Source organism: Bufo bufo, chromosome 3 (assembly GCF_905171765.1).
Source record: "Bufo bufo chromosome 3, aBufBuf1.1, whole genome shotgun sequence".
Classification (NCBI taxonomy): Eukaryota; Metazoa; Chordata; class Amphibia; order Anura; family Bufonidae; genus Bufo; species Bufo bufo.
Window position 1 is genome coordinate 60,794,291 of NC_053391.1, and position 288,358 is coordinate 61,082,648.

The following is a 288,358-nucleotide window of genomic DNA, read 5'->3' on the forward strand; positions in this document are numbered from 1 at the left end:
ACTGTATGGCTTTTTCAGTGTTTTGCGTTCTGTTTTTCACGGATCCATTGTTCCGTTTTTTGTTTCCGTTGTGTTTCCGTTTCTGTTCCGTTTTTCCGTATGGCATATACAGTATACAGTAATTACATAGATAAAATTGGGCTGGGCATAACATTTTCAATAGATGGTTCCGCAAAAAACGGAACGGAAACAGAAGACATACGGATGCATTTCCGTATGTGTTCCGTTTTTTTGCGGACCCATGTTCTATCTTTAAACGGAACGGAAAAACGGAAATACAGAAACGTTATGATTACGGACTACATTCCGTTTTTTTTGCGGAACCATTGAAATGAATTGTTCCGTATACGGACCGTATACGGAACGCAAAAAACGGCCAGTAAACGGGGAAAAAAACGGTCGTGTGCAGGAGGCCTAAGGCCTCTTTTCCGTTTTGTGGGCCGTTTTTTGCATTCCGTATTCGGTCCGTATACGGAACCATTCATTTCAATGGTTCCTCAAAAAAAACGGAATGTACTCCGTATGCATTCCGTTTCCCTATTTCCGTGTTTCCGTTTTTCTGTTCCGTTGAAAGATAGAACATGTCCTATTATTGCCCGCAAATCACGTTCCGTGGCTCCATTCAATTCAATGGGTCCGCAAAAAAAACTGAACACATACGAAAATGCATCCGTATGTCTTCCGTATCCGTTCCGTTTTTGCAGAACCATTTATTGAAAATGTTATGCCGAGCGCAATTTTTTCTATGTAATTACTTTATACTGTATATGCCATACGGAAAAACAGAACGGAAAAACGGAACGGAAACACAACGGAAACAAAAAAACTTTACAATGGATCCATGAAAAACGGACCGCAAAACACTGGAAAAGCCATACGGTAGTGTGAAAGAGGTCTAAGACAGATAGTAATAACTAATAAAATAGTTATCAATTAACATTCCCCATATGTCTGCTTTATGTTGGCTTAATTTTGTATTTTATAATTTGTAATTTTATTTTTTTAGGACGTTGTAAGAGTTCGAATTTTAGAAGCACTTTCAAATTTTCACCCAAATTTCCAAAACCATTTTTTTAAGCACCAATTCACATATAAAGTGATTTTGAGGGGCTTACGTAATGGAAACTGTTGAGGAAGGGTTGAGACGTATGCATATATACCCATGCATGCATGCATGCAATCACGTGCGGCCATGTATGGTATATATGCATACATTTACTACCGCATCCTGGGATGATGTGCACAGATGTGCCCAGCATCTGTGCACGTTTGCCCATGGGAGCCCACAGGGACTCATGGTGGCCCCTGTGGGAAATATATGCCCCCTTAGCATATATACTGTGGCCCCTTGTTCTATATATATATATACACTGCTCAAAAAAATAAAGGGAACACAAAAATAACACATCCTAGATCTGAATTAATTAAATATTCTTCTGAAATACTTTGTTCTTTACATAGTTGAATGTGCTGACAACAAAATCACACAAAGATTAAAAAATGGAAATCAAATTTTTCAACCCATGGAGGTCTGGATTTGGAGTCCCACTCAAAATTAAAGTGGAAAAACACACTACAGGCTGATCCAACTTTGATGTAATGTCCTTAAAACAAGTCAAAATGAGGCTCAGTAGTGTGTGTGGCCTCCACGTGCCTGTATGACCTCCCTACAACGCCTGTGCATGCTCCTGATGAGGTGGCGGACGATCTCCTGAGGGATCTCCTCCCAGACCTGGACAAAAGCATCTGCCAACTCCTGGACAGTCTGTGGTGCAACGTGACGTTGGTGGATAGAGCGAGACATGATGTCCCAGATGTGCTCAATTGGATTCAGGTCTGGGGAACGGGCAGGCCAGTCCATAGCATCAATGCCTTCGTCTTGCAGGAACTGCTGACACACTCCAGCCACATGAGGTCTAGCATTGTCTTGCATTAGGAGGAACCCAGGGCCAACCGCACCAGCATATGGTCTCACAAGGGGTCTGAGGATCTCATCTCGGTACCTAATGGCAGTCAGACTACCTCTGGCGAGCACATGGAGGGCTGTGCGGCCCTCCAAAGAAATGCCACCCCACACCATTACTGACCCAATGCCAAACCGGTCATGCTGGAGGATGTTGCAGGCAGCAGAACATTCTCCACAGCGTCTCAAGACTCTGTCACGTCTGTCACATGTGCTCAGTGTTAACCTGCTTTCATGTGTGAAGAGCACAGGGCGCCAGTGGCGAATTTGCCAATCTTGGTGTTCTCTGCAAATGCCAAACATCCTGCATGGTGTTGGGCTGTAAGCACAACCCCCACCTGTGGACGTCGGCCCTCATATCACCTTCATGGAGTCTGTTTCTGACCGTTTGAGCAGACACATGCACATTTGTGGCCTGCTGGAGGTCATTTTGCAGGGCTCTGGCAGTGCTCCTCCTGTTCCTCCTTGCACAAAGGCGGAGGTAGCGGTCCTGCTGCTGGGTTGTTGCCCTCCTACGGCCTCCTCCACGTCTCCTGATGTACTGGCCTGTCTCCTGGTAGCGCCTCCATGCTCTGGACACTACGCTGACAGACACAGCAAACCTTCTTGCCACAGCTCGCATTGATGTGCCATCCTGGATAAGCTGCACTACCTGAGCCACTTGTGTGGGTTGTAGACTCCGTCTCATGCTACCACTAGAGTGAAAGCACCGCCAGCATTCAAAAGTGACCAAAACATCAGCCAGGAAGCATAGGAACTGAGAAGTGGACTGTGGTCACCACCTGCAGAACCACTCTTTTATTGGGGGTGTCTTGCTAATTGCCTATAATTTCCACCTGTTGTCTATCCCATTTGCACAACAGCATGTGAAATTGATTGTCACTCAGTGTTGCTTCCTAAGTGGACAGTTTGATTTCACAGAAGTGTGATTGACTTGGAGTTACATTGTGTTGTTTAAGTGTTCCCTTTATTTTTTTGAGCAGTGTATGTATTTCTATAATCCCCCTTTATAATATGTATAGGGCAGTGGCCCCTTGTATACATGTGTATACATATTAGGATATGTATACATGTATATAACTGGGCTCCTTATGCCCCCTGATGTGTGTGTATATATATTCTTATGTCTGTCCCCTATGTTGGTGTATACATGTGTATGGATGTGCCCCATGCATCCATACACATATATAGATATATATTATATGATATCCCCCCCCCCTCCATACATCTGAAACCAGATGCATCGGTGTGAATGTCCCCCAAGCATTCACACAGATGGAATCTGGTTGATTGTATCAGAATGACCGGACTAAGGTCCGGTCATCCTGATAACTTCAAAGGACTCAGATTCCACAGAATCTGAGCCCTTTGATATAATTGTCACCAGCGCCGCTGGAGACAATTATACATGATAGAAGAAGGGGAGAAGCCTCCTCTCCTTCTATTATGCGCATTCCGGCAGCGAAATTAACATCTCGCTGGCCGGAATGCTGAATGCCACAGGCGGGAGATCAAAGGCTTCCCCCGTCTGTTGGCATGTAAGTGCGGCCCCGATGCGCTCGTTTAGGAGACGCACGGGCCGGCGCAGTGACATCATCTCACTGCGCCGGCCCACGTGTCTCCAATGGTGGTGTGCGCGCGTGCGCGCGCGTGCCACCCTGTGGGTGGTGCGGCAGTGCGGGCCGTGGGATATAAATATCCCACGGACCCAGCACTGAGGGAGAAGAGGCGTGCCGCCCCCCCCCCGCCGCTGAAGGAGACCCCCCTTGGACGAACGAGCAACCCCTGGACAACGCGCATTATACCTAAGTACCCCTCTACTATATACCCCCTACTATATACCCCACTACTATATACCCCACTACTCTCACTCACTATATACCCTATATACCCCTGGTAACCCTACCCTATATACCCCTGGTAACCCTACCCTATATACCCCTAGTAACCCTACCCTATATACCCCTGGTAACCCTACCCTATATACCCCTGGTAACCCTACCCTATATACCCCTGGTAACCCTACCCCTTATTACCCCTGATAATCCTACACCCCTGGTAACCCTTTCCCTAATCCCTGATTTACCCTAATCACCTCCCGCGGTATATTTATGCTTTGTGGTTGGCTTACACCCTTGTAAGACCACCGTCAACTTTCGTCTACCCCATAGGGATAGTTTATAGTACTAGGTGGGTGGGCTGTTAATATTGAATGTGTGTATCGTATAGTTAGTTTATGGGTGGAATTGGGAACGTGTAGTGTAGTTGAGTACTGTATAATTGGTGCTGTATTGTTAGTGTATTGCGTAGTGTATTGTTAATAAATACTGTTATATTTGTATCTATCTGTGTAACGTGTAGTTATTGGCGATAGTTAGTAAGGCGCATGCAGCTAGTGTAGCGATCAGTGTAAGGCATAGTGAAAATATTGTTATTGTTATATAAAGGCATAAATAGGCGGAGTTGCCAATAGTTGGCTCCTCCTATTTATGAATATTAATTATCGATATTTACATAAATATTGGTGATTAATATTCCCCCTTTACATTGGCGAGCCAGGCCCACTGCTAAGAGTTTGTTTTCTGTGTTTGGTTTTGGTGAAGAGAATCGCTTACGCTGTGAACTAGTCAGACAGGAGGGACGCGGTCAGTGGATTCTGAGCGTCCATTGCCTGATAGTACGTACAGGTAAAGCGGTTTTTTCGATCAGAACCAGACACAGAGCAATCTCTACAGCAGAGAATCTAAAATCTTTTCTGATTTTTCTGTATTAATATTTTCGGATTCCCTTACACGCCCACTGGAGAGAAGTCATACACCACTGAAGAGAGAACCATCGTCATTGAAGTCGAACAGAAGTCGTCTGGCTGGTCGGGAGAAGGCGTTCCGAATATTGAAGGACCTCCTCCACGCAGCAACACAGTACAACCAACAACGACACCAATGAAGATGGCCTCTCGTCAAAAAGTAAGTATGAACTTCGCCACACTGCAACACCTCAGCAAACATAGCACATACAACCCCGTCATCCCCACCACGTACAAATCCACTGAGCTGCTATGGTCCACTTTATTGGACCAGGCATACGCTCATGACAAACTCTGCATTAATCGCAGCATGTTTAAAAAAAACAAAAAACGGCTCCAAATGTTAGCCAAATTGGTTCACACCTTTGAGGATATTATTTGGAAGCCGGAACATCTGGAAACACTTAACAGCACGGCAAAGGCAGAGGAAGTTTCCAACACTGCAAACTTCCACTGCAATTGTTGTGTTGAGAACATTAAACAGTTACACACATTACAAACACAACTACAAGAGAAGTCCCAGTGTACGGTCGAGAGGGGCAGGGAGATTTGCGTGTTAGAGTCTAGACTCTCGGACAAGGAGAGTTTCTACTCTGACATGGATAAGGAACTGCTCAGACTGTACACTGAGATAAACCAGTTCAGGAACAATACGGTATCTATGGATAACATGATTGTTCAACTTCGAGAGGACCTGGCTGCAAAAACGCAAACCATTGCGGATTTGCAGCAGGTCATCTCGAATCTGTCACGGCCTGGTGCTAACAGTATGGTGCCCACGAAACAGGTTTGTGTTTCGGAAATGGCACAGGGGGAGATAGCGGCGACAGCGCCAAGATCTTCCACGGATCAAACATCCGATACAGTAGACACTAGGGGACAGGTGGAACGGACGCTACATTTCACCCACACACCCAGGGAGAATAGTAGCAACCGATCCCAGGAACAGGGCAACGATTGGAGAGAGGAAAGTGGTTGGCCATTTACCACCTCCAATCCGCCAACGCGTCCGGAAAGACAGGAAGATTTTTATCCTAACCATTCCAGTATGGAAAGGATAAACTTCCTGTTACGGATCTGCAAGGAGATCCCTAAATATGATCCCAGTGTAGATCCGTTTACTTCATGTGATATCTTCGAGGGTCACTGTAACAAGTATTCAGTGGCTCACGAATATCACATGGAGTTATTCAAGTTATGGTTACCTACACACCTAAACCAAAGGTATGAGGTAACGGGGAGGACGCAACCCATGAATGGACAGTTTTATGACAAGGAGGAACGTCTCTCCATACTCATGAGACTGGCAAGGGGCCATTGGGACGTCACTCCGGATATCCTGTCCAAGTTCAAACCCACTATACATGACGAACCTCTGTCTATGTGTAGTCGGTTTGAAGTAATGTACAGAAGGGTTACAAAAGATCACGGTATCGGAATTCCACAGGGTATGATACGTATGTTTGTGGAAAAATTCCCATACCTTGACACTGCAATCTGGTTGAGTGCAGCTAGGGAGCCATCCCTCACGGATGCTGCTATGATTATTGAGCAGTGCAGACAGGATACACTGCTCAATAAGAAATCCGTCAAAGTGACGGAGCGTGCGCCTGTACACGATACATCTCAAGATGAACGGGTACAGCACACAAAAGGTAACTCGGCTATTCGCCCCACAGCCCCGCCATTGGAAAGGATGGGAGGCATTCGATGCTTCCTATGTTTACAATACGGGCACATAAAGAGGAATTGTCCACAATGGTCACGTAGTAACCAGACAAATCCTGAGAGAACGGGCAATAATAACGGTTTCAAGATGAAACCTAATTATGCCAAATCAGTGGGGGAATATGTTGAGAGAAATCTGGGACATTCACAGGTCCAGACACCAAAACGTGTGTCTGTGGCGAACATTCCAGCGCGTTCGGTAACGGGTGTGGAATCCCCGGAATCCACACCAAGGTTCAATAGCAAGAACCCACAAGTGGCAGTATGTACCTCACAGGTACCTACGGGGAGTCTGGTGGAAATTGACTGAAGATCAGGGATCCCTAAAGATCTGGCGCCAGTATGTCCTATCATACTGGATTCTTCAGGGAGACCCCACATAAAAGCCAAAATAAAGAATCAGGACACTGAAATCATGCTTGACACTGGTGCGGAAATCTCCATTACCAATGTCAAACATGATTTACATCCCAACAGCCCTCAGTGTGTGGTGATCGGATTTGATCACCAACAAGGGGGAGTGAAGGCCCACAGAATAGAGGAAGTAATCGTCCAGATCACCAGTTACATGACCCTTAGGATCCCCATGTGGTATTACCCCGGTTCTGACAACATTATCGGAACCGATGTAATGACACAAAATGGGTGGATCCTGGATCTGGCAAATTGCATTGTGTGGAAGGGTCCCAGACGAGCTAAGGTGTTTGTTATCCAATGCCATTGTCTGGGACCACCTTTGCAAGCAGTAGAAAATTCTACTGACATGCTCGAACACAAGTGGCCTGAGGTCTCACATAATCTAGACCTGGAGCCTATTGTGTACGAGCATCCCGAACTGTGGGCCCAGAGCAAAAATGACTGTGGCAGACTGATTGGAGTTCAGGTGGACATTCAGGGTCCTGACCCTCCACCTCAACGCCAATACCGATTTCCACCAGAAGCCACCCATTCAATTATGGACACGGTCCAGGAGTTGAAGACTAGGGGTGTGGTTATTGAGGGTAATTCAAAATGCAACAATGCCCTCTGGCCAGTCAAGAAAAAGGACACTAGTGCATGGAGGCTCACCATAGACCTCCGGATCCTCAATAAATACACCCCAATGTCAGCTCCAGTGGTGGCCCAGACTCCCGACATCATGGCCAGAATAAGCGGCAAAAGCCGCGTATTCTCGACTCTAGATGTTGCTAACGGGTTCTTCTCCATCGAACTCAGGGAGTCATGCCGGTACAAATTTGCCTTTACGGTGGGGGACAAACAGTACATGTTTGCTGTACTGCCTCAAGGGTTACACAGCAGCCCCACGTATTTTCATCAGGCATTGGCGGCCGTACTGAGTGTGTTCTCACGACCGGAATGCCTTCTACAATATGTGGATGACCTGCTCTTGCATACAGAAACCATAGAGGAACATTTGGTTCTGTTGAAAGAGCTGCTGGGACTCCTGACAAAGTCAGGACTCAAGCTGAGTCCCCATAAGGCAAATTTGGCCAAAGCGGAGGTAACCTTCCTTGGGGTCCAAATTTCCTTTGGAACCAAAGGAATCATGACTGCCCGTGTGGAAGCCATGGTGAAGTTACCCAGACCCGGCACTCTTCAGGATTTGAGAAAATTCCTGGGGGTGGCCAACTTTATGAGGGAATTCATAGAGGACTTTGCTGCCAAAGCAAAACCTCTCTATGAGCTCCTTAGAGGGGAAGAACCCTCATTTAAAGGCTGGTCCGAGACACAGGAAGAGGCCTTTTCAATTTTGAAAAGGGATCTATCCTCTGCACCTGTGTTGGCTACTCCACATCCAGATGGGGAAATGGCCATACAGGCGCATGCAGGGATAGAGTCTATCGCAGCGGTCCTTCTTCAGAAAGTAGGGTATGAGGCCCGACCGCTGGGATATTTCTCCAGGCTACTTTCACCCGTCGAACGAGGATTCGATGAATGTGCCAAACAATTGGCAGCCATACACTATGCCGTCAAGACTACCGAGCATATTGTAGGCTTCCGACCCCTCACCTTGCAGACTCCACATTCTCCTTTAGCCCTCTTGCTCCGTGATACTCTCCCTGGAGTCTCCCAACAGAGATTCGGGAGATGGATCATGGATCTCAGTGGCCGGAATCTGCAGGTGGACCATAAGGCCAAGTATGTTCTGTCTCAGTTGCTAAACCTGACTGGAACCGAACATGACTGTGGCAAACCAGAACTGGACTACTCTCCACAGATGTTCAGAACCGACAGATGTCCAGATGACAGAGTCATCTTTGTTGATGGCTCTCGATTCTATTTGGAAGGAGAATATGTCACGGGTTTTGCTGTACTGGATGAGACCACTGGTACCCAGAGTCTTGTCAGGCTACCGGGTCACATGTCAGCACAGCGTGCAGAGCTAGAGGCGGTCAAAGAAGCTCTGCTTCTTCAGCCCCCAGGGAAACGAACTATATATAGCGACAGCTCGTATGTAGTTCGCTCCCTCACCCTGCATCTTGACATATGGAAGAGGAGAGTGTCACGGAACCATGAACCAGACGTACAACAAGAGATAAGTGAAAATAAGAAGGCTTTATTGAAAATAAAGCTGTCAAGCAAAAGTCCAAACGAATGGTGAAACCGAAGCAGAGTCTTTGAGAGGCCAGAGATCAGGAACCAGAAGGGTGGCTATGGGTTGCAGAAGGCCCAACGGAAGGTGCCGAGGGGACTTACTCTGGGCACAAACGGAGCATGCCGCTACATATGCGGCGATGTCGGAACGTAGGGAAGGCCACCAGAACAGACGTGAAACAGCCCAGGACAGCTGATTCTTTCCAGGATGCCCCGCGGTCTTGGAGTTATGGTAGGTTCGCAACAACCGAGTGCGCAACTCCTCAGGCACAAAACATCTGCCGTTGGGTCTCCCAGGGGGAGCACCAGATTGAGCCGCCAAAATCTGCTCACCCAGGGGAGAGGTCAGGCTGGTGCGAATGGCGGCCAGGATCTGATTCGGAAGTATTACCGAAGTCGGAATCGACTCCTCCCTGGACAGATCGGAGTACTGCCGTGATAGGGCATCCGCCCTGATGTTCTTGGAACCGGGTAGGTAGGAGACCACGTAATTAAAACGTGACAAGAACAGAGCCCATCTGGCCTGACGTGGTGTCAATCTCTTGGCCTCAGAAAGGTAGGTCAGATTCTTATGGTCCGTCAGGATGAGAACCGGAACCACCGAACCCTCGAGCAAGTGCCTCCATTCTTTAAGGGCCTGCACGATGGCCAATAACTCCCTGTCACCAATCTGATAGTTGCACTCCGCGGAAGACAGTTTCCGGGAGTAAAACCCACAAGGAAGCAGAGGACCCTCTGGTGTTCTATGCTGAGACAGAAGGGCGCCTACTCCCGTCTCAGACGCGTCCACCTCAAGGACAAAGGGCAACCCAGGGTTGGGATGCGACAAAATCGGAGCCGACACAAAAGCGGACTTTAGGGCCTCAAAAGCTCGGATGGCCTCGAGCGGCCAGACCTGGGAATTACTGCCCTTCCTGGTCAGATCCGTGAGAGGCTTGGCCAGCATGGAAAAGTCCCTGATGAACTTCCGATAATAATTGGCGAAGCCCAAAAAGCGCTGCAGGGAACGAAGACCACTGGGCTGGGGCCACTGTAAGACAGCCGAAACCTTCTCAGGATCCATGGAGAACCCCTCAGCGGAAATGATGTAACCTAAGAAGGTTACCTGGGATCGGTGAAATTCGCATTTCTCAAGCTTACCGAACAGCTTGTTCTCTCGTAACCGTTGCAACACTCGTCTGACATCCAGAATGTGGGCCTCCATGGATTCAGAATATACCAAGATGTCATCCAAATAGACCACCACACACTGCTGCAACAGGTCACGGAAAACATCGTTGATGAATTCCTGAAAGACTGCGGGCGCATTGCACAACCCAAAGGGCATAACCAAGGATTCATAATGACCGGTCCTGGTGTTAAACGCGGTCTTCCACTCATCGCCCGCCTTGATCCTTACCAGGTTATATGCCGCCCTCAGGTCGAGTTTGGTAAAGACCGTGGCCCCTTTAAGGCGATCGAACAGCTCGGAAATCAAGGGTATCGGGTAAGCGTTCTTGATCGTGATGCGATTGAGACCCCTGTAATCGATGCAAGGCCTCAACTCACCGCCCTTCTTTTTCACAAAGAAAAATCCAGCCCTTGCCGGGGACGAGGATTTGCGAATGTGTCCGCGTGAAAGCGCCTCCCTCACGTACTCCTCCATGGCCTCATTCTCCGCTACCGACAGTGGATAGACTTTGCCACGAGGAGGAACGGCACCAGGTTGTAACTCTATGGCACAATCGTATGGGCGGTGCGGAGGTAGGGCAACCGCGCGCACCTTATCGAATACATCCCGGTACTCCTCGTATTCAGGAGGCAACCGAGAGTCCGAGGAAGTACACAGCAACTTGACAGACCCATGGATGCAACTAGCCCCACACTGTGGTGACCACGAGAGGATCTCGGCCGATCTCCAATCGAAAGTCGGATTATGCTTCTGGAGCCAGGGGTACCCCAAGACCACCGAGTAGTGTGGAGACGAAATAACCTGGAGACAGACCGACTCTCTGTGAACGGCACCAATGGCTATCCCCACTGGAAGGGTCTCATGAGTCACGTGTGACGACAGAAGGGGTCTGCCGTCTATTGCCTCAAGAGCCAGTGGGGAACCTCGAGCCTGCAGAGGAATGGAATTGGCGGCAGCGAACACACTATCAATGAACAAACCACCAGCACCAGAGTCCACCAACGCCTGGGTCGTCACCGAGCCCCCGACCCAGGAGAGGACAACAGTGATCAGTGGTTTGTCAACACGGGAAACCGGGGACGAGGAGACTCCACCCAAGATCTGCCCCCGACAGGATCTCAGGGTACGAGCGTTTCCCGGACGGTTCGGACATGCCAACCGAAAATGCTCACCGAGACCACAGTACATGCATCGACCCTCGCGTCTCCGGAGTACCCTCTCCCCCTCGGACAGGCGAGCAAACCCCAGCTGCATGGGTTCACCCCCAGACAAGTCATCCCCAGGAGGCGTGGGTGGAGAGGGAGGCACGGGTGGGACAGCAAACGTAGGCGCCAATCTGTTAGAAGACCTCCGCAGGCTCTCCTTAAAGGAAGGTCTCTCCCTGAGTCTGGTGTCAATCAAAATCAGGAAAGAAATAAGAGACTCGAGCTCCACTGGTAGGTCCTTAGCTGCAACCTCATCCTTCAAGGCATCCGAGAGACCATGAGAGAAAGCAGCGACCAGAGCCTCATTATTCCAGCCCACCTCTGCTGCCAGGGTACGAAACTCAATGGCGTATTCAGCTACGAATCGTGAACCCTGTCTGATGGACATAAGGGACTTCGCAGCAGAGGCAGCACGAGCCGGCACATCGAATACCTTCTGAAGAGAAGCAACAAAACTGGAAAACTCGGCAACCACCGGATTGTTGTTCTCCCATAAAGGGCTGGCCCAGGCCAAGGCCTTGTCCGAGAGCAGCGAGATCAAGAAGCCCACCTAGTTAAGGAAACCTCGGCACTGAGTTGGCTCTCCCCCAAAGCGCTGTGGAAGAGGGGCAGAACCGGTCATACCCCGAAACACCGCAGGCGCAACAACAGGTGTCGGAGTAGACTCTGGCGCAACAACCGGAGCGGCAGTAGGAGCGACAACCGACCCATCGGCAACGGGAGCGAAATGAGCCGTGCGTTCAAGCAGGGTTTGCAACGCCACAGCGAACCGACCCAACAGGTGATCCTGCTGATCAAGTCTGGCAACCAGCATGGGTAGCGAGGATGGCCCTGTACCGTCAGAACTCATGGCTTGGTCCTAATGTCACGGAACCATGAACCAGACGTACAACAAGAGATAAGTGAAAATAAGAAGGCTTTATTGAAAATAAAGCTGTCAAGCAAAAGTCCAAACGAATGGTGAAACCGAAGCAGAGTCTTTGAGAGGCCAGAGATCAGGAACCAGAAGGGTAGTCAGATGAAGCCAGGATCAGGAACCAGCAGGGTAGTCAGACGAAGCCAGGATCAGGAACCAGCAGGGTAGTCAGACGAAGCCAGGATCAGGAACCAGCAGGGTAGTCAGACGAAGCCAGGATCAGGAACCAGAAGCAGCAGCAGTCTTAGAAGCATGTGAACACAGGAGGACCAAGCAAGGAACTGAAGCCACAGACCTCCTATATATATGAGCTAGGCATCCAGCTCCTCCCAGTGGAAAGGAGGAGCCGCAGGGTGGAAGGCTACAAGAAACCCAGAAACCAAGATGGCCGCCAGCACATGTCAAACGAAGGAGAACAGCAAGAAGGTAAGACCATGACAGAGAGGCTTTGTAGACAGCCAAAACAAACCTCTGGCTCATGTGTCGGTCCTGAAAGAGCTGTGGGAGTGGGGCATGGCACATATGACGGAAGCAGCCATTATCAAAATCCCGGCACATCAAAAAGGCGATGAACCTTTGATAATGGGAAACAACAAGGCAGACGAGTTGGCTAAACTAGCGGCATGTGTCCGTATTCAGGAGGCAACAGAGAGTCCGAGGAAGTACACAGCAACTTGACAGACCCATGGATGCAACTAGCCCCACACTGTGGTGACCACGAGAGGATCTCGGCCGATCTCCAATCGAAAGTCGGATTATGCTTCTGGAGCCAGGGGTACCCCAAGACCACCGAGTAGTGTGGAGACGAAATAACCTGGAGACAGACCGACTCTCTGTGAACGGCACCAATGGCTATCCCCACTGGAAGGGTCTCATGAGTCACGTGTGACGACAGAAGGGGTCTGCCGTCTATCGCCTCAAGAGCCAGTGGGGAACCTCGAGCCTGCAGAGGAATGGAATTGGCGGCAGCGAACACACTATCAATGAACAAACCACCAGCACCAGAGTCCACCAACACCCTCCGGGAACCAGGCATGGGGCCGCTACCAACTCACCGGATTGCAGCACGTACCCATCTGAGTGACGGCCCGGTGTCATTTGAAGAGGAACAATCTAAGGATCCTCTTCTAATGACACACATCAAATCACCTCAACACCCCTGGTCTGTACAACAAGGGATCTTGTGTTACGATACCGGTACTCAGCAACTCCCTCTTCCGGTGGTCCCGCAACATCTGCAAGCAGAACTGACGCGATTGAACTACCAACTGTTTGGACACCTTGGCCGGAATAAACTCTTGCCTCTCCTGAGAGACAAATTATACTGGCCAGGGATGTCCCATTCAGTAGAGGAGGTTACCCAACAGTGCCTGGTGTGTGCTCAAGTCAACTCAAGGGCATCCGCCCTGAAGCCAGTGTTGCAACGGGTTCTACCTGCTGATGGTCCGTGGTCCGCGATACAAATCAATTTCATTGGACCATTACCAACCGGAAGTCGTAACTGCCGTTACGCATTGGTAATAGTGGATGTCGTCTTGAAATGGGTAGAAGCCATCCCCACGGTCAATGAAACGGCTACCACGACTGCCCGTGTTCTCTGGGAACAGGTTCTGTCACGATGGGGTATCCCCAGAGTGATAGAATCCGACAGAGCGACACATTTCACGGGTAAGGTAATGAAAGCGCTTTGTGGTCTCTTAGACATAAAGCAAAGGTTTCATGTGCCTTACCACCCTCAGTCAGCGGATATCGTGGAACGGATGAACCGGACCATCAAAACCCGGCTTTCCAAGGCGCTGCTGGAGAAGGGTTCCTCTTGGGTAACCTATCTTCCAGCAGTGCTGATGGGTATTCGAGCGACCGAAGCCTCCAGTACCGGTATCTCCCCGTATGAACTGATGACTGGACGTAAGATGCCCCTATGTCTACCCAACGAACCTCAAGTGTCAGAGCCCACGAAAGACGCCATCGCCAGAGACATGTTTCTCCAACAGGTTCAACAGAACCTGAAAGAGCTACTGCCTCACGCAGCAATACGGTTACACAAACCGTATCTACAGGGGGAAACACCAATGCCCGCTGTAGGAGAAATGGTGATGGTAAAAGTATTCCGTCGGGCTGGCCCCTGGGACGCAAACTGGGAAGGACCATACAAGGTCCTTGAAGTAATGGGAGACACCATGCTGAAGGTGCAAAGGCCAATCACCAACAAAAAGAAATCCCATAGACGGCAGGAACTCTTGTGGATTCACATCGACCAAGCCAAAGCCACCCGAGCTTCCCCAACTCAATAACATATACCGTTCCGAGTTGGGTGAAGGGGGGGGGGGGGTAATAGGGCTTGGTGGGTCGATGATAAATCCATTCCACTGATCACACTCCATCTAATTACAGAACACAAGAGGGAGACACGCCATGGGACCACTTGACCATGGAAGAGCTAGGCATCCTCTGAACGGGATATGTCTCCAGCTTGTGACACTGGCGGTAAGCATGTTGACGGCAGGATCGGCCTCTTCAGGGGAGGGCCTGGGGACTAACATTGATATGGCAAACATATCACTTAATGGACCCGGCCTTTTAATGGTGGAATGTTTGGGTGGCAAAATCTGGAAACCATACGAGAACTTCGCCTTTACTTCAGGTCAGTGGTATCTGTATGGTTTCCAAAGAGAGGGTTTTGCCAACGGTGTAATTCAGCATTATACCCCAGTGGAGAATGTGTCTGCCATTCAACATGACTTACACGCCCTCTGTCTCAAGGAATTTAGGCATTTTCAGGACTCAGACCCTACACCTATCAAATCCTTAAGATGGGTATCTAAAGACCCACACTTGCACCCATACCAGCAAGTGAGAGCTAACACTACCACGGTGTTATGCACCAAGAAGGGAATACTGAGTCCTGAAGAATTCACTGGGGCAGAGTACAGCGGGTGGCACATCCTGAAGGCTACCTTCCTGGAGAAGGATAGCCTAGACAGGTTAAGGGTTAGGACATATTTTGATAGGCCCATTCCAGTAAAAGGCACCCTGAAGGCTTATTGCATGTTAAGGGATTCCCAGATGATTATCACCAGGGAATCCAGTTACGTTCAGGGACATGTGTCCACTGATTATTTACGAACCAATATAATGATGTTAAAATTAAACTGCAGTGACTCTGGTCAGGCCATCTGGATCGATCAGAGTGGTCTGGTAAAACTGGAAGGCTTATATCGAGCCACAGTTTTAAAGGTACAGACCGACGCAAAGGACCCTAGGTATGCTCGGTTAAGGGGATCTCCATCCATACGGTCTTTCATGATCACCATCATGAGAGACAACTGTGTTTCTGAGGTGACAGGATACTATTTTGTCACCTATGCTCACTGGGAGCAAGAAACCCAGATGGTGATGTTGGACACTAATCCCTGGAGTTGGGATTTGGTGTGCAACGGGATAGACACCCCTACGGTGGATGTATGGATGGATGGTACTCCTATGACTGAAGAATACCGGGGGAGGTATGTGTCTTCCGATTGGAAGGACCCCAGGGGTAGAGATATTAACTTTGACATCAATATAGATGGTTCGTTTAAATGGCCTTTTTGTGAGACAGCAGACGAAGGATGCTGGACCTTTACTCAGTGGGTCTATCTGTCCCAAACAAACCCTGTAGGGAAGCTAGTGTTACAGGCTGGAGAAAACGATAAGTGGTACCCCTTCAAAGGAAGGGGACAGATCTGTGCAACAGTGGTGAGGGTCCCCTACGATACAGAAGATCTCCAACCGGTAAAACCACATTCTGACTCTTGCACCGCCCTTATCCATCAATTGGCAGATCCTGTAGCTCCTCAACTGTCATCCCCCTGGAAAATCATCACGGACGCCAAATTCATCCTATTTACCTGGAGAATTTCCGTAGATGACTTCCGAGTTGACCATTGGGATCACAGGTGTGAGGAGTTCGTCAGGAACCAAATTGACATGGTAAGAGGTTGGATAGAGGCGGGACAAGAGGTAAGAAAAGACGAACCCCCACTTAGGAAGAACAGGGGGAGGAGAGATCTAGTGGCTATGGGACTTGGCGGAGGCGCTTTGGGAGTGGGCGCCCTGAACACTATGGATATGGAAGTCCTGAGAAATAAGCTTGGGGAAGTTGCGCGACATGCCGGGGAAGGATTCAAGACCTAGCTTGATGTAAACCACGTCCTAGAGGGTTTACAGCATTCGCACATTGATGCCACTACCTCTCTATCTTTTGCTATACGTGAGAAGTTTAGGAGGTTAGTGGTGGGTCTGTTAGAGGAGCAGGATCGGGCTCAGCTTGCTCTGTCGTGTACGCAGGTCCAAAGCGAACTCTCGGACAACCTTAAACATATTGTCTCAGCACTACACAACGGCCACTTCCCATTCAACCTCCGCCAGCGAATAAGTCCACTGATCTCTCCTTTCGCCATCAACCATACCAACTGGTGGGCGGTTCAGTGGCATGGGTGTCGAAATTCAACCTGTACTGCTTCGTCATTGGCACCTGTGTCCGGTCGCACCAGACAGGGATACAGTGTCATCAATCTAGGTACGGTGATGAACAACCGAACGGTACTTCATCCCCAGCTCCCCTCGAGCGTTCTAACCTATGAAGAAGGCCATCCTTCTTTGTTTGACACAGAAGGATGTTGGTTGAGAGAGGATGCCATCCTATGTCAGGGTGGTCGAGATCGGGTGCTTGGGCACCAGTGTTGGAACACCGAGGGGACCTGTGAGATGAAGGTCAACCCAATACCTTCATCCTCTTTAAAATACTTGGGACAGGGATATTGGTGTTGGTACCAAGGGAATAATGGGTCATATACAATTTATGGATTCAATTGTACCGAGCGAGGAATACTCTTCCCCGGAGCGTACTGTACCCTTAGCCCCGTTCTAGGTCTGGACGTCGCAGGACAGCAAGGAAGAACCCCAATCACCCCGGAAAGAAGACTCGACATCCGCCCCGATGTTCCCGTGAGACTTCAGAAGATTCCCCTTGGCCTCGGCAAAGAACTTAAACAGCTCCTGATGGATTTCAGCCAAGAGGAAGAAATCTTACAACATCTTCGGGAGACGGAGAAACAGGCCACTATTCGACTTACCCATGACCGGACGAAAATTACCGCAGTTGCCACAGCGTTGGACAAGGACTCAAAGATCTCATGGTGGGAGAGTCTTTTTGGATACAGTCCTAAGGCAACCTCGTTTTTTAATTTGCTGATACACCCGGTGATAGTGCTTCTGGTTCTGGTCGGACTCATGTACATAGGACTGGGGTGGATGTACCGGAGGGTCAAGAGACTAACGGACCAACTAAGCCAGAACCAGACAGCACTTCACGAACACAATCGCCGGAGGCTCAGGACTTGATTTCACCAAGCCCTGAAGCCGAGGAAGATTCTAAAGACAGGACAATTCGTGTGGGGGGGATTCAGGATGGAAAATCTCTAATTGATCTTGAGACCCTATGTGATGTATATTGGACTGGTGCGTATGAGGTTTTGGGAGGCCCATCCTGAGACCTCATAGTATTGCATATAAATGTTTTTGGGTGTGGGTGGGTTGGAGGAGGGGAAGGGGAATTGTGATATATGTTTTGTATGAATGGGGATTAGATTAGGGCACGACAGGGACAGGGCCCCTCTGTTTGTCATTTGCCACCTTGAACCCTGGAATAGTGAAGTTCATAAGGGAAGGGTTGGATGTGTAGTGTGGCGGAGGTGTTCTCCACCGTTAGAATTTGGGTTCCGAGACATCACCCTGCTCTATGAAAGAACTGACCTGCCTAGTAAAGACCTACTAACCTGTCCATGGGAGTACCGCACCTACCCAGACTGAACACAAGATGTTGGCAAAAGTCGTACCTGAAGGTTGGCGCAGTAAAAGACTAAGGTTGCGAAGGTCAACCCGCTCCAGATTCCTTTGGGGCGGGATGGACTTGAAGATCGGCAGCATTGCTGAGAGACAGTAAGAGTGTGGTCACCCCAACCCCAGGGGTGGCTAACAATGGAAGACAGTTACCAATAAGGAAGACCAGTCAAAGACTGCAAGGGTCAAGCCGCTCCGGAAGTCCAAGATGACAGTAGGAGGGACTGATCAAGATAAAAGAGGTCAAGAAAGTTCTAAAGAAGAAGATGGTGTGCCCGGTGGATGGAGGAGTAGGTTACGGTGAACGGCAGGTCGGAGGAAACCTGGAGGGGTGATGTCTAAGTACCTAAGAACCTGTTGGACACTACAGTTCTTCCTGAACTATCACTGAAGATGGGGTTGAGGGGGAAGGGGAGGCAAATACATCTCAACCCTTCTCCCAAGATATTGTCGTATTCCCGACAACAGGGGGATTGTTGAGGAAGGGTTGAGACGTATGCATATATACCCATGCATGCATGCAATCACGTGCGGCCATGTATGGTATATATGCATACATTTACTACCGCATCCTGGGATGATGTGCACAGATGTGCCCAGCATCTGTGCACGTTTGCCCATGGGTGCCCACAGGGACTCATGGTGGCCCCTGTGGGAAATATATGCCCCCATAGCATATATACTGTGGCCCCTTGTTCTATATATATATATATATATGTATTTCTATAATCCCCCTTTATAATATGTATAGGGCAGTGGCCCCTTGTATACATGTGTATACATATTAGGATATGTATACATGTATATAACTGGGCCCCTTATGCCCCCTGATGTGTGTGTATATATATTCTTATGTCTGTCCCCTATGTTGGTGTATACATGTGTATGGATGTGCCCCATGCATCCATACACATATATAGATATATATATTATACGATATTCCCCCCCCCCCTCCATACATCTGAAACCAGATGCATCGGTGTAAATGTCCCCCAAGCATTCACACAGATGCAATCTGGTTGATTGTATCAGAATGACCGGACTAAGGTCCGGTCATCCTGATAACTTCAAAGGACTCAGATTCCACAGAATCTGAGCCCTTTGATATAATTATCACCAGCGCCGCTGGAGACAATTATACATGATAGAAGAAGGGGAGAAGCCTCCTCTCCTTCTATTATGCGCATTCCGGCAGCGAAATTAACATCTCGCTGGCCGGAATGCTGAATGCCACAGGCGGGAGATCAAAGGCTTCCCCCGCCTGTTGGCATGTAAGCGCGGCCCCGATGCGCTCGTTCAGGAGACGCACGGGCCGGCGCAGTGACATCATCTCACTGCGCCGGCCCACGTGTCTCCAATGGTGGTGTGCGCGCGCGCGCGCCACCCTGTGGGCGGTGCGGCAGTGCGGGCCGTGGGATATATATATCCCACGGACCCAGCACTGAGGGAGAAGAGCCGTGCCGCCCCCCCCGCCGCTGAAGGAGACCCCCCTTGGACGAACGAGCAACCCCTGGACAACGCGCATTATACCCAAGTACCCCTCTGATACCCCTCTACTATATACCCCCCTACTATATACCCCCCTACTATATACCCCACTACTCTCACTCACTATATACCCTATATACCCCTGGTAACCCTACCCTATATACCCCTGGTAACCCTACCCTATATACCCCTGGTAACCCTACCCTATATACCCCTGGTAACCCTACCCTATATACCCCTGGTAACCCTACCCCTTATTACCCCTGATAATCCTACACCCCTGGTAACCCTTTCCCTGATCCCTGATTTACCCTAATCACCTCCCGCGGTATATTTATGCTTTGTGGTTGGCTTACACCCTTGTAAGACCACCGTCAACTTTCGTCTACCCCATAGGGATAGTTTATAGTACTAGGTGGGTGGGCTGTTAATATTGAATGTGTGTATCGTATAGTTAGTTTATGGGTGGAATTGGGAACGTGTAGTGTAGTTGAGTACTGTATAATTGGTGCTGTATTGTTAGTGTATTGCGTAGTGTATTGTTAATAAATACTGTTATATTTGTATCTATCTGTGTAACGTGTAGTTGTTGGCGATAGTTAGTAAGGCGCATGCAGCTAGTGTAGCGATCAGTGTAAGGCATAGTGAAAATATTGTTATTGTTATATAAAGGCATAAATAGGCGGAGTTACCAATAGTTGGCTCCTCCTATTTATGAATATTAATTATCGATATTTACATAAATATTGGTGATTAATATTCCCCCTTTACAGAAACCACCCATTAATGACCCAATTTTAGAAACTACACCCCTCAAATTATTTAAAACTGATGCTACAAACTTTGTTAACCCTTGAGGTGTTCGACAAGAATTGGAGGTGAAATGTAAAAATTTTACTTTTTTGGCAGCAAGGGTTAACAGCAAAATAAAGATCAATATGCATTACTCTGATTCTGCACTTTACAGAAATACCCCATATATGGCGGTAAACTACTCTATGGACATGTGACAGTGGTCAGAAGGAAAGCAGCACCATATAGATTTTAGAGGCAGATTTTGCTAGAATGTTTTTTAGGCACCATTTTGTATTTGAAGAAACCCTGATGTACCCCTACAGTGGAAACCCTCAAAAAGTGACCCCATTTTGGAAATTACACCCCTTAAAGAATATATTAGGGGGTTACTGAGCACTTTGACCCCCTAAGCGTTTTACAGAATTTGGAAACACTATGAAAATGAAAATTTTATTTCTTCCAAAAAAATGTTGCTTTAGCCCCAAATTTTTCATTTTCACAAGGGGTAATAGGAGAAAAAGCAAACTGTTGTGGGGGCACATGGCAAGACTCAGAACGAAAGGAGCGCCATATGGCTTTTGCAGCGCAGATTTTGATGGATTGATTTATGGGTGCAATTGATTTTAATTTTTTTAGTGATTGTCTTATGTGGGGGCTCAGTTTTTGCGGGATGAGGTGAAGTTTTTATTTGTACCATTTTGGGGTACATGAGACCTTTTGATCGCATGGTATTACACTTTTTGTGAGGCAAGGTGACAAAAAATGGCTGTTTTGGCACAGTTTTTTTTTTTTACAGCATTCACCTGAGGGGCTATCTCATGTAATATTTTTATAGAACAGGTTGTTATGTACGCGGCAATACCCAATGTGTCTATTATTTTATTTTTTATTTTAAGTTTTACACAGTGAAAGTCTTTTTGAACAGAATAAAATCTTGTTTTTGTGCTGCCATTTGATGAGAGCCATATTTTTTTATTTTTAGGACGATTGTCTTAGGTAGTGGCTTTTTTTTCGGTATGAGATGATGGTTTGATTTGTACTGTTTTGGGGTACATAAGACTTTTTAATCGCTTGGTATTACACTTTTTGTGAGGCAAGGTGTCCAGAAAATACCTTTTTTGGCACAGTTATTATAATTCTTTTTTACGGCGTTCACCTGACAGGGTGGATGATCTGATATCTCTATAGAGCCGGTTGATGCGGACGCGGTGATACCTCCTAATATGTCTACTTTTCTTTTATTTCCCAATTTTTTTTCCCCAATTTTTTTTACTTTATTTTGGGAAAAGGACACTTTTATTTTTGTTTGAAACTTTAGAAATTTTTTCAGTAAAATTTTATTTTTTATTACTTTTGTTCACTTTATTTTTTGTACCACTCGGGGACTTCAAATTTTGGGGGTCTGATCCCCTGTACAATGCATTACAATACATCTGTATTGTAATGCATTGGCTCTAAGTGTATTGCCACTATAATACGCTTACAGCTTCCTGCTTGTAAGATCCAGGGGGCTGGATGTCACAGGCTCACATGGAAGGCAGCCACAAAGCCTATCACAGCAGCGCTGGGACCCAATGGCAGTTCCCTCCCTCCCCATACATCGCACGTGCCACGGTCAGCACATCTAGGATTAATCCGTACAGCAGGGGTCCGGCTATCAGTGACTGCCGGACCCCTGCAGCTGATAGGGCAGATGCAGCTACTGCACCCGTCCGATCAGCACGTCGTAGTACTACGGCGCTGGAATTTAAGCCAGAGCAGCCAGCGCCGTACATGTACGGCACTGGTAGCGAATGTATGTTGCAATAAAACCATCTTACCTGAGACATGTGCGCTTGACAGTTGAACATCATGGTCTTGGTCCCATCTTCTTAGGTGACAGCGTTCTTGAGAAAATTTAAATTTTGTAATATGAAAATGTAATCCTAGCAGCAATGAGGGTGGTGCTATTAGACCTCATTTCTCCCAGACGCTCCACTTAATGCCCTTCATGCCGTAACCCCACCACTGACTGACAGGTCCAGGCGGTGAAGACATGCTCATGTAAGTCACGCTCTGTATCAGGATGGAGCACCCCAATTACAGTACGTCTGATATGACTGACAGAATTCTAATCCTCCTTTTTTAGTGATCACAATGGAAGCTTGGCTAGTTCCCTGGCTACTGTAGTTCTGTTCTAACAATTCTTTTTGAAAGGTTAAACCATGCTAGCATCCATAAATACTCAGCACAAGGCGTTCTGTGCTATTAAAGCGTTGCTATTAAAGTTTTTATATTTTACAATGTACAATGCATCCTGACTATAGCTCCAGTTGAAAGGTTCCTTGTCAAAACCATTAAATAAGTTTTAGTTAGTAAACACTGGCATACAACTATTAATGCTGTAATGCAGGAAAGGTCATACTGCCCAAATGTTTCTGGTAGGAATTTACTTCAGTGATACGTCTCAAGGGGTTCAGAATACCAATTTGCAATAAATATTGGTGGTCTTACTGTATAAAAAAAGGTCAGTAAGTTCTATTTTTCAGACATGTTTCCATTCCACAATTCTTTTTCTGTGTCATGACCCTCTGGGCCACTGCTAATTAGTAACCAAGGTGTAAGATATGTAAAGTTTCTAGTTCCTTGTATTTAAGGAGATTACCTCCCATCCCTTGGCAACTGCCTCTAGCACGGGGTGGGCCCAAAACCCCAGGGATTGGCACTTTTCTGTGCAGTTATTTAGTCTACTAGTTAAAGAGTAAGCAGCTACCAGCATCTCGGCCTGGCAGTCTCACGCCTGTGGCGCTGCTCTGGGTAGCGGCACAAGCGCATAGGTTCTTCTGCAGCTTATTAGAGTAGCAACTGCGCATGTACCGCCACACTTCCAGGAGAGAGACAGAATGTCCTTTCACAGCTTTTCAGGGCAAGAGAAGGACTTTAAATTTGTGTTGAGTCAGTTTGAATCCTAATGAAATTGGATGGTCTATCTGGCGAATCAGACCCAAAGAGAATTTACTGTACAAAAATTCACTCATCTCTATTCACTATCTTTGCCAGCCCATCAGTTTAATTGCTTGCCTTAAAATGCTGTCCATGTTCATAGTATTCGTACCAATGATCTTTACAATAATTGTTTACCCACAGGTACCCCCCAACCCACCACGGACCATGCTAAGTGCTTCTCCTGTCTGAAGTTATCTAATATATAATTATTATAGGTGTGGGCTGCTGCTCTGATGACTTCTGTGGTCTGATATTACCTTATTCAAAATGTCTTGCACTTTCTTAAAGGAATACTACCATCAAACATGCATACAGTATAACATATTAACAACATATAGCGTATGTTCTATGTAATATATATATATCCAGAAAATGGACGGCACTCCAGTTAGATGAAAAAATTCAGTGATACCTTTATTCAACCATCCGGTGCAACGTTTCGGCTCTAAAAAGGCTCATTTAGAGCCGAAACGTTGCACCGGATGGTTGAATAAAGGTATCACTGAATTTTTTCATCTAACTGGAGTGCCGTCCATTTTCTGGATTTATTGCGGGGTAAGAAGTCTATTCCCTAGGAACGTGCACCCTTTTTTACTTATTTATAGCCAGTGCCGTCATTTTTCTTCTATATATATATATATATATATATATATATATATATAACACAGGTGGACGGTTTTCTGTATATCATTTTTGTTCATTTCATGTATTCTACTTCCTTTCCTGGATCCTTGACTAGCTCCTTGTTAGGACTTTTAGCTCAGCCTGAACAGAGAGAGAAGAGAAGGAGTGACTCCATTACAGCATCACACCTTACACTGATAACTGCAGTGCTCCTCTGTGTTCATATTTATCTAGGCTTGTATAGAGATACATTGAGCTATCCTACTGTTATCCTAACTCTATGCCTGCTATTCTCATAAGGATAACTCTTCAGGAAACATCTTCCCCTCAAAGCAGCAACAAACTGACAATGGGTTACATAGCTATTTAGAAGGTCTTATCATTTGTGTTGACTGCTACAGAAAGCCAGTATGTCATTTGTGGTTTATTGCTAGGATATGCCACCAATGTCAGATAGGGGTGGATCCCACCTCTGTAACTCACACCTATCTCCAGAACAGGACCCAGAATTGAGCGGAGCACAGCCATGCATGCACATTCATTTCTATGGACGTTCATAAAATAGCTGAGCATTAGCTTGGCTATTTCCGGTAGTCCCAAAGAAGTGAATTAAACAGTGGTGCCGCTAGCATGGTGCACTCTCTATTCACTTCTATGAGGCTTGAGAAAATAGCAGAAAATAACTTTGATGGCATATTGCTAGGATATTCTATCAAAAACCCAGATGGCACAACCCCTTTGAGAGAGCTGTATAATTAACAGGCCCACTACAACCTCAATGCCTTTCAAGGGCATCTGTCAGCAGGTTTGTACCTATGACACTGTCTGACCTGTTACATGCGCACTTGACAGCTGAAGACATCCGTGTTGGTCCCATGTTCATATGTGCCCGCGTTGCTGTGAAAAATGAAGTTTTAATATATGCAAATGAGCCTATAGGAGCAACGGGGGAATTGTCATTACACCTAGAGGCTCTGCTCTCTCTGCAACTGCCGTGCCCTCTGCACTTTGATTGACAGAACCAGTAGTGATGATGTTTACACTGCCTGGACCTGGCAATCAAAGTGCAGAGGGTTTGGCAGAGAGAGCAGAGCACTTTAGGTGTAACAGCAACACCCTCCTTGCTCCTAGGGGCATATTTGCACATACTGTATTAAAACTTCTTTTTTTCTTAGCAATGCGGCGACATATCAACATGGGACCAACACAGATGTCTTCAGTAGTGATGAGCGGCCGGGGTCTATATTCGAATTTGAGATATTTTGCAAATATTTGGGCGAATTTGCAATTATTTTCTTGATTGCGAAAATCGTCAATTTAATATGCAAGTATTTTGCGCGCAATACAAGCGTGGGTCACTGTTGCTATATTTTTCAAGCTGCTAGAAGTTTCCTGAGACTGGAGAAGATGGTTGGCACGGAAGAACATTACAATAGCTTTATATGCAGATAGAGTGCTCCAATATATTCGCGATTGCGCAAATCGGCAATTAATGATTCACATATTTTTGTGCAATACATGCAACTTCACATTTTAGCAGGTCTGACTACATATTACTGATTGGTTCACTAAGTATTGTTGTGAACTTGTGAAATCACAGCACTATGTCTGTAGCATGTACAGTATGTATGGACAGCAGAACCTACAGTATCACACTAATTTACACCCTGCACTGGGACCTATGAGCTACACTATATCACTATATAACCTACACTGACTATCTCCCACTATCTGTATTATATACACTCACCTAAAAAATTATTACAAACACCATACTAATACGGTGTTGGATACCCTTTTGCCTTCAGAAATGCCTTAATTCTAAGTGGCATTGATTCAATAAGGTGCTGATAGCATTCTTTAGAAATGTTGGCCCATATTGATAGGATAGCATCTTGCAGTTGATAAAGATTTGAGGGATGCACATCCAGGGCACGAAGCTCCCGTTCCACCACATCCCAAAGATGCTATATTGGGTTGAGATCTGGTGACTGTGGGGGACATTTTATTACAGTGAACTCATTGTCATGTTCAAGAAACCAATTTGAAATGATTCGAGCTTTGTGACATGGTGCATTATCCTGCTGGAAGTAGCCATCAGAGGATGGATACATGTTCTCATTCTGTTTACGCCAAATTCGGACTCTACCATTTGAATGTCTCAACAGAAATCGTCATCAGACCAGGCAACATTTTTCCAGTCTTCAACAGTCCAATTTTGGTGAACTCGTGCAAATTGTAGCCTCTTTTTCCTATTTCTAGTGGAGATGAGTGGTACCAGGTGGGGTCTTCTGCTGTTGTAGCCCATCCGCCTCAAGGTTGTGCGTGTTGTGGCTTCACAAATGCTTTGCTGCATACCTCGGTTGTAACGAGTGGTTATTTCAGTCAACGTTGCTCTTCTATCAGCTTGAATCAGTCGGCCCATTCTCCTCTGACCTCTAGCATCCACAAGGCATTTTCGCCCACAGGACTGCCGCATACTGGATATTTTTCCCTTTTCACACCATTCTTTGTAAACCCTAGAAATGGTTGTGTGTGAAAATCCCAGTAACTGAGCAGATTGTGAAATACTCAGACCGGCCCGTCTGGCACCAACAACCATGCCACGCTCAAAATTGCTTAAATCAACTTTCTTTCCCATTCTGACATTTAGTTTGGACTTCAGGAGATTGTCTTGACCAGGACCACATCCCTAAATGCATTGAAGCAACTGCCATGTGATTGGTTGACTAGATAATTGCATTAATGAGAAATAGAATAGGTGTTCCTAATAATTCTTTAGGTGAGTGTATATGAGCTAACTAACTATCTAATGTAATTAAACAGTAAAGCACAGAGCACAGCAATAACACTGCTGTCTCTCTCAGAACTCCATAAAACTACAGAAAATGGCTGCTGGGGAGGTTCTTATATAGTAAGGGGTAGGCAACTTTCCTATTAGTTGCTAGGGATGTTGCTAAGCTCAGACAAAGACATTGCAGCCTTCTTATTGGCCCACAAGCAAGAAGGGAGGTTACTGATGAAAAAAAATATGAATATATAGCACTATATTCTAAATCTTCGTGAATTCTCAAAGTGGCTATATTCGCAATTAAAATTTGTGATTCAAATATCTGCGCCCAACACTAGTCTTCAGCTGCCAAGTGCACATGTAACAGGTCAGCCAGTGTCATAGGTACAAATCTGCTGATAGACGGTCTTTAAGGAACAACAGTTGCCACTTTTAAGGGTTTATCTATCACAATTGACCCCTCCATGTGGAAGTGACCTTAACCTCACTTTCTTGCCCATACTATTTTGCTCGGGGGCCCTGAGACATCTGTGCGCTCCCCTGTTCAATTCAAATTGCCTTTCAATTAAATTCTGTTTCTAAACTGCAGACTTTACTAATGCAGATTTAAATATAAAAATTGTCAAATTGTTCTGTATTCATTATTAGTGTTGAGCAAATTGAAATTAACAAAGAGGACTTCAATCCAAATTTCTGGAAAAATTAGAATTGCCATTAAGCCATATTGCCTCACGCCTCGTGGTAACAAATTTTTTGCTAAAATAGTGGCCAAAAAAATAAAAAATTTCTACTCACCTCATCCAATTGATCGCGGAGAGGCCGTCTGCTACCTTCTTGATTGAAGAAAACCCGCCAAAACTACCACTGATGACATCGCCACAAGCGCCCAGTGATGTCATCACGCTCGCCACAGGCGGGTTTTCTTTAATCAAGAAGGCAGTGTATAGCCTCTCCATGATCAAGTGGATGAGGTGAGTATCTATTTTTTTTTTAACCACTGAGCAGCTGAATATGAATCACAGATGCCGCGATCAGTTTTGAACGTGACATCTGAGGGGATAAATATCGGGGGCGTGATCACCGTTCCCCGTCATTGCGCCCGCTCTATGAATTGGAAAGTGATTAGTGATGAAGGAATTTGAAGCTTATCAAATTTCCTGTCAAAATTCGCCAAAAATGGTGAATCGAATTTTTTAAAACCTCTCTCATCATTATTCATAATGATCAGTGCAATGAGCAGATTGTTGAGCATGTTTTTCCATGCTGACTTTGGATGGCTGGTTTTATAGTTCATTCTCCAGCCTGTACCTTTTATACATGTAAGCAAATACTTTTCATTCAAAGTTTTCCTGTTCCTAACGAGATGACTAGGGTTGATCGAGCACCATAGTGCTCGGGGGCTCGGGCCGAACACATCGGGATGCTCGGGTGCTCTACCGAGCACCCAATTATAATTTAAGTCAATAGGAGAACCCGAGCATTAAACCAGGCACCTCCTGCTCTGAAGAGGGGAGGGTGCCTGATTCATAGAAAAAGGTCAGAAATTGATTAAAACACCACCGAAATGGTACGGGAACAGCACGGGGAGGATGTCTGGATGCATCTTGGCCTCCCAGGTCGCTGTTGGGAACGATGTTGTCCGAGTAGTACGCCACTTTTACAGACTGACAATAATAAGATAAAATCGATTTTAGAGGAAAAATTGTTAGGAAACATTCTTTCCTGTATATTTGCTTGTATAAAAAGTGCAAGTGCTGCCAAAAATTACAAGGAAGAGGCACTCCGATATAACCTGTACAGTACAGTATATCACATAAAGGAGGGCCTCATTCACATTGTGGTACAATTGTTCAGGTAGTGGGACTCCTAAAGCCTAAGTGAAAGCGCTGCCCAAAATTACAAGGAACCGGCACTCCAATACACCCTTTGTTACACATAAAGGAGTGCATCATACACACCCTTGAAAATGTATGATTGATGGCCATCTTAAGACACTAAAAAAAAATTCGTAGCAAGGGCCTGCTGATCTGCCCATCTAAAACATTTTGGGCGAGGGCTTTGGTTACTCTAGATAACCTGGGGCAGCTCGCACGTCCCCGTGACGGCAACGATCCATTCGGATGTCTGTACTATAAACTTTCGATGTTATTGTTAGCGCAAACCATGGTGACTATGGGTAACGGGGAATCGGGGTTTGATTCTGGAGAGGGAGCTTGAGAAACAGCTATGGCTACCACATCCAAGCAAGGCAGCATGCGCGCAAATTACCTATTAGGTATAATTAGGTGAGGGCCTGCAGGTGATATGACCCTGTAAAAGATTTTAGGCTCGGGCCTGCAGGTGAGCTGACCCTGTAAAAGATTGTAGGTGAAGGCCTGCTGGTGAGCTGACCCTATAAAAAAATATATTCGAGGGCCTGCTGGTGAGCTGACCCTGTAAAAGATTTTAGGTGCGGGCCTGCTGGTGAGCTGACCCTGTAAATTTTTTTAGGTGCGGGCCTGCTGGTGAGCTGACCATCTATAAGGTTGTAGGTGAGGGCCTGCAGGTGAGCTGACCCTCTAAAACATTATATGCGAGGGCCTTCAGGTGAGCTGACCCTGTAAAAGATTTGAGGTCCGGGCCTGCTGGTGAGCTGACCCTGTAAAAGATTTTAGGTGCGAGCCTGCTGAAGAGCTGACCCTCTAAAAGATTTTAGGTGCGGGCCTGTTGGTGAGCTGACCCTCTAAAAGGTTGAAGGTGAGGGCCTGCAGGTGAGCTGACCCTGTAAAATATTATATGCGAGGGCCTGCTGGTGAGATGACCCTGTAAAACATTATATGCAAAGGCCTGCTGGTGAGCTGACCCTGTAAAACATTATATGCAAGAGCTTGCTTGCTGTTGATTTGAGGTGCGGGCCTGCTGGTGAGCTGACCCTGTAAAAGATTTTAGGTGCAGGCCTGCTGGTGAGCTGACCCTGTGAAAGATTTTTGGTGAGGGCCTGCTGGTGAGCTGACCCTGTAAAAGATTTTTGGTGAGGGCCTGCTGGTGAGCTGACTCTCTAAAACATTATATGCGAGGGCCTTCAGGTGAGCTGACCCTGTAAAAGATTGTAGGCGAATGCCTGCTGGTGAGCTGACCTTGTAAAACATTATATGCGAGGGCCTGCTGGTGAGCTGACCCTGTAAAAAATTATATTCGAGGTCCTGCTGGTGAGCTGACCCTGTAAAAAATTATATGCGAGGTCCTGCTGGTGAGCTGACCCTGTAAAAGATTGTGGGTGAAGGCCTGCTGGTGAGCTGACCCTATAAAAATATATATTCGAGGGCCTGCTGGTGAGCTGACCCTGTAAAAGATTTTAGGTGCGGGCCTCCTGGTGAGCTGACCCTGTAAAAAAATTTAGGTGCGGGCCTGCTGGTGAGCTGACCATCTAAAAGCCGTAGTGCGCCAGTTCGTGCCACGTGACCAGCTTGGACACCTAGTAGTTGTAAGGCACTGAGGGATCATTGAGGACGCTGACACGGTCTGCTATGTACTCCTTCACCATCTTCCAAAACTTGTCCCTCCTTGTGACACTCGGCCGAGCATCAGGTTGAGGGTGCTGGCGGGGTGTCATGAAACTATCCCAGGCTTTGGAGAGTGTTACCCTGCCACTGTTGGAACTGCTGTGTGTTCCCGTTGTCTCCCCTCCTCGGTTGGCCAAGGAACTACGGACTCTGCCGCCAGCGTTGTCAGCTGAAATTTTTTTTTGCAATTTTTCAACAAGGATCTTCTGGTATTGCACCATTTTGCTCGTCCTCTCCACCAGAGGAATAAGAGATGAGAAGTTCTCTTTGTAGTGGGGGTCGAAAATGGTGAACAACCAGTAATCCGTGTTGTCTAAAATGCGTATAACATGTGGATCGCGGGAAAGGCAGCCTAACATGAAGTCAGCCATGCGTGCCAGACAACCAACAGGCAAGACTTCGCTGTCATCATCAGGAGGATCACTCTCAATCTCCTCATCATCTTTCTCCTCTTCTGCCCACCCACGCTGAACAGATGGAATTAAACTTCCATAGGTACTACTCTCTGTAACAGAGGCAACCGTCTCCTGCTCCTCCTCCTCCTCTTCATCATCCAATTCGCGCTGAGAAGACGAAATGAGGGGGGTCTGGCTATCACACTGTGTAATGTCTTCCCCCATTTCCACCTCTTCCACATGCAAAGCATTGTCCTTAATTGTGAGCAGCGAGCGTTTCAGTAGACACAGAAGTGGGATGGTTATGCTGATAATAACGTTATCGCCGCTCCCCATCTATGTTAAATCCTCAAAGTTTCTTAAAACCTCAAAGAGTTCAGACATCCATGCCCACTCCTCGCTTGTGAATAGCGGAAGCTGACTTGAAAGGCGACTACCATGTTGCAGCTGGTTTTCCACTACTGCCCTTTGCTGCTCACAAAGCTTGGCCAACATGTGGAATGTGGAGTTCCAGCACATGCTCACGTCGCACAACAGCCGGTGAGCTGGCAATTTCAAGCGCTGCTGCAGCGTTGATAGACCGGCAGAAAGTGACGATGACTTGTGGAAATGGGCACAAGGGATGTTTCTGAGCATGGGATGTTTCTGAGCTTGCCGAGCTCCAAAGCTGCCACCAAGTTACGGCCATTATCAGACACAACCATGCCTGGTTGTAGGTTGAGTCGCGAGAGCCACAGCTCAGTCTGGTCTCTTATCCCCTGCCAAAGCACTGCGGCGGTGTGCTGTTTGTCCCCTAAGAATATCAGCTTCAGCTTGGTTTGTTGCCGCTTCTCCACTGCAGTGCTTTACTGCTTCCAGCTACCGACTGATGACTGACTGGTGCTGCACGTGGATAAATCGGAGGTGGAAGTGGAGGAGGAGGGGGAGAAGAAGAAGTGGGGTTTGGAGCCACTAATGTGGGGGCTGGCGGAAACCCTGTTCGACGTAGGGCCCTCAATCCTTGGCGTCGGTAGTACCTGTGCCATCCAAGGGTACGACTCGCTCCCGGCCTCCACAACATTCACCTAGTGTGCCTTCAGGGAAATGTAGCATCCCTGGCCAATTGCACTTGTCCTGACCAACGGAGTTCCTGGGAAGGTCAACTAACCTCGGACACATGGACATGTGTGATGTTACGGGACACATGTTTGTTTAAGGCGGCATGGCACTCCTTGAAAAATAGTGGCGGCAGGGGACTGCGTAACACGGGATGGCCACCGACATCAGGCTGCGGAAGGCCTCAGTGTCCACAAGCCTAAATGGCAACATTTCCAGGGCCAGTAATTTGGAAAGCTGCACATTTAGTGCTATGGCCTAGGGGTGGGTGGCTGGGTATTTTTGCTTGCGTTCAAAGGCCTGGGGTAAGGACATTTGGATGCTGCACTGGGACACAGAAGTGGATGTGGTCGCTGATGGTGCTTGTGAAGGTCCAGGTGCAGGACGGGAGGCATCTGGGCCTGCGCCTTTGACAGGGGATAGGCCAGCACGTAACATAGGGGAAGAGGAGGCATTGGTGTGACCCGCAGACACAGCTTATGGACCCAGGCGTTCGTCCCACTTATTACAGTGCTTGAATGCCATGTGGCGGATCATGCTGGTGGTGGTGAGGTTACTAGTGTTCACGCCCCGGCTCATTTTTATATGGCACAGGTTGCAAACTACTATTCTTTTGTCATCCGCTCTTTCCTCGAAAAAGTGGCATACTGCGGAACATCTACCCCTTGGCAAGGGAAATTTCCACGAAGGGGTGCTCTGTGGAACAGTTGCAGGCCTGTTTGGTGTGGCCCGCCTTCTCCCTTTTGCCACCCCACTGCCTCTACCAGCCTGTTGCGGTGCTGCAGATCCCACCCCCTCTGTACTGCTGTCCTATCTCGGCTTTCCACCTTCCCAGGTTGGGTCAGGGACCTCATCGTCCACCACCTCCTCGTCCACTTCCTCACTCTGATCATCCTCCTGACCTAACCACAACCTCAGTGATTGACAACTGTGTCTCATCCTCTTCATCAACCTCTTGAGACAGTAATTGTGGTTGACTCATTGGCATCATCATCCACCTCATTAAACACTAATTGCCGTTTCCCACTGTCATGTTCTTGTGACTGTGGATGCTCAAGAGTTTGGGAATCAATGCACAAGATTTCATGTCCCTCTTCAAGTGTGATTGGCGAGAGGGCCAAATCAAGAAATGGCGATGAAAAGAGGTCCTCGGAATATCCGAATGTGGAATCACTTGTTTGGCCAGACTGTACATGGTGGGAGGAAGGAGGCTCAGGGGGAGGATTGTGTTGACCAGACTCCTGTATACTGAGACTGGACTTGGTGGAAGACAAGGCGGTGCTTAACTGACTGGAAGCATTATCTGCTGCAATCCAACCGACCACCTGGTCGCACTCATCTGACTTCAAGAGTGGTGTGCTGGGCCGCCCTGCAAACTGGGATATGAACCTAGGTATCGTGGATTATTGTTTTACTTGTGCTCTGGCAGCAGGCACAGTTTCTCGGTGCCCAGGGCCACAGTCTCTGCGTGCATCATCAGCATCACGTCCTTTACCGCTTTGCTTCTTCATTTTAAATGTGATATATGCTTGAAAGTACGTCACACGTACAGTAGTGTAGGATTTGAAAGTGTATGCGCAAAATTTTTTTGAAAGGTATTTGTGATTAGGAAACGTTATACAGGACAGCGAAAAAAATAGATTGTCCAGCTTCACCTCGCAGTGCGTGTTTTATTAGGAAACGTGCTTAAAAACCAAACATCAGGGTCATTTCATCAACATGTTTCGGATCAACATATATTACAGATCCTTCCTCATGCATTGAGGTTATACAGGACAGGTACCACAGGTAATGTCAATGTTCGCAGTGTCTTTGGAAAAAGGTACACCGGATGTCTCTGATATTTTAGGGATGCACACACTTTACACAGGAGATGTGGTGCGGATGATTTAACTGTCCGCATCGGCCTATTACACAGTATTTAGCGCAGGATGCAAATATATATTGCTGCTGTCACACACAATGGTCCTTAAAAGGACTTTTGGGTCTCTGAAAAAAAAATTGTATAAAAATCTTCCTATTACTCTCCCTACACTGTTTGTCACTTCCTATGCACAGCTCTCCCTAACACTGAGCAATTTAGCACAGGTTGCGTTACAAACATATATTGCTGCTGTCACACACAATAGTCCTTACAAGGACTTTTGGGTCTCTGAAACGTTTTTGCACAAAAAAAATATTCAATTACACTCCCTACACTCTCTGTCCCTTCCTATGCTCAGCTCTCCCTGACTACGAATGTGCTATATAGCACCCGATGACACGTTCTGGCCAGCCAATCACTGTAATGCTAGTAGCAAACATGGCTACTGACATTACAGTGAGGCAGTACCTACCTGCATGTTTATTGGTTGCGTAGCAGCCAAGAAACGTGCCGGAAGAAGACTCAAGCATGGCGCTCGAGCACATGCGGTACTCGGTCGAGTGCCGCCATGTGCCAAGCATCGAGATGCTCGAGCCGAACAGGTGTTTGGCCAAGCATGCTCGATCATCACTAGAGATGACTTTGTCAGGTGACGTCTAAGTAACCGAGTCCGGTTCTTGAGACAGTCTTCCAGTTAGTCAACAGACAAGACGCCGGTCGTTAATTCAGCGCTCAGTATTCAGTTATAGGATGGTTATTAAAAGAAATCCAACATTGGTCTGCTTCAAAGGTAATTTTCTTGCCACTATAGTCTGTGAGTGAGAAATTGCAAGCCATTAGAAGTTCGTGCCTGTCCTATCCACCCCCAGTAAAATGTATTTTAGATGTTATATAAACTAGTGGATTACGACCCATGCTGTATTCAATCATAGGCCTGTCAGGTGCAAAATATATGTAAAAAATAGAATAGTTGCCAAAAATTAAAAAGATTTTGCATGGTTCTATTTTACATAGCTAAAGAGCAGAAGGAAAGGAGTCCACAAAAGATTAGTGTACTCCGCAGTTTATTTTCTAGCTGTAATTAAATTTAATGGCTAATTCAATGCAAAATACTTAATTGGCTACATTAAAAGGTTGATATAATGCATGCTAGGTGCGCTCTCAAAAATGATACAGAGGAAGCAAAGTACTTAATGCTGTTTAAGTAATGTACTAGTAGTGACTCGTTGCAGCAAAAAAGACGCTATGAGATTCTTTGAAAAGGAAACCAATTTGAGTAATTGTGGAAATGGAATTTCAAAGTGCAGACAATGCGCAATAGGAGAAATGTCATAGCTGTCCACATGTAAATTTAATATGCACAAATAAATTGTATTCTTGCTTTTGGTTTATGTGCTGTGTTATAACTGGGGAAGAGGAGGATTGCTGGCATCTGGTGCATTTTGGTCCTGATTTTCCAAGGATTAGATGAGGTTTGAAAGGAGTTGGACAGTTAGAAGAGTCTTCAATAAAATGCTCACTGCAAAAGGTTAATTTTTCTGTAGTGCCTCCACAGGGGAAATGGAGAAGTACATGTTAATCACCAGAGTGAATGTTGTGTCCATCAGAGCAAGAGCATCTCTTTCTGGTTAAAAGATTAGGGTCCTGATTAGTGTTAAGCGAGTCAAAGTCCACAAAGTTGTGATTTTCTGCAAAGCTGAATTTCTTTGTGCTTCGTGGTAACAAATCAATTTTCCATGAATGGCGGTAAAAAATAAAAAAAAATCATACTTACCTCATCAGTTTGAGCACAAATAGCCATCCGCTGCCATCTTGATTGAAGATCCCATGCAAAATCCTGACATGATGACATCACATCACATTAGCTTCAACAAAATTCTGATTGGGGCTAGCGATATACTTGCTTCCACAAAATACTGATTAAGGGGTTTGATATACCTGCTTCAACAAAATACTGATTGAGGTCTGAGATATACCTGCTTCCACAAAATACTGATTGAGGGCTGTGATATACCTGCTTCCACAAAATACAGATTAAGGGGTTTGACGTACCTGCTTCCACAAAATTTTGATTAACCCCTTTGGGACACAGCCTTATTTCTCCTTAAGGATCAGGCCACCTTAAGGACCAATGGTGATAACTTTCAAACGCTTTGACTTATCCAGGCCATTCTGAGATTGTTTTTTCGTCACATATTGTACTTCATGACACTGTTCAATCAAGATGGCGGCAGCCGGGTAAGTATGATTTTATTTTTTTATTTTACACTGTATTATTACTGTCATATGCCGCGATCAGCTATGAACGAGACCGCTGAGGGGTACAATGAAGGGGGGTGGCGTAACCGCCTCTCCCTGTCGTTGCACCCTCTACTTACAAAGAAATTCTTTTGTGATGAAGTAATTAGTCACAAAGCTAATTTTCCAATACTTCACTCATCTCTAGTCCTGATAGAGTATTTGACAATTGCTTTTCAAATAACCCTTTAACCTCTTACTGCAGCTAGGCATAACTCTACATACAGAGGGCATTTACAGATTTACAGTTCAGTGGTCTGTGTAAACAAGCCTCAATATGGTAGTATAGGTTCCCTAGTATTTTTTATACCAATACTTCTTTATCTAGTGTACATTGTTGCGTTTTCTTTTCCATTTTGAATTCACTTATTCATTTCAATAAGACATTCTTGCTTTCATTTTAAAGCTCTTTGAATTGATATTACAATTGTAATATTAGAAATATCATAAAATCCTGAGGCATACATATTGATGAGCTCTATCATACAGAATAAAATAATCCATCAATATGCCAAATGTTGCCTGCTATTGGATATGACAAGGAGTGTAATTTATATCAGCCTACAAATCATCATGTTGCAGAGCTCTTCACTGTCGTGTTCAATGAGATGACACTGGCTACCAAAGCTGAACTGAGATTTTGAATCTCATAAAGGACACCATCTATATACTATTGGTATGTTCTTCATTAGAGATGGCCTTGCGGTTCGCCGGGGACATTTTGCGGCGAACTTTGCGCGTTTGAGATTTGCCGAACATGCGAACATATGGCGATGTCTGCCAGCACCATATTCTTTTGCATTGAGCTGAACTTTGACCCATGACACATCCATCAGGTGGGACAGGACAGCCAATTGACATGTTTCAACAAATGGACACACCGTCACCCTATAAAAGAACCCGATCTGGCAGCAATTATACATTCTGTGTTTTGCCAGTGTAGGGATAGGTTGCTTTGTAGAGCAGGGACAGGCTGTTAGGGACACAAAACGCTAGCTAATAGGGCCACAAAAGTCCTTTTAAGGACTGGTATAGATGTGCTATCGATAGGTGTAATATACTGAGGGGTGTGATATACTTATAATATACTTTCTAACAGAGAAAGTATATTATAGTGCATTTGTATTGTGCAGAAGATGTGTGCGGTTCTGCTATGATACCGCAGCTATATAGAAGGACAAACGCTATTGGAACAACTAATTCCAATGGGTGTGATATACCTGTTGACCCCAAAAAAATGATTAAAGGGTGTGATATACTTATTTCCACAAAAAACTGATTAAGGGGTTTGATATACCTGCTTCCACCAAATATTTATTGAGGCCTGCGATATACCTGCTTCCACAAAATACTAATTAGGGGTATGATATACCTGTTTCCACCAAATATTGATTGAGCTAGCGTTATACTTGCTTCCACAAAATACTGATTAAGGGGTTTGATATACCTGCTTCAGCAAAATATTGATTGAGGTCTGAGATATACCTGCTTCCACAAAATACTGATTAAGGGGTTTGATATACCTGCTTCCACCAAATATTGATTGAGGCCTGCGATATACCTGCTTCCACAAAGTACTAATTAGGGGCATGATATACCTGTTTCCACCAAATATTGATTGAGGCTAGCGATATACCTGCTTCCACAAAATACTGATTAAGGGGTTTGATATACCTGCTTCAACAAAATACTGATTGAGGTCTGAGATATACCTGCTTCCACAAAATACTGATTGAGGGCTGTGATATACCTGCTTCCACAAAATACAGATTAAGGGGTTTGATGTACCTGCTTCCACAAAATTTTGATTAACCCCTTTGGGACACAGCCTTATTTCACCTTAAGGACCAGGCCACCTTAAGGACCAGTGGTGATAACTTTAAAACGCTTTGACTTATCCAGGCCATTCTGAGATTGTTTTTTCGTCACATATTTTACTTCATGACACTGTTAAAATGAAGTAAAAAATAATAATTTTTATTTATAAAAAAATACAAAATTTACCAATTTTTTTAAAAAAATTGCAAATTTTCAAGTTTCAATTTCTCTACTTCTATAATACATAGTAATACCTCCAAAAATAGTTATTACTTTACATTCCCCATATGTCTACTTCATGTTTGGATGATTTTGGGAATGATATTTTATTTTTTGGGGATGTTACAAGGCTTAGAAGTTTAGAAGCAAATTTTCAAAAACCCAATTTTTAGGGACCAGTTCAGGTCTGAAGTCACTTTGCGAGGCTTACATAATAGAAACCACCCAAAAATGACCCCATTGTAGAAATTACACCCCTCAAGGTATTCAAAACTGATTTTACAAACTTTGTTAACCCTTTATGTGTTGCACAAGAATTAATGGAAAATAGAGATACAATTTCAAAATCTTACTTTTTTGGAAGATTTTCCATTTTAATTTTTTTTCAGTTACAAATCAAGGGTTAACAACCAAACAAAACTCAATATTTATGGCGCTGATTCTGTAGTTTACAGTAACACCCTATGTGTGGTCGTAAACCGCTGTACGGGCACACGGCAGGGCGCAGAAGGAAAGGAATGCCATACGGTTTTTGAAAGGCAGGTTTTGCTGGACTGTTTTTTTTTTACACCATGTCCCATTTGAAGCCCCCCTGATGCACCCCTAGAGTAGAAACTCCATGAAAGTGACCCCATTTAAGAAAGTACCCCCTCAAGGTATTGAAGACTGATTTTACAAACTTTGTTAACCCTTTAGGTGTTCCTCAAGAATTAATGGAAAATAGAGATACAATTTCAAAATTTAACCTTTTTGGCAGATTTTCCATTTTAATATTATTTTACTTTTACAAAGCAAGGGATAACAGCCAAACAAAACTCAATATTTATGGTCCTGATTCTGTAATTTACAGAAACACCCTATATGTGGTCGTAAACTACTGTATGGGCACACGGCAGGGCGCAAAAGGAAAAGAATGCCATACGGTTTTTGGAAGGCAGATATTGCTGGACTGTTTTTTTTGACACCATGTCCCATTTGAAGCAACCCTAGAGTAGAAACTCCATAAAAGTGACCCCATCTAAGAAAATACACCCCTCAAAGTATTCAAAAAAGATTTTACAAACGTAGTTAACCCTTTAGGTGTTCCACAAGAGTTATTGACAAATGGAGATGAAATATCAGAATTTCAATTTTTGGGCAAATTTTCCATTTTAATCGTTTTTTTCAGTAACAAAGCAAGGGTTAACAGCCAAACAAAACTCAATATTTATGGCCCTGATTCTGTAATTTACAGAAACACCCCATATGTGGTTGTAAACTGCTGTTAGTACTAGTTTACGGTACATATGATTTTTGGTTGCTCTATATTACACTTTTTGTGAGGCAAGGTAACAAGAAATAGTTGTTTTGGCACAGTTTTTATTTTTTGTTATTTACAACATTCATCTGACAGATTAGATCATGTGATATTTTTATAGAACAGGTTGTCACGGATGCGGCGATACCTAATATGTATTCTTATTTTTATTTATGTAAGTTTTACACAATGATTTCTTTTTTGAAATCATGTTTTAGTGTTTCTATAGTCTGAGAGCCATAGTTTTTTCAGTTTTTGGGCGATTATCTTGGGAAGGGTATGATTTTTGCGGGATGAGATGACGGTTTTATTGGCACTACTTTGGGGTGCGTGTGACTTTTTGATTGCTTGCTATTACACTTTTTGTGATGTAAGGTGACAAAAAATGGCTTTTTGTACACCGTTTTTATTTTTATTTTTATTTTTTTACGGTGGTCACCTGAGGGGTTAGGTCATGTGATATTTTTATAGAGCAAGTTATTACGGATGCTGCGATACCTAATATGTATACTTTTTTTATTTATGTAAGTTTTACACAATGATTTCATTTTTGAAGCCAAAAAAATCATGTTTTAGTGTTTCCATAGTCTGAGAGCCATAATTTTTTCTGTTTTTGGGCTATTACCTTGGGTAGGGTAGGATTTTTGCGGGATGAGATGACGGTTTGATTGGAACTATTTTGGGGTGCGTGTGACTTTTTGATCGCTTGCTATTACACTTTTTTTGATGTAAGGTGACAAAAAATGGTTTATTTATCACAGTTTTTATTTTAAATATTTTACGGTGTTCACCTGAGGGGTTAGGTCATGTGTAGGGATGAGCGAACCCAAACTGTATAGTTCGGGTTCGTACCGAATTTTGGGGTGTTCCGTGACACGGACCCGAACCCGAACATTTTCGTAAAAGTCCGGGTTCGGTGTTCGGCAGTTTCTTGGCACTTTTTGAAAGGCTGCAAAGCAGCCAATCAACAAGCGTCTTACTACTTGCCCCAAGAGGCCATCACAGCCTTGCCTACTATTGGCATGGCTGTGATTGGCCAGTGCAGCATGTGACTCAACCTCTATATAAGCTTGGGTCACGTAGCGCTGCACGTCACTCTGCTGATTCAAGCATTGGGAAAGGTTGCTGCTGCGACGTTAGGGCGAGATTAGGATAATTAACTCCTCCAAAAGACTTGATTCAGTGATCGATCTCCAGCTGTGGATCATTGAAGTGCTGATATTGAATTGCTCACTTTTTTTAGGCTGCCCAGAGCGTTTTTATATCACTTTTTTCTGGGGTGATCGGCAGCCATCTTGTGGCTTGTGGTGCGCCAGCACAAGCTACCACCAAGTGCATTTAACCATCAATAGTGTGGTTATTTTTTGCTATATACTACATCAGGTGCAGGCTGAGCCTGTGTCACCCAAGTGCATTTAACCATCAATAGTGTGGTTATTTTTTGGCCATATACTACATCAGGGGCAAGTTGAGCCTGTCACCCAGCGCCTAAAAAATAGCCCTGACATTTATATTCCTCCAAATCAGTACTGTTTTAGCTGGTCAAGTTATTTGTAGTGACCGTAAAAGCACAGTTTTTGTTCTGGGTTGAAAAACTATTCCCAAATTTGCCATTTTCAAAATTGTGGTGAACAGGAACAATGAGGAAAACATCTAGTAAGGGACGTGGACGCGGACGTGGACATGGTCGTGGTGGTGTTAGTGGACCCTCTGGTGCTGGGAGAGGACGTGGCCGTTCTGCCACAGCCACACGTCCTAGTGTACCAACTACCTCAGGTCCCAGTAGCCGCCAGAATTTACAGGGATATTTGGTGGGGCCCAATGCCGTTCTAAGGATGGTAAGGCCTGAGCAGGTACAGGCATTAGTCAATTGCGTGGCCGACAGTGCATCCAGCACGTTCACATTATCTCCCACCCAGTTTTCTGCAGAAAGCACACAGATGGCGCATGAAAACCAAGCCCATCAGTCTGTCACATCACCCCCATGCATATCAGGGAAACTGTCTGAGCCTCAAGTTATGCAGCAGTCTCTTATGCTGTTTGAAGACTCTGCTGCCAGGGTTTCCCAAGGGCATCCACCTAGCCCTTCCCCAGGGGTGGAAGAGATAGAATGCACTAACGCACAACCACTTATTTTTCCTGATGATGAGGACATGGGAATACCACCTCAGCACGTCTCTGATGATGACGAAACACAGGTGCCAACTGCTGCGTCTTTCTGCAGTGTGCAGACTGAACAGGAGGTCAGGGATCAAGACTGGGTGGAAGACGATGCAGGGGACGATGAGGTCCTAGACCCCACATGGAATGAAGGTCGTGCCACTGACTTTCACAGTTCGGAGGAAGAGGCAGTGGTGAGACCGAGCCAACAGCGTAGCAAAAGAGGGAGCAGTGGGAAAAATCAGAACACCCGCCGCCAAGAGACTCCGCCTGCTACTGACCGCCGCCATCTGGGACCGAGCACCCCAAAGGCAGCTTCAAGGAGTTCCCTGGCATGGCACTTCTTCAAACAATGTGCTGACGACAAGACCCGAGTGGTATGCACGCTGTGCCATCAGAGCCTGAAGCGAGGCATTAACGTTCTGAATTTTAGCACAACCTGCATGACCAGGCACCTGCATGCAAAGCATGAACTGCAGTGGAGTAAACACCTTAAAAACAAGGAAGTCACTCAGGCTCCCCCTGCTACCTCTTCTGCTGCTGCCGCCTCGGCCTCTTCTGCTGCTGCCGCCGCCTCGGCCTCTTCCTCCGCCTCTGGAGGAACATTGGCACCTGCCGCCCAGCAAACATGGGATGTACCACCAACACCACCACCTGCGTCACCAAGCATCTCAACCATGTCACACGGCAGCTTTCAGCTCTCCATCTCACAAACATTTGAGAGAAAGCGTAAATTCCCACCTAGCCACCCTCGATCCCTGGCCCTGAATGCCAGCATTTCTAAACTACTGGCCTATGAAATGCTGTCATTTAGGCTGGTGGACACACACAGCTTCAAACAGCTCATGTCGCTTGCTGTCCCACAGTATGTTGTTCCCAGCCGCCACTACTTCTCCAAGAGAGCCGTGCCTTCCCTGCACAACCAAGTGTCGGATAAAATCAAGTGTGCACTGCGCAACGCCATCTGTGGCAAGGTCCACCTAACCACAGATACGTGGACCAGTAAGCACGGCCAGGGACGCTATATCTCCCTAACTGCACACTGGGTAAATGTAGTGGCGGCTGGGCCCCAGACGGAGAGCTGTTTGGCACACGTCCTTCTGCCGCCAAGGATCGCAGGGCATCATTCTTTGCTCCCTGTTGCCTCCTCTTCCTACTTGGCTTCCTCCTCCTCCTCTTCTACCACCTCCTCATCCGGTCAGCGACAGACCTTCACCACCAACTTCCGCACAGCCAGGGGTAAACTTTAGCAGGCCGTTCTGAAACGGATGTGTTTGGGGGACAGGCCCCACACCGCGCAGGAGTTGTGGCGGGGTATAGAACAACAGACCGACGAGTGGTTGCTGCCAGTGAGCTTCAAGCCCGGCCTGGTGGTGTGCGATAATGGCCGAAATCTCGTTGCAGCTCTGGGACTAGCCAGTTTGACGCACATCCCTTGCCTGGCGCATGTGCTGAATTTGGTGGTGCAGAAATTAATTCACAACTACCCCGACATGTCAGAGCTGCTGCATAAAGTGCGGGCCTTCTGTGCGTGCTTCCGGCGTTCTCATCCTGCCGCCGCTCGGCTGTCTGCTCTACAGCGTAACTTCGGCCTTGCCGCTCACCGCCTCATAAGAGACGTGCCCACCAGGTAGAACTCCACCTTGCACATGCTGGAGAGACTGTGCGAGCAGCAGCAGGCTATAGTGGAGTTTCAGCTGCAGCACGCACGGGTGAGTTGAACTGCAGAACAGCACCACTTCACTACCAATGACTGGGCCTCCATGCGAGACCTGTGTGCCCTGTTGCGCTGTTTCGAGTACTCCACCAACATGGCCAGTGGCGATGACGCCGTTATCAGCGTTACAATACCACTTCAATGTCTCCTTGAGAAAACACTTAAAGCGATGATGGAAGAGGAGGTGGCCCAGGAGGAAGAGGGGTCATTTTTAGCACTTTCAGGCCAGTCTCTTCGAAGTGACTCAGAGGGAGGTTTTTTGCAACACCAGAGGCCAGGTACAAATGTGGCTGTCATGGCCCATGAACAGGTAGGAACAAGAGTTAGGGACCACTCATGAGACGACCTTGACGCGGTGAGTGGCTTACTATGCTTTGGCCAAAATATAAACCAATGTCTCATCCAGCATGGAGGGCAGAGTGCTGGATGTAGTGTGCGATCACATTTGCATTTTCCGTTTATATATGTATTTCGCCATAGTGATCTGCACCTACAGGCAGGTTGTGCTGACCCAACCCCTTATTTTTTTCCAGGTACAAATGTGGCCAGACAGGGCCCACTACTGGAGGATGAGGAGTACGAGGAGGACGAAGAGGTGGAGGAGGATGAGGATGAAGCATGTTCACAGCGGGGTGGCACCCAAAGCAGCTCGGGACCATCACTGGTGCGTGGCTGGGGGGAAACACAGGACGATGACGATACGCCTCCCACAGAGGACAGCTTGTCCTTACCTCTGGGCAGCCTGGCACACATGAGCGACTACATGCTGCAGTGCCTGTGCAACGACAGCAGAGTTGCCCACATTTTAACGTGTGCAGACTACTGGGTTGCCACCCTGCTGGATCCCCGGTACAAAGACAATGTGCCCACCTTACTTCCTACACTGGAGCGTGATAGGAAGATGCGCGAGTACAAGCGCACGTTGGTAGACGCGCTACTGAGAGCATTCCCAAATGTCACAGGGGAACCAGTGGAAGCCCAAGGTGAAGGCAGAGGAGGAGCAAGAGGTCGCCAACGCGGCTGTGTCACGGCCAGCTCCTCTGAGGGCAGGGTTAGCATGGCAGAGATGTGGAAAAGTTTTGTCACCACGCCACAGCTAACTGCACCACCACCTGATACGGAACGTGTTAGCAGGAGGCAACATTTCACTAACATGGTGGAACAGTACCTGTGCACACCCCTCCACGTACTGACTGATGGTTCGGCCCCATTCAACTTCTGGGTCTCCAAATTGTCCACGTGGCCAAAACTAGTCTTTTATGCCTTGGAGGTGCTGGCCTGCCCGGCGGCCAGCGTTTTGTCTGAACGTGTATTCAGCACAGCAGGGGGCTTCATTACAGACAAACGCAGCCGCCTGTCTACAGCCAATGTGGACAAGCTGACGTTCATAAAAATGAACCAGGCATGGATCCCACAGGACCTGTCCATCCCTTGTGCAGATTAGACATTAACTACCTCCCCTTAACAATATATTATTGTACTCCAGGGCACTTCCTCATTCAATCCTATTTTTATTTTCATTTTACCATTATATTGCTGGGCAACCCAAAGTTGAATGAACCTCTCCTCTGTCTGGGTGCCGGGGCCTAAATATGTGACAGTGGCCTGTTCCAGTGGTGGGTGACGTGAAGCCTGATTCTCTGCTATGGCATGAAGACTGATTATGTGCTGACATGAAGCCAGATTCTCTGTTACGGGACCTCTCTCCTCTGTCTGGGTGCCGGGGCCTAAATATGTGACAGTGGCCTGTTCCAGTGGTGGGTGACGTGAAGCCTGATTCTCTGCTATGACATGAAGACTGATTCTGTGCTGCCATGAAGCCAGATTCTCTGTTACGGGACCTCTCTCCTCTGTCTGGGTGCCGGGGCCTAAATATGTGACAGTGGCCTGTTCCAGTGGTGGGTGACGTGAAGCATGATTCTCTGCTATGACATAAAGACGGATTCTCTGCTGACATGAAGCCTATATCTCTGTTATGGGACCTCTTTCCTCTGTCTGGGCCTAAAAATTTCTGACAGTGGCCTGTTCCAGTGGTAGGTGACGTGAAGCCTGATTCTCTGCTATGACATGAAGACTGATTCTCTGCTGACATGAAGCCTGAATCTCTGTTACGGGACCTCTCTCCTCTGCCTGGGTGCCTGGGCCTAAATATGTGACAGTGGCCTGTTCCAGTGGTGGTTGACGTGAAGCCTGATTCTCTGCTATGACATGAAGACTGATTCTCTGCTGACATGAAGCCTGAATCTCTGTTATGGGACCTCTCTCCTCTGCCTGGGTGCCTGGGCCTAAATATGTGACAGTGGCCTGTTCCAGTGGTGGGTGACGTGAAGCCTGATTCTCTGCTATGACATGAAGACTGATTCTCTGCTGACATGAAGCCTGAATCTCTGTTATGGGACCTCTCTCCTCTGCCTGGGTGCCTGGGCCTAAATATGTGACAGTGGCCTGTTCCAGTGGTGGGTGACGTGAAGCCTGATTCTCTGCTATGACATGAAGACTGATTCTCTGCTGACATGAAGCCTGAATCTCTGTTATGGGTCCTCTCTCCTCTGCCTGGGTGCCTGGGCCTAAATATGTGACAGTGGCAAGTTCCAGTGGTGGGTGACGTGAAGCCTGATTCTCTGCTATGACATGAAGACTGATTCTCTGCTGACATGAAGCCTGAATCTCTGTTATGGGCCTCTCTCCTCTGCCTGGGTGCCTGGGCCTAAATATGTGACAGTGGCCTGTTCCAGTGGTGGGTGACGTGAAGCCTGATTCTCTGCTATGACATGAAGACTGATTCTCTGCTGACATGAAGCCTGAATCTCTGTTATGGGACCTCTCTCCTCTGCCTGGGTGCCTGGGCCTAAATGTGTGACAGTGGCCTGTTCCAGTGGTGGGTGACGTGAAGCCTGATTCTCTGCTATGACATGAAGACTGATTCTCTGCTGACATGAAGCCTGAATCTCTGTTATGGGACCTCTCTCCTCTGCCTGGGTGCCTGGGCCTAAATATGTGACAGTGGCCTTTTCCAGTGGTGGGTGATGTGAAGCCTGATTCTCTGCTATGACATGAAGACTGATTCTCTGCTGACATGAAGCCTGAATCTCTGTTATGGGGCCTCTCTTCTCTGCCTGGGCCTAAATATGTGACAGTGGCCTGTTCCAGTGGTGGGTGACGTGAAGCCTGATTCTCTGCTATGACATGAAGACTGATTCTCTGCTGACATGAACCCTGAATCTCTGTTATGGGACCTCTCTCCTCTGCCTGGGTGCCTGGGCCTAAATATGTGACAGTGGCCTGTTCCAGTGGTGGGTGACGTGAAGCCTGATTCTCTGCTATGACATGAAGACTGATTCTCTGCTGACATGAAGCCTGAATCTCTGTTATGGGACCTCTTTCCTCTGCCTGGGCCTAAATATGTGACAGTGGCCTGTTCCAGTGGTGGGTGACGTGAAGCCTGATTCTCTGCTATGACATGAAGACTGATTCTCTGCTGACATGAAGCCTGAATCTCTGTTATGGGACCTCTCTCCTCTGCCTGGGTGCCTGGGCCTAAATATGTGACAGTGGCAAGTTCCAGTGGTGGGTGACGTGAAGCCTGATTCTCTGCTATGACATGAAGACTGATTCTCTGCTGACATGAAGCCTGAATCTCTGTTATGGGACCTCTCTCCTCTGCCTGGGTGCCTGGGCCTAAATATGTGACAGTGGCCTGTTCCAGTGGTGGGTGACATGAAGACTGATTCTCTGCTATGACATGAAGACTGATTCTCTGCTGACATGAAGCCTGAATCTCTGTTATGGGACCTCTCTCCTCTGCCTGGGTGCCTGGGCCTAAATATGTGACAGTGGCCTGTTCCAGTGGTGGGTGACGTGAAGCCTGATTCTCTGCTATGACATGAAGACTGATTCTCTGCTGACATGAAGCCTGAATCTCTGTTATGGGACCTCTCTCCTCTGCCTGGTTGCCTGGGCCTAAATATGTGACAGTAGCCTGTTCCAGTGGTGGGTGACGTGAAGCCTGATTCTCTGCTATGACATGAAGACTGATTCTCTGCTGACATGAAGCCTGAATCTCTGTTATGGGTCCTCTCTCCTCTGCATGGGTGCCTGGTCCTAAATATGTGACAGTGGCCTGTTCCAGTGGTGGGTGACGTGAAGCCTGATTCTCTGCTATGACATGAAGACTGATTCTCTGCTGACATGAAGCCTGAATCTCTGTTATGGGACCTCTCTCCTCTGGCTGGGTGCCTGGGCCTAAATATGTGACAGTGGCCTGTTCCAGTGGTGGGTGACGTGAAGCCTGATTCTCTGCTATGACATGCAGACTGATTCTCTGCTGACATGAAGCCAGATTCTCTGTTACAGGACCTCTCTCCTCTGCCTGGGTGCCTGGGCCTAAATATATGACAATGGACTGTTACAGAGGTGGGTGACGTGAAGCCTGATTCTCTGCTATGACATGAAGACTGATTCTGTGCTGCCATGAAGCCAGATTCTCTGTTACGGGACCTCTCTCCTCTGTCTGGGTGCCGGGGCCTAAATATGTGACAGTGGCCTGTTCCAGTGGTGGGTGACGTGAAGCATGATTCTCTGCTATGACATAAAGACGGATTCTCTGCTGACATGAAGCCTATATCTCTGTTATGGGACCTCTTTCCTCTGTCTGGGCCTAAAAATTTCTGACAGTGGCCTGTTCCAGTGGTAGGTGACGTGAAGCCTGATTCTCTGCTATGACATGAAGACTGATTCTCTGCTGACATGAAGCCTGAATCTCTGTTACGGGACCTCTCTCCTCTGCCTGGGTGCCTGGGCCTAAATATGTGACAGTGGCCTGTTCCAGTGGTGGTTGACGTGAAGCCTGATTCTCTGCTATGACATGAAGACTGATTCTCTGCTGACATGAAGCCTGAATCTCTGTTATGGGACCTCTCTCCTCTGCCTGGGTGCCTGGGCCTAAATATGTGACAGTGGCCTGTTCCAGTGGTGGGTGACGTGAAGCCTGATTCTCTGCTATGACATGAAGACTGATTCTCTGCTGACATGAAGCCTGAATCTCTGTTATGGGACCTCTCTCCTCTGCCTGGGTGCCTGGGCCTAAATATGTGACAGTGGCCTGTTCCAGTGGTGGGTGACGTGAAGCCTGATTCTCTGCTATGACATGAAGACTGATTCTCTGCTGACATGAAGCCTGAATCTCTGTTATGGGTCCTCTCTCCTCTGCCTGGGTGCCTGGGCCTAAATATGTGACAGTGGCAAGTTCCAGTGGTGGGTGACGTGAAGCCTGATTCTCTGCTATGACATGAAGACTGATTCTCTGCTGACATGAAGCCTGAATCTCTGTTATGGGACCTCTCTCCTCTGCCTGGGTGCCTGGGCCTAAATATGTGACAGTGGCCTGTTCCAGTGGTGGGTGACGTGAAGCCTGATTCTCTGCTATGACATGAAGACTGATTCTCTGCTGACATGAAGCCTGAATCTCTGTTATGGGACCTCTCTCCTCTGCCTGGGTGCCTGGGCCTAAATATGTGACAGTGGCCTGTTCCAGTGGTGGGTGACGTGAAGCCTGATTCTCTGCTATGACATGAAGACTGATTCTCTGCTGACATGAAGCCTGAATCTCTGTTATGGGACCTCTCTCCTCTGCCTGGGTGCCTGGGCCTAAATATGTGACAGTGGCCTTTTCCAGTGGTGGGTGATGTGAAGCCTGATTCTCTGCTATGACATGAAGACTGATTCTCTGCTGACATGAAGCCTGAATCTCTGTTATGGGGCCTCTCTTCTCTGCCTGGGCCTAAATATGTGACAGTGGCCTGTTCCAGTGGTGGGTGACGTGAAGCCTGATTCTCTGCTATGACATGAAGACTGATTCTCTGCTGACATGAACCCTGAATCTCTGTTATGGGACCTCTCTCCTCTGCCTGGGTGCCTGGGCCTAAATATGTGACAGTGGCCTGTTCCAGTGGTGGGTGACGTGAAGCCTGATTCTCTGCTATGACATGAAGACTGATTCTCTGCTGACATGAAGCCTGAATCTCTGTTATGGGACCTCTTTCCTCTGCCTGGGCCTAAATATGTGACAGTGGCCTGTTCCAGTGGTGGGTGACGTGAAGCCTGATTCTCTGCTATGACATGAAGACTGATTCTCTGCTGACATGAAGCCTGAATCTCTGTTATGGGACCTCTCTCCTCTGCCTGGGTGCCTGGGCCTAAATATGTGACAGTGGCCTGTTCCAGTGGTGGGTGACGTGAAGCCTGATTCTCTGCTATGACATGAAGACTGATTCTCTGCTGACATGAAGCCTGAATCTCTGTTATGGGACCTCTCTCCTCTGCCTGGGTGCCTGGGCCTAAATATGTGACAGTGGCCTGTTCCAGTGGTGGGTGACATGAAGACTGATTCTCTGCTATGACATGAAGACTGATTCTCTGCTGACATGAAGCCTGAATCTCTGTTATGGGACCTCTCTCCTCTGCCTGGTTGCCTGGGCCTAAATATGTGACAGTAGCCTGTTCCAGTGGTGGGTGACGTGAAGCCTGATTCTCTGCTATGACATGAAGACTGATTCTCTGCTGACATGAAGCCTGAATCTCTGTTATGGGTCCTCTCTCCTCTGCATGGGTGCCTGGTCCTAAATATGTGACAGTGGCCTGTTCCAGTGGTGGGTGACGTGAAGCCTGATTCTCTGCTATGACATGAAGACTGATTCTCTGCTGACATGAAGCCTGAATCTCTGTTATGGGACCTCTCTCCTCTGCCTGGGTGCCTGGGCCTAAATATGTGACAGTGGCCTGTTCCAGTGGTGGGTGACGTGAAGCCTGATTCTCTGCTATGACATGCAGACTGATTCTCTGCTGACATGAAGCCAGATTCTCTGTTACAGGACCTCTCTCCTCTGCCTGGGTGCCTGGGCCTAAATATATGACAATGGACTGTTACAGAGGTGGGTGACGTGAAGCCAGATTCTCTGCTATGGACCCCCCCACGCATTTAGCCAAGGTGCCTACTCAATGATTTGAGCAGGCACCTTGTACTGATCACCGCCCGCCGGGCGGCGGAGATCGGAAATACACATAACGTACCTGTACGTCATGTGTCCATAAGTAACAGGACAACATGCCATACCGGTACGTCATGTGTCCTGAAGAGGTTAATATCTGCGATATACCTGCTTCCACAAAATACAGATTAATGAGTTTGATATACCTGTTTCCACTAAATATGGATTGAGGCCTGTGATATACCTGCTTCCACAAAATACTGATTAAAGAATTTGATATTCCAGCTTCCACAAAATACTGATCGAGGGCTATGATATACCTGCTTCCACAAAATACTGATTAAGGGATGTGATATACCTGCTTCCACAAAATACTGATGAAGGGGTTTAATATACCTGTATTTACAAAATATTGATTGAAGCCTACGATATACCTGCTTCCACAAAATACTGATTAAGGGGTTCGATATACAGTCTTGTGAAAAAATTAGGACACCCTTTGAAAGCATGTGGTTTTTTGTAACATTTTTAATAAATGGTGATTTCATCTCCGTTTCAACAATACAGAGAGATTAAAGTAATCCGACTAAACAAAGAAAACTGAAGAAAAGTCTTTTCAAGATCTTCTGTAAATGTCATTCTACAAAAATGCCTATTCTAACTGAGGAAAAAGATAGGACACCCTTGCCCCTAATAGCGAGTGTTACCTCCTTTGGCTGAAATAACTGCAGTGAGACGGTTCTTGTAGCCATCTACCAGTCTTCGACATCGGTCTGAGGAAATTTTACCCCACTCCTCAATGCAGAACTTTTTCAGCTGTGAGATGTTTGAGGGGTTTCTTGCACGTACAGCCCTTTTCAAGTCACCCCACAGCATCTCAATGGGATTCAAATCTGGACTTTGACTTGGCCATTCCAGGACTCTCCATTTCTTCTTTTTCAGCCAATCTTTGGTTGATTTACTAATATGTTTTGGGTCATTGTCATGTTGCATGGTCCAGTTCCGCTTCAGCTTTAATTTTCTAACTGATGGTCTCACATGTTCTTCAAGCACCTTCTGATACACAGTAGAATTCATCGTGGATTCTATGATGGTGAGCTGACCAGGTCCTGCTGCAGCAAAGCAGCCCCAAACCATGACACTTCCACCTCCATGCTTCACAGTTGGTATGAGGTTCTTTTCTTGGAATGCTGTGTTTGGTTTACGCCAAACATGTCCTCTGCTGTTGTGTCCAAATAATTCAATTTTGGACTCATCTGTCCAAAGAACATTATTCCAGAAGTCCTGGTCTTTGTCAACTTTATCGCTGGCAAATGTCAGTCTGGCCTCGATGTTTCTCTTGGAAAGCAAAGGTTTCCTCCTTGCACACCTCCCATGCAAGTTAAACTTGTACAGTCTCTTTCTGATTGTAGAGGCATGTACTTCTACATCAACAGTAGCCAGAGCCTGCTGTAGTTCTCGAGATGACACTTTAGGGTTTTTGGATACCTCTTTTAGCATCTTGCGGTCTGCTCTTGGGGTGAACTTGCTGGGGCGACCAGTCCTGGGCATGTTGGCAGTTGTTTTGAAAGCCCTCCACTTGTAGACTATCTTCCGGACAGTGGAATGGCTGATTTCAAAATCTTTTGAGATCTTTTTAAATCCCTTCCCAGACTCATAGGCTGCTACAATCTTTTTTCTGAAGTCCTCTGACAGCTCTTTTGCTCTCACCATGGTGCTCACTCTCACTTCAACAGTCAGGAGCACACCAAACTAAATGTCTGAGGTTTAAATAGGGCAAGCCTCATTCAACATGCAGAGTAACGATCTACTAATTATGTGCACCTGGTGTGATATACCTGTGTGAGATCTGAGCCAATTTAAGAGGGAATACATGTGAGGGTGTCCTATCTTTTTCCTCAGTTAGAATAGGCATTTTTGTAGAATGACATTTACAGAAGATCTTGAAAAGACTTTTCTTCAGTTTTCTTTGTTTAGTTGGATTACTTTAATCTCTCTGTATTGTTGAAACGGAGATGAAATAACCATTTATTAAAAATGTTACAAAAAACCACATGCTTTCAAAGGGTGTCCTAATTTTTTCACATGACTGTACCTGTTTCTACCAAATATTGATTGAGGCCTGCAATAAACTTGCTTCCACCAAATACTGATTAAGGGGTTTGATATCCGTGCTTCAACAAAATACTGATTGAGGGCTGCGATATACCTGCTTCCACAAAATACTGATTAAGGGGTTTGATATCCCTGCTTCCACAAAATTTTGATTAAGGCCTGCGATATACCTGCTTCCACAAAATACAGATTAAGGAGTTCGATATACCTGTTTCCACCAAATATGGATTGAGGCCTGTGATATACCTGTTTCCACAAAATACTAATTAAGGAATTTGATATTCCAGCTTCCACAAAATACTGATCAAGGGCTACGATATACCTGCTTCCACAAAATACTGATTAAGAGGTTCGATATACCTGTTTCCAGCAAATATTGAATGAGGCCTGCGATATACCTGCTTCTACAAAATACTGATTAACCACCTCAGCCCCCAGTGCTTAAACACCCTGAAAGACCAGGCCACTTTTTACACTTCTGACCTACACTACTTTCACCGTTTATTGCTCGGTCATGCAACTTACCACCCAAATGAATTTTACCTCCTTTTCTTCTCACTAATAGAGCTTTCATTTGGTGGTATTTCATTGCTGCTGACATTTTTACTTTTTTTGTTATTAATCGAAATTTAACGATTTTTTTGCAAAAAAATGACATTTTTCACTTTCAGTTGTAAAATTTTGCAAAAAAAACGACATCCATATAGAAATTTTGCTCTAAATTTATAGTTCTACATGTCTTTGATAAAAAAAAATGTTTGGGTAAAAAAAAAATGGTTTGGGTAAAAGTTATAGCGTTTACAAACTATGGTACAAAAATGTGAATTTCCGCTTTTTGAAGCAGCTCTGACTTTCTGAGCACCTGTCATGTTTCCTGAGGTTCTACAATGCCCAGACAGTACAAACACCCCACAAATGACCCCATTTCTGAAAGTACACACCCTAAGGTATTCACTGATGGGCATAGTGAGTTCATAGAACTTTTTATTTTTTGTCACAAGTTAGCGGAAAATGATGATTTTTTTTTTTTTTTTTTTCTTACAAAGTCTCATATTCCACTAACTTGTGACAAAAAATAAAAAGTTCTATGAACTCACTATGCCCATCAGCGAATACCTTGGGGTCTCTTCTTTCCAAAATGGGGTCACTTGTGGGGTAGTTATACTGCCCTGGCATTCTAGGGGCCCAAATGTGTGGTAAGGAGTTTGAAATCAAATTCTGTAAAAAATGACCTGTGAAATCCGAAAGGTGCTCTTTGGAATATGGGCCCCTTTGCCCACCTAGGCTGCAAAAAAGTGTCACACATCTGGTATCTCCGTACTCAGGAGAAGGTGGGGAATGTGTTTTGGGGTGTCATTTTATATATACCCATGCTGGGTGAGAGAAATATCTTGGCAAAAGACAACTTTTCCCATTTTTTTATACAAAGTTGTCATTTGACCAAGATATTTATCTCACCCAGCATGGGTATATGTAAAAAGACACCCCAAAACACATTCCTCAACTTCTCCTTAATACAGAGATACCAGATGTGTGACACTTTTTTGCAGCCTAGGTGGGCAAAGGGGCCCATATTCCAAAGAGCACCTTTCGGATTTCACTCCTCATTTTTTCCTGAATTTGATTTCAAACTCCTTACCACATATTTGGGCCCCTAGAATACCAGGGCAGTATAACTACCCCACAAGTGACCCCATTTTGGAAAGAAGACACCCCAAGGTATTCCGTGAGGGGCATGGCGAGTTCCTAGAATTTTTTATTTTTTGTCACAAGTTAGTGGAAAATGATGATTTTTTTTTAATTTTTTTTTCATACAAAGTCTCATATTCCACAAACTTGTGACAAAAAATAAAAACTTCCATGAACTCACTATGCCCATCAGCGAATACCTTGGGGTCTCTTCTTTCCAAAATGGGGTCACTTGTGGGGTAGTTATACTGCCCTGGCATTCTAGGGGCCCAAATGTGTGGTAAGTAGGTAAATGACCTGTGAAATCCGAAAGGTGCTCTTTGGAATGTGGGCCCCTTTGCCCACCTAGGCTGCAAAAAAGTGTCACACATCTGGTATCTCTGTATTCAGGAGAAGTTGAGGAATGTGTTTTGGGGTGTCTTTTTACATATACCCATGCTGGGTGAGATAAATATCTTGGTCAAATGCCAACTTTGTATAAAAAAATGGGAAAAGTTGTCTTTTGCCAAGATATTTCTCTCACCCAGCATGGGTATATGTAAAATGACACCCCAAAACACATTCCCCAACTTCTCCCGATTACGGAGATACCAGATGTGTGACACTTTTTTGCAGCCTAGGTGGGCAAAGGGGCCCATATTCAAAAGAGCACCTTTCGGATTTCACAGGTCATTTTTTACAGAATTTGATTTCAAACTCCTTACCACACATTTGGGCCCCTAGAATGCCAGGGCAGTATAACTACCCCACAAGTGACCCCATTTTGGAAAGAAGAGACCCCAAGGTATTCGCTGATGGGCATAGTGAGTTCATGGAACTTTTTATTTTTTGTCACAAGTTAGTGGAATATGAGACTTTGTATGAAAAAAAAATAAAAAAAAAAAATAAGCATTTTCCACTAACTTGTGACAAAAAATAAAAAATTCTAGGAACTCGCCATGCCCCTCACGGAATACCTTGGGGTGTCTTCTTTCCAAAATGGGGTCACTTGTGGGGTAGTTATACTGCCCTGGCATTTTCCAGGGGCCCTAATGTGTGGTAAGTAGGTAAATGACCTGTGAAATCCTAAAGGTGCTCTTTGGAATATGGGCCCCTTTGCCCACCTAGGCTGCAAAAAAGTGTCACACATGTGGTATCGCCGTATTCAGGAGAAGTTGGGGAATGTGTTTTGGGGTGTTATTTTACATATACCCATGCTGGGTGAGAGAAATATCTTGGCAAAAGACAACTTTTCCCATTTTTTTATACAAAGTTGGCATTTGACCAAGATATTTCTCTCACCCAGCATGGGTATATGTAAAATGACACCCCAAAACACATTCCCCAAATTCTCCTGAGTACGGCGATACCAGATGTGTGACACTTTTTTGCAGCCTAGATGCGCAAAGGTGCCCAAATTCCTTTTAGGAGGGCATTTTTAGACATTTGGATACCAGACTTCTTCTCACGCTTTGGGGCCCCTAGAATGCCAGGGCAGTATAAATACCCCACATGTGACCCCATTTTGGAAAGAAGACACCCCAAGGTATTCAATGAGGGGCATGGCGAGTTCATAGAAATTTTTTTTTTTTGGCACAAGTTAGCGGAAATTGATATTTTTAATTTTTTTCTCACAAAGTCTCCCGTTCCGCTAACTTGGGACAAAAATTTCAATCTTTCATGGACTCAATATGCCCCTCACGGAATACCTGGGGGTGTCTTCTTTCCGAAATGGGGTCACATGTGGGGTATTTATACTGCCCTGGCATTCTAGGGGCCCTAAAGCGTGAGAAGAAGTCTGGAATATAAATGTCTAAAAAATTTTACGCATTTGGATTCCGTGAGGGGTATGGTGAGTTCATGTGAGATTTTATTTTTTGACACAAGTTAGTGGAATATGAGACTTTGTAAGAAAAAAAAATATAAATTCCGCTAACTTGGGCCAAAAAAATATCTGAATGGAGCCTTACAGAGGGGTGATCAATGACAGGGGGGTTGATCAATGACAGGGGGGTTGATCAATGACAGGGGGGTTGATCAATGACAGGGGGGTGATCAGGGAGTCTATATGGGGTGATCACCACAGTCATTGATCACGCCCGTGTAAGGCTTCATTCAGACGTCCGGATGCGTTTTGCGGATCCGATCCATCTATCAGTGCATCCGTAAAAATCATGCGGACATCTGAATGGAGCTTTACAGGGGGGTAATCAATGACAGGGGGGTAATCAATGACAGGGGGGTAATCAATGACAGGGGGGTGATCAGGGAGTCTATATGGGGTGATCACCACAGTCATTGATCATGCCCCTGTAAGGCTTCATTCAGACGTCCGGATGCGTTTTGCGGATCCGATCCATCTATCAGTGCATCCGTAAAAATCATGCGGACGTCTGAATGGAGCTTTACAGGGGGGTAATCAATGACAGGGGGGTGATCAGGGAGTCTATATGGGGTGATCACCACAGTCATTGATCACGCCCCCGTAAGGCTTCATTCAGACGTCCGGATGCGTTTTGCGGATCCGATCCATCTATCAGTGCATCCGTAAAAATCATGCGGACGTCTGAATGGAGCTTTACAGGGGGGTAATCAATGACAGGGGGGTAATCAATGACAGGGGGGTGATCAGGGAGTCTATATGGGGTGATCACCACAGTCATTGATCATGCCCCTGTAAGGCTTCATTCAGACGTCCGGATGCGTTTTGCGGATCCGATCCATCTATCAGTGCATCCGTAAAAATCATGCGGACATCTGAATGGAGCTTTACAGGGGGGTAATCAATGACAGGGGGGTGATCACCACAGTCATTGATCATGCCCCTGTAAGGCTTCATTCAGACGACCGGATGCGTTTTGCGGATCCGATCCATGTATCAGTGCATCCGTAAAAATCATGCGGACATCTGAATGGAGCTTTACAGGGGGGTGATCAGGGAGTCTATATGGGGTGATCACCACAGTCATTGATCATGCCCCTGTAAGGCTTCATTCAGACGTCCGGATGCGTTTTGCGGATCCGATCCATCTATCAGTGGATCCGTAAAAATCATGCGGACGTCTGAATGGAGCTTTACAGGGGGGTAATCAATGACAGGGGGGTAATCAATGACAGGGGGGTGATCAGGGAGTCTATATGGGGTGATCACCACAGTCATTGATCACGCCCCTGTAAGGCTTCATTCAGACGTCCGGATGCGTTTTGCGGATCCGATCCATCTATCAGTGGATCCGTAAAAATCATGCGGACGTCTGAATGGAGCTTTACAGGGGGTTGATCAATGACAGGGGGGTAATCAATGACAGGGGGGTGATCAGGGAGTCTATATGGGGTGATCAGGGGTGATTAGGGGTGATCAGGGGCTAATAAGGGGTTAATAAGTGACGGGGGGGGGTGTAGTGTAGTGTAGTGGTGCTTGGTGCTACTTTACTGAGCTACCTGTGTCCTCTGGTGGTCGATCCAAACAAAGGGGACCACCAGAGGACCAGGTAGCAGGTATATTAGACGCTGTTATCAAAACAGCGTCTAATATACCTGTTAGGGGTTAAAAAAAACACATCTCCAGCCTGCCAGCGAACGATCGCCGCTGGCAGGCTGGAGATCAACTCTCTTACCTTCCGTTCCTGTGAGCGCGCGCGCCTGTGTGCGCGCGTTCACAGGAAGTCTCGCGTCTCGCGAGATGACGCATATATGCGTGACTGTGCGCAGGGCTGCCACCTCCGGAACGCGATCCTGCGTTAGGCGGTCCGGAGGTGGTTAAGGGGTTCGATATACCTGTTTCTACCAAATATTCAAATATTCATTGAGGCCTGCGATATACCTTCTTCCACAAAATACAGATTAAGTGGTTTGATGTACCTGCTTCCACCAATTTTTGATTAAGGCCTGCAATATACCTGTTTCCACAAAATACAGATTAAGGAGTTCGATATACAAACCGGATTCCAAAAAAGTTGGGACACTAAACAAATTGTGAATAAAAACTGAATGCAATGATGTGGAGATGTCAATATTTTATTTGTAATAGAACGTAGATGACAGATCAAACGTTTAATCCGAGTAAATGTATCATTTTAAAGGGAAAAATATGTTGATTCCAATTTTCACGGTGTCAACAAATCCCAAAAAAGTTGGGACAAGTAGCAATAAGAGGCTGGAAAAAGTAAATTTGATCATAACGAAGAGCTGGAAGACCAATTAACACTAATTCGGTCAATTGGCAACATGATTGGGTATAAAAAGAGCTTCTCAGAGTGGCAGTGTCTCTCAGAAGCCAAGATGGGTAGAGGATCACCAATTCCCACAATGTTGCGCAGAAAGATAGTGGAGCAATATCAGAAAGGTGTTACCCAGCGAAAAATTGCAAAGACTTTGCATCTATTATCAACATCAACTGTGCATAACATTATCCGAAGATTTAGAGAATCTGGAACAATCTCTGTGCGTAAGGGTCAAGGCCGTAAAACCATACTGGATGCCCGTGATCTCCGGGCCCTTAAACGACACTGCACCACAAACAGGAATGCTACTGTAAAGGAAATCACAGAATGGGCTCAGGAATACTTCCAGAAACCATTGTCAGTGAACACAATCACCATTGCCAGCTGAAACTCTACAGTGCAAAGAAGAAGCCATTTCTAATCAAGAGCCACAAGCTCAGGCGTTTTCACTGGGCCAGGGATCATTTAAAATGGAGTGTGGCAAAATGGAAGACTGTTCTGTGATCAGACGAGTCACGATTCGAAATGTTCTTTTTGGAAATCTGGGACGCCATGTCACCCGGACCAAAGAGGACAAGGACAACCCAAGTTATTATCAACGCTCAGTTCAGAAGCCTGCATCTCTGATGGTATGGGGTTGCGTGAGTGCGTGTGGCATGGGCAGCTTGCATGTCTGGAAAGGCACCATCAATGCAGAAAAATATATTCAGGTTCTAGAACAACATATGCTCCCATCCAGACGTCATCTCTTTCAGGGAAGACCCTGCATTTTTCAACAAGATAATGCCAGACCACATTCTGCATCAATCACAACATCATGGCTGCGTAGGAGAAGGATCCGGGTACTGAAATGGCCAGTCTGCAGTCCAGATCTTTCACCTATAGAGAACATTTGGCGCATCATAAAGAGGAAGGTGCAACAAAGAAGGCCCAAGACGATTGAACAGTTAGAGGCCTGTATTAGACAAGAATGGGAGAGCATTCCTATTTCTAAACTTGAGAAACTGGTCTCCTCGGTCCCCAGACATCTGTTGAGTGTTGTAAGAAGGGGAGATGCCACACAGTGGTGAAAATGGCCTTGCCCCAACTTTTTGGGGATTTGTTGACACCATGAAATTCTGATTCAACATATTTTTCCCTTAAAATGGTACATTTTCTCAGTTTAAACTTTTGTTCCGTGATTTATGTTCTATTCTGAATAAAATATTAGAAGTTGGCACCTCCAAATCATTGCATTCAGTTTTTATTCACGATTTGTATAGTGTCCCAACTTTTTTGGAATCCGGTTTGTACCTGTTTCCACCAAATATGTATTGAGGCCTCCGATATACCTGCTTCCACAAAATACTAATTAAGAGGTTCTATATACCTGTTTCTACCAAATATTGTTTGAGGCCTGCAATATATCTGCTTCCACAAAATACCGGTTAAGGGGTTCGATATACCTGTTTCCACCAAATATTGATTGAGGGGTGCGATATACCTGCTTCCACAAAATACAGATTAAGGGGTTCGATATACCTCTTTCTACCAAATATTGATTGAGGGATGCGATATACCAACTTCCACAAAATACTGATTAAGGTGTTTGATATACCTACTTCCACAGAATACTGATTGAGGACTGCAATATACATGCTTCCACAAATTACTGATTAAGGAATCCGATAACTGTTTCCACCAAATATAGATTGAGGTCAGCGATATACCTGCTTTCACAAAATACCGATTAAGGGGTTCAATATACCTGTTTCCACCAAATATTGATTGAGGGGTGCGATATACCTACTTCCAAAAAATACTGATTAAGGGATTTGATATACCTGTTTATACCAAATATTAATAGAGACCTTCGATACACCTGATTCTACAAAATACTGATTTAGGGGTTCGCTATACCTGTTTCAACCAAACATGGATTGAGGCCTATGATATAACTGCTTCCACAAAATACTGATTAAGGCCTCCTGCACACGGCCGTTTTTTTTTCCTGTTTACTGGCCGTTTTTTGTGTTCCGCATACGGTCCGTATACAGTCCGTATACGGAACCATTCATTTCAATGGTTCCGCAAAAAAAACGGAATGTACTCCGTATGCATTCCGTTTCCGTATTTCTGTTTTTCCGTTCCGTTTTAACATAGAACATGTCCTATTTTTGCCCGCAAATCACGTTCCGTGGCTCCATTCAAGTCAATGGGTCCGCAAAAAAAACGGAACACATACGGAAATGCATCCGTATGTCTTCCGTTTCCGTTCCGTTTTTTGCTGAACCATCTATTGAAAATGTTATGCCCAGCCCAATTTTATCTATGTAATTACTGTATACTGTATATGCCATACGGAAAAATGGAAACACAACGGAAACAAAAACCGGAACAACGGATCCGTGAAAAACGGACCGCAAAACACTGAAAAAGCCATACGGTCGTGTGCAATAGGCCTAAGGGGTTTGATATACCAGCCTCCACAAAATACTGATTGAAGGATGTAATATACCTGCTTTCACAAAATAATTATTAAGGGGTTTGATATACTTACTTCCACAAAATACTGATTAAAGGGTTTGATATACCTGCTTCCACAAAATACTGATTAAGGGGTTGGATATACCTGTTTCCACCAAATATTAATTGAGGCCTGCGATTTACCTGCTTCCACAAAATACTGATTAAGGGATTTGATATACCTGCTTCCACAAAATAATGATTGAGGGCTGCAATATACCTGCTTCCACAAAATACCGATTAATGGGTTCAATATACCTGTATTTACAAATTATTGATTGAGGCCTACGATATACCTGCTTCCGCAAAATACCAATTAATGGGTTCGATATACCTGTTTCCACCAAATATTGATTGAGACCTGCGATATACCTGCTTCCAAAAAATACTGATTAAGGGGTTTGATATACCTGTTTCTACCAAATATTGATTGAGGCCTAATCCATTCAACAATATGGGAGTCCAAGCACAAAGACTGCAATTTATTGATAAGCCTTCTATGTGGGACAGTATCAAAAGCCTTACTAAAGTCTAGATAAGCGATGTCTACTGCACTTCCGCCATCTATTAGTTATTCCAATAACTTTATCTAGCTGCAGTATCGCAGCAGAACCGCACACAACTGCTGCACAATACAAATGCACTATAATATACTTTCTATGTTAGAAAGTATATTATAAATATATCACACCCCTCAGTAAGTCACACCTATCGATAGCACACCTATACCAGTCCTTAAAAGGACTTTTGTGGCCATATTAGCTAGCGTTTGGTGTCCCTAACAGTCTGTCCCTGCTCCACACAGCAACCTCTCCCTACACTGGCAAAAAACAGAATGTAAAATGGCTGCTAGATCGGTTTATTTATAGGGTAGGGGGTGTGTCCATGTGCTCAAACGTCTAAATTTTCTGTCCTGTCCCACCTAATGGATGTGTCATGGGTCAAAGTTCGGCACAATGCAAAAGAATATGGCACCGGCGGACAATGCCATATGTTTGCTTGTTCGGCGAACCGCAAACGAGCAAAGTTCGGTGCAAAACGATTACTGGGCTAACCGCAAGGCCATCTCTAATTACCATATTCTGACCCCATAACTTTTATATAATTATGTCTACTAAGCTGTATGGGGGATCATTTTTGTGGGATGATCTGTAGTTCTTATTGAGGCCATTTTGGAGTGGGTGCGTCTTTTTGGTCACATTTTATTTAACTTTTTGGGGTAAGAAAATAAATGGTAAAATGGCGAATAGGCCATTTTGATACTTTTGCCATTATGCCATTCACCATATTGGATTATTTTATTTTTATTTTAATAGACGGGCGTTTTCTGACGTGTTTATGCCTATGATGTTTATATTTTTTATTATTTATGTATTTATTTTTTTATTCTAAGGAAAGGGGTGTGATTTAAATTTTATACATTTTAATATTTTTTTATATAATTTTACTTTTTGTTTGTATCCTTTTGAAGCCTTTACAATGTCTACTACAAATTGGATTCCAAAAAAGTTGGGACACTAAACAAATTGTGAATAAAAACTGAATGCAATGATGTGGAGATGGCAAATGTCAATATTTTATTTGTAATAGAACGTAGATGACCGATCAAACGTTTAATCCGAGTAAATGTATCATTTTAAAGGAAAAATATGTTGATTCCAATTTTCACGGTGTCAACAAATCCCAAAAAAGTTGGGACAAGTAGCAATAAGAGGCTGGAAAAAGTAAATTTTAGCATAACGAAGAGCTGGAAGACCAATTAACACTAATTCGGTCAATTGGCAACATGATTGGGTATAAAAAGAGCTTCTCAGAGTGGCAGTGTCTCTCAGAAGCCAAGATGGGTAGAGGATCACCAATTCCCACAATGTTGCGCAGAAAGATAGTGGAGCAATATCAGAAAGGTGTTACCCAGCGAAAAATTGCAAAGACTTTGCATCTATCATCATCAACTGTGCATAACATTATCCGAAGATTTAGAGAATCTGGAACAATCTCTGTGCGTAAGGGTCAAGGCCGTAAAACCATACTGGATGCCCGTGATCTCCGGGCCCTTAAACGACACTGCACCACAAACAGGAATGCTACTGTAAAGGAAATCACAGAATGGGCTCAGGAATACTTCCAGAAACCATTGTCTGTGAACACAATCCACCGTGCCATCCGCCGTTGCCAGCTGAAACTCTACAGTGCTAAGAAGAAGCCATTTCTAAGCAAGATCCACAAGCTCAGGCGTTTTCACTGGGCCAGGGATCATTTAAAATGGAGTGTGGCAAAATGGAAGACTGTTCTGTGGTCAGACGAGTCACGATTCGAAGTTCTTTTTGGAAATCTGGGACGCCATGTCATCCGGACCAAAGAGGACAAGGACAACCCAAGTTGTTATCAACGCTCAGTTCAGAAGCCTGCATCTCTGATGGTATGGGGTTGCATGAATGCGTGTGGCATGGGCAGCTTGCATGTCTGGAAAGGCACCATCAATGCAGAAAAATATATTCAGGTTCTAGAACAACATATGCTCCCATCCAGACGTCATCTCTTTCAGGGGAGACCCTGCATTTTTCAACAAGATAATGCCAGACCACATTCTGCATCAATCACAACATCATGGCTGCGTAGGAGAAGGATCCGGGTACTGAAATGGCCAGTCTGCAGTCCAGATCTTTCACCTATAGAGAACATTTGGCGCATCATAAAGAGGAAGGTGCAATAAAGAAGGCCCAAGACGATTGAACAGTTAGAGGCCTGTATTAGACAAGAATGGGAGAGCATTCCTATTTCTAAACTTGAGAAACTGGTCTCCTCGGTCCCCAGATGTCTGTTGAGTGTTGTAAGAAGGGGAGATGCCACACAGTGGTGAAAATGGCCTTGTCCCAACTTTTTGGGGATTTGTTGACACCATGAAATTCTGATTCAACATATTTTTCCCTTAAAATGGTACATTTTCTCAGTTTAAACTTTTGTTCCGTGATTTATGTTCTATTCTGAATAAAATATTAGAAGTTGGCACCTCCACATCATTGCATTCAGTTTTTATTCACAATTTGTATAGTGTCCCAACTGTTTTGGAATCCGGTTTGTACTTTGTTTTTTATAGAATATTTCTATACTCCCATAGGGAATATAGAAATACATATATTGCTAATTTCCCATTTTGGCCTGCTGACCAACATAGGAATTGCAGATCTAATAGGCTGGGTCTCTTCATAGAGACCCATCCTATTATAATTAATTACTGGCACCCCGATCGCCGCATGGGGATGCCGGTATTAATCCAGAAGTGCGTTCTTTCCGGTTGTTCATCCTTTAGGTGCTATGATCCCGGCATCTAAATGTTGTTATGTCCGCAATCTACATTATTGCCAGTCATGGACATTAACTACGGGCCTCTGCTGTTTGAAATGCTGGCTATTGCACCCACTGAATGCGTGAGCGGGCACCATGTTTAAAGACTCCACCAGCGCAGATGGTAGCAAAAGGGTTAAACCTCATTTGCCACTTTTCATCACAATCTCCAAATTTTCAGAACCAGAACCATTTGTAGTAGTATACCGTCCTTGCTTGTGCTAATTACTTTACACAGTTTAGTATTATCAGTACAAATTTCTATTTTGTTTTGCAACCCTTCTACAAGATATTTAAAAGTAGATTGTGGAATGGTCTTATGCTGATTGTGTAGTCTGGGCTTTGTAGTGAAAATTGAATGGACAGTCGCGGTACAAAATGGTGAATTGAGAATGCTACATCTGTATCAGAAGAGGTGACAGCTCTTCCTTAAAACCCTTATAAACAAAAGTAGTTAAACTACATATTTTTCTAAATCTTTAGTAAGAGTTTGTTTAAACCAGAACTCTTAGGTCTAGTTTCTTTAAAATTTTTACTTTTTTTTAAGAGGTGCTTTAAATAAATTCTTTCATAGGAGTTAAAAATATAGACTCACTGACAAATAACGGGTTGTTTTCTGGCTCCGATGAAAGGGTTCTAATTTGAAATAAAAAGATGAGTATTTAGACATCTTTATGAGTCATCATAAAAAACTTGTGCAATCCAATTACTTCCATTTTTGTGAGTTAGTTAGTGTAAATGAACCAAGTCGATGTTGACTAAAATAAATGTATGCTTTTGAATTGCAGACATCAAATGAAAACACATGTGTATTTGTAGACACCAGTTAACAGAAATGTTTGAGTATATGGCAGAACATTCCCTATATTTCTTTTATCATCTTACTTATTCCATTAAATTCACAAAGCAGCGAGCAGCTCTCGCCTCTCCAGTCCCTGGTAAATCTCAAAAGTAAGGCATTGTAATAAATTATGGTGTGTTTGATTGAGATTAGGATTAGAGTTGAGCGAACCCGAACTGTAAAGTTTGGGTTCGTACTGAACTTTAGGGTTTTCGGCACCCGGACCCGAACATTTACGTAAAAGTTCCGGTTCGGTGTTCGGGGATTTTTATGGCGCTTTTTGAAAGGCTGCACAGCAGCCAATCAACAAGCGTCATACTACTTGCCCCAAAAGGCCATCACAGCCATGCCTACTATTGGCATGGCTGTGATTGGCCAACTGCAGCATGTGACCCAGCCTCTATTTAAGCTGGAGTCACGTAGCGCCGCCCGTCACTCTGCTCGGATTAGTGTAGGGAGAGGCTGCAGCTGCTGTGAGGGAGAGATCAGGGAGAAATATTATCAAGAACTGGTTTATGTACTCAGTGATCTACAGAAAAAGTGTTTTGTGGGTGCAGTGCACAATTTTTTTAAGCCTGCCTTGAGCCAACTACTGCTGAAAACGAACTTTTTTTTCTTCAGTTAGTCAATATCAATACATGATCGGCAGTCATTTTATGCAACGATAGTGCACCAGCATAGGCTATCTGCAAGTCCAGAAATACAGCTTTGGCATACTAGGGTGAAAAAACCCTTTAATATACTGCACATATGGGATTAGACAAGCATAAGTGACTGTCACATTTAGGACAGAAATACAGCTTTTTAGTTAGGGTGAAAAAACCCTCTAATATACTGCACATCTGGGATTACACGTGCACAAGTCACTGTCACATTTAGGACAGAAATACAGCTTTTTGGTTAGGGTGAAAAAACCCTCTAATATACTGCACATCTGTGATTACACGTGCATAAGTCACTGTCACATTTAGGCCATAAATACGGCTTTGGCATACTGGGTGAAAAAACCCTCTAATATACTGCACATCTGGGATTACAGGTGCATAAGTCACTGTCACATTTAGGCCATAAATACGGCTTTGGCATACTGGGGTGAAAAAAGCCTCTTATATACTACACATCTGTGATTACACATGCATAAGTCACTGTCACATTTAGGCCATAAATAGGGCTTTGGCATACTGGGGTGAAAAAAGCCTCTAATATACTGCACATCTGTGATTACACGTGCATAAGTCACTGTCACATTCAGGACAGAAATACAGCTTTTTGGTTAGGGTGAAAAAAGTCTCTAATATATTGCACATCTGTGATTACACGTGCATAAGTCATTGTCACATTTAGGCCATAAATACGGCTTTGGCATACTGGGGTGAAAAAACCCTCTGATATACTGCACATCTGGGATAAGACGTGCATAAGTGAGTGTCACATTTAGGCCACAAATACCGCTGTCATATAGAGTTAAAAAAAAAAAATAGAGTGCAATACCCTACATCAGGGTTTATATTGGCAGTTAATTTTTTTTAACATACTTAACCACTTTTTACTTTGCTTTGTGAACGCTAACTTAACTATGAGGCAAACATCTAATAAGGGACGCCGTCATGGTCGTGGTGGTGGTGTTGGTGGAGCCTCTGGTGCAGGGAGAGAACATGGCCGTTCTGCCACAGCTACACGTCCTATTAAACCTACTACCTCAGGTCCCAGTAGCCGCCAGAATCTACAGCGATATTTGGTCGGGCCTAATGCCGTTCTAAGGATGGTAAGGCCTGAGCAAGTACAGGCATTAGTCAATTAGGTGGCCGACAGTGGATCTAGCACGTTCACATTATCTCCCACCCAGTCTTCTGCAGAAAGCGCACAGGTGGCACCTGAAACCCATGCCCATCAGTCTGTCACATCACCCCCATGCATATCGGGGAAACCTGTCTGAGCCTCAAGTCATGCAGCAGTCTCTTATGCTGTTTGAAGACTCTGCTGGCAGGGTTTCCCAAGGGCATCCACCTAGCCCTTCCCCAGGGGTGGAAGAGATAGAATGCACTAACGCACAACCACTTATGTTTCCTGATGATGAGGACATGGGAATACCACCTCAGCACGTCTCTGATGATAACAAAACACAGGTGCCAACTGCTGCGTCTTTCTGCAGTGTGCAGACCGAAAAGGAGGTCAGGGAGGAAGACTGGGTGGAAGACGATGCAGGGGACGATGAGGTCCTAGACCCCACATGGAATGAAGGTCGTGCCACTGACTTTCAGAGTTCGCAGGAAGAGGCAGTGGTGAGACCGAGCCAACAACGTAGCAAAAGCGGGAGCAGGGTGCAAAAGCAGAGCAGCTGTCGCCAAAACATTTTGCCTGCTACTGGTAACCGTCACCAGGGACCGAGCACCCCAAAGGCAGCTTCAAGGAGTTCCCTGGCATGGCACTTCTTCACACAGTGTGCTGACGACAAGACCCGAGTGGTTTGCACGCTGTGCCATCAGAGCCTGAAGCAGGGCATTAACGTTCTGAACCTTAGCACAACCTGCATGACCAGGCATCTACATGCGAGATACGGGCTGCAGTGGAGTAAGTACCTTTAAAACCAAGAAAGGGCTCAGGCCCTCCTGCTCCCTCTTCTGCTGCTGCCTCGGCCTCTTCCTCCGCCTCTGGAGGAACGTTGGCACCTGCCGCCCAGCAAACAGAGGATGTGCCACCAACAACACCACCTCCGTCACCAAGCATCTCCACCATGTCACACGGAAGCATTCAGCTCTCCATCTCACAAACCTTTGAGAGAAAGCGTAAATTCCCACCTAGCCACCCTCGATCCCTTGCCCTGAATGCCAGCATTTCTAAACTGCTGGCCTTTAAAATGCTGTCATTCAGGCTGGTGGAGATGGACAGCTTCAAACAGCTCATGTCGCTTGCTGTCCCACAGTCCATCGTTCCCAACCGCCACTACTTCTCCAGGAGAGCCGTGCCCTCCCTGCACAACCAAGTATCGGATAAAATCAAGTGTGCACTGCGCAACGCCATCTGTGGCAAGGTCCACCTAACCACAGATACATGGACCAGTAAGCACGGCCAGGGACGCTATATCTCCCTAACTGCACACTGGGTAAATGTAGTGGCGGCTGGGCCCCAGGCGGAGAGCTGTTTGGCGCACGTCCTTCCGCTGCCAAGGATCGCAGGGCATCATTCTTTGCCTCCTATTTCCTCCTCTTCCTACTTGGCTTCCTCCTCCTCTTCTACTACCTCCTCATCCGGTCAGCAACAGACCTTCACCACCAACTTCAGCACAGCCAGGGGTAAACGTCAGCAGGCCATTCTGAAACTGATGTGTTTGGGGGACAGGCCCCACACCGCGCAGGAGTTGTGGCGGGGTATAGAACAACAGACAGACAAGTGGTTGCTGCCAGCGGGCCTCAAGCCCGGCCTGGTGGTGTGCGATAATGGGCGAAATCTCGTTGCAGCTCTGGGACTAGCCGGTTTGATGCACATCTTTTGCCTGGCGCATGTGCTGAATTTGGTGGTGCAGAAATTCATTCACAACTACCCCGACATGTCTGAGCTGCTGCATAAAGTGCGGTCGTCTGTGCGCGCTTCCGGCGTTCTCATCCTGCCGCCGCTCGGCTGTCTGCTCTACAGTGTAACTTCGGTCTTCCCGCTCACCGCCTTATATGCGACGTGCCCACCAGGTGGAACTAGTGATGGCCCGAATAGTTTCTCCGGCGAATAGTTCCCGGCGAACATAGCTTGTTCGCGTTCGCCGCGGCGGGCGAACATATGCGATGTTCGGTTCGCCCCCTATACATCATTATTGAGTAAACTTTGACCCTGTACCTCACAGTCAGCAGACACATTCCAGCCAATCAGCAGCAGACCCTCCCTCCCAGACCCTCCCACCTCCTGGACAGCATCCATTTTAGATTCATTCGGAATCTGCATTCTCAGTGAGATGAGGGACAGTGCTGCTGCTGCTGATTCAATAGGGAAAGCGTTAGCTAGGGCAGTGTTCTGTGTCCACAGACTCATCTGCTGTAAGGACAGTGTCCTGACAGCACCCCAAAAAGCCCTTTTCAGGGCTGGTACATCAGTCTGCTTTTTTAAATATTTTTATATATATATATATATATATATATATATATATATATATATTGCAGTTGCCTGCCCGTGTGTGAGAGGCTGCAGGCTCAGTCACAGACAGTACTGTGTGCACACCATTCATACAGGGTGTGACAGAAAATACCTCGCAGATAAAAACAAATTCTATTTTATCTTTTTCTGTGATCTAATCACATTTGCAAGCCAGTGTGTCAGGCCCACACAGACTGTATTGTGGCCACTGTCTAGTGGCTACGCCTCCACTTATACTGTTACAGGGTGTAACTCAATTTGGGGGACTGCTCATACGCCTTGCAATGTACTGTGGCACCAGATATGAGAGGTGTGTTTAAGTAGTACTATTCCTATCAGTTTAATCCCTGTTACGTCCCCTATCAGGGGACGTGTATGGAATAGATTTTAGGAACTGGGAGATGGAAAAAGATGCTTGGTCGGTCCTCTTACTTCCAATTTGGGGCACTGCGCATGCGCCGTGTAATGTACTGTGCCACCAGATATGAGTGGTGTGTTTAAGTAGTACTATTCCTATCAGTTTAATCCCTGTTACGTCCCTTATCAGGGGACGTATATGGAATAGATTTTAGGAACCGGGAGATGGAAAAAGATGCTTGGTCGGTCCTCTTACTTCCAATTTGGGGCACTGCACGTGCGCCGTGTAATGTACTGTGCAATCCCAATATGAGTGGTATGTTAAGTAGTACTATTCCTATCAGTTTAATCCCTGTTACGTCCCCTATCAGGGGACGTGTATGGAATAGATTTTAGGAACTGGGAGATGGAAAAAGATGCTTGGTTGGTCCTCCTACTTTCAATTTGGGGCACTGCGCGTGCGCCGTGCAATGTACTGTGCCACCAGATATGAGTGGTGTGTTAAGTAGTGCTATTCCTATCAGTTTAATCCCTGTTACGTCCTCTATCAGGGGCAGGGCCGTCTGTAATATTGATTGGACCCTGGGCAAGAATTTACTTGGGCCCCCTGGATCCCGCCTTCCCACACCTTAAAAAAAAGCGAAAATCTTATACTCACCTGTTTCCTTTCACTAGCTCACTAGCTGCTGGTACGGCGAGGGATGGTGACATCATCACGCCTGCCTGCGCTGGGATTTCACTACCAAATAGACCTCAGGCCTGTAGTCTATGACAAGTCTTGTCGCCATCTGCAAATTTTAAGGCACATTGGCGACCATTTTGCTCGCCATCTGGAGCGCTGTATTGCATCAGTGACATGAACACTCTCCACATACAGTTGCAAGAAAAAGTATGTGAACCCTTTGGAATGATATGGATTTCTGCACAAATTGGTCAGAAAATGTGATCTGATCTTCATCTAAGTCACAACAATAGACAATCACAGTCTGCTTAAACTAATAACACACAAAGACTTAAATGTTACCATGTTTTTATTGAACACACTATGTAAACATTTACAGTGCAGGTGGAAAAAGTATGTGAACCCCTAGACTAATGGCATCTCCAAGAGCTAATCGGATTGAGGTGTCAGCCAACTAGAGTCCAATCAATGAGATGAGATTGGAGGTGTTGGTTACAGCTGCCCTGCCCTATAAAAAACACACACCAGTTGTGGGTTCTCTTTTCACAAGAAGCATTGCCTGATGTGAATGATGCCTCGCACAAAAGAGCTCTCAGAAGACCTATGACTAAGAATTGTTGACTTGCATAAAGCTGGAAAGGGTTATAAAAGTATCTCCAAAAGCCTTGCTGTTCATCAGTCCACGGTAAGACAAATTGTCTATAAATGGAGAAAGTTCAGCACTGCTGCTACTCTCCCTAGGAGTGGCCGTCCTGTAAATATGACTACAAGAGCACAGCGCAGACTGCTCAATGAGGTGAAGAAGAATCCTAGAGTGTCAGCTAAAGACTTACAAAAGTCTCTGGCATATGCTAACATCCCTGTTAGTGAATCTACGATACGTAAAACACTAAACAAGAATGGATTTCATGGGAGCATACCACAGAGGAAGCCACTGCTGTCCAAAAAAAACATTGCTGCACGTTTACAGTTTGCACAAGAGCACCTGGATGTTCCATAGCAGTACTGGCAAAATATTCTGTGGACAGATGAAACCAAAGTTGAGTTGTTTGGAAGAAACACACAACACTATGTGTGGAGAAAAAGAGGCACAGCACACCAACATCAAAACCTCATCCCAACTGTGAAGTATGGTGGTGGGGGCATCATGGTTTGGGGCTGCTTTGCTGCGTCAGGGCCTGGACAGATTGCTATCATCGAAGGAAAAATGAATTCCCAAGTTTACCAAGACATTTTGCAGGAGAACTTAAGGCCATCTGTCCACCAGCTGAAGCTCAACAGAAGATGGGTGTTGCAACAGGAAAACAACCCAAAGCATAGAAGTAAATCAACAACAGAATGTCTTAAACAGAAGAAAATACGCCTTCTGGAGTGGCCCAGTCAGAGTCCTGACCTCAACCCGATTGAGATGCTGTGGCATGACCTCAAGAAAGCGATTCACACCAGACATCCCAAGAATATTGCTGAACTGAAACAGTTCTGTAAAGAGGAATGGTCAAGAATTACTCCTGACCGTTGTGCACGTCTGATCTGCAACTACAGGAAACGTTTGGTTGAAGTTATTGCTGCCAAAGGAGGTTCAACCAGTTATTAAATCCAAGGGTTCACATACTTTTTCCAACTGCACTGTGAATGTTTACATGGCGTGTTCAATAAAAACATAGTAACATTTAATTCTTTGTGTGTTATTAGTTTAAGCAGACTGTGATTGTCTATTGTTGTGACTTAGATGAAGATCAGATCACATTTTATGACCAATTTGTGTAGAAATCCATATTATTTTAAAGGGTTCACATACTTTTTCTTGCAACTGTATAATGATATATTACATCAGTGACATCACCGCTCTCCACATATAGGCGATATATTACATCAGTGACATCACCGCTCTCCACATATATGTGATGAGCGGTGATGTCACTTATGTAATATATTACTTACCGGTATATGTGGACAGCAGTGATGTCACTGATGTAATATATTAGTTATGTGTGGAGAGTGGTGATGTCACTGATGTAATATATCACTTATAAGTAATATATTACATCAGTGACATCACCGCTGTCCATATATAGGTGATATATTACATCTGTGACATCACCGCTCTCCACATATAAGAGGCATATTACATCAGTGACGTCATCCTTTGGCGCTGGGGTGCGCAGCCAGGGCCGGCCTTAGGTGTTCAGGCGCCCTGTGCGAGCTAACCTTGTGGTAGTGTTACCTGCAGTCCTATGTAAAACCACAGATAACACTAGTGCTAAATAATGTAGTAGTGTTACCTGCAGTCCTATGTAAAACCACAGATAACACTAGTGTAGATCATGTGGAAGTGTTACCTTCGTCCTTAGTGTGCCTCCCTGTGTCTATCGCACAGACTCCATGCTGGCGCTGCCTCCTCTTCCATCTTCTTCCTCTTGTCCCGCACAGAACGTTCTGAAGCAGCTGCGTCAAGATATAGGAACACTGTGGGCATGGTGATACACACAGGGAGAGACACACACACAGGGACGGACACACACACACAGGGACGGACACACACACACATGGACGGACACACACACACATGGACGGACACACACACACAGGGACGGACACACACACACACACACAAAGGGACAGACACACACACACACAGGGATGGACACACACACACACACAGGGACGGACACACACACACAGGGACGGACACACACACACACATGGACGGACACACACACACAGGGACAGACACACACACACAGGGACAGACACACACACACACAAGGACAGACACACACACACAAGGACAGACACACACACACAAGGACAGACACACACACAGGGACAGACACACACACACACACACACAAAGGGACAGACACACACACACACACACAGGGACGGACACACACACACAGGGACGGACACACACACACAGGGATGGACACACACACACAGGGACGGACACACACACACACACACACTCAGGGACAGACACACACACACAGGGACGGACACACACACACAAAAGGGACAGACACACACACACAGGGACGGACACACACACACAGGGACGGACACACACACACAGGGACAGACACACACACACACATGGACGGACACACACACACAGGGACAGACACACACACACAGGGACAGACACACACACACACAAGGACAGACACACACACACAAGGACAGACACACACACACAAGGACAGACACACACACAGGGACAGACACACACACACACAAAGGGACAGACACACACACACACAGGGACGGACACACACACACAGGGACGGACACACACACACAGGGACGGACACACACACACACACTCAGGGACAGACATACACACACAGGGACGGACACACACACTCAGGGACGGACACACACACACACACACACAGGTACTGACACACACACAGGGACGGACACACACACACAGGGACGGACACACACACACACAAAGGGACAGACACACACACACACACAGGGACGGACACACACACACACAGGGACGGACACACACACACAGGGACGGACAGTCACACACAGGGACGGACAGTCACACACACAGGGACGGACAGTCACACACACACACAGGGACGGAAACACACACTGGCACACTCAACATCAGCAGCAAGGAGTTAAAGTCCAACCCTTAATGCCCCCAAGATCCCTGGGGGGGGTTGATGTAGTAGCAGGAAAGCACACACTGTCCCCCTGTCCTATATGAGCCCCCCCCCTCCCCTGTCCTATATGAGCCCCCCCTCCCCTGTCCTATATGAGCCCCCCTGTCCTATATGAGCCCCCCCTCTCCTATATGAGCCCCCCCCTGTCCTATATGAGCCCCCCCCCCCCATGGCTACCAAATACCTGTAAGTTCTGTTAGTTGCTTGGCTGGCTCAGGCTGTGTCTGTTGTGGCTGCTGGCTGGGGCTCCACCTCCTTCTTCTCTCTGCCTGTGCGGCAGCTGCGTCATGCTCCAGCAGCCACTGGTCTGCTCTGTTAAAGAGACAGGCAGGCCAGGCAGCAGAGCGGAGCGCAGAGTGGCCCCGGGCCCCGCCCCCTCCTCACTCTCTCTTTCTATAGTCCGGACCATGACTTTGTTATGTTACAGGGCCGGCGGGCGGTGGCGGCAACAAAATATAGGGGGCCCAAGTAAAATCCAAGTAAAATGCTGCTTGGGCCCCCCAGGAGCAACTGGGCCCGGGGAAGCTGCCCCTTTTGCCCTGCGGTCAAGACGGCCCTGATCAGGGGACGTGTATGGAATATATTTTAGACAACCGCAAAGTTGTCAATAGTTGACACACTCATGATATAAATTTTATTCCTCTATGCATCAATCTTGGTGTAGTGATGACTGTGCTCGTGCCCACGTTTGGGAGATTGCAGGCTATGGGTTTTTTTCAAAGCCTATGGTCGTGCTGAGGTAGTTCAGTGACAGTTAGGTGACCCAGAAAACAATGATTCTGCAGTGTGGGCCCATTGTTGGGCTAGTAGGCTTTAATGATCACCTTAGATGATCACAAAGAAAACTGGGACATAAAGCTAGGTATCGTGGATAATTGTTTTTCTTGTGCTCTGGCAGCAGACACAGTTTCAACACACCCAGGGCCACAGCCTCTGCATGAACCATAAGCCTTACGGCCACTTCCCGTCCCTTAATGCTAGCCTTCTTAATATTAAACGTTATATGCACGCATAACACACAAGATGTGGCACTAATGTCACAGTTCACAACAAGCACAGTAAATGGAAAAATTACGTAAAAGTATGGAAAAACCAAATAGATTTCACTTATATTTTTCCTATCTCTGGCCCTGACACAAAAAAGGTATTGCACAGATGTCATAAGTCACTGCAGACACCCTCTATAGATAACGTATTGAAAATGATGTAAAAAATATACTCACTTAAACTTTTCCTATCTCTGGCCATCATACACAGAAGGTATTACACAGATGTCACAAGTCACTGCAGACACCCTCTATAGAAAAAATATTGAAAATGTGGTAAAAAATATACTAGTTTTCACTTATATTTTTCCTATCTCTGGCCATGACACACAGAAGGTATTGCACAGATGTCACAAGTCACTGCAGACACCCTCTATAGATAAAGTATTGAAAATGATGGAAAAAATATACTACTTTTTACTTATATTTTTCCTATCTCTGGCCCTGACACACAGAAGGTATTGCACAAATAGAAAAAATCTTGAAAATGATGAAAAAAATGTATTTGATGGATATATTATATTGCTTTCACCACACATAATAGTCCTTAAAAGGACTTTTGGGTCTTTGAAAAGATTTTCAACTAAATAGATTGCGATCTCACTCCCTACACTATATACAGTGGGGGAAATAATTATTTGACCCCTCACTGATTTTGTAAGTTTGTCCAATGACAAAGAAATGAAAAGTCTCAGAACAGTATCATTTCAATGGTAGGTTTATTGTAACAGTGGCAGATAGCACATCAAAAGGAAAATCGAAAAAATAACTTTAAATAAAAGATAGCAACTGATTTGCATTTCATTGAGTGAAATAAGTATTTGAACCCTCTAACAAAAAAAGACTTAATACTTGGTGGAAAAACCCTTGTTTGCAAGCACAGAGGTCAAACGTTTCTTGTAATTGATGACCAAGTTTGCGCACATTTTAGGAGGAATGTTGGTCCACTCCTCTTTGCAGATCATCTCTAAATCCCTAAGGTTTCGAGGCTGTCTCTGTGCAACTCTGAGCTTGAGCTCCCTCCATAGGTTTTCGATTGGATTAAGGTCCGGAGACTGACTAGGCCACTCCATGACCTTAATGTGCTTCTTCTTGAGCCACTCCTTTGTTGCCTTTGCTGTATGTTTTGGGTCATTGTCGTGCTGGAACACCCATCCACGACCCATTTTCAGTTTCCTGGCAGAGGGAAGGAGGTTGTCGCTCAGGATTTCACGATACATGGCTCCGTCCATTTTCCCGTTTATGCGAATAAGTTGTCCTGTGCCCTTAGCAGAAAAACACCCCCAAAGCAAAATGTTTCCACCCCCATGCTTGACGGTGGGGACGGTGTTTTGGGGGTCATAGGCAGCATTTTTCTTCCTCCAAACACAGCGAGTTGAGTTAATGCCAAAGAGCTCTATTTTGGTCTCATCAGACCACAGCACCTTCTCCCAGTCACTCTCTGAATCATTCAGGTGTTCATTGGCAAACTTCAGACGGGCCTGCACATGTGCCTTCCTGAGCAGGGGGACCTTGCGAGCCCTGCAGGATTTTAATCCATTGCGGTGTAATGTGTTTCCAATGGTTTTCTTGGTGACTGTGGTCCCTGCTAATTTGAGGTCATTAACTAACTCCTCCCGTGTAGTTCTAGGATGCTTTTTCACCTTTCTCAGAACCATTGACACCCCACGAGGTGAGATCTTGCGTGGAGCCCCAGAGCGAGGTCGATTGATGGTCATTTTGTGCTCCTTCCATTTTCGAACAATCGCACCAACAGTTGTCACCTTCTCTCCCAGCTTCTTGCTAATGGTTTTGTAGCCCATTCCAGCCTTGTGCAGGTCTACAATTTTGTCTCTGACATCCTTGGACAGCTCTTTGGTCTTTCCCATGTTGGAGAGTTTGGAGTCTGCTTGATTGATTGATTCTGTGGACAGGTGTCTTTTATACAGGTGACTAGTTAAGACAGGTGTCCTTAATGAGGGTGACTAATTGAGTAGAAGTGTCTAACCACTCTGTGGGAGCCAGAACTCTTAATGGTTGGTAGGGGTTCAAATACTTATTTCACTCAATGAAATGCAAATCAGTTGCTATCAATTATTTAAAGTTATTTTTTCGATTTTCCTTTTGATGTGCTATCTGCCACTGTTACAATAAACCTACCATTGAAATGATACTGTTCTGAGACTTTTCATTTCTTTGTCATTGGACAAACTTACAAAATCAGTGAGGGGTCAAATAATTATTTCCCCCACTGTATCCCTTCCTAAATGCAGCTCTCCCTGACTACAAATGAGCCGAACATGCTTCATCAGGTGCTATATAGCATTCGATTACGTGTTTCGGCCAGCCAATCACTGTAATGCCAGTAGCCAACATGGTTACTGGCATTACAGTGAGGGCAATAATTACCTGCACGTTTATTGGCTACATAGTAGCCGCGAAACATGCGGGAAGTAGACTCGAGCATGGCGCTCAAGCACATACGGTACTCAGCCGAGTACCACCATGTGCCGAGCATAGCGATGCTCGAGCCAAACAGCAGTTTGGCCGAGCATGCTTTCTCAACACTAGGATGGACATCTGTATGCTGCGCTGGGACACAGAAGTGGATGTGCTAGCTGATGGTGCTTGCGAAGGTCCAGGTGCAGGGCAGGAGGCATCCGGGCGTGCGTCTTGGACAGGGGATTGGCCAGCACGTAACACAGGGGAAGAGGAGGCAGTGGTGTGACCCGCAGATACTGATTGTGGACCCAGGCGTTCGGCACACCTATTAGGGTGCTTTGATGCCATGTGGCGGATCATGTTGGTGGTGGTTAGGTTGCTAGTGTTCACGCCCCTGCTCATTTTGGTACGGCACAGGTTGCAAATGACAATTCTTTTATCGTCCGCACTTTCCTCAAAAAAGCACCAGACTGAGGAACACCCACCCCTTGGCAAGAAAAATTGCTGCAAGTGGGTGCTCGGGGAACAGTTGCGGGCCTGTTTGGTGTGACCCGCCTTATCCCTTTTGCCACCCCACTGCCTCTTCCAGCCTGTTGCAGTGCTGCGGATACCTCCCCCTCTGTAATGCTGTCCTTGCTCGGCTTGCCACCTTCCCAGGTTGGGTCAGTGATTTCATCGTCCACCACCTCCTCTTCCATTTCCTTACTCTGGTCATCCTACTGACTTGTTTACCTAACAAGAACCTCACTTATTGACAACTGTGTCTCATCCTCATCATCAACCTCTTGAGACACTAATTGCAGTTGACTTATTGGCAACTGTGTCTCATCATTATCATCCACCTTGTGAAACACTAATTGCCGTTCCCCACCGTCTTCTTCTTCTAAATGTGGATGCTTAAGAGTTTGGTAATCAGTGCACAAGATCTTCTCATGTCCCTCTTTAAGCGGGCTTGGCGAGAAGCCCAAATCAAAGAATGGAGCACAGATGTCACAAGTCACTGCAGACCCTCTCTATAGAAAAAGTTTTGAAGATGATGGAAATATATACTAGTTTTCACTTATAGTATTAATATGGATACTAGCGCTGCCATCTAGTTTAAGGGGAGGTGGGAGAGCACCAGTACTGTAATGCAATTACAGAGAGGTGTGTCGCTGCAGGGTTCTGGTGAGGGGATAATTGCCAAAAAAATAAAAATAAATAGAGCAAACTATTAGGAGAAACAGAAAAGAACCCGCGTTGACTAAGTATCCATTTGAAATAACGAAATGTATCAGCAATACTGTCTCGTGTGGGATGAGAATACACACTGGCCTATTTTGCCATACACTGCGGAGATATCGATGTTTAAATGGATCCCAAACTTTTGAATGATTGGAGTTAAACAAAAAACAAGATAGATGTAGAAAAAAAGGTCAGTAGTAGGGATGAGCGAACCCGAACTGTATAGTTCGGGTTCGTACCGAATTTTGGGGTGTCCGTGACACGGACCCGAACCCGAACATTTTCGTAAAAGTCTGGGTTCGGGTTCGGTGTTCGGTGCTTTCTTGGCGCTTTTTGAAAGGCTGCAAAGCAGCCAATCAACAAGCGTCATACTACTTGGCCCAAGAGGCCATCACAGCCATGCCTACTATTGGCATGGCTGTGATTGGCCAGTGCACCATGTGACCCAGCCTCTATTTAAGCTGGAGTCACGTAGCGCCGCACGTCACTCTGCTATGATCAGTATAGGGAGAGGTTGCAGCTGCGACGTTAGGGCGAGATTAGGCAGATTAACTCCTCCAAAAGACTTCATTCTGTGCTCGATCTGCAGCTGTGGATCATTGAAGTGCTATTATTGACTTACTCACTTTTTTGAGGCTGCCCAGAGCGTTTTTAGATCACTTTTTTTCTAGGGTGATCGGCGGCCATTTTGTGACTTGTGGTGCGCCAGCACGAGCTATCACCAAGTGTATTTAACCATCGATAGTGTGGTTATTTTGTGCTATATCCTACATCAGCTGCAGGCTGAGCCTGTGTCACCGAAGTGCATTTAACCATCAACAGTCTGGTTATTTTTTGGCCATATACTACATAAGCTGCAGGCTGAGCCTGTGTCACCCAAGTGCATTTAACCATCAACAGTCTGGTTATTTTTTGGCCGTATACTACATCTGGTGCAGGCTGAGCCTGTGTCACCCAAGTGCATTTAACCATCAACAGTGTGGTTATTTTTTATATGCAATATATTACATCAGGGGAAAGTAGAGCCTGTCACCCAGCGCCTAAAAAATAGACCTGACATTTCTATTCAACCAAATCTGCACAGTTTTAGCTGGTCAAGTTATTTGTAGTGACCGTAAAAGCAGACTTTTTGTTCTGGGTTGAAAAAGCATTCCCAAATTTGCCATTCTCAAAATAACTAGTTTGTGGTATTTGAGGCCTACTTGAAATCTATCCCAAAAAGAAAATCTTACATTGAAGGTATTGATAGTGTCATTCAGAAAAACCTAAGACACACGCTAGCGTGCTGATAGAAGTGTCATTCTGTGATTAAACCTATAACTGTCACACAGCGCAACAAAAAACAGGTCTCACATCTCTATTCAACCAAATCTGCACAGTTTTAGCTGGTCAAGTTATTTGTAGTGACCGTAAAAGCAGACTTTTTGTTCTGGGTTGAAAAAGCATTCCCAAATTTGCCATTCTCAAAATAACTAGTTTGTGGTATTTGAGGCCTACTTAAAATCTATCCCAAAAAGAAAATCTTACATTGAAGGTATTGATAGTGTCATTCAGAAAAACCTAAGACACACGCTAGCGTGCTGATAGAAGTGTCATTCTGTGATTAAACCTATAACTGTCACACAGCGCAAAAAAAATCAGGTCTCACATCTCTATTCAACCAAATCTGCACAGTTTTAGCTGGTCAAGTTATTTGTAGTGACCGTAAAAGCAGACTTTTTGTTCTGGGTTGAAAAAGCATTCCCAAATTTGCCATTCTGAAAATAACTAGTTTGTGGTATTTGAGGCCTACTTGAAATCTATCCCAAAAACAAACACTTACATTGAAGGTATTGATAGTGTCATTCAGAAAAACCTAAGACACACGCTAGCGTGCTGATAGAAGTGTCATTCTGTGATTAAACCTATAACTGTCACACAGCGCAAAAAAAAACAGGTCTCACATCTCTATTCAACCAAATCTGCACAGTTTTAGCTGGTCAAGTTATTTGTAGTGACCGTCAAAGCAGACTTTTTGTTCTGGGTTGAAAAAGCATTCCCTAATTTGCCATTCTCAAAATTGTGGTGAACGGGAACAATGAGGAAAACATCTAATAAAGGACGCGGACGCGGACGTGGACATGGTCGTGGTGGTGTTAGTGGACCCTCTGGTGCTGGGAGAGGACGTGGCCGTTCTGCCACAGCCACACGTCCTAGTGAACCAACTACCTCAGGTCCCAGTAGCCAGCAGAATTTACAGCGATATTTAGTGGGGCCCAATGCCGTTCTAAGGATGGTAAGGCCTGAGCAGGTACAGGCATTAGTCAATTGGGTGGCCGACAGTGGATCCAGCACATTCACATTATCTCCCACCCAGTCTTCTGCAGAAAGCGCACAGATGGCGCATGAAAACCAAGCCCATCGGTCTGTCATATCACCCCCATGCATATTAGGGAAACTGTCTGAGCCTCAAGTTATGCAGCAGTCTCTTATGCTGTTTGAAGACTCTGCTGCCAGGGTTTCCCAAGGGCATCCACCTAGCCCTTCCCCAGGGGTGGAAGAGATAGAATGCACTAACGCACAACCACTTATTTTTCCTGATGATGAGGACATGGGAATACCACCTCAGCACGTCTCTGATGATGACGAAACACAGGTGCCAACTGCTGCGTCTTTCTGCAGTGTGCAGACTGAACAGGAGGTCAGGGATCAAGACTGGGTGGAAGACGATGCAGGGGACGATGAGGTCCTAGACCCCACATGGAATGAAGGTCGTGCCACTGACTTTCACAGTTCGGAGGAAGAGGCAGTGGTGAGACCGAGCCAACAGCGTAGCAAAAGAGGGAGCAGTGGGAAAAATCAGAACACCCGCCGCCAAGAGACTCCGCCTGCTACTGACCGCCGCCATCTGGGACCGAGCACCCCAAAGGCAGCTTCAAGGAGTTCCCTGGCATGGCACTTCTTCAAATAATGTGCTGACGACAAGACCCGAGTGGTTTGCACGCTGTGCCATCAGAGCCTGAAGCGAGGCATTAACGTTCTGAACCTTAGCACAACCTGCATGACCAGGCACCTGCATGCAAAGCATGAACTGCAGTGGAGTAAACACCTTAAAAACAAGGAAGTCACTCAGGCTCCCCCTGCTACATCTTCTGCTGCTGCAGCCTCGGCCTCTTCTGCTGCTGCTGCCGCCGCCTCGGCCTCTTCCTCCACCTCTGGAGGAACGTTGGCACCTGCCGCCCATCAAACATGGGATGTACCACCAACACCACCACCTGTGTCACCAAGCATCTCAACCATGTCACACGGCAGCGTTCAGCTCTCCATCTCACAAACATTTGAGAGAAAGCGTAAATTCTCACCTAGCCACCCTCGATCCCTGGCCCTGAATGCCAGCATTTCTAAACTACTGGCCTATGAAATGCTGTCATTTAGGCTGGTGGACACACACAGCTTCAAACAGCTCATGTCACTTGCTGTCCCACAGTATGTTGTTCCCAGCCGCCACTACTTCTCTAAGAGAGCCGTGCCTTCCCTGCACAAACAAGTGTTCGATAAAATCAAGTGTGCACTGCGCAACGCCATCTGTGGCAAGGTCCACCTAACCACAGATACGTGGACCAGTAAGCACGGCCAGGGACGCTATATCTCCCTAACTGCACACTGGGTAAATGTAGTGGCGGCTGGGCCCCAGGCGGAGAGCTATTTGGCGCAGGTCCTTCCGCCGCCAAGGATCGCAGGGCAACATTCTTTGCCTCCTGTCTCCTCCTCCTCCTACTCAGCTTCCTCCTCCTCTTCTTCCACCTGCTCATCCAGTCAGCCACACACCTTCACCACCAACTTCAGCACAGCACGGGGTAAACGTCAGCAGGCCATTCTGAAACTCATATGTTTGGGGGACAGGCCCCACACCGCACAGGAGTTGTGGCGGGGTATAGAACAACAGACCGACGAGTGGTTGCTGCCGGTGAGCCTCAAGCCCGGCCTGGTGGTGTGCGATAATGGGCGAAATCTCGTTGCAGCTCTGGGACTAGCCGGTTTGACGCACATCCCTTGCCTGGCGCATGTGCTAAATTTGGTGGTGCAGAAGTTCATTCACAACTACCCCGACATGTCAGAGCTGCTGCATAAAGTGCGGGCCGTCTGTTCGCGCTTCCGGCGTTCACACCCTGCCGCTGCTCGCCTGTCTGCGCTACAGCGTAACTTCGGCCTTCCCGCTCACCGCCTCATATGCGACGTGCCCACCAGGTGGAACTCCACCTTGCATATGCTGGACAGACTGTGCGAGCAGCAGCAGGCCATAGTGGAGTTTCAGCTGCAGCACGCACGGGTCAGTCGCACTGCGGATCAGACCCACTTCACCACCAATGACTGGGCCTCCATGCGAGACCTGTGTGCCCAGTTGCGCTGTTTCGAGTACTCCACCAACATGGCCAGTGGCGATGACGCCGTTATCAGCGTTACAATACCACTTCTATGTCTCCTTCAGAAAACACTTAGGGCGATGATGGAAGAGGAGGTGGCCCAGGAGGAAGAGGAGGAAGAGGGGTCATTTTTAGCACTTTCAGGCCAGTCTCTTCAAAGTGACTCAGAGGGAGGTTTTTTGCAACACCAGAGGCCAGGTACAAATGTGGCCAGACAGGGCCCACTACTGGAGGACGAGGAGGACGAGGATGAGGAGGAGGTGGAGGAGGATGAGGATGAAGCATGTTCACAGCGGGGTGGCACCCAAAGCAGCTCGGGCCCATCACTGGTGCGTGGCTGGGGGGAAACACAGGACGATGACGATACGCCTCCCACAGAGGACAGCTTGTCCTTACCTCTGGGCAGCCTGGCACACATGAGCGACTACATGCTGCAGTGCCTGCGCAACGACAGCAGAGTTGCCCACATTTTAACGTGTGCAGACTACTGGGTTGCCACCCTGCTGGATCCCCGGTACAAAGACAATGTGCCCACCTTACTTCCTACACTGGAGCGTGATAGGAAGATGCGCGAGTACAAGCGCACGTTGGTAGACGCGCTACTGAGAGCATTCCCAAATGTCACAGGGGAACCAGTGGAAGCCCAAGGCGAAGGCAGAGGAGGAGCAAGAGGTCGCCAACGCAGCTGTGTCACGCCCAGCTCCTCTGAGGGCAGGGTTAGCATGGCAGAGATGTGGAAAAGTTTTGTCAACACGCCACAGCTAAGTGCACCACCACCTGATACGGAACGTGTTAGCAGGAGGCAACATTTCACTAACATGGTGGAACAGTACCTCTGCACACCCCTCCACGTACTGACTGATGGTTCGGCCCCATTCAACTTCTGGGTCTCCAAATTGTCCACGTGGCCAGAGCTAGCCTTTTATGCCTTGGAGGTGCTGGCCTGCCCGGCGGCCAGCGTTTTGTCTGAACGTGTATTCAGCACGGCAGGGGGCGTCATTACAGACAAACGCAGCCGCCTGTCTACAGCCAATGTGGACAAGCTGACGTTCATAAAAATGAACCAGGCATGGATCCCACAGGACCTGTCCATCCCTTGTGCAGATTAGATATTAACTACCTCCCCTTAACAATATATTATTCTACTCCAGGGCACTTCCTCATTCAATACTATTTTTAATTTCATTTTACCATTATATTGCGGGGCAACCCAAAGTTGAATGAACCTCTCCTCTGTCTGGGTGCCGGGGCCTAAATGTGTGACAGTGGCCTGTTCCAGTGGTGGGTGACGTGAAGCCTGATTCTCTGCTATGACATGAATACAGATTCTGCGCTGACATAAGGCCAGATTCTCTGTTACGGGACCGCTCTCCTCTGCCTGGGTGCCTGGGCCTAAATGTGTGACAGTGGCCTGTTCCAGTGGTGGCTGACGTGAAGCCTGATTCTCTGCTATGACATGAAGACAGATTCTGCGCTGACATAAGGCCAGATTCTCTGTTACGGGACCGCTCTCCTCTGTCTGGGTGCCGGGGCCTAAATGTGTGACAGTGGCCTGTTCCAGTGGTGGGTGACGTGAAGCCTGATTCTCTGCTATGACATGAATACAGATTCTGCGCTGACATAAGGCCAGATTCTCTGTTACGGGACCGCTCTCCTCTGTCTGGGTGCCGGGGCCTAAATGTGTGACAGTGGCCTGTTCCAGTGGTGGGTGACGTGAAGCCTGATTCTCTGCTATGACATGAATACAGATTCTGCGCTGACATAAGGCCAGATTCTCTGTCACGGGACCTCTCTCCTCTGCCTGGGTGCCTGGGCCTAAATATGTGACAGTGGCCTGTTCCAGTGGTGGCTGACGTGAAGCCTGATTCTCTGCTATGACATGAAGACTGATTCTGCGCTGACATAAGGCCAGATTCTCTGTTACGGGACCTCTCTCCTCTGTCTGGGTGCCGGGGCCTAAATGTGTGACAGTGGCCTGTTCCAGTGGTGGGTGACGTGAAGCCTGATTCTCTGCTATGACATGAAGACAGATTCTGCGCTGACATAAGGCCAGATTCTCTGTTACGGGACCGCTCTCCTCTGTCTGGGTGCCGGGGCCTAAATGTGTGACAGTGGCCTGTTCCAGTGGTGGGTGACGTGAAGCCTGATTCTCTGCTATGACATGAATACAGATTCTGCGCTGACATAAGGCCAGATTCTCTGTTACGGGACCTCTCTCCTCTGCCTGGGTGCCTGGGCCTAAATGTGTGACAGTGGCCTGTTCCAGTGGTGGGTGACGTGAAGCCTGATTCTCTGCTATGACATGAATACAGATTCTGCGCTGACATAAGGCCAGATTCTCTGTTACGGGACCTCTCTCCTCTGCCTGGGTGCCTGGGCCTAAATGTGCGACAGTGGCCTGTTCCAGTGGTGGGTGACGTGAAGCCTGATTCTCTGCTATGACATGAAGACAGATTCTGCGCTGACATAAGGCCAGATTCTCTGTTACGGGACCGCTCTCCTCTGTCTGGGTGCCGGGGCCTAAATGTGTGACAGTGGCCTGTTCCAGTGGTGGGTGACGTGAAGCCTGATTCTCTGCTATGACATGAAGACAGATTCTGTGCTGACATAAGGCCAGATTCTCTGTTACGGGACCTCTCTCCTCTGCCTGGGTGCCGGGGCCTAAATGTGTGACAGTGGCCTGTTCCAGTGGTGGGTGACGTGAAGCCTGATTCTCTGCTATGACATGTAGACAGATTCTGCGCTGACATAAGGCCAGATTCTCTGTTACGGGACCGCTCTCCTCTGTCTGGGTGCCGGGGCCTAAATGTGTGACAGTGGCCTGTTCCAGTGGTGGGTGACGTGAAGCCTGATTCTCTGCTATGACATGAATACAGATTCTGTGCTGACATAAGGCCAGATTCTCTGTTACGGGACCTCTCACCTCTGTCTGGGTGCCGGGGCCTAAATATGTGACAGTGGCCTGTTCCAGTGGTGGGTGACGTGAAGCCTGATTCTCTGCTATGACATGAAGACTGATTCTGCGCTGACATAAGGCCAGATTCTCTGTTACGGGACCGCTCTCCTCTGTCTGGGTGCCGGGGCCTAAATGTGTGACAGTGGCCTGTTCCAGTGGTGGGTGACGTGAAGCCTGATTCTCTGCTATGACATGAAGACTGATTCTGCGCTGACATAAGGCCAGATTCTCTGTTACGGGACCTCTCTCCTCTGTCTGGGTGCCGGGGCCTAAATGTGTGACAGTGGCCTGTTCCAGTGGTGGGTGACGTGAAGCCTGATTCTCTGCTATGACATGAAGACAGATTCTGCGCTGACATAAGGCCAGATTCTCTGTTACGGGACCGCTCTCCTCTGTCTGGGTGCCGGGGCCTAAATGTGTGACAGTGGCCTGTTCCAGTGGTGGGTGACGTGAAGCCTGATTCTCTGCTATGACATGAAGACAGATTCTGTGCTGACATAAGGCCAGATTCTCTGTTACGGGACCTCTCTCCTCTGCCTGGGTGCCTGGGCCTAAATGTGTGACAGTGGCCTGTTCCAGTGGTGGGTGACGTGAAGCCTGATTCTCTGCTATGACATGTAGACAGATTCTGCGCTGACATAAGGCCAGATTCTCTGTTACGGGACCGCTCTCCTCTGTCTGGGTGCCGGGGCCTAAATGTGTGACAGTGGCCTGTTCCAGTGGTGGGTGACGTGAAGCCTGATTCTCTGCTATGACATGAATACAGATTCTGTGCTGACATAAGGCCAGATTCTCTGTTACGGGACCTCTCACCTCTGTCTGGGTGCCGGGGCCTAAATATGTGACAGTGGCCTGTTCCAGTGGTGGGTGACGTGAAGCCTGATTCTCTGCTATGACATGAAGACTGATTCTGCACTGACATAAGGCCAGATTCTCTGTTACGGGACCTCTCTCCTCTGTCTGGGTGCCGGGGCCTAAATGTGTGACAGTGGCCTGTTCCAGTGGTGGGTGACGTGAAGCCTGATTCTCTGCTATGACATGAAGACTGATTCTGCGCTGACATAAGGCCAGATTCTCTGTTACGGGACCTCTCTCCTCTGTCTGGGTGCCGGGGCCTAAATGTGTGACAGTGGCCTGTTCCAGTGGTGGCTGACGTGAAGCCTGATTCTCTGCTATGACATGAAGACAGATTCTGCGCTGACATAAGGCCAGATTCTCTGTTACGGGACCGCTCTCCTCTGTCTGGGTGCCGGGGCCTAAATGTGTGACAGTGGCCTGTTCCAGTGGTGGGTGACGTGAAGCCTGATTCTCTGCTATGACATGAATACAGATTCTGCGCTGACATAAGGCCAGATTCTCTGTTACGGGACCGCTCTCCTCTGTCTGGGTGCCGGGGCCTAAATGTGTGACAGTGGCCTGTTCGGCCGAACTTCTCGAACCCGAACATCCAGGTGTTCGCTCAACTCTAGTCAGTAGTTAATTACTGGTCGGCGTACTTGAAGATGGATGTGTTTGTGCTGCTGGATTAATTCCCTTCTTTGTCCGGTAAGATTCTTGCGGTTGTTCACTTTAAATGTCAGTGTCTCTCCTGGTGCTATCTTCTGCTTTCCTCGTGGCACGCGCGTAACCCCGGCCGGTAGTTTGCGCGCGTACTCGGAAGCAATGTTTGGTTGTTGTCCTGGAAACCTAACGTGTGACGTCACACATGAAGCTACGGAAGCCTCACTGGTCCACAATACCTCTGACGCGTTTCGGAATAATCGTATTCCTTTCTCAGGGATAATTGTGGATCCTGCTGCATTGGTTTATATGCATGTTGGTTTCCATGGAAACAGCCATTTGTTTATGGGGCCGCACTAAGGCAGAAGAGGACACTGTATAGCTTAAGGGGGAGGGTTCACCGAGCGCTCATCGCTCATGTTGATTTGTTTACAAGGCTTGGAATGTTTATTCTATTATCTGTGTCCGTAGTGTATAAATCGGCTAGTAGATGGGTGGCGGTTATTTTTAATAGTTTTATTTTGTGTCATATATATTTTGGTCATTAGGACTTTGTCATTTTTCCTTTTATGGGCCCATGGTTTTGCGCTTGATTATAGAATACCGCAAAGTGCAAGCTACAAAAAGGCAAATAATTATATTTCTTGGTTAAGGCCAATTGGAGCCAGGTTGTTTAGATTGTAGATCCATTCGCTCTCCTTGCGCGACATTACTTTGATAAAGTCTCCTCCTCTGGGGTCCTGCCTTATTTGTTCAACTCCTCCAAAGAATGAGCCTACAAATATGCCCTTGTGTTTTCCACTATAATGTCGTGATAGTGGATGTCCTGCAAATTTTTTATTCATATTTTTACCGGACAAAGCGGGGAATTAATCCAGCAGCACAAACACATCCATCTTCAAGCACGCCGACCAGTAAGTAACTACTGACCTTTTTTTCTACATCTATCTTAGTTTTCACTTATATTTTTTCTATCTCTGTCCGTGACACACAGAAGGTATTGCACAGATGTCACAAGTCACTGCAGACACCCTCTATAAAAAAAGTATTGAAAATGACGGAAAAAAGGGGGCGCGGAGCTAGCGCCTGAACAGTATGGATGCTTGAGGCTGCAGCTCCGTTACTGAGATCCCCACCGTAGCCTTTTATCATATGCTGGCGCACCGATCATGGTGAAATTCGGAAGTCCCAGAACCGGAGACCAAGCCGCACAAGAAAGGGGAGCTCCCACCACCGGAGAGATGGATAAATTCATCAAGAAAGCAGCGGCATGTATCCAGAGATCCCAAAATGGCGCCGTCTCCGACTCGCGCCCCGTGCTCTAAACACACTGAGCTGCTGGATCAGGCCGCCGGCGGTGAGGAAGACACAGACAACCTCCCTATTTCACGCACCTTCCTGAAGGAGTTATTATCCTTTTCCCTGGCATCTGCCCTGGAACCTCTAAGTTCCGACCTAGCTGCTATTAAGCAGGAAATATCGCAGGTGGGAGGCCGAGTGGAAATACTTGAAAACACACAAAAAGCCATCATACGGCACCAAACAGAAGTGTCCCAGCGGTTCCAGGCCATTCAACACAAGATGAACTGCCTCTGCAACTCCCTAGAAGACCAGGATAATCGAGGTAGGCGCAATAACCTGCGTTTCCGTGGTGTCCCCGAATCTGTGGACACAGGAGACATCCCTAGCACAGTGGTGCAAATATGCATGTCCCTCCTTGGCCCAGAATCAGCCCATGAAGTTATACTAGAGAGAGCACACCGAGCTATAAGGCCTAAGCCTGCTACCTCAGCCCCACCAAGGGACATTATCTGCAAATTTCTCAGCTTCCCTGTTAAAGAAGCAGTCATCCTTAAAGCCCGTCAATCTGGCAAAGTGTCCTGGGATGGTCAAGACATACAAATCTTCCAGGACTTAGCCCAATCCACCTTGGACAAAAGAAGAGCTCTAAGACTACTGACAAGCTGGCTCAGAGATCATAGGTTCCCTTACAGATGGACCTTTCCATTTGGCCTATCATTTATATATGAAGGCCGCAGACTCTCTGTTTCCAATTATGCTGATCTGGACTCAATTTTTGACCAACTCCAGATAGAACCCCTCAAGATCGAAAACTGGGACCCTATTCAGGACTTATTCAACCTCCCTGACATTCCACATCCAGGCATCTGGGAACGTCAACGCACCCCAAGCGTCAAAAGAGTCCTAGGAACTCTAGAAGAACCACGTCCAGAAGACTCCCTATGGACAACTGATCATTTCCTCACAAGATCTCCCATATCCGCCAGATCTTTGACAACCCGGTGATTTCTAACATGTTTTTCTTTTCCTCCCAACTCCATTTTAGGCGCTATCATGCCTACTATTCAACTAGTTATACTAGTATTGTTATTTGCTAGTTATATTGTTATTCCTTTTGTTTCAGGATGTATAATGATCTGCGGACCCTTTAATTTCCCGCAGAAAGGAAAAATACTATATGTTTATCCGTGCTGTTCAGAGGGTTTTGGATATGTGCCCCTTGTGGTGAAAGGCGATGAAGCAGTTCCACTTTCTCTATAATATAGTATGGCGGATTTACAAATTACCTCTTACAATGTAAAAGGTTTCAATGCCCCTTCCAAACGCTGCCAAATTTTCTCAGAATTAATAAAAATGGGCTGCTCCGTTGTTCTCCTCCAGGAGACACATTTTAAATTTAATCACTAACCAAACCTCTTCCACTATTACTTCCCCACTTGGTATCATTGTGGTACTAACTCATCCGCTTCTAGAGGGGTCAGCGTGGGCTTTAGTAAAAGTACCCCATTCACCTACATGGATCATATTCAGGACCCTGAGGGCAGATTTATTATTTTAAAAGGTAACATAGCAAATCAGATATACACATTTATTAATGTATACGCTCCAAATGTCACCCAGGCTACATGGCTCCATAAAATTCTCCAGATGATTGACCATTTTAGAGAGGGAGTAACTGTCATGGGAGGTGACCTCAACCTCACTCTGGTCTCCCCAGTAGACTCTTCCTCCCAAAAGTCTGCTATCTCAAATAAAGCTCTAAGCAAATTGAGGAAATCTCTCCATGACCGGCGCCTGGTGGACATCTGGAGAACCTTAAATCCCAACGTTAAGGACTATACATTTTATTCCAATCCGCATAGTTCATACCAGCGCTTGGACTATCTATTGGTTTCATCCGAGCACATTCAGTTATGCTCTAAGGCCCAGATTGGCTCTATTAGCCTATCTGACTATGCCCCTATAGGGATTCATATACTTACCCCCAACAGACCCATTAAGTTGTTTAGATGGAAACTTAATGAGCAATTGATCCAAACCCCAGAAAACAAGGAAAAGGTCCTTAAATGGCTGAGAGACTTTTTCTCATCCAACAACACCCCTGGTATTCACCCCTATACCCTTTGGGACACCCATAAAGCTTATATCCGGGGTCAACTTATAAGCCTAGGCTCCTATACAAAAAAAATAAGACTTGCCCGCATTGACTCCCTCCTGAAAAATATTAGAGATATTGAGACCCTTCATAAAAGATCCCTGTTAGACTCCCATTTAACAAAATTAGCTCTCCTCAGAGCTGATCTAAAAAACCTTCTAAACACCCAATCTGCTAAGTACTTCCTGCATGCACAATATAAATACTTTGCCCACGGGGACAAGGTGTCCAAATTTATGATGTCTAGAATCAAAAAAAGGAAGGCCCAAAACTTAATTTGCTAAATTCGCAATAATGAAGGTAACATGCTGTAGTGGTAGTTTTGGAACCTGGTACCGTCGGATCCTGATCCTTGTGAAGTACTATTAGCTCTTTTAGATATATGGAGACTTGCAAGTGTAAGCAACCAGCACCGATGAAATAAGACTCGCGTACAGTCTGCTTCGTGTCCTAGAAATACTGTGTTCTGTTAACATGTGTTAGACCTTTTTTACTGGGCTAACCCCGCCCTCCATGGCACATGGCTGCCCAATAATATTACAGATAGGCAGGTACAATCCACCTCATGCCTTGACCAATAGGAATACATTTCAGAACTGAAAGGTACACATTTTCACACTTCCTGAGAGTGCCGGTGGGTGGAGCTCAAACATTCTCACCATCCACTACCACACCCAGAACACGTGCAAATGCTTCTAAATGAATCAGCCTTTTATTTAAACAGATATGGCCCTAATCGGACAATATCTATTTAATTCGGTACAGATATCCTACAGACCCAAAGTGAACCTCTGTTAGACATTGTTCCAAAAGGGGGGATCAGTCCCTGAGGAAGGTCTTTTAAAACAGGGTCGACCAAGAAAGGTGATATAGCATTCACATGGCCACCAGTCCCACCAACCAATGGATCATGTTGGGGCCCCCATGGTTCAATGAGACCGGCATCAGTGTGCTATACCCCACCGTTGCTGATGAGGATCCGCTGGCAGCTTTCACTAAGAACATTGCTCTCAGACCCAGCAGCCATTAGATCCCCCTCAAACCAACGGTGGAAGCTTTCACATGGGGGGGCAGGAACCCGAGTGCTGATCTATAGAATTTCCAGTGTAACGTCGTGACCCGATCACGCTCCTTTATAACCGTAATCCGGTCAGACATTACACAGGGAGGCATATACAAAATAAAGGGCTAGCCGACTGCCTTAATGAATACTTCTGTTCAGTTTTTACAAAAGAAAAAGGAAAAGGACCTCCACTAGAAAGGATGACTAATAAATCATTTGATGCATGTATCTTTACAGAGGAAGATGTTCTAAGTTTGCTGTCTAAGGTGAAGACAAATAAGTCACAGGGGCCTGATGAGATACACCCAAAATTATTAAAAGAGCTTAGTGGTGAGCTGGCAAAACCGTTAACAGATTTATTTAACCAATCATTAGTAACAGGAGTCGTCCCGGAAGATTGGAAATTGGCAAATGTCGTGCCCATTCACAAGAAAGGTAGTAGGGAGGAATCGAGCAACTATAGACCAGTGAGTCTGACATCAATAGTAGGCAAATTAATGGAAACCCTATTAAAGGATAGGATTGTGGAACATCTAAAATCCCATGGATTGCAAGATGAAAAACAACGTGGGTTTACTTCAGGGAGATCATGTCAAACAAATCTTATAGATTTTTTTGACTGGGTGACTAAAATAATAGACGGTGGAGGTGCAGTAGACATCGCATATCTAGATTTTAGTAAGGCTTTTGACACTGTCCCACATAGAAGACTTATCAATAAACTGCAGTCATTGAGCATGGACTCCCATATTGTTGAGTGGATTAGGCAGTGGCTGAGTGACAGACAACAGAGGGTTGTAGTCAATGGAGAACATTCAAAACAAGGTCATGTTGCCAGTGGGGTTCCACAGGGATCTGTACTGGGACCAATTTTGTTTAATATCTTCATAAGTGATATTGCAAAAGGCCTCGATGGGAAGGTGTGTCTTTTTGCTGATGACACAAAGATATGTAACAGGGTTGATGTTCCTGGAGGGAAACGCCAAATGGAAAAGGATTTAGGAAAACTAGAAGAATGGTCAGAACTCTGGCAACTGAAATTTAATGTGGATAAGTGCAAGATAATGCACCTGGGGCGTAAAAACCCAAGGGGAGAATATAGAATATTTGACACAGTCCTGACCTCAGTATCTGAGGAAAGGGATTTAGGAGTAATTATTTCAGAAGACTTAAAGGTGGGAAGACAATGTAATAGGGCAGCACGAAATGCCAGCAGAATGCTTGGATGTATAGGGAGAGGTATAAGCAGTAGAAAGAGTGAAGTGCTTATGCCGCTGTACAGAACACTGGTGAGACCTCACTTGGAGTATTGTGCGCAGTACTGGAGGCCATATCTCCAGAAGGATATAGATACTCTAGAGAGAGTTCAGAGAAGAGCTACTAAACTAGTACATGGATTGCAGGATAAAACTTACCAGGAAAGGTTAAAGGACCTTAATATGTATAGCTTGGAAGAAAGAAGAGACAGAGGGGATATGATAGAAACTTTTAAATACATAAAGGGAATCAACTCGGTAAAGGAGGAGAGTATATTTAAAAGAAGAAAAACTACCACAAGAGGACACAGTTTTAAATTAGAGGGGCAAAGGTTTAAAAGTAATATAAGGAAGTATTACTTTACTGAGAGAGTAGTGGATGCATGGAATAGCCTTCCTGCAGAAGTGGTAGCTGCAAATACAGTGAAGGGGTTTAAGCATGCATGGGATAGGCATAAGGCTATCCTTCATATAAGATAGGGCCAGGGACTATTCATAGGATTCAGATATATTGGGCAGACTAGATGGGCCAAATGGTTCTTATCTGCCGACACATTCTATGTTTCTATGTTTCTATAAACCTACATAACATTCCTAACCCAAAGAGAAAGTCCACTATAGTCATCCTATGCTAATAAAAATTTCCACGACAATGCTCACTAATACACAAGACATATCCCGGAGGTTCTCGGCATTTTATCGCTCCCTTTATAACCTACCTTCTCAGGAAAGTGTTACCCCGAATATTGCACATCAAGACTCGATAAAACTTTTCCTTCAATCTATTAACATACCCCAAATTAACGAAACTCATATTAAAGCCCTAAGTTCCCCATTCACTAGTGATGAACTTCTCCTAGCAATTAAACAACTGCCAAAAGGAAAGGCCCGAGGCCCAGATGGGTTCCCGACTCTTTATTTCCGCTCTTTTAACTCCGTCCTCCTGCCGCACTTGCTTAAAGTTTGCAATCAAACCTTACAGGGCGACCCTCTCTCCCATGAGATGACAAAAGCTAATATTACCATTATCCCCAAAGAAGGGAAGGACCCTACTGAATGTGGCAACTACCGCCCTATTTCTCTATTAAATTTAGACCTAAAACTATTAGCTAAACTGCTAGCAAACCGCCTAGCCCCTCTCCTTCCCCAACTTATCCACAGAAACCAAACAGGCTTCATCAAGGGAAGGGAGGGAAAAGATAACACAGCAAGAGTACTAAACGTCCTGCTACATGTCTCAAAATACCATCTTCACTTAGTCATGGTCAGCACCGATGCCGAAAAAGCATTTGACCGAGTACATTGAAATTTTATGTACAGCACCATGAAGCAGTTTGGAATCCCTACTGCCTTTATATACTCTGTTCAAGCCATGTACACCAGTGCCTTGGCATCGGTGCTGATCAATGACACTATCTCTCATCCTTTTCCCATAAATAATGGGACTAGACAGGGGTGCCCCCTATCCCCCCTGATCTTCGTCTTGATAATTGAACCCCTCCTTATCCTCATACGCTCAGAGAACGCCATTAAAGGCCTTAAACTAGGTGATCAGGAACATAAAATTGCAGCTTTTGCTGACGACCTCCTGATATTGTCCTCCAATCCTGAAACCTCTCTCCAACTTATCTACTCCATCTTGGAGAAATTTAGTTTTCTCTCCAACTTTAAAATAAACATGAAAAAATCCCACATTCGTAGTATAGGACTCAATCATAGACACAGATCCAAAGTAATCCTCTCCTCCCCCTTTAACTGGGACTCACCCCATATAACATATTTAGGAGTTAAGATCCACTCTGATATACCATCACTATATAAACTAAACTATATCCCTCTATTAAGCTCTATCAAATGTCAACTAGAAGCTTTAAACCCTCCCTTACTATCTTGGTTTGGACGTAAAAATATGGTCATGTCACTTGTCCTACCTAGACTAAACTACCTCCTCCAGGTCCTCCCCATCCCTATACCCAACTAATTTTTTCAATCCCTGGAGAAATCCATTCGCTCCTTCATATGGAATGGCAAAAAAGCAAGAATTAATATCAACACCTTACAGAGACCTAGAACTCAGGGAGGTATAGGCCTTCCTAATCCCCTATTATATAACAAAGCCATACTTCTTTCCAGAGCCCTGGACTGGTTCAGAAACCCTGACCATAAGTCTTGGGTTGGTATGGAGACCCCTGTATACCTCCCGACTCTAAGGGCCCTATTAATAGACCTTTACCACAATATCTTTCTAGCCCTTAAACAAAATTTTTTGACGTCAGCTACTCTTGAGGCTTGGAGATGGTTCCAAAGCTCAAATTGGGGTTTCCCATCTCCCTCCCCACTTGCCCAAATCAGAGATGTGATTGGCTTAGCTCCTTTAGAACTCAAACAAAGTGTCCCCAAAAGCCCTACACTCCTCTGAAGTGCCTATTCTCACTAGATTATTAAAGTGCGAGAAGGGACGGTTGGACCGAGAAGCTCTTATCTCATCCCTTCCTGAGATCAAATCCCAACCCCACATGCTCTCTTTCCTGGTAGCATACATTAACAAAAACATTCCTCTGAGCTCTCTTCTTAGACCTCTCACCTGGTTTGAGAGCCTCATCCACAACCTTTCTCCCCCGAGGAAACCTATATCCTCACTATACAGATATCTTAGTACGACTATATTAACTCCCAAACCTTCCTTTATAAGCTAATCTGAAAAGGATTTGAATATCCACTTCTCATCTGAGGATCAACTCCTACTATTTAAAATACCACATATATCCTTAAGATGTACCAGAATCCAGAAGAATGGATATAAGGTGTTAATTAGATGGTACAAAACACCTGACATTACCTGCCGTTATGATAGTAGTGGATCTGACGTCTGCTGGAGATGTGGGGAAAGTCGTGGAACAATGTTTCATATTTGGTGGGCTTGCCCTCTGATTTATGATTGGTGGAATAATATCTTTATAAAATGCAACGAAATTTGCAACTCTAATATCATCTCATCACCATTATTGGCTCTATTGGGTCTGCTACATGACCACAAGACAAAATCCCCCCCCTCTTCAAGATCTTAATTATAACCGCCCGACTCCTAATCCCTACACATTGGTTGTCAACAGATATCCCTTCTTTAGATCACTGGTTCAATAAAGTCGACTCTATCTATAGATTCGAAGAGATAGCAGCTTGGGAAAACAGATCCCACCACAAATTTATAACTCTCTGGGAAAACTGGAGATCCTTTAGAGGTTTCCCTTAACATAGTCATCTAAACCACCTTGCATTATAGAAATGTTTAGGCCTAGGGCCCTCTTCCAGAACCCGGATAAGAACTCTACAGAACATAGCTCTGTTAACATACATCCTCATTGTTGCTATGTTGCTTTATGTTTACTATTTGTTACCAAAACAAATCTATGTATAATAGGAGCTCATGCCTCCTTTTTCAATAAATCGATACAAATGTAACTGATATTTATTTTTCAATAAAGCTTTAAAAAAAAATAATAATAATGATGGAAAAAAGATACTAGTTTTCATTTATATTTTTCCTATCTCTGGCCCTGACACACAGAAGGTATTGCACAAATAGAAAAAATCTTGAAAATGATGAAAAAAATGTATTTGATGGATATATTATATTGCTTTCACCACACATAATAGTCCTTAAAAGGACTTTTGGGTCTTTGAAAAGATTTTCAACTAAATAGATTGCGATCTCACTCCCTACACTATATACAGTGGGGGAAATAATTATTTGACCCCTCACTGATTTTGTAAGTTTGTCCAATGACAAAGAAATGAAAAGTCTCAGAACAGTATCATTTCAATGGTAGGTTTATTGTAACAGTGGCAGATAGCACATCAAAAGGAAAATCGAAAAAATAACTTTAAATAAAAGATAGCAACTGATTTGCATTTCATTGAGTGAAATAAGTATTTGAACCCTCTAACAAAAAAAGACTTAATACTTGGTGGAAAAACCCTTGTTTGCAAGCACAGAGGTCAAACGTTTCTTGTAATTGATGACCAAGTTTGCGCACATTTTAGGAGGAATGTTGGTCCACTCCTCTTTGCAGATCATCTCTAAATCCCTAAGGTTTCGAGGCTGTCTCTGTGCAACTCTGAGCTTGAGCTCCCTCCATAGGTTTTCGATTGGATTAAGGTCCGGAGACTGACTAGGCCACTCCATGACCTTAATGTGCTTCTTCTTGAGCCACTCCTTTGTTGCCTTTGCTGTATGTTTTGGGTCATTGTCGTGCTGGAACACCCATCCACGACCCATTTTCAGTTTCCTGGCAGAGGGAAGGAGGTTGTCGCTCAGGATTTCACGATACATGGCTCCGTCCATTTTCCCGTTTATGCGAATAAGTTGTCCTGTGCCCTTAGCAGAAAAACACCCCCAAAGCAAAATGTTTCCACCCCCATGCTTGACGGTGGGGACGGTGTTTTGGGGGTTATAGGCAGCATTTTTCTTCCTCCAAACACAGCGAGTTGAGTTAATGCCAAAGAGCTCTATTTTGGTCTCATCAGACCACAGCACCTTCTCCCAGTCACTCTCTGAATCATTCAGGTGTTCATTGGCAAACTTCAGACGGGCCTGCACATGTGCCTTCCTGAGCAGGGGGACCTTGCGAGCCCTGCAGGATTTTAATCCATTGCGGTGTAATGTGTTTCCAATGGTTTTCTTGGTGACTGTGGTCCCTGCTAATTTGAGGTCATTAACTAACTCCTCCCGTGTAGTTCTAGGATGCTTTTTCACCTTTCTCAGAACCATTGACACCCCACGAGGTGAGATCTTGCGTGGAGCCCCAGAGCGAGGTCGATTGATGGTCATTTTGTGCTCCTTCCATTTTCGAACAATCGCACCAACAGTTGTCACCTTCTCTCCCAGCTTCTTGCTAATGGTTTTGTAGCCCATTCCAGCCTTGTGCAGGTCTACAATTTTGTCTCTGACATCCTTGGACAGCTCTTTGGTCTTTCCCATGTTGGAGAGTTTGGAGTCTGCTTGATTGATTGATTCTGTGGACAGGTGTCTTTTATACAGGTGACTAGTTAAGACAGGTGTCCTTAATGAGGGTGACTAATTGAGTAGAAGTGTCTAACCACTCTGTGGGAGCCAGAACTCTTAATGGTTGGTAGGGGTTCAAATACTTATTTCACTCAATGAAATGCAAATCAGTTGCTATCAATTATTTAAAGTTATTTTTTCGATTTTCCTTTTGATGTGCTATCTGCCACTGTTACAATAAACCTACCATTGAAATGATACTGTTCTGAGACTTTTCATTTCTTTGTCATTGGACAAACTTACAAAATCAGTGAGGGGTCAAATAATTATTTCCCCCACTGTATCCCTTCCTAAATGCAGCTCTCCCTGACTACAAATGAGCCGAACATGCTTCATCAGGTGCTATATAGCATTCGATTACGTGTTTCGGCCAGCCAATCACTGTAATGCCAGTAGCCAACATGGTTACTGGCATTACAGTGAGGGCAATAATTACCTGCACGTTTATTGGCTACATAGTAGCCGCGAAACATGCGGGAAGTAGACTCGAGCATGGCGCTCAAGCACATACGGTACTCAGCCGAGTACCACCATGTGCCGAGCATAGCGATGCTCGAGCCAAACAGCAGTTTGGCCGAGCATGCTTTCTCAACACTAGGATGGACATCTGTATGCTGCGCTGGGACACAGAAGTGGATGTGCTAGCTGATGGTGCTTGCGAAGGTCCAGGTGCAGGGCAGGAGGCATCCGGGCGTGCGTCTTGGACAGGGGATTGGCCAGCACGTAACACAGGGGAAGAGGAGGCAGTGGTGTGACCCGCAGATACTGATTGTGGACCCAGGCGTTCGGCACACCTATTAGGGTGCTTTGATGCCATGTGGCGGATCATGTTGGTGGTGGTTAGGTTGCTAGTGTTCACGCCCCTGCTCATTTTGGTACGGCACAGGTTGCAAATGACAATTCTTTTATCGTCCGCACTTTCCTCAAAAAAGCACCAGACTGAGGAACACCCACCCCTTGGCAAGAAAAATTGCTGCAAGTGGGTGCTCGGGGAACAGTTGCGGGCCTGTTTGGTGTGACCCGCCTTATCCCTTTTGCCACCCCACTGCCTCTTCCAGCCTGTTGCAGTGCTGCGGATACCTCCCCCTCTGTAATGCTGTCCTTGCTCGGCTTGCCACCTTCCCAGGTTGGGTCAGTGATTTCATCGTCCACCACCTCCTCTTCCATTTCCTTACTCTGGTCATCCTACTGACTTGTTTACCTAACAAGAACCTCACTTATTGACAACTGTGTCTCATCCTCATCATCAACCTCTTGAGACACTAATTGCAGTTGACTTATTGGCAACTGTGTCTCATCATTATCATCCACCTTGTGAAACACTAATTGCCGTTCCCCACCGTCTTCTTCTTCTAAATGTGGATGCTTAAGAGTTTGGTAATCAGTGCACAAGATCTTCTCATGTCCCTCTTTAAGCGGGCTTGGCGAGAAGCCCAAATCAAAGAATGGAGCACAGATGTCACAAGTCACTGCAGACCCTCTCTATAGAAAAAGTTTTGAAGATGATGGAAATATATACTAGTTTTCACTTATAGTATTAATATGGATACTAGCGCTGCCATCTAGTTTAAGGGGAGGTGGGAGAGCACCAGTACTGTAATGCAATTACAGAGAGGTGTGTCGCTGCAGGGTTCTGGTGAGGGGATAATTGCCAAAAAAATAAAAATAAATAGAGCAAACTATTAGGAGAAACAGAAAAGAACCCGCGTTGACTAAGTATCCATTTGAAATAACGAAATGTATCAGCAATACTGTCTCGTGTGGGATGAGAATACACACTGGCCTATTTTGCCATACACTGCGGAGATATCGATGTTTAAATGGATCCCAAACTTTTGAATGATTGGAGTTAAACAAAAAACAAGATAGATGTAGAAAAAAAGGTCAGTAGTAGGGATGAGCGAACCCGAACTGTATAGTTCGGGTTCGTACCGAATTTTGGGGTGTCCGTGACACGGACCCGAACCCGAACATTTTCGTAAAAGTCTGGGTTCGGGTTCGGTGTTCGGTGCTTTCTTGGCGCTTTTTGAAAGGCTGCAAAGCAGCCAATCAACAAGCGTCATACTACTTGGCCCAAGAGGCCATCACAGCCATGCCTACTATTGGCATGGCTGTGATTGGCCAGTGCACCATGTGACCCAGCCTCTATTTAAGCTGGAGTCACGTAGCGCCGCACGTCACTCTGCTATGATCAGTATAGGGAGAGGTTGCAGCTGCGACGTTAGGGCGAGATTAGGCAGATTAACTCCTCCAAAAGACTTCATTCTGTGCTCGATCTGCAGCTGTGGATCATTGAAGTGCTATTATTGACTTACTCACTTTTTTGAGGCTGCCCAGAGCGTTTTTAGATCACTTTTTTTCTAGGGTGATCGGCGGCCATTTTGTGACTTGTGGTGCGCCAGCACGAGCTATCACCAAGTGTATTTAACCATCGATAGTGTGGTTATTTTGTGCTATATCCTACATCAGCTGCAGGCTGAGCCTGTGTCACCGAAGTGCATTTAACCATCAACAGTCTGGTTATTTTTTGGCCATATACTACATAAGCTGCAGGCTGAGCCTGTGTCACCCAAGTGCATTTAACCATCAACAGTCTGGTTATTTTTTGGCCGTATACTACATCTGGTGCAGGCTGAGCCTGTGTCACCCAAGTGCATTTAACCATCAACAGTGTGGTTATTTTTTATATGCAATATATTACATCAGGGGAAAGTAGAGCCTGTCACCCAGCGCCTAAAAAATAGACCTGACATTTCTATTCAACCAAATCTGCACAGTTTTAGCTGGTCAAGTTATTTGTAGTGACCGTAAAAGCAGACTTTTTGTTCTGGGTTGAAAAAGCATTCCCAAATTTGCCATTCTCAAAATAACTAGTTTGTGGTATTTGAGGCCTACTTGAAATCTATCCCAAAAAGAAAATCTTACATTGAAGGTATTGATAGTGTCATTCAGAAAAACCTAAGACACACGCTAGCGTGCTGATAGAAGTGTCATTCTGTGATTAAACCTATAACTGTCACACAGCGCAACAAAAAACAGGTCTCACATCTCTATTCAACCAAATCTGCACAGTTTTAGCTGGTCAAGTTATTTGTAGTGACCGTAAAAGCAGACTTTTTGTTCTGGGTTGAAAAAGCATTCCCAAATTTGCCATTCTCAAAATAACTAGTTTGTGGTATTTGAGGCCTACTTAAAATCTATCCCAAAAAGAAAATCTTACATTGAAGGTATTGATAGTGTCATTCAGAAAAACCTAAGACACACGCTAGCGTGCTGATAGAAGTGTCATTCTGTGATTAAACCTATAACTGTCACACAGCGCAAAAAAAATCAGGTCTCACATCTCTATTCAACCAAATCTGCACAGTTTTAGCTGGTCAAGTTATTTGTAGTGACCGTAAAAGCAGACTTTTTGTTCTGGGTTGAAAAAGCATTCCCAAATTTGCCATTCTGAAAATAACTAGTTTGTGGTATTTGAGGCCTACTTGAAATCTATCCCAAAAACAAACACTTACATTGAAGGTATTGATAGTGTCATTCAGAAAAACCTAAGACACACGCTAGCGTGCTGATAGAAGTGTCATTCTGTGATTAAACCTATAACTGTCACACAGCGCAAAAAAAAACAGGTCTCACATCTCTATTCAACCAAATCTGCACAGTTTTAGCTGGTCAAGTTATTTGTAGTGACCGTCAAAGCAGACTTTTTGTTCTGGGTTGAAAAAGCATTCCCTAATTTGCCATTCTCAAAATTGTGGTGAACGGGAACAATGAGGAAAACATCTAATAAAGGACGCGGACGCGGACGTGGACATGGTCGTGGTGGTGTTAGTGGACCCTCTGGTGCTGGGAGAGGACGTGGCCGTTCTGCCACAGCCACACGTCCTAGTGAACCAACTACCTCAGGTCCCAGTAGCCAGCAGAATTTACAGCGATATTTAGTGGGGCCCAATGCCGTTCTAAGGATGGTAAGGCCTGAGCAGGTACAGGCATTAGTCAATTGGGTGGCCGACAGTGGATCCAGCACATTCACATTATCTCCCACCCAGTCTTCTGCAGAAAGCGCACAGATGGCGCATGAAAACCAAGCCCATCGGTCTGTCATATCACCCCCATGCATATTAGGGAAACTGTCTGAGCCTCAAGTTATGCAGCAGTCTCTTATGCTGTTTGAAGACTCTGCTGCCAGGGTTTCCCAAGGGCATCCACCTAGCCCTTCCCCAGGGGTGGAAGAGATAGAATGCACTAACGCACAACCACTTATTTTTCCTGATGATGAGGACATGGGAATACCACCTCAGCACGTCTCTGATGATGACGAAACACAGGTGCCAACTGCTGCGTCTTTCTGCAGTGTGCAGACTGAACAGGAGGTCAGGGATCAAGACTGGGTGGAAGACGATGCAGGGGACGATGAGGTCCTAGACCCCACATGGAATGAAGGTCGTGCCACTGACTTTCACAGTTCGGAGGAAGAGGCAGTGGTGAGACCGAGCCAACAGCGTAGCAAAAGAGGGAGCAGTGGGAAAAATCAGAACACCCGCCGCCAAGAGACTCCGCCTGCTACTGACCGCCGCCATCTGGGACCGAGCACCCCAAAGGCAGCTTCAAGGAGTTCCCTGGCATGGCACTTCTTCAAATAATGTGCTGACGACAAGACCCGAGTGGTTTGCACGCTGTGCCATCAGAGCCTGAAGCGAGGCATTAACGTTCTGAACCTTAGCACAACCTGCATGACCAGGCACCTGCATGCAAAGCATGAACTGCAGTGGAGTAAACACCTTAAAAACAAGGAAGTCACTCAGGCTCCCCCTGCTACATCTTCTGCTGCTGCAGCCTCGGCCTCTTCTGCTGCTGCTGCCGCCGCCTCGGCCTCTTCCTCCACCTCTGGAGGAACGTTGGCACCTGCCGCCCATCAAACATGGGATGTACCACCAACACCACCACCTGTGTCACCAAGCATCTCAACCATGTCACACGGCAGCGTTCAGCTCTCCATCTCACAAACATTTGAGAGAAAGCGTAAATTCTCACCTAGCCACCCTCGATCCCTGGCCCTGAATGCCAGCATTTCTAAACTACTGGCCTATGAAATGCTGTCATTTAGGCTGGTGGACACACACAGCTTCAAACAGCTCATGTCACTTGCTGTCCCACAGTATGTTGTTCCCAGCCGCCACTACTTCTCTAAGAGAGCCGTGCCTTCCCTGCACAAACAAGTGTTCGATAAAATCAAGTGTGCACTGCGCAACGCCATCTGTGGCAAGGTCCACCTAACCACAGATACGTGGACCAGTAAGCACGGCCAGGGACGCTATATCTCCCTAACTGCACACTGGGTAAATGTAGTGGCGGCTGGGCCCCAGGCGGAGAGCTATTTGGCGCAGGTCCTTCCGCCGCCAAGGATCGCAGGGCAACATTCTTTGCCTCCTGTCTCCTCCTCCTCCTACTCAGCTTCCTCCTCCTCTTCTTCCACCTGCTCATCCAGTCAGCCACACACCTTCACCACCAACTTCAGCACAGCACGGGGTAAACGTCAGCAGGCCATTCTGAAACTCATATGTTTGGGGGACAGGCCCCACACCGCACAGGAGTTGTGGCGGGGTATAGAACAACAGACCGACGAGTGGTTGCTGCCGGTGAGCCTCAAGCCCGGCCTGGTGGTGTGCGATAATGGGCGAAATCTCGTTGCAGCTCTGGGACTAGCCGGTTTGACGCACATCCCTTGCCTGGCGCATGTGCTAAATTTGGTGGTGCAGAAGTTCATTCACAACTACCCCGACATGTCAGAGCTGCTGCATAAAGTGCGGGCCGTCTGTTCGCGCTTCCGGCGTTCACACCCTGCCGCTGCTCGCCTGTCTGCGCTACAGCGTAACTTCGGCCTTCCCGCTCACCGCCTCATATGCGACGTGCCCACCAGGTGGAACTCCACCTTGCATATGCTGGACAGACTGTGCGAGCAGCAGCAGGCCATAGTGGAGTTTCAGCTGCAGCACGCACGGGTCAGTCGCACTGCGGATCAGACCCACTTCACCACCAATGACTGGGCCTCCATGCGAGACCTGTGTGCCCAGTTGCGCTGTTTCGAGTACTCCACCAACATGGCCAGTGGCGATGACGCCGTTATCAGCGTTACAATACCACTTCTATGTCTCCTTCAGAAAACACTTAGGGCGATGATGGAAGAGGAGGTGGCCCAGGAGGAAGAGGAGGAAGAGGGGTCATTTTTAGCACTTTCAGGCCAGTCTCTTCAAAGTGACTCAGAGGGAGGTTTTTTGCAACACCAGAGGCCAGGTACAAATGTGGCCAGACAGGGCCCACTACTGGAGGACGAGGAGGACGAGGATGAGGAGGAGGTGGAGGAGGATGAGGATGAAGCATGTTCACAGCGGGGTGGCACCCAAAGCAGCTCGGGCCCATCACTGGTGCGTGGCTGGGGGGAAACACAGGACGATGACGATACGCCTCCCACAGAGGACAGCTTGTCCTTACCTCTGGGCAGCCTGGCACACATGAGCGACTACATGCTGCAGTGCCTGCGCAACGACAGCAGAGTTGCCCACATTTTAACGTGTGCAGACTACTGGGTTGCCACCCTGCTGGATCCCCGGTACAAAGACAATGTGCCCACCTTACTTCCTACACTGGAGCGTGATAGGAAGATGCGCAAGTACAAGCGCACGTTGGTAGACGCGCTACTGAGAGCATTCCCAAATGTCACAGGGGAACCAGTGGAAGCCCAAGGCGAAGGCAGAGGAGGAGCAAGAGGTCGCCAACGCAGCTGTGTCACGCCCAGCTCCTCTGAGGGCAGGGTTAGCATGGCAGAGATGTGGAAAAGTTTTGTCAACACGCCACAGCTAAGTGCACCACCACCTGATACGGAACGTGTTAGCAGGAGGCAACATTTCACTAACATGGTGGAACAGTACCTCTGCACACCCCTCCACGTACTGACTGATGGTTCGGCCCCATTCAACTTCTGGGTCTCCAAATTGTCCACGTGGCCAGAGCTAGCCTTTTATGCCTTGGAGGTGCTGGCCTGCCCGGCGGCCAGCGTTTTGTCTGAACGTGTATTCAGCACGGCAGGGGGCGTCATTACAGACAAACGCAGCCGCCTGTCTACAGCCAATGTGGACAAGCTGACGTTCATAAAAATGAACCAGGCATGGATCCCACAGGACCTGTCCATCCCTTGTGCAGATTAGATATTAACTACCTCCCCTTAACAATATATTATTCTACTCCAGGGCACTTCCTCATTCAATACTATTTTTAATTTCATTTTACCATTATATTGCGGGGCAACCCAAAGTTGAATGAACCTCTCCTCTGTCTGGGTGCCGGGGCCTAAATGTGTGACAGTGGCCTGTTCCAGTGGTGGGTGACGTGAAGCCTGATTCTCTGCTATGACATGAATACAGATTCTGCGCTGACATAAGGCCAGATTCTCTGTTACGGGACCGCTCTCCTCTGCCTGGGTGCCTGGGCCTAAATGTGTGACAGTGGCCTGTTCCAGTGGTGGCTGACGTGAAGCCTGATTCTCTGCTATGACATGAAGACAGATTCTGCGCTGACATAAGGCCAGATTCTCTGTTACGGGACCGCTCTCCTCTGTCTGGGTGCCGGGGCCTAAATGTGTGACAGTGGCCTGTTCCAGTGGTGGGTGACGTGAAGCCTGATTCTCTGCTATGACATGAATACAGATTCTGCGCTGACATAAGGCCAGATTCTCTGTTACGGGACCGCTCTCCTCTGTCTGGGTGCCGGGGCCTAAATGTGTGACAGTGGCCTGTTCCAGTGGTGGGTGACGTGAAGCCTGATTCTCTGCTATGACATGAATACAGATTCTGCGCTGACATAAGGCCAGATTCTCTGTCACGGGACCTCTCTCCTCTGCCTGGGTGCCTGGGCCTAAATATGTGACAGTGGCCTGTTCCAGTGGTGGCTGACGTGAAGCCTGATTCTCTGCTATGACATGAAGACTGATTCTGCGCTGACATAAGGCCAGATTCTCTGTTACGGGACCTCTCTCCTCTGTCTGGGTGCCGGGGCCTAAATGTGTGACAGTGGCCTGTTCCAGTGGTGGGTGACGTGAAGCCTGATTCTCTGCTATGACATGAAGACAGATTCTGCGCTGACATAAGGCCAGATTCTCTGTTACGGGACCGCTCTCCTCTGTCTGGGTGCCGGGGCCTAAATGTGTGACAGTGGCCTGTTCCAGTGGTGGGTGACGTGAAGCCTGATTCTCTGCTATGACATGAATACAGATTCTGCGCTGACATAAGGCCAGATTCTCTGTTACGGGACCTCTCTCCTCTGCCTGGGTGCCTGGGCCTAAATGTGTGACAGTGGCCTGTTCCAGTGGTGGGTGACGTGAAGCCTGATTCTCTGCTATGACATGAATACAGATTCTGCGCTGACATAAGGCCAGATTCTCTGTTACGGGACCTCTCTCCTCTGCCTGGGTGCCTGGGCCTAAATGTGCGCCAGTCGCCTGTTCCAGTGGTGGGTGACGTGAAGCCTGATTCTCTGCTATGACATGAAGACAGATTCTGCGCTGACATAAGGCCAGATTCTCTGTTACGGGACCGCTCTCCTCTGTCTGGGTGCCGGGGCCTAAATGTGTGACAGTGGCCTGTTCCAGTGGTGGGTGACGTGAAGCCTGATTCTCTGCTATGACATGAAGACAGATTCTGTGCTGACATAAGGCCAGATTCTCTGTTACGGGACCTCTCTCCTCTGCCTGGGTGCCGGGGCCTAAATGTGTGACAGTGGCCTGTTCCAGTGGTGGGTGACGTGAAGCCTGATTCTCTGCTATGACATGTCGACAGATTCTGCGCTGACATAAGGCCAGATTCTCTGTTACGGGACCGCTCTCCTCTGTCTGGGTGCCGGGGCCTAAATGTGTGACAGTGGCCTGTTCCAGTGGTGGGTGACGTGAAGCCTGATTCTCTGCTATGACATGAATACAGATTCTGTGCTGACATAAGGCCAGATTCTCTGTTACGGGACCTCTCACCTCTGTCTGGGTGCCGGGGCCTAAATATGTGACAGTGGCCTGTTCCAGTGGTGGGTGACGTGAAGCCTGATTCTCTGCTATGACATGAAGACTGATTCTGCGCTGACATAAGGCCAGATTCTCTGTTACGGGACCGCTCTCCTCTGTCTGGGTGCCGGGGCCTAAATGTGTGACAGTGGCCTGTTCCAGTGGTGGGTGACGTGAAGCCTGATTCTCTGCTATGACATGAAGACTGATTCTGCGCTGACATAAGGCCAGATTCTCTGTTACGGGACCTCTCTCCTCTGTCTGGGTGCCGGGGCCTAAATGTGTGACAGTGGCCTGTTCCAGTGGTGGGTGACGTGAAGCCTGATTCTCTGCTATGACATGAAGACAGATTCTGCGCTGACATAAGGCCAGATTCTCTGTTACGGGACCGCTCTCCTCTGTCTGGGTGCCGGGGCCTAAATGTGTGACAGTGGCCTGTTCCAGTGGTGGGTGACGTGAAGCCTGATTCTCTGCTATGACATGAAGACAGATTCTGTGCTGACATAAGGCCAGATTCTCTGTTACGGGACCTCTCTCCTCTGCCTGGGTGCCTGGGCCTAAATGTGTGACAGTGGCCTGTTCCAGTGGTGGGTGACGTGAAGCCTGATTCTCTGCTATGACATGTAGACAGATTCTGCGCTGACATAAGGCCAGATTCTCTGTTACGGGACCGCTCTCCTCTGTCTGGGTGCCGGGGCCTAAATGTGTGACAGTGGCCTGTTCCAGTGGTGGGTGACGTGAAGCCTGATTCTCTGCTATGACATGAATACAGATTCTGTGCTGACATAAGGCCAGATTCTCTGTTACGGGACCTCTCACCTCTGTCTGGGTGCCGGGGCCTAAATATGTGACAGTGGCCTGTTCCAGTGGTGGGTGACGTGAAGCCTGATTCTCTGCTATGACATGAAGACTGATTCTGCACTGACATAAGGCCAGATTCTCTGTTACGGGACCTCTCTCCTCTGTCTGGGTGCCGGGGCCTAAATGTGTGACAGTGGCCTGTTCCAGTGGTGGGTGACGTGAAGCCTGATTCTCTGCTATGACATGAAGACTGATTCTGCGCTGACATAAGGCCAGATTCTCTGTTACGGGACCTCTCTCCTCTGTCTGGGTGCCGGGGCCTAAATGTGTGACAGTGGCCTGTTCCAGTGGTGGCTGACGTGAAGCCTGATTCTCTGCTATGACATGAAGACAGATTCTGCGCTGACATAAGGCCAGATTCTCTGTTACGGGACCGCTCTCCTCTGTCTGGGTGCCGGGGCCTAAATGTGTGACAGTGGCCTGTTCCAGTGGTGGGTGACGTGAAGCCTGATTCTCTGCTATGACATGAATACAGATTCTGCGCTGACATAAGGCCAGATTCTCTGTTACGGGACCGCTCTCCTCTGTCTGGGTGCCGGGGCCTAAATGTGTGACAGTGGCCTGTTCGGCCGAACTTCTCGAACCCGAACATCCAGGTGTTCGCTCAACTCTAGTCAGTAGTTAATTACTGGTCGGCGTACTTGAAGATGGATGTGTTTGTGCTGCTGGATTAATTCCCTTCTTTGTCCGGTAAGATTCTTGCGGTTGTTCACTTTAAATGTCAGTGTCTCTCCTGGTGCTATCTTCTGCTTTCCTCGTGGCACGCGCGTAACCCCGGCCGGTAGTTTGCGCGCGTACTCGGAAGCAATGTTTGGTTGTTGTCCTGGAAACCTAACGTGTGACGTCACACATGAAGCTACGGAAGCCTCACTGGTCCACAATACCTCTGACGCGTTTCGGAATAATCGTATTCCTTTCTCAGGGATAATTGTGGATCCTGCTGCATTGGTTTATATGCATGTTGGTTTCCATGGAAACAGCCATTTGTTTATGGGGCCGCACTAAGGCAGAAGAGGACACTGTATAGCTTAAGGGGGAGGGTTCACCGAGCGCTCATCGCTCATGTTGATTTGTTTACAAGGCTTGGAATGTTTATTCTATTATCTGTGTCCGTAGTGTATAAATCGGCTAGTAGATGGGTGGCGGTTATTTTTAATAGTTTTATTTTGTGTCATATATATTTTGGTCATTAGGACTTTGTCATTTTTCCTTTTATGGGCCCATGGTTTTGCGCTTGATTATAGAATACCGCAAAGTGCAAGCTACAAAAAGGCAAATAATTATATTTCTTGGTTAAGGCCAATTGGAGCCAGGTTGTTTAGATTGTAGATCCATTCGCTCTCCTTGCGCGACATTACTTTGATAAAGTCTCCTCCTCTGGGGTCCTGCCTTATTTGTTCAACTCCTCCAAAGAATGAGCCTACAAATATGCCCTTGTGTTTTCCACTATAATGTCGTGATAGTGGATGTCCTGCAAATTTTTTATTCATATTTTTACCGGACAAAGCGGGGAATTAATCCAGCAGCACAAACACATCCATCTTCAAGCACGCCGACCAGTAAGTAACTACTGACCTTTTTTTCTACATCTATCTTAGTTTTCACTTATATTTTTTCTATCTCTGTCCGTGACACACAGAAGGTATTGCACAGATGTCACAAGTCACTGCAGACACCCTCTATAAAAAAAGTATTGAAAATGACGGAAAAAAGGGGGCGCGGAGCTAGCGCCTGAACAGTATGGATGCTTGAGGCTGCAGCTCCGTTACTGAGATCCCCACCGTAGCCTTTTATCATATGCTGGCGCACCGATCATGGTGAAATTCGGAAGTCCCAGAACCGGAGACCAAGCCGCACAAGAAAGGGGAGCTCCCACCACCGGAGAGATGGATAAATTCATCAAGAAAGCAGCGGCATGTATCCAGAGATCCCAAAATGGCGCCGTCTCCGACTCGCGCCCCGTGCTCTAAACACACTGAGCTGCTGGATCAGGCCGCCGGCGGTGAGGAAGACACAGACAACCTCCCTATTTCACGCACCTTCCTGAAGGAGTTATTATCCTTTTCCCTGGCATCTGCCCTGGAACCTCTAAGTTCCGACCTAGCTGCTATTAAGCAGGAAATATCGCAGGTGGGAGGCCGAGTGGAAATACTTGAAAACACACAAAAAGCCATCATACGGCACCAAACAGAAGTGTCCCAGCGGTTCCAGGCCATTCAACACAAGATGAACTGCCTCTGCAACTCCCTAGAAGACCAGGATAATCGAGGTAGGCGCAATAACCTGCGTTTCCGTGGTGTCCCCGAATCTGTGGACACAGGAGACATCCCTAGCACAGTGGTGCAAATATGCATGTCCCTCCTTGGCCCAGAATCAGCCCATGAAGTTATACTAGAGAGAGCACACCGAGCTATAAGGCCTAAGCCTGCTACCTCAGCCCCACCAAGGGACATTATCTGCAAATTTCTCAGCTTCCCTGTTAAAGAAGCAGTCATCCTTAAAGCCCGTCAATCTGGCAAAGTGTCCTGGGATGGTCAAGACATACAAATCTTCCAGGACTTAGCCCAATCCACCTTGGACAAAAGAAGAGCTCTAAGACTACTGACAAGCTGGCTCAGAGATCATAGGTTCCCTTACAGATGGACCTTTCCATTTGGCCTATCATTTATATATGAAGGCCGCAGACTCTCTGTTTCCAATTATGCTGATCTGGACTCAATTTTTGACCAACTCCAGATAGAACCCCTCAAGATCGAAAACTGGGACCCTATTCAGGACTTATTCAACCTCCCTGACATTCCACATCCAGGCATCTGGGAACGTCAACGCACCCCAAGCGTCAAAAGAGTCCTAGGAACTCTAGAAGAACCACGTCCAGAAGACTCCCTATGGACAACTGATCATTTCCTCACAAGATCTCCCATATCCGCCAGATCTTTGACAACCCGGTGATTTCTAACATGTTTTTCTTTTCCTCCCAACTCCATTTTAGGCGCTATCATGCCTACTATTCAACTAGTTATACTAGTATTGTTATTTGCTAGTTATATTGTTATTCCTTTTGTTTCAGGATGTATAATGATCTGCGGACCCTTTAATTTCCCGCAGAAAGGAAAAATACTATATGTTTATCCGTGCTGTTCAGAGGGTTTTGGATATGTGCCCCTTGTGGTGAAAGGCGATGAAGCAGTTCCACTTTCTCTATAATATAGTATGGCGGATTTACAAATTACCTCTTACAATGTAAAAGGTTTCAATGCCCCTTCCAAACGCTGCCAAATTTTCTCAGAATTAATAAAAATGGGCTGCTCCGTTGTTCTCCTCCAGGAGACACATTTTAAATTTAATCACTAACCAAACCTCTTCCACTATTACTTCCCCACTTGGTATCATTGTGGTACTAACTCATCCGCTTCTAGAGGGGTCAGCGTGGGCTTTAGTAAAAGTACCCCATTCACCTACATGGATCATATTCAGGACCCTGAGGGCAGATTTATTATTTTAAAAGGTAACATAGCAAATCAGATATACACATTTATTAATGTATACGCTCCAAATGTCACCCAGGCTACATGGCTCCATAAAATTCTCCAGATGATTGACCATTTTAGAGAGGGAGTAACTGTCATGGGAGGTGACCTCAACCTCACTCTGGTCTCCCCAGTAGACTCTTCCTCCCAAAAGTCTGCTATCTCAAATAAAGCTCTAAGCAAATTGAGGAAATCTCTCCATGACCGGCGCCTGGTGGACATCTGGAGAACCTTAAATCCCAACGTTAAGGACTATACATTTTATTCCAATCCGCATAGTTCATACCAGCGCTTGGACTATCTATTGGTTTCATCCGAGCACATTCAGTTATGCTCTAAGGCCCAGATTGGCTCTATTAGCCTATCTGACTATGCCCCTATAGGGATTCATATACTTACCCCCAACAGACCCATTAAGTTGTTTAGATGGAAACTTAATGAGCAATTGATCCAAACCCCAGAAAACAAGGAAAAGGTCCTTAAATGGCTGAGAGACTTTTTCTCATCCAACAACACCCCTGGTATTCACCCCTATACCCTTTGGGACACCCATAAAGCTTATATCCGGGGTCAACTTATAAGCCTAGGCTCCTATACAAAAAAAATAAGACTTGCCCGCATTGACTCCCTCCTGAAAAATATTAGAGATATTGAGACCCTTCATAAAAGATCCCTGTTAGACTCCCATTTAACAAAATTAGCTCTCCTCAGAGCTGATCTAAAAAACCTTCTAAACACCCAATCTGCTAAGTACTTCCTGCATGCACAATATAAATACTTTGCCCACGGGGACAAGGTGTCCAAATTTATGATGTCTAGAATCAAAAAAAGGAAGGCCCAAAACTTAATTTGCTAAATTCGCAATAATGAAGGTAACATGCTGTAGTGGTAGTTTTGGAACCTGGTACCGTCGGATCCTGATCCTTGTGAAGTACTATTAGCTCTTTTAGATATATGGAGACTTGCAAGTGTAAGCAACCAGCACCGATGAAATAAGACTCGCGTACAGTCTGCTTCGTGTCCTAGAAATACTGTGTTCTGTTAACATGTGTTAGACCTTTTTTACTGGGCTAACCCCGCCCTCCATGGCACATGGCTGCCCAATAATATTACAGATAGGCAGGTACAATCCACCTCATGCCTTGACCAATAGGAATACATTTCAGAACTGAAAGGTACACATTTTCACACTTCCTGAGAGTGCCGGTGGGTGGAGCTCAAACATTCTCACCATCCACTACCACACCCAGAACACGTGCAAATGCTTCTAAATGAATCAGCCTTTTATTTAAACAGATATGGCCCTAATCGGACAATATCTATTTAATTCGGTACAGATATCCTACAGACCCAAAGTGAACCTCTGTTAGACATTGTTCCAAAAGGGGGGATCAGTCCCTGAGGAAGGTCTTTTAAAACAGGGTCGACCAAGAAAGGTGATATAGCATTCACATGGCCACCAGTCCCACCAACCAATGGATCATGTTGGGGCCCCCATGGTTCAATGAGACCGGCATCAGTGTGCTATACCCCACCGTTGCTGATGAGGATCCGCTGGCAGCTTTCACTAAGAACATTGCTCTCAGACCCAGCAGCCATTAGATCCCCCTCAAACCAACGGTGGAAGCTTTCACATGGGGGGGCAGGAACCCGAGTGCTGATCTATAGAATTTCCAGTGTAACGTCGTGACCCGATCACGCTCCTTTATAACCGTAATCCGGTCAGACATTACACAGGGAGGCATATACAAAATAAAGGGCTAGCCGACTGCCTTAATGAATACTTCTGTTCAGTTTTTACAAAAGAAAAAGGAAAAGGACCTCCACTAGAAAGGATGACTAATAAATCATTTGATGCATGTATCTTTACAGAGGAAGATGTTCTAAGTTTGCTGTCTAAGGTGAAGACAAATAAGTCACAGGGGCCTGATGAGATACACCCAAAATTATTAAAAGAGCTTAGTGGTGAGCTGGCAAAACCGTTAACAGATTTATTTAACCAATCATTAGTAACAGGAGTCGTCCCGGAAGATTGGAAATTGGCAAATGTCGTGCCCATTCACAAGAAAGGTAGTAGGGAGGAATCGAGCAACTATAGACCAGTGAGTCTGACATCAATAGTAGGCAAATTAATGGAAACCCTATTAAAGGATAGGATTGTGGAACATCTAAAATCCCATGGATTGCAAGATGAAAAACAACGTGGGTTTACTTCAGGGAGATCATGTCAAACAAATCTTATAGATTTTTTTGACTGGGTGACTAAAATAATAGACGGTGGAGGTGCAGTAGACATCGCATATCTAGATTTTAGTAAGGCTTTTGACACTGTCCCACATAGAAGACTTATCAATAAACTGCAGTCATTGAGCATGGACTCCCATATTGTTGAGTGGATTAGGCAGTGGCTGAGTGACAGACAACAGAGGGTTGTAGTCAATGGAGAACATTCAAAACAAGGTCATGTTGCCAGTGGGGTTCCACAGGGATCTGTACTGGGACCAATTTTGTTTAATATCTTCATAAGTGATATTGCAAAAGGCCTCGATGGGAAGGTGTGTCTTTTTGCTGATGACACAAAGATATGTAACAGGGTTGATGTTCCTGGAGGGAAACGCCAAATGGAAAAGGATTTAGGAAAACTAGAAGAATGGTCAGAACTCTGGCAACTGAAATTTAATGTGGATAAGTGCAAGATAATGCACCTGGGGCGTAAAAACCCAAGGGGAGAATATAGAATATTTGACACAGTCCTGACCTCAGTATCTGAGGAAAGGGATTTAGGAGTAATTATTTCAGAAGACTTAAAGGTGGGAAGACAATGTAATAGGGCAGCACGAAATGCCAGCAGAATGCTTGGATGTATAGGGAGAGGTATAAGCAGTAGAAAGAGTGAAGTGCTTATGCCGCTGTACAGAACACTGGTGAGACCTCACTTGGAGTATTGTGCGCAGTACTGGAGGCCATATCTCCAGAAGGATATAGATACTCTAGAGAGAGTTCAGAGAAGAGCTACTAAACTAGTACATGGATTGCAGGATAAAACTTACCAGGAAAGGTTAAAGGACCTTAATATGTATAGCTTGGAAGAAAGAAGAGACAGAGGGGATATGATAGAAACTTTTAAATACATAAAGGGAATCAACTCGGTAAAGGAGGAGAGCATATTTAAAAGAAGAAAAACTACCACAAGAGGACACAGTTTTAAATTAGAGGGGCAAAGGTTTAAAAGTAATATAAGGAAGTATTACTTTACTGAGAGAGTAGTGGATGCATGGAATAGCCTTCCTGCAGAAGTGGTAGCTGCAAATACAGTGAAGGGGTTTAAGCATGCATGGGATAGGCATAAGGCTATCCTTCATATAAGATAGGGCCAGGGACTATTCATAGGATTCAGATATATTGGGCAGACTAGATGGGCCAAATGGTTCTTATCTGCCGACACATTCTATGTTTCTATGTTTCTATAAACCTACATAACATTCCTAACCCAAAGAGAAAGTCCACTATAGTCATCCTATGCTAATAAAAATTTCCACGACAATGCTCACTAATACACAAGACATATCCCGGAGGTTCTCGGCATTTTATCGCTCCCTTTATAACCTACCTTCTCAGGAAAGTGTTACCCCGAATATTGCACATCAAGACTCGATAAAACTTTTCCTTCAATCTATTAACATACCCCAAATTAACGAAACTCATATTAAAGCCCTAAGTTCCCCATTCACTAGTGATGAACTTCTCCTAGCAATTAAACAACTGCCAAAAGGAAAGGCCCGAGGCCCAGATGGGTTCCCGACTCTTTATTTCCGCTCTTTTAACTCCGTCCTCCTGCCGCACTTGCTTAAAGTTTGCAATCAAACCTTACAGGGCGACCCTCTCTCCCATGAGATGACAAAAGCTAATATTACCATTATCCCCAAAGAAGGGAAGGACCCTACTGAATGTGGCAACTACCGCCCTATTTCTCTATTAAATTTAGACCTAAAACTATTAGCTAAACTGCTAGCAAACCGCCTAGCCCCTCTCCTTCCCCAACTTATCCACAGAAACCAAACAGGCTTCATCAAGGGAAGGGAGGGAAAAGATAACACAGCAAGAGTACTAAACGTCCTGCTACATGTCTCAAAATACCATCTTCACTTAGTCATGGTCAGCACCGATGCCGAAAAAGCATTTGACCGAGTACATTGAAATTTTATGTACAGCACCATGAAGCAGTTTGGAATCCCTACTGCCTTTATATACTCTGTTCAAGCCATGTACACCAGTGCCTTGGCATCGGTGCTGATCAATGACACTATCTCTCATCCTTTTCCCATAAATAATGGGACTAGACAGGGGTGCCCCCTATCCCCCCTGATCTTCGTCTTGATAATTGAACCCCTCCTTATCCTCATACGCTCAGAGAACGCCATTAAAGGCCTTAAACTAGGTGATCAGGAACATAAAATTGCAGCTTTTGCTGACGACCTCCTGATATTGTCCTCCAATCCTGAAACCTCTCTCCAACTTATCTACTCCATCTTGGAGAAATTTAGTTTTCTCTCCAACTTTAAAATAAACATGAAAAAATCCCACATTCGTAGTATAGGACTCAATCATAGACACAGATCCAAAGTAATCCTCTCCTCCCCCTTTAACTGGGACTCACCCCATATAACATATTTAGGAGTTAAGATCCACTCTGATATACCATCACTATATAAACTAAACTATATCCCTCTATTAAGCTCTATCAAATGTCAACTAGAAGCTTTAAACCCTCCCTTACTATCTTGGTTTGGACGTAAAAATATGGTCATGTCACTTGTCCTACCTAGACTAAACTACCTCCTCCAGGTCCTCCCCATCCCTATACCCAACTAATTTTTTCAATCCCTGGAGAAATCCATTCGCTCCTTCATATGGAATGGCAAAAAAGCAAGAATTAATATCAACACCTTACAGAGACCTAGAACTCAGGGAGGTATAGGCCTTCCTAATCCCCTATTATATAACAAAGCCATACTTCTTTCCAGAGCCCTGGACTGGTTCAGAAACCCTGACCATAAGTCTTGGGTTGGTATGGAGACCCCTGTATACCTCCCGACTCTAAGGGCCCTATTAATAGACCTTTACCACAATATCTTTCTAGCCCTTAAACAAAATTTTTTGACGTCAGCTACTCTTGAGGCTTGGAGATGGTTCCAAAGCTCAAATTGGGGTTTCCCATCTCCCTCCCCACTTGCCCAAATCAGAGATGTGATTGGCTTAGCTCCTTTAGAACTCAAACAAAGTGTCCCCAAAAGCCCTACACTCCTCTGAAGTGCCTATTCTCACTAGATTATTAAAGTGCGAGAAGGGACGGTTGGACCGAGAAGCTCTTATCTCATCCCTTCCTGAGATCAAATCCCAACCCCACATGCTCTCTTTCCTGGTAGCATACATTAACAAAAACATTCCTCTGAGCTCTCTTCTTAGACCTCTCACCTGGTTTGAGAGCCTCATCCACAACCTTTCTCCCCCGAGGAAACCTATATCCTCACTATACAGATATCTTAGTACGACTATATTAACTCCCAAACCTTCCTTTATAAGCTAATCTGAAAAGGATTTGAATATCCACTTCTCATCTGAGGATCAACTCCTACTATTTAAAATACCACATATATCCTTAAGATGTACCAGAATCCAGAAGAATGGATATAAGGTGTTAATTAGATGGTACAAAACACCTGACATTACCTGCCGTTATGATAGTAGTGGATCTGACGTCTGCTGGAGATGTGGGGAAAGTCGTGGAACAATGTTTCATATTTGGTGGGCTTGCCCTCTGATTTATGATTGGTGGAATAATATCTTTATAAAATGCAACGAAATTTGCAACTCTAATATCATCTCATCACCATTATTGGCTCTATTGGGTCTGCTACATGACCACAAGACAAAATCCCCCCCCTCTTCAAGATCTTAATTATAACCGCCCGACTCCTAATCCCTACACATTGGTTGTCAACAGATATCCCTTCTTTAGATCACTGGTTCAATAAAGTCGACTCTATCTATAGATTCGAAGAGATAGCAGCTTGGGAAAACAGATCCCACCACAAATTTATAACTCTCTGGGAAAACTGGAGATCCTTTAGAGGTTTCCCTTAACATAGTCATCTAAACCACCTTGCATTATAGAAATGTTTAGGCCTAGGGCCCTCTTCCAGAACCCGGATAAGAACTCTACAGAACATAGCTCTGTTAACATACATCCTCATTGTTGCTATGTTGCTTTATGTTTACTATTTGTTACCAAAACAAATCTATGTATAATAGGAGCTCATGCCTCCTTTTTCAATAAATCGATACAAATGTAACTGATATTTATTTTTCAATAAAGCTTTAAAAAAAAATAATAATAATGATGGAAAAAAGATACTAGTTTTCATTTATATTTTTCCTATCTCTGGCCCTGACACACAGAAGGTGTTGCACAGATGTCACAAGTCACTGCAGACACCCTCTATAGAAAAAGTATTGAAAATGATGGAAACAATTTTTTATGGCTATATTATATTGCTGCCACCACACACAATAGTCCTTAAAAGGAGTTTTGGGTCTTTGAAATGTTTTTCAACTAAATAGATTGCGATCTCACTCCCTACACTATCTGTCCCTTCCTAAGTGCAGCTCTCCCTGACTACAAATGAGCCGAACATGCGTCATTGGGTGCTATATAGCACACAATGACGCGTTCCGGACAGCCAATCACTGTAATACCAGTAGCCAACATGGTGTGAGACAGTGACAGGTCTCACACAGGTTAGAGGCAAGGAAGGGGTGGATAGTGCGATCCACACCCCTATTCCACCACAGGTGAGACCAGCTGGAGGTACTCAGGCTGGCATAAAGCATCTCCCAGAGTGTCAGCAAGGGGGGAGTGTGTTACCTGTGGACAGAGGCCTGGAGGCTCTGTCAGTGTGGTCTCAGCTGGGCAAGGCTAAGGGACCACAAGGATGGGAGATAGCCTGGAGTTGGATGACAATGCGATGCCTGGGAGTGTCGCAGGGCCATAGTCAGGCGAACTACTGAGCCCCAATCCCCCACAAGAGACACTGGACTGGAGACAGTGGGCGTACTGTACTCTGTACAGCCAGGAGGCTGTGGGACAATGGCTGAGAAAGCTGCATGTGATCACAGGGTGTGAACGGTGACTTAGGTGAGTCAGGAATATTGTTTTTAGTTAGAGCCTGGACGGGCGAGTGTTTATTATTTTGTTTATGCTGGTGTGCCACAATAAATGCACTGTTTGGACCTGAAACCTGGTGTCCTGAAGCTGTATCTGTGAGGATGATCCCCTGAAATAAAGCTACCTCTCACAATGGCTACTGGCATTACAGTGAGGGCAGTACTTAGCTGCACATTTATTGGCTGCATAGCAGCCGCAAAACGTGTGGCAGGAAACTCGAGCATGGCGTTCGAGCACATGCAGTACTCGGCCAAGTACCACCATGTGCCAAGCATAGCAATGCTCGAGCCGAACAGCAGTTCGGCCGAGCATGCTCGCTCAACACTAGTATGGACATCTGTATGCTGCGCTGGGACACACAAGTGGATATGCTAGCGGATGGTGCTTGCGAAGGTACAGGTGCAGGGCAGGAGGCATCCGGGCCTGCGTCTTCGACAGGGGATTGGCCAGCACGTAACACAGGGGAAGAGGAGGCAGTGGTGTGACCCGCAGACTCTGATTGTGGACCCAGGCTTTCGGCCCACCTATTAGGGTGCTTTGATGCCATGTGGCGGATCATGCTGGTGGTGGTGAGGTTGCTAGTGTTTGTTCACGCCACTGATCATTTTGGTACGGCACAGGTTGCAAATGACAATTATTTTATCATCCGCACTTTCCTCAAAAAAGCCCCAGACTGCGGAACACCCACCCCTTGGCAAGGGATATTTCCACAAGGGTGTACATCAGGGAACAGTTGCGGGCCTGTTTGATGTGGCCTGCCGCCTACCTTTTGCCACCCCACTGCCTCTTCCAGCCTGTTGCGGTGCTGCGGATACCTCCCCCTCTGTACTGCTGTCCTTGCTCGGCTTGCCACCTTCCCAGGTTGGGTCAGTGATATTATTGTCCACCACCTCCTCTTCCACTTTTTCTCTCTGGTCATCCTACTGACTTGTTGACCTAACAAGAACCTCACTTATTGACAACTGTGTCTCATCCTCATCATCTTCCACCTTGTGAAACACTAATTGCCATTCCCCACCGTCATCTTCTTCTGACTGTGGATGCTCAAGAGTTTGGAAATCAGTGCACAAGATCTTCTCATGTCCCTCTTCAAGCAGGCTTGGCAAGAGGCCCAAATCAAGGAATGGCACTGAAAAGAGCTCCTTGGAATATCCGAGCGTGTGATCACTTGTTTGCCAAGACTCTCCATGGTGGGAGGAAGGAGGATCAGGGTGAGGATTCTGTTGACCATATAGCACCCGATGACTCGTTCCGGCCAGCCAATCACTGTAATGCCAGTAACCAACATGGCTACGGCATTACAGTGAGTGCCAATACTTCCCCGCACATTTATTGGATGTGTAGCAGCCAACAAACGTGCGGGGAGGAGACTCGAGGGGAGGAGACTTGAGACTCAAAATGGTGTTCGGCTGAGTATACTCGCCCAACACTAGTCTCCAGGCTTCTCTCTTTTTTTCAACTATGGCTGTGATAGAACTCTTCACACCTTCTCCAGTCCCTCTCCCCTGCTATTATTACTTACTTTACTATAAAATTTAACCTCTCTCTCTTCTCGTATCTTGCTGTCCTATTTCAAAAATTCTATTATAATTCCACTACTGAAATAAACCTGTTTCTAACCTCCCGTTCATCTCTAAACTCCTAGAATGTATAGCCTATTCTCGCTTAAAAAGCTGTCTTTCTGAAAACTCTCTTCTTAATCCCTTACAATCTTTCTTTCGCTATCTCCACTCTATGGAATCTACCCTTAATATAGTGTCTAACGATCTCCTGACAGAAGATAGGAATGGCAACTATTTTGTACTGATTCTTCTGGATCTCTCTGCAGTGACCACAAGCTCCTCTTCACCATGCTTCAAATGCATAAACTATCAGTAAATTTGTTTATACCATCTATATGCTAATGGCACCCAACTATACACTTCATTCCCTGACATCACCACTGCTTTACTCCAAAACACCAGTGATTGGCAGCTGTCTCTAACATCATGTCCTCTCTGTATCTAAAACTGAATCTCTCAAAAACTGAACTTCTTGATATTTCAATTTCGGTCTGTAGTACTATCATAACTCCTGTGTAGCACGCCCATTGTCTTGGGGTTATGTTTGACTTGGATCTTTCCTTTGTACCCCAAATCCAATCACTTGCATGCTCTTGTTGTCTGCACCTGAAGAACATTATTAGAATCTGCACTTTTTTTAAGGCGGAAACGGCTTTTAGAGATGAGCGAATCGAATCCCACAAAGTGGATTTTGATCCAAATTTCAGGATAAATTAGATTCGCCTTAAAGCCAAATTTCCTCGTGCTTCGTAGTAGCGAATCGATTTAACCACTTCCAGCTACGCTAACGCCGAAAGGCGTCATTGCTGCGGCGCTCCCAGGCTACACTAACGCCGATTGGCGTCATCTCGCGTGAGCCGAGATTTCCTGTGAACGCGCGCACACAGGCGCGCGCGTTCACAGGATCGGAAGGTAAGCGAGTGGATCTCCAGCCTGCCAGCGGCGATAGTTCGCTGGCAGGCTGGAGATGCGATTTTTTAACCCCTTACAGGTATATTAGACGCTGTTTTGATAACAGCGTCTAATATACCTGCTACCTGGTCCTCTGGTGGTCCCTTTTGTTTGGATCGACCACCAGAGGACACAGGCAGCTCAGTAATAAGTAGCACCAAGCACCACACTACACTACACCCCCTGTCACTTATTAACCCCTTATTCACCCCTGATCACCCCATATAGACTCCCTAATCACCCCCTGTCATTGATCACCCCCCTATCATTGATCACCCCCTTGTAAGGCTCCATTCAGACGTCCGTATGATTTTTACGGATCCACTGATACATGGATCGGATCCGCAAAACACATACGGACATCTGAATGGAGCCTTACAGGGGGGTGATCACCCCATATAGACTCCCTGATCACCCCCCTGTCATTGATTACCCCCCGTCATTGATCACCCCCCTGTAAGGCTCCATTCAGACGTCCGTATGTTTTTTACGGATCCACGGATACATGGATCGGATCCGCAAAACACATACGGACATCTGAATGGAGCCTTATAGGGGGGTGATCAATGACAGGGGGGTGATCACCCCATATAGACTACCTGATCACCCCCCTGTCATTGATCACCCCCCTGTAAGGCTCCATTCAGATGTCCGTATGTTTTTTACGGATCCACAGATACATGGATCGGATCCGCAAAACACATACGGACATCTGAATGGAGCCTTACAGGGGGTTTGATATATAGACTCCCTGATCACCCCCATGTCATTGATCACCCCCCTGTCATTGATCACCCCCCTGTAAGGCTGCATTCAGATGTCCGTATGTTTTTTACGGATCCACGGATACATGGATCGGATCCGCAAAACACATACGGACATCTGAATGGAGCCTTATAGGGGGTGATCAATGACAGGGGGGTGATCACCCCATATAGACTCCCTGATCACCCCCCTGTCATTGATCACCCCCCTGTAAGGCTGCATTCAGATGTCCGTATGTTTTTTACGGATCCACGGATACATGGATCGGATCCGCAAAACACATACGGACGTCTGAATGGAGTCTTATAGGGGGGTGATCAATGACAGGGGGGTGATCACCCCATATAGACTCCCTGATCACCCCCTTGTCATTGATCACCCCCTGTCATTGATCACCCCCCTGTAAGGCTGCATTCAGATGTCCGTATGTTTTTTACGGATCCACGGATACATGGATCGGATCCGCAAAACACATACGGACATCTGAATGGAGCCTTATAGGGGGGTGATCAATGACAGGGGGGTGATCACCCCATATAGACTCCCTGATCACCCCCCTGTCATTGATCACCCCCCTGTAAGGCTCCATTCAGACATTTTTTTGGCCCAAGTTAGCGGAATTATTTTATTTTTTTCTTACAAAGTCTCATATTCCACTAACTTGTGTCAAAAAATAAAATCTCACATGAACTCACCATACCCCTCACGGAATCCAAATGCGTAAAATTTTTTAGACATTTATATTCCAGACTTCTTCTCACGCTTTAGGGCCCCTAGAATGCCAGGGCAGTATAAATACCCCACATGTGACCCCATTTCGGAAAGAAGACACCCCAAGGTATTCCGTGAGGGGCATATTGAGTCTATGAAAGATTGAAATTTTTGTCATAAGTTAGCGGAAAGGGAGACTTTGTGAGAAAAAAATAAAATAATCAATATCCGCTAACTTGTGCCAAAAAAAATATTTCTATGATCTCGCCATGCCCCTCATTGAATACCTTGGGGTGTCTTCTTTCCAAAATGGGGTCACATGTGGGGTATTTATACTGCCCTGGCATTTTAGGGGCCCTAAAGCGTGAGAAGAAGTCTGGGATCCAAATGTCTAAAAATGCCCTCATAAAAGGAATGTGGGCCCCTTTGCGCATCTAGGCTGCAAAAAAGTGTCACACATCTGGAATCGCCGTACTCAGGAGAAGTTGGGCAATGTGTTTTGGGGTGTCATTTTACATATTCCCATGCTGGGTGAGATAAATATCTTGGTCAAAAGCCAACTTTGTATAAAAAATGGGAAAAGTTGTCTTTTGCCGAGATATTTCTTTCACCCAGCATGAGTATAGGGCAAAGGAGCCCACATTCCAAAGAGCACCTTTAGGATTTCACAGGTCATTTACCTACTTACCACACATTAGGGCCCCTAGAATGCCAGGGAAGTATAACTACTTCACAAGTGACCCCATTTTGGAAAGAAGACACCCCAAGGTATTCCGTGAGGGGCATGGCGAGTTTCTAGAATTTTTTTTTTTTTGTCACAAGTTAGCGGAAAATGATGATTTTTCTTTTTTTTCTTACAAAGTCTCATATTCCACTAACTTGTGACAAAAATAAAAACTTCCATGAACTCACTATGCCCATCACGAAATACCTGGGGGTGTCTTCTTTCAAAAATGGGGTCACTTGTGGGGTAGTTATACTGCCCTGGCATTTTAGGGGCCCAAATGCGTGAGAAGTAGTTTGAAATCAAAATCTGTAAGAAAAAAATAAAATAAAATAAATCATCATTTTCCGCTAACTTGTGACAAAAAATAAAAAATTCTAGGAACTCGCCATGCCCCTCACGGAATACCTTGGGGTGTCTTATTTCCAAAATGGAGTCACTTGTGGGGTAGTTATACTGCCCTGGCATTCTAGGGGCCCTAATGTGTGGTAAGTAGTTTGAAATCAAAATGTGTAAAAAATGACCTGTGAAATCCTAAAGGTGCTCTTTGGAATGTGGGCCCCTTTGCCCACCTAGGCTGCAAAAAAGTGTCACACATGTGGTATTGCCGTACTCAGGAGAAGTTAGGCAATGTGTTTTGGGGTGTCATTTTACATATAGCCATGCTGGGTGAGATAAATATCTTGGTCAAATGCCAACTTTGTATAAAAAAAATGGGAAAAGTTGTCTTTTGCCAAGATATTTCTCTCACCCAGCATGGGTATATGTAAAATGACACCCCAAAAAACATTGCCAAACTTCTCCTGAGTATGGAAATACCACATGTGTGACACTTTTTTGCAGCCTAGGTGGGCAAAGGGGCCCACATTCCAAAGAGCATCTTTCGGATTTCACCGACCATTTTTTACAGATTTGGATTTCAAACTACTTCGCACGCATTTGGGCCCCTAAAATGCCAGGGCAGTATAACTACCCCACAAGTGACCCCATTTTGGAAAGAAGACACCCCAAGGTATTTCGTGATGGGCATAGTGAGTTCATGGAAGTTTTTATTTTTTGTCACAAGTTAGTGGAATATGAGACTTTGTAAGAAAAAAAACTAAAAATAAAAAATCATCATTTTCCGCTAACTTGTGACAAAAAATAAAAAGTTCTATGAACTCACTATGCCCATCAGCGAATACCTTAGGGTGTCTACTTTCCAAAATGGGGTCATTTGTGGGGTTTTTCTACTGTCTGGGCATTGTAGAACCTCAGGAAACATGACAGGTGCTCAGAAAGTCAGAGCTGCTTCAAAAAACGGAAATTCACATTTTTGTACCATAGTTTGTAAACGCTATAAATTTTACCCAAGCCATTTTTTTTTTACCCAAACATTTTTTTTTTAGCAAAGACATGTAGAACAATAAATTTAGAGAAAAATTTATATATGGATGTCGTTTTTTTTGCAAAATTTTACAACTGAAAGTGAAAAATGTCATTTTTTTTCAAAAAAATCGTTAAATTTCGATTAATAACAAAAAAAGTAAAAATGTCAGCAGCAATGAAATACCACCAAATGAAAGCTCTATTAGTGAGAAGAAAAGGAGGTAAAATTCATTTGGGTGGTAAGTTGCATGACCGAGCAATAAACCGCTAAAGTTGTGGAGTGCCGATTTGTAAAAAAGGGCCTGGTCACTAGGGGGGTATAAACCTGTGGTCCTTAAGTGGTTAACCTGAAATAGTGTAAAAATCTAAACAAAAGAAAAATCAAACTTACTGCCTCCATTTGATCGCAACGGGTCGCCAGCTGCCATCTTGTTTGAAGATCTGAACCAAAATCCTGTGCGTGGTGACGTATGACGAGATTTCACGCCAGATCTTCAATCAAGATGACGGCGGCCCTCCCGTCGAGAGCAAATGGAGGCGGTAAGTTTTTTTTTTTCATGTTAATTTTACAATGTTTTTACACTCAGATGCCACAAGCATCTGAAGGGTACAATGATGGGGAGCAGCGCTATCGCGGCATCTGAGGGGTACAATGATGGGGAGCAGCGCTATCATTGCACCCGCTACTTGCAAAAAAATGTGTTTTGTCACGAAGTAATTTTCCACAAAGCAAATTTTTGGGTGAAATTTTGAGAATCAGCCGAAATTAACTTTTCAATAATTTGCACATCTATAGTTGCTTTGATGCATTCTTGTCTTGACTAATGTAATTCATTACTAAACTCTCCCTCGTTCTGCGTGTCCTAAATGCTGCAGCCAGGCTCTTCTATCTGTCCAGCGGCTACACTGATGCCTCTAGCCTGTGCCAGTCACTTCACTGGTTGCCCTTCCACCACAAAATACACTTCAAACTTCTCACCCTCACCCACAAAGCTCCCCACAGTGTTGCACCTCCATACATATCCTCCCTTATTTTCATCTACCACTCGTGCTCTCCGTTCTGCCAGTGATCTAAGATTAACATCCTCCATAATTCGCACCTCTCGCTCCCGTATTCAAGATTTATCATGAGCTGCACCTACTCTCTGTAATGCTCTACCCCAGAAGGTCAGGTCAGTTCACAACTTCCCTACCTTCAAACGTGCCTTAAAAACATATATTTTCAGGCATGCTTAATATGCTTACTAAACTGACTCCTCCCCTAGTAACCTACCCCCAACTCTTATTCTTCAAAACTAAACTCAATCTTCCATGCGAAAACCAAAAGTGGAGAGAAGAAAACCAAGAAATTGAATCTCCGGAACCGCAAACACACATTTTTCCAGTTTAGCGTACAATTTATTATCCGGCAGAATCAGCAAGACCTGACGTAGGTGGTCTCGATGAGTCTTGAAATCAGGAGAAAAAATCAAAATGTCATTTAGATACACCAGTACAAATTTCCCCATTAAATGATAAAAAAATGCTGTTCACAAAATGTTGGAAGACGGCCGGAGCATTCATCAAACCAAAGGGCATAACCAAATTCTCGAAATGACCCTCAGGGGTATTGAAGGCCGTCTTCCGTGACCAGGTTGTGTGCCCCTCTTAAATCCAACTTAGAAAAAACCTTAGCCCCAACAATCTGGTTAAAGAGGTCCGGGATCAGAGGAAGCGGATATGGGTCATCTATCGTGATACGGTTCAGCTCCCTGAAATCCAGACAAGGTCTTAAAGAACCATCTTTTTTCTTAAAAAAAAAAAAAACAGCGGCAACAGGTGACTTCGAGGGTCATATGTGTCCCTTTCTCAGGCTCTCAGAAATATAAGTACGCATAGCGACTTTTTCAGGTTGGGAGAGATTGTATAAACGTGATTTTGGCAGTTTGGCGCCTGGGATGATATTAATAGCGCAGTCGTACTCCCAGTTCAGGGGCAACAGACCAGAGAAAGCAGTGGTGGTGGGAGTCGGACCCCCGCTGATCTGTTATTGATAACCTATCCTGAGGATAGGTCATCAATAGGGATGAGCGAACCCGAACTGTATAGTTCGGGTTTGTACCGAATTTTGGGGTGTCCGTTACACGGACCCGAACTCGAACATTTTCATAAAAGTCCGGGTTCGGGTTCGGTGTTCGGCGCTTTCTTGGTGCTTTTTGAAAGGCTGCAAAGCAGCCAATCAACAAGCGTCATACTACTTGCCCCAAGAGGCCATCACAGCCTTGCCTACTATTGGCATGGCTGTGATTGGCCAGTGCAGCATATGACCCAGCCTCTATATAAGCTTGGGTCACGTAGCGCTGCACGTCACTCTGCTGATTCAAGCATAGGGAGAGGTTGCTGCTGCGACGTTAGGGCGAGATTAGGCAGATTAACTCCTCCAAAAGACTTCATTCTGTGATCGATCTCCAGCTGTGGATCATTGAAGTGCTAATATCGAATTGCTCACTTTTTTTAGGCTGCCCAGAGCGTTTTTATATCACTTTTTTCTGGGGTGATCGGCGGCCATTTTGTGGCTTGTGGTGCGCCAGCACAAGCTACCACCAAGTGGTTTTAACCATCAATAGTGTGGTTATTTTATGCTATATCCTACATCAGCTGCAGGCTGAGCCTGTGTCACCGAAGTGCATTTAACCATCAACAGTCTGGTTATTTTTTGGCCATATACTACATCAGGTGCAGGCTGAGCCTGTGTCACCCAAGTGCATTTAACCATCAACAGTGTGGTTATTTTTTGGCCATATACTACATCAGGTGCAGGCTGAGCCTGTGTCACCCAAGTGCATTTAACCATCAACAGTGTGGTTAATTTTTGGCCATATACTACATCAGGTGCAGGCTGAGCCTGTGTCACCCAAGTGCATTTAACCATCAACAGTGTGGTTAATTTTTGGCCATATACTACATCAGGTGCAGGCTGAGCCTGTGTCACCCAAGTGCATTTAACCATCAATAGTGTGGTTATTTTTTGGCCATAGACTACATCAGGGGCAAGTTGAGCCTGTCACCCAGCGCCTAAAAAAAAGACCTGACATTTATATTCCTCCAAATCAGTACTGTTTTAGCTGGTCAAGTTATTTGTAGTGACCGTAAAAGCACAGTTTTTGTTCTGGGTTAAAAAACTATTCCCAAATGTGCCATTCTCAAAATAAGTAGTTTATGCTATATCAGGCCTACTTGAAATCTATCCCAAAAAGGATATCTTAGATTCAAGGTGCTAATAGTGTCATTCAGAAAAACTTAACACACACGCTACCGTGCAGATACAAGTCTAATTCTGTGATTAAACGTATACCTGTCACACAGCGCAAAAAAAAAATAGGCCTCACATTTCTATTCAACCAAATCTGTACTGTTTTAGCTGGTCAAGTTATTTGTAGTGACCGTAAAAGCACAATTTTTGTTCTGGGTTTAAAAACTATTCCCAAATTTGCCATTCTCAAAATTGTGGTGAACGGGAACAATGAGGAAAACATCTAATAAGGGACACGGACGCGGACGTGGACATGGTCGTGGTGGTGTTAGTGGACCCTCTGGTGCTGGGAAAGGAAGTGGCCGTTCTGCCACAGCCACACGTCCTAGTGAACCAACTACCTCAGGTCCCAGTAGCCAGCAGAATTTACAGCGATATTTGGTGGGGCCCAATGCCGTTCTAAGGATGGTAAGGCCTGAGCAGGTACAGGCATTAGTCAATTGGGTGGCCGACAGTGGATCCAGCACGTTCACATTATCTCCCACCCAGTCTTCTGCAGAAAGCGCACAGATGGCACATGAAAACCAAGCCCATCGGTCTGTCACATCACCCCCATGCATATCAGGGAAATTGTCTGAGCCTCAAGTTATGCAGCAGTCTCTTATGCTGTTTGAAGACTCTGCTGCCAGGGTTTCCCAAGGGCATCCACCTAGCCCTTCCCCAGGGGTGGAAGAGATAGAATGCACTAACGCATAACCACTTATTTTTCCTGATGATGAGGACATGGGAATACCACCTCAGCACGTCTCTGATGATGACGAAACACAGGTGCCAACTGCTGCGTCTTTCTGCAGTGTGCAGACTGAACAGGAGGTCAGGGATCAAGACTGGGTGGAAGACGATGCAGGGGACGATGAGGTCCTAGACCCCACATGGAGTGAAGGTCGTGCCACTGACTTTCACAGTTCGGAGGAAGAGGCAGTGGTGAGACCGAGCCAACAGCGTAGCAAAAGAGGGAGCAGTGGGCAAAATCAGAACACCCGCCGCCAAGAGACTCCGCCTGCTACTGACCGCCGCCATCTGGGACCGAGCACCCCAAAGGCAGCTTCAAGGAGTTCCCTGGCATGGCACTTCTTCAAACAATGTGCTGACGACAAGACCCGAGTGGTTTGCACGCTGTGCCATCAGAGCCTGAAGCGAGGCATTAACGTTCTGAACCTTAGCACAACCTGCATGACCAGGCACCTGCATGCAAAGCATGAACTGCAGTGGAGTAAACACCTTAAAAACAAGGAAGTCACTCAGGCTCCCCCTGCTACCTCTTCTGCTGCCGCCGCCTCGGCCTCTTCTGCTGCTGCCGCCGCCTCGGCCTCTTCTGCTGCTGCCGCCGCCTCGGCCTCTTCCTCCGCCTCTGGAGGAACGTTGGCACCTGCCGCCCAGCAAACATAGGATGTACCACCAACACCACCACCTTCGTCACCAAGCATCTCAACCATGTCACACAGCAGCGTTCAGCTCTCCATCTCACAAACATTTGAGAGAAAGCGTAATTTCCCACCTAGCCACCCTCGATCCCTGGCCCTGAATTCCAGCATTTCTAAATTACTGGCCTATGAAATGCTGTCATTTAGGCTGGTGGACACACACAGCTTCAAACAGCTCATGTCGCTTGCTGTCCCACAGTATGTTGTTCCCAGCCGCCACTACTTCTCCAAGAGAGCCGTGCCTTTCCTGCACAACCAAGTGTCCGATAAAATCAAGTGTGCACTGCGCAACGCCATCTGTGGCAAGGTCCACCTAACCACAGATACATGGACCAGTAAGCACGGCCAGGGACGCTATATCTCCCTGACTGCACACTGGGTAAATGTAGTGGCGGCTGGGCCCCAGGCGGAGAGCTGTTTGGCGCACGTCCTTCCGCCGCCAACGATCTAAGGGCAACATTCTTTGCCTCCTGTCTCCTCCTCCTCCTACTCAGCTTCCTCCTCCTCTTCTTCCACCTGCTCATCCAGTCAGCAACACACCTTCACCACCAACTTCAGCACAGCCCGGGGTAAACGTCAGCAGGCCATTCTGAAACTCATATGTTTGGGGGACAGGCCCCACACCGCACAGGAGTTGTGGCGGGGTATAGAACAACAGACTGATGAGTGGTTGCTGCTGGTGAGCCTCAAGCCCGGCCTGGAGGTGTGCGATAATGGGCGAAATCTCGTTGCAGCTCTGGGACTAGCCGGTTTGACGCACATCCCTTACCTGGCGCATGTGCTGAATTTGGTGGTGCAGAAGTTCATTCGCAACTACCCCGACATGTCAGAGCTGCTGCATAAAGTACGGGCCGTCTGTTCGCGCTTCCGGTGTTCACACCCTGCCGCTGCTCGCCTGTCTGCGCTACAGAGTAACTTCGGCCTTCCCGCTCACCGCCTCATATGCGACGTGCCCACCAGGTGGAACTCCACCTTGCATATGCTGGACAGACTGTGCGATCAGCAGCAGGCCATAGTGGAGTTTCAGCTGCAGCACGCACGGGTCAGTCGCACTGCGGATCAGACCCACTTCACCACCAATGACTGGGCCTCCATGCGAGACCTGTGTGCCCTGTTGCGCTGTTTCGAGTACTCCACCAACATGGCCAGTGGCGATGACGCCGTTATCAGCGTTACAATACCACTTCTATGTCTCCTTCAGAAAACACTTAGGGCGATGATGGAAGAGGAGGTGGCCCAGGAGGAAGAGGAGGAAGAGGGGTCATTTTTGGCACTTTCAGGCCAGTCTCTTCGAAGTGACTCAGAGGGAGGTTTCTTGCAACAGCAGAGGCCAGGTACAAATGTGGCTAGACAGGGCCCACTACTGGAGGACGAGGAGGACGGGGATGAGGAGGAGGTGGAGGAGGATGAAGCATGTTCACAGCGGGGTGGCACCCAAAGCAGCTCGGGCCCATCACTGGTGCGTGGCTGGGGGGAAACACAGGACGATGACGATACGCCTCCCACAGAGGACAGCTTGTCCTTACCTCTGGGCAGCCTGGCACACATGAGCGACTACATGCTGCAGTGCCTGCGCAACGACAGCAGAGTTGCCCACATTTTAACGTGTGCGGACTACTGGGTTGCCACCCTGCTGGATCCCCGGTACAAAGACAATGTGCCCACCTTAATTCCTACACTGGAGCGTGATAGGAAGATGCGCGAGTACAAGCGCACGTTGGTAGACGCGCTACTGAGAGCATTCCCAAATGTCACAGGGGAACCAGTGGAAGCCCAAGGCGAAGGCAGAGGAGGAGCAAGAGGTCGCCAAAGCAGCTGTGTCACGGCCAGCTCCTCTGAGGGCAGGGTTAGCATGGCAGAGATGTGGAAAAGTTTTGTCACCACGCCACAGCTAACTGCTCCACCACCTGATACGGAACGTGTTAGCAGGAGGCAACATTTCACTAACATGGTGGAACAGTACCTGTGCACACCCCTCCACGTACTGACTGATGGTTCGGCCCCATTCAATTTCTGGGTCTCCAAATTGTCCACATGGCCAGAGCTAGCCTTTTATGCCTTGGAGGTGCTGGCCTGCCCGGCGGCCAGCGTTTTGTCTGTACGTGTATTCAGCACGGCAGGGGGCGTCATTACAGACAAACGCAGCCGCCTGTCTACAGCCAATGTGGACAAGCTGACGTTCATAAAAATGAACCAGGCATGGATCCCACAGGACCTGTCCATCCCTTGTGCAGATTAGATATTAACTACCTCCCCTTAACAATATATTATTCTACTCCAGGGCACTTCCTCATTCAATCCTATTTTTATTTTTATTTTACCATTATATTGCGGGGCAACCCAAAGTTGAATGAACCTCTTCTCTGTCTGGGTGCCGGGGCCTAAATGTGTGACAGTGGCCTGTTCCAGTGGTGGGTGACATGAAGCCTGATTCTCTGCTATGACATGAAGACTGATTCTGTGCTGACATAATGCCAGATTCTCTGCTACGGGACCCCTCTCCTCTGTCTGGGTGCCGGGGCCTAAATGTGTGACAGTGGCCTGTTCCAGTGGTGGGTGACGTGAAGCCTGATTCTCTGCTATGACATGAAGACTGGTTCTGTGCTGACATAAGGCCAGATTCTCTGTTACGGGACCTCTCTCCTCTGCCTGGGTGCCTGGGCCTAAATATGTGACAGTGGCCAGTTCCAATGGTGGGTGACATGAAGCCTGATTCTCTGCTATGGCATGAAGAGACTGATTCTCTGCTGACGTGAAGCCAGATTCTCTGCTATGGGACCTCTGTCCAATTGATATTGGTTAATTTTTATTTTTTTTATTTTATTTTAATTAATTTCCCTATCCACATTTGTTTGCAGGGGATTTACCTATGTTGCTGCCTTTTGCAGCCCTCTAGCTCTTTCCTGGACTGTTTTACAGCCTTTTTAGTGCCCAAAATTTCGGGTCCCCATTGACTTCAATGGGGTTCGGGTTCGGGACGAAGTTCGGGTCGGGTTCGGATCCCGAACCCGAACATTTCCGGGAAGTTCGGCCGAACTCCTCGAACCCGAACATCCAGGTGTTCGCTCAACTCTAGTCATCATTAGTAAAAAGCTGACAACCCCTTAAATATCTTTGGAGAAAAAAACAACCAAAAAATGGCTGTATCCTGAAGACCAAAAGAAGTTCCATGATGGGTTAACCTTGCACAGGCTCTTTAATATAATTGTCATTTGCACAGTATTACGCATAGTTTGTGTTATGTTTATCTGTGAAGTGAACATTTGCTTTATGTGATTATTATGCAGCATCTATTTTGTTTTGTCTGTGAGAGTAACGTATACTGTAATGTAAATATTTGCATTTGGCTATTTTGGTAGTTTTTATGTTCAAGTTTTCATTTACATACAAGTTCAGACTCTAATCCCCCAAATAGTGCTACAGCACTAGAAAATAGAATCTAAATGGTAATCATTTCTCCGCAAGGCCATTTCTTCCATTGTAAGAGCTCCCCGGCATGCAAAGCAGCAATTCACATCTTCTAATTTGCAGAAAACCCTGATTGATTAATGTCAGAGTAACCTTGAAGCTCTAATTATTACCTAAATTAATTCTATTCCTTGCTTTGTTACCATTTGTTCATTATTTTCTTTCTTTCAGTAATTGCCCTAGTATCTCTCAAGTAAACAACATCTTTGCCACCGAAAGTTTATTGACTCGCACAATTGCTTATACTGTTAATTTACAAGCTTGGCCTCTTGAAAGTCAAGTCAATGGTCATTTGTTCGATGAAACGTTTTTTTTTGTTTAACCCGAATAATTGCAATATTCTGATTATACGGTATATGTATATATATTTTTTTCTGATTCAATTATTATGAAAGTTTTAAAAAATTTTATTCGGCTGCTTAGTCGAATTTCACAAAGAAATTTGCTTTGTGACAAATTACTTTGTCACAAAGTGCATTTCTTTGTAAGCAGCAGACGCAATGATGAGGAATGGTGATTGCGCCAACCCAGTCATTGAACCCCTCAGATGCTGCGTTTATCGCTGATTATGGAATCTGAAAATAATAGTGAGAGCTTTCAGGGATTAATTCGGTAAAAAAAAATAACAATAATAATACTTACCTTATCCATTTGAGCGTGAAGAGTCCGCTGTGGCCATCTTGATAGAAGACACCTCTCAAACTCTCGTGCGCTGCGTGATGTCATCACGCTGGCCAGCGCGGTGACATATGCACAATATTTTGAGCAAAATCTTTATTCAAAATGGCTGCAGTGTCCTCTTCGCGCTCAAATCGATGAGGTGAGTTTTTTTACTGCCATTTCAGGGAAAATTTTATTGTGACCACGAAGCACAAGGAAATTCTGCTTCGCGGTGAATCAAATTTCGCTTTGGATACTTCCATTCGCTCAACCCTAATTATAAACAAGCATTTTTTTGTTAATTGCTTGAATTTTCAGTCAGTAAAACATGTAATAAAAGCGTGGGGCATGAGGAAAATGCAGTTCTATTTTTAGTAGATAGGTAGTATGCAAAAGACTAGGACAGCTCACTGCCACCTATTAGACTGCATGTAAAGGACAGCCACAGTGTCACAATGGCAGCCTGTGCCCACTGCTGCCCCACGCCTCCAGGCAGACATGATGGGCACCATGTGACTCACCCTGCTTCTCCTTCTTTCCTGATGGCCCAAATTCACCTACCTTCTGCTGTCCACCAGAAGCCGGGCCATCTGCTAGCTCCTGCATGACTTTTACCGGCCAGAGGGGTTTGACGGTCTCCTCCAGGGCCTGTCTCAAGGACATGTACTCTTCCTGGTTCTTTAAGTGCTAGCACACCCTAGTTTCCTCCGCCCAATAGGTGGTCATTTTAGGGTATTTAAGGCACTTTCCATTATAGGAGGGTGCCTAAGCTTTGGTTTCCTAGCTTGCTAGATACTATTAAAGTTGTGCTATTCTATTTATTTTTCCATATACCCACCTCTGAGACTGACCCTGCACTGCCTGTCCTGACCATAGCCTATTAACCATATTGACCCTTTGCTGACTGCAATGACCTTGGAATAGTTTCGCTGATTTGCACAAACTTTGCTTGCCTTGACCTTGGCCTGTTTCCTTACTACTAGTATTGCCTGATCCATTGGTGTTTTGCACCAGTGGATCTGACCCTAGTCAGTCAGCTACAAATCACACCAAGACTATCCCAAGGATAGTGGTCTGGTAGCTTCTCTGCAGCAAAGGCTAGGGTGAATACCAGGGAACTGCTAGGATAATGCCCTTAGGTCTAGGGAGAAGACAAATAAGTCACAGGGGCCTGATGAGATACACCCAAAATTATTAAAAGAGCTTAGTGGTGAGCTGGCAAAACCGTTAACAGATTTATTTAACCAATCATTAGTAACAGGAGTCGTCCCGGAAGATTGGAAATTGGCAAATGTCGTGCCCATTCACAAGAAAGGTAGTAGGGAGGAATCAAGCAACTATAGACCAGTGAGTCTGACATCAATAGTAGGCAAATTAATGGAAACCCTATTAAAGGATAGGATTGTGGAACATCTAAAATCCCATGGATTGCAAGATGAAAAACAACATGGGTTTACTTCAGGGAGATCATGTCAATCAAATCTTATAGATTTTTTTGACTGGGTGACTAAAATAATAGACGGTGGAGGTGCAGTAGACATCGCATATCTAGATTTTAGCAAGGCTTTTGACACTGTCCCACATAGAAGACTTATCAATAAACTGCAGTCATTGAGCATGGACTCCCATATTGTTGAGTGGATTAGGCAGTGGCTGAGTGACAGACAACAGAGGGTTGTAGTCAATGGAGAACATTCAAAACAAGGTGATGTTACCAGTGGGGTTCCACAGGGATCTGTACTGGGACCAATTTTGTTTAATATCTTCATAAGTGATATTGCAAAAGGCCTCGATGGTAAGGTTTGTCTTTTTGCTGATGACACAAAGATATGTAACAGGGTTGATGTTCCTGGAGGGAAACGACAAATGGAAAAGGATTTAGGAAAACTAGAATTATGGTCAGAACTCTGGCAACTGAAATTTAATGTGGATAAGTGCAAGATAATGCACCTGGGGCGTAAAAACCCAAGGGCAGAATATAGAATATTTGACACAGTCCTGACCTCAGTATCTGAGGAAAGGGATTTAGGAGTAATTATTTCAGAAGACTTAAAGGTGGGAAGACAATGTAATAGGGCAGCACGAAATGCCAGCAGAATGCTTGGATGTATAGGGAGAGGTATAAGCAGTAGAAAGAGTGAAGTGCTTATGCCGCTGTACAGAACACTGGTGAGACCTCACTTGGAGTATTGTGTGCAGTACTGGAGGCCATATCTCCAGAAGGATATAGATACTCTAGAGAGAGAGTTCAGAGAAGAGCTACTAAACTAGTACATGGATTGCAGGATAAAACTTACCAGGAAAGGTTAAAGGACCTTAATATGTATAGCTTGGAAGAAAGAAGAGACAGAGGGGATATGATAGAAACTTTTAAATACATAAAGGGAATCAACTCGGTAAAGGAGGAGAGCATATTTAAAAGAAGAAAAACTACCACAAGAGGACACAGTTTTAAATTAGAGGGGCAAAGGTTTAAAAGTAATATAAGGAAGTATTACTTTACTGAGAGAGTAGTGGATGCATGGAATAGCCTTCCTGCAGAAGTGGTAGCTGCAAATACAGTGAAGGGGTTTAAGCATGCATGGGATAGGCATAAGGCCATCCTTCATATAAGATAAAGCCAGGGGCTATCCATAGTATTCAGTATATTGGGCAGACTAGATGGGCCAAATGGTTCTTATCTGCCGACACATTCTATGTTTCTATGTTTCTGAGCATTAAACCAGGCACCCCCTGCTCTGAAGAGGGGACTGTGTCTGGTTCATAGTAAAAGATCATAAAATGATGGAAACACCACTGAAATGGTTTGGGAACAGCATAGGGAGGATGTCTGGATGCATCTTGGACTCCCAGGTCGCTGCTGGGAACGATGCTGTCCGAGTAGTACGCCACTTTTACAGACTGACAATAATACGCACAAAACTGAAGATAAAATCGATTTTAGAGGAAAAATTGTTAGGACACATTCTTTCCTGTATTTCCTTTACTTGTATATAAAGTGCAAGTGCTGCCAAAAATTACAAAGAAGAGGCACTCCGATACAGCCTGTATATCACATAAAGGAGGGCCTCATTCACATTGTGGTGCAATTGTTCAGGTAGTAGGACTCCTACACTCATAAAGCCTATGCACTAAGTGAAAGGAACCGTCACTCCAATACACCATTTGTTACACTTAAAGGAGGGCATCATACACAGCCTTGAAAAATTATGATTGATAGCATGCTGGTGACCCTCAAAAACATTTGGAGCAAGGGCCTTCTGATCTGACCATCTAAAACATTATGGGCGAGGGCCTGCTGCCGCTTTGGTGACTTTAGATAACCTGGGGCCGATCGCACGTCCCCATGATGGCGACGATCCATTTGGATGTCTGCCCTATCAACTTTCAATGTTATTTTCAGCCCAAACCATGTAGACCATGGGTAACGGGGGAATCATGGTTCGATTCCGGAGAGGGAACCTGAGAAACAGCTACGGCTACCACATCCAAGCAATGCAGCATGTGCGCAAATTAACTATGAGGTATAATTAGGTGAGGGCCTGCAGGTGTCCTGACTCTGTAAAAGATTGTAGGTGAAGGCCTGCTGGTGAGCTGACCCTGTAAAAGATTGTAGGTGAAGGCCTGCTGGTGAGCTGACCCTCTAAAAAATTATATGCGAGGGCCTGCTGGTGAGCTGACCCTGTAAAACATTATTTGTGAGGGCCTGCTGGTGAGCTGACCCTCTAAAAATAAACCCAGTAGTTGTAAGGCACTAAGGGATCATTGAGGAAGCTGACACTGTCAGCTATGTACTCCTTCACCATCTTCAAAAATCTTTCCCTCCTTGTGACACAAAGGCATGCATCAGGGTGAGGGTGCTGGCGGGGTGTCATGAAACTGTCCCAGGCAGGGCCGGGCCGACACAGAGGCTGGGGCAGGGCGCAGCCTGGGGTGGGCGGAAAAAAAAACCTCTTTTTTTTTTTTTATCACTTACATGCTGCCTTGCGCCCTCCCCTCCCCAGCCAGTGTTCACTGTAAGCTGCGCTTGTAGATAGGAGCAGGAGGCTGCTGATTGGCCAGTATCAGCTAGCTGCCCTGCCATTGGTCCATCCTTTCACACCCCCTTCTCTCTGGAGCTGAACACAGCAGGAGGTTGTGAAGTCTGCGTTCTCACAGTGGATCATGTGACCATGAAGGAGCATGTGACCAGTGACGTCACAGACCTCCTTCTAACAAATCCATTCTACCCAGCATGTATGGCACGACTCTGCTAAGCAAAGACCATGTGCCCAGGTGAGGTGACCACAGAAGTGCCCTGGCATCTGTCTGCTGCTGGAAGCTCAATGTGGAGCTTTATGAATGTAAAAACTAATACCCAAGAGGCTAAAGAAACCCTGCTTGTCTGCTTCTGACCCTAATCTTAACACATAACCTTCATTTGATTGCAATTTACTCTAACACCTAAAGGGATTTTTTTTAAAGCCTGCTGTTTCTCTAGAAGATGACCTTATGCTGATAGTAGTGTTAATAGAGTCTCAAAGGTCTGTAAAAATAGGGTAACTGCTTTTATAGACCCTTGAGACTCTATTAACACTACTATAAACATAAGGTCATCTAGAGAAAGAGCAAGTTTTTTAAAATATCTTTTTCCTTTAGGTGTTAAAACATAACTTATTTGATTGCTTGAACACGTAAAGGAAAACAAATTAAAAACCTGCTGTTTCTCAAGATGACCTTATGTCGATAGCAGTGGTAATAGAGTCTGAAAGGTCTATAGAAGCAGTTACCCTATTTTTACAGACCTTTGAGGCTCTATTAACACTACTATCAACATAAGGTCATCTAGAGACACAGCAGGTTTTTAAAAAGATTTTTCCTTTAGGTGTTACAGCAATCAAATGAAAGTTATGTTTTAACACCTAAAGGAAAAACATAATTAAAAAAACATGCTGTTTCTCTAAATGACCTGATGTTGATAGTAGTGTTAATAGAGTCTCAAAGGTTTGTAAAAATAGTGTACCTGATTCTATAGACCTTTGAGACTCTATTACCATGACTTTTAGCATAAGATCATCTGGAGAAACATCAGGTTTAAAAAAATAATAATAATTTCTTTAGGTGTTAGAGCAATCAAATGGAGGGGGAGAAATGTGACATGGGTGAGGATGGGGTTACATGACGGGCCGGAGACAATGACTGTAGTCTGTCTGTGCCATGGACGGGGAGAAATATGACATGGAGGGCTGATGGCTGACATGGGGGTCTGATCTGAGGCATTGGGGCTGTGCTTGTGAGCTGGGGTCTGATGGCTGGTCTGACCTGAGGTGGAATGAAAAATATTGTTTCCTATTATCCTCCTTTAAAACCTAGGTGCGTCTTATGGGACGAACCTACATTTTGGCGCACCCCCCCCTCCCCCAGGTGGTGAGCTGAAGGGGGAGGGGGGGTCGGGGGGCGCCAAAATGTAGGTTCGCTTGTGTTGGTAAAAAACCTTGCACCGGCCCTGGGCGCAGGCAAGGGAAGGGGGGGGGCGCACTTGGGCAGCTCAGCCTCTGTTGGTGGTGGACCTTGTCCCAGCCCTGGTCCCAGGCTTTGGAGAGCGTTGCCCTGCATCTGTTGGAACTGCTGTGTGTTCCGCTTGTCTCCCCCCCTCGGTTGGCCAAGGAACTACGAACTCTGCAGCCAGCGTTGTCAGCTGGAAATTTTTGAAGCAATTTTTCAACAAGGATCTTCTGATATTGCACCGTTTTGCTCATCCTCTTCACCAGAGGAATATGAGATGAGAAGTTATCTTTGTAGTGCGGGTCGAGAAGGGTGAACAACCAGTAATTTGTGTTGTCTAAAATGCATATATCGCGTGGGTCGCGGGAAAGGCAGCCTAACATGAAGTCAGCCATGTGTACCAGAGTACCAACAGGCAAGACTTCACTGTCGTCATCAGGAGGATCACTCTCAATCTTCTCATCCTCTTCCTCCTCTTCTGCCCATCCACACTGAACAGATGGAATTAAACTTCCATGGGAACTACCCTCTGTAGCTGAGGCAACCGTCTTCTGCTCTTCCTTCTCCTCTTCATCGTTCAATTTGCGCTGAGAAGACAAACTGAGGGTGGTCTGGCTATCACCCTGTGTAATGTCTTCCCCTATTTCTACCTCTTCCACATGCAAAGCGTCATCCTTAATTGTGAGCAACGGGTGTTTGAGTAGACACAGAAGTGGGGTGGTTAAGCTAATAAGAGTTATCGCCGCTCAACATCTGTGTTGATTCCTCAAAGATTCTTAAAACCTCACAGAGGTCAGACACCCATGCCCACTCCTTGCTTGTGAATAGTGGAAGCTAACTGGAAAGGCGACGACCATGTTGCAGCTGGTATTCCACTACTGCCCTCTGCTGCTCACAAATCATGGTCAACATGTGGAATGTGAAGTCCCAGCGCGTGCTCACATCACACAACAGCCGGTGAGCTGGCAATTTCAAGCGCTGCTTCAGCGTTGACAGACCGTCTGAAGCTGTCGATGACTTGCTAAAATGTGCACACACGCTGCGCACCTTCACCAATAGCTCAGGCAAATTGGGGTAGGTTTTGAGAAACTGCTAAACCAAAAGGTTGAACACGTGGGCTAGGCATGAGATGTATCTGAGCTTGCCGAGCTCCAAAGCCGCCACCAAGTTACGGCCATTATTAGACACAACTATGCCTGGTTGTAGGTTGAGTGGAGAGAGCCACAGCTCAGTCTGGTCTCTTTTCCCCTGCCACAGCTATGCTGTGGTGTGCTGTTTATCCCCTAAGCATATCAGCTTTAGCACGGCCCAAAAAAATATAAATATTCAATTACACTCCCTGCACTCTATGTCCCTTTCTATGCTCAGCTCTTCCTGACTATGAATGAGCCAAACATGTGTAATCGGGTGCTATATAGCACCCAATGATGCGTTCCGGCCAGCCAATCACTGTAATGCCAGTACCCAACATGGCTACTGGCATTACAGTGAGGGCAGTACTTACCCGCATGTTTTTAGCTGTGTAGCAGCCAAGAAACATGCGGGGAGGAGACTCGAGCATGGCGCTCGAGCACATGCGAAACTCTGCCGAGTACCACTATGTGCCCAGCTACGAGATGTTCGAGCTGAACAGGTGTTCGGCTGAGCATGCTCAATCAAAACTAGTTTCTACTCCTTATTTAACATGTTTTTTTTTCCCCTGTAGAAGTCTTTTGTGCATGAAAAATAGATCAGAAAAAAATCAAATATTCTATGTCTACATTTAAATTCCCTCATGAATTTCATTCAAGCAGATTACATTTTCAAGAGTTACAGTTCATATCTGACAAGCAACATAAAATGTTGAGAGCAGCAAGTGGCAATATTGTTCTGAAATCTCTTTCATTATCTAACATGGTTCACTCTATAATTATTTGCAGTATATGGATATTATCTGCTATGGTTTAGGTTTAGATTCTGCTGGCTGAAACAAGAGCTTTAACTGATCTCTTAAAGACAAGGTGATAAAGCATAGAGCGCGAGCCTACAACTCTTTGGGTCATGGAAAAAAAAAAGATTCCACTTGGCCCCACCACCTTTCCTTCAGGGAACTCACTTCAAGACCTTTCTCTTCTTGAAGGTATAGGAGACATGATCTGGGAGGGGAGGAGGTGAGCCAAAATCCTCCTCAATATTTCTTTTTAAAAAAAGGCTCATATGGAAGAGGAATTTTTTTGCATACTCTTGATGATCTTAATTTATTTTCATTTTGTATTAGAATTTCAAAGTGTAGCTGGTTTCTTTATATTTCTTAGGTGCAGATTGAGGATCAGACAAGCCAATAAGATAACTATGTATAAATTTTCCAGCAATGTAAAAGGAAGTTAGAGAATGGGCACATCAAAGCTCTGGTATGTGACATCTATTAATCTTTCCTAAACGATAGGACCAGGGTAGCATAGCAACAGAAGATAACAAAATCTAATTTGAATGGAAGAGAATATGATTTTCTCCTGGGCTGGTCAGTTTTATTGGCAACCATGAGTAAATGAAGGCAGCATTGCTTCCGACAGAAACTCTGTCATTTAAACCCTTCACAAGACAAGCAGTTGATTCAGCAAGTTGGAATATATATATATATATTAATCATTACGCTGATCATTTTCAGCCGTTTCTGAAAAATGATATTTATGTCTTCCAGGGATCTGTTTTTCAGAGATTGCTTCTGTTTTCTTGTGAACTAGAAACTCAAAAACACCTGTCTATACTGCTAGGTTATATTACTCCAGTAGAAACCAAAAAAAATTGCTCACTGCAGGTATTGTAATGTTCAGCACCATCCTTGTAAAAAATGTAAAAAAGTAATATGTAGAGATGAGATTTCTTGAAATTCATTTCAGATCCAATTTGGCAAATGTTAAAAAAAAATGTGATTCTATCAAAATCCAATATGCACCAATTGCTCTGAAAGTTGGTATATAACACTTTCTGGTGCCCTAGGACTTATATTTTTGAGGGAAAGAGAGACAGAGAGAAAGAAAGAGAGCTGAATTGCAAATGTTTTTCACATGCAGATCTCTCTCTTGATTCACCCATAACAATTAGAAACAAATGCAAAATAATAAAATTGATTTGCTTATCTCTAAATTTATTTAGAAACTATTTATCTATTTATAAATATATCCTTGTGTTTTGACAGATCAATGCATATATTTTGCCCAGAAACAGAGTAGCATTCTCTCTCCTTCATTTGTCTGAAATGAATCACAAATCAGCCTGTTACTGAAATGTTAGGCTACTTTCACACCTGCGTTCGGGTGTCCGCTCGTGAGCTCCGTTTGAAGGGGCTCACGAGCGGTCCTGAACGCAGCCGTCCGGCCCCAATGCATTCTCAGTGGAGGCGGATCCACTGAGAATGCATCCGCCTGCCAGCACTCAGCCTCCGCTCCGCTCAGTGAGCGGACACCTGAACGCTGCAAGCAGCGTTCGGGTGTCCGCCTGGCCGTGCGGAGGCGAGCGGATCCGTCCAGACTTATAATGGAAGTCAATGGGGACGGATCCTCTTGAAGATGACACCATATGGCTCAATCTTCAAGCGGATCCGTTCCCCATTGTCTTTCAATGTAAAGTCTGAACGGATCCGCTCAGGCTACTTTCAGACTTAGAAAATTTTCTAAGTAATAATGCAGACGGATCCGTTCTGAACGGATGCAAACGTCTGCATTATCGGAGCGGATCCGGTTTGGTTTGATCCGAATATATTCACGACAAATTTAGTTAAAAAAATAGCTATTTCCTGGCTGCAGAGAGCCTGTATAGTGGTGTAAAACACTGTGCCTTGCAGTAGCACGCATAGGGATTCTGATTTGGTAGTGAAATAATACTGTCTGTATGACATGCAGATGACAGGCGTGGTTCTTAGAATCACTGCACACTTCACTTATTTGGGCAGTCACGGGGCCAAAACTGACCACATAACTCAAGTACCGTATGAACTCAGCCTTACAGGTTGATGTTAGCACCAAGAAGAAGAGCACTCCTTTTTCACCGTCATCAGCTGATTCCACATAGATGTCTACAGAACCTGTTCTATTATACGCTTATACAAGTAGAGACCCCCTGACAGAGTGGAGAGGGTGTCAGCAGTAAGTTTGTTTTGACGTCACTGATTATTTTGCCCTTCCTCTGATCCATCAGAACAATAACCTCCAAAAAATTGGATCCTGTCTGTTGAGCATCCGCCTTCACTCGGTCAGCATTTGGTCAGTAATCCATCAGTATTGCTAATGCCAAATAACACAGTAGTGGATCCAGAACAGAGATGATACATGAATGGATATTTGCATTGTCTTCTGTGTTTTGTACCCACTCCTGATTTTGGCTACCAAATCACAAGCCAATTGTGATGGGACAATACAGGCCTTACAGCTTCTACACAGACAGGATCCGTTGTGCGTCTCATTTTTCCTTCCTTCTGACAGATCAGAAGAAGGGTTGAATAAATGATGATGTCAGCCAGGTCAAAATGCAAAATAGTGGCCCAATCATGAAGTGAGGAGGGTGGAAACAGCATGAGAAGTCCACAGAGTGGCCCTATGACATAGTGGTGAGGTAGAAGCAGCATGAGGAGACCACAGAATGGCCCAATGACAGAGTCTGGAGGTGGCTGCATCAAAAGGAGGAGGTCACAGAGTGGCAGAATAACAGTGTGGGGGGGTTGCAGCATCAGATGACCACATAGTGACCCGGTGACATAGTGTGGAGGTGGCAGCAGCATCAGAAGACCACAGAGTGGCAAGGTGACATAGTGTGGAGGTGGCAGCAGCATCAGAAGACCATAGAGTGGCAAGGTGACATAGTGTGGAGGTGGCAGCAGCATGCGGAAACCACAGAGTGTAGAGGTGGCAGCAGCATGAGGAGGCCACAGAGTGGCAAGGTGACAGTGTGGAGGTGGCAGCAACATCAGGAGATCACAGAGTGACCTGGTAACAGACTGGGGAGGTGGGGGGGCACTAACAGTACCCGCTGACTATGGTGGGTATAAGAAGGAGCACTTGGCATCAGATGTGTGGCATCAGGCCGGTGGCAGCATCACAATAGTTACTGAGGCAGGTAGCCATAAGAAACCTGTCTCTTTTGTCAAGGTTTGGGTGAGGCAGCATGGATGATCTAATCTGATGCATCAGGCATTGGTGGGTGGAAATCGTGGCTGATCCAGGCCTGATTTATCTTGACAAAGGTCAGTCTCTCCACATTTTGGGGTAACTATGGCCCCCACTGCACTAAACACCCGCCCTGATGCCACACTACTGAAAGGCAGGACAGCTTTTCCAGGACAAAATCTTCCAGTTGCGGCCACAAATCCAGTTTGGCTGCCCAGTAGTCCAGCGGATCTTTAATGACAGCTGGCAGGGTGCACTCCAAGTATGCCACCACCTGCTGGTTCAGGTTCTGCTCTATGTCTAGCTGGTGATGAGTAGCTTTTTTCACTATGCGGGTGAAGAAAGCTGCTCATCAGCGACTCTAGACTCAGGCTGCTGCTGCTGATGGAGCTGGTACTCCTCCTGCCACCCCACCCCTCCCCAGCAGCCATGGCAGTTGAACGTGAGCACAGAGGGCCCACTGGTCAGACCTGCAAGAGGATGGACGATGGAGCAGATAGGCAGCGGCTGACTACATAGGATGTCTCTATATTAGTTCAGTTTGTCCTCCCTCTCAGCGGGTGTAATAAAGGCCCCCATTTTGGACTGGTAGCAAGGGTCCAACAAGGTGGAGAGCCAGAAGTCATCCCTCTGACAAATGATGACAATTCGGCTGTCACTACGCAAGCAAGTGAGCATGCATCGGGCCATTTAGGCAAGTGACTCGGAGGGACTCCTTGCCTCCACTGAATACTGCCTCAGTGTGTCTGGGTTCTTTACGTAATTTTCCTTATCGCCCTGTAGCTCCTGTGGCTGTCCTGCTCCTCTTGCTCCTCCTCTGTCACCTGTGTAGGAAAACCACCCATTTCACTACACATTGCTTGTGCTCCAATGTCCTCCTCCAGGTCAGCCCCCACAGGGCTCATGTGGCCGTGAGATCTAGGTACCACATCTCCAGTCCCCTGACCAGCCAGATTTACCAGCATCTGTTCCAGGACATGAAGCAGTGGAATGATGTAGTTCATCCCATAGTCCTGGCGACTGACAAATAACGTGGCATCCTCAAAGGGCCTGAGCAAACGGCAGGTGTCACGCATGAGCTGCCACTGTCTGACATTGAAGTTACACAGGGGAGTACTCCTGTCCACTTGGATCATCAGGAAATTGTTTATGGCCTTTCTCTGTTCGTACAGTCGGTCCAACATACGGCGGGTGGAATTCAAACAGGTGGAAACGTTGCAAATCAGCCTGAGTTGGGGGAGGCCATTCTGCTGCTGTAGCTCAAGGAAGGTGTGCTTTGCAGTGTACTAGTGGCTGAACTGCATGCAAAGTTTCCTGACCATTTTTAGGATGTCTTGCAGATGGGTGGAAGACTTCAGGAACCACTTGACAGCCAGATTGAACACGTGTGCCATGCAGGGCGCATGGCTCAGCCCTCCTTGATGCAGCACCGACACCATGTTCTTCCCGTTGTTGCTCACCATGGTTTCAATTTCTGAGTTGTCGCGGAGAAAACCAGGATTTGATTTCGTAATAAAGTACAGGGAGAAGTTCCTCCCTGAACAGCATGACACCGCCGTGCCCTGCACATGTGGTATGCTGAAGGAACAATGTGAATTGTATTTTTTTTTACCCCCAAAACTACGCACTGAGTGACTGCTACCGCCGCTGCCTCCGTGAACCTGTGCACCACTACTTTCCAGGCAGGTCGGCGCCTATGACCTCCCACTGCTTTTGACCTCCCACTGCTGCCACTCTGCTGACTCATGGCCACACTACCACCTTGCTGGCTCAGCTACTGCTTTACGGGGAAGCTGCCACCCTCTTCTACTGATGATGATGAAGCCCCTTAGTCACCCAGCTCCCAAGTGCGATCAGCTACATTATCATCATCGAGTACTGCCTGTACGTCCCTGATGTCCTCCTCAACCGTCTCTAGGTCAGGAACCTGACCCCTCGCAACACCAGCTCCCAACCTACTATCCTCATCACTACTTTTCCGCCTACCGGTGGAAGCGGCGGATGTTTCCTCCAGATCTAGGCTGGGCAGTAGCTGCTGACTGTCCTCTAGTAGCTCGAACTCTCTGTATAGTAAGGGTAAGCCCACAACATATAATACTTCTATGGCTGAGAAAACAAAAAAGGACAGAGGCAGGTTGAGGATAGGTGAGGGCACAGGGCCTGAACACGGGCCACGCCAACTAAGCGTTGTGTCAGAGGAACACACCAACACTTGGCTGGGGGTGTCTGATGTCACTTGGGATGAAGTGGATGACCGAATCAACCATTCAAGAACCGCTGAGTTGCTGGTCAAGACACAACCGCTAGTTGACATTGGGAGCTCAGGCCTCTCGCTGCGACTAGGGATGAGCGAACCCGAACTGTATAGTTCGGGTTCGTACCGAATTTTGGGGTGTCCGTGACACGGACCCGAACATTTTCGTAAAAGTCCGTGTTCGGGTTCGGTGTTCGGCGCTTTCTTGGCGCTTTTTGAAAGGCTGCAAAGCAGCCAATCAACAAGCGTCATACTACTTGCCCCAAGAGGCCATCACAGCCTTGCCTACTATTGGCATGGCTGTGATTGGCCAGTGCAGCATGTGACCCAGCCTCTATATAAGCTTGGGTCACGTTGCGCTGCACGTCACTCTGCTGATTGAAGCATAGGGAGAGGTTACAGCTGCGACGTTAGGGCGAGATTAGGCAGTGATTAACTCCTCCAAAAGACTTCATTCTGTGATCGATCTGCAGCTGTGGATCATTGAAGTGCTAATATTGACTTGCTCACTTTTTTGAGGCTGCCCAGAGCGTTTTTAGATCACTTTTTCTGGGGTGATCGGCGGCCATTTTGTGACTTGTGGTGCGCCAGCACAAGCTATCACCAAGTGTATTTAACCATCAATAGTGTGGTTATTTTGTGCTATATCCTACATCAGCTGCAGGCTGAGCCTGTGTCACCGAAGTGCATTTAACCATCAACAGTCTGGTTATTTTTTGGCCATATACTACATCAGCTGCAGGCTGAGCCTGTGTCACCGAAGTGCATTTAACCATCAACAGTCTGATTATTTTTTGGCCATATACTACATCTGGTGCAGGCTGAGCCTGTGTCACCCAAGTGCATTTAACCATCAACAGTGTGGTTATTTTTTGGCCATATACTACATCAGGGGCAAGTTGAGCCTGTCACCCAGCGCCTAAAAAATAGACCTGACATTTCTATTCAACCAAATCTGTACTGTTTTAGCTGGTCAAGTTATTTGTAGCGACCGTAAAAGCCCTTTTTTTTTTCTGGGTTGAAAAACTATTCCCAAATTTGCCATTCTCAAAATAACTAGTTTCTGGTATTTGAGGCCTACTTGAAATCTATCCCAAAAAGGATATCTTACATTGAAGGTACTGATAGTGTCATTCAGAAAAACCTAAGACACACGCTACCGTGCAGATAGAAGTCTGATTCTGAGATTAAACCTTAACCTGTCACACAGTGCAAAAAAAAAACAGGTCTCACATTTCTATTCAAGCAAATCTGTACTGTTTTAGCTGGTCAAGTTATTTGTAGTGACCGTAAAAGCACATTTTTTTTTCTGGTTTGAAAAACTATTCCCAAATTTGCCATTCTCAAAATAACTAGTTTCTGGTATTTGAGGCCTACTTGAAATCTATCCCAAAAAGGATATCTTACATTGAAGGTACTGATAGTGTCATTCAGAAAAACCTAAGACACACGCTACTGTGCAGATAGAAGTCTGATTCTGAGATTAAACCTTAACCTGTCACACAGTGCAAAAAAAAACAGGTCTCACATTTCTATTCAAGCAAATCTGTACTGTTTTAGCTGGTCAAGTTATTTGTAGCGACCGTAAAAGCACATTTTTTTTTCTGGTTTGAAAAACTATTCCCAAATTTGCCATTCTCAAAATTGTGGTGAACGGGAACAATGAGGAAAACATCTAATAAGGGACGAGGACGCGGACGTGGACATGGTCGTGGTGGTGTTAGTGGACCTTCTGGTGCTGGGAGAGGACGTGGCCGTTCTGCCACAGCCACACGTCCTAGTGTACCAACTACCTCAGGTCCCAGTAGCCGCCAGAATTTACAGGGATATTTGGTGGGGCCTAATGCCGTTCTAAGGATGGTAAGGCCTGAGCAGGTACAGGCATTAGTCAATTGGGTGGCCGACAGTGCATCCAGCACGTTCACATTATCTCCCACCCAGTCTTCTGCAGAAAGCGCACAGATGGCGCATGAAAACCAAGCCCATCAGTCTGTCACATCGCCCCCATGCATATCAGGGAAACTGTCTGAGCCTCAAGTTATGCAGCAGTCTCTTATGCTGTTTGAAGACTCTGCTGCCAGGGTTTCCCAAGGGCATCCACCTAGCTCTTCACCAGGGGTGGAAGAGATAGAATGCACTAACGCACAACCACATATGTTTCTTGATGATGAGGACATGGGCATACCACCTCAGCACGTCTCTGATGATGAGGAAACACAGGTGCCAACTGCTGCGTCTTTCTGCAGTGTGCAGACTGAACAAGAGGTCAGGGATCAAGACTGGGTGGAAGACAATGCAGGGGACGATGAGGTCCTAGACCCCACATGGAATGAAGGTCGTGCCACTGACTTTCACAGTTCGGAGGAAGAGGCAGTGGTGAGACCGAGCCAACAGCGTAGCAAAAGAGGGAGCAGTGGGCAAAATCAGAACACCCGCCGCCAAGAGACTCCGCCTGCTACTGACCACCGCCATCTGGGACCGAGCACCCCAAAGCAGCTACAAGGAGTTCCCTGGCATGGCACTTCTTTAAACAATGTGCTGACGACAAGACCCGAGTGGTTTGCACGCTGTGCCATCAGAGCCTAAAGCGAGGCATTAACGTTCTGAACCTTAGCACAACCTGCATGACCAGGCACCTGCATGCAAAGCATAAACTGCAGTGGAGTAAACACCTTAAAAACAAGGAAGTCACTCAGGCTCCCCCTGCTGCCTCTTCTGCTGCTGCCGCCTCGGCCTCTGCTGCTGCTGCCGCCGCCTCGGCCTCTTCTGCTGCTGCTGCCGCCGCCTCGGCCTCTTCTGCTGCTGCTGCCGCCGCCTCGGCCTCTTCTGCTGCTGCTGCCGCCGCCTCGGCATCTTCGGCTGCTGCTGCCGCCGCCTCGGCCTCTTCGGCTGCCTCTGGAGGAACGTTGGCACCTGCCGCCCAGCAAACTTGGGATGTACCACCAACACCACCACCTGCGTCACCAAGCATCTCAACCATGTCACATGGCAGCGTTCAGCTCTCCATCTCACAAACATTTGAGAGAAAGCAAAAATTCCCACCTAGCCACCCTCGATCCCTGGCCCTGAATGCCAGCATTTCTAAACTACTGGCCTATGAAATGCTGTCATTTAGGCTGGTGGACACACACAGCTTCAAACAGCTCATGTCTAGGGATGAGCGAACCCGAACTGTATAGTTCGGGTTCGTACCGAATTTTGGGGTGTCCGTGACACGGACCCGAACATTTTCGTAAAAGTCCGGGTTCGGGTTCGGTGTTCGGCGCTTTCTTGGCGCTTTTTGAAAGGCTGCAAAGCAGCCAATCAACAAGCGTCATACTACTTGGCCCAAGAGGCCATCACAGCCATGCCTACTATTGGCATGGCTGTGATTGGCCAGTGCACCATGTGACCCAGCCTCTATTTAAGCTGGAGTCACGTAGCGCCGCACGTCACTCTGCTATGATAAGTATAGGGGGAGGTTGCAGCTGCGACGTTAGGGCGAGATTAGGCAGATTAACTCCTCCAAAAGACTTCATTCTGTGATCGATCTGCAGCTGTGGATCATTGAAGTGCTATTATTGACTTGCTCACTTTTTTGAGGCTGCCCAGAGCGTTTTTAGATCACTTTTTTTCTGGGGTGATCGGCGGCCATTTTGTGACTTGTGGTGCGCCAGCACGAGCTATCACCAAGTGTATTTAACCATCGATAGTGTGGTTATTTTGTGCTATATCCTACATCAGCTGCAGGCTGAGCCTGTGTCACCGAAGTGCATTTAACCATCAACAGTCTGGTTATTTTTTGGCCATATACTACATCAGCTGCAGGCTGAGCCTGTGTCACCCAAGTGCATTTAACCATCAACAGTCTGATTATTTTTTGGCCATATACTACATCAGCTGCAGGCTGAGCCTGTGTCACCCAAGTGCATTTAACCATTAACAGTGTGGTTATTTTTTGGCCATATATTACATCAGGGGCAAGTTGAGCCTGTCACCCAGTGCCTAAAAAATAGACCTGACATTTCTATTCAACCAAATCTGCACAGTTTTAGCTGGTCAAGTTATTTGTAGTGACCGTAAAAGCAGACTTTTTGTTCTGGGTTGAAAAAGCATTCCCAAATTTGCCATTCTGAAAATAACTAGTTTGTGGTATTTGAGGCCTACTTGAAATCTATCCCAAAAAGAAAATCTTACATTGAAGGTATTGATAGTGTCATTCAGAAAAACCTAAGACACACGCTAGCGTGCTGATAGAAGTGTCATTCTGTGATTAAACCTATAACTGTCACACAGCGCAAAAAAAAACAGGTCTCACATCTCTATTCAACCAATTCTGCACAGTTTTAGCTGGTCAAGTTATTTGTAGTGACCGTAAAAGCAGACTTTTTGTTCAGGGTTGAAAAAGCATTCCCAAATTTGCCAGTCTCAAAATAACTAGTTTGTGGTATTTGAGGCGTACTTGAAATCTATCCCAAAAAGAAAATCTTACATTGAAGGTATTGATAGTGTCATTCAAAAAAACCTAAGACACACGCTAGCGTGCTGATAGAAGTGTCATTCTGTGATTAAACCTATAACTGTCACACAGCGCAAAAAAAAAACAGGTCTCACATCTCTATTCAACCAAATCTGCACAGTTTTAGCTGGTCAAGTTATTTGTAGTGACCGTAAAAGCAGACTTTTTGTTCTGGGTTGAAAAAGCATTCCCAAATTTGCCATTCTCAAAATTGTGGTGAACGGGAACAATGAGGAAAACATCTAATAAGGGACGCGGACGTGGACATGGTCGTGGTGGTGTTAGTGGACCCTCTGGTGCTGGGAGAGGACGTGGCCGTTTTGCCACAGCCACACGTCCTAGTGAACCAACTACCTCAGGTCCCAGTAGCCAGCAGAATTTACAGCGATATTTGGTGGGGCCCAATGCCGTTCTAAGGATGGTAAGGCCTGAGCAGGTACAGGCATTAGTCAATTGGGTGGCCGACAGTGGATCCAGCACGTTCACATTATCTCCCACCCAGTCTTCTGCAGAAAGCGCACAGATGGCGCATGAAAACCAAGCCCATCGGTCTGTCACATCACCCCCATGCATATCAGGGAAACTGTCTGAGCCTCAAGTTATGCAGCAGTCTCTTATGCTGTTTGAAGACTCTGCTGCCAGGGTTTCCCAAGGGCATCCACCTAGCCCTTCCCCAGGGGTGGAAGAGATAGAATGCACTAACGCACAACCACTTATTTTTCCTGATGATGAGGACATGGGAATACCACCTCAGCACGTCTCTGATGATGACGAAACACAGGTGCCAACTGCTGCGTCTTTCTGCAGTGTGCAGACTGAACAGGAGGTCAGGGATCAAGACTGGGTGGAAGACGATGCAGGGGACGATGAGGTCCTAGACCCCACATGGAATGAAGGTCGTGCCACTGACTTTCACAGTTCGGAGGAAGAGGCAGTGGTGAGACCGAGCCAACAGCATAGCAAAAGAGGGAGCAGTGGGCAAAATCAGAACACACGCCGCCAAGAGACTCCGCCTGCTACTGACCGCCGCCATCTGGGACCGAGCACCCCAAAGGCAGCTTCAAGGAGTTCCCTGGCATGGCACTTCTTCAAACTATGTGCTGACGACAAGACCCGAGTTGTTTGCACGCTGTGCCATCAGAGCCTGAAGCGAGGCATTAACGTTCTGAACCTTAGAACAACCTGCATGACCAGGCACCTGCATGCAAAGCATGAACTGCAGTGGAGTAAACACCTTAAAAACAAGGAAGTCACTCAGGCTCCCCCTGCTACCTCTTCTGCTGCTGCCGCCTCGGCCTCTTCTGCTGCTGCTGCCGCCGCCTCGGCCTCTTCCTCCGCCTCTGGAGGAACGTTGGCACCTGCCGCCCAGCAAACATGGGATGTACCACCAACACCACCACCTGCGTCACCAAGCATCTCAACCATGTCACACGGCAGCGTTCAGCTCTCCAGCTCACAAACATTTGAGAGAAAGCGTAAATTCTCACCTAGCCACCCTCGATCCCTGGCCCTGGATGCCAGCATTTCTAAACTACTGGCCTATGAAATGCTGTCATTTAGGCTGGTGGACACACACAGCTTCAAACAGCTCATGTCACTTGCTGTCCCACAGTATGTTGTTCCCAGCCGCCACTACTTCTCCAAGAGAGCCGTGCCTTCCCTGCACAAACAAGTGTCCAATAAAATCAAGTGTGCACTGCGCAACGCCATCTGTGGCAAGGTCCACCTAACCACAGATACGTGGACCAGTAAGCACGGCCAGGGACGCTATATCTCCCTAACTGCACACTGGGTAAATGTAGTGGCGGCTGGGCCCCAGGCGGAGAGCTATTTGGCGCACGTCCTTTCGCCGCCAAGGATCGCAGGGCAACATTCTTTGCCTCCTGTCTCCTCCTCCTCCTACTCAGCTTCCTCCTCCTCTTCTTCCACCTGCTCATCCAGTCAGCCACACACCTTCACCACCAACTTCAGCACAGCATGGGGTAAACGTCAGCAGGCCATTCTGAAACTCATATGTTTGGGGGACAGGCCCCACACCGCACAGGAGTTGTGGCGGGGTATAGAACAACAGACCGACGAGTGGTTGCTGCCGGTGAGCCTCAAGCCCGGCCTGGTGGTGTGCGATAATGGGCGAAATCTCGTTGCAGCTCTGGGACTAGCCGGTTTGACGCACATCCCTTGCCTGGCGCATGTGCTGAATTTGGTGGTGCAGAAGTTCATTCGCAACTACCCCGACATGTCAGAGCTGCTGCATAAAGTGCGGGCCGTCTGTTCGCGCTTCCGGCGTTCACACCCTGCCGCTGCTCGCCTGTCTGCGCTACAGCGTAACTTCGGCCTTCCCGCTCACCGCCTCATATGCGACGTGCCCACCAGGTGGAACTCCACCTTGCATATGCTGGACAGACTGTGCGAGCAGCAGCAGGCCATAGTGGAGTTTCAGCTGCAGCACGCACGGGTCAGTCGCACTGCGGATCAGACCCACTTCACCACCAATGACTGGGCCTCCATGCGAGACCTGTGTGCCCTGTTGCGCTGTTTAGAGTACTCCACCAACATGGCCAGTGGCGATGAAGCCGTTATCAGCTTTACAATACCACTTCTATGTCTCCTTGAGAAAACACTTAGGGCGATGATGGAAGAGGAGGTGGCCCAGGAGGAAGAGGAGGAAAAGGGGTCATTTTTAGCACTTTCAGGCCAGTCTCTTCGAAGTGACTCAGAGGGAGGTTTTTTGCAACACCAGAGGCCAGGTACAAATGTGGCCAGACAGGGTCCACTACTGGAGGACGAGGAGGACGAGGATGAGGAGGAGGTGGAGGAGGATGAGGATGAAGCATGTTCACAGCGGGGTGGCACCCAAAGCAGCTCGGGCCCATCACTGGTGCGTGGCTGGGGGGAAACACAGGACGATGACGATACGCCTCCCACAGAGGACAGCTTGTCCTTACCTCTGGGCAGCCTGGCACACATGAGTGACTACATGCTGCAGTGGCTGCGCAACGACAGCAGAGTTGCCCACATTTTAACGTGTGCGGACTACTGGGTTGCCACCCTGCTGGATCCCCGGTACAAAGACAATGTGCCCACCTTACTTCCTACACTGGAGCGTGATAGGAAGATGCGCGAGTACAAGCGCACGTTGGTAGACGCGCTACTGAGAGCATTCCCAAATGTCACAGGGGAACCAGTGGAAGCCCAAGGCGAAGGCAGAGGAGGAGCAAGAGGTCGCCAACGCAGCTGTGTCACGCCCAGCTCCTCTGAGGGCAGGGTTAGCATGGCAGAGATGTGGAAAAGTTTTGTCAACACGCCACAGCTAAGTGCACCACCACCTGATACGGAACGTGTTAGCAGGAGGCAACATTTCACTAACATGGTGGAACAGTACCTGTGCACACCCCTCCACGTACTGACTTATGGTTCGGCCCCATTCAACTTCTGGGTCTCCAAATTGTCCACGTGGCCAGAGCTAGCCTTTTATGCCTTGGAGGTGCTGGCCTGCCCGGCGGCAAGCGTTTTGTCTGAACGTGTATTCAGCACGGCAGGGGGCGTCATTACAGACAAACGCAGCCGCCTCTCTACAGCCAATGTGGACAAGCTGACGTTCATAAAAATGAACCAGGCATGGATCCCACAGGACCTGTCCATCCCTTTTGCAGATTAGATATTAACTACCTCCCCTTAACAATATATTATTCTTCTCCAGGGCACTTCCTCATTCAATACTATTTTTAATTTCATTTTACCATTATATTGCGGGGCAACCCAAAGTTGAATGAACCTCTCCTCTGTCTGGGTGCCGGGGCGTAAATGTGTGACAGTGGCCTGTTCCAGTGGTGGGTGACGTGAAGCCTGATTCTCTGCTATGACATGAATACAGATTCTGCGCTGACATAAGGCCAGATTCTCTGTTACGGGACCTCTCTCCTCTGCCTGGGTGCCTGGGCCTAAATGTGTGACAGTGGCCTGTTCCAGTGGTGGGTGACGTGAAGCCTGATTCTCTGCTATGACATGAATACAGATTCTGCGCTGACATAAGGCCAGATTCTCTGTTACGGGACCTCTCTCCTCTGCCTGGGTGCCTGGGCCTAAATGTGTGACAGTGGCCTGTTCCAGTGGTGGCTGACGTGAAGCCTGATTCTCTGCTATGACATAAAGACAAATTCTGCGCTGACATAAGGCCAGATTCTCTGTTACGGGACCGCTCTCCTCTGTCTAAGTGCCGGGGCCTAAATGTGTGACAGTGGCCTGTTCCAGTGGTGGGTGACGTGAAGCCTGATTCTCTGCTATGACATGAAGACAGATTCTGCGCTGACATAAGGCCAGATTCTCTGTTACGGGACCGCTCTCCTCTGTCTGGGTGCCGGGGCCTAAATGTGTGACACTGGCCTGTTCCAGTGGTGGGTGACGTGAAGCCTGATTCTCTGCTATGATATGAAGACTGATTCTGCGTTGACATGAAGCCAGATTCTCTGCTATGGCATGAAGAGACTGAATCTCTGCTGACATGAAGCCAGATTCTTTGCTATGGCATGAAGAGACTGATTCTCTGCTGACGTGAAGCCAGATTCTCTGCTATGGGATCTCTGTCCAATTGATATTGGTTCATTTTTATTTTTTTAACTTTAATTTTAATTCATTTCCCTATCCACATTTGTTTGCAGGGGATTTACCTACATGTTGCTGCCTTTTGCAGCCCTCTAGCTCTTTCCTGGGCTGTTTTACAGCCTTTTTAGTGCCCAAAAGTTCGGGTCCCCATTGACTTCAATGGGGTTCGGGACGAAGTTCGGTTCGGGTTCAGATCCCGAACCCGAACATTTCCGGGAAGTTCGGCCAAACTTTTCGAACCCGAACATCCAGGTGTTCGCTCAACTCTAGCTGCGACCCCTGCTGCCCTGCCCCCTTACTCTGCTGCGACTTGTGCCTGCGCCAGAAAAATGTAGGCCTCTGCCACTCCCCTGGGCAGGGCCTGGCACTTCTCTGTCTGACGAATTGTTAGATCAAATAAAAATAAATAATATGGAGATTAAAACACCCCAAAAAAGATACATTTTCTCACTTCAACACACAACGGCTAATAAGCCCTTTTTTTCTGCTAATAAACGGCACAAAAGGCTTTACAAAAGATAACTGCACCGCTGAGCGGCAAATATATTTTTTCTATTTCCGCTAATACACGGCACAAAAGGCTTTACAACTAATAACTGCGTGGCTGAGCGCAAATATATTTTTTCTTTTTCCCTTAATATACGCCACAAAAGGCTTTACAACATATAATTGCACCGCTGGGCGTCAAATATATATTTTCTTTTTCCGCTAATACATGCCACAAAAATCTTTACAACAGATACCTTCCCCCTGAGCGCCAAATATATTTTTTCTTTTTCCGCTAATACACGGCACATAAGGCTTTTTCAACAGATGACTGCACCGCTGAGCGGCAAATATTTTTTTTCTTTTTCCGCTAATACACAGCACAAAAGGCTTTACAACAACAGATAACTGCACCGCTGAGCGGCAATTTTATTTTTATTTTTCCGCTAATACACGGCACAAAAGGCTTTACAACAGATAACTGCATTGCTGAGCGGCAAATATATATTTTCTTTTTCCACCAATACATGCCATAAAAGGCTTTACAACAGATAACTGCACCGCTGAGCAGCAAATATATTTATTCTTTTTCAGCTAATACACGCCACAAAAGGCTTTACAACAGTTAACTGCACTGCTGACCGGCAAATATATTTTTTCTCTTTACGCTAATACAAGCCACAAAATGCTCTACAACAGATAATTGCACCGCTAAGGGGCAAATATATTTTTTATTTTTCCGCTAATACACAGCATAAAAGGCTTTACAGTAGTTAACTGCACCGCTGATTGGCAATTATATTTTTTCTTTTTCCGCTATGTAGGGATTCGCTCTGGTAGGCAGGGTAAGCGAATGCAGAGACGGTTGTAAAAGTTCAGTGTTTATTCACACAAAAAGCAATAAACAAAAACAACACTGTCTAAATAATCAAAAATAAAGGGAAGCTCACCGAGGTAGATCACGGCCCGCTACCATCCAATAGCTATAAAATCTCAATATATATATAAACTAGTGGTTGGCTTATAAGAATTCAGGAAAGACTTTTGTGCCGTGTATTAGCGGAAAAAGAAAAAAACATTTTTTTCTTTCATATGGTTTCGGGGTTCCAAACAGTTGGTAGCTTGCTGGAGAGCCGCACGCTGAAAATCAGGCGTCCTAAATAGAGTTGAGCGAACACCTGGATGTTCGGGTTCGAGAAGTTCGGCCGAACTTCCCGGAAATGTTCGGGTTCGGGATCTGAACCCGAACCGAACTTCGTCCCGAACCCGAACCCCATTGAAGTCAATGGGGACCCGAACTTTTGGGCACTAAAAAGGCTGTAAAACAGCCCAGGAAAGAGCTAGAGGGCTGCAAAAGGCAGCAACATGTAGGTAAATCCACTGCAAACAAATGTGGATAGGGAAATGAATTAAAATAAAAATAAAAAAAATAAAAATGACCCAATATCAATTGGACAGAGGTCCCATAGCAGAGAATCTGGCTTCACATCAGCAGAGAATCAGTCTCTTCATGCCATAGCAAAGAATCTGGCTTCATGTCAGCAGAGAATCAGTCTCTTCATGCCATAGCAGAGAATCTGGCTTCATGTCACCCACCACTGGAACAGGCCACTGTCACATATTTAGGCCCCGGCACCCAGACAGAGGAGAGAGGTCTCGTAACAGAGAATCTGGCCTTATGTCAGCACAGAATCTGTCTTTATGTCATAGCAGAGAATCAGGCTTCACGTCACCCACCACTGGAACAGGCCACTGTCACACATTTAGGACCAGGCACCCAGGCAGAGGAGAGAGGTCCCGTAACAGAGAATCTGGCCTTATGTCAGCACAGAATCTGTCTTCATGTCATAGCAGAGAATCAGGCTTCACGTCACCCACCACTGGAACAGGCCACTGTCACACATTTAGGCCCAGGCACCCAGGCAGAGGAGAGAGGTCCCGTAACAGAGAATCTGGCCTTATGTCAGCGCAGAATCAGTCTTCATGTCATAGCAGAGAATCAGGCTTCACGTCACCCACCACTGGAACAGGACACTGTCACACATTTAGGCCCAGGCACCCAGGCAGAGGAGAGAGGTCCCGTAACAGAGAATCTGGTCTTATGTCAGCACAGAATCTGTCTTCATGTCATAGCAGAGAATCAGGCTTCATGTCACCCACCACTGGAACAGGCCACTGTCACACATTTAGGCCCAGGCACCCAGGCAGAGGAGAGAGGTCCCGTAACAGAGAATCTGGCCTTATGTCAGCACAGAATCTGTCTTCATGTCATAGCAGAGAATCAGGCTTCACGTCACCCACCACTGGAACAGGCCACTGTCACACATTTAGGCCCAGGCACCCAGGCAGAGGAGAGAGGTCCCGTAACAGAGAATCTGGCCTTATGTCAGCACAGAATCTGTCTTCATGTCATAGCAGAGAATCAGGCTTCACGTCACCCACCACTGGAACAGGCCACTGTCACACATTTAGGCCCCGGCACCCAGACAGAGGAGAGGTTCATTCAACTTTGGGTTGCCCCGCAATATAATGGTAAAATGAAATTAAAAATAGTATTGAATGAGGAAGTGCCCTGGAGTATAATAATATATTGTTAAGGGGAGGTAGTTAATATCTAATCTGCACAAGGGATGGACAGGTCCTGTGGGATCCATGCCTGGTTCATTTTTATGAACGTCAGCTTGTCCACATTGGCTGTAGAGAGGCGGCTGCGTTTGTCTGTAATGACGCCCCCTGCCGTGCTGAATACACGTTCAGACAAAACGCTGGCCGCCGGGCAGGCCAGCACCTCCAAGGCATAAAAGGCTAGCTCTGGCCACGTGGACAATTTGGAGACCCAGAAGTTGAATGGGGCCGAACCATCAGTCAGTACGTGGAGGGGTGTGCACAGGTACTGTTCCACCATGTTAGTGAAATGTTGCCTCCTGCTAACACGTTCCGTATCAGGTGGTGGTGCAGTTAGCTGTGGCGTGTTGACAAAACTTTTCCACATCTCTGCCATGCTAACCCTGCCCTCAGAGGAGCTGGCCGTGACACAGCTGCGTTGGCGACCTCTTGCTCCTCCTCTGCCTTCGCCTTGGGCTTCCACTGGTTCCCCTGTGACATTTGGGAATGCTCTCAGTAGCGCGTCTACCAACGTGCGCTTGTAATCGCGCATCTTCCTATCACACTCCAGTGTAGGAAGTAAGGTGGGCACATTGTCTTTGTACCGGGGATCCAGCAGGGTGGCAACCCAATAGTCCGCACACCTTAAAATGTGGGCAACTCTGCTGTCGTTTGCGCAGGCACTGCAGCATGTAGTCGCTCATGTGTGCCAGGCTGCCCAGAGGTAAGGACAAGCTGTCCTCTGTGGGAGGCGTATCGTCATCGTCCTGTGTTTCCCCCCAGCCACGCACCAGTGATGGGCCCGAGCTGCTTTGGGTGCCACCCCGCTGTGAACATGCTTCATCCTCATCCTCCTCCACCTCCTCCTCCTCATCCACGTCCTCCTCGTCCTCCAGTAGTGGGCCCTGTCTGGCCACATTTGTACATGGCCTCTGCTGTTGCAAAAAACCTCCCTCTGAGTCACTTCGAAGAGACTGGCCTGAGAGTGCTAAAAATGACCCCTCTTCCTCCTCTTCCTCCTGGGCCACCTCCTCTTCCATCATCGCCCTAAGTGTTTTCTCAAGGAGACATAGAAGTGGTATTGTAACGCTGATAACGGCGTCATCGCCACTGGCCATGTTGGTGGAGTACTCGAAACAGCGCAACAGGGCACACAGGTCTCGCATGGAGGCCCAGTCATTGGTGGTGAAGTGGGGCTGATCCGTAGTGCGACTGACCCGTGCGTGCTGCAGCTGAAACTCCACTATGGCCTGCTGCTGCTCGCACAGTCTGTCCAGCATATGCAAGGTGGAGTTCCACCTGGTGGGTACGTCGCATATGAGGCGGCGAGCGGGAAGGCCGAAGTTACGCTGTAGCGCAGACAGGCGAGCAGCGGTAGGGTGTGAACGCCGGAAGCGCGAACAGACAGCCCGCACTTTATGCAGCAGCTCTGACATGTCGGGGTAGTTGCGAATGAACTTCTGCACCACCAAATTCAGCACGTGCACCAGGCAAGGGATGTGCGTCAATCCGGCTAGTCCCAGAGCTGACACGAGATTTCGCCCATTATCGCACACCACCAGGCCGGGCTTGAGGCTCACCGGCAGCAACCACTCGTCGGTCTGTTGTTCTATACCCCCCCACAACTCCTGTGCGGTGTGGGGCCTGTCCCCCAAACATATGAGTTTCAGAACAGCCTGCTGACGTTTACCCCGGGCTGTGCTGAAGTTGGTGGTGAAGGTGTGTGGCTGACTGGATGAGCAGGTGGAAGAAGAGGATGAGAAAGCTGAGTAGGAGGAGGAGGAGACAGGAGGCAAAGAATGTTGCCCTGCGATCCTTGGCGGCGGAAGGACGTGCGCCAAACAGCTCTCCGCCTGGGGCCCAGCCGCCACTACATTTACCCAGTGTGCAGTTAGGGAGATATAGCGTCCCTGGCCGTGCTTACTGGTCCACGTATCTGTGGTTAGGTGGACCTTGCCACAGATGGCGTTGCGCAGTGCACACTTGATATTATCGGACACTTGGTTGTGCAGGGAATGCACGGCTCTCTTGGAGAAGTAGTGCCGGCTGGGAACAACATACTGTGGGACAGCAAGCGACATGAGCTGTTTGAAGCTGTGTGTGTCCACCAGCCTAAATGACAGCATTTCATAGGCCAGTAGTTTAGAAATGCTGGCATTCAGGGCCAGGGATCGAGGGTGGCTAGGTGGGAATTTACGCTTTCTCTCAAATGTTTGTGAGATGGAGAGCTGAACGCTGCCGTGTGACATGGTTGAGATGCTTGGTGACGCAGGTGGTGGTGTTGGTGGTACATCCCATGTTTGCTGGGCGGCAGGTGCCAACATTCCTCCAGAGGCGGAGGAAGAGGCCGAGGCGGCGGCAGCAGCAGCAGAAGAGGCCGAGGTGGCGGCAGCAGCAGAAGAGGCCGAGGCGGCAGCAGCAGAAGAGGTAGCAGGGGGAGCCTGAGTGACTTCCTTGTTTTTAAGGTGTTTACTCCACTGCAGTTCATGCTTTGCATGCAGGTGCCTGGTCATGCAGGTTGTGCTAAGGTTCAGAACATTAATGCCTCGCTTCAGGCTCTGATGGCACAGCGTGCAAACCACTCGGGTCTTGTCGTCAGCACATTGTTTGAAGGAGTGCCATGCCAGGGAACTCCTTGAAGCTGCCTTTGGGGTGCTCGGTCCCAGATGGCGGCGGTCAGTAGCAGGCAAAGTCTCTTGGCGGCGGGTGTTCTGATTTTGCCCACTGCTCCCTCTTTTGCTACGCTGTTGGCTCGGTCTCACCACTGCCTCTTCCTCCGAACTGTGAAAGTCAGTGGCACGACCTTCATTCCATGTGGGGTCTAGGACCTCATCGTCCCCTGCATCGTCTTCCACCCAGTCTTGATCCCTGACCTCCTGTTCAGTCTGCACACTGCAGAAAGACGCAGCAGTTGGCACCTGTGTTTCGTCATCATCAGAGTCGTGCTGAGGTGGTATTCCCATGTCCTCATCATCAGGAAAAATAAGTGGTTGTGCGTTAGAGCATTCTATCTCTTCCACCCCTGGGGAAGGGCTAGGTGGATGCCCTTTGGGAAACCCTGGCAGCAGAGTCTTCAAACAGCATAAGAGACTGCTGCATAACTTGAGGCTCAGACAGTTTCCCTGATATGCATGGGGGTGATGTGACAGACCGATGGGTTTGGTTTTCATGCGCCATCTGTGCGCTTTCTGCAGAAGACTGGGTGGGAGATAATGTGAACGTGCTGGATCCACTGTCGGCCACCCAATTGACTAATGCCTGTACCTGCTCAGGCCTTACCATCCTTAGAACGGCATTGGGCCCCACCAAATATCGCTGTAAATTCTGCTGGCTACTGGGACCTGAGGTAGTTGGTTCATTAGGACGTGTGGCTGTGGCAGAACGGCCACGTCCTCTCCCAGCACCAGAGGATCCACTAACACCACCACGACCATGTCCACGTCCGCGTACGCGTCCCTTATTAGATGTTTTCCTCATTGTTCCCGTTCACCACAATTTTGAGAATGGCAAATTTGGGAATAGTTTTTCAACCCAGAACAAAAAGTGTGCTTTTACGGTCACTACAAATAACTTGACCAGCAAAAACAGTACAGATTTGGTTGAATAGAGATGTGAGGCCTGTTTTTTTTTTGCGCTGTGTGACAGGTATAGGTTTAATCACAGAATTAGACTTCTATCTGCACGGTAGCGTGTGTCTTAGGCTTTTATGAATGACACTATCAGCACCTTTAATGTAAGATATCCTTTTTGGGATAGATTTCAAGTAGGCCTCATATACCAGAAACTAGTTATTTTGAGAATGGCAAATTTGGGAATAGTTTTTTAACCCAGAACAAAAAGTGTGCTTTTACGGTCACTACAAATAAGTTGACCAGCTAAAACAGTACAGATTTGGTTGAATAGAAATGTCAGGTCTATTTTTTAGGCGCTGGGTGACAGGCTCAACTTGCCCCTGATGTAGTATATGGCCAAAAAATAACCACACTATTCATGGTTAAATGCACTTGGGTGACACAGGCTCAGCCTGCACCAGATGTAGTATATGGCAAAAAAATAACCAGACTGTTGATGGTTAAATGCACTTCGGTGACACAGGCTCAGCCTGCAGCTGATGTAGTATATGTCCAAAAAATAACCAGACTGTTGATGGTTAAATGCACTTCGGTGACACAGGCTCAGCCTGCAGCTGATGTAGGATATAGCACAAAATAACCACACTATTGATGGTTAAATACACTTGGTGATAGCTTGTGCTGGCGCACCACAAGTCACAAAATGGCCGCCGATCACCCCAGAAAAAAGTGATCTAAAAACGCTCTGGGCAGCCTCAAAAAAGTGAGCAAGTCGATATTAGCACTTCAATGATCCACAGCTGCAGATCGATCACAGAATGAAGTCTTTTGGAGGAGTTAATTGGCCTAATCTCGCCCTAACGACGCAGCTGCAACCTCTCCCTATGCTTGAATCAGCAGAGTGACGTGCAGCGCTACGTGACCCAAGCTTATATAGAGGCTGGGTCACATGCTGCACTGGCCAATCACAGCCATGCCAATAGTAGGCAAGGCTGTGATGGCCTCTTGGGGTGAGCAGTATGACGCTTGTTGATTGGCTGCTTTGCAGCCTTTCAAAAAGCGCCAAGAAAGCGCCGAACACCGAACCCGGACTTTTACGAAAATGTTCGGGTTCGGGTTCGTGTCACGGACACCCCAAAATTCGGTACGAACCCGAACTATACAGTTCGGCTTCGCTCATCCCTAGTCCTAAAGCCTGCTGTGGACGGCTGTGGATTGCCATGGACAAAACAGTCCACCAGGTGACACGTTTGTGCTGTGGACTTTATGTGGTGTGAATTAACACCAGGACTCTGCACAGTGTTGTTTTTCTCAATATACAGTATATTTAAACTAGTGGTCGGCTCATAAGAAGTCAAGAGGAAATCCTATTTATTCTCTTACTGAAAATGGCAACAATATCAGAAATAATATAAAAAAATAACAATCAACAGTGATATTAAAAAGGCGCCTTAAGACAGTTAAAAAATGAAAACCTGCATCAATGACAATTAGTCACGGTCCCTCATATAATCTGAGTTGCGGCGCTCACGCAACTCATCATTTTTTGTAGTATAGCTGCAGTTGTACAAAGCTGGTATAGGTATGTCCAGGGTAGCTTATATTTAAGATTTATCCAAGTAATAGCCTGCAACGTTATATTGGAATCTAGAACAATATATTCCGTTTACTAGTATTCAATGTCCGATATGGCCATAGGTATACAGTATAAGGTTATTAGCAATGAAGTCTGCACAATTCATAAAGTGCTTGTGATAGTTCAGTTCATACAGTATTGTCTCTTATTCAATATAGTTGGTTTGTCTGTTGTACGACTTCATATACTGCTATTGGCTTAATTGTATCAGAGTTGTGGACTATTGCACTTCTTACCGCTTTCCCCAAATTGCCGTTGATCAGATGGTGTTCGTGCCGATGGGGGATCTGTGTTGTTCTCCGTCCCTGATCTGTTTGTGTCACACCGGTGACAGGTTTGAGAAGGTCTGAAAGATTATCTGCTCATTAGTGATCTGACAGCATCTTTTGGTTTCACTTTGTCTTTGTGTTGCTTGTATGTCCACACCTCCTGTTCAGGTGTGGATCATGTGACCTCTACCACACCCTATTTAGTTTGACTTCACCCATCACTCCTTGCACTGGATAGCTTCATTTAGTGTTGGTAGAGCTGGAGTGTGGTTCTAGTTGAAGTCCTGATCATCCATCATCCTTAGAAGTTGTGTTCCGCTTGTTGTGTTTTGTATTCCTCCCCCCCTCTGTTGTTTACTAGGCCTCAGTGAGACTCTGGTTCCTTCACCAGGGAAGGAGTGGGTTGTCTCTGCCCTGTCATTAAATCTAGGGCATCTGAGGGCCACCAGTGTTTTCTAGGTTCCTGTGTATGGGCATCTCTACCATCGAGAGGTGCCCATACGGATAGGAGTTAGGGCCAGGAGCAGGGTTTCATAGGTGGTGACCCTTTTCCTTCCCTAGCGGTGAGGCCTAGTGTCCGTCTTGTTATCTTTTGGTGTTCTCCCCTACTACATCCGTGACATTTCGTCACTTGCTAGTTGATACCGGCACCTCACGCATGCGTGGTAGGGGTTTCCGGACGCTGTTGGTATCTTAGCGGTTATCCAAAGCGCTTCAATGTAATTTTATGTGTCTTATAATAGATTCCCGTAATGTTGCAGGATGATTTTGTCAAATCGCAGCTCTTCACACCAGACGTGTTTCGAAACCGTGCGGTTTCTTCCTCAGTGGCTATGTATATTAAAAAGAGGGACACTTCACTTCTTATATAGAGCTAGTGATGGATGCAAAAACTGGAGGGGACCGTGACTATTTCATATTCTATTGTGTGGTTTTAAATGTCCATTCACATTATATGATACCGCATTTGTATTTGATATATCATGTTATACGATAAACACAATAGAATGGTAAATATTACACAATATTAGGTGATCATTCACATTATACAATACCGCATTTGTATTTGATATATCATGTTATACGATAAACACTATAGAATGGTAAATATTACACAATATTAGGTGATCATTCACATTATACGATACCGCATTTGTATTTGATATAGCATGTTATACAATCAACACAATAAAATAGTAAATATTACTCAATATTAATAACAATATTTCATAATTTATAAATCTTTTTCAATTCGCATCTTGACATCTTGGATATGAAGTCACCCCCCCAGTCTTTCTTGACCGTTTGGATTGCTGCAAACTTCAGACCTGTTGGGTCACTGGCATGGTACAGTTTGAAATGGTGTGAAAGGGTGTGTTTCTCATAGCCTTTTTTGATATTATTTACATGTTCAGAAATTCTGATTTTGAGGGTTCTACTTGTGCGACCCACATATTGTTTGCCACATGGGCATTCCAAAATGTAGATCACCGCCTCGCTATTACATGTTAGTAATTTATTTATTTCTTATTCAAAACCCATTCGTTTTAGAGATTATTTTCATTGTTTTTTTGGGGAACTTCATTGTTTTGCAATTACTGCAGACTCCACATTTATAGAATCCTTTCAAGGATGTCCAGGGGGTAATTATAGATGGCTTATTTTGTTTTTTGACCATAGGTGCTACCTGTAGTCCCAAATTTGGGGCCCTGGTGTATACTATGGGTGGTTTATTTGGTAGAATAGTATCCAATGTTTTGTCTTCTTGTAACATATTCCAGTATTTATTGATAATAGCAGACAATTTTACATTGAAATCTAATATCAATTTAGCTACCTCTTCTTTTTCATTTTCTCTTTTTTCTCTTTCCTGAAAGAATGTACTTCTATCTAGGCCTCTCACCTTTTTTAAAGCATCATCTAACAAGATAGATGGATATTGTTTCTCAATAAATTTATTTTTCATATGAATTGCTTCTGCTTCAAACTGTTCGCCTTCGGTACAGTTACGTTTTAATCGGCAAAACTGACTGAATGGCACATTTAGCAGCCATCTTGGTAGATGGCAGCTAGAATTTAAAATAAAACTATTTTTGGCTACGGATTTTTGATGTGCTACATATAAATCTTGAATCTTTTACTTGGATGTTTCGATCTAGAAACTGTATTTGTTGGGCACTGATATTTGGTGTGAATTTTAGATTAAACTCATTATTGTTCAATTTAGCTACAAAACTTAACAGCTCTTTATGTGATCCATCCCATATCAGGATGATATCGTCGATGTAGTGCCGCCAGAGCACCAGACCCGACCCCAACATAGGTGTGATAGCGTCCTGTCCCATGCCTCCATGAACAGGTTTGCATAGCTGGGGGCGAATCTGGTGCTCATGGCGGTGCCCATCAACTGTAAATAATACCTTGAATCATAATAAAAATAATTATGTGTCAAAATATATCTTATGCTGTCCAAGACAAATTCTAGTTGTCCTAGTTCCAGATCATTTTTTTGGGATACCATTTTTTCTATTGCCCTTATACCCTGTTCGTGATCGATACAGGTATAAAGAGAAGTGACATCCAATGTTGCCATGGTCCACTCAGATTTATACACTAAATTTTCTAATAAATCAACCACCATTGTGGTATCTTTTAGATATGAAGGGAGTTCCTTCACATATGGTTGCAATATATGATCAAGGTATTGCGATAAATTTGACGTTGGGGAGCCTATTCTGGAGATTATAGGTCTCCCTGGCGGATTAATTGGATCCTTATGTACCTTTGGGACACAATAAAACACAACCTTTTTGCCGTGCCTGTTATAAAATCATATTCTGATTTATTAACAATACCTCTTTCTTTTGCAGTTTTACATATGGCCCTCAGTTCTTTCTCATATGTTCCCACCGGATCGTTCTCTAAAATTCGATATGTCTTGGAATCAGAAAGTTGTTTATTACATTCATCCATATATTTTGATGCATCTAAAATAACTATCGCTCCTCCTTTATCGGCGAGGGCGGATTGTGATCTGATGATTTTGTTGCAGATTTTTTATTGCCTGTATCTCATCTCTTGTTAGGTTACATTGTGTATGTTTTTTTAGATTAATTTTTCTAAAGTCCATTTCCACTGCCCTTTTGAATGCTGACATCTCTTTCCCCATCTCTTGCTTTGGATACATATGAGACTTAAATTTTAGATCAACATGCCTGTATGTGCAAGTATGGGAGTTTTGTTGTATTGTGGGATTTTTCATAAAATATTTCTTACAACACAATTTTTTTATGTATTTCTCTATGCCCAGAGAAACTTGTTCAAAGGTGTACTAGGAGGAAATTTTAATCCTTTGTTCAAAAGTCTTAATTCACTCTCTTTTAACTCAATAGAGCTTAAATTTATGACGTTATCTTTCCTGTTTTCCAAATTTTTGCGTTTATGCCTTCGTTTGTGTCCACCCATTCGTGTCCTCTTTTTTTGTTTGGTGTTTGTTCTATTTGTGCATGGATTTGTGTCGTGGTTGTTGTGCTGTTCTTCACTATCTGTTGTATTGCTTGTGCCATTAGTGTTGTAGGAATTTGTCTTGTGAAAGTGAATGTGTTGGGAATTTTGAATGGTAAATGATGTCCCTGTATTACAGGAGTTATCTTGTTCCTGCTTGGTTGTGTTTGTGAATGTGGATATTGTCTGACGTGTTTTTTCTGGAATCTGTTAATTCAGAATTAGAAATCTTTGCGTTCCTGTAGGTGGTTCAGTGGTTGGATTGCAAGACACGTCGACACCAGGATGTTTATCAGCGCGTCGGGGTGTCCTGCTCCCTTCCACTGACACTATTAACTACATAGCAACAAAAATTGTGTCAAAATTTATTTTTTATTTTTTAATATATAAAATATTATTTTTAAAGTTTATATAAAATATTATTACTAATATTGAGTAATATTTACTATTTTATCGTGCTGATTGTATAACATGATATATCAAATACAAATGCGGTATCGTATTATGTAAATGGACATTTAAAACCACACAATAGAATATGAAATAGTCACGGTCCCCTCCAGTATTTGCATCCATCACTAGCTCTATATAAGAAGTGAAGTGTCCCTCTTTTTAATATACATAGCCACTGAGGAAGAAACCGCATGGTTTCGAAACGTGTCTGGCATGAATAGCTGCGATTTGACTAAATCATACTGCAACATTACGGGAATCTATCTAAGACACATAAAATTACATTGAAGCGCTTTGGATAACCGCTAAGATACCAACAGCGTCCGGAAACCCCTACCACGCATGCGTGAGGTGCCGGTATCAACTAGCAAGTGCCGAACAGATCGGCGACAGAGAACACCACAGATCCCCCACTGGCACAAACACCATCTGACCAGCGGCAATTTGGGGAACCGGTAAGAAGCACAATAGCGCACAACTCTGATACAATTAAGCCAATAGCGGTATATGAAGTCGTACAACAAACAAACCAACTATATTGAATAAGAGACAATACTGTATGAACGGAACTATCACAAGCACTTTATGAATTGTGCAGACTTCATTGCTAATAACCTTATACTGTATACTTATGGCCATATCGGACATTGATAAATAGTAAACGGAATATATTGTTCTAGATTCCAATATAAGGTTGCAGGCTATTAGTTGGATAAATCTTAAATATAAGCTACCTTGGACATACCTATACCAGCTTTGTACAACTGCAGCTATACTACAAAAATTGATGAGTTGCGTGAGCTCCGCAACTCAGATTATATGAGGGACTGTGACAAATTGTCATTGATGCATGTTTTAATTTTTTAACTGTCTTAAGGCGCCTTTTTAATATCACTGTTGATTGTTATTTTTGATATTATTTCTGATATTGTTGCTATTTTGAGTAATAGAATAAATGAGATTTCCTCCTGACTTCTTAAGAGCCGACCACTAGTTCATATATATTGAGAAAAACAACACTGTGCAGAGTCCTGGTGTTAATTCACACCACATAAAGTCCACAGCACAAACGTGTCACCTGGTGGACTGTTTTGTCCATGGCAATCCAAAGCCGTCCACAGCAGGCTTTAGGGCGCCTAATTTTCAGCGTGCGGCTCTCTAGCAAGCTACCAACTGGTTGGAACCCCAAGACCATATAAAAGAAATATTTTTTTTCTTTTTCCGCTAATACACGGCACAAAAGGCTTTACAACAGATAACTGCACCGCTAAGCGGCAAATATATTTTTTATTTTTCCGCTAATACACGCCACAAAAGGCTTTACTACAGATTACAGCACCGCTGAGCGCAAATATATTTTTTCTTTTTCCGCTAATACATGGCACAAAAGGCTTTACAACAGATGACTGCACCGCTGAGCGGCAAATATATATATATATATATATATATATATATATATTTTCTGCTAATACACCCCACAAAAGGCTTTACAACAGATAACTACACTGCTGAGCGCAAATATATATATTTTTTTTCCGCTAATACTCACCACAAAAGGCTTTACAACAGATAACTGCACCACTGAGCGGCAAATACATTTTCTCTTTTTCTGCTAATACACGGCACAAAAGGCTTTACAACAGATAACAGCACAGCTGAGGGGCAAATATCTTTTTCTGGTAATACACGGCACAAAAGGCTTTACAACAGATAACTGCACCACTGAGCGACAAATATATTTTTTCTTCTTCCGCTTATACACGGCACAAAAGGCTTTACAACAAATGACTGCACCGCTGAGCGGCAAATATATATATATATATATATATATATTTTTTTTTTTTCCTGCTAATACACCCCACAAAAGGCTTAACAACAGATAACTACACCGCTGAGCGCAAATATATTTTTTCTTTTTCCGCTAATACACAGCACAAAAGGCTTTACAATAGATAACTGCACCGCTGAGTGGCAAATATATTTATTCTTTTTCCGCTAATACATGGCACAAAAGTCTTTACAACAGATAAATTTAACTGCACCGCTGAATGGCAAATATATTTTACTTTTGCCACTAATACATGACAAAAAGGGCTGTAATTTTAGCACTTCACCACATAACGGCTAACAAGACTTTTTTTTCCCCACTAATACAAGCCAAAAACTGCTTTAGAACATATAACTGCTCCTCAAAAGGGCAAATAAGACGTATTTATTTGTAATAAACCCTGTTAATGCCTGCATCAAAGAGCACTTGCACCCTAATAAGAACGGTTTGCTGGAATTACAGAGCTTCATAATGGCAATTCGGAGCCCCAGTCAATGCTGCAAGTTGTAATAAGAATGTTCCTATTACCCAGGCTGTAACCTCCCCTACTGAACCCTTTTTAACATAAATGCAGTGGAATTATTCCACTCTATCCTTTCCCTACACCTTGAATAATCTTTCCCTGCACTTGTAAATCGTTTTTTTTTAACAGAATTAAGTTTTTTCTAACACTGTCCCTAGTGCCTGCAGACCTCTCTCCCTGCACTAAGTACGCTGGTAAATGGCAGAATCTAAGATGGCTGACGCTATTTATAGGGCTGTGACATCACAGGGCTGGCTGCTGATTGGCTGCATTAATGGCATTAAGGGTGATCCCGCCTTCCCAGAATTCCTTTCTCCCTGTCCTCATTCGTGCAGCAGCCACTTTAGGAAAAAATGTGAGTTGTTACCACGAAGTGCAAGGAAATTCGGCTTCTGTGCAAATTAAATTTTTTCTGAAATTCGGATTGAATTCCACTTCGTCAACTTCGATTCGCTCATCTCTACTATTTTTATACAATATGGATGGTGGTGTGCAAATTGTTAATATGGATGTATAGCTGTGTAATTATCCATCTATCTAAATGTCTATCTGTGGCTTTCTCTATGTGTATATCTACATTTTTCTACTGTATCTCTAATCAATCAACGGATCAGATTCAGATCAGCTTTATAGTAAAGGTTAGGCTACATTCACATCTGCTCACAGCATTCTACTTTTCTGTTCCGTTAGAGGATCAGAATACTTGAATTGCTGTATCTGGCATACCCAGGCACTGCTGGGGCCCACCGGATCCCTATTCACTATGAATGTTGGTTTTCTGCTAGAAACTTGACTCATCCCAAATGAATGGGTATCAGGCTGGCCAAGTGGGGTCTGCTCTTCTGCTGGAACTTAATACCAGAATGCTGTACACATATGTGAATGTAGCTTTAGGGTATTTTTACGCTCAGTTACTGACTTCTATTAAATTTATACTCCAGATAAAGGCCCTGGCGTATCCATTAAGCAGTTGCTGAGGACTTGCTATGGTCACATGTTTAGTAGCGTAAATGCTAAATACATACATAACTTGACATGTGATGAAAATTGTTAATCCACTCCATACCAATTTATGTTGCAGATATGTGCTGTGGATTTCATCTTTTGTGATGCAGAGTTAAAAATATGCAGAATGTTTGCACTGACATCCGCATCAAAATCCACATTATTTAGTGCAAACTTTCTGCTAAAGATTTCTGTCATATACACTGCATGTGGCCGTTCCCTGATAGTGACAACCATCACCTATAGACTATTATAGTATCCTTTTAATGGATATGATGTTTTATAGGATGGAGTTGGATGCAATAGCACAGTCTGCTGCACTATTCCATCCATTTTGCATTAGAGCAAGGGAACTTTGGACTATGGAAATTTGTAGACTTTTGCCTCTATTGCTACTATGCAAAGCCATCAACTCACTACTTACTTGTACTTTGAAGGGTTAACTTGCACTGTAATTTATGCTGCCTGTGAACTTACATTATTTTATATTGTTGAACTGAATTTTATATTTTTATTGTAATATATCCTTTTCATTTATGCTGTTATTGTACTACATCTGCAATGCTCAGTGAAAATGTTTAATACACAGCCAGCTAGTACTAAGAGACTTGAGCAAAGATTTGGATTTTTGGGGGAAGGGGGGGGGGGGAACTGACACATTGACCTTCTGAATGTCTGGTTTAGCTCTGTAGTTTATTTCTGAAGATTTGTTTATGTCTGGAAAAACTGCTTAGTTTTTCCCATAGACTTGCATTAAAACTCTATACAATTCTATGACAGACAGGTATTGCAACAATATATCTGTTAAGTCTGTGATTATCCACTTCACTTCCTACTAAAAGTTCAACTACAAACTGTATATAAGGAGCAGTCACAGCCCCTAGTTGTCTGCAGATAAAGATCAGCAGGAGAGATTCTGCCAGACCACATGAGTGACCAGAAGAAGGCTCTAAAATGGGGATACTCTGTCATAGGTCCGGAGTTGCCAGACCAGAGAGCCAACCGGATGACTGAGCCCCAGCTCAGGACTTTCCTCAACATGAAACCTTCTTCTGCCAGGGAGGAGACTGAGAAGCCAGGGAGGAGACTGAGAAGCCAGCTCAGTGCCTTGCCTGTATTGTTTAACACTTGAGTTTCTCCTGTAAAGATGAAAACTGGTTTAATGCTAAGGTTAGTTTCACACTAGCGGCAAGGAACTCCGGCAGGCTGTTCCGGTGGGTAAACAGCCTGTTGGATCCGTGCTGCTAGTGTAAGCCTGACTCTCTGGACTTATTTCCCATTGGGGTGCCCAATGCCTTACCATTTCTTCCAGATAATAGCAACATGTTGTAACACCTCCATGGTGTTTAGGGGATCTTGCATATCTATAGTTTTTTTAACTGGTACACAACATGTAACACAGTTGAGTCACATTAGTATGACCACCAGCTAATATCCAGAGTAACAGCCATATGCAGGATAGACAGCAGCAAGATGGGCTGGGAGTGGCTCAATAAGGTCCTGGTAGGTTGTCATAGCTATCTGGAGCCATGCTCACTGCACTGCAGGGTGTTCTCTGATGTTTTTTGCCTGACACACTAACGTCCATCTGTTCAGTGAAGTAGAAATCATGATTCATCAGAGAAGGCAACCCTTTGGCAATCAGGGGAGGTCCATTTCTAATACTGCTGTGAAATTTGAAGCCTTTTCTGCTAATGCAACAATGATAGCGGGGGTGCAATGACCATCCATCTGCTTTGGAGCCCCATGCACAGTAACTGTTGTTGTAGACACATGTCTGGTAGTCCCCTGGTTCATTTTGGTGGTGAGCTGCTCCACTGTAACTTGTTGGTCTGCCCTCCCCAACTTTCATAACCGACATTCACCTCCCACATCAATGGGACATGGTGCTCTGCAGATTCTTCATTGCTTATTCACAGTGGTGTCATTTGTCCACATATGATACACTTTTACCATTGCAGTATGTGAACAATTCACAAAATGCACAGTTTCAGAAATACTGCCATCTTTGGCATGAAAGCCAATAATCATCCCTATTTGCAACTCTGATAAATCATCCCTTTTTTTCCATAACAGCAACGAGGGATGTGTGCAGACAGCCTATGACACACCTTATTTCACACCAAGCCAGCCAACGACACGTGACTTCCTTCATGAGCTACGTTGCTGATGTCAAAAGTAGGAAGTAATCATAATAATGTGACTCAACCGTATATATAGTTATATATAGTATATACTGTGCCTTGAAAAAGTATTCATACCCGTTAACCTTTTGCAAAAATTTTAACGTTACACCCACAAACTTAAATGTATTTTATTGGGATTTTACGTGACAGGCCAATACAAAGTAGCAAGAAAGTGTGAAGTGAAAAGAAAACGATACATAGTTTTCAAAATGTTCAGTAAATAAAAATCTGAAAAATGTGGCATTCATTTGAATTCAGCCCCCTGTACTCTGATATCCCTAAATAAAATCCAGTGTGGCCAATTGCCTTCAGAAGTCCCCTAATTCGGAAATTGAGTCCACCTGTGTGTAATATATTCTCAGTATAACTACAGCTGTTTTGTGAAGGCCTCAGATGTTTGTTAGTGAACAGTAGTGATCAAGCAGCATCATGAAAACCAAAGAACACACCAGACAGGTCAGGGATAAAGTTGTGGAGAAGTGTAAGACAGGGTTAGGTTATAAAAAAAAAGTCCCAAACTCTGAAGTAGAGTTGAGTGGACAGCCGTGTAGGCTCACGTGGCGGTCTAGGTGGAAGCGGCGGTGAAGGAGGAATACAGTAGGTAGCCAACACAGATGTGTGTTATTTTGCATTTTTACATAGGGGTATCCCACAAAATATTGGGAAATATTTAAAAAAAAAGGAATAAGTGCACTTGAGTACATGGATGGATGGTTAAGGCTGTTAGAACTGTCTATTCTGCACAAGGTACAGACAAGTCTTGTGGGATCCTGGCCTGGTTCATTTTAATGAACGTGAGCTTGTCCACGTTGGCTGTGGACAGGCGTCTGCGTCTGTTTGTAATGACGCTTCCTGCCGTGCTAAATACACGTTCAGAGAGTACACTGGCTGCAGGGCAGGCCAACATCTCCAAGGCATAGAGGGCAAGCTCTGGCCATGTGGACAATTTGGAGACCCAGAAGTTGAATGGGGCAGAACCATCAGTCAGTACGTGTAGGCGTGTGCACAGGTACTGTTCCACCATGTTGTTCAAATGCTGCCTCCTGCTAACACGCTCCATATCAGCAGTTGGGGCCGGTTGTTGCGGCTAGGTGACAAAGCTTTTCCACATGTTGGCCATGTTAACCCTGCCTTCTGAGGTGCTGGCAGTGACTCAGCTGCGTTGGCGACCTCTTCCTCCTTCCCTGCCTTCGCCTTGTGCTTCCACTTGTCCCCCGGCGTCAGTCGGGAATGCTCTCAGGAGCGCGTCTACCAGCGTGCGCCTGTAGTCGCGCATCTTCAGATCACGCTCCAGTGAGGGAATTAAGGACGGCACATTATCTTTGTAACGGGGATCCAGCAGGGTGGCCACCCAGTAGTCAGCACATGTTAAAATGTGGGAAACTCTGCTGTCATTGCGCAGGCACTGCAGCATGTAGTCGCTCATGTGTGCCAGGCTGCCCAGAGGTAAGGACAAGCTGTCCTCTGTGGGAGGCGTATCGTCTGCGCCCTCCGTATCCCCCCAGCCACGCACCAGTGATGGGCCCGAGCTGCGTTGGGTGCCACTCCGCTGTGAACAAGCTTCATCCCTATCCTCCTCCTCCTCCTCCTCATCCTCGTCCTCCAGTAGTGGGCCCTGGCTGGCCAAATTTGTACCTGGCCTCTGCTGTTGCAAAAAACCTCCCTCTGAGCCACTTCTAAAAGACTGGCCTGAAAGTGTTAGAGATGACCATTCTTCCTTCTCCTCGTCCTGGGCCACATCCTCTTCCATCATCGCCCTAAGTGTTTTCTCAAGGAGACATAGAAGTGGTATTGTAACGCTGATAACGGCGTCATCGCCACTGGCCATGTTGGTGGAGTACTCGAAACAGCGCAACAGGGCACACAGGTCTCGCATGGAGGCCCAGTCATTGGTGGTGAAGTGGTGCTGTTCCGCAGTTCGACTCACCCGTGCGTGCTGCAGCTGAAACTCCACTATAGCCTGCTGCTGCTCGCACAGTCTCTCCAGCATGTGCAAGGTGGAGTTCTACCTGGTGGGCACGTCTCATATAAGGCGGTGAGCGGCAAGGCCGAAGTTACGCTGTAGAGCAGACAGCCGAGCGGCGGCAGGATGAGAACGCCGGAAGCGCGCACAGACTGCCCGCACTTTATGCAGCAGCTCTGACATGTCGGGGTTGTTGTGAATGAATTTCTGCACCACCAAATTCAGCACATGCGCCAGGCAGGGGATGTGCGTCAAACCAGCTAGTCCCAGAGCTGCAACGAGATTTCGGCCATTATCGCACACCACCAGGCCAGGCTTGAGGCTCACTGGCAGCAACCACTCGTCGGTCTGTTGTTCTATACCCCGCCAAAACTCCTGCGCGGTGTGGGGCCTGTCCCCCAAACACATCAGTTTCAGAACGGCCTGCTGACGTTTACCCCTGGCTGTGCTGAAGTTGGTGGTGAAGGTCTGTCGCTGACCGGATGAGGAGGTGGTAGAAGAGGAGGAGGAAGCTAAGTAGGAAGAGGAGGTAACAGGAGGCAAAGAATAATGCCCTGCGATCCTTGGCGGCGGAAGGATGTGCACCAAACAGCTCTCCGCCTGGGGCCCAGCCGCCACTACATTTACCCAGTGTGCAGTTAGGGAGATATAGCGTCCCTGGCCGTGCATACTGGTCCACGTATCTGTGGTTAGGTGGACCTTGCCACAGATAGCGTTGCGCAGTGCACACTTGATTTTATCCGATACTTGGTTGTGCAGGGAGGGTACGGCTCTCCGGGAGAAGTAGTGGCGGCTGGGAACTACGTACTGTGGGACAGCAAGCGACATGAGCTGTTTGAAGCTGTCCGTCTCCACCAGCCTGAATGACAGCATTTCATAGGCCAGTAGTTTAGAAATGCTGGCATTCAGGGCCAGGGATCGAGGGTGGCTAGGTGGGAATTTAAGCTTTCTCTCCAAGGTTTGTGAGATGGAGAGCTAAACGTTTTCGTGTGACATGGTGGAGATGTTTGGTGACGGAGGTGGTGGTGTTGGTGGCACATCCTCTGTTTGCTGGGCGGCAGGTGCCAACGTTCCTCCAGAGGCGGAGGAAGAGGCGGAGGCAGCAGCAGAAGAGGGAGCAGGAGGGGCCTGAGCCCTTTCTTGGTTTTGAAGGTGCTTACTCCACTGCAGCCCGTGTCTCGCATGTAGATGCCTGGTCATGCAGGTTGTGCTAAGGTTCAGAACGTTAATGCCTCGCTTCAGGCTCTGATGGCACAGCGTGCAAACTACTCGGGTGTTGTCGTCAGCACATTGTGTGAAGAAGTGCCATGCCAGGGAACTCCTTGAAGCTGCCTTTGGTGTGCTCGGTCCCTGGTGACGGTGGCCAGTAGCAGGCGAACTGTTTTGGTGACAGCAGCTCTGCTTTTGCACCCTGCTCCCTCATTTGCTTCGCTGTTGGCTCGGTCTCACCACTGCCTCTTCCTCCGAACTCTGAAAATCAGTGGCACGACCTTCATTCCATGTGGGGTCTAGAACCTCATCGTCCCCTGCATCGTCTTCCACCCAGTCTTCCTCCCTGACCTCCTTTTCGGTCTGCACACTGCAGAAAGACGCAGTAGTTGGCACCTGTGTTTCGTTATCATCAGAGACGTGCTGAGGTAGTATTCCCATGTCCTCATCAGGAAACATAAGTGGTTGTGCGTCAGTGCATTCTATGTCTTCCACCTCTGGGGAAGGGCTAGGTGGATGCCCTTGGGAAACCCTGCCAGCAGAGTCTTCAAACAGCATAAGAGACTGCTGCATGACTTGAGGCTCAGACAGGTTCCCCGATATGCACGGGGGTGATGTGACAGACTGATGGGCATGGTTTTCAGGAGCCACCTGTGCGCTTTCTGCAGAAGACTGGGTGGGAGATAATGTGAACCTTCTGGATCCACTGTCGGCCACCCAATCGACTAGCGCCTGTACTTGCTCAGGCCTTACCATCCTTAGAACGGCATTAGGCCTGACCAAATATCGCTGTAGATTCTGGCGGCTACTGGGACCTGAGGTAGTAGGTTCAGTAGGACGTGTAGCTGTAGCAGACCTGCCACGTCCTCTCCCTGCACCAGAGGCTCCACCAACACCACCACCACGACCATGACTGCGTCCCTTATTAGATGTTTGCCTCATAGTTAGCGTTCACCAAGCAAAGTAAAAAGTGGTTAAGTCTGTTAAAAATAATTAACCGCCAATAAAAACCCTGATGTAGGGTATTGCACTCAAATATATATATTTTTTTAACTCTATATGACAGCGGTATTTGTGGCCTAAATTTCACAGTAACTTATGCACCTCTAATCCCAGATGTGGAGTATATCAGAGGGTTTTTTAACCCCAGTAAGCAAAAGCCGTATTTCTGGTCTAAATTTCACAGTAATTTATGCACCTCTAATCCCAGATGTTCAGTATATCAGAGGGTTTTTTAACCCCAGTAAGCAAAAGCTGTATTTCTGGCCTAAATTTCACAGTAATTTATGCACCTCTAATCCCAGATGTGCAGTATATCAGAGGGTTTTTTAACCCCAGTAAGCAAAAAGCTGTATTTCTGGCCTAAATTTACAGTAATTTATGCACTTCTAATCCCAGATGTGCAATATATCAGAGGGTTTTTTTAACCCCAGTAAGTAAAAGCTGTATTTGTGGCCTAAATTTCACAGTAATTTATGCACCTCTAATCCCAGATGTGCAGTATATCAGAGTTTTTTTTTTTAACCTCAGTAAGCAAAAGCTGTATTTCTGGCCTAAAAATGAACAGTCCCTTATGCACCTATAATCCTAGATGTACACTATATGAAACAGATGTTTTTTTTTCACCCCAGTATGCCCCAGTATGAGAAAGCCGTATTTCTGGCCTAAATTTCACAGTCACTTATGCAGCGATAATCCTAGATGTGCACCATATGAAACAAAGTTTTTTTTTAACCCCAGTGTCTCAAAGCAGTATTTCTGGACTTGCAGACATGCAGATATCCTGTGCTGTTGCACTATCGTTGCATAAAATGGCTGCCGATTATTTATTGATATTGACTAACTGAAGGAAACAAAGTTCGCTTTCAGCAGTAGTTGGCTCAGGGCAGGCTTAAAACAATTGTGCACTGCACCCACAAAACACATTTGCTGTAGATCGCTGAGTAAAGAAGCAGTTCTTCATAAGATTCCTCCCTGATCTCTCCCTCACAGCAGCTATAGCCTCTCCCTACACTAATCCGAGCAGAGTGATGGGCGGCGCTACGTGACTCCAGCTTAAATAGAGGCTGGGTCACATGTTGCAGTTGGCCAATCACAGCCATGCCAATAGTAGGCATGGCTGTGATGGCCTTTTGGGGCAAGTAGTATGACGCTTGTTGATTGGCTGCTGTGCAGCCTTTCAAAAAGTGCCAATAAAGCGCCGAACATCGAACCCAAACTTTTACGGAAATGTTCGGGTTCGGGGTCCCAAAATCCTAAAGTTCGGTACAAACCCAAACTTTACAGTTCGGGTTCGCTCAACCCTACTCTGAAGCACTGTCCCAAGCATGGAACACTATTCAATCCATCATCCGAAAATGGAAGGAGTATGGCACAACTGAAAACCTACCAAGACATGGTCATCCAACTAAACTGACAGCTCAGGCAAGAAAAGCACTGATTAAAGGGTTTCTACCACCAGAAATACTGTTATGTAGCTGACTGACATTAGCGATGCGCTAATGTCAGCACTACATAACAGTATGTTTCTAACATTAGTCCCTGCAGCCGTTTTTGTAAAAAAAAGCACTTTTATTATATGCTAATGAGCCTCTAGGTGCTATGTGGGCATAAAATCAGCACCTAGAGGCTCCGTCTACTCACGCTTTATCCCGCCCAGCTCCTCTTGATTGATGGCACGATCCACCGCATCGTTGACGAAATCCCACACCTGCGCGGTTCACTTCTGTCTTCGGCGCAGGCGCAGTGAGTGAACGCCGCTCTCCTGATGCTGACTTCCTCACTGCGCCTGCGCCGACTACGTCACAGTGAGGAAGCCAGAATCAGGAGAGCGGCCTTCACTCACTGCGCCTGCGCCAAATACAGAAGTGAACGGCGCGGGATTTTGTCAACGATGCGGTGGATCGTGCCATCAATCAAGAGGAGCTGGGCGGGCAGAACACTGGACCTGGGCGGGATAAAGCGTGAGTGGACGGAGCCTCTAGGTGCTGATTTTCTGCCCACATAGCACCTAGAGGCTCATTAGCATATAATAAAAGTGCTTTTTTTACAAAAGCGCCTGCAGGGACTAATGTTAGAAACATACTGTTATGTAGTGCTGACATTAGCGCATCGCTATATCAGTCAGCTACATAACAGTATTTCTGGTGGTAGAAACCCTTTAAAAAAAGCATTCAAGAGGCCCATGGTCACTCTGGAGGAGCTGCATAGATCCACAGCTCAGGTGGGAAAATCTGTTCACAGGACAACTATTAGTTGTGTACTCCACAAATCTGGCCTTTATGGAAGAGTCACAAGAAATACATTTTTGAAAGCAAGCCATAAAAAGTCCCATTTACACTTTGCCACAAGCCATGTAGGGGAACAGCAAACATGTGGAAGAAGGTGCTCTGGTCAGATGAGGATAAAGTTGATCCTTTTGGCCTAAAAGCAAATGTTATGTATGGAGAAAAACCTAACACTGCATCACCCTGAACACACCATCCCCACCACGAAACGTGGTGGTGGCAGGATCTTGCTGAATGCTTTTCTTCAGCAGGGACATTGAGCTGGTCGGAGTTGATAGGAAGATGGATGGAGGTAAATACAGGGTAATCCCGGAGGAAAACTTGGTGGAGGCTGCAAAAGACTTGAGATTGGGACAGATGTTCACCAGCAGAACAACAACCCTAAACATACAGCCAGAGCTACAGTTGAGTCGTTCAGATCAAAGCATATTCATGTGTTAGAATGGCCGAGTCAAAGTCCAGACATAAATCTCATTGAGAATCTGTGGCACGACTTGAAAATTGCTGTTTATAGACGCCCTCCATGCAATCTGACTGAGCTTGAGCTCTTTTGCAAAGAGGACAAAAATTTCAACCTCTAGATGTGCAAAGCTGGTAGAGACAACAAAATACTTCCATCTGAAATTGCAGCAAAAGGAGGTCTTACAAAATATTGACTCAGGGTGGCTGAACACAAATGCACGCCAAACACTTTCCAGGTTTTTATTTATTAAACAATTTGAGAACCATGTATCATTTTCTTTCCATTTCACACATGCTTGCTTCTTTGTGTGGGTCTATCTATCACATAAAATCCCCCAAAAAATGCATTTAAGTTTGTGGGTGTAATGTGAAAAGATGTGGAAAAGTTCAAGGGGCATGAATACCTTTCTTACTGTATAGTGACATTTATGTGACACATAAATATGCATGATTACTACTTCTATTTATGTGTTATGTGTAATATATGCAGTATATATTTTATACACAGAGATATACCGTTTATACCAATAACTGTGTGGGCTATAATGGGATCCATTCAGGAATACTTTTTTTTTTGGGGGGGGGGGGAGAGGAGAGCTGGTGTCTGCTTTTTTTTGTGACAAAGGCCCTGATAGGAGGCTCCAATGCAGATTTGAAAATGTTCTTATATAATATGTTTGTCTATCATTTTGGCTACGTCTACACGACGACATTTGTCGCGTGACATTTTGTTGCACTAAGGTCGCACGACAATTTTTATAATGGCAGTCTATGGTGTCGCACTGCAACATGCTGCGACGCAACAGTCGCAGAAAATCCATTTGAGATGGATTTTTCTGCGACTGTTGCGTCGCAGTTGCAGTATGTTGCATGTTGCAGTGCGACACCATAGACTGCCATTATAAAAATTGTCGCGCGACCTTAGTGCAACAAAATGTCACGCGACAAATGTTGCAGTGTAGTTGTGCCCTATCTGTTGCGCAATTTATTGTCGCGCGACAAATGTTGTCGTGTAGACGTAGCCTTATTGACAATAGGCACTGATATAACAGAATATCTGCTGTACTATATGTATGTACCAAATCGTTGATTGCACTAATATGTGTATTATGTATACTTTTTTTCCAGCATCTCCAGCTCTTTCAGTGTTATTCTCACAATGCTTAGCCAGTCTACAGCTCCCCAGGCGTGCTGGAAGTTGTAAGTTTGTACTAGCGACTAGCCACAAGTTCATTTCACAAACTGCAATGTATTCACTTTCGAATGACCAAGTCTCATAATATTGATATAGCCTTGCTGTAACCCCTTGTAAAAGTTGGTGCAATCAGCTACATTTAGGATATATGCATGAAATGTCTTTCAGGGATATAAGCTGTATTACAACATATTCTTCTATAGAGAGACAGCAGTTACTGCCTCTTTATTGGTGAGAAATATGCCCAGCTGGAGTCTAAACGGTGAAACCCTGCAGTGAGGCAAGAAAACTGGGATCTGAATGTAGTTTCCACAGCCATTACTCTCTTATATTGTCTTATATTGGTCATTTCAGTTTACTGTGACTAGAAAACTATGAAAGCAGAAAAGTAATATACCAACTATGTACAAGAATACAAGCAGTCAATGACTGAACAGCAGTGGTGTGACTAGTGCCATTGCAGCTGCTATTGAGCCCATGATTTCAGGAAGACCTGGATATCTGGCTGCACAAAGGTCTGACATTGGCCAACATGAGGAAATTCTCTGTGAAGTTCGATTCTGCCCACAAGGTTCTGATGCTACATTGTGGTTCTTCAGTGATGTGGCACCTGGAAGTGAATATGGCTGAGAAGACCCAAGAAAGGAAAGTATATTGTGGTCTGGGGTTTGAATATTTTTTTTCTGGTTTGAGGTCTGATAATTGAGGGATCTGGTCTGAGACTATATATAATTTACGCATTTGGTCTAGGGTCTAATGATTTCAATGCCTTGTGTCTGATAATGTAGGTTTCTGAGGTCTTATAATTTAGGGTTCTAATAATTTATGAGTTTTAAATTTAATAGTCTGGTCTTGGGACTAACGAATTTGGGGTCTCGTCTGGCATCTGGTAATTTAGGGGTCTGGCCCAGGAGTAAATTAATTGATGGGTCAGGTGTGGGGCTTGATGAATTTAGTGGCTTAGGGCTCATGTACACGACCGTATGTATTTTGCGGTCCACAAAAAACAGATCCGCAAAAAATACGGATGACGTCCGTGTGCATTCCATATTTTGCGGAACGGAACAGCTGGCCCCTAATAGAACAGGCCTATACTTGTCCTTAATGCGGACAATAATACGGCATGTTCCGAGTAAAGTTTTTTTTTTGCGGACCCATTGAAATGAATGGTTTCGTATACGTAAAAAAAAAAGAACGTACACGGAAAGAAAAATTGCTCATGTGCATGAGGCCTTACTCTGGGTTTCTGAATGAATTTTGGGATGTAACAGGACACATCAGTGCTGCTTGTTATAGTATTCCTAAATCTAAGGGTAAGGGCACAATTTGATTCCAACTTGTGTTTTCTTTTTGGATGAGAGTCAGCAGGACATTCTTTTATTGTCTTATCTTTCACATGGAGCTGCAAAATGCACATGCTCGAAGAGGAGGTGCCATTCAAATGTTTGCTCTGGACACCAACTTTTTTATTTTATTTACACCCCTACCAAACTATAGCCAGCTGGAACAATAGATGACACAAAATTCGGCATTTACCAATGAGGAATGTTAGTCTTGTACTTGCCTTAGACTTGAGATATTTGTCGGTGGTTAACAACCTTACTCCTCTGTTAACTGGCAGAACATCTGTCAACATTTGCTGTAGAGGACAATAAATTTTCCCAAAGAAATCAAACTCATGTCTTTTTTCATCTGTATTAACTATGTACATAACTATGTAAATCATGGCCTGGAAGAAAAGGTTTATGGTGGAGTTGGGGAGAAATGTTGGCAGTTATCGTAGGTCTATGAGCAGTTTTAAAGGGATTGTCTCATCTCACCATTGCAAAGGCAAGAAGAGACTAAACCTGACCACCAGGTGGTGGGAAGCAAGTTTTTGTAGCTCCCATGCACTGTAAATAGAGCTACTGAAACAGCTCAGCTTCGACTCCCTGCACTGTTTAATGGCTTAGTATCATCTCGCTTAAACTGAAGTTAAAGGGTGCCATCTGACCATTTAGCCATTTTTTACAGGAATAAAGTGAGTTTATATCCATATTAAAGAAAAAAATAATAATTATGTCTTAAATGATTTACCTTCAATATTTTTTTTATTTCTTACTGGTCCCCCTCTTCATGTGATTAAGCGCTTTAGTGATAAAGTTGAAAATATTCCTGCCGGGCCAGCGCTAAGCTTTCTGCGCTCCCAGTGTAATTAGGTTGCAGGCACTTCCTAGATTCATTCAGCACGTGATCCTAGCCCAGTAATAACCTGCAATGTATACTGGTTGCGCCTGCACAGTCAGGTAACCTCCGGCAATGACTGCTCACAGCGCCTGAAGCTGTATGACTATGTAGGCACAAGCCACGTACCTCACAGGTTGTAACCTGTGAAATGCTATGGCCAATGTTGGCATCATGGCAAAAATCCCAGTGACATTACTCTGTGATTTGATAACCCCAGGTTTTAGCAAAGTTTGTAAATAAACAGTACCAGTTGTTAATGTGTAGGTGACAGTGTTGATTGAGCACCAAAATGCTCGGGTGCTCTGGCTGAACACATCGGGATGCTAGGGTGCTCTATTGAGCACCCGAGTATAATGGAAGTCAATGTGAGAACCCAAGCATTAAAACAGGCACCCCCTGCTCTGAAGAGTGGAGGGTGCCTGGTTTATAGGAAAAGGTCAGAAATTAATTAAAACACCACCGAAATGGTTCAGGATCAGCATGGGGAGGATGTCTGGATGCATCTTGGACTCCCAGGTCGCTGCTGAGAATGATGTTGTCCGAGTAGTACGCCACTTTTACAGACTGACAATAATACTCACAAAACCGAAGATAAAATCGATTTTAGAGGAAAAATTGTTAGGAAACATTCTTTCCTGTATATTTACTTGTATATAAAGTCCAAGTGCTGCCAAAAATTACAAGGAAGAGGCACTCTGATACAACCTGTATATCACATAAAGGAGGGCCTCATTCACATTGTGGTACAATAGTTCAGGTAGTGGGACTCCTACAATCATAAAGCTTATGCACTAAGGGAAAGGGCTGCCAAAAATTACAAGGAACCTGCACTCCAATACACCCTTTGTTACACATAAAGGAGGGCATCATACACAGCCGTGAAAAATTATGATTGATGGCCTGCTGGTGACCCTCAAAAACATTTGGAGCAAGGGCCTGCAGATCTGACAATCTAAAACATTAGGGGCGAGGGCCTGCTGCCGCATTGGAGACTTTAAATAACCTCTGGGCAATTGCACGTCCCCGTGACGGCGACGATCCATTCGGATGTCTGCCCTATCAACTTTTGATGTTTTTTTCTGCGCCTACCATAGTGATCATGGGTAATGAGGAATCAGGGTACGATGCCAGAGAGGGAGCCTGAGAAACGTCTACCACATCCAAGGGAGGTTAATAGCTGAAATCTGCTTGGCTGTTGTTGCCTTGACCCTTTTTTTTCCTAATTGTGAACCACCCAGAGAGGGTGGGTCAAGTTATTAAAGCACGAGCGTCCAAGGAAGGCAGCAGGCGCACGGCAATTACCCACTCCCGACTCGGAGAGGTAGTGACGATAAATAACAAGAGGTCATGCTATTGGAATGAGTAAATTTTCCGTTAAAGAGGATCTATTGGAGGGCAAGTCTGGTGCCAGCAGCCGACTGGCTCCCGGCCTCCACAACGTTCACCCAGTGTGCCGTCATGGTGAGGATTGTGTTGACCAGACTCTTGACTACTGAGACTGGACTTGTAGGTGAAGGTCTGCTGCCACTTTGTTGACTCTATATAACTTCTAGGCGATCGCACGTCCCTGTGATGGTGCCTATCCATTTGGATGTCTGCCCTATCAACTTTGGAGCAATTTTTCAACAAGGATCTCCGGGTATAGCACCATTTTGCTTGTCCTCTCCACCAGAGGAATGAGAAATGAGAAGTTCTCTTTGTAGCGGCGGTTGAGGAGGGTGAACAACCAGTAATCCGTGTTTTCTAAAATGCGTATAACGTGCGGGTTGTGGGAAAGGCAGCCTAACATGAAGTCAGCCATGTGTGCCAGAGTACCAACAGGCAAGACTTTGCTGTCGTCATCAGAAGGGGAGCTGAACCTGTAAAATATTGTAGGTGAGGGCCTGCAGGTGAGCTGAACCTGTAAAACATTATATGCGAGGGCCTGCAGTTGAGATTTCACATATTTTTTTCTATCTCTGGCACTGACACACACAAGGTATTGCACAGATGTCAGAAGTCACTTCAGACACCCTTCTATAGGAAAAAAAATATACTAGTTTTCACTTATATTTTTTCTGTCTCTGCCCCTGACACACTGAAGGTATTGCACAGATGTCAGAAGTCACTGTAGACACCCTTCTATAGGAAAAGTATGTAAAAGTATGCAAAAAATATACTAGATTTCACTTATATTTTTTCTATCTCTGGCCCTGACACCCAAGGTATTGCACAGATGTCACATGTCACTGCAGACACCCTCTATGGGAAAAAATATGTAAAAAAATAATTGATGGCTATATTATATTTCTGCCACAACGCACAATAGTCCTTAAAAGGACCTTTGGGTCTTTGAAACGTTTTTTTAACTAAATAGATTGCGATCACACTCCTTACACTATATGTCCCTTCCTAAGTGCAGCTCTCCCTGACTACAAATGAGCCGAACATGCGTCATCGGGTGTTATATAGCACCCGATCATGTGTTCCGGCCAGCCAATCACTGTAATGCCAGTAACAAACATGTCGGGAGGTGTAGTATTTGTTGTGTGTTTTTAGACAGGGCTTAGCCACGGCATCAATCATACATGCAAAGGAAAGACTAAGGCTGGGTTCAGACCTTAGCGTTTTACAGCGCGTTCCTACGCGCTGTAAAACGCTCAACAGGCAAGAACCAATGCTTCCCTATGGGCATGGTTCTCACCTGAGCGTTTTACAGCGCGTACGATCGCGCTGTAAAACGCCCGACGCCCCAAGAAGTACAGGAGCTTCTTTGGGGCGTCTTGTCGCGTGTTCCCGTACATAGACTTCAGCGGGAACGCGCGACAATGGGCGTTCGCTTGTTCCGGAGCCGCGTCTGTAAACGTGCATACAATCGCTCATACAGAGCGCTCCATCCCGTACGCTAAGGTCTGAACCCAGCCTAAGGGACTGAGTGTGTTAGACCTGTGGGTGTGTGTGAGTGAAAGGAGATAGGTCCGTGATTGTTGTATAATTATTACCACATTGTATCTACTGTATGCAAGCAGTGTGCGCAGAGAAATTCAATAGAAGCGCTGAATATACTGGCACAGATAGTGTGGCTGAAGTAAAGCTACATTGTCTAAAGTTTGTGGCCAGTTATATAGCACTTGTGTAGCAATCATTAAAAGAATAAGTGCAATATACAGACGCTGAATATCAGCATCATGGGCAAGGGTTCCAGAAATTACTACAAAGTCCAATTAATTGCTAAATAACATTTATTAAGGAAATTATATATAAGTATATATGTGGAGGTAAAGGCCGCAATGTTAATTCTTTAACTAACAAACTGTTAAATATATATAATAATAAACAACACGTCCACTCAAATAATGAGCGACTTCACTCAATGAATCTAACATCACGACAATATAGGGGAGGGGGGGTGGGAGTTGTCCATTGCCGTGAATGCGCACTAACCGTTGTTTCCTTCTTTTATAGGTACCTGAAACGTCCGTTGAAGAGCAGGACCAATCATCATTCACCAATGGCACCTGCAACTTTCCTCAGAAGTAATTTGCCGATGACTTCTCCAATCAGATCCTGTTGCCAGGTAAGAAATGTTTAATTTTATTATAACCCACATACACCTATACAATGAACGGAACCATGCCATCATGTGTTCCCTTCATTGTATACACAATTACGGGCCCATACATGATGGGCAAAGGTTCTAGAAATGACTACAAAGTCCAGTTAATTGCTAAATAACATTTATTAAGGAAATTATACTGTATATAAGTATAATGGGTCCGCGATCCTTCCATTCCGTAAAAAGATAGAACAAGTTCTATCTTTTTGCTGTGCGGAAGCACGGAACAGAACCCCAGAAAGCAGTCTGTAGTGCTTCCGTAGTGTTCCGTTCCGTTCTTCCGTTCCGCACCGTTCCGCATCTCCGGATTTGCGGACCCATTGAAATGAATGGGTCCGCATCCGTAATGCGAAATGGCCACTGAGCGGTCCGCAATACGGAAACAGGCATCACTTGTTCGTGTGAACTAGCCCTAATGCTGAGTTCACACTTCAGTTCTTTGGTCAGTTATTTCCATCAGTTTTAGGCCTCATGCAAATGACCGTTGTGTGCATCCGTGTCCTTTGTTCCGTTTTCCGTGATTTTCTGCGGACCCATTGACTTTCAATGGGTCCGTTAAAAACTCGGAAAATGCACCGTTTTTCATCCGCGTCCGTGATCCGTGTTTCCTGTCCGCTCAAAAAATATGACCTGTCCTATTTTTTTGATGGACAACGGTTCACGGACCCATTCAAGTCAATGGGTCTGTGAAAAAACACGGATGCACACAAGATTGTCATCCGCGTCCGTCATCCGTGTCCGTAGGCTACTTTCACACAGACGGATCCGCTGATCCGTCTGCATAAAAGCTTTTTAGATCTGAGTTTTCACGATCCGACAGTATATTCTAACACAGAGGCGTTCCCATAGTGATGGGGACGCTTCAAGTTAGAATATACTAAGAACTGTGTACATGACTGCCCCCTGCTGCCTGGCAACACCCGATCTCTTACAGGGGGCTGTGATCCCGGCCGGTCACAGACAGCGCAGGTAAGTATAATGCTTCTAAAATTGCTAAGTAACCATGACAGCCAGGACTGCAGTAGCGTCCTGGTTTCCATGGTAACCGATCGGAGCCCCAGCGATTAAACTGGGACTCAGATCGGAACTCTCCGCTGCCACCAATGATGGGGGGTTGGGGGGATTTTAATTGGGAGGGGAGGGAAGGCCGCACTGGCCACCAATGAGTTAAATACAGGGGAGGGAGGGAGGGGGGGCCGCACTGGCCACCAATGAGTTAAATACAGGGGAGGGAGGGGGGCCGCACTGGCCACCAATGAGTTAAATACAGGAGAGGGAGGGAGGGGGGGGCGCACTGGCCACCAATGAATTTAAAACTGGGGAGGGAGCGGGGTCTGCCCCCTCCTGCCTGGCAGCACCTGATCTCTTACAGGGGGCTATGATACGCACAATTAACCCCTCAGGTGCGGCACCTGATGGGTTAATTGTGCGGATCAAAGCCCCCTGTAAGAGATCGGGTGCTGCCAGGCAGCAGTCATGTATACAAATCATGGTTTGTAGAGTGAAACTAAATCGCACCTCCTCATTCCTATACTATTGACTACTGTATGTAATAAGCAGCATTTCTTATGATAAAACATGGCTATACAGCGGTTATATCAATCATTTGCTGTGCACTATTAAGAGGCAATTAGTATACAGTTTGATCAAAGAGCATAGGCCCACTTATCGCGACAAGGTTGCCTCTTGTTAAGTGGGAACCTACTCTAACCATAGCGCAGTGCCGTGTGGCGACCACCGCGTCTCCACACTGCTCCAGCAGGCAATGGGATCCAGCAGCCAACCAGCTACCCCGCTGTACAGCGGAGCCACCTAGGCCTCGGATCCCACAGCTCCACCAGCACAGCACAGAAACAGCGACGGCCGCCATCCAGCGCCGCATGTGAACTGGTGCTAAAGGATCACCTGTTCACAGCTTCTCAGGAACTCCAACTGAGATGTGGTAGGAATTAAAACCCTGTGCAGACTACTGCTAATTTAAGTAAAGAGCACCTGTGCCACATGGGGAGGAGTGCTGACTTAGTATGGGGGAAGAAAGACTATAGAGCATTTAAATCATGGTTTGTAGAGTGAAACTAAATCGCACCGCCTCATTCCTATACTATCGACTACTGTATGTAATAAGCAGCATTTCTTATGATAAAACATGGCTATACAGCGGTTATATCAATCGACAAGAGGCAACCTTGTTGCGGTAAGTGGGCCTATGCTCTTTGATCAAACTGTATACTAATTGCCTCTTCTAGTGCACAGCAAATGATTGATAGCATTGCTGCATAGCCATGTTTTATCATAAGAAATGCTGCTTATTATTGTAAACAATGGTCATATCAGTAGCATAGGAATGAGGAGGTGCGATCCAGATTCACTCTACATACTATAAGCATTTCCACTATAGTTTCTTTTCCCCCCCTCTTAATCAGCACTCCTCCCCATTTTAAGCTCAGGTGCTTTTAAATTAGCAGAAGTCTGCATAGGGTCTATAAATTCCTACCACATCCCAGTTGGAGTTCCTGGGAGGCCGTGAACAGGTGAACCTTTTGCACAAGTTCACATGCGGAGCTGGACGGTGGCCGTCGCTGCTTCTGTGCCGTGATGGGACCCGAGGCCCAGGTGGCCTCACTGTATAGTGGGGCTGCTGTGCGGCTGCTGGATCCCATTGCCTGCTGGAGTGGTGTGGAGGCGCGGCGGTCGCCGCACGGCTCTGCGCCATGGTTAGAGTAGGTTCCCACTTAAACAAGAGGCAACCTTGTCGCGGTAAGTGGGCCTATGCTCTTTGATCAAACTGTATACTAATTGCCTCTTCTAGTGCACAGCAAATGATTGATAGCATTGCTGCATAGCCATGTTTTATCATAAGAAATGCTGCTTATTATTGTAAACAATGGTCATATCAGTAGCATAGGAATGAGGAGGTGCGATCCAGATTCACTCTACATACTATAAGCAGTCATGTATACAGTTCTTAGTATATTCTAACTTGAAGCGTCCCCATCACCATGGGAACGCCTCTGTGTTAGAATATACTGTCGGATCTGAGTTTTCACGATATAACTCAAATCCGATGGTATATTTTAACATAGAGGCGTTCCCATGGTTATGGGGACGCTTCAAGTTAAAATATACCATCGGATTGGAGAAAACTCTGATCCGATGGTATAATAGGGACTCCTGACTTTACATTGAAAGTCAATGGGGGACGGATCCGTTTGCAATTGCACCATATTATGTCAACGTCAAACGGATCCGTCCCCATTGACTTGCATTGTAAGTCAGGAAGGATCCGTTTGGCTCCGCACGGCTAGGCGGACACCAAAACGACTTTTTCCTTCTTGTCCGTGGATCCTCCAAAAATCAAGGAAGACCCAAGGAAGAAAAAACGGACATGGATCACGGAACTACGGAACCCGTTTTTGCGGACCGCAAAAAAAAAACCGGTCGTGTGCATGAGGCCTAAGGGAGCCAAATTCAGGAGCCGAGCCTGCTCTCGGTTTAGGTGTCATGCATAGATCTACACCTGTTCTTGGGTTTAACTCGTACCTGCTTTGGGCTAGCAATAAATAATGAGAATAACTAACCAAATAACTGAAGTGTGTACTGACCCTAATAGTGACGCACAGTCATTCTACAACTAAGGCCTCTTTCACATGACCGTATGGCTTTTTCAGTGTTTTGCAGTCCGTTTTTCACGGATCCGTTGTTCCGGTTTTTTTTGCTTCCGTTTCTGTTCCATTTTTCCGTATGGCATATACAGTATACAGTAATTACATAGAAAAAATTGGTCTGGGCATAAAATTTTCAATAGATGGTTCCGCAAAAACAGAACAGATACGGAAGACATACGGATGCATTTCCGTATGTGTTCCGTTTTTTTTGCGGAACTATTGACTTGAATGGAGCCATGGAACGTGATTTGCAGGCAATAATAGGACATGTTCTACCCTTCAACGGAACGGAAAAACAGAGACACGGACTGTATACGGAATGCAAAAAACGGCCTGTAAACGAAAAAAATAAAACGATCGTGTGAAAGAGGCCTAAAAGATTGCATTCAAAAGCATGTGTTTGCAGTGCCACAACATGGATTATAAGAGCTTTTTTTTCTCCACTACTTTATTGGTGCTGCCTCCCTGTCTTCATTTTGTCTTCAAAGAGTCATTTGGACACAGCTTCTTCAGTAGAGCGCAGAGTTGTTTTTTTTTTGTTTCTTTTTTTTGCTTTAATGAAGGCTTTTCTTTTGGTTTAACAGAAGGAATTAGCTAGGTCTATTGGTGGCTTGCACAATTATGTGAACTGCCTGTCATGCTGACGCACAGTAAGGCCTCTTTCACACGGGCGTTGCGGGAAAAGGTGCGGGTGCATTGCCGGAACATGCACGATTTTTCCACGCTAGTGCAAAACATTTTAATGATTTTTGCACGCGCGTGAGAAAAATCGGCATGTTTGGTACCCAAACCCGAACTTCTTCACAGAAGTTCGGGCTTGGGATCGGTGTTCTGTAGATTGTATTATTTTCCCTTATAACATGGTTATAAGGGAAAATAATATCATTCTGAATACAGAATGCATAGTACAATAGCGCTTGAGGGGTTAAAAAAATAAAAAAATTTAACTCACCTTAAAGGGTTTCTACCACTTTGTTTGGACATATTTAGCTGTCAGACACTAGCGATCCGCTAGTGTCTGCTCTACCAAACAATGCTATTATAATAGCTTTTTGTGCAGCCTCTAGGTGCTACGCGGGCGTCTTTTCAGCACCTAGAGGCTCGCGCGTCTTTTCAGCACCTAGAGGCTCGCGCGTCTTTTCAGCACCTAGAGGCTCGGTCTACCTTCACAAAATGCCGCCCACCGCGTTCCTCCAGCCCGCCCATCTCCTCTGGAATGCGATCCTCCCTCTGAGTCAGCGGACGAATTCTCGCGCATGCGCCGTGCGCGTCTGTCTTCGGCGCAGGCGCAGTTAATGTCTGACCGCTTTCTGCACAGACATCTCCACTGCGCCTGCGCCGATGACGTCATAGTGCTCCGAGGAACAGGCGCAGTGGAGATGTCTGTGCAGAAAGCGGTCGGACATTAACTGCGCCTGCGCCGAAGACAGACGCGCACGGTGCATGCGCGAGAATTCGTCCGGGCTGCGCGAGCAAGTGGATTAAGGTGAGTTACATTTTTTTATCTTTTTTTAACCCCTCCAGCGCTATTGTACTATGCATTCTGTATTCAGAATGCTATTATTTTCCCTTATAACCATGTTATAAGGGAAAATAATAATGATCGGGTCTCCATCCCGATCGTCTCCTAGCAACCGTGCGTGAAAATCGCACCGCACCCGCACTTGCTTGCGGATGCTTGCGATTTTCACGCAACTCCATTCACTTCTATGGGGCCTGCGTGAAAAACACGCAAAGAGGAGCATGCTGCGATTTTCATGCAACGCACAAGTGATGCGTGAAAATCACTGCTCATGTGCACAGCCCCAAAGAAATGAATGGGTCTGGATTCAGTGCGGGTGCAATGCGTTCACCTCACGCATCGCATCCGCGCGGAATACTCACCATACTCACCCGTGTGGAAAGGGGCCTAACTGTTTCGCTACCAGAAAGGATTAGCTATGCATATTGGTGCAATGCACACTGATGTACACCGAGATACACGCTCCTGCAAGTTTAACTGCAGACCTGATTGAACCGTGAGAAATTAATTAATAACAAACCAAATTTCTTGGAGAAATTCGCCAACGCATCCAAATAGAATTTTTTTTTTTTACTTTGCTCATGTCTAATCAGTGACCGGCTTCCCACGTGGTTGATCCATGCAACTTCATAACGGTAAGCATATGACAAACTTTTTACTACAGGCATGATATGTGTAATTAAGATGCATTTAGGATAAAATCCTGCAAAATGCAAGTACTGCCTAAGGCCTCCTGCACACGACCGTATTTTTTTGCGGTCCGCAAAAACGGGTTCCGTTTTTCCGTGATCCGTGTCCGTTTTTTCATCCGTGGGTCTTCCTTGATTTTTGGAGGATCCACGGACATGAAAAGTGAAAAAAAAAACTAAGTCAAGTTTGCATTGAAAATGATAGGAAAAACGGACACGGATCACGGACTCGGATGACTATGTTGTGTGCATCTGTGATTTTTCACGGACCCATTGACTTGAATGGGTCCGTGAACCGTTGTCCGTGAAAAAAATAGGACAGGTCCTATTTTTTTCACGGACTGGAAAAACGGATCACGGACGCGGAAGCCAAACGGTGCATTTTCCGTTTTTTTTTTTTTTTGTTTTTTTTTCCCACGGACCCATTGAAAGTCAATGGGTCCGCGAAAAAAAACAGAAAACGGAACAACGGCCGCGGATGCACACAACGGTCGTGTGCATGAGGCCTTATAATGACCCATAAGACTTACGGCGGCTCATGCACACAGCCATTGACCGACTGTTCCGTGCGTGGGCAACATCCCTGTGGCTGCCACAGATGGATACACACCAATTCAACTTTTTTGCGGTGCGGAGGCATGAAAAGAAACCCTGTGCATGCGTTCCGCACCGACCTTCCGTGATGCAGGGTGTACATGGCCGGTGCCCGCATTTTGCGGACCCGCCATTTGCGGGCCGCAATACAGGCACGGCCGTGTGCCTTTGGCCTAAAGCTGTACATTATCCTACTTCATGAACAGGCACAGCTCCTGCCTGCCTTTGAACAATAGCTTGCCTTTCACTATTGTGACTATAGAATGGCCACCCAACACAGTTTTATTTTGAAGGATATTTTTTCATACAAAAAAGAAAAACTCCAGTTCTGGCCTCAATTGGCTATACTTTTAGTGTAAAGTTCTCCTTTTGATAAATGCAATGCTTAGTTTGTACTTAAAACTGAAGTTTTGCCATAAGAAGCCTTGGAAAACACAGCACTTAGGAGTCTTGTCCTGCGTCCAAGCCGACATACTGCACAGTAGCGTTCGGAGAGAACATTGTGCTTCTGCCAGCCCATCCACACAATGAGTTTGACCGCCGTGCCCTGCACCGCAGGTCTCTGAATACATTTGACATCTGACACGTCCTCATTTGAAGAGCTTTTGGAGATGTGCGCACCGATGGTATCGGCTCTATCGGTGGCATGAGAATCACTGGCTATTACTTAAAAGACAATCCCTTTCTTTTCCTTTCAGTGGCAGATAATGGCTGTCTTTCTGTTTGATTAACAATGACCAATTATGTCAATCTAAAGAAAGAGCCCGGGCTTATTTTAACAGGCTTTATAAAATATCCTGCAGATTATCTTCTCATTGAAAGAGAGACCTAAAATAAGAAGGAATTAATGCCGCATGTTATTAGAAATGATTCAGTGTATGAAACTAATTAAAACCTGACCTTTGCAGACTGTCCGGCTGTGAAGGTCCACAGTATTTGGACGAGGATTGGCAATTCTGAGAATTGTAGTACCCAAGCAGATGTTGAAGCATGTGCTACTAACCACTTCAGTGGTAAATGTCTGTAGCGTAAATCTGACTGTAACCATTTCTGTTCCAGTTTCTGCAAATTAAAGGGCATCTGTCAGCAGTTTTGTACCTATGACACCGGCTGACCTGTTACATGTGCACTTGGCAGCTGAAGGCATCTATGTTGGTCTCATGTTCATAATTGCCTGCATTGATGAGAAAAAGGAAGTTTAATATATGCAAATGAGTCTCTAGGAGCAACATGGGCGTTGCCGTTATTCCTAGAGGGTCTGCTTTCTCTGCCACTGCCACGTCTCTTCCCTTTGATTGACAGGACCAGGCAGGATCATGTTTACACTACCAGGACCCGCCAATCAAAGTGCAGAGGGTGCGGCAGTTGTAGAGAGAATCGAGCCTCTAGGTGTAATGACAACGCCCCGTTGCTCCTAGAGGCTAATTTGCATATATTATAATACCATTTTTCTCAGCAAGACGGGCACATATGAACATGGGATCAACACAGATGTCTTCAGCTGCCAAGTGCACATGTAACAGGTCAACCAGTGTCATAGATACAGAACTGCTGACAGATGCCCTTTATTCCGAAAGAAGACAGTCGGCACTCCGTGTTTCCAATGGCGTGGTGCACGTGTCTCGAGTCGGCGTCCCCGGAACAAATGTGAAGACAAGACCGGCACTCACTGGTAAGTTACGAATTCTTTTGTCTTTATCTGTCACATAATAATACAATTGTGACGCGTTTCGGCTCAAAGCATGAGTCTCTCTCAAACTTGAGCTTGAGTGAGGCTCATGCTTTGAGCCGAAACGCGTCACCATTGTATTATTTTGTGACAAATAAAGACAAAAGAATTCGCAACTTACCAGTGAGTGCCGGTCTTGTCTTCACAGATGCCCTTTATTGTCATCCCTTGTAATAAAAAGCTATGCAGATTTTCCATATGCTTTGTGCATCACTACATCAGTTTTTAAGATCTCTACTTGCTGACATTGTTTATGTCCGTGGATCAAAATCTGTCCTGTTCATGTGATGAACAGACAGCTTAGTGGCTCATTACAGTATGCAGACTGCTGTTTGTAATGAGCTGTACATCTTATAGACGGACATACCATATCTGCAACCTGTATGGCTGCACAGGGGTCAAGCAGGTAAGGGCCCATTTACCATCTTAACCCGTTGCCCCTTTTTATATCCATTTTGTGGTGTCTATCGTACAGGAAAATCCATGAGTATGGCATAGGCACAGGACCTGGAGCTAACTCTGCAACATCTTGATAGGGTACCTGATACCTCAAAGCTGATCCATGCTGCAGTCGTGGGGCGCTGATGGGTTGTCATACTAGCCAGGGCCTAACAATGGCCTCCATGGCTCCCATCTAAGTTTTCAGAGGCAGGGATTGATAGGAAGCCTGTCAGTATTTAAAATTCACATAATTGGTTTCATAATGACCTAATCTAAAATCCTATTATTTCATGTGGCGAACGCCAACAAAAATGACAGAATTGCTTTTTGGTTGCATGCCTCCCAAAAAATTTAAATCAAAAGTGTCAAAAAAGTCTCACTAAAAAACTCCAGCTTGTCTTAGAAAAAGCAACCCGTACACATAAAAAATTCAGGATCTTGGATAATGGTGATATAAAGAGTAGCAAAACTTTAAAAAACCTACAGTTGTGTCTTTCGGTGCCTTTCCTCTGGGCAGAACATGTCCACCTATATGTGTCAAGAGAGAATCAGTTTTTTTAAAACAGCATGATTTTGGGATATTGTGTCACAAGATGTCAATGCCATGTGTTGCCAACTAGTGGTTGTGATGAGAATTGCAGTCTGTCAAGGGTTTTACTAACATGCAGCGATATTGTACTGAATTGGCTTCATGAAAAATTGGAGTCCTTAACCAAACCAGAGTGGTGGTCACATCTGTACATAAACATGGTATCACCACAATGGTATAAATTTAAACATGAAGAAAATGAACAAAGGCAGAATTGTTGTTCCCCCAGAAAGATTTTAAATAATTGTTAGATGTACCTCAAAATGAACAAAGACCATCCCTCAAAACACAAGCCCCATGTAGCTACATTGACAGAATAATAAAAAAAATAAAAAAATGGAAAAAAAATATTGAAATGCAAGGGGGGAAAAATCCCCAAAAAACTTTAACCCTTCCCTGACCAGCATATGATGGAAGTTGGGCCTCTCGAAAAGGCCATTCTGCACAATAGCCTCCGGGTTTCTGCTGTCACTGCACAGGGGGGTGGAGGTGAGGTTTTCTAATCGCTAGTGTTCAGCGAATCGAAGTATTTGAAGTGGACTTTGATCCAAATTTAAGGGAAAATTTGATTCATCGCAAAGCTAAATTTCCTTGTGCTTCGGGTAACAAATCAGTTTTCCCTGAAATGGGGGGGAAAAAATTCAAACTCACCTCATCTATTTGATTGCATAGAGGCTGCCGCGGCCATCTTGATTGAAGATCCCGTGCTAAATCTTGCGCGTGCTGATGTATGATGTCATCAAGCACCGCTCAAGATTTCTCACTGGATCTTCAATCAAGATGGCAGCGGCGGCCTCTAAGCAATCAAATGGTTGAGGTTAGTACATTTTTTTTTCCCACCATAGTAACCCCTGAAAGTCACAATGTGGATCTCAGATCGGTGATGAAGGTGAGGGGTTCAATGACGGGCTGACGCAATCGCTAATTACAAAAAAAAATGCGCTTCATTATGAAGTAATTTGTGGCAAAGCGTATTTTTTTATAAACTTCGCTGATCTCTAATCATCACCTATAGGTGTTACTTTCAATTTTAACCTTGCCTGTGTTGATAATGAGATGCCTCTGCTGAGAAGTGATCTCCACAGAACAAGAAGTCTCAGCCTATTGTGAGAGTTAGTGGACAAAGTGAAAATTATATATATATATGTATTACAGTCCCATTGAGTTCAATTGAAATGTCGGAAGCAGGAAGAAATCTGAAATGTTTCTCGAATCCTTTGCAAATATAGTATCCCGCATAGGCTATAGTCATAGCACATGAATGGATGTATTTTTGGTTAATCCCTATAATTAAAGAATCATGTTATAGTCATTAATTAGTCTGGTAAAGGGAGGAAAGCAGCAGGCATATGAAAGATTCTAATTTAAAACGACTTCAAAGTTTGAAGTTTTAATGGCAATAGTGAAATGGTGACACTCAGTGGCCAAAATGTTAACATCTCTCAATAGTTTTGATTCCCACGGGGATTAGATCATTGATCAAGTATTGTATATTGTTTTTTTAGTGTCACTTAGAGTAATATTATATATTTTGTATCTGCTAAAGAGGACCTGTCTGCTCTCCTGTCCTGACTGTTTTAGTAGATAATTATTATATTTTCCCTATGTAATACAATTCTGGAGCATCTTTCCTTAGAACTCTGAAATGTGCAGTTGCTCTGTTTTTCCTCCTAGAAAATTATAAATAAATTAACAACTGGGTGTTACCAGTTGGGGTGTGTCTAGAGCGGGGATCAGCAACCTTCGGCACTCCAGCTGTGGTGAAGCTACGACTCCCAGCATGGACACCTCCTTGGCTGTTCTCAGAACTCCAAAAGGAGTGAATGGAGCATGCTGGGAGTCGTAGTTTCACAACAGCTGGAGTGCCCGAGGTTGCTGACAGTGATGGCCAGTTCGTCGTGTTCGCCCGCGAAAACACATGCGGGCTGCCCTCTTAACTCACAAGTCCGGCGATGCACAGGTAAGCCCTTACTGTGCCAGGCAGTTCCGAGAACAGCCCGAGGAAGGCCCCCGGCGGCTGTTCTCTGAACTGCCTGCTCCCGGTGAACGCATGAATCTTTTGTGATTTGCCCCGCACAAATCGTTTAAAATGGTGCCTACCATTTTAAAGATCAGTAGACAGAGAAGAAGGCATCTGCCACCAAAAAAGGGTAATTTTTTTAATGTGAAAATACAGTGTGTACTTAAACAGGCTGTTTTTGGACCACCGGTTGGCATGCATTTGCCCATAGACATATATGTCACTGTCACATTGACATTACTAATGCTGTCTCAGTGTTAGGCCTCATGCACACAAACTTATTTTCATTCCATGTCCGTTCCATTTTTTTGCGTATATGGAACCATTCATTTTAATGGGTCCGCAAAAAAAAACGAAGGTACTCGGTGTGCATTCCGTTTCCGTATTTCCGTTCCGCAAAAAAATAGAACATGTCCTATTATTGTCCTCATTAGGGAGTGTACAGAATGTACACGGACGTCATCCATATTTTTTGCAGATCCGTTATTAAGGACCGCAAAATACATACGGTCGTGTGCATGAGGCCTTAAAGAACTTGAGGGGGTTGGATACAGTCATAGGAGACCTTAGAGTGTCATACATGACTTTTCAGGGCAACTGAGACACTTTTGATTTAGACTGAATTTATTGAATCTGATTGCCAATTCGACCAAATGAGAACCAAAATGAATTTTGGGAAATTAGTTTCTGCCTGTTACAGCTTGTTGTAGTTAATGTACTGTGCACACTAAACATGGATTCTCTTTAGCAGCGCTCAATTAGAGAGGAGCTAATGATGCCCTTTAGAGGCTAAATACAAAAAAATACACCAAATTCACTACTAAAGTCTTTTGCAAAATTTGTGCAAATCCCTGTCCCTACACATTTTTAATGCAATTGATAGTTACATTTACATCCCATTTAATTACATTTTAACCTGTTTTTAATTAAATTGTGCATTAATTTAGCTGTAGTTGGTGTCCTCTGGGGGGGGGGACTTCTAGTGGCTAGAGACTTGTAGCAGTCACACAGTGATGACACAGTACAAGGATAATGCACACAGTGGTGGCACAAAGAAGAGATAACTCGCACAGTGATATCACACACAGAGATAAAGCACAGAATGACAAGACAACGCAGAAATAATGCTCACAGTGATGTCACGGTACAAGGATAATTCACACTATCGTAGCATTAAGGGGGTTATCCCATGACTAATGTAAAAAATGAAAATCAGACATCATATAGTACATGACAATCTCCTTCTAACAAAACTAGAACCAGCCCTGTACCTCACATGGATCCAGAGATCTCCCCATTCATGGCTCTGCTAGATTTATATTGAGTTGGCAACTCAAGGGGAGTGTCTTTTCTGCAGCAGCTCAGGGGGCGTGTCTCAGCTCTCCCTATCACAGCTCAGGAGGCTGTTGAAGGATGAAACTGAGCATGTGCGGCCTTCTCAGTGAGCAGGTCAAAGAAATAAGAAGAAAAAAAACAGCAGGTGGCGCTATACAGATACATTTTATTGTATAGCTCAGTGCCTATGCTAAATTAAAAGTATTCAGATCCAGCTGCTGGTTTGAAATCTGTAGAATATTTTTTTTATGGGACAACCCCTTTAAGCTCATGCACAGAGTGATGCTCACAATACAATACAGCTCAGATAACGTGCACATTGCGACAGCAGAAGGATAATGTACATACTTGGGTCACAGTAGAAGAGTAATGCACCGAGAAATGTCACCTTACAAAGATATTGCTCTGTCCAGGGATGATCGACAATGTGACATTGCAGCTTTAGTGCCAGCTATCTCTAGAACCCACCTAAAAATGAATGGAGTGGCTGTACGCATGCATTAATGTCCACTGTTTTATTTTAGGGGGATCCACTGGGTACAGGGTTTTTATTCTCATGAATGGTGGGGATCCAGCAGTAGGGCTCCCACTGATATAATAGTTATCCCTTACTTTGTGGTTAGGGGATAACTTTACACAACCGGAATACTACTTTAGCTCAAATTTTTTTTAAAGGAGTTGTGCAGGCAGTATATATCCATGACCTATACCCAGGATAGGTCATCAATATCTGATTTGTGGGGTTCTGGCGCCCGCACCCCGTCGATCAGCATTTTGAAGGAGAGGCGGCGCAGAGTAATTACTTGAATAGAGCGAATACTTGTAATTACAATGCACTGCTGCTGCAAGGGAGACAACGTGTAGTATCATGAAGAGGAAGCAGAGTTTGCAGAGAGCACCGCCTCCTCTTCAAACAGCCGATCGCTGGTCGATACTGATATTGATGAGCTATCCTGAGAATAGGTCACCACTATATATTCTGCCTGCACAACCCCTTTAAGGACTCTATGGGGGACATTTATTAAGCATGTTGTGCCAGAATTATGGAGTAAAAGGAGCCAAAAAGAATTATGTTTTAATTTGCACTAAATATATCAACTGTTTTCTCCGCAATTTTCACCATAAAGAATGCATCACGCCAGAAATGAGTTATAAATTAGTTATAAATGTCAAAGTGGGTGGGCTATCAAATTGGTGCATATTCCGCCTTATTTATCATCCTCTTATCAGCAGAAATGGCTCAACTTGTTGCGGACAATTAAGGCAGCTTATGCGGTGGTGTTTTGTGTAAAAAGTCCCAGTTATGGCATAAAGATGTGACTTTTTGTCAAAAAATCGCATTTATAAAAAGAAAAAACCACTCGTTGTGGGAACAAGTGATAGGTAATAATAAGGCAAGATGATATATATGAGCTAAACAGCAGGGTTTTGTCAGTATATTGTCATTCAATAAAAACAAAACAATGACAAAAACTGAAACAAAAATGGCAATTTACCACTGGAAATGTTGCAAATATGCTTCAAAAATCATGTGTAGTCGGTACAGAGATGGCACATTTCAGTTTAACCTCCTCCCGTCCGCCTATAGGATATAAACTTCTGATAAGTGGATCTCTATTTCTGAACGCACGTTTTAAAACGTCCATTCAGAAACTCCGGCTGCACGCTAATCGTGCAGCTGCTGATCGGGTTGCCCGCTGTCAGTTACAGAAGGGCAACCCTTAGAGAAGGCAGGGACAGTTCCCAGGTGTCCCTGCCTTCTAGATCGCTGTATACACAGCGCTCACCGAGCGCTGTGCATACAGAGCAGGAAGCGTTATGCGCTTCCTGTTACGGCCCGGCGGTCATGACCGCCAGGACCGGAGAGTGCAAGGGCTGTGTGAGGTCTTTCACAGACCTCGATCAGCCCTGCTCTGAGGCTGTACAGCGCAGAATTATGCTGTACAGCCTCTCTGGGGGGGGGGGGGGTGTATTTCTCCTGTAACTGGGGCTACTATGTCAGCCCCAGTTACAGGAGAAATCAACAGTGAAAAAAAAAAGAATTGGGGACGAAAAGTGTAAAAAAAAAATAAAAAAAAAATAAAGGGTTGAAAAAATAAAAAAGTTTCACATGTAAAAAAAAAAGTCCCCAAGTAAGGAATAAAAAACAAAATGTTAAAAATAGAAAAAATAAAATAAAATAGACATATACCGTCACCTCATCCTGCAAAAAATGAGCCCTTACATAAGAAAATCTCTCAAAAAATAAAAAAACTATAGCTCTCAGAACATGGACACAAAAATGCTATTATTGTGTTAAAGTGAAACAAATAAAAAAAAATATACATATTTGGTATTGCCGAGTCCGTAAAAACCAGCTCTATAAATATATCACATGAGCTAACCCCTCAGGTGAACACCGTAACAAAAAAAAAAAAAAAAACTGTCAAAACAAGCAATTTTTGTCACCTTGCATCACAAAAGGTGCAACCCCAAGTGATCAAAAACGCGTATGTCCCACAAAATGGTACCAATAAAACCGTCACCTCATCCCGCAAAAAATGAGCCCCTACATAATAAAGTCTCTCAAAACTATAAACATAAAAAAACTATAGCTCTCAGAACATGGACACATTAAAACATAATTTTTTTGTTTCAAAAATGCTATTATTGTGTAAAACTTTAATAAATGAGAAAAAGTATACATATTAGGTATTGCCACGTCCATAACAATCTGCTCTATAAAAATGTCACTTGACTGAACCCCTCAGGTGAACGCTGTAAAAATAAATAAATAGAAACTGTGCTAAAACAACCAATTTTTTGGTCACCTTGCTCCATAAAGTGTTATAATGAATGATCAAAAAATCATATGTACCCAAAAATAGTACTAATAAAACTGGCACCTTATTCCCTAGTTTCCAAAATGGGGTCACTTCTTGGGAGTTTTTACTGTAAGGGTGCATCAGGGGGCTTCAAATGGGACATGGCATCTAAAAACCATGTGGAGTTCCTTTTCTTCTGCGCCCTGCCGTGTGCCCATACAGCAGTTTACGACCACATGTGGGGTGTTTCTGTAAACTGCAGAATCTGGGTAATAAATATTGAGTTTTGTTTGGCTGTTAACCATCGATGTGTTAAAGAAAAAATTGGATTAAAATGGAAAATCTGCCAAAAAAGTGATATTTTTAAATTTGATCTCCATTTTCCTTTTAATTCTTGTGGAACGCCTAAAGGGTTAAAAAAGTTTGTAAAATCGGTTTTGAATACCTTGAGGGGTGTAGTTTCTACAATGGGGTCATTTATGGGGGTATCCACTATGTAGGCCCCACAAAGTGACTTCAGACCTGAACTGGTCCTTAAAAAGTGGGTTTTGGCAATTTTCGTAAAAATTGGAAGAATTGCTTCTAAACTTCTAAGCCTTCTAACGTCCTAAAAAAATAAAATGACATTTCCAAAATGATGCCAACATAAAGTAGACATATGGGGAATGTTAAGTAATAAATATTTTATGAGGTATCACTTTCTGTTTTAAAAGCAGAGAAATAGAAATTTAGAAAATTGCGAATTTTTCCAATTTTTGGGTAAATTTGGGATTTTTTCATAACTAAAGGTGAAATATTTTGACTCAAATTTATGATTATCATGAAGTACAATGTGTCACGAGAAAACAATCTCTGAATGACTTGGATAAATAAAGGCGTTCCAAAGTTATTACCACATAAATTGAGATATGTCAGTTTTGCAAAATTAGGCCTGGTCAGGAAGGGGGAAAATGGCCCAGATGGCAAGTGGTTAAAAAAGTCAAATTTTAGTGCTATGGCATATAGTGTTAAAATTTCACAAATCGAGAAAAATAGGTGGAGAATCAAGTTGATATTTAGAAGAGTCACATTTTACAAGCAGCGTGCGCCTTTTGATATATAAGGTGAAACAAATCACCACTTTTGATTTGTAACGTTAGTGATTTTTGGCGCAAATGACGACATTATAGATAAATCTCCCCCTATGACTCTTATGAAATCAATAGAACGGCATCCCGTCTGTTTTGTACTGTTTGTACTTTTTTTTCTATTTTTTTCATTAGTTAAATTTGAAAAACTGCAGCCTCTATTTTATATACTGAAAGTCAACTGTTCCAATATTACACAATGCAAACAGTTAATATTCATCTGGATTCCAGACCCTCATTTTTTAATAATAACTCGCTTAATGAGATCTGTAGTTATAAAATCTTATTTAAAATCCACTTCTCAGAGAGCAAATCATTTTTCATTTTATTGCAGCATTGAAAGTTCCCTCTCCTTCGGCCTGTGATGCTTACTTTTAAGGATGCTATGTTTCTAAAACTCTTTGAGAGCCTAATACAAAAAGGTTGACCAGAGGGTATTACTATTGATTTTGTGACATTGCCAGGCATGAGGAATTAAAAATAATATACGCTTTGTACAACCTGCAGCATTGTCGCTTTTATGTATATATAAAATTGACCAGAATTGATTGTTGTAGCATTGAAATTAATATAACTCCGTTATGACAAGTACCAGGTAATTTAATTTCACCCTGAAGGATTTAAAGGAAATGTAGTGTGCTATATATCCAGATTGCTGGGATGTTCTCCTGGATATCAAGGTGCTTGTAGGGCAAATATTGAATCTTTCATTTCACTTAATTAACCTTAAAATGAAATAATGACAGTAACCAGGACTGTGTCAGTTTTAGATCTACAAACTAAGGCTAAGTTCACACGAACGTGTGTAATCTGTGGCCGTATTGCGGCCCGGCAAATCGCGGGCCGCAATACACGGCCACAGTTCCGTGTGAATTCCGCATCACGGATGCGGACCCATTCACTTCAATGGGTCCGCTAATCCGGAATCGCGGAACGGCCGCACGGGACGGGACCCCTCGGAAGCACTACGGAGTGCCTCCGTGGGGTTACGTCCCGTACTTCCGTTACTCTAAAAGATAGAACAAGTCCTATCTTTTAGCGGAACGGCCGGATCGCGGACCCATTAAAGTGAATGGGTCCGCGATCCGATGCGGCTGACCTACGGCCGGCAATTTGCGGGCCGCTTCACAGGCACGGGTCACACACGTTCGTGTGAACCCGGCCTAAGAACAAGAAACCAAGACTACTGTAAACTCCCCTGTGGGCAATGCATATTTCAGAGAAATAGTAAAGATTATATTGGTTGTCCAAGCCATGAAATATTGCTATTAACTAGAGATGAGTGAATCGAAGTTAACGAAGTGGAATTCGATCCGAATTTCAGAAAAAATTCGATTTGCACCGAATCTAAATTTCTTCACTCTTCGTAGAAACGAATCGCATTTTTTCGTAAAATGGCTGCTGCTTGTGTGAGGACATGGAGCAAGGAACTCTGGGAAGGTGGGATCACCCATAATGCCATTTATGCAGCCAATCAGCAGCCAGCCAGCCCTGTAATGTCACAGCCCTATAAATAGCCTCAGCCATCTTAGATTCTACCATTTTCCAGTGTACTTAGTGCAGGGAGAGACATCTGCAGGCGCTAGGGACAGTGGTAGAAAAGACTTCACTGTGTTAAAAAAAAACAATTTACAAGTGCAGGGAAAGACTATACAAGGTGTAGGGAAAGGATAGGGAGGAATCATTCCACAGCATTTATGTTGAACAGGGTTCAGTAGGGGAGGTTACAGCCTGGGTAATAGGAACAATCATATTAAACCTTGCTGCACTGGCTGGGGATCCAAATTGCCATTATACAGCTCTGTAATTCCAGCAAACCGTTCTTGTTATTTGGGTACAAATTCTGTTTGATACAGCCATTAACAGGGTTTATTACAAGGAAATATTTCTACATCTTAATTGCCCTTGTGCGGTGCAGTTATATGTTCTAAAGCATTTTTTGGCTTGTATTAGTGGGAAAAAGGGTCTTATTAGCCGTTGTGTGGCAAAGTCAGAAAATTACAGCCCTTTTTGGCATCTATTAGTGGCAAAAAATTATATATTATTTCCCGTTCAGCGGTGCAGTTATATGTTCTAGAGCCCTTTTTGGCGTGTATTAGTGGGAAAAAAATATATATTTGCCGTTCAGCGGTGCAGTTAATTGTTCTAAAGCACTTTCTGGCATGTTTTAGTGGCAAAAAATATACATTATTTGCCGTTCAGCGGTGCAGTTATATGGTCTAAAGTCCTTTTTGGCGTGTATTAGTGGCAAAAAAATATATATTATTTGCCGTTCAGTGGTGCAGTTATGTTTTAAGGCCTTTTGTGGCATGTATAAGTTGAAAAAAATAATGGCCTTTTTGCCGTTCAGCGGTGTAGTTATATGTTCTAAAGCTCTTTTTGACGTATATTAGTGGCACAAAAAAAAGTATTTGCCGTTTAGTGGTGAAGTGAGAAAATTACAGCCCTTTTTGGCGTGTATTAGTGGGAAAAAAATATATATTTGCCGTTCAGCGGTGCAGTTAATTGTTCTAAAGCACTTTCTGGCATGTTTTAGTGGCAAAAAATATACATTATTTGCCGTTCAGCGGTGCAGTTATATGGTCTAAAGTCCTTTTTGGCGTGTATTAGTGGCAAAAAAATATATATTATTTGCCGTTCAGTGGTGCAGTTATGTTTTAAGGCCTTTTGTGGCATGTATAAGTTGAAAAAAATAATGGCCTTTTTGCCGTTCAGCGGTGTAGTTATATGTTCTAAAGCTCTTTTTGACGTATATTAGTTGCACAAAAAGTGAGAAAATTACAGCCCTTTTTGGCGTGTATTAGTGGCAAAAAAAATATATATTATTTGCCATTCAGTGGTACAGTTTTATGTTCTAAAGCCCTTTTTGGCATATATTAGTGGCACAAAAAAAATGTATTTGCTGTTGTGTGGTGAAGTGAGAAAATTACAGCCCTTTTTGGCGTGTATTAGTGGGAAAAAATATATGTATGCCGTTCAGGGGTGCAGTTAATTGTTCTAAAGCACTATCTAGCATGTATTAGTGGCAAAAACATATATATTTTTTGCCGTTCAGCGGCGCAGTTATATGCGCTAAAGCCCTTTTATATATGCCGTTCAGTGGTGCAGTTATATGTTTTAAGGCCTTTCGTGGCATGTATAAGTTGAAAAAAATAAGGGCCTATTTGTCGTTCAGCTGTGTAGTTATATATTCTAAAGCCCTATGTGGCGTGTATTAGTGGCAAAAAAATATATAATATTTGCCGTTCAGCAGCGCAGTTACAGTGAGGTCCATAAATATTGGGACATCAACACAATTCTAACATTTTTGGCTCTATACACCACCACAATGGATTTGAAATGAAACAAACAAGAGGTGCTTTAACTGCAGACTGTCAGCTTTAATTTGAGGGTATTTACATCCAAATCAGGAGAACGGTGTAGGAATTACAACAGTTTGCATATGTGCCTCCCACCTTTTAAGGGTCCAAAAGTAATGGGACATAATAATAATCATAAATCAAACTTTTACTTTTTAATTCTTGGTTGCAAATACTTTGCAGTCAATTACAGCCTGAAGTCTGGAACGCATAGACATCACCAGACGCTGGGTTTCATCCCTGGTGATGCTCTGCCAGGCCTCTACTGCAACTGTCTTTAGTTCCTGCTTGTTCTTGGGGCATTTTCCCTTCAGTTTTGTCTTCAGCAAGTGAAATGCATGCTCAATCGGATTCAGGTCAGGTGATTGACTTGGCCATTGCATAACATTCCACTTCTTTCCCTTAAAAAACTCTTTGGTTGCTTTTGCAGTATGCTTTGGGTCATTGTCAATCTGCACTGTGAAGCGCCATCCAATGAGTTCTGAAGCATTTGGCTGAATATGAGCAGATAATATTGCCCGAAACACTTCAGAATTCATCCTGCTGCTTTTTTCAGCAGTCACATCATCAATAAATACAAGAGAACCAGTTCCATAGACAGCCATACATGCCCACGCCATGACACTACCACCACCATACTTCACTGATGAGGTGGTATGCTTATGATCATGAGCAGTTCCTTTCCTTCATCATACTCTTCTCTTCCCATCACTCTGGTACAAGTTGATCTTGGTCTCATCTGTCCATAGGATGTTGTTCCAGAACTCTGAAGGCTTTTTCAGATGTTGTTTGGCAAACTCTAATCTGGCCTTCCTGTTTTTGAGGCTCACCAATGGTTTACATCTTGTGGTGAACCCTCTGTATTCACTCTGGTGAAGTCTTCTCTTGATTGTTGACTTTGACACACATACACCTACTTCCTGGAGAGTGTTCTTGATCTGGCCAACTGTTGTGAAGGGTGCTTTTTTCACCAGGGAAATAATTCTTCGGTCATCCACCACAGTTGTTTTACGTGGTCTTCCGGGTCTTTTGGTGTTGCTGAGCTCACCGATGCATTCCTTCTTTTTAAGAATGTTCCAAACAGTTGTTTTGGCCACGCCTAATGTTTTTGCTATCTCTCTGCTGGGTTTGTTTTGTTTTTTCAGCCTAATGATGGCTTGCTTCACTGATAGTGACAGCTCTTTGGATTTCATCTTGAGAGTTGACAGCAACAGATTGCAAATGCAAATAGCACACTTGAAATGAACTCTGGACCTTTTATCTGCTCATTGTAATTGGGATAATGAGGGAATAACACACATCTGGCCATGGAACAGCTGAGAAGCCAATTGTCCCATTACTTTTGGTCCCTTAACAAGTGGGAGGCACATATGCAAACTGTTGTAATTCCTACACCGTTCACCTGATTTGGATGTAAATACCCTCAAATTGAGGCTGACAGTCTGCAGTTAAAGTACATCTTGTTCGTTTCATTTCAAATCCATTGTGGTGGTGTATAGAGCCAAAAATGTTAGAATTGTGTTGATGTCCCAATATTTATGGACCTGACTGTATATGTTCTAAATCCCTTTTTGGTGTATATTAGTGACACCAAATTTTTTTTTTTGCCGTTGTGTGGTAAAGTGACATAAATTACAGCCCTTTTTGGCGTGTATTAGTGGGAAAAATATATTTATTTGCCGTTCAGCGGTGCAGTTAATTGTTCTAAAGCACTATCTGGCATGTATTAGTTGCAAAAAAATAAATACTTTTTGCCGTTCAGCGGTGCAGTTATATGGTCTAAAGCACTTTTTGGCGTGTATTAGTGGCAAAAAATATATATTATTTGCCATTCAGCGGTGCAGTTATATGTTCTAAAGCCCTTTTTGGCATGTATTAGTGGCAAAAAAATACATATTATTTGCCGTTCAGTGGTGCAGTTATATGTTTTAAGGCCTTTTGTGGCATGTATAAGTTGATAAAAATAAGGGCCTATTTGTCGTTCAGCGGTGTAGTTATATATTCTAAAGCCTTATGCGGCGTGTATTAGTGTCCAAAAAATATATAATATTTGCCGTTCAGTTGAAAAAAATACGGGCCTATTTGCCGTTCAGTGGTGCAGTTATATATTCTAAAGCCCTATGTGGTGTGTATTAGTGGCAAAAAAATATATAATATTTGCCGTTTAGCGGCACAGTAAGGCTACTTTCACACTAGCTATATCCACTCCAATGGACAATGCTACACATCATGACAATACATCACGTATGGATACCAACCCTCCCAGTAGTAATGCCACCCACATCCCACCTCCCCCTCAGAAGAAACCAGATCAAAAATATAGGAGGTTTCAAAAACCTTGGGTGTCATACTCCAATCAGAACAGATCCAATCATAATAAAATGTCACGGTCCCTAGACAATAGACCTAATAATCACTATAGACTACAGACTCACCATACACCCCAATACAATGGTACATGCCCTAAAATCAACCCGATCTCTTACTCCAAACAACACACACCTCATAACGTCTGTCACACCCCCATAAACATATCTGCACCTACCATTGTTAGATCAGATAACACAGGTACTCAGGAATCCCCAATCTCTGTCTTCCAGACCCCGCTACTCACTCCAAGTGGAATACATGTCCCTCTCATTACCAATACCACACTCACCCTCACTTCCCCATCCTCTATTTTTTCCACAGAAATACTCAACATCTGTGGTCCACTTAATCTTCCTCCTACCGAGTTTTCTATCCATCCTGACCAACACTCATCAGTCACATCTAATTCTCCCACTCCTTCAGTTTGCTCTGATCTGGAGACTGACTCTCTTCTTACCATCCATGAGAGTACCCCCCCATCAACCACTTCACATGTGGACATATCTGCCAGCACAATATCCACCACATCCACTCTCATTAACTTGAATCAACCAAATAATTCACCCACGATTGCATCCCTATCAGCTGGCCCTTCCATATCTATGGTATCCTTCTTAGATCTTCCTCCCCAGATCCATCCCACTACTATTCAATCCATTCCAAAAAGTCCAAAAACCACCAATATAGCTCATTTTTTTCGCCCACTAGGCCACAAATCCGTGAAAAGAAAAAAACTAGGAGAGGCTGTAGATCAGGCCAGCGCAAAAAGAAAAATTCCTACCCCTCGCAGCTAACATTGATTTCCCAACCGGATCCATCACCCCTTTCCCATGGCATCTTCAATCTGTCTAGCCACATACTGACACCCAATGAGATTGCGGTACTTTCAAAAGGACTCTCATTTTGTCCCACCAGCAAAATCAAAGAATTCGATCTCTTTCTCGACCTTAATCGATATATTAAGAAACTTACTCTAAAAAGGCACTTTAAGATAAAAGAAAATCGCAATATTGGATCCAATGTAGAGCCCAACACTATATCCCCTGACACGGAACAGTCTGTAGCCCCACCTCCACTACCTTCTGGTCTTAAACCACCGTCAACTTTTTATCCCATTCACCACAAGGGAAACTTCCTTGACACATTTTATTCTGTGGTCTCGAATGACTTTAGGGATATTAACCTGAAACCAGCAATAAGACAAAACATGAAACCATCAGAGAAACTAGCCCTGAAAAAATTACAACTTGACACCGATCTAGTTATTAGAAATGCCGATAAGGGGGGGGGGGGGTTGTCATCCAAAACCGGACAGACTATGTGAAAGAAGCCCTCAATATTCTTTCAAATGATAAATATTACTTACAGCTTGAGTGTGACCCCTCTGATACTTATCTAGGAGAGTTCCAGACTTTGATCAAGTCTGGGGACCTCTGTCTAGATAAGAAAGAAAGGGAATATATCATGGTTAAAGAGTCCACACCAGCGACCTTTTACCACCTTCCCAAAATCCATAAGGACATCCAAAATCCACCAGGACGTCCCATAATATCGGGTGTCTCTTCCCTCACACGGAATCTGTCACACTACATTGACATTCATCTGCAAAAATACGTACTCTCTCTAAAATCCCACCTGAGAGACTCTGCATCACTCATTTCCGTACTCAAAGACATTGAGTGGTCAGATGATTACCATTGGGTGACTTTGGATGTATCAGCACTATATTCGAACATTTCCCACGACTTAGGGATGAAATGCACCTCCAGCTTTCTTGATAATGATCCAGATATGCCCGTTGCGCAAAAAACATTCATTATGAGAGGTATTGAGTTTATACTCACACACAATGTTTTCACATTCCAAAATGACATCTATAAACAGATACGCGGAACCGCAATGGGGACGCGTTTCGCGCCCAGTTTTGCGAATTTGTTTATGGGGGCGTTTGAGGAAACATTTATATATCAATCTAGCTTCTGGGCCAATAAGAACATTGTCTTCTTCCGCAGATATATAGATGATCTGATCCTCATTTGGAATGGGGACCAAACATCTATAGACAATTTCGTCTCATATATCAATACCAATGATTGGGGTATTACGTTTACAGGTACGTCTGACAGCAAAAAGACCGAGTTTCTTGATCTAGAAATTTTTATTCAGAACAACAGAATAAACACACGCACTTTTTTTAAAAAGGTAGATAGCAACAGCTATCTAGATTTTAGAAGTACACATTACAGAAAATGGAAAACAAACATCCCTTTCAGTCAATTTAAACGACTCAGACGAAACTGTACCCGTGAGGAAGATTTTCACCAACAGTGCGACATTTTGAGCTCCAGATTCACTCAAAAAGGGTATCCCTCTAACATCATCTCTGGCGCAAGAAAAAAGGCCACAGAACTCACCCAAGATGAATGTCTGATCCCAGTGTCTAAAAAGAAGAAAGAGACTAGTATTGGAAAATATGGATGCAATTTCATCACTACCTTTAATCAAAATCATCTATCGATAAAAGCGGTTTTAGAAAAACATTGGCATATCTTAAAAAGGGATCCCATCTTGAATCAAGTTATTCCAGAAATCCCTAGACTTACATATAAAAGAGCACGTACCCTCAAAAATATCCTGGCACCTAGCAAACTTAATTCTGCTATACATCACATTGTGAGTAATGATACTGCCGCTGCCTTAGGTAGCTCCAAGTGCGGACACACTAAATGCCTATGCTGCTCTAATATATGCCAAACATCTGTTTTTTACAGCCGTGTGAGTGGGGAATCTTTCCCTATTATGTCCGCACTCAACTGCGAATCCAGTCATGTCATTTATCTTTTAGAATGCCCATGCAACCTACAATATGTGGGGCGCACGATCCAGACACTGCGTAATAGAGTAAATACCCATAGATCTAAGATCAAGAAAAAATTTTGGAAACACAGCGTATCTAGGCATGCTGCGGAACACCATGAGGGTAGTTCAGCCGGATTTACGGTAACCCCAATCGAAAAAATCCCGTGTCATCTACACAAGGATATCCAACATATTAGACGTAGAGAAATGTATTGGATTTTTAAATTGAATAGTCTGCATCCATACGGTCTTAATGAGGCTTTTGAGATCAATTTATAAGAAAGATCAGATCGGCATACGTATCCATCTATCGGTATATATATGTGTATATGTATATACATAGATATAGATATATATATATATATATATATATATATACATTCATTTAAAATTTTATTCATCATTTTTTATTTATTGTTATTTATCAATACCATGAAAATTTATTGTTGTGATTTCTATCCTTCGGATTCTTATCCTTGTGATTATTGGTATTTTTAAACGTATATCAACAACCATTTATTATGGGGTGACATTTACTCACCCAACCCCCCACTGCCTAACAAAGTGGAGGGGTTTGCATGTCGAACCCCTTTTATATTTATATTTTATACTTTCATGTATTTATATATTCATATATATTATATACAATTTATATCCTTACGTATACACCATAACTTACGGAAAATATCGTGCCTACCAGCGCTTTTTAGCAACAATGTGTACTTTTTGCGTCATTTATTATATCATATATATACTATACGGTTTTTATCCCCCTATTAAGATCTCTGCATTATATATTCTTTTATCTTATAGTGACATCGGCTCCTGTCTTATATATATATATATGTATAATTTCCTTTTTTTATTAGTAATTCATTTTTATTTTTATTCATATTGGCTTCTATAGCCATATCTATGTTCATTTACACCTTTCCTAACCGTGGGAGAAATATATATATAGACCTCCAATATAACAAGCCCTGTGTGTTTGACCTCGGTCGCGGCCCCGCGCCCCACTGTGACAGCCACCTGGTGTACTGTTAGTGGGAGCGCACATTCTCCGCAGACCGGCGTCCCCGTAGTCATGGACACTGGCCATGTGATCGTGAGGCTTGCGGTCACATGACCGGGTGCCCGTGCAAGAAGACTTACCTAATAAGAGCGCAGGCGCCGGGTACTATACATAGAAGTTACTCTGCGCCGATCACGTGACCGCATCAGTGCGGTCATGCGACTCATGTCCTCCGTCCTTACCTGTTACAATCTCATGAAGGAATCGCCGAGTATATGCAATTTATCCCCTTATATTATCTCCATATACCTACTGTAAGTACATACTGTGACCATACTTATAATTTGAACAGTTATATTTATATTTGTGATACATTGCCTGCAGCTAGCCCCTCCCATCTGGGGGCAGCTCTCAGGTAACCCGTTTTTTGGCGGTTTTTTTTGTGCCTTTATATACCTGTACTGATATTATTCATTGTGATTACTATTAACCTGATGAAGGGGACATTTTGAGCCCCGAAACGCGTTGTTCTACTTTTTATTATACATTAAAAAAAGATTCACCCAAAAGAGACGTTTTGGATCCTATGTGTTTTGCGCCTGACCAGAAAACCTTCCTCTCTACAAGCATCCTTTGGGGGATTGGGCCTCCGATCCCAAAGACACCTCTTCTGCGGCTGCATCCACGGATCCGAAAAAATCTCTTTTATTTTACATACCCACAATAGAGTTGTGTCTATTCAAGCACAACCTAAAAAGGTGAGCACCTTTTACTTGTTTTACAATTAAGTTTGTATTGAACATACTACCCTATTGTGCGCCCCCCATACCCCTTCTTTTGTCTCCATGTTTCCCTCCTGACCGAGGGGGACTCTAGACTCGCCTGTGGTTTACTAGACTACTTTCACACTAGCGTCGGGGTTCCGAATGTGAGCTCCGTTTGAAGAGTCTCACAAGCGGCCCCCTTACGCATCCGTCCAGCTACCATTGCATTCTGAGTGGATGCGGATCCACTCAGAATGCATCAGTCTGGCAGCGTTCAGCCTCCGCTCAGCAAGCGGACACCTGAACGCTGCTTGCAACGTTCGGGTGTCCGCCTGGCCGTGCGGAACCAAACGGATCCGTCCAGACTTACAATGTAAGTCAATGGGGACGGATCCGTTTGAATTTGACACTATATGGCTCAATTTTCAAACGGATCCGTCCCCCATTGACTTTCAATGTAAAGTCTGGACGGATCTGAAGCTACTTTCACACTTAGAATTTTTTCTACAATATAATGCAGACGGATCCGTTCTGAACGGATCCCAAGTCTGCATTATATGAGCGGATCCGCTCTGAATGCAAGTGTGAAAGTAACCTTATGTTCTAAAGCCCTTTTTGGGGTGTATTAGTGGCAAAAAAAATAAATATTATTTGCCGTTCAGTGGTGCAGTTATATGTAGAGTTGAGCGGACACCTGGATGTTCGGGTTCGATGGGTTCGGCCGAACTTCGGAAAAAAGTTAGAGTTCGGGACCCGAACTTGACCCGAACTTGACCCCGAACCCCATTAAAGTCAATGGGGACCCGAACTTTTGAGCACTAAAATAGCTGTAAAAATGTCATGGAAAGGGCTAGAGGGCGGCTGCAAATAACGTCAAAATGTGGTTAAGAGCATGGCAAGTGCTCTGCAAACAAATGTGGATAGGGAAATGACTTAAAATAACATACAATACGTAAAAATAAAAAAATAATAATCTTGATCTAGGAGGACCAGGTCCATATGGAGTAGGAGGTTGAGGAGGCAGTGGATGTGGCGGTGTAGGTGGAAGTGGCGGTGAAGTAGGAGGAGGTAGCCTACACTGCTGTTTGGTTTAAAATTTATTTATATTTTTTTAAATTGGGGTACACCCCAAAACATTGGGAAATATAACCCTCCAGTCGTGCTAAACACACGTTCAGATAATACACTGGCTGCAGGCCAGCACCTCCAAGGTGTAAAGGGCAAGCTCAGGCCATGTGCCTAATTTGGAGAACCAGAAGTTGCAGGGGCTGACCCCTGTCAGTCAGTTTGTGTAGGCGTGTGCACACTTACTGCCCCACCATGTTGCACGTCCCCATGATGTTCACCATACAATTTGATATTTGCTCTATCAACTTTCGATGTTCTTTTATGCGCCTACCATGGTGATCACGGGTGGTGGGGAATCAGGGTTCCAGGCCAGAGTGGGAGCATGAGAAAGAGAGACCACATCCAAGGGAGGATTCATTTTTTCAAATTTAAAATTAGAGTTGAAATATGGGAGAAGTTATTAAAGCATAAAACTGACAACTTTTCAAAGTTTAAGCATTGAATGAAAGGATGTGGTGCGCATTAATTACTGAATAATTTATTAAATTGTATTCCCTGTCACCAATGAATAGCATGTGTTTATTCACGTCTAAAATTATATAATGTCAACCCAAGAATGTAACAGGAAAATTATTGAAATTTATTAAGCTGTCAACTAGGTATAGGAGTGGTACATCACACCCAAAAATTTGTGAATTTCACCAGAATATATAACTGACAATTTTTTTTTTTTTGTTTAACCTGTCTACTAGGTATAGCAGTGGTACTATAGAGAAAAAAAAGGGGGTCAGTCAGCACATCCCAAAGCGCAGGGGCACGTTGCTATGGCTGAGAACAAGACTGTTAAACAAAACAAGCAATGCAACAGCTTACTGCAAACCAAATAAAGTACAAAATTGCATCATAATTGCAAATGCTGAACTAATAAGTTAGAGATACTTGGCAAATCGTTTTGTACAAAATTATTTGAGCCCGTCTGCCGCACGTCAAGGCAATCTCTAGTTAGACGGGTTCCTAATACTAAATATACCTGTTATGTGCCATAGCGGCTATCATATAATTCAGAAAGTGCAGGTTCCACTTACATGCTGGATCCGCCTGAATTTCTGTCATTTTCGGTGCCAAAATGGCCTCCATTATATCCAGGGAAAGCAGTTACCAGCATGCACGCCGGGCCCACTCCACACCACCCCTGGCGCCACATGGTCACCAAGGACTGCAATGAGAGTCCACACAATATCTCTCTCCTGGTGCCAGATGGCTTCAGTGAGTGAGGGGGTGCGGGCCAAGCTATATACTAACACTAATTAAAATCAACCTGTGGGACAGACGAGCTGGTCAGGAGTGCACGACTGGGGAGGCAGCCACAGCTCCAGCACGAACTGCAGAGAAAAAAAAGGGGGTCAGTCAGCACATCCCAAAGCGCAGGGGCACGTTGCTATGGCTGAGAACAAGACTGTTAAACATTCAGCATTTGCAATTATGATGCAATTTTGTACTTTATTTGGTTTGCAGTGAGCTGTTGCATTGCTTGTTTTGTTTGACAGTCTTGTTCTCAGCCATAGCAACGTGCCCCTGCGCTTTGGGATATGCTGACTGACCCCCCTTTTTTTAAGTTCGTGCTGGAGGTGTGGCTGCCTCCCCAGTTGTGCACTCCTGACCAGCTCGTCTGTCCCACAGGTTGATTTTAATTAGTGTTAGTATATAGCTTGGCCCGCTCCCCCTCACTCACTGAAGCCATCTGGCACCAGGAGAGAGATATTGTGTGGACTCTCATTGCAGTCCTTGGTGACCATGTGGCGCCAGGGGTGGTGTGGAGTGGGCCCGGCGTGCATGCTGGTAACTGCTTTCCCTGGATATAATGAAGGCCATTTTGGCACCGAAAATGACAGAAATTCAGGCGGATCCAGCATGTAAGTGGAACCTGCACTTTCTGAATTATATGATAGCCGCTATGGCACATAACAGGTATATTTAGTGTTAGGAACCCGTCTAACTAGAGATTGCCTTGACGTGTGGCAGACGGGCTCAAATAATTTTGTACAAAACGATTTGCCAAGTATCTCTAACTTATTAGTTCAGCATTTGCAATTATGAATCAGTGGTACTATACACCCAAAAATGTGTTTATTTTGCCAGAAAATGTAACGGACAATTTTTTTTTTTTTTTTTACCGGTCCACTAGGTATAGCAGTGGTACTATACACACCAAAATTGGTGATTTTCACCCTAAAATGTAAATGACAATTTATTTATTTTTAACGGGCCTACTAGGTATAGCAGTGGTACTATACACCCAAAAATTCGGTAATTTCACCCAAAAAAGTAAATGACAATAATTTTTTTTGTTTAACCTGTGTACTAGGTATAGCAGTGGTACTATACACCCAAAAATTTGTTAATTTCACCATAAAATGTAAATGACAAAGTAGTGAAATGATATAAAATAAAACACGTACAAAAATAAATAAATGGATTTATGAGGTGGAGTTCCATATGGAGAAGGAGTTTGAGGAGGAGGTGGACGTAGCTGAGTAGGTGGACGAGATAGCCAACACAGGTTTTTGGTTTTAATTTAATTTTTTAAAATTAAGGTACACTCCAAAAGAGTGTGAAATATCCAAAATACAAACATGAGCAATTGCGCTGCAGTATAACAATGGCTGCTTAGTGCCGGTATACATGTCTATTCTGCACAAGGTACGGACAAGTCCTGAGAGATCCATGCCTGGTTCATTTTAATGTACGTGAGCTTGTCCACATTGGCTGTGGACAGGCGGCTGCGCTTGTCTGTGATGACGCCCCCTGCCATGCTAAACACACGTTCAGATAATACACTGGCTGCAGGGCAGGCCAGCACCTCCAAGGCGTAAAGGGCAAGCTCAGGCCATGTGCCCAATTTGGAGACCCAAAAGTTGAAGGGGGCAGACCCGTCATTCAGTACGTGTAGGCGTGTGCACACATACTGCTCCAACATGTTGGTGAAATGCTGCCTCCTGCTAAGATGTTCCATATCAGCTGGTGGTGCTGGTTGTTGTGGCGTGCTGACAAAGCTTTTCCACATTTCGGCCATGCTAACCCTGCCTTCTGAGGTGCTGGCGGTGCCCCAGCTGCGTTGGCGACCTCTTCCTCTGCCTTAGCCTTGTGCTTCCACTGTGCCCCCGCTGTCAGGTCGGAATGCCACCAGCAGCGCATCTACCAGCGCGTGCTTGTACTCGCGCATCTTATGATCACGCACCAGTGAGGGTATTAAGGACGGTACGTTCGAGGGTGACGCGATGACGTAGGAGAAGCTCGTCACGCTCTCTCCTCCTCCTCTCGGGGCTCGGCCTCCTCCGCTTCCCTGAGTGTCTCTGCGGCCCGCGGTATCTCTCCTCTCTCCTCCTAGACTAGGGAAATCGATATGCAGTGATCCCCGTTGCTATTCTACCCCTGTCTTCCAGCCTGTACCCTCCTCCCACTTCATCTACTTCGTGTAAGACCTCCAGCCTCCTCCTGAACTCTCCACGCTGTCAGGACGCTTCACCTGGGTGCCGACTTTGGTTTGCTTTGAGCGTTTTTCTCCTGCTGGTGCGGCGCTCCGTCCGCTGAATCTGTGTCAGCCCTGCGTCTGGACTGATTGTGGGCTCCGCTGCTGCTGCTTGGGCCGGCTTTCCCTCCATGCGGTTTGCTTTGGCTGAGTCCAGTGTCTCCGGCCCTGCTCCCCTATTCTCCTGTGGTCTGTGGCTTGGGTCTCTGGTTCTGTCTTCCTGTGGTGGGATTCGTGGCTAGCCTCCCTGGAGTGGTTGGCTGGTTTGGTCCACCTGGTGGCTCCTTCGGTCTCCGGCTCCCCTCCTGGCATCCGTGATTTCCTGGACGAACGTGGAAACAGGTGAGACGACTCCCTTTTTCCCTATGTGTTACTTCCCAATTTACACTCTTTGTTTAGAGTAGTACTAAGGGAGGATAAGGATCCAGAGATTAAAGAGAGAGAAAAAAAAAAAAAAGAAAGAAGAAAAGGAGGAGAAAAGGGAAAAAGGTAAAAAAAAAAAAAAAGGAAAGAAAGGGGGATAAGGAAGGAAAAGAGAAAAAAAAAGGAAAAAAAAAAGCGAAAAGAAGGAGAAAGGTTAAACAAAGCGGAGGAAAAAAAGGGAAAAAAAGGAGAGGAGGAAGGAAGAAAGAGGAAAAAAAAAAAGGGGGAGGAGCAGTTAAGGAAAAGAGACATACGGAATGGCCCCAAAAGCTAGCAGGCGGTCGGTAGACCTCTCCGCTCAGAAACCTGCCACTAAACCCTTTGAAGGGATAAAAATAGATCAGTTTCTAAAATCCCCAAGGGTTAATACAAGAGGCGGTCAAAAGGACACTAGTTCTAAAAGGACTGACAATATTGAGGGGATGGAAACAGAACTACAAAAATCCTCTGGATACCCCCAAGGGGAAGGGGGAACAGAGGGAGGAGAAGATATGATCAAGGTCGACTCCACCTTGCTAAAAGAAATATTAATGGCAGTGAAACAGAACGGTGATTTAATACAAGGTATTACAACACAACTTGGGTCAATCCAAGCTGAGGTGGGACTGATCAGAGACGATCTCTCAAAAATCCGGGATAGAGTTAATAATGGGGAGAGCTCTATGGTAATAATGCAGAAGGAATCCCAAAAAATAAATACCAAGGTCTCCACCCTGAAAATAGATCTCAACCTTCTTAAAAAAAAAAGGTAGTGGACCTTGAAGATCGGTCACGAAGATACAATGTGAGAATATTGGGGGTTCCAGAGGGTGCGGAAGATAAGAACCCTACCCAATTTATACAGTCCTTGATCCTGGAGAATTTTGGAAAGGACTTTTTTTTTCTCCAATGTTTATGGTGGAAAGAGCCCATCGTGTCCCGGGGGGGAAACCAATCCCTGGGCGACAACCACAAACACTCCTTGCTAAGATGCTCGTCTCAAGGGACAGAGATATGGTACTAAGAAGGGCGAGGGAATGCTCCCCTGTTCTATATGACGGGAACAGATTGTCCTTCTTCCCGGATTTTTCAAAGGATATCCAAGAAAAGAGACGCTCGTTTATGGCTGTTAAAAAGAGGCTAAGAGAAAGGGACATTAAATACTCACTTATTTTTCCAGCAAAACTTCAAATTATTTTTAATGATTCCACTTTGTTTTTTGATACTTCGGATAAAGCCATGGATTGGCTTGATAACAACAATATGTGATTTAACTACAGATTTACTGGCTGGGATGTATAATGAGCTTATAGTTTCCCTCTCCAGGCTTTTCAGTAGGGAGGTTCCGAGTAGAGGGGGGGAGGAGGGGAGGGATGGTCACAGGTGAGAAATCTGCTGCAATCGGTGGTGGGTTACTTGTATGGGGGGGTGGGTTGGGTTGGAATGGGCTGTGATGCGGGTTACCTTTTTTTTCATTTTTTTTCTCTCTTCACAACCATAGGTGATAATGTTTATCAGAATTTTGACCTGGAATGTTATGGGTCTGGGAGACAAAAGAAAACAACACGCGGTTTTTGACAGGATGCGAATACATCTTCCGGCGATTATATGCCTGATAGAAACACATCTTACGGGGGAGACCCTGGGGGTGGTCACCAGGGGATGGGCTGCGCATACGTATCATTCGACCTTCACTAGCCACTCTAGGGGAGTGACAGTTTTTATTCATAAAACAATAGATTTTTTTTGTGAGGCGTCCTCTGTTGACCACCAGGGAAGATTTGTTTTTCTATACTGTAAGTTGGCCAGAAGGATGTGCATTCTGGCATTTGTTTATATCCCACCTCCATTCTCGTTCTCGGTGCTTAACTCCTTGTTAGCATTTATTGACAAATGGCCAGAATGCCCCACATTGATTATTGGGGATTTTAATTGTGTTATGAATCCGATAGTAGACAGGGTGGCTGTGGGCGCGGAGGGAGATGCCCCTGTTCAGGGATCCCCACTGGCGCGCTTCTTTTCCGAGGTCGGGTTTGAGGATGTCTGGGGAGGCCTGGGTGAAGGGAAAAAAGTTTTCTCATGTATTAGTAAATCAGGTAGATCTATGTCCAGAATAGACCACGCATTGATTAATTAAAAATATGCACGACACGTAATACGAATAAAGTACGAAGCTAGGTCTCTTTCGGATCATTTACCGATACTCCTTGAATTTTGCCTGACCCAGGCTAAACAAATAGGGAAGTCTCCATTTAGACTAAATCCCTATTGGCTATCGTTAATAAGAACCATGAAATAATACAAAAGGAAATAAATCTATTTTGGCTAGCTAATTACGGGTCAGCTAAGATCCAAGTGGTATGGGATACTTTTTAAGGCCTATATGAGGGGTATAATGGTTAGCCATATTGCAAATTTGGAGAAAGGAGTATCGGAAAAATGAGAAAAACCTAAAAGAACAAGCGTCCTCAGCTACACAATCTTTCTATATAAATAGGACAGAGAAAAATAGGGAAAATATGCAGAAGACTGCACACGCATACTCCGACTTCCTGCTGGATAAGGCACAACAGAGCCTATTCTTTAAAGGGCAAAAACACTTTACTGAATCAGGCCGCCCAGGGAAACTCTTATCTACGGTGATCTCTAGCCAGGAGTCCAAAAAAGATATTGATAATATACGTTTGCCCCATGGGGGAACGGCTAGGGGACACGACTTTATAGAGAAGGCCTTCCTCGATATTTTTCAGACCTCTATAGAGCCGATTGTAGGATCACGGACCAACTGATGGACTCATATCTGGATGGTATAGCTTTTCCTGCCATCACTCTGGCGCAGAGGGAGGTACTTGAGGCCGATCTCTCTATCCAGGAGCTGGAAAGTGCAATTAAGCTATGTGCGGGTAACTCCACCCCCGGCTCAGACGGACACCCATATGAATTCTATGCTAGATATAAAGAGGATGTTTTTCCCAGATTATTGGAGGTCCTAGCTGAGTCGGTGGAGGAGGGGAACCTGCCGGGTTCAATGATGGAAGCGGTAATAATACTAATTCCAAAAAAAGGCAAGGACCCCGTAGATATGGGTTCCTATAGACCGATTTCACTGCTGAATGCAGATGTAAAGCTCCTGGCGAGGATATTGGCCACAAGACTTGCCGGGGTAATCGCCTCCGTTGTCCACCCCGACCAGAACGGGTTTATTCAAAACAAAGGTACACACCATAATCTCCATCGGCATTTTGCCAACATACAGGCCCCTGGTGGGTCTGCTCGCTCCATCCTGTCACTAGATGCCTCTAAGGCCTTTGACAGGGTGGAGTGGCGGTTTTTGTGGAGGGTTCTGGCAAGGATGGGCTTTGGGGAGAGATTTATAAACATGATTAAAACACTTTATGGATCCCCTAAGGCCAGGCTGAGTCTCAACGGGAGCCTTACTCCCAAGATTGATTTAAACAGAGGTACCCGGCAGGGCTGCCCATTATCCCCACTCTTATTCGACATTTACATTGAGCCCCTGGCCCTGGCTGTTAGGCAGGATGCTCAAATTAAAGGCTTTGGAATACTAGGTGAGGAAGATCGTATTTCTCTATATGCGGATGATGTTTTTTTTTTTGCAGATAACACAGAGATTACTGTCCCAAGAATTATCCATACTGTTAAACTATTTGGTGAGGTATCAGGCCTAGATATAAACTGGTCAAAGACTATTCTGATGCCAATAGACCCAGTGTCTCAAGAGGAATCTTTGATAACCCAGTTAGATCTTGTTGATACCTTTCAATACTTGGGTATGACGATATCACCCAAGGTTGAAGATTTGGTACATCTTAATCTAACCCCATTGATAACAAAAACGAGGGCAAAAATAGGGACTTGGCTGAGACTTCCTCTATCCAGAGCGGATCAAGTTTCAATGGTTAAAATCGTAATTCTACCCCAATTCCTCTATGTTCTTAGGAATCTACCTACCTGGATAGAGGATAAATATTTCAAATTAATGGGAAGAATAATCAATGACCTGATCTGGGGAAGAAAACGAGTGAGACTTAAATTGGAATATCTGTATAGGCCTTTGGACCATGGGGGTTTAAATCTCCCATGCTTCAAGGGCTATTTCATTGCCGCCCAGTTATGGATGTGCAGCGAATGGCCAAATAGTACTTTTTTAACCAGCCTGGTAAAAAGTTCTGCATACGATAATATATTTATGCTTTTGGAATCTGGGTCATTGACCAATGGTGACCGGGGGTTCAAAGGCACTATAAAACTACTATTGAAAATATGGGCTGTCACTAGAGAATGGTTGGGGGTAAAGGGATCACTCATATTCACGCCCCTTTGGCATAATATTCATTTACAGATATTAGATGGTATAGAAAAGATCAATTCTGGCAAAAGAATGGAATTCTTTATTTGGCACAGGTTGTTAAAAATTGAGAAATTAAGTCACTTGTGTAATTGTCACATAGTGTAGAGAATTTGTCATGGTTTCGCTATTTTCAGCTTCTTTCTGCACTTTTTAGTCTCGATAACAAATCCCTTTTAGAAATAGATAATTCCTCCCCGTTAAATGAGAGGTTTGGGAAGACACTAGTAAGAATGAAGATCTTGAATATATATAAATTATTAATTAGGTCACGGTTTTCTGAGACACAATCACCAGGGCAAAAGGCCTGGGAGAGGGACTGCCCAAATATACAAAACGTAGGGTGGGGGAGTATTTTCACTAATTTAGATGTACTTTCACACAATTTTAATCATGTTCTAATACAGTTCAATATTTACCATAGATTATATGTTACCCCTGCTTGGTTAAATAGGTGTGGAATAAGATCCTCCTCCAATTGCCCTCGATGTGATACTGTTGGTGCGGACTACCTACATATGATCTGGGCATGCCCAGAAATTGGGGCATATTGGAGTGGTATCAATAAGTTCTTGTTTTATAAATTAAAAATACGGATTCCTCTTGAGCCACAATTGTTTTTATTGAACGATCTCTCGACACTGATTGGTCACAAGCCTCAAAAGATTCTATTAGGCAGAGTACTACTATTGGCCAGGGTCCTGATCAGTCGGAGCTGGTTTGCACGTTAGGCCCCAGAAGTGAATAACTGGATAAATCTTGTTAATAAAGTGAAAAATTATGAACAGATCCTCTGTAAGCAGAGGGGTGGACTAGAGAAATGGGTTAAGATATGGGACGGCTGGCAATTCGGATAGGACTGTATAATGTTATTGCTTCTTAAACTTTATAAAAAAAAAATTTCTTTTTTTTTCTTTTTTCTTTCCCGCTCCTCCCTTCTCCTTACTTTTTTCAAGGGGGGTTGGGAGGGGGGGATGTTGGGGGGCACGCATCACATGCTGGGGGGGTTTATAGGGGTTAAGGGGGGAAAGAGATAGGGGATAAGGGAAGGAGGGGTGGTTGGGGGAGAGGGGAGAAAAGGGAAGGAAGAAAAGGGGAAAACATTTGTATTAACTTCTAATTGTATTTTGTGTGTGTTGTTTTTTTTTGTGTATTAATAAAGATGTTAAAGGGAATCTGTCACTAGCATATTAGCAATTTTTTTATTTTTATGAATCCATGTGTAATAAAGTACCTTATATCCATATGTCTTGTTCTTTTTATTCTGTGTCTTGTCATTTCTTCAAAAAAACGCTTCTTATGATATGCAAATGAAGCTGTAAGGAGCCCAGAGGGGCGTTGGAGTATTGTGCGCAGTACTGGAGGCCATATCTCCAGAAGGATATAGATACTCTAGAGCGAGTTCAGAGAAGAGCTACTAAACTAGTACATGGATTGCAGGATAAAACTTACCAGGAAAGGTTAAAGGACCTTAATATGTATAGCTTGGAAGAAAGAAGAGACAGAGGAGATATGATAGAAACTTTTAAATACATAAAGGGAATCAACTCGGTAAAGGAAGAGAGCATATTTAAAAGAAGAAAAACTGCTACAAGAGGACACAGTTTTAAATTAGAGGGGCAAAGGTTTAAAAGTAATATAAGGAAGTATTACTTTACTGAGAGAGTAGTGGATGCATGGAATAGCCTTCCTGCAGAAGTGGTAGCTGCAAATACAGTGAAGGGGTTTAAGCATGCATGGGATAGGCATAAGGCCATCCTTCATATAAGATAGGGCCGGGGGCTATCCATAGTATTCAGTATATTGGGCAGACTAGATGGGCCAAATGGTTCTTATCTGCCGACACATTCTATGTTTCTATGTTATTCTTTCTCCACGGTGCCCAGGAACGCCCCTCTGAAGTGCCGTGCCCGCCTAAATTTAAAAACTAAAAACTCCTCCAAGTTCAGCTGAATCGCCTCCCAGAGGCGAGGCTAAGTGCTCCCTCCCCCCCCAGCGCCGCGCTCAGCGGCAAACACCCCCGTCCTCCTCTCGCCTGCAACCGAAATCCCACGCAGGCGCAGTGTCGGCGATTTTCCTGCGCCTGCGCTGATAAGATGACTGAGGGCAACAGCTTCAACAGCGTCACTGGGCATGCGCCGATCCCAGTGACGTGTTCGCTGTTTCCTCAGCCAGCTAAATCGCCGGCACTGCGCCTGCGCCGGATTTCGGTTGCAGGCGAGAGGAGGATCGGGGGTGTTTGCCGCTGAGCGCAACGCTGGGGGGGGGGAGCACTTAGCCTCGCCTCTGGGAGGCGATTTAGCTGAACTTGGAGGAGTTATTAGTTTTCAAATTTAGGCGGGCACGGCACTTCAGAGGGGCGTTCCTGGGCACCGTGGAGAAAGAATAACGCCCCTCTGTGCTCCTTACAGCTTCATTTGCATATCATAAGTGTTTTTTGAAGAAATGACAAGTCTCAGAATAAAAAGAACAAGATATATGGATATAAGGTACTTTATTACACATGGATTCCTAAAAAAAAAAATTGCTAATATGCTAGTGACAGATTCCCTTTAAATAATAAAAAAAAAAAAAGACGGTACGTTGTCCTTGTAACGGGGATCCAGCAGCGTGGCCACCCAGTAATCAGCACAAGTTAGAATGTGGGCCACTCGGCGGTCGTTGCGGAGACACTGCAGCATGTAATCGCTCATATGTGCCAGGCTGCCCAGAGGCAACGAAAAGCTGTGTTCTGTAGGTGTATCGTCTGTTTCCTCTGTATGCCCCCATCAACGCACCAGTGATGGCCATGAGCTGGTCTGGGCGCCACCCTGCTGTGAACATGGTTCCTCCTCCTGCATCTCCTCCACCTCCTCATCCTCCAGAACTGTGCCCTGGCTGGACAATTGTGTACCTTCTGTTTGTAGGTGCAGGAACCCACCCTCTGAGCCACTTGGGAATGACTGGCCGGAAAACCTACGAAATTATCCCTCTTCCTCCACCTCCTCCTGTGCCACATCCTCTTCCATCATTGCCAGGAGCGTTTTTTCAAGGAGGCATAGAAGTGGGATAGTAACGCTGAGAACGGCGTTAGTGGCACTGGCTATGTTGGTGGAGTACTCAAAACAGTGCAACAAGGAACACAGGTCTCGCATGGAAACCCAGTCATTGGTGGTGAAGTGGTGCTGTTCCGCCGAGCGACTCACCCGTGCGTGCTGCAGCTGAAACTCCACTATCGCTTGCTGCTGCTCGCACAGTCTGGCCAGCATGTGCAAGGTGGAGTTCCACCTTGTGGGCACGTCGCAGATAAGGCGGTGAGCGGGAAGGCCGAAGTTGCTGCAGCGCTGACAGGCGAGCAGCAGCAGGGTGAGAACGCCGAAAGCGCGCACAGACGGCCCGCACTTTATGCAGCAGCTCTGACATATTGGGGTAATTTTTAAGGAATCTCTGCACCACCAAATTCAGCACATGCGCCAGGCAAGGGATGTGCGTCAAACCAGCTAGTCCCAGAGCTTCTACGAGATTTCGCCCATTATCGCACACCATCAGGCCGGGATTGAGGCTGATTGGCACAAACCACTCATCGGTCTGTTGTTCAAGGCCCGTCCACAGCTCCTGCGCGGTGTGGGGTTTGTCCCACAAACAGATAAGTTTTAAAACTGCTTGCTGTCGTTTACCCCTGGCTGTGCTGAAGTTGGTGGTGAAGGTGTTACGCTGACCGGATGAGGAGCTGGTAGAGGATGAGGAAGCAGAGTAGGAGGAGGAAGGAACAGGAGGCAAACTGAAGCGCCCTGCAATCCTCGGTGGTGGAAGGACATGCGCCAAACTGCTATCCGCCTCACTGCATTTACCCAGTGTGCTGTTATGGAGATATAACGGCCCTGACCGTGCTTACTGGTCCACGTTTCCGTAGTCAGGTGCACCTTGCCACAGATGGTGATGCGTAGTGCACACCTGATTTTGTCCCCTACTTGGTTGTGAAGGGAAGGGATGACTCGCCTTGAAAAGTAGTGGCGGCTGGGCACAACGTACTGTGGGACAGCCACCGCCATAAGGCCTTTAAAACTATCCGTATCCACCAGACGGAATGACAGCATTTCAAAGGCCAGTAATTTAGAAATGCTGGCATTCAGGGCTAGGGATCGCGGGTGGGTAGGGGGGTACTTCCTCTTCCTCTCCAGCGTTTGGTATATTGAAAGCTGAACACTTCCATGGGACATTGTGGAGATGCTTGGTGACCCAGGTGTTGGTGTTGCTGGCGGGCTGGCCCACTGCCATACGCAGGAGAGGTGCGGACCGAGGACGCAGGTTAACTACTCTGGCAAGCTAAGTATATCCGGATGTGCTTTATGGATTGTCTTATTAACTGCCATAACCTATGACTTAGGCTACAACAGGCATACACTGTCTTGTTGTTGTTTGCCTGCGCTCCTGGCACTATTTTGGTTCCCTGATGATCTGACATCTGTCAGTGAAACGCGTAGGGACGTTTTTCCATTTATTAATTTTACTTTCTTCGCTTGTCTGCTTGCCCTAGCGAGTGACTGGTCTTTTTTGCTTCTGACGAAGCTGGGCAGTCAATGGATAGGTCTGAGGGCCTTTTAGGGGCAGTCAGAGAGGGTTAAGTTTGTAGTTAGGATACAGGGACGTATTGAGGGGAAGAGACCCAGCATCTGTCTCCCTCCCATATTCTATCCCTGTTTTTTCCTAACTCACCCTCTGAGTGAGCCAGTGTACACACCGCCTGGCTTATTTATATATTTTTCTCTCCTTACCAGTTCATCTTTGGTTGGCAGATGTTTTGTTACCTCCTAGTGAGGCATTGTACTTATCCTTCACCGTTGGGCCTATTATTTTAAATGGTATTAATAAGTTGTTGCTGGCAGATCCTCTGTTTGCGGGGTGCCAGGTTGCACTGTCACTCCAGAGGTGGATGAAGAGGCCGCGACTTCAGCAGAAGAGGAAGCAGGAGGAGCCAAAGACCTTTCTTGGTTTTTGAGGTGTCTACTCCACTGCAGCTCGTGCTTTGTACTTAAATGCTTGGTTATGCAGGTTGTGCTCTGGTTGCGAATGTTTATGCCTCGCTTCAGGCTCTGATTGCACAGCGTGCAAACCTCTCGTGTCTTGTCGTCAGCACATTGTCTGAAGAATTGCCACGCCAGCGAACTCCTTGGAGCTGGCTTTGGTGTGCTCGGTCCCTTGCTGTGGTGGGCAGTAGGAGGCGTACTGTCTAGAGGACGGCCGCTCTGCTTTTGCACCCGGCTCCCTCTTCTGCTGTGCTGGTGGCTCTGTGCGACCACCGCCTATTACTCCTAACTACATAGGTCACTCGGATGACCTTGATTCCATGTGGGGTCGAGGACCTCATAGTCCTCCACATCATCTTCCACCCAGTCTTCACCCCTGCCTTCCTTGTCGGTCGGCACACTTTCGAAAGCCCCAGCAGTTGGCACCTGTGTTTCGTCATCATTCGAGACGTACTGCGATGGTCCTCCCATGTACTCATCTTGAAAGATAAGTGGTTGGGCATCGGTGCACTCAATCTCTTCCACTTCTGGGGCAGGGCTAGGTGGATGGCCCTGGGAAACCCTTCTAACAGAGTCATCAAAAAGCATAAGAGACTGCTGCATGACTTGGGGCTCAGACTGCTTGGCTGATTTGCAAGGGGGTGAGGTGAAAGACTAATGGACATAGGCTGCAGGTGCCAACTGCGGTCTTTCAGCAGGAGACTGGGTGAGAGACAATGTGAAGGAACTGGATCCACTGTCAGCAACCTAATCTACTATCACCTGTACTTGTTCAGACCTCACCATTCATAGAGCAGCATTAGGCCTGACCAAATACCGCTGCAGGTTTTGTCACCTACTTGCACCTGAAGAAGGGGTTTCACTTGTGCATGTAGCTTGCACAGATCGACCACGTCCTCTCCCTGCAACAGGAGCTCCACCAGCAGCACCACGACCTGGGCCACGTCCCTCATTTGATGCTATTCTCATATTTTTCAAATTTAGGATCTTGCCCTAAAGTTGTAGAATAGAACGACAGTATGTAAAGGGTGTATCTCAAACGGCCTGAACCAGACTAGCCCTCAATAAAAGATTTTTTTGCCCAAAATGGCTGTATTTCAAATGCCTGAATCAAACCCCTGTATGTAGACGGTGTATATCACACGGCCTGAACCAGTGTAGGCCTGAAATAACAATATCTTTGCACATAATGGCTGTATTTCAAATGGCTCTATTTCAAATGCCTGATTTAAACCCTTGTATGTAGATGGGGTATCTCACACGGTCTGAACCAGTGTGGGCCTGAAGTAAATATATCTTTGCCCAAAATGGCTGTATTTCAAATGGCTGTATTTCAAATCCCTGAATCAAACCCCTGTATGTATCTCACGGCCTGAACCAGTGTAGGCCTGAAGTAAGTATTTATTTGCCCAGAATTGCTGTATTTCAAATACCTGAATCAAGCCCCTGTATGTAGAGGGAGTATCTCACACGGTCTGAACCAGTCTAGGCCTGAAGTAAATATATCTGCACAAAATGGCTGTATTTCAAATGGCTGTATTTCAAATGCCTGATTCAAACCCCTGTATGTAGAGGGGGTATCTCACACGGTCTGAACCAGTGTAGGCCTGAAGTAAATATCTCTTTGCACAAAATGACTGTATTTCAAATCCCTGAATCAAACCCCTGTATGTAGAGGGAGTATCTCACACGATTTGAACCACTATAGGTCTGAAGTAAATATATCTGCACAAAATGGCTGTATTTCAAATGCCTGATTCAAACCCCTGTATGTAGAGGGGGTATCTCACACGGTCTGAACCAGTGTAGCCCTGAAGTAAATATATCTTTGCACAAAATGGCTGTATTTCAAATGCCTGATTCAAACCCCTGTATGTAGAGGGGATATCTCACACGGCCTGAACCAGTGTAGGCCTGAATTCAATATTGGTGCACCAAATGGCGGTATTTAAAATCTCAGAATGTAACCCAAATGTATTATGGGTGTATCTCACAATGACATCTGCATCAAAGGCTGCCAAGTAAATTTTTTGTGCCAAAACGAGTGTTTGTTTAACAACTGAATTTGACAGCAGTATATAAGCCTGTAATTTCACACGTGCTGATGCTGCAAGGCCTGAAAATAGTGTTTTTTGTCAAAAAAGGGTGTTTTTAAAACCCCAGAAAATGATGGGTGTATTTCTACCTTATATTGCACACTGACTATTCCAGATGTTGTAGTTTGCCCCCAAAAAATGGTGATTTGCAATGTCCCAAAAGCTCAGATGCAGTGCTGGTGCACCGAGCATGCATAAAATGGCCGCCGCCGCCACCCACCTAACTAACAGAATTATAAGTTATTATTTTTTTTGGTCAATGGCCTCGGGGCTGGGTGAAACGATTGTGCCCTGCACCCACACAACTATTTGTCTGTAGATCGCTGAGTTAGATTCTCTCCTATGCTCTCCCTGAAATCACAAGTCCAGCAGCATCCTCTCCCTACACTTGTAACAGCAGAGTGACGTGCAGCGCTACGTGACTCCAGCTTATATAGAGCCTGGGTCACATGTTTCTCTAGCTAATTACAGCCATGCCATTAGTAGGCATGGCTGTGATGACCTCTTGGGGCAAGTAGTATGACGCTTGTTGATTGGCTGCTGTGCAGCCTTTCAAAAAGCGCTAAGAAAGCGCCAAACACTGAACCCGAACTTTTACAGAAATGTTCAGGTCCAGGGTCCAAAAATCCTAAAGTTCGGTACGAACCCCAACTTTACAGTTCGGGTTCGCTCAACCCTAGTTATATGTTTAAAGCCCTTTTTGGCGTGTATTAGTGGCAAAAAATATATATTATTCGCAGTTCTGCGATGCAGTTATAAGTTCTAAAGCCTTTTGTGGCGTGTATTAGTGGCACAAAAAAAGTATTTGCTGTTGTGTGGTAAAGTGAGAAAATTACAGCCCCTTTTGGTGTGTATTAGTGGCTAAAAAATATATATTTTTGCCATTCAGTGGTGCAGTTATATGTTCTAAAGTCCTTTTTGGCGTGTATTAGTGGCACAAAAAAAAAGTATTTGCCATTGTGGGGTGAAGTGATAAAATTGCAGCCCATTTTGGCGTGTATTAGTGGCAAATATATATATTTATAGTGTATTTGACATTTAGCAGTGCAGTGTTTTAAAGCACTTTTTGGCATATATTAGTGGCAAAAAAAATAATAATATTTGCCGTTTTGCGGTGTAATTATATTTACTAACTAGTGTTGATCGAGCACCAAAGTGCTCGGGTGCTCTGGCCGAACACAATGGAAGTCAGTGGGAGAACCTGAGCATTAAACGAGGCACCCCCTGCTCTGAATAAGGGGAGGGTGCCTGGTTCATAGGAAAAGGTCAGAAATTGATGGAAACACCACCGAAATGGTTCGGGAACAGCATGGGGAGGATGTCTGGATGCATCTTGGACTCCCAGGTTGCTGCTGGGAACGATGTTGTCCGAGTATTACACCACTTTTACAGACTGACAATAATATGCACCAAACTGAAGTTAAAATTGATTTTAGAGGAAAAATTGTTAGGAAATATTCTTTCCTGTATATTTACTTGTATATAAAGTGCAAGTGCTGCCAAAAATTAAAAGATAGAGGCATTCCGATACAACCTGTATATCACATAAAGGAGGGCCTCATTCACATTGTGGTACAATTGTTCATGTAGTGAGACACCTACACTCATAAAGCCTATGCACTAAGTGAAAGGGCTGCCAAAAATTACAAGGAACCGGCACCACAATACACCCTTTGTTACACATAAAGGAGGGCATCATACACAGCCTTGAAAAATTATGATTGATGGCCTGTTGGTGACCCTCAAAAACATTTGGAGCAAGGGTCTGCTGATCTGACCATCTAAAACATTATGGGCGAGTGCCTGCTGCCGCTTTGGTGACTCTAGATAACCTGGGGACGATCGCACGTCCCCATGACAGTGAAAATCCATTTGGATGTCTTCCCTATCAACTTTTGATGTTATTTTCAGCGCAAACCATGGTGACCATGGGTAACGGGGAATAAGTATTCGATTCCGGAGAGGGAGCCTGAGAAACAGCTATGGCTACCACATCCAAGCAAGGCAGCATGCGCGCAGATTAGCTGTTAGGTGTAAATAGGTGAGGGCCTGCAGGTGAGCTGACCCTGTAAAAGATTTTAGGTGCGGGCCTGCTGGTGAGCTGACCCTCTAAAATATTATAAGCAAGGGCCTGCTGGTGAGCTGACCCTGTAAAACTGTAGGTGAGGGCCTGCTGGTGAGCTGACCCTCTAAAAAATTATATGGGAGGGCCTGCTGGTGAGCTGACCCTGTAAAACATTGTAGGTGAGGGCCTGCTGGTGAGCTGACCCTGTAGAACATTGTAGGTGAGGGTCTGCTTTGAGCTGACCCTCTAAAAAATTATATGCAAGGGCTTTCAGGTGAGCTGACCTTGTAAAAGATTGTAGGTGAAGGCCTGCTGGTGAGCTGACCCTCTAAAAAATTATATGCGAGGCCCTGATGGTAAGCTTACCCTGTAAAACATTGTAGATGAGGGCCTGCTGGTGAGCTGACCCTATAAAAGATTATATACGAGGGCCTGTAGCTGAGCTGACCCTGTAAAACATTATATGCGAAGGGCATATATGCGAGGGCATTATATGCGATGAATAAGCATGTTGATATGATGGAAGAGGAGAAGGAAGATGAGAAAAGGGAGATTCAACCATATACCCTTGTTTGTGGTGGAAGGAGTACATGGGAATACAGTGTATTCAGTACATTATAAACAACACATTTAAAGTGCCTTTATGTTCATCTGCTTTCCTCTGGTGGAGTCAAGAAGTCATGGTCAATCTAGGCTTTGTTCATTTTTAAAAGAGTCAACCTGTCAGCATTTTTTCAGTTGCCAGGCTGATACGCTTATCTGTTATAATGCCACCAGCAGCACTAAATACCCGCTCAGACAAAACACTGGCGGCAGGCACTATGGGATCATTGAGGATGCTGACACGGTCTGCTATGTACTCCACCATCTTCCAAAATTTTTTCCTCCTTGTGACATTAGGCCGAGCATCAGGGTAAGGGTGCTGGCGGACTGTCATGAAATTGTCCCAGGCTTTGGAGAATGTTGCCCTGCCTCTGTTGGAACTGCTGGTGTTCACCTTGTCTGTCCTTCTCGGTTGGCCAAGGAACTATGGACTCTGCCGCCAGCGTTGTCAGATGGGAATTTTTGGATCTTCTGGTATTGCACCGTTTTGCTCGTCCTCTCCACCAGAGGAAGGAGAGATGAGAGGTTCTCTTTGTAGCGAATGTCGGGAAGGGTAAAGAACCAGTAATCCATGTTATCTAAAATGCATATAACGCACGCATCGAGGAAAAGGCAGCCTAACATGAAGTCAGCCATGTGTGCCAAAGTACCAACAGGCAAGATTGGATTGTAGTATACGGGAGTTGTAATACCCGTTACTACCAAAGGTCACTTGGTGTGCTGTCGTCCCTCCTAATTATGGGAAGTTGCTTTATGTCAGTTTTATAAAATGTAATGTAATGTGTGTATTTTCCTGTCACTGAAACTTGCACTTACAGGCCTGCTAGGGGTGTCATTCCTACTTCTAGTCCATAGAGGGAGCTAGGGAGCCCTAGTTTATATAAGGCTAGACCAGGAAGTGCAGGAGAGACGGAGTCTAGTGTCTGTAATCTACAGATGGAGATTAGATAATGTCTGAGACAAGTCCAGGCCTGAAGCCTGCTGTTCAGGAGAAGATTCCCTCCTGAATTCCTACATGCAGAAGCAAGAATACCTTAGCCTGAGGAACCATTCAGAAGCTAGGAGAGACTGAGGCAAATATCAGAGGAGCCAGAGGTATTGAGGAAACAGAGGAGGTACTTATGAAAGCCATAATCAAGGATATAAAGCCAGTATTAGGTTAATGGGCCTTGGTGAAGAATTGCTACATTCCAGGATCAGACAGAGTTAGAGTGCAAGCTCCTTTGCTGCGAATCCTGTGTCTTACACTCTGTGATTACCCTGCTGTACTGTATTGCCTGCATCGACCGAATTGCAAAATCGACTGTATGCTGAGGAACTGCGTTTCCAATATTGTCTCTGCCTGCAAACTACTAAAGTTGAAGTTCTGTTTTAACACCACGTTTCCTCAAATTATTCCTGCATCCGCAAACGGCGTGCCACCGTTTACTTGGCACTGGCGTCACGAACTATTCCTACCTATACCTGCCCTTGCAGAGAGTCAGCCGTACCAGGTTAGTGTACATTGCACTACATCAACCAGAAACACCTACTACACACAACTTGAGTACGCTGCACTTCTCTTTTGGCGTCACGAACAGGATACGCACGCTTTCTAGTGCAAGAAGCGTGTACTTTGTGCCTTATACAAGTGCCCTGTGACCAAAGTGACAATTTTCCTGTTTAATGAAAGTGGACTTTGTGGACTGAAAATCGTACCCAAAGTGTTCCAAAAACCTCTAAAAAGCGCTGTGCAGGGTTGCGCTACCCAGAGGAAGAAAATCGCCGCATTGGATTGTGGTTTTGTGGACTTTAAACATTCCTGCTTGCTGTCAGTGAACAGACAGCGTTTGTACCTAAAGATGGCCGCTGAGCTGGCTGAATTTACTGCTGCGTCACCTTCATCCCGAAAAGGCGGGAAAAATTGGCGCCTTTCTGAGGAAAAGGCGGGAAGAAGGTCAAGGGCAGGCGCCACGGCTTATCTGGACATTTGCATGTCTGCCAGCATGGACACCGCCTTCCCTATATTGAGATACCTGGGGGGCGGCCTCCCAGTGCAATGGGAGGAGCTGACTACTTTAATTGACGCGTCCCTATCGCTCTCCTCAGTAGGATCGAGCATGTTGGATTGTGAGCAGAGTGTTGCTGCAGCGTCCGCACCTATGATTGGAAAAATGACCGACACCGGTGTAGAGCCAGAGGAGGCTCCACCGGCCTACGCTCCGGGACCGGAGCAACCTGCCTGCCGCACCAGGGAGAAAGAACCCGAGCCCTACTATGGCTCATGGAGGGACTTTTTTCAGCCATCGTTTAAATGGTCGTCCCTGATGGCGGAGATTCGGGAGGCCGCTATCAAGCGGAATACCAAGACAAAGATCGTGTATGAGGAGCTAACCAAGACCATACATGAAAGACACACGCACACCCAACCCCGCCTGGAAAGGAGAAAGGGAGTGGTGCTGTCGTTTGACAAATCCCGTGGCTACGGGTTTATTCAGGACTATCTTACTGGCAGAGACCTCTATGTCAATCGAAGGTCTGTCAAGAGAGACTACCTCCCTTCGTACCAGCACAGCCTCCGCGAGGGAGAGGAAGTGGAGTACACCCCTGCCGAGGGCCTGCGAGGCCCCTATGCGACTGCTGTGACCCGTCCGAAGCGAGGACCTGAGGATTGGGAGGCAGAAGAAGAAGACCACTCTGGCTGCGAGCGAGAACCGGAACGCTCTCCAGAGCCGGCCCATCACGCCTTTCAGGAGCGGAGCTCCTTCATCGGGCCGAACGTCTTCTGGCAGCCAACCGTGTTGGAGAAATGGGTGAGTCCCTACCCTTCCCCCGAGCTGCCACGTCGGGAGAAGACACTATCTGAGCTGGAGCAGCAAAGAGGATTGAGTGCTACCTTCCAGAACATCCGGATGGGACGGAGACCTGAGGCAAGTCCAGAACCTGAAGAGGCCGAGTCTGCATCAGCGGTGACTGTACCTGCGCCGGCGGCGCCAGCAGAGAACAGCGACTCCGACACCGAGAGTATTGGTGAGCAGATCGTCCGGCTGGAGGAGAAGTTGCGGGAGTTGCGTAAGACCTACACCGCCAGGATCCAGACGCCGCCGAAGAAGGATGAGGTAAGGGTGCCTGTCACCACCCGCCGACCGCCTTCTGTTGTCACCGCTCCATCAGTGCCCCAGACCGGACCCGCGATTGCTGTGAATTGCTGCACCCAGAGCACCGGACCGCTTGCTGCGGCGGTACCAAGTATGTCACACCCTGCAGTGATTATGCCAGGGCCGGCACGGCCCACCAGAGGGTTCACCCCTAGGCCTATGGGGCCAATACCTATTAGGGGCCCCTTTACCCTGCAGCTACCCCCTGATACAGTCATGTGGGCCCATCCTCCTGTAGAGGAATACTACCGAAGATACCTCCCTGCAGAGCCAAGTAGCTACAATATGCCACTGTGATCAGCCTGCTAGGCCCTTGATTTATTTCTTCAGAAGGTGATGTTAACCCTTCCAGGACAGGAGTCCTATGTTGCTGGCCCTTTGTTGCAGCTGCCAATTTGTCCACGGCCCAGTGGTAGGTGTTGACCACTGAAATCATAAAGTCAGCAAGGCCACGTTTGTTTCCAGGACCTCCTGCCTGCTTTTGTTACCCCACACCAAGTTGTGCCTGTTCCTTTGTTGCACCTTTTACCCTTCACCCCCTTTTCAGGTTGATCAGGGGTATTACAGCGCTTGTCTTTGCTGTCCATTTTATTGTGCAACCTGTTACTAAGGAACCGTGCCCGGAGACAGACTCAAAAGATACCTGAGCCTCTGAGATTCTTACTCTTTTAAAGTATTGTGCCCAGAGATGGACTCCACCGCATGAGAGCCTCTGTGATTTAATATGGAAATAACCTGGGTACGGACTCATGTTTGTTATTTGAGCCTCCAAGAACTTTTATACCGTTTTCTACTGTTTTATCATGGACTTATTCATTGTCATGGACTATCCTGGTTCTAATGTTACGCTGTGCCAGGTCAGCGCCCCCGTTCCATTCATTATCCTGAGAGAAGAGAACGACGCCCCTTGTCACTGCCCTGCACCTTTGCCAATTGGACCTGATGTAAATGTAAATGCAGATGAATTGCATATATGTATGCCTGCATGTCTCTTTTTCTATTTCAGGTAGAGATTCCAGTTGGGCGACCCATGATGGAGTACGAGGTCGTACTCAGCTTAAAGCAGTGGGGTATGTAGTATACGGGAGTTGTAATACCCGTTACTACCAAAGGTCACTTGGTGTGCTGTCGTCCCTCCTAATTATGGGAAGTTGCTTTATGTCAGTTTTATAAAATGTAATGTAATGTGTGTATTTTCCTGTCACTGAAACTTGCACTTACAGGCCTGCTAGGGGTGTCATTCCTACTTCTAGTCCATAGAGGGAGCTAGGGAGCCCTAGTTTATATAAGGCTAGACCAGGAAGTGCAGGAGAGACGGAGTCTAGTGTCTGTAATCTACAGATGGAGATTAGATAATGTCTGAGACAAGTCCAGGCCTGAAGCCTGCTGTTCAGGAGAAGATTCCCTCCTGAATTCCTACATGCAGAAGCAAGAATACCTTAGCCTGAGGAACCATTCAGAAGCTAGGAGAGACTGAGGCAAATATCAGAGGAGCCAGAGGTATTGAGGAAACAGAGGAGGTACTTATGAAAGCCATAATCAAGGATATAAAGCCAGTATTAGGTTAATGGGCCTTGGTGAAGAATTGCTACATTCCAGGATCAGACAGAGTTAGAGTGCAAGCTCCTTTGCTGCGAATCCTGTGTCTTACACTCTGTGATTACCCTGCTGTACTGTATTGCCTGCATCGACCGAATTGCAAAATCGACTGTATGCTGAGGAACTGCGTTTCCAATATTGTCTCTGCCTGCAAACTACTAAAGTTGAAGTTCTGTTTTAACACCACGTTTCCTCAAATTATTCCTGCATCCGCAAACGGCGTGCCACCGTTTACTTGGCACTGGCGTCACGAACTATTCCTACCTATACCTGCCCTTGCAGAGAGTCAGCCGTACCAGGTTAGTGTACATTGCACTACATCAACCAGAAACACCTACTACACACAACTTGAGTACGCTGCAGGATGATCGCTTTCAATCTCCTCAGTCTTTTCCCCCTCTTCTGCCCCCCCACGATGAACAGATGGAATTAAACTTCCATGGCTGCTACCCTCTGTAGAGGAGGCAACCGTCTCCTGCTCCTCCTCCTCCTTATCATCCAATTTGCGATGAGAAGACGAACTGAAGGTAGTCTGGCTATCACCCTGTGTAATGTCTATCACCGCTCACCATCTGTGTTGATTCCTCAAAGTTTCTTAAAACCTCACAGAGGTCAGACATCAATGCCCACTCCTCGCTTGTGAATAGCGGAAGCTGATTTGAAAGGCGACAACCATGTTGCAGCTGGTATTCCACTACTGCCCTCTGCTGCTCACAAAGTCTGGCCAACATGTGGAACGTCGAGTTCCAGTGCGTGCTAACGTAACACAACAGGCGGTCAGCTAGAAATTTCAATCGCTGCTGCAGCGTTGACAGACCGGCTGAAGCTGTCAATAACTTGCTGAAATATGCACACACGCTGTGCACCTTTACCAGTAACTCAGGCAAATTGGGGTAGGTTTTTAGAAACCGCTGAACCACTAACTATAAGATGTGGGCTAGGCATGGGATGCGAGTGAGCTTGCCGAGCTCCAAAGCCGCCACCAAGTTACGGCCATTATCAGACACAACCATGCCTGGTTCTAGGTTGAGTGGCGAGAGCCACAGCTCAGTCTGGTCTCTTATCCACTGCCATAGCTCTGCGGCAGTGTGCTGTTTGTCCCCTAAATATATCAGCTTCAGCACAGCCTGTTGCCGCTTCCCCACTGCAGCGATACACTGCTTCCAGCTACCAACTGATGACTGACTGGTACTGCACGCGGATAATTCGGAGGTTGAAGTGGAGGAGGTGGTGGAGGGGGACTAGTGGGGGTTGGAGCCACTAACGTAGGTGCTGGCGGAAACCCTGATCGATGTAGGGCCTGCAATCCTTGGCGTCAGTAGCACCTGTGCCATCCCAGGGTACGACTCGCTCCCGACCTCCACAACATTCACGCAGTGTGCCATCAGGGAAATGTAGCATCCTTGGCCGAATGCACTTGTCCATGTGTCCGAGGTTAAGTGGACCTTTCCAGTAACTGCGTTGGTCAGGGCACGGGACACATGTTGGTATAAGGCAGGCACGGCACACCTTGAAAAATAGTGGCGGATGGGTACTGAGTAATTGGGACAGCTGCTGACATCAGGCTGCGGAAAGCCTCAGTGTCCACAAGCCTAAATGGCAACATTTCCAGAGCCAGTAATTTGGAAATCTGCGACTTAGTGCTATGGCCTGTGGGTGGGTGGCTGGATATTTGTGCTTGCGTTCAAATGCCTGGGGTAAGGACATTTGTATACTGTGCTGGGACACGGAAGTGGATATGGTTTCTGATGGTGCTTGCGAAGGTCAAGGTGCAGGGTGGGAGGCATCCGGGCCTGCGCCTTCGACGGGAGATTGGCCAGCACATAACACAGTGGAAGAGGAGGCAGTGGTGTGACCCGCAGACACAGATTGTGGACCCAGGCTTTCGGCCCACTTATTATGGTGCTTTGATGCCTTGTGGCGGATCATGCTGGTGGTGGTGAGGTTGCTAGTATTCACGCCCCTGCACATTTTGTATGGCACAGGTCGCATATTACAATTCTTTTGTCGTCCGCACTTTCCTAAAAAAAAAAAAGCTCCAGAACACCTACCCCTTGGCAAGGGAGATTTCCCATGGATGTGCTCTGGGGAACAGTTGCTGACCCATTTGGTGTGGCCCGCCTTCTCCCTTTTGCCACCCCACTGCCTCTTCAAGCTTGTTGCAATGCAGCGGATCCCTCCCCCTCTGTACTGCTGTACTCGCTCGGCTTTACACCTTCCCAGGTTGGGTCAGTGACTTCATCGTCCACCACTTCCTCTTCAACTTTCTCACTTTGCTCATCCTCCTGACATGTTGACCTAACCACTACCTCAGTGATTGACAACTGTGTCTCATCCTCTTCATCAACCTCTTCAGACAGTAATTGCCGTTGAGTTATTGGTAACTGTTTCTCATCATCCACCTTATTAAACAGTAATTGCCGTTCCCCACCATCATTTTCTTGTGATTGTGGATGCTCAAGAGTTTGGGATTCAGGGCACAAGATCTGTCCCTCTTCAAGCGTGCTTGGTGAGTGAAATAAATCTACTTCTGAATGCCCCCTGGTTCCTCCTTTTGTCTCCAAATACAGGTACCTGGAGAACTATTTCTCAATAAGACAAACACAGACAGTGTGTCCCTGAAACAGTTCTGATTTAATCTTGACCATACGGGCCTCTTATAGACATACATCCACACATATTGGAAACAGATGTGATTCACATATTCACTGTTACTGGGCAGAATCCATTCCCTATATGGACATAAGGCTAATGTAAACATATTCTCCCTCTAGTATGATGTCACCCAGCATCCTGTCCTTCATACAGATCATATAGCTTATTCTATTTAACCCTTCAGTGAGAGGGCCAAATCAAGGAATGGCGCTGAAAAGAGATCCCCAGAATATCCGACTGTGGGATCACTTGTTTGCCCAGACTCTCCATGGTGGGAGGAAGGAGAATCAGGGTGAGGATTGGGTTGAGCAGGCTCTTGGCTACTGAGACTGGACTTAGTGGAAGACAGGGTGGTGCTTAACCGACTGGAAGCATTATCTGCTGCAATCCAAACGACCACCTGGTCGCACTGGTCTGACTTTGAGAGTGGTGTCCTGTGCCGCCCTGCAAACTGGGATATGAAGCTAGGTATCGTGGATGATATTTTTTCTTGTGCTCTGGCAGCAGGCACAGTTTCACTGGCTCACAATCACTGATGGAAATCACTGACCAAACACTGACGTGTGAATTAGGCTTTATAAGACTTTTTATCCAGCACATTGCCATAACATGAGTGACTTGCAGAATTGCTCAATCCCAATGTGTGTCAGAAGTTAGAACCTCACGGATCCGATCTTTTTGGCTGCAGAACCGTTTGCAGCATTTGTAATTCCACTTGCAGACTTACCTATGTATGGCCTCATGCACACGACCGTTGTGTGTTTTGCGGTCTGCAAACCGTGGATCCGCAAAACACGGATGGCATCCGTGTGCGGAACAGCACGGACAGCCTTTAATATAACTGCCTATTCTTGTCCGCAAAGCGCGGACAAGAATAGGACAGGTTATATTTTTTGCGGGGCCACGGAACAGAGCAACGGATGCGGACAGCACACGGAGTGCTGTCTGCATCTTTTGCAGCCCCATTGAAGTGAATGGGTTCGCATCCGAGCCACCAAAACTGAGGCTCGGATGCGGACCAAAACATTGGCTGTGTGCATGAGGCCTATGTTTGAAGGACAATTCAAAATTCTTTAAAAAAAAGTTGGTATTCCCCTTTTTATATTCCTCTCCTTTATTACAATATATTGAACTCTGATTTGGGACTTGATTTCCTCTCTAACAATGCTCGTCTCTACCTTCCATTCCTAAAATAAATGAAAAACTTGCAAGCAAAAAAATATGACCAGCAAGTCCAAGTTCCCTAATGTATGTGAAGTTTCTTTTTTCGATATTCTGCCCGCTGCCCCACTGTTATGAATAGAAGTGATGACTTCCCTTCCAGCAAAGACTTAGCTTCAAAAGTATAAGTAATGACTTGGGAATGTGTAATAACATTACATAGTACATGCCGGCAATGTATAATCAGACTCTAGAGATTTAATTGCCTATGGCACAACATATTCCAAATAGAAAAGTACTGTGCTTATTAATGTGAAAAATGTGAAATTCTAGGAAAAATCTTAGTATAAAATACAAATTAAACACACATTTTGAGTCATATAGAAAGATTTTTACGTACCTTGTACTTTAAACAGTAAAACAATATAGAATAAATTATATCCATTGACAACCGTTTTTTTTTATTATTATTATTTATATATCCTCTTTACATTTATTTATTAAGCTATACTGTAACACTGAGGGTTATTTTCACAACTGAGAGGGTCAGTTGCCTACTTTTGTGGCCCAGCTTTGGCGCACTTAACTGCTCATTGGCATATGGATTAAAATTACTTTTGCATTATAAGTAAATTCCCCGGGGACAGACTCCCTTTTAAAGTGTTTTCTGACATTTTACTACTGATGACCTATCCTCTAGGATAGGTCATCACTATATGATCGGTGGTGGTCCGACACCCGGGACCCCCACCGATCAGCTATTTGAGAAGGCACCAGCACTCCTGTGAGCGCCACCACTTTCTCCGTGCTTACTAAGCACAGCATCATACATACTATAGCGGCTGTGCTTGGCATCGCAGCTCAGCACCGACGGAGCCTCAGGATTCCTTTTACTCTAAATGAAATGTTAAAGAGGACCTGTCATCACAAAATACAATGCAATCTGAAAGCACCATGTTATAGAGCAGGAGGAGCTGAGCAGATCGATATATAGTTTCTATGGGAAAAGATTCTGTAAAACCTGTAACTTATACATTTATATCTTTGCTTTTTCCACCTCCTGTGAACAGCTATTGGTACAGGGAGGAGGGGTTATCAGTGATTGTGTAGTGTGCATACATACATAGATAGCTGTCTGTCACTTGTAAACCCTCCTTCCTGTACTAATAGCTGTTCACAGGAGGTGGGAAAAGCAGAGATATACAGTAAGTGTATAAATTTCAGGTTTTGGCCTTATGCACACGACCGTTACGTTTTTTGCGATTCGCAAAAAGCGGATCCACAAAAAACGGAAGCCGCCTGTGTGCCTTCAGCAATTTGCGGAACGGGCGTGTCACGGGAATCAAGATAGAGCGGAGGTGCACCCCCTGAGCTGCCACCCGGTCCCCTGTCCCTGCCTACTTGCACCACCCGTCCTAGGTGACGGATCGCAACTGGGCGACAGTCCCTAACCTACTAAGTGCAAGCAGAGAGAAAGAGACAGCAGGGAAGAGGACAGCCACTGAGAATTTACAATAAGCGGACAAGAGGTAGAACAAAAACGGAAGGCGAGGCGGGTCAACTAGCCGAGGTCAGTCCAGGAGGTCACGTCAGAACAAATCCGTAAACAAGCTGAGGTCAAGCTGAGGTAGTGTCAAGGTACAGGGAGCAGGCAGAAGAGGTGTCAGGAGGCAGATCGAGGTTCAATTCCAGAGGTAGCTTAATAACAATAAAGTACACAGCCTATAGGACGAAAATCACAGGCAACCTGTAGCCAGCAGGCCGCCTGTATTTATAGTGGGGAGTGAGGGTCATGTGAAGTGGCCAGCGTCACATGACCGACAGACAGACAAGTCGAGCACCGAGTGATCAGCTCGGCGCTCAAGGCAGACCTAGGAGCAGGGAGCCTCCCAGCTAGAAAAGCCGCCCTGGGAACGAGGCCAAACACAGATCCTCGCTCCTGAAGCTAAGCAGCAGGTAGAAATACCTATTCTTGTCCACGAAACGCACAAGAAAAGGACATGTTCTATTTTTTTTTTACGGGGCCCACCGAACGGAGCAACGGATGCGGACAGCACTCGGAGTGCTGTCCGCATCTTTTGCGGCCCCATTGAAGTGAATAGGTCCGCATCCGAGCCGCAAAAACGGCGGCTCGGATGCGGACCCAAACAACGGCCATGTGCATGAGGCCTTTACCGTATCTTTTCCTACAAAAATATACCATATATCAATCTGCTCAGCTCATCCTGGTCTACAACAAGCTGCTTTCAGCCTTGCAATTTGAAGAGACAGGTCCTTTTTAAGGTCACAGGTAATAGATAGTGAACTGGAGCAAGGACACTGGATGCACAGGATTGTTTGAAATAGACAATGGAAAGCAGCATTACTGATTACTCAAAAGGTTTTCAGTAACCATGAGGAGCAAAATTGATGACAAGGCATACCATTGGAATGAGGATCTGTCAGTAACACAATGGAGATGTTGAGGGGCTCATGTGACGTTGAGGTTATTTAATGTTATATTATTTGTTATATTATACTCATTGATAACATATATCCCATTCCCTACCTTGTCAACCTGAACAGATTTGCAGATTTGTCTCCTGTTGTATACAATATAATAATCTCCAATGAGGCATGGAGGGGAGATGTACATGATTTATTGATGGCATGAGCTGATCAATACATTGATGAATCTTTGTCTGTACTGGCCATGGAATATATAGTAAGCTGTAAACGGCTTTGCCTAATTGGATTAATTATCAAAGAATTTGATGCAGATTTTGGTAGAAGAAGGAATGAAATACAGAGTAAGTAATAAAATAAAGATGTTCAATCTAACAGAAGAACCGAATTATACAGATTATGAATATTTTCTGCAACGTTTTATAGAAATGAAAACTGGAGCATAAAGTAAAACGGTAACAAACAGATTACATTTTTGCACTGGCAAAGGCTGGAGAGGACGTGGAATCAAACAAGTGGCTCTGACTACACAGGAGCTTTATCTTAGAGGAACTTTGGTTTAAAAAAAAAACATTGACATATCAAAAATATTGATCAGTGGGGTCAGGGCTCTGAGACCACCAGGGATCTGTAAAATGAGGAGGAAGACACACTCAACTGAAGTTAGGCTCAAGAGAAATTCGATGCGCTACTCTTCCTCTTCAATTTAGTAATCCGTGGGGGTCTCTGCACTTTTAATATATTACTATGAAAAGGTGGCATTTGAGGGAGGATAAACTAATTCACTAAAACAGGAAACCCCATGTTGCTTATATGGTTGGTTTTCGTCCTCAATGTAATGTTCCCCCAGTCCTTTCTTGTCATTCTTGCGCATCTTCATTTTGTGCTATTCCTCCTGGTAGCATCTGGCAGGTGAGCATGCAACCCGCGTTAGTTGGTGTGGGTACCAAGCTGCAGACAGAGTCAGAGATGCCATGGCTATGGTGCTGACACTCTGCATCACGACAATCAAGATCCAGCATTCAGGATGGAGAGGAACATGCACTAAGCAAATCTGGACTGCCTCTGTGTGTGCAGGAGGGAAGGAAGAGTCAGTGAGACAATAATAAAGTATGAGAGCTGTAGGAGAGGTGAGTGGGTATGAACTGCAGTAGAGAATCCTGATTCCCCATGGGAGGTTGTGACTAGTGATGGACGAACATCTGCCGGAACAGTTCACGATCGCGCTAACGCGATTAAATGTTCGTGAATCGTAAGTTCACGGCGGGTCCCATTCATTTTAATGGCAGGCGAACCTGAAAAACCTTCAGCTCATATTTGCAGCCAAGAAGTAATTACTAGAAGTGCACAAATAGTCCCACAACATGGACAGTGACATACCAGATGTATCATTCGAATTTGCGATCTCCATTTATAATTTTTTTGAATGCGAAATATCAGCAATATAATTTTTGCATACGCGCATGCGCAAATGCACCATACAGTACCCAAATGCACTATAAAGAAAGTATATTGGTATATAACACCCCGCTTCAATCAGTTTTTTTGGGGGACGACTGGTATATCACACCAGTAGAAATTATTTGTTCCACTAACGCTTGTCCCTCTATATACCTGCAGTATCGCAGCAGCAGAACCGCACACAACTGCCGCACAATACAAATGCACTATAATATACTTTCTAACATAGAAAGTACATTATAACATTGTACAAGGAAGGCAATCCATTAGAATATACATAAAGATAAAACGTAACCTTTATTAATTTTACTATGAGGGTCCATTCACACGTCCGTAAGTGTTTTGCGAATCCGCAAAACACGGACACCGGCAATGTGCATTCCGCAATTTGTGGACCGCACATCGCCGGCACTATAATAGAAAATGCCTAATCTTCTCTGCAATTGCAGACAAGAATAGGACTTGTTCTATTTTTTGGTGGAAACGGAAGCACGGATGCGGAAGTGCGGATCCACAAATGCAAATGTGGATGCGGACAACACATTCCGGCCCCATTGAACATGAATGGGTCTGCACCCGTTCCGCAAAATTGCGGAACAGATGCGGACCCATTTCACGGACGTGTAAATGGAAAAGATATCCCTCAAAATGAAAATACATTAAATTATTAAAGTTAAAGGGGTTCTGCACTTTGTTTTAACTGATGATCTATCCTTTGAATAGATCATCAGCATCTGATCGGCGGGGGTCCGACACCCAGGACCTCCGCCGATCAGCTGTTTGAGAAGGCAGCGGCACTTCAGCAGCGGAGCGGCCTTCTCACTGTTTACCGCTGGCCCAGTGACGTCACGACTAGTATCAAATAGCGTGGTAGGGGCTAAGCTCTATTTAAGTGAACAGAGCTTAGACCCGCCCACGCTAGTTGATACTAGTCGTGACGTCACTGGGCCAGAGGGTTAACAGCTGATCGGCGGGGGGCCCGGGTGTCAGACCCCCACCGATCAGATGCTGATGATCTATCCAGAGGATAGATCGTCAGTTAAAACAAAGTGCAGAACCCCTTTAACCCCTTAAGGACACAGCCTCAAGTCTGACCAATGTCACTTTATGTGGTGATAACTTTAAAATGCTTTTACTTATCCAGGCCATTCATTTTATTCATCACATATTGTACTTTATAACACTGGTAAAATGGAGTAAAAAAAAATCATTTTTATTTATAAAAAAATACCAAATTTACCAAAATTTTGGAAAAATTAGCAAATTTCCAAGTTTAAATTTCTCTAATTCTATAATACATAGTAATACCTCCAAAGATAGTTATTAGTTTACATTCCCTATATGTCTACTTCATGTTTGGATCATTTTGGGAATGCCATTTTATTTTTGGGGGACGTTACAAGGGTTAGAAGTTTAGATGCAAATCTTGAAAATTTTCAGAAATTTTAAAAAACCCACTTTTTAGGGACCAGTTCAGGTCTGAAGTCCCTTTGTGAGGCTTACATAATAAAAACCACCCAAAAGTGACCCCATTCTAGAAACTACACCCCTCAAGGTATTCAAAACTGATTTTACAAACATCATTAACCCTTTAGGTGTTCCCCAAGAGTTGATGGCAAATGGAGATGAAATTTCAGAATTACATTTTTTTGCCATATTTTCCATTTTAATCCATTTTTTCCACTAACAAAGCAAGGGTTAGCAGCCAAACAAAACTCTATATTTATTGCCCTGACTCTGCGGTTTACAGAAACACCCGATATGTGGTCGTACACCACAGTACGGCCCCACGTCAGGGAATAGAGGAAAAGGAGCGCCGTGTGGTTTTTGGAAGGCAGATTTCGCTGGACTGGTTTATTTACACCATGTCCCATTTGAAGCCCCCTGATGCACCCCTAGAGTAGAAACTCCAAAAACGTGAGCCCATTTTGGAAACTATGGGATAAGGTGGCAGTTTTTTTGGTACTATTTTAGGGTACATATGATTTTTGGTTGCTCTATATTACACTTTTTGTGAAGCAAAGTAACAAAAAATAGAAATTCTGAAATTTTATCTCCATTTGCCATTGACTCTAGTGGAACACTTAAAGGGTTAACAAAGTTTGTAAAATCAGTTTTGTATACCTTGAGGGGTGTAGTTTCTTAAATGGGGTCACTTTTTGGAGTTTCTACTCTAGGGGTGCATCAGGGGGGGCTTCAAATGGGACATGGTGTCAAAAAACAAGTCCAGCAAAAACTGCTTCCAAAATCCATATGGCATTCCTTTTCTTCTGCGCCCTGCCGTGTGCCCGTACAGCAGTTTACGACCACATATAAGGTGTTTCTGTAAACTAAAAAATCAGGGCAATAAATATTGAGTTTTGTTTGGCTGTTAACCCTTGCTTTGTTACGGGAAAAAATTGATTAAAATTGAAAATTTGCCAAAAAATACTTGTTTTGGCACAGTTTTTATTTTTTATTATTTACAACGTTGTCATTCGCTGGCAGGCTGTAGATGCGATTTTTTTTAACCCTAAAAAGGTATATTAGACGCTGTTTTGATAACAGCGTTTAATATACCTGCTACCTGGTCCTCTGGTGGTCCCTTTTGCTTGGATCGACCACCAGAGGACACAGGCAGCTCTGTAAAGTAGCACCAAACACCACTACACTACACCCCCCCTGTCACTTATTAACCCCTTATTAACCCCCTGATCACCCTATATAGACTCCCTGATCACCCCCCTGTCATTGATCACACCCCTGTAAGGCTCCATTCAGACGTCCGTATGTGTTTTGCGGATCCACGGATACGCAAAACACGGACACCGCGGATCCGCAAAATACGGACACCGGCAATGTGCTTTCCGCATTTTGCGGATCCGCACATTGCCATAACTATATAGAAAATGCATGTTCTATAGGCTCTACAAAAAACGCAGTGTTCGCCCGATCAGGCCTGATCTTCTGCGCACACTTGCGTTCAGTCTGCCCCACCGCAGTGACAGAATTTTTTTTTTTCTGATCACTGCAAAAACACCGTAAAATCGCTGCGGCGCTATAAAAAGATCACTTTTTTGGCACAAGTTAGCGGAAATTGATTTTGTATTTTTTTTTTCTTACAAAGTCTCATATTCCACTAACTTGTGACAAAAAATAAAATCTCACATGAACTCACCATACCCCTCACGGAATCCAAATGTGTAAAATGTTTTAGACATTTATATTCCAGACTTCTTCTCACGCTTTAGGGCCCCTAAAATGCCAGGGCAGTATAAATACCCCATATGTGACCCCATTTCGGAAAGAAGACACCCCAAGGTATTCGCTGAGGGGCATATTGAGTCCATGAAAGATTGAACTTTTTGTCACAAGTTAGCGGAAAGGAAGACTTTGTGAGAAAAAACAAAAGAAAATCAATTTTCGCTAACTTGTGCCAAAAAAAAAAACTTCTATGAACTCGCCATGCCCCTCACGGAATACCTTGGGGTGTCTTCTTTCCAAAATTGGGTACCTTGTGGGGTATTTATACTGCCCTGGTATTTTAGGGTCCCTAAAGCGTGAGAAGAAGTCTGGAATCCAAATGTCTAAAAATGCCCTCCTAAAGGGAATTTGGGCCCCTTTGCGCACCTACAGTAGGCTGCAAAAAAGTGTCACACATGTGGTATTGCCGTACTCAGGAGAAGTTGGGCAATGTGTTTTTGGGTGTATTTTTACATATACCCATGCTGGGTGAGAGAAATATCTCTCTCAAATGACAACTTTGTATAAAAAAATGGGAAAAGTTGACTTTTAGAGATATTTCTTTCACCCAGCATGGGTATATGTAAAAATACACCCCAAAACACATTGCCCTACTTCTTCTGAGTACGGTGATACCACATGTGTGACACTTTTTTGCAGCCTAGGTACCCAAAGGGGCCAAAATTCTAAAGAGCACCTTTATGATTTCACAGGGCATTTTTTACGCATTTGGATTCCAAACTACTTCTCACGCTTTAGTTTGAAATACCCCACAAGTGACCTCATTTTGGAAAGAAGACACCCCAAGGTATTTCGTGATGGGCATAGTGAGTTAATGGAAGTTTTTATTTTTTTGTCACAAGTTAGTGGAATATGAGACTTTGTAAGAAAGAAAAGAAAAAATAATCATTTTCCGCTAACTTGTGACAAAAAATAAAAACTTCTATGAACTCACTATGCCCATCAGCGAATACCTTAGGGTGTCTACTTTCCAAAATGGGGTCATTTGTGGGATGTTTCTACTGTCTGGGCATTGTAGAACCTCAGGAAACATGACAGGTGCTCAGAAAGTCAGAGCTGCTTCAAAATGCAGAAATTCTAATTTTTGTACCATAGTTTGTAAACGCTATAACTTTTACCCAAACCAATAAATATACACTTATTGCATTTTTGTTTTATCAAAGACATGTAGAACAATAAATTTAGAGAAAAATTTATATAGAAATGTAGTTTTATTTGAAACATTTTACAACCGAAAGTGAAAAATGTCATTTTTTTTGCAAAAATTTCGATTAATATCAAAAAAAGTAAAAATGTCAGCAGCAATAAAATACCATCAAATGAAAGCTCTATTAGTGAGAAGAAAAGGAGGTAAAATTCATTTGGGTGGTAAGTTGTATGACCGAGCAATAAACCGTGAAAGTAGTGTAGTGCAGAATTGTAAAAAGTGGTCTGGTCATTAAGGGTGTTTAAGCTAGGGGAGCTGAGGTGGTTAAGATGCAACTTGGACACATGCAGTAGAAAGGAGCTGTCAACTCTTGTTTAACTGCTTGTACAATGTTTGCACGTAATCCTCTATCCAAAGGATAGTGGATAACTAAATGATCTCTGAGGCTACTTTCACACTGCCGTTTCTGGGTCCACCTGTGAGATCAGTTTAGCCCCAATGCATTCTGAATGGATAAGGATCTGCTCAGAATGCATCAGTTTGCCTCCGTTCAGCCTCCATTCCGCTCTGGAGGCGGACACCAAAACGCTGCTTACCGTCTGATGAAACTGAGCCCAACGGATCCGTCCTGACTTACAATGTAAGTCAATGGGGACGGATCCGTTTTTACTGATACAATATGGTGCAATTGAAAACGGATCCGCTTCCCATTGACTTTCAATGTAAGTCAAAACGGATCCGTTTGCATTATCATAAAAAATAAAAAAATAAAATAGTTTTTTTTTCATGGTAATGCAAACGGATCCGTTCTGAACGGATACAAGCGTTTGCATTATAGGTGCGGATCCGTCTGTGCAGATACCAGACATATCCGCACCTAAACGCAGGTGTGAAAGTAGCCTCAGGGCCCAACCGCTGGGACCCCCACCAATTCCAAGAACAGAGGTTCTGTTCCCCTGAGCGGCAGGTCAGGCATGCAAGCAGCTCTTGGCTCTTTACGGCGGTCCCATAAAGAATGAATGCAGTGGCAGGGTGTATGGTTGACCTGCCCCTCCACCAGATGGGGAACGGTACCCCAATTCTAAGGATCAGTGTGGGCTCCAGCGGTCAGACCCTCAGTGATCAGTTAATTATCCCCTATCCTGTGTATAAGGGGTAACTTGCAAACTTGGCACAAATCCCCTATCTTAAAATCATAATGAGATAACTCTGCCACCCAAGAAACTAATGATAATGTCATAACTCTGGCCCAGTCTAAACAGCAAAGCTAAAAATTGAGCTGCAGTCATCTTAGTAAAAACTGGGATATTTTAGGACATTTTTTTCTTATAAAAAATAGTGACCAGAAAAGTAAAAAAAACACATCCAAAATGTAATCAATTCATAATCAAGGAGTTTTAATCACTCTGGCCTTTACTAATGTATTTAACCTCATACCTGTATTTAATACCTTGGGAATACCTTGGGAATATGCATGCATATTGTGGGCTGTCCACTTACAGTATCTAGTGATCAGCCTGTTTGAGCTTAAATGACTAAGCGATTTTCTTTCATTTTCTCATTGTCAAATTAGAAGAGCTATAACTTTTTTTTTTTTTTATTCTGTCATTGTTAGGTATATTAGGGCTTGTTTTTTGAGGGACAAATTGTTTCAGTGCCACCATTTTGGGGTACACATAACTTACTGAATAACTTTTATTAACTCTTTTTGTTAGGGGGGTTTGGAAAAAGCAGCAATACTGCCACTGAGTTCTTATGTTATAAATTTTGGTTATTTTTCAGCATATATAACATGATAATTTTATTCTCTGGGTCAATACGATTACAGTTATACCAAATGCATATTTTTTTAAGTTTTACTACTTTTACACAATAAAAAACATTTAATAACATGTTTTTTTGTTTGTCGCATCCTGAGACCCATAACTTTTTTTAATTTTTCATTCTGTGGAGATGTGTAAGTGCTTGATATTTGCAGAATGGCAATTTACTTTTTGTAGGCAAAAAAAAAAATCTAAATGTTATGTACCCCAGAATGACTCCAATTTGGTATCATTCTGGGGTACATGACACTTTAATTGTCTTTTTTGTGTTTTTTTGGTACAGCATTCACTGCAAGGGGAAAACAAATTACATATTTTTTTTAGTGTGGGTTGTTATGGACAGAGCAATACCAAATAAGTGGAGGGGATTTTATTTTTGCATTATTTCCATTAAAAATTTATTGTTTTCCAATGAAAAAAAAAACTTGGAGATTTTTTTATTTAATAAAACTTTTTTAATCTTTTTTTTTTACATAGCAATATAGTTTATAAGACTAAAAAAAGACATTTGTAAATCCAGTTCAGTCTGTTATCCTGCAAGTTGATCCAGAGGAAGGCAAAAAAAATCCGGTGAGGTAGAAGACAATTTTCCTCACTTTAGGTGAACCATTTACTAGTCCCACAATGGGACTGCTTCTATAATGTATCATATTTAGAGATGGCCTTGCGGTTGCCCCGGCAGTCGTTTTGCGGCGAACTTTGCACTTTCGCGATTCACCGAACATGCAAACATATGGCAATGCCCACCGGTGCCATATTCTTTTGCATTGCGCCGAACTTTGAGACATGACATATCCATCAGGTGGAACAGGACAGCCAATTGAGACGTTTCAGCACATTGACACACCCCCACCCTATCACAGAACTCGATCTGGCAGCCATTTTACATTCTGTGTTTTGCCAGTGTAGGAAGAGGTTGTTTTGTAGAGCAGGGACAGACTGTTAGACACCAAACGCTAGCTAATAGTGCCACAAAAGTCCTTTTTAAGGACTGGTATAAGTGTGCTATCAACAGATGTTATATACTGAGGGGTACAATATATTTATAATATACTTTCTAACATAGAAAGTATATTATAGTGCATTTGTATTGTGCAGCAGTTGTGTGCAGTTCTGCTGCGATACCGCAGCTATACAGAGGGACAAACGCTATTGGAACAACTAATTGCAATGGGTGTTATAAACCTGAAAAAACTGATTGAGCGGTGTGATATAACTATCATATACTTTCTAACATAGAAAGTATATAGTGCATTTGTATTGTGCAGCAGTTGTGTGCAGTTCTGCTGCGATACCGCAGCTATACAGAGGGACAAACGCTATTGGAACAACTAATTGCAATGGGTGTTATAAACCTGAAAAAACTGATTGAGCGGTGTGATGTAACTATCATATACTTTCTAACATAGAAAGTATATAGTGCATTTGTATTATGCAGCAGTTGTATGCGGTTCTGCTGCGATACAGCAGCTATATAGAGTGACAAACGGTATTGGAACAATTAATTGCAACTGGTGTGATATAGCTGTTGCCCCAAAAAAATCTGATTGAGGTGTATGATATGCCTATAATATACTTTCTAACATAGAAAGTATGTAGTGCATTTGTATTGTGCAGCAGTTGTGTGCGGTTCTGCTGGGATACCGCAGCTATATAGAGGGACAAGTGCTATTGTAACAACTATTTGCAATGGGTGTGATATACCTGTTGCCCCCCCAAAAAACTGATTAAGGGTGTGATATACCTTCTTCCACAAAATACTGATTGAGGGCTGTGATATACCTGTTGCCCCAAATAAACAGGGTGGTGTGATATAACTGTTGTGGCAAAAAAATATATATTTAGGGATGTGATATACCTTCCACAAAATACTGATTAAGGGTATTGATATACCTGCTTCCACCAAATATTGATTGAGGCCTATGAGCTACCTGCTTCCACAAAATACTGATTAAGGGGTTTGATATACCTGCTTCCACAAAATATTGATTGAGGCCTGTGATATACCTGCTTCCACAAAATAATGATTAAGGGGATTGATATACCTGCTTCCACAAAATAATGATTTAGGGGATTGATGTACCTGCTTCCACCAAATATTGATTGAGGTCTACGAGATACCTACTTCCACAAAATACTGATTAAGGAGATTGATATACCTGCTTCCACCAAATATTGATTGAGGCCTGCGATATACCTGATTCCACAAAATACTGATTAAGGGGATTGATATACCTGCCTACACAAAATACTGATTAAGGGCTGCGATATACCTGCTTCCACAAAATACTAATTAAGGGGATTGATATACCTGCTTCCACCAAATATTGATTGAGGCCTGCGAGATACATGCTTCCACAAAATATTGATTGAGGCCTGTGATATACCTGCTTCCAAAAAATACTGATTAAGGGTATTGATATACCTGCTTCCACAAAATACTGATTGAGGGCTGCAATATACCTGCTTCCACAAAATACTGATTAAGGGCATTGATATACCTGCTTCCACAAAATACTGATTGAGGCCTGCTATATACCTGCTTCCACAAAATACTGATTAAGGTGATTGATATACCTGCTTTCAAAAAATACTGGTTTAAGTCTGCAATAGTGATGGACGAACATCTGCTGGGACGGTTTGCGAAAGCGATCAAATGTTCGGGTCCCATTCATTTTAATGGCAGGCGAACCTGAAAAACCTCCAGGTCATATTTGCAGCCACAAAATACATGGACACTGACATACCAGAAGTACTAAGCAAAACTGCAATCTACAAGCATTATTTTTTTATCTGCGATATTTCGGCAAAGTATTAATCGCAAGAGCACATGGGCTAGGAAGGCGTGGCCTACAGCAACTGGTTTGCACCGACTAGAAATTACATGGATGCGATGGTTGGAAGCAAGATCATCGACGAAGAGGAAGAACTCCTGGTGCCTGTAAGTAGTCTTACATTAAAGGAATGTATTTGATTACATTTCACCTGCATGTCTGAACAATCGCTTTATATGCATAAAGAGTGTTATAAAAAAATCGCCAGTGTGACCTTCTGCTATTCTAATTTTTCTTAAGTGCATATTTTATAAGGTCTAACTAGATATTAGTGATTGTTATGCTAAGTATTCCTGTGACATCACACCCACTATGTTAGTAGCATATTTGTATGGAAAGCAGAGAAAAATATTTCACATGCACATTGCACATCCATTGTCATGACGCACACTATATACCACACACACACACTATATACCGCACACACACAGACACACACTATATACCGCACACACACACAGTTTATAGATTATAGTTTGTATCCTGTTGGTCAGGACTCGGGAGAAGCTTTCTTTGTCAGACCGCCAGTATTTGCTGGTTCATTTAGTTACCCAGGGTGCATCACGGGGAGGCGAACCAGCTGTACACCCCATACCGTACTGTCACTTCACTAAACAGGTACATCTCTGCTTAGCTGGACAATATCTGTTAGCTCCGACCCCACCCACATACAGTCGTAATACAATCCCATCTTCTAACCGTAACAGTAAGGCCGCATGCACACGGGGTGTTTTTTCACAACTACGGACCGAAAAAACCCAGGCTGCTGTCCTGCAGAGTGGACGAGCGCACGGCATCATTGGTTGCTAACTCGCTATGACGCCGTGCGCTTCTTGCCGCCACTGCTGTATAGTAATACACTTGTATAGATCATACAAGTGTATCACAGTACAGCGGTGGTAGCCGGAAGCGCACGTCGTCATAGCAACCAATGACGCTGTGCGCTCGTCCACTCTGCAGGACGGCAGGCCGGGTCTGTATGGTCCATAGTTGTGAATAAACATGCCTATGTGCAGACGGCCTAAATCTAATATTTCCACTTCAAAGACTTAAATACTTTTTGCAGTTTACTTGAGTAAATTATTTTCAATGCTATTATTGTTAAAAATTGGGATTATATGCTTGCATTTTTATCTTGCAGCGGATGATGGGGCGGGGATATGACCGCACCCGGTCCCACACCGAGAAGCAGCAGATTGTGCGGGAGCTGGCATTTGAGATCTGGCGCAAAACGGGTCTCAAACAGCACAGTCTGGCCATCATTAAAAAATGGTCAGACACCCCCGGTTTATAAAAAGAATCCGGGACGAAAAATGGCCAGGTAGATGCGTAAATAACTTTTGTATGTTTTGCCAACACTCTGTGATGTATACAGTGCTAAGCAAAAGTATTCACCCCCCTTGACTTCGTTCTTTTTTTTGAGGATTTGCATCATTTAATTTGTAGAACATGCCCACAACTTAGACTTTATTTTAAATTGGTTAATTGTAAAGCATACAACTAATAGGACAAAATAACAGAAAAGGTCAATGTGCATAACTATTCACCCCCCCTAAAGTCAATACTTTGTAGAGCCATCTTTTGCAGCAATCACAGCTCCAAGTCGCTTTGGATAAGTCTCTATGAGCAGTTGCCACATCTTATCACTGGGATTTTTGCCCATTCCTCCTTGCAAAACGGATTCAGCTCCTTCCAATTGGATAGTTTGCGCTTGTGAACAGCAATCTTAAAGTCTGACCACAGATTTTCTATTGGATTGAGATCTGGGCTTTGACTAGGCCATTCCAACAAATTTATATGTTTACCCTTAAACCACTCAAGTGTTGCTTTAGCAGTGTGTTTGGGGGAATTATCCTGCTGGAAGGTGAACCTCCATCCTAGCCTAAAATCACGCACAGAGTTGGACAGGTTTTGCTCAAGATTATCCCTGTCCATGTTTCCCTCAACTCTGACTAGTTTCCCAGTCCCGGCTGCTGAAAAACGTCCCTACAGCATGATGCTGCCACCACCATGTTTCATTGTGTGGGATGGTGTTCTTTGGGTGATGTGATGTGTTGGCTTTGTGCCAGACAAGTAACGGACTGAACCATCACTGGGTCTGCAGTAGAAGCCTGAGGGCTAGCCTCCTTCCTACGGGCTATGGACCCAGGACTAAGGAGACCCCCACTCTGACCTATTTGGTTTAGAGGGAACTATAATCCATGATATTTTGGTTGAGTTTATAGGCCACATCTTTCCTATTCCCCATTAAAGTTGCATGGTGTGAATCCATAAACGCAATAAGGGTTAACTCTGCTCTGAGATTCCCAATGAATGTGTTAGTTTATTTTTCCCTTTGTTCTATTGTGTTAGTGATGGGATTAAGAAGTAACCAACTCTGGTGTAGAGAAGTAGATCATCCTATGATACACTGAGGAGATAATTCCATCCCATGGGTCTCCTCTCTCCCTATTGTTTCATCAAGACACTGGAGGGGATGTCTTTTTGCATGATGTTAATTTTTGATTGAGTTATGCGGCATAAAGCTGGCAGCCACTGCAATTATATATAGATCCCTCCATATTTGAATTTATTTATATCTAATGTTGTTAATATTTCTGAGTTGTTTCTCTAAAATCTGAACATTGTGTGATTACAGAAGTTCCTATTCCTTCCATTCGGAGAAGGCGATCGGCGGAGGCCGTGGAGGTGGTGGAGTTTGAGGAGGAAGAGAAGGAGGAGGCTGGACCCTCCCAGCCTATTGAGCCACCCCCATTAGATATGGGAGAAGTGAAGGAGGTGGAGGTGGAAAGTGCTGGACCCTCCAGCACCGCCCCATCTCAGGACTAGGAGGAAGAAAAGGCGATTACCAGCCCCCGCCAGGAGGGTAAATATGTGCACATAGCAATATGATTATGTATCCATAACATGTACATAAACATTAAAAGGGCCAACCATGAGGGGACAACATACAATATAGTAATACAAAAAAAGAACACTGGACAATAACTCTTTAATCTACATTTAAACCATTAACTTAACAAATAAATAATATTAAACTCTATAAAACTATCACAAACTATCAAACAAAATAAAATTATACTGTACTGAAATATCACAAACTAATAAACTATATAATCATCAAAAATATCAGTAACTAACTTATTGAGATTTAAATCGTCAATGTGTATAAAAACTTTAAATAAAAAGTAAAAAAAAAGTTAAAAATAGACAAACAGACATATTTTGTACCACCGTGTACATATCGACTGTCTCTATAAAAATATCCTATGATCTAACCCCTCAGGTGAACACTGTAAAAATAAAAAAATAGAAACAATAAAAAAAATAAAAATTTAGTCACCTAACATCACTAAAAGTGCAACACCAAGCTGTCAAAAAAGGCTTATGCCCCCAAAATAGTAACAATCTATCATTTCATTTGGCCAAAAATGAGACCCTACCATTAGACAATCGCCAAATAAAAATAATATGGTTCTTAAACTATGGAGACATTAAAACATGAATTATTTTTGGTTCAACAATGCTTTTATTGTGTAAAACAGAAATAACAAAAAAATAAGGGAACATATTAGGTCTTGCAGTATCTGTAACAACCAGCTGTATAAAAATATCATACCAAGTAACCCCTCAGGGAGACACCTTTCAAAACAAAAAATTAAAACTCTCCAAAAAGGCATTTTTTTGACTACTTTTATCACAAAAAGGTGTAATAGCAAGCAATCAAAAAGTCATATGCACCACAAAATAAAGGTTTAAAGGTTTAATAAGAATTGCAAATAATGTTCATATTTTTTTTTTTTTTCAAACAGTAATGAAGACTAGAGTTGAGCGAACACCTGGATGTTCGGGTTCGAGAAGTTCCGCCGAACTTCCCGGAAATGTTCGGGTTCGGGATCCGAACCCGACCCGAACTTCGTCCCGAACCCGAACCCCATTGAAGTCAATGGGGACCCGAACTTTTGGGCACTAAAAAGGCTGTAAAACAGCCCAGGAAAGAGCTAGAGGGCTGCAAAAGGCAGCAACATGTAGGTAAATCCCCTGACAACAAATGTGGATAGGGAAATGAATTAAAATTAAAATTAAAAAAATAAAAATTAACCAATATCAATTGGACAGAGGTCCCATAGCAGAGAATCTGGCTTCACGTCAGCAGAGAATCAGTCTCTTCATGCCATAGCAAAGAATCTGGCTTCATGTCAGCAGAGAATTAGTCTTCATGTCATAGCAGAGAATCAGGCTTCACGTCACCCACCACTGGAACAGGCCACTGTCACATATTTAGGCCCAGGCAGAGGAGAGAGGTCCCGTAACAGAGAATCTGGCCTTATGTCAGCGCAGAATCAGTCTTCATTTCATAGCAGAGAATCAGGCTTCACGTCACCCACCACTGGAACAGGCCACTGTCACATATTTAGACCCAGGCAGAGGAGAGGGGTCCCGTAACAGAGAATATCGCCTTATGTCAGCACAGAATCAGTCTTCATGTCATAGCAGAGAATCAGGCTTCACGTCACCCACCACTGGAACAGGACACTGTCACATATTTAGGCCCCGGCACCCAGACAGAGGAGAGGTTCATTCAACTTTGGGTTGCCCCGCAATATAATGGTAAAATGAAAATAAAAATAGTATTGAATGAGGAAGTGTCCTGGAGTAGAATAATATATTGTTAAGGGGAGGTAGTTAAAATCTAATCTGCACAAGGGATGGACAGGTCCTGTGGGATCCATGCCTGGTTCATTTTTATGAACGTCAGCTTGTCCACATTGGCTGTAGACAGGCGGCTGCGTTTGTCTGTAATGACGCCCCCTGCCGTGCTGAATACACGTTCAGACAAAACGCTGGCCGCCGGGCAGGCCAGCACCTTCAAGGCATAAAAGGCTAGCTCTGGCCACGTGGACAATTTGGAGACCCAGAAGTTCAATGGGGCCGAACCATCAGTCAGTACGTGGAGGGGTGTGCACAGGTACTGTTCCACCATGTTAGTGAAATGTTGCCTCCTGCTAACACGTTCCGTATCAGGTGGTGGTGCAGTTAGCTGTGGCGTGGTGACAAAACTTTTCCACATCTCTGCCATGCTAACCCTGCCCTCAGAGGAGCTGGCCGTGACACAGCTGCTTTGGCGACCTCTTGCTCCTCCTCTGCCTTCGCCTTGGGCTTCCACTGGTTCCCCTGTGACATTTGGGAATGCTCTCAGTAGCGCGTCTACCAACGTGCGCTTGTACTCGCGCATCTTCCTATCACGCTCCAGTGTAGGAAGTAAGGTGGGCACATTGTCTTTGTACCGGGGATCCAGCAGGGTGGCAACCCAGTAGTCCGCACATGTTAAAATGTGGGCAACTCTGCTGTCGTTGCGCAGGCACTGCAGCATGTAGTCGCTCATGTGTGCCAGGCTGCCCAGAGGTAAGGACAAGCTGTCCTCTGTGGGAGGCGTATCATCATCGTCCTGTGTTTCCCCCCATCCACGCACCAGTGATGGGCCCGAGCTGCTTTGGGTGCCACCCCGCTGTGAACATGCTTCATCCTCATCCTCCTCCACCTCCTCCTCATCCTCGTCCTCCTCGTCCTCCAGTAGTGGGCCCTGTCTGGCCACATTTGTACCTGGCCTCTGGTGTTGCAAAAAACCTCCCTGTGAGTCACTTCGAAGAGACTGGCCTGAAAGTGCTAAAAATGACCCCTCTTCCTCCCCTTCCTCCTGGGCCACCTCCTCTTCCATCATCGCCCTAAGTGTTTTCTCAAGGAGACATAGAAGTGGTATTGTAACGCTGATAACGGCGTCATCGCCACTGGCCATGTTGGTGGAGTACTCGAAACAGGGCACACAGGTCTCGCATGGAGGCCCAGTCATTGGTGGTGAAATGGGTCTGATCCGCAGTGCGACTGACCCGTGCGTGCTGCAGCTGAAACTCCACTATGGCCTGCTGCTGCTCGCACAGTCTGTCCAGCATATGCAAGGTGGAGTTCCACCTGGTAGGCACGTCGCATATGAGGCGGTGAGCGGGAAGGCCGAAGTTACGCTGTAGCGCAGACAGGCGAGCAGCGGCAGGGTGTGAACGCCGGAAGCGCGAACAGACATCCCGCACTTTATGCAGCAGCTCTGACATGTCGGGGTAGTTGCGAATGAACTTCTGCACCACCAAATTCAGCACATGCGCCAGGCACGGGATGTGCGTCAAACCGGCTAGTCCCCGAGCTGCAACGAGATTTCGCCCATTATCGCACACCACCAGGCCGGGCTTGAGGCTCACCGGCAGCAACCACTCATCGGTCTGTTGTTCTATACCCCGCCACAACTCCTGTGCGGTGTGGGGCCTGTCCCCCAAACATATGAGTTTCAGAATGGCCTGCTGACGTTTACCCCGGGCTGTGCTGAAGTTGGTGGTGAAGGTGTGTGGCTGACTGGATGAGCAGGTGGAAGAAGAGGAGGAGGAAGCTGAGTAGGAGGAGGAGGAGACAGGAGGCAAAGAATGTTGCCCTGCGATCCTTGGCGGCGGAAGGACGTGCGCCAAATAGCTCTCCGCCTGGGGCCCAGCCGCCACTACATTTACCCAGTGTGCAGTTAGGGAGATATAGCGTCCCTGGCCGTGCTTACTGGTCCACGTATCTGTGGTTAGGTGGACCTTGCCACAGATGGCATTGCGCAGTGCACACTTGATTTTATCGGACACTTATTTGTGCAGGGAAGGCACGGCTCTCTTGGAGAAGTAGTGGCGGCTGGGAACAACATACTGTGGGACAGCAAGTGACATGAGCTGTTTGAAGCTGTGTGTGTCCACCAGCCTAAATGACAGCATTTCATAGGCCAGTAGTTTAGAAATGCTGGCATTCAGGGCCAGGGATCGAGGGTGGCTAGGTGAGAATTTACGCTTTCTCTCAAATGTTTGTGAGATGGAGAGCTGAACGCTGCCGTGTGACATGGTTGAGATGCTTGGTGACGCAGGTGGTGGTGTTGGTGGTACATCCCATGTTTGCTGGGCGGCAGGTGCCAACGTTCCTCCAGAAGCGGAGGAAGAGGCCGAGGCGGCAGCAGCAGCAGAAGAGGCCGAGGCGGCAGCAGCAGAAGAGGTAGCAGGGGGAGCCTGAGTGACTTCCTTGTTTTTAAGGTGTTTACTCCACTGCAGTTCATGCTTTGCATGCAGGTGCCTGGTCATGCAGGTTGTGCTAAGGTTCAGAACGTTAATGCCTCGCTTCAGGCTCTGATGGCACAGCGTGCAACCACTCGGGTCTTGTCGTCAGCACATTGTTTGAAGAAGTGCCATACCAGGGAACTCCTTGAAGCTGCCTTTGGGGTGCTCGGTCCCAGATGGCGGCGGTCAGTAGCAGGCGGAGTCTCTTGGCGGCGGGTGTTCTGATTTTGCCCACTGCTCCCTCTTTTGCTACGCTGTTGGCTCGGTCTCACCACTGCCTCTTCCTCCGAACTGTGAAAGTCAGTGGCACGACCTTTATTCCATGTGGGGTCTAGGACCTCATCGTCCCCTGCATCGTCTTCCACCCAGTCTTGACCCCTGACCTCCTGTTCAGTCTGCACACTGCAGAAAGACGCAGCAGTTGGCACCTGTGTTTCGTCATCATCAGAGACGTGCTGAGGTGGTATTCCCATGTCCTCATCATCAGGAAAAATAAGTGGTTGTGCGTTAGTGCATTCTATCTCTTCCACCCCTGGGGAAGGGCTAGGTGGATGCCCTTGGGAAACCCTGGCAGCAGAGTCTTCAAACAGCATAAGAGACTGCTGCATAACTTGAGGCTCAGACAGTTTCCCTGATATGCATGGGGGTGATGTGACAGACCGATGGGCTTGGTTTTCATGCGCCATCTGTGCGCTTTCTGCAGAAGACTGGGTGGGAGATAATGTGAACGTGCTGGATCCACTGTCGGCCACCCAATTGACTAATGCCTGTACCTGCTCAGGCCTTACCATCCTTAGAACGGCATTGGGCCCCACCAAATGTCGCTGTAAATTCTGCTGGCTACTGGGACCTGAGGTAGTTGGTTCACTAGGACGTGTGGCTGTGGCAGAACGGCCACGTCCTCTCCCAGCACCAGAGGATCCACTAACACCACCACGGCTATGTCCACGTCCGCGTCCGCGTCCCTTATTAGATGTTTTCCTCATTGTTCCCGTTCACCACAATTTTGAGAATGGCAAATTTGGGAATGCTTTTTCAACCCAGAACAAAAAGTCTGCTTTTACGGTCACTACAAATAACTTGACCAGCTAAAACTGTGCAGATTTGGTTGAATAGAGATGTGAGACCTTTTTTTTTTTTGCGCTGTGTTACAGTTATAGGTTTAATCACAGAATGACACTTCTATCAGCACGCTAGCGTGTGTCTTAGGTTTTTCTGAATGACACTATCAATACCTTCAATGTAAGATTTTCTTTTTGGGATAGATTTCAAGTAGGCCTCAAATACCACAAACTAGTTATTTTCAGAATAGCAAATTTGGGAATGCTTTTTCAACCCAGAACAAAGTCTGCTTTTACGGTCACTACAAATAACTTGACGAGCTAAAACTGTGCAGATTTGGTTGAATAGAAATGTCAGGTCTATTTTTTAGGCGCTGGGTGACAGGCTCAACTTGCCCCTGATGTAATATATGGCCAAAAAATAACCACACTGTTGATGGTTAAATGAGCTTGGGTGACACAGGCTCAGCCTGCAGCTGATGTAGTATATGGCCAAAAAATAACCAGACTGTTGATGGTTAAATGCACTTCGGTGACACAGGCTCAGCCTGCAGCTGATGTAGGATATAGCACAAAATAACCACACTATCGATGGTTAAATACACTTGGTGATAGCTCGTGCTGGCGCACCACAAGTCACAAAATGGCCGCCGATCACCCCAGAAAAAAAGTGATCTAAAAACGCTCTGGGCAGCCTCAAAAAAGTGAGCAAGTCAATAATAGCACTTCAATGATCCACAGCTGCAGATCGATCACAGAATGAAGTCTTTTGGAGGAGTTAATCTGCCTAATCTCGCCCTAACGTCGCAGCTGCAACCTCTCCCTATACTGATCATAGTAGAGTGACGTGCGGCGCTACATGATTCCAGCTTAAATAGAGGCTGGGTCACATGGTGCACTGGCCAATCACAGCCATGCCAATAGTAGGCATGGCTGTGATGGCCTCTTGGGCCAAGTAGTATGACGCTTGTTGATTGGCTGCTTTGCAGCCTTTCAAAAAGCACCAAGAAAGCGCCGAACACCGAACCCGAACCCGGACTTTTACGAAAATGTTCGGGTTCGGGTCCGTGTCACGGACACCCCAAAATTCGGTACGAACCCGAACTATACAGTTCGGGTTCGCTCATCCCTATTCAGAACGTTAATGCATCGTTTCAGGCTCTGATGGCACAGCGTGCAAACCACTCGGGTCTTGTCGTCAGCACATTTTTTGAAGAAGTGCCATGCCAGGGAACTCCTTGAAGCTGCCTTTGGGGTGCTCGGTCCCAGATGGCGGCGGTCAGTAGCAGGCGGAGTCTCTTGGCGGGTGTTCTGATTTTGCCCACTGCTCCCTCTTTTGCTACGCTGTTGGCTTGGTCTCACCACTGCCTCTTCCTCCGAACTCTGAAAGTCAGTGGCACGACCTTTATTCCATGTGGGGTCTAGGACCTCATCGTCCCCTGCATCGTCTTCCACCCAGTCTTGATCCCTGACCTCCTGTTCAGTCTGCACACTGCAGAAAGACGCAGCAGTTGGCACCTGTGTTTCGTCATCAGAGATGTGCAGAGGTGGTATTCCCATGTCCTCATCATCAGGAAAAATAAGTGGTTGTGCGTTAGTGCATTCTATCTCTTCCACCCCTGGGGAAGGGCTAGGTGGATGCCCTTGGGAAACCCTGGCAGCAGAGTCTTCAAACCGCATAAGAGACTGCTGCATAACTTGAGGCTCAGACAGTTTCCCTGATATGCATGGGGGTGATGTGACAGACCGATGGGCTTGGTTTTCATGCGCCATCTGTGCGCTTTCTGCAGAAGACTGGGTGGGAGATAATGTGAACGTGCTGGATCCACTGTCGGCCACCCAATTGACTAATGCCTGTACCTGCTCAGGCCTTACCATCCTTAGAACGGCATTTGGCCCCGCCAAATATCGCTGTAAATTCTGCTGGCTACTGGGACCTGAGGTAGTTGGTTCACTAGGACGTGTGGCTGTGGCAGAACGGCCACGTCCTCTCCCAGCACCAGAGGGTCCACTAACACCACCACGACCATGTCCACGTCCCTTATTAGATGTTTTCCTCATTGTTCCCGTTCACCACAATTTTGAGAATGGCAAATTTGGGAATAGTTTCTCAACCCAGAACAAAAAATGTGCTTTTACGGTCACTACAAATTACTTGACCAGCTAAAACAGTAGAGATTTGGTTGAATAGAGATGTGAGGCCTGTTTTTTTTTGCGCTGTGTGACAGGTATAGGTTTATTTCGGTTCAGATAGCCGAATGGCTAATGGATTCCCGTTTGCGGTCTATTTTAAAATATAACGTTTATTTACTAGTCTTTAAAAATATTACGGGAAGACAAGAAAAGAAAAAAAGAAAATGTCTTAAAATTAAAGTGCACTTGTGCTTGGCAGCAATCAGTATTTCATTTCTTGATAATTACTGCTTATATTTGCAGTCACTCTTTCTTCATGTAACTACCACTCCATCCTAAGGAATAATTCCTGATCTACTTTCCTCCTCCGGTTTGGTGGAATTATAACCAGATGACAGCTCCCTGTCAATCCTGCACCGGAGAAACTCTAATACATATAGCTATGTTCCTTTGTTCAACTTAGGTGGATAGAGGGTTGCTGTTTGTATCGGCTACAGCCGGTGTCTGCAGCTCACCGGGAGCCGAACACCAAGCACACACACTAGCTTAAAACCTAACTTGCAGCTCCCCCGCCATGTTTCACCACAGATTTGGCGTCTTCAGGGACAATGGAGCTACTATCAACAAGATCGCCAGGTGATTTAACATTTATATGTCAGATGGGTGGGTCTTTCCCTTCCTGATCTCCAATGAGTTAGCGGCGATCTTGTGATAGTCATATAGTTAGGCCAATGAGATCCATCTCTACACCTTAGTCAGTCAGCGGACTAGCCAATGTTATTGTCAGGTATGCACCTGCGTACGAACTTTTCCCCATATACTGCCTACCTGTTCCGGTTGCAGTATGTCTCCTACCAGGATAGATTCTCCGTACAAACGTTAAGTATGGGCACATGCGCACCACACTCCATCTCGCTTCCCCGTCCTTTATCCCCACTGCGCATGCCCACACACTTAGACCATGAAACCATACAGAGCCACGATCCAAGTTACCTATGCGCATGCGTCCATACTCTATGAATCCTGAGATCTTCCGATTCTGCTCTCCACTTCTTCTGCCGATTATAAGTCGGAGCGCATGCGTCTAAACTCTATTAGTATTTCATTCATTGTTGCTCCTGCGCATGCCCACAGACATAGTCTCAAAGTACATGATTCTCCCAAAAGCGCATGCGTCTATACTTTATTGATGTTTCATTTGTTTTTACTCCTGCGCATGCCCCTAGACATAGTCTCAATTCTCCCAAGATCAAACCTTTATACACTTTATGTCCCTATTAGTTGGAAATTGCTAATATATAATTTCCAATGAGTGTGTTCTTTTTAAAAAAAAAAATTTTTACCTTATATTTTTCTTCCTGTTACATTTAAGGGACTCCAGGCTTAATTTGCTTATTCTCCTTTTATTCTCATAAGAGAGGAGAAGAGCTCCATCATATAGATGGTGAATCATGTAATTTTCCTGGGTGACAAAAAGGGAGGGGGAGAAAAAGGAAGAAGGGAGAAAGAGCGAAAGGAGAGGGGACAAAAGGAATATTGGGTGTTTTATATTCCATATGGGATTTCAAATCCATCCTGTTCTCAAGACATACCACTGCTGTAATTTCTGATTTTATATTTTATATTTGACAGTAGATCCTATGGGATAGGATATATGTCCTACTGTACCTCACTGATATAACAGTATACAATACTATAACATTTTGTACCTATCCTATCTATGACCCAATTTTATATGTTTTCTTGTTTTTCCCATCTAATTTGCTATATATAGGTCATAAGATGCATACTATACTACTGGAAATCCTATAATTGATGCCGACCTAGATGGTAATTGGCCTTCCTTATTTTCTCTAAAACTCTTCCTTTTATTACTTATATATTCACTTATTTAATGTATATCTATATACTTCAGTATATTAGGTTTCCTTTTTATATACATGTATAATTTTCTACTAGATGAATGCTGCGAATGAGAATCCTTCATTCAGTCCACAAGGACTCATGGTATTTAATCTATCAATCCAGCGGGCTTCACATTGTCCTCTCCCAGCACCAGAGGGTCCACTAACACCACCACGACCATGTCCACGTCCGCGTCCCTTATTAGATGTTTTCCTCATTGTTCCCATTCACCACAATTTTGAGAATGGCAAATTTGGGAATAGTTTTTCAACCCAGAACAAAAAGTGTGCTTTTACGGTCACTACAAATAACTTGACCAGCTAAAACAGTACAGATTTGGTTGAATAGAAATGTGAGGCCTGTTTTTTTTTGCGCTGTGTGACAGGTATAGGTTTAATCACAGAATTAGACTTGTATCTGCACGGTAGCGTGTGTGTTAAGTTTTTCTGAATGACACTATCAGCACCTTCAATGTAAGATATCCTTTTTGGGATAGATTTCAAGTAGGCCTCATATACACTGCGTGCAGAATTGTTAGGCAAATGAGTATTTTGACCACATCATCCTCTTTATGCATGTTGTCTTACTCCAAGCTGTATAGGCTCGAAAGCCTACTACCAATTAAGCATATTATGTGATGTGCATCTCTGTAATGAGAAGGGGTGTGGTCTAATGACATCAACACCCTATATCAGGTGTGCATAATTATTAGGCAACTTCCTTTCCTTTGGCAAAATGGGTCAAAAGAAGAACTTGACAGGCTCAGAAAAGTAAAAAATAGTGAGATATCTTGCAGAGGGATGCAGCACTCTTAAAATTGCAAAGCTTCTGAAGCGTGATCATCGAACAATCAAGCGTTTCATTCAAAATAGTCAACAGGGTCGCAAGAAGCGTGTGGAAAAACCAAGGCGCAAAATAACTGCCCATGAACTGAGTAAAGTCAAGCGTGCAGCTGCCAAGATGCCACTTGCCACCAGTTTGGCCATATTTCAGAGCTGCAACATCACTGGAGTGCCCAAAAGCACAAGGTGTGCAATACTCAGAGACATGGCCAAGGTAAGAAAGGCTGAAAGACGACCACCACTGAACAAGACACACAAGCTGAAACGTCAAGACTGGGCCAAGAAATATCTCAAGACTGATTTTTCTAAGGTTTTATGGACTGATGAAATGAGAGTGAGTCTTGATGGGCCAGATGGTTGGGCCCGTGGCTGGATTGGTAAAGGGCAGAGAGCTCCAGTCCGACTCAGACGCCAGCAAGGTGGAGGTGGAGTACTGGTTTGGGCTGGTATCATCAAAGATGAGCTTGTGGGGCCTTTTCGGGTTGAGGATGGAGTCAAGCTCAACTCCCAGTCCTACTGCCAGTTTCTGGAAGACACCTTCTTCAAGCAGTGGTACAGGAAGAAGTCTGCATCCTTCAAGAAAAACATGATTTTCATGCAGGACAATGCTCCATCACACGCATCCAAGTACTCCACAGCGTGGCTGGCAAGAAAGGGTATAAAAGAAGAAAATCTAATGACATGGCCTCCTTGTTCACCTGATCTGGACCCCATTGAGAACCTGTGGTCCATCATCAAATGTGAGATTTACAAGGAGGGAAAACAGTACACCTCTCTGAACAGTGTCTGGGAGGCTGTGGTTACTGCTGCACGCAATGTTGATGGTGAACAGATCAAAACACTGACAGAATCCATGGATGGCAGGCTTTTGAGTGTCCTTGCAAAGAAAGGTGGCTATATTGGTCACTGATTTGTTTTTGTTTTGTTTTTGAATGTCAGAAATGTATATTTGTGAATGTTGAGATGTTATATTGGTTTCACTGGTAAAAATAAATAATTGAAATGGGTATATATTTGTTTTTTGTTAAGTTGCCTAATAATTATGCACAGTAATAGTCACCTGCACACACAGATATCCCCCTAAAATAGCTAAAACTAAAAACAAACTAAAAACTACTTCCAAAAATATTCAGCTTTGATATTAATGAGTTTTTTGGGTTCATTGAGAACATGGTTGTTCAATAATAAAATTAATCCTCAAAAATACAACTTGCCTAATAATTCTGCACTCCCTGTAGCAGAAACTAGTTATTTTGAAAATGGCAAATTTGGGAATAGTTTTTCAACCCAGAACAAAAAGTGTGCTTTTACGGTCACTACAAATAACTTGACCAGCTAAAACAGTACAAATTTGGTTGAATAGAAATGTCAGGTCTATTTTTTAGGCGCTGGGTGACAGGCTCAACTTTCCCCTGATGTAGTATATGGCCAAAAAATAACCACACTATTGATGGTTAAATGCACTTGGGTGACACAGGCTCAGCCTGCACCAGATGTAGTATATGGCCAAAAAATAACCAGACTGTTGATAGTTAAATGCACTTCAGTGACACAGGCTCAGCCTGCAGCTGATGTAGGATATAGCAAAAAATAACCACACTATTGATGGTTAAATACACTTGGTAATAGCTTGTGCTGGCGCACCACAAGCCACAAAATGGCCACCGATCACCCCAGAAAAACGCTCTTGGCATCCTCAAAAAAGTGAGCAAGTCGATATTAGCACTTCAATGATCCACAGCTGCAGATCGATCACAGAATGAAGTCTTTTGGAGGAGTTAATCTGCCTAATCTCGCCCTAACGTCGCAGCAGCAACCTCTCCCTATGCTTGAATCAGCAGAGTGACGTGCAGCGCTACGTGACCCAAGCTTATATAGAGGCTGGGTCACATGCTGCACTGGCCAATCACAGCCATGCCAATAGTAGGCAAGACTGTGATGGCCTCTTGGGGCAAGTAGTATGACGCTTGTTGATTGGCTGCTTTGCAGCCTTTCAAAAAGCGCCAAGAAAGCGCCGAACACCGAACCCGAACCTGGACTTTTACGAAAATGTTCGAGTTCGGGTCCGTGTCACGGACACCCCAAAATTCGGTACGAACCCGAACTATACAGTTCGGGTTCGCTCATCCCTAATGAAGACATTGAAGGCCAAATTGGCCAAAATGCAGAAGGAGCACCGCCAGGATATGCGGCCCATTCAGGAGTGGATGAAGGCCATGGAGAAGAGGCAACGCCAGGCTATGAAGGAGGTGCAGGAGATGCTCCTGCTATTGGAAAAGTTGCCTTAAAACTGTATTTCTTTTTTCTAATAAGTTATATAAATAGTTTATACAGTTATAACGTGTATTTAGTTTTTTGTAATATTGCTCTGTTTTAGTGTAATAGCTCGGCCTAAATCAGCCAGAACTGACAGCAGCCGGTAAATACATGTCAAATACATATAGGGTCCATTCACACGTCTGTAAAATGGGTGTGCATCCGTTCCACAATTTAGCGGAACGGTTACAGACCCATTGATTTTTATTTCCAGTCTGAAAAATTTGGCATTTACAGGATAAATAAGTAAGTGTCGGCCAGTACTGGCCCCAAAAATTAGCCAACAGGCGTTCATCTGACAGCAAAGAACTTTGTATTCTGTGGCTGGAGGTACATTAGCTGATCACAGGATAAATATATAACTGTTCGCCAGTACAGGCCCCAAAAATTAGCCAATAAGCATTCACCTGACAGCAAAGAACTTTGGATTCTGTGGCTGGAGGTACATTAGGCGATCACAGGATAAATATATAACTGTCGGCCAGTACAGGCCCCAAAAATTAGCCAATAGGCATTCACCTGACAGCAAATAACTTTGTATTCTGTGGCTGGAGGTACATTAAGCATTCACAGGATAACGAAGTAATTGTCGGCCACTACAGGCCACAAAATTAGGCATTCAACGGACATAAAAGGCCTTTTATGCCGCTGTATTTACCTAAGACAGGGATCATGAATTGTTATGGGTGGTGGCGGATATTTGTGGGCTGTCATGAGGAATTTGAATCAAACATGGTCTACTGGTCACATGTGTTGAATTCCTCCGAGATCCATGCATCATTCATTTTTAGAAATGTGAGGTAGTCAACACTGTCGTGAGCTAGGCGAGTGCGCTTATCGGTCACGATCCCCCTTGCTGCGCTGAACGTACTTTCGGACAGGACACTGGACGAGGGGCAAGCCAACAGCTCCATTGCAAATTGTGCCAGCTCTGGCCACAGGTCAAGCCTGCCCACCCAGTAGTCCAGGGGTTCATCACTTCTCAGAGCGTCCACATCGGTCGTAAACCCAATGTAGTCGGACACCTGTCGGTCTAGGCGTTCCCTGATGCTGGATCCGGAGGACAGCTGTCAATGGGTCGGCTGAAAGAATGATCTCATATCAGAAGTGACCAACACATCTTCAAACCGCCCTCTTCTTGCAGGCGCTGTTGGATTGGTACCCGCAACTGTTTCTGTGAGTGGAAATTCCTCTGCCAGCACACGCAAAAGCAGAATGCAGCATTTCTCGAAGCAAGGCCTGGAAGTGCTGCATTCTAACAAATCTCTGAGATGGTGGTAACAGTTCCGCCATTTTTTGTTTGTACCGGGGGTCTAAGTATGTTGCCACCCAGTACTGGTCCTTGCCCTTTATGCTTTTTATACGGGGGTCCCTCTTAAAACACTGGAGCATGAAGGCCCCCATTTTCACTAAACTGGAAGGGGTGTAGTGGCCTGGCTCCTGCTCATCATCCAGGATAATGTCATCCTCGTTCTCCTCCCCCCATCCATGGACAACACCAGGGATCCCAGAAAGGTTTAAAGCATGCTCTTCTTGCTCCTCCTCATCCGCCCCGGCACCATCCTCCTCTGACTCCTCTTCAGACTCCTGTTGTTGACTTGTCTCAGATGGAGTAGCCCCCCCGGGAATTCATTCAGCATTTCGACTTCCTCATCTTCCTGCTCTCCTGCTCCTCAACGGCTTTATCAATGACACGACGCAATGCATGCTCCAGAAAGAAGGCGTAAGGTACGATGTCACTGATGGCACCCTGGCTGCGACTGACCAGTTTGGTGATCTGTCACCGGCAACGCAATCTTCCTGCGCTGCGCCGCCTTCCTGCCTCTCTCCCTGAGCAGTGACACGTGCTGCATCCCTGTCTCCCAGGTAACAGGGGGCAGAGTGGACCCCGACTGCACTCTTGCTGTCTGTGCGGTTGGCGTCCTCCATTTCCCTGGCAACAGTATCAGGCTGAGCACTGAGCTGGCCACTCGGTGCTCGGCTTCTGTGTCTGAGCGGTCATGTGATGCTGGCCACGTCACATGACCTTAGCCTTTAACTATTTATACAGGCAGGTTGTGCTGACCCAACCCCTTATTTTTTTCTTTGTAGTATATATTGGAGGCGTGGCGATCTCCTTGGAGTCATTGCACACCTGACCAGTTAATCTGTCCTTGAGGCTGGTTTTAAAGTCAGTATAAAACTGAGTCTGCTTGTATAGAACCTACCATTAGCCATTTGGCTCCAGGAGAAGTATATGGTGGGTTCGGCATGCATGTTGGTACTTGCATCCCTGGATCCGATGAAAGCTGTAATGGCACCGGACGGGGTTACAAGCAAAGTGTACTTGGCTTGCATGCTGACCTGCATTCCCTGGATTTTATGTGGCTGTCATGGCCCATGAACAGGTAGGAACAAGAGTTAGGGACCACTCATGAGACAGCCTTGACGCGGTGAGTGGCTTACTATGCTTTGGCCAAAATATAAACCAATGTCTCATCCAGCATGGAGGGCAGAGTGCTGGATGTAGTGTGCGATCACATTTGCATTTTCTATTTATACAGGCAGCCTGCTGGCCACAGGTTGCGATTCTTCTGAAATGGCCCAAGATTTTCCTGGCCTGCCGCAAGATGTCCTGAACCCCATGGTATTTGACAACGAATCGCTGCACGACCAAGTTCAGGACGTGTGCCTTGCACGGCAAATGTTTCAGCACGCTCAGCAGATTGGCACCATTGTCGCACACCACTTTACCAACTGTCAAATTGAGCGGTGTTAGCCACTGATCTGCCTGTGAATGCAAAGCTGAAAGGAGTGCAGGACCGGTGTGGCTCTTGGCTTCCAGGCACAACAGACGCAGCACAGCATGGCAACGTCTCACCTGGCATGTCGAATAGGTTCTGGGGATCTTGCGGGGCGCAGCGGAAGAGACGGTAGCAGCGGAAAAGTAGGAGTCAGCCGAGGAGGAGAGGGAGGATGGAGTAGGAGGAGGAGAAGAAGAGGCAGGCCTGCATGCAATCTGTGGCGGTAAAATCAAATCTACACGGGTGCCACGAGTTACATGTTTGACGTCCGTCAGAAGGTACACCCCAGTGGGCAGTAAAAGTTATATACCTATCCTGCCTGTGTTTGCTAAACCACGCGTCTGTGGTCAGATGTATCTTGACACCGACACTGTGTGCCAGAGATACATTCACTTGCTGCTGAACGTGGTCGTATAGCTCTGGGATGCCCTTCTGGGAAAAATATATTTCCTTCCTGGGACCTTCCATTGCGGTGTTCCAATGGCCACAAATTTTCGAAAAGGCCTCAGAGTCCACCAGTTTATATGGCAGTAGTTGACGGGCTATCAGTTCCGACAAGCCAGCAGTCAACTGTTGGGCAAGAGGGTTATCCGACATCATAATTTTTACGCTCGAACATTTGGGCCATGGAAGCCTGCCTTTTGCCAGATAAATGTGAGGATGGCATGATGGAAGGTGGAGTGGAGGACAATTGGGAGGAGAGAGGAAAAGAAGAAGGAGAAGAGGCTGAACGGTGAGCGCCTGGAGAGTGGCATTGTGGGTTCTGACGGTGTTGCTCCCACTGGGCTCGGTGATGGGAGGTCAGGTGCCTTCTTAAGGCGGTCGTCCCTGGGTGAGTGTTGGGCTTACCACGACTTATACGTTGACTGCAAAGGCTGCAGATGGCAACACTATTGTCAGCAGCGGACACGTTAAAAAAAGCCCACACTGCGGAGCCATGTGCTGGCGTCTTGGGAGCGCCAGATGTGACCGTACATGGTTGATGGCTCGCTCCTGATACATTAGTAGTCTGGTTTGTTCCTCCTGTGCAATGTAAGTTCTGCCTGCTTCTCCTCCCTATCTGCTGGTCCATTTCTCCCTCTGAACTTCCCTCCTCTTCCAATCTTGTGGGCACCCACGTGATGTCCATAGACACGTCATCATTGACGTCACCTTCCCCACCAATAACATTAGAGATCTCGGAGTAGGCAGCAACAGTGGGGACCAACCTCCTTGGGTTGATCTGGGTACTGTCGTCAGACTGCTGAGTGGCGGCTGTTGCTACCTCCTCTTCCTGATCTGATGCCAAGAATGGCTGCGGATCAGAAATGTCTTGTGATGGATCGTAACATAATTCCTGTGACTCAAGCGGAGGATATATGGTGGTGGTGGTGGTGGTGGTGTCTTTGGGGGTGCACATGGCAGAGAGTGAAGAGGGTGCAGATAGAGAGGATGAGGAGGGTGCAGAAGCGGAAGGCTGAGTGAGCCACTCAGCCAAGTCTGGTGCGTCATTTGACGTAATCGAAAGCACCTTCTGCAACTTCCCACTTTGGCTCCGGCCTGGTGCTCCTGCCCTGCCCCTACCACCCTTGTGGAAGGGCCTGCCTCTTCTTCTGCCTGTAATTTTTTTAATGACCCTGTGACAAAAGTCTCTAGAGAAGCGCAGTGTACGTGGAAGAAGGTATATAACACCCCGCTTCAATCTGTCGTTTTGGGGGGCCACTGGTATATCACACCAGTTATAATACTTTTTTTCCAGTACCGTTTGTGACTGTGTGTAGCAGAGGGAACACAGCAAAACAGGAAAAAAAATGTCTGCAGTACCCAAATACACTATTATGAAAGTATATTGTTATATAACACCCGCTTCAATCTGTTTTGGGGGGCCACTGGTCTATCACACCAGTTATAATACTTTTTTTCTAGTACTGTTTGTCACTGTGTGTAGCAGAGGGAACGCAGCAAAACAGGCAAAAATTCTGCAGTACCCAAATACACTATTATGAAAGTATATTGTTATATAACACCCCGCTTCAATCTGTCATTTTGGGGGGCCACTGGTATATCACACCAGTTATAATACTTTTTTCTAATTGCGCTTGTCACTTTTTGTAGTTGCAGTATTGCTGCAGAACCGCTCACCAGTCACAATGCTGCACAATACAAATCCACTATAATATGCTTTCTATGTTAGAAAGTATATTATAAGTGTATTATACCCCTATATACTGCACACCAAACAATAGTACACCTATATCAGTCCTTAAAAGTAATTTTGTGGACCTATTAGCTAGCGATTTGTGTCACTAACAGTCTGTCCCTGCTCCACACAGCAACCTCTCCCTACACTGACAAAAGACAGAATGTAAAATGGCAGCCAGATCAGGTCTAGTTATAAGGTAGGGGGTATGTCCATGTGCTGAAATGTCTCAATTAGCTGTCCTGTACCACCTGATGGATGTGTCATGGGTCAAAGTTCTTCACAATGTAAAAGAATATGGCGGGTGCGAATATCGCCATGTGTTCGCATGTTCGGCGAACAGCAAACAAGCAAAGTTCTCCGTGAACCGACCGCCGGGCGAACCGCAAGGCCATTTCTAGTCTGCAATATAACTGCTCCCACAAAATACTGATTAAGGGGATTGATATACCTGCTTCCACAAAATATTGATTGAGGGCTGCAACCTGCTTCCACAAAATACTGATTAAAGGGATTGATATAGCTGCTTCCACCAAATATTGATTGAGGCCCGTGAGATACCTCAAAATACGGATTAAGGGGATTGATATACCTGTTTCAACCAAATATTGATTGAGGCCTGCAATATACCTGCTTCCACAAATACTGCTCTTTCTCTAGGGACTTAGGCACAGGGTCATTTTGAAAATGACAGGCAAATGAAGAGTCAGGCCGTTACACAGCGGTGGTAGTGGTCGGGCAGTTGCACCAGGCCGGAGCCTAAGTGGGAAGTAGGAGAAGGCTTGTGCAATTACTTCAAAGGACGCACCAGAGTTGGTTGAGTGGCTCATTCAGCCTTCTGCTTCTGCACCCTCCTCATCCTCTGTATCTGCACACTCCTCACTCTCTGCTGTGTGCACCCCCAAATACACCACCACCACCACCATAGCCCCTCCACTCGAGTCAGAGGAATTATTTTCCCATCCATTCCCAGACCTTACCGACACACAGCCATTCTTGACATCGGATGAGGAAGAGGATGTAGCCTTTATGCTTCAGTGTTTGAAGAGGAACTCTCATATAAAAAGCATAAAGGGCAAGGGCCAGTATTGGATGGCAAAGTACTTAGATCCCCGGTACAAACACAAAATGGTGGACATGTTACCAGCATCACAGAGGGCTTGCAGAATGCAGCATTTTCAGGCCTTGCTGCGAGAGATGCTGCATTCTTCTGTTGCGGGCGCTGGCAGAGGAATTTCCACCCACAGTGAAACAGGTGCAGGTACCAATCCTACCGTGCCTGCAAGAATAAGGCGGTTTGAAGATGTGTTGGTCACTTCGGATATGAGATCATTCTTTCAGCTAACACATTCACAGCCGCCTTCCAGATACAGCCTCAGGGAGCGCCTAGACCGACAGGTGTCCGACTACATCGGGTTAACGGCCGATGTGGACGCTCTGAAAAGCGAGGAACCCCTGGACTACTGGGTGTGCAGGCTTGACCTGTGGCCAGAGCTGGCACAATTTGCAATGGAATTCTTGGCTTGCCCCTCGTCGAGTGTCCTGTCCGAAAGTACGTTCAGCGCAGCAGGGGGGATCGTAACCGATAAGCGCACTCGCTTAGCTCACGACAGTGTTGACTACCTCACACTTCTAAAAATGAATGAGGCTTTGATCTCTGAGGAATTCGAAACCTGTGACGACCATGTGTAATTGAATTTCCTCATGCCAGCTCACACATATCGGCCACCACCCAGAACAAAGAATGGTCCTTGTCTTATGTACAGTATATACAGCAGCATAAAAGACCTTTTCTGTCAGGTGAAAAATTTGTATCCAGTGACCACCTAATGTACCTCCAGCCACATTATCACAAGTTTTTTTTCTGTTAGGTCAATGTCTAATTTTTGGGGCCTGTACTGGCCTACAGTAAAAAATTTTAGCCAGTGACCACATAATGTACCTTCAGCCACGTCATCACAAGTTCTTTTCTGTCAGTTAAATGCTTAAGTTTTGGGGCCTGTACTCCCATGGCCTACAGTAAAATTTGTATACAGTGACCGCCTAATGTACCTCCAGCCACATCATCACAAGTTATTTTCTGTCAGGTGAATGCCTAATTTTTGGGGCCTGTACTGGCCGACAGTAAAATTTGTATCCAGTGGCCACCTAATGTACCTCTAGCAACATCATTAATGAGTTATTTTTTTGTCAGGTGAATGCCTAATTTTTGGGGCCTGTACTCCAGTGGCCTAAAATAATTTTTTTCTAGTCTCCAGCAGGACACATTTTTGAGAGTTTACCTTAAGGACGCATAAAAATGGCCCCTGATTAAAATACATATTTTTTGTGGGAATTTTTGCCAATGATCCCCCTCTGGTATGTCACTGTCCATGTTGTGGGACTATTTGTGCACTTCTAGTAAGTATTTGGTGGCTGCAAATATGACCTGAAGGTTTTTCAGTTTTGCCTGCCATTAAAGTCAATGGGGCCTGCCGCGAACGCGCGGTTTGCAAATATTTGATCACGAAACGTGCGTTTTCGAAACGTCCCGGCCAATGTTCGGCCATCACTAATCATATTGTCAGTGCTATACTGACACTCATCATCAGGGTGCACTAGAGAGACATAGCTTGATGGGAAACACTGCAGGCAGGCCTAGGGCCTGGGTGATTTCATTCATGGGGTGCCAATGGGAGATAGAGGGAGTCTGCTCCCTTCGTAATCATTTATATTTGTTGATCGCTATTGACTACAGCATTTAAGGGGTTAAACACCCCAGATCTGCACCTCTGTCAGCCCAGGTTGTTAGAGTAATCCAGACACTCCCGTAGTATGAAGAAAAAGGCAGCATGGATGAATCCCCCGGATCTGGGTTCATAAGAGAGTTCAGTAGCAAACTTTGAATAGGTCCAGTGCCTTGAAATAAAAAAAAAACTAGGGCTTGATGAAGCACAATCTGCGTGAAACGTGTCCCCCCGAGGACACCATGGAGTTTTTTTTTATTTATGTAAAATATGTTTTACTTTCAATTCCAAGGCGCTGGACCTATTGAAAATTTGTTACTGTTAGAGCAGGAGCCTGACTCTCATCCGAGAGCCAAGTCCTCACTCTCCCCTGCATGGGAGACCTGTGCAGCACTTAGACTGGACCGCCTTAAAAAGGTGGTCACTAAGGGATTAATAGTTCCAAACACTGCAGTATATACCTGTCTATTGTGACTGCTTCATTGGAAAACATATGGACAATATTGTTATAAAAATGTTTTTTTTTTCTGTTTGCGCTAGTGTTTATGTGGTAGTGTATATAGAAGGCTAGAATGCGTAAGAATAGCCATATCCTTGTCTATTTCAGAATATGGGTTTCATATACTTAAGACATTTCCTCTTTTAGAGTCAAAAACTGCTGGTATGGCTGGTATGTAATATTACATTTCTCCCATACAAAACTGGGTAAAACACTAAAAAGTATAGTCAAAACAGAATACATCCATCATTTATCTACCTTTCCTCTTTAGTCCTTTTCATGCGTACCAAAATACCTCTCAAAGGTCCACAATCTTTGCAGTTGCTTCACTATTTCTACCACTACTCTATACCTTTGAGTTATTAGGAACTGTTTGACCTTTTCAAACACCACATTGCATGAAGAAGCAGAAGAATCCATTGAGCTCCAATGGCTGACTACAAATCCACTTCTAAAGAAATCAATAATAAGAGAAGCGATGAGGAATACCATAGGAATAAGCTAGATGGCTATGTATCTGAAGCTGTATACTTTCCTTTTTAGAGGATTACAAAGGATTTTAGTGTTTTCTTTTCTTTTTTTTTATTCCCCACTCTCCTACAGGTTGATAAATCTAGGCCACGGAGACTTTGTTTTTTTTGTTGTCTGGTTGTCATGGTATCAAGAACACTTAGTAACAAAACGCAATATTTCCAATCCTCATGCTCATATTTCACATGGGTATTTGAATGTAAATCAATACAATGTTGTTGCATAAGTTCCCCGTATTAACAGTTGATAAAAACTCTCTTCATACATTCAAAACTAGAAATTGATTTTGCACTAATTACCTTTTATGCTGCTGGTATTTTATTACCTTTTATGTTTTATAGCCTTGAAGCTTTTCACTTCTACTTGACATCAAAAGTCTTCAGTATCAATACGTTTCTAGAACTAAAGCTTGCAAAGAATATAATCTTTCCAAACAGTTGCAATAGGCTAATTGCTGCTGGGAATTTAATATACATAAAAGTACAGAATTGTAAAGAGATCATTTTAAGCTTTGCCGGTAATGAATATCGAGAAAAAAAGATTCAGGCGCAAAGTTCTTTGCATATCATTTATTTAACGTGTAGAAATATATGACTGCTTATAAACGGTATTTAAAAAGTTCTTTTGTATTTGCATTGATAATATAGACGAATTCATCGCTTTGTGTTCCACGAGTAGAACTACTTTTGTGCAATTAAACCCATTAAATAGTAAGGAAAATATAAAGAGGGTCACATATGATACAATAGGTTGGAAAGATGTTTATGGACCATTTCAGTATTCATTTCCCTTACGTTTCATTAGAATAATGTACCTGTTCACAGTCATTTCTTTCTTTATTAAAGGTCATGTAAGAGAATAGAGAAAAGGATTTGTTTTCCAAAAAGATAGATACACCATTAGTATCACTGCCCAACACAAAAATAAATTGAAAGGGGTTAAGCTGCTAGATCGAAAACAGTCTATAGACAAGAGTAATGCTATTTTTGGAGAATTGACAAGAATTGTCAATTCTGGCATCAGAGTCTGGCACATGTCGACTCTTCACACTTACAGGTGAAATTCGAAAAATTTGAATATCGTGCAAAAGTCCATTTGTTTCAGTAATGCAAATTAAAAGGAACTGTATTAATGCAGCTTAAAATTAGAATTTTGTGAAAAGGTTCAGTATTCTAGGCTCAAAGGGTCACACTCTAGTCACCAAATTAATCTATACCCCCTGAGCAAAGGGGACCTCAAAATTGTGACTTTGGGGTTTCATAAGCTGTAAGCCATAATCATCCAAATTATAGCAAATAAAGGCTTGAAATATCTCACTTTGCGTGTTATGAGTCTATCTCATATATTAGTTTCACCTTTTACGTTGCGAAGAAAATGAACTTTAAACTATATTCAAATTTTTAGAGTTTCACCTGTAACTCTTTGAGTTAATACAAGCAGAGTAGTGTTGAGCGAGTATGCTATATATGGAGTCAGAGCAGGGACTCCTAAGCCGAACTAGAGTCCCTACACCCTCCCCTCTTCAGAGGAGGGGGTTCCTGGGATTCTCCCATTGACTTCCATTGTGCTCTGGTACTCGTTAGAACACCCGAGCATCGCAAAGGGTTTTACTCGAGCAGACAAGCACTTTGGTGCTCGATCAACACTAAAGCAGAGTCTTTTAGTAACAGATCATAAGACAACCAACAAACCAACACAACCTCAGAACCCTGTTTAGAGTTGCTGTATCAGCAAACCCTTCACAGGACTCCGGATGACAAGACAAGATTCACATCGTCAAACACACGCCTTCTATAGTTTGTGCAAATTAATATCAAAATCATATATGTAATAACAACGCAATAACATTTCAAATCAGTCAAAAACATAGATATAAATCAATTAATTACAGTCTACCGGAAAAGATACCCGAACCCTGCCAGCTGGACTGACCCTGAAGCACCCCCACAGTTTCTGCAAAGCAGTGAGACAATGGCTCACTTACCTAGGATTAGCGTTCCTGGAACCGTAGTTGCCGCTCCCCTGTGGTTCAGTCCCAATCAGGCAAGGATGGGTATCTCTCTGGGGCCGCCAAAATGTTAGAGTAGTTCAATTTTCAGGTACAGAGTAAATAGTTAAGTCGGCCAACAAATTATCGCAGATACAAAGCCCAATATGTTTGTATCTGGGAGATCTCTCGATCCACCCAGAAATCTTTATTCTTATACCCTTCTGATAATGGGAGTAACTGGGTGTTTCAGGGTGGTTACAATAAAAAAAATCAAACATAACAAGTTATATAACCATATATGATATCATATTGACAACATCAAGTAGTTTCATAATTAGAGCAAAGTGCATTTGGATCACATTCTAACTAATCAATCAATGTCCAAATACTGGACTCAATTTGATCACGTACTCCGACATCTAGACCTTTTCTTTGGTAAATATTTCCTAGAATTCTGGGAACATAAGATATTTCTGCTCAAACCACATATTTTACAACCTCCACCACATCCATCTGCATTGTTTCCAAAAATGTCATATAAGACACCCTTTTCCTCACAAAATCTGAGAAACTTCAACACAATTACAGATAACTTTGAGATTGTGCTCTAAGGCCTACTTATTGTGTAATCGAAATAGAGTACATGATAAACTCCAAATAAGGATATGATTTTTACTGGAATAAGACTATAAGATTATAAGGTTGATCTATAAAAGACTAAAATACATGATTTTAATATCAATTATTATTATTATATACCTCATATGAACATACCATTAGAAATGACCTCATTACTCTCACAGCATATAGATAGGGCTCTTGCTCCAATGTAGTTGAGCCGTTTCCTCTGTGGTGGATTTCAGCCATCTATGTCTTAAAGGGCTTCTGTCACCATTTTTGTACCTAGGAGACCTGTTACATGTGCTCTTGGCAGCTGAAGATATCTGTGTTGGCCCCATGTTCATATGTGCCCACATTGCTGCAAAATGATGTTGTAATATAAGCAAATGAGCCTCTAGGGGCAATGGGGACATTGTCATTACACCTAGAGGCTCTGCTCTCTCTGCAACTGCGGCTCCCTCTGCACTTTGATTGACAGGGCCAAGCAGTGAAAACATCATCACACCTGGTCCTGTCAATCAGAATGCAGAGGACGCATCAGTTCCAGAGAGAGCAGAGCCTCTAGGTGTAATGACAACGCCCCCATTGCCCCTAGAGGCTCATTTGCATATATTACAACATCATTTTTCTCAGTAATGCGGACACATAGGAACATGGGACCAACACGGATGTCTTCAGCTGCCAAGTGCACATGTAACAGATCAGCCGGTGTCATAGGTGCAAATCTGAATTACTTCGTCACAAAGCGCATTTCTTTGTATGTATCATCAAACTCGTCAGATGCCGCGTTCATCGCTGATCACAGCATCTGAGATTAATATTGAGGGCTTTCAGGGGGTAATCTGGTAAACATAAAAAATAGTCACCTTATCCATCTGATCACGTAGAGGCCACGGGGCCATCTTGATGAAGAGACCGCAGTGAAGTCATAGGTTATTGCACGCAAGATTTCGCACGGTGACTTCAATCAAGATGGCCGCGGCGGCCTCTTCGCACACTAATGGTTGAGGTAAGTATGATTTATTTTTATTTTTTTTAACTGCCATTTCAGGGAAAATTGATTTGATTACCACGAAGCGTGAGAAAATTTGGATTTGTGGCGAATCAAATTTTTCCTAGAATTTCGGATCGAAGTCCACTTCAGATCACACTACTGCTTGGAAATGCCAGGAGAATCAGCTCTAAAAGAAAAATGGCCTTCAGCAGTTTTAGAAATAGAAACTAAGATTTGATTGTCTGCTATGAGCAAGGACAGTTTTCCTGTAAGAACGTTTTGATAAGTAAGACACCTGTCTTCTATGGTTAAATGGGGTTGACCACTTTCTGATTACTAGCTACACCTATCAGATCAATCTAACCTACACTGACTATCTCCCCCTAACTATCTGAATTATATATATATAAGTTAACTGTCTAATGTAATACTACAAAGCACAGAGCACAGCAATGTCACTGCTCTCTCTCAGAACTGCAATAAACTTTAGAAAATAGCTGCTGGGAGGGTTCTTATATAGTAAGGGGTAGGCAACTTTCCTATTGGTTGCTAGGGATGTTGCTAAGCAGTGACAAAGCCTTCTCATTGGCCCACAAGCTAGAAGAAGGGAGGGATGATCACCTGATGTGTACTGTGTTGAAAAAAAAATATATATATATTCATCATTACGAATGTATAGCACTATATTTTAAATATTCGCAAATTCTCGAATTGCCGATATTCGCAATACAAATTCGTAATACGAATATTCGCACTCAACACTACTGTTGACCAATGTGTTCGTAAGATGACTACATGGCACTTACTGATATAGTCTTTGTTGAGATTCTGTATTTCATAAGGTACAGTATGCCCCCTTGTTGGTGTTCTGCTACGCAGTTAAATCTATATAGTTTTGTTTCGTTGGACTATTCATATATTCATATGTTGTCATATGCTCCCATGTAGTGGCCGTTTTTGGTTATGCACTTTGTTTTATGCTTTATCTGTCATTAATTTCCTTGCTCCACCCCTTCTTCTGTGTACCTCACTTCCTGTGTCTTCATTCTGCTTCTGGGATTCAACAGGTACACTTGTATTTCATGCTAGCTTGCTAATGCATCATCTTTTGACCACCTACAACACCGTACAACTACAAAATCCATCTGTTTCTGCTGTACTCTGTATCTGGGCTACAGAATAAAGCAACTTTCATGGATAAACTCGGTGTTGGTGAGTTCACGCTATCTGATAAGGATTGTCCGCAGTGATTATCTGCTTATACATACCAGGCATAGAGGTCTCACTAGGGATAAGTCGCTATTACAACAATCTGAGTCAGAATAGTCAAAAGATGCATAGAATTCCTACAGCCTGCTGTGTATATGTGTGTGCCTAATCTGCAATCAAGCTCAGTGCCATCCGCCATCTTGTGAAAGCACATGGTCGCACAAGCTTACTGCACTTCAAGTGAATGTTCAAAACTGTTTCTCTACATTGTACTGTGTTACCTCACCTGTCTAAGTTGCTGTTTGTTTTGTTAAAGAGACAGTACCATTTTTCGCTGTTTGTCTTCTTAAAGAGACAGTACCATTCTTTGCAAAACCATAAAAAATGTCTAGACAAGGCTCTGAACACTCTTTTATGGCTGAACCAATGCAGATACATCATGCCTCTGAACTGGCAGATGTACAGGGAGCAGATTCTACAGATATTACCGAACAGAGTGTAAGACCCAAACGTACAATAAAACCAACACAGAAACTCAGAGAAAACTATGAAGCCACTAGAGATCTCCAATAATCTGTCAGACCTCTGGGACAGAACCTCACATTGCATGTCAGTTTTGTCACACTCTAATGATCAACCAGCTGAAATAAGAGACTCTATAAATCACCTATTTGCTGTGTATGTTCGCTACCAGCGGCTGTCTGCAAAATACGTAGCCTTCTTGCAGGACTCTAATATAGAGGATTCTTCAGCAGAACTGACTTGGACTGATGCACTGAACCAACAAAGGGATCTCGCAGTGCAAAATGCTAAGATTAAGGCAGAACTCCGCATTACTCAACTGCAGGAGACCAGATCTCACAGATCCACCACAACCAAGAACACTGCACTTTCTTCCAGATCCTCTTGTTCCAGAAGCGACAAGTTAATAGAGGCCCGCGCTGATGCCGAATCAAAAAAGGCGCAAAGCTCCTTTACCAGAAAGCAAGCAGAGATAGAAGCTCAAAGGGCAGCTCAGCAAGCAGAGATGGAAGCTCAAAGGGCAGCTCAGCAAGCAGAAATGGAACCTCAAAGGGCAGCTCAACAAGCAAAGATGGCAGCTCATCAAGCCAAAATGGAAGCTCAAAGCAAAGCTCTCCAAGCACAGGCAGATTCACAAATAAAGATTCTGCAAATGGAAGGGGAGGAAGCAGCTTCCCTAGCAAGGCTGAAAGTCCTTGAACAAGCAATGGGACAAAGTACTAATTCAGACTGCCTTATCCCAGTAGAACTGGAAGATCCAGCATTACCTCTTCATGCTACAAGGGCCAAACTCCCAACCAATCGTGAACAGGCTTTATCCAGATTCAACTCACTTCAACGAACACTAAGGAACAGGCCTGAAATGAAGGACCATTTCATCGCCTTTATGAAAAGGATCTTTGACAATGATCACGCCGAACCAGCGCCACCACTTCAAAGACACGATGAGTGCTGGTATCTGCCTTTCTTTGGAGTGTATCATCCACGTAAGCCAAAACAAATCAGGATAGTATTTGACTCCAGTGACAAGCATCAAGGTGTATCCCTAAACGATGTTCTTCTCACTGGCCCGAATCTAACCAACAACCTTGTGGGGGTACTTATAAGATTTAGAAGAGAACCAGTTGCCATAACTGCTGATATTGAACAGATGTTTCATTGCTTTATTGTACGTGAAGACCATAGGAACTTCCTAAGGTTTCTGTGGCACAGTGACAACAACATGGACAATGAGATTATTGAATACCGCATGAAAGTACATGTTTTCGGAAATAGTCCCTCACCCGCTGTTGCAACATACGGTTTACGAAGGACTGCCATTGATGGAGAAAAGGAGTATGGTGCAGATGCTCGACACTTCGTTGAGAGAGACTTTTATGTTGACGATGGACTTAAGGTCTTTACCTACAGACAAAGAAGCCATAGACCTGCTCCAAAGGACACAAGGTATGCTTTCTGAGGCCAACCTCAGACTACACAAAATTGCCTCAAATAGTGTTGCTGTTATTAAAGCCTTTCAACCTGGCGATCATGCCACAGGGTTTAAGGACTTAAATCTGGGAATGGACATGCCGCCTATACAGAGAAGTCTGGGCCTATGGTGGGACTTATTAAATGACACTTTTAGCTTTCAAGTCAGCTCTACAGACAAGCCATTTACCAAGCGTGGTGTTCTGTCAGTGGTAAACAGCCTATACGATCCAATGGGATTTGTGGCTCCCACCACCATACAAGGTAAAGCCTTACTTAGACAGCTCTCAGAGTCTATTAAAGATTGGGATGCTCCACTGCCATCTGACAAGCTTTCAAAGTGGGAGTCCTGGAAGCAATCTCTACATGCCTTAGATGGAATCCATATACCACGCTGCTACACCTCAGCTTCCCTTGCTACGAGCCGGAGAAAAGAGCTTCACATCTTCTCGGACGCATCTACTGAGGCCATAGCGGCTGTTGCCTACCTCAAGGTGAGAGACTCTTCTAATCAAATCCACATAGGGTTTCTGTTTGGGAAAGCTAAGTTAGCACCTAAGCCTGAGCACACAATTCCTAGGCTTGAACTTTGTTGGACTGTGCTAGCTGTAGAAATTGCAGATTTCTTATTACGCGAGCTAGACATTCAGATAGATGATACAAAATTCTACACAGACAGTAAGGTTGTTCTGGGTGACATATACAACCAGACTAAACGTTTCTATGTATACGTCAGCAACCGTGTAGAAAGAATCAGGAAATCATCTAAACCTGAACAATGGCATTATGTCCCATCTGAAATTAATCCCTCAGATCATGCTACTAGACCAGTGTCTGCAAGTGTATTTGCCAATTCTTCCTGGTTAACAGGTCCTGAATTCCTGCTGGATCACACAGAAGAGACCACAGCTGACGTCTTCGGTCTTCTAGAACCTGACAAGGATCCAGAGATTCGCCCTGAAGTTACAACCCTCATCACCAGAACTAAATAAAGACTCATCTTGGGCTGTCAACGCTTTGAACATTTTTCCAAGTGGAGAAAGCTTGTACGCACCATCGCAAGGTTAGTCCATATCGCACACTGCTTTCACACAAAGCCCACGGATGTTCAATGTCAAGGTTGGCACGCGTGTCAAAAGCCTTTTTCTGCAAAGGACATTGCTAAAAGTGAAATGATCATAATACGCAGTGTACCACAGGATGTCTTTGGCTGTGAAATTAAATGTATCCATGACAAGAGGGACATTCCAAAAAAGCTGTCCAAATGCTAACCTGTACGGCAAACATATTAGGACATCGTCAGACATCATCCACAACTCCATCCTCCGTCAGGCAAAACTCCCTTCTACCTCAGACTTTAGACAAAACTCCGTCCTCCCTCATCCAAAACTCCATCAGACCTCAGACAAAACTCCGTCCTCCCTCATCCAAAACTCCGTCCTCCCTCAGACATCAGCCAAAACTCAATCAGACCTCAGACATCAGCCAAAACTCTGTCGTCCCTCATCCAAAACTCCATCGTCCCTCATCCAAAACTCTGTCGTCCCTCATCCAAAACTCCGTCGTCCCTCATCCAAAACTCCGTCGTCCCTCATCCAAAACTCCGTCGTCCCTCAGCCAAAACTCCGTCATCCCTCAGCCAAAACTCCGTCGTCCCTCAGCCAAAACTCTGTCGTCCCTCAGCCAAAACTCCGTCGTCCCTCAGCCAAAACTCTGTCGTCCCTCAGCCAAAACTCTGTCGTCCCTCAGCCAAAACTCCGTCGTCCCTCAGCCAAAACTCTGTCGTCCCTCAGCCAAAACTCCCTCAGACATCAGCCAAAACTCCCTCAGACATCAGCCAAAACTCCCTCAGACATTAGCCAAAACTCTGTCCTCCCTAACTCAAAATATGCCCTACTACACACACTCTTCACCTGACAGAGCATCTAGCTGCTGGAGAAGCAAAGGACCTATGATGATGTCATGACCATGTGACAAGTCACGTGTGTGGGAGGGGTCAGATGTGCACAGCAGCTGGTAGAGTGTACAGAACTGTAGCCATCAAATAGAGCTCTGTACTAGAGATGTGTGTCTAACCTGCATATAG